At 42.1% G+C, this 288,358-nt stretch overlaps 2 protein-coding genes and 1 pseudogene across 2 annotated transcripts in view; 2 read left to right on the top strand and 1 right to left on the bottom strand.

Moving 5' to 3' along the window:
• The window catches only part of LOC149441963 (histone-arginine methyltransferase CARM1-like), a 98,952-nt pseudogene extending 8,649 nt beyond the window's left edge, over positions 1–90,303 (top strand).
• A 34,362-nt stretch (positions 90,304–124,665) lies between these two features.
• Positions 124,666–243,943, top strand: PUM3 (pumilio RNA binding family member 3). The gene is made up of 18 exons (XM_089656695.1): positions 124,666–124,816; positions 129,976–130,065; positions 132,981–133,184; positions 138,787–138,922; positions 151,756–151,831; positions 152,975–153,068; positions 156,700–156,766; positions 160,950–161,124; positions 162,849–162,952; positions 171,726–171,804; positions 172,685–172,783; positions 188,659–188,712; positions 193,558–193,638; positions 213,169–213,311; positions 221,448–221,670; positions 231,794–231,881; positions 234,574–234,664; positions 243,685–243,943. Exons 2-18 carry the CDS (start codon positions 129,981–129,983, stop codon positions 243,815–243,817), a joined length of 1,932 nt encoding a protein of 643 aa, XP_089512821.1. The 5' UTR covers positions 124,666–124,816; positions 129,976–129,980; the 3' UTR covers positions 243,818–243,943.
• Positions 243,944–288,313: 44,370 nt separating this feature from the next.
• The window catches only part of KCNV2 (potassium voltage-gated channel modifier subfamily V member 2), an 11,055-nt gene continuing 11,010 nt past the window's right edge, over positions 288,314–288,358 (bottom strand). The window contains exon 2 of the mRNA XM_089656688.1: positions 288,314–288,358. This exon is cut by the window's right edge and continues 602 nt beyond it. The gene's annotated coding sequence lies outside the window, so the exon portion shown is untranslated.

Genomic DNA, 288,358 nt, shown 5'->3' with positions numbered 1-288,358 from the left:
AATCTTCGAGCTTCATTGTGTATGTAACCTAGGACAACTTGTGAGTCTGTCCAAAAATGCTCTTCATCTATTTTCAATTCCAATTCTTCTTTCCGAAACTGACTTACTGATGCTGAAACGACTGCTGCCGTTAGTTCGAGTCTTGGTATTGTCTGAATATTGTTGGGTGCGACTCTGGCCTTTCCCATAACTAAGGCACAGTGTATCTTTTCTTCTAATATTACTCTGATGTAGGAGCACTGACCATAACCATGACTACTGGCATCTGAAAAGTGATGAAGTTCTATTTTCTTGTACTTTCCGAAATCAGGAGGTACAAAACATCTGGGTATCCGAATTTCTTTCAAATTTTGCAAGTCTCTTATCCAACTCTCCCACCTTGGCCTCAAGCCTGCAGGTATGGGTTTGTCCCATCCCAACTTCTGTCTGCATAATTCTTGCAGTATTTCTTTTGCTCTGAGGATTACTGGTGCCAAGAATCCCAACGGATCATGTATTGAGGCTACTGTGGAAAGAATGGTACGTCTAGTTGGAACTTTCTCTTCCATGGATATTTCAAAGAAAAAATTGTCGTTTTCTACATTCCATCCCAATCCGAGTACATTCTGAACTGGAAGAGGATCATAGTTAAGATTCACATTCTTCATTGTTGATGCACGTTCGGAGTCACTGATGGATTCTAGTACTTCTCTGTCGTTTGAGATGAATTTGTGAAGACGCAGGTTTCCTTTTGCGCATAACTCTTGGCTCTCTCTCACCAATTGAATTGCCGATTTTGAGGATTCTAGGCTTATAAGACCATCATCTACATAAACGTTTTTCTTCAAAAAATTTGCTGCTGATGGACAATCCTTTTCATTCTGATTGGCCAGATACTTCATACCATAATTAGCACAACCTGGGGATGATGCTGCTCCAAACAAGTGTACTTTCATCCTGTATTCTGCTGGCTCTGTATCTGTATCTCCGTCTTCCCACCATAGGAACCTCAGGAAGTCTCTATCTTCTTCCTTCACATGAAATTGGTGGAACATCTTTTCAATGTCGCACATGACTGCTATGGGATACTTTCTGAATCTACAGAGTACTCCAGGTACAGTGTTTGTAAGATCTGGTCCCTTTAGTAGATGATCGTTCAATGCAACATCATTGTACCTTGCTGAGCAATCAAAAACTACTCTGATCTTATCTGGTTTCTTTGAGTGATAGACACCTTGATGTGGGATGTACCACACTTCTCCATTTTTAGGCTGACCATCAACTTTCTCTGCGTGCCCTTCTTTGAGGATTTCTTTCATGCATTTCAAATAATCGTCTTTGAGTTTGGGATCTCTTCCTATCCTTTTCTTTAAGCTTTTCAATCTTGCCAGGGCAAGATCTCTGTTATTTGGCAGATGAGGTCGTTCTCTAAAAGGTAGGGGCATTTCAAGATGACCTTGTTGATTTTGCTGAATATTATCTTCTAGAACTTGTACAAACTTTATATCCTCTTGGGATACACTCTTTTCATTAGAACTTAAGTCTGCAAAGTCGGATTCTAGGATTTTGAGTACTTTCGCTGGACTTACAGTTGGTAACTCTTGGACAGATATTCTATGACACAATCCTGTCACCTGTCCTGAATCTGCAATCTGTCGTTTTCCTCCAACACCCCCCCATCCTAGATCAGTTTGGACTGCGTAGGGTTCACCCTTTGCTCCTGTGATTATCTTTCGTGGCACCAACGCCTCGGGACAGTCGTAGCCTATCAACAGTCCAACACCAAATTCCTTCAGCGGGGACATTTCATGAGATATGACAGATAGGTGTTCCCATTTGTTGGCTGTTTCACAGGTAGGTATGCGATCTCGATCCAGAGGTATGTCGTCTTTTGTATAAGCTGGAGGTAGATCTAATATGCAGTTTGAGTGGAGTCCTCTAACTCTCAGTCCTTTGACTCTTTGACTGTTCACCAATGTGTCTCTTCCTGTCATTGTGGTGAGTTTGAGTTTCACTGGTTCTGTGGCCACTTGTAATTTCTTGCAGATTTCTTGATCAATGAAGGTGACGTCACTCTGGGCATTCAGTAGCGCATAGGCGTATACCTTCTTGTTCTTCCTTTTAGGATTTGAAATACACACTGGTACAACCATTGACGTGCCATTGATTTCTCTTTCTCTCACTCTGCAAGAGAATACTGTCGCTTTATTTTCTTCCTCAGTGTCCTTGGGCATTAAGGATTTCTCTTTGTTTGGACGTTCTTCATGTAGTGGTGTAGGATGACGTCCTTTACAAACGCTGCAAGTGGCCTTTTTCTTGCATTCTTTAGTAATATGGCCTTTTCTTAAACATCCAAAACACAGCTGATTATCAAACACAAACTTCTTCTTTTCCTCTGGAGACCTTTCCTTCAATCGTTGGCACTTATGTATGGAGTGATTCTCTTCACAGAACATACACTTAAAAGGTAGTCTGAAGACTTGTCGGTTCTGACTCTTTACTGATCCCAGTAATGACGTTGAACTTGCTCTCATGGGCATCTGGGTGCTTAGTAGCTGTGTTGGTTGCAAAGCTAGTTGCTCTTGAGCGTCTTATCTCTCTTGTAGGCCTTTCTTCTAAGGGTTTTAAGACATAAGATGCTGTTACTGGATTACACGCTATTCGTGCTTCCTTATTGACAAATTCAGAGAACTCTTTGAAACTTGGGAAGTTTTTGCCTTGATCGAACTGTTTAGTCACATAGCGATTCCATCCAGAAGCCACTTGCTCTGGTAGCTTGGCTAGCATCCTGTGGTTTTCTAGATAGTCGTTCAATACTTCTAGTCCTTGAACATGTGGGATAGCATTGCTGCATGCTTGCAGGAAGAAGTCGCCATACTCTTGGAGCTTGAAGTGTTCTTTAGGACCTATTTTGGGCCAGTTTATCAACTTCTCTCTGAAAGCTCTTTGCACTAAGAAAGGATGACCATATCTTGCATTTAATTTTTCCCAAGCTTGCTTGTAGGCTTCTTCATCTTTCCTATAGAAGTTACCTTCAAGAACCTTTTTTGCTTCTCCGCCAGTATACCGCTGGAGGTAGAATAACTTGTCCACTGGACGGGAGCAATTATGTTCAATGATCATTTCAAAACTTGCCTTCCATTCTATAAACTTCAGTACGTCTCCGGAGAATATAGTAGGTTCCCGAACAGGAAGTCTAGTGAGAAAGCTTCTCTGAGGTTTCGCCGGGTCAGCAGTTGCAACATTCTCGTGACCACTGCCATGACATATGAGAGTTGAATCATCTGGTTCTCTTTTTCCACTTTGTTCTGAATCAGGTGAGTCTCTCTTTTCTCTCTGAGCAGGGATGGAAGGACTATGACTTATTTCTTTACTACATGCTGGAGATTTCCTTCCATTTTCCTGGGCGTAAGGAAGATCGTAGCAGTCAGCTTCTCCACTTAGTACTGATTTGGATCTATGACTACCCTGATTCGTATCCTCTTCGTGCACTCTGAGTCTGGCTTCTATAATCTTAACTTCGTTCTGCCTTTCCAGACTTTTCATTTCAGCTTCCATTTTATGGCACTGAGCCTCCATTTCGGCTTCCATTTTATGACGCTGAGCCTCCATTTCGGCTTCCATTTCATGGCGCTGAGCATCCATTTTATGGTGCTGAGCTTTCATTTCCTGGCGCTGAGCCTCAATGGCAGATTCCATCTCTACTTCTGCTCTTTTGGCAGCGAGTTGTTCAGCTAATTCCTTTCTTTTGGCTGACATACTTGAGAACTCTGTTATGTGGCTGGCACTTCTGCTAGTGATGGAAGTCACACTTGAGATTGTGGTTCCTCCTAAGGACCTAGCATAGTCTTTCATGAAGAGCTCATTCATTCCCTTTCGTGCCTTGACTTCATCATACTTTGCTGCAGATGATAGTTCTCTCATAAGCTTCACTAAATCCCTAGTGACTGCGGTACATGTATCCATGTTCCTTACAATATCCTGGGAGGGTGTCAAGGACGACCGCAAATTGACATATGCTGTCATAAGCTCTGACTCAGAATCTTCTACTGTCTCTATCATTTCACTCAAATTCTCCTTTATGCTTTCTTGTTTTAGCTTTCTGCGAATGTCTATAATGTATACTTTCCACCTCTCATACATTCGGGCGAACCTTTTTTCTTTCAGTGCTGCCTCTTGCTCCAAATTTTCTAGCACCTTTTGGGTCAGTTTTCTGTCCCGTGATGAACGTCTTTGTTCACCTGTTTCAGCTATATTTGTTTCGGGCGAGACTACCGTTACATTGCACCTTTCAGATTCAGACAGGTTCTCTTGCTCTTCACCTTCTACCATATCTATCATTGCATCTGCTAACAGTGGGGTGGCAATGCTAGGCTCAGCCATTTCTGAATGGTATAACAATTAATATGAATAATAAGGACCTGTCACTTTAAATGCAATACTACCAAATGCAAGAATAAATGACTTTCACTTCACATGTAATAGCACCAAAACATAGGCAATAAATGACTTTCACTTTAAATACATCAGAATCATATACTATAACTGTCTCTTTTTTTTTTTTTTTTAAAAGTCTGTATTCTTTTGAGCACAAAAATGTCTCTTTCAGAAACCTATGTGCATAAGTGAGTAATAAAGGAAAGCTCTGACCTTAATTGGAAAGCAGGATACCGTGATCTGAAGGTTGCAGAAACAAATGTCATTCTTAAAGGAGACTTTTCTTGATGCGGTGACTTGCGATGCTCTGCGGTGACTTGCGGTGCTCTGCGGTGACTTTGCGATGCTCTGCGGTGACTTTGCGATGCTCTGCGGTGACTATACGATGCTCTGCGGTGACTATACGATGCTCTGCGTGAACTCTCTGAATGCAACACGTGGTCTCTTGATGGATAGCGGTGCGGGCACTCTAGCTCTGGACTCTGGCCCTCCCCCCATGCATCTCTTTCTCTCTCTCTAGGGGTGCAGGAGGTTTGGCGCTCTTTCTCTGAGTGTCTTGCCTTTGCCGTTATGCCACTGTAAGAGTCGTCTGCAGTCTGACTAATGCGCACCTGCTATGGCCTGTACTGTTGTTCCGCTGAGGTGTCTCCGCGTGGCGGTATATGCTGGCGCTCTATTTCTCTAGTGTACTCTTTACTTTGCAAGTTGAGGAGTGCTGTTGCTTGACCTCTGAGGGTAATAGTTCCACTGTGGCAGGCGCAGCACCCTTTGGTGCCTAGTGCGCTGTGGCATTAGAAAAATTATGCAATTGTTGTTTCTTTGTTTGATTAGACTGACTTTACTCTGTAATTCCTCCAATGCCGCTCTATGGATGCAGTAGGTTTAAAGAGCACACCGAATACTTTAGTTAACTTCTTTAATAACTTCAATCTTCTTCATATAACTGCTTACAATTGCTTGTTTCATTTATCATACAGTAGCTTATTTCTTTCATATTACAGTGGTTTGATTTGATAGCTTATCTCGATAGGTTCAATAGATTCAATAAATTTGTTCTGTATATTTCGATAGATTGATAAATTCACTTGGATTTATAAATTCGATTATGATTACTCTACAGTGACTTGATTCGTAAGTTCGGTGGAACTACAAGTAAACACATACAACAGTTTTTTAGACACAGATCTACCTGCACTGTTAAACAATAGAGGAACACACAAGTGCATTAAATACCTATTTGGCCTTCTCTACTTCCATGGAGCTTCTCTGATTGGAACTTTGTCTGTTTCCTCCTCTGTCTGGTGAGCATGTGTCTCCAGAATATTCTAGCAGGGAGTTTTACACAGGCATAAATGTGAAACTGGCTGGGATTGGTTAAGGCTCTGTACAGTGTGAGGCTGTCTGTGATTGGCTCAGCTCTATACTAATACTAACTCTTAAAGGCATATTTTCCTTTTCTGCTTCTGCTAACACAATGAATATATAAATGTCATATAACAATCAAAGACATAAATTACAGCAATGATTCTGCTTTTGGCTTTAACATGTGCCCATATACACTGTACTGAGGTTATTGGCAGGTTTGGTATACACATATATGTGAACCATTTTAGCAACCTAGGACTGGTCTTAGCTGGCCAGCTACACCCATCCCCCCCCTCCTTCCCTGCACAAATCTCTCATTCCAGCGTAAATCTTCAAACCTTACCCAACCCCCCCCCCTCCATCCCTTTTAGAACAAAACCCCCCAGAACCTCCCTCCAACTCCTAGCACATATCCCCCATTCCTTCTTCTACCACAAATGCCCCCCCCCATCATCTCCATTAACTTTTCCCAGCACAAATAGCCCCCATCCCCCCTCCTGTACAAATCTCTCATGATGATTGTTTTCTCTAATCCCTCCATTCATTGTTGTCAGGGCAGGGCTGTGGAACGGACAGGTAGGCCTAGTGGCAGGGTAAGGCACTGGCTGACGACAACCACCACCAACAGACCGAAGTCCCTCAGGGCGCGGAGTCTAAGTCCCAGGCTGCCCTTCACCAGGGCCCCTGATGGTGAGGATGGACTTGACGCAGCCAGGAACCAGGTCGCGGCCCCCGAGACACCCCGGCTGCAGTAATGGCCGGCGCCAATGGCGTGTAGCTGGTGAGAATGACAATAGCGTAGTCAGGCAAGCCGAGTCGACAACAACAGGACAAAACAGTACAGAACAGTAGACAGAGAATCACAGGTCACGGGCCGGGTTCAGCAACGGAAGGTCAGATCGAAGGAAAACACAGAGAATGGTCTTAGTCACAAGCCGAGTCAGAATACCAGAAGAGTCACGAGCATATACACAGAGCTGTAGCAAGACAAAGACACAAGACACAAGTGCAAAGAGCATGTGCGGATCACAGGCTTATATGTACTCAGCCACACCCCATGGGGGATGGACCTCAGAGACCTGAAGGCCTAAAAGCTTCCCACCATGCTCAGCAGAAATCCAAGATGGATGCCAGCACATGGAGTAACATAACCTCTGGGAAAAGGTAGGACCTTGACAGTACCTCCTCCTCAAGGGCCCCTCCCCCTCCGCAGCTCAACAAAAGGTTTCTGAGGAAAGCGGGTATGAAAAGCGCGGAGGAGGGCAGGAGCATGGACATCCGCGGAAGGAACCCAGGAACGCTCCTCGGGACCATAACCGCGCCAATGAACCAGGAACTGTAATCGACCGCGCACCAATCGAGAGTCCAGGATCCGGCTCACCTCATACTCCTCATGACCGTCAACCCGAATAGGACGGGGCCGAGGCAGAGAGGTAGTGAAGCGATTGCAGATCAGAGGTTTCAACAGTGATACATGAAAGGTATTGGAGATCCGCATCCCAGGTGGAAGGGCAAGGGCATAGGCCATCGGATTCACCTTGCGGAGAATGCAAAAAGGACCGACAAAACGGGGAGCTAGTTTGGGTGTGGGCACCCGAAGATTGAGGTTACGAGTAGACAACCACACCCGATCGCCGACCTGGTATGAAGGAGCGGGCAACCGTCTGCGATCAGCCTGGAACTTCTGACGCTGAGCCGAGTCCCTCAAAGCCCTCTGGATCTGCCCCCATGAAGAACGCAGGGCAGCAAGATGGTTCTCCACAGCTGGAATGTCCTGTGGTGAGAACCTCTCAGGTAATACCGCGGGTTGGTACCCATAGTTGGCCATGAAGGGAGACATCCCGGAGGAGGAGTTGACCGCTGAGTTCCTGGCAAACTCTGCCCAAGGCAGGAGATCGGCCCAATCGTCCTGATGGTCCGAGACAGAACACCGAAGGAATTGTTCTAAGGCCTGATTGGAACGCTCCGCAGCCCCATTGGACTGCGGGTGGTAGGCTGAAGAAAAGGAGAGACTAATACCCAACTGGGAGCAGAAGGCGCGCCAGAATCTGGACACGAACTGACTCCCGCGGTCCGAGACAATCACCTTGGGCAACCCATGCAGGCGAAAAATCTCCCTGGAAAAGACCGTGGCCAGTTCTTGCGCTGTTGGTAATTTCCTGAGTGGAATACAATGGCACACCATGAGAATGACCGTATGACCCCGAGACACAGGGAGGTCTACAATAAAGTCCATGCCCAGGTGTGACCAAGGACGCTCCCCATTGGGAATGGGTTGCAGAAGATCCATTGGAAGATGCCGTGGAAATTTATTCTGGGCACAGATCGAACATGCCGCTACATAAGAGGCGATGTCGGCACGGAGATTTGGCCACAAGAACAACCGAGAGACGACCCAAGACAACTGGTTCCTCCCCGGATGCCCGGCAGTTTTGGAGTTATGGTAAGTACGCAGCAGACGGGTGCGCAATCCCTCGGGTACAAAACATCTACCCTCCGGTCTCTCGGGAGGAGCGTCAGTTTGAGCCGCCAAAATCTGCTCCTCAAGGGGAGAAGTCAGACTGGTGCGAATGGCAGCCAGGATCTGATCCGGAGGTATGACCGAGGTTGGTTTAGAGTCCTCCCTGGACAACTCAGAGTATTGCCGCGATAATGCATCAGCCCTGACATTCTTGGAACCAGGCAAATAGGAGACCACATAGTTGAACCGCGACAAGAACAAGGCCCATCTGGCCTGACGGGGTGTCAATCTTTTGGCCTCCGAAAGATAAGTCAGGTTCTTATGATCGGTAAGAATGAGGACCGGAACCGCGGAGCCCTCGAGCAGGTGCCTCCATTCCTTGAGAGCCAGAATGATTGCCAACAACTCCCTATCTCCAATCTGGTAGTTGCACTCTGCAGAGGAAAGCTTCCTGGAGTAGAACCCACAGGGAAGTAGGGGTCCATCGAGTGACCGACGTTGAGACAGGAGAGCGCCTACTCCTGTCTCGGATGCATCGACCTCAAGGACGAAGGGCAATCCAGGATTGGGATGAGACAGTATCGGAGCCGAAGCGAAGGCGGATTTCAGAGCCTCGAAAGCCACGATGGCCTCGGATGGCCACTCGTGAGGATTACTGCCCTTCTTGGTTAGGTCTGAGAGAGGCTTTGCCAGCGTGGAGAAGTTCCTGATGAACTTCCGATAGTAGTTGGCAAAACCCAAAAAGCGCTGAATGGGCCGAAGACCATTGGGACGAGGCCACTGCAGAACCGCCGAAACCTTCTGAGGGTCCATGGAGAATCCCTCCGCAGAAATGATGTAGCCTAAAAAGGCAACTTGGGATCGATGGAACTCGCACTTCTCGAGCTTACAAAAGAGTTTGTTCTCCCGTAATCGTTGCAGCACCCGCTTGACATCCTGGATATGGGACTCCATGGAGGTAGAGTAAACCAGGATGTCATCCAGGTAAACCACTACGCACTGCTGCAACAAGTCACGAAGGACATCATTTATGAATTCCTGAAAAACTGCGGGCGCGTTACACAACCCGAAGGGCATCACCAGGTATTCGTAGTGGCCAGTTCTGGTGTTAAACGCGGTCTTCCACTCATCCCCCTGTTTGATCCATACGAGGTTGTACGCCGCCCTAAGGTCAAGTTTGGTAAAGACTGTTGCCCCCTTAAGGCGGTCGAACAACTCAGTAATCAAGGGAATCGGGTATGCATTCTTAGTGGTGATTCGATTGAGACCCCTATAATCAATGCAAGGCCTCAATTCACCACCCTTCTTCTTTACAAAGAAAAAGCCCGCTCCTGCTGGGGAAGTAGACTTACGAATGTGCCCCCGGGAAAGCGCAATCCGAAACGTACTCCTCCATGGCCTTATTCTCCGCAACCGAGAGAGGATACACCCTGCCACGTGGAAGAGTGGCACCGGGTTGCAAGGATATGGCGCAGTCGTAAGGACGATGAGCAGGTAAGGCACCAGCGCGTACCTTATCAAACACGTCCTGGTACTCCCCATAATCAGTGGGCAACGCAGAGTCCGAGGAGGCACACAACACCTTAACCGACCCACGGATGCACCCGGCCCCACACTGTGGAGACCACGAGAGAATCTCGGCAGTTTGCCAATTGAAGGTTGGATTGTGCATCTGGAGCCAGGGATACCCCAAAACCACCGAATAGTGTGGAGAAGAAATCACCTGGAAACAGGCCAACTCCCTGTGAACAGCCCCAACAGCTACTTCAACTGGCATAGTCTCGTGGGTAACCTGTGGTGGTTGCAGGGGCCTGCCATCTATTGCCTCGAGAACCAATGGGGTAACTTGAGCCTGCAGGGGAATGGAGTGCTGGGCAGCAAACGAGCTGTCCATAAACAACCCGCCGGCCCCAGAATCTACCAACGCCTGGGCCGTCACTGAGCCCTCCGCCCAAGAGAGGACAACGGTGATCAGTGGCTTATCTCTGCGGAACACCGGGGACGAGGAGACTCCACCCAAGATCTGTCCCCGACAGGATCTCAGGTGCGAGCGTTTCCCGGACGGACCGGACAGGACTGCCGAAAGTGCCCACCAAGACCACAGTACAGGCAGCGACCCTCCCGACGCCGAGCGGCCCGCTCTCCCTCGGAAAGGCGAGCAAACCCCAGCTGCATGGGCTCACCACCAGACAATCTATCCCCAGGAGGCGTGGGAGGAGAGGGAGGAATGGGTGGGACAGAAAACGCAGGTGCCAGTCGATTGGAAGGCCTCCGCAGGCGTTCCTTGAGTGAAGGACTCTCCCTGAGCCTGGTATCAATCAGGATCAGGAAGGAAATTAGTGCTTCCAGCTCCACAGGCAATTCCTTGGCTGCGATCTCGTCCTTCAATGCATCAGAAAGACCCTGAGAAAACGCAGCCACCAGAGCCTCATTGTTCCAACCCACCTCTGCTGCCAGGGTACGAAACTCTATGGCGTACTCGGCAACGGTCCGTGAACCCTGATGCATAGACATGAGCAGCTTGGCAGCCGAGGCGGAGCGAGCCGGTACGTCGAATACCCTACGGAAGGCATCGACAAAACCGGAAAACTCGTGAATAACTGGGTCATTCCTCTCCCATAAGGGATTCGCCCAGGCCAAGGCCTTGTCTGAGAGTAGCGATATTAGGAAACCCACCTTTGACCTTTTAGTCGGAAAAGCGTGGGGTATTAATTCGAAGTAAATCCCCACCTGGTTGAGGAACCCACGACACTGACTCGGCTCACCCCCAAAGCGCTGTGGAAGAGGGGCTGAACCAGTCATACCTCTGGGCACCGCGGGTGCCGCAGCAGTCGCGGCGGTAGGCACAACAAGCGGAACAGCAGCGGGAGCGACCACCGGAGTGACAACCGGCCTAATAACCCCAGGAGTAAGGTGCGCGGTGCGTGCCAGCAGAGTTTGCAACGCCTGAGCGAACTGATCCAACAGGAGATCCTGTTGATCCAGTCTGGCGACCAACATTGGAAGCGAAGGCGTACCTGCACCGTCAGGATTCATGGCACTGGTGTAATGTCAGGGCAGGGCTGTGGAACGGACAGGTAGGCCTAGTGGCAGGGTAAGGCACTGGCTGACGACAACCACCACCAACAGACCGAACTCCCTCAGGGCGCGGAGTCTAAGTCCCAGGCTGCCCTTCACCAGGGCCCCTGATGGTGGGGATGGACTTGACGCAGCCAGGAACCAGGTCGCGGCCCCCCGAGACACCCCGGCTGCGGTAATGGCCGCCGCCAATGGCGTGTAGCTGGTGAGAATGACAATAGCGTAGTCAGGCAAGCCGAGTCGACAACAACAGGACAAAACAGTACAGAACAGTAGACAGAGAATCACAGGTCACGGGCCGGGTTCAGCAACGGAAGGTCAGATCGAAGGAAACCACAGAGAATGGTCTTAGTCACAAGCCGAGTCAGAATACCAGAAGAGTCACGAGCATATACACAGAGCTGTAGCAAGACAAAGACACAAGTGCAAAGAGCATGTGCGGATCACAGGCTTATATGTACTCAGCCACACCCCATGGGGGATGGACCTCAGAGATCTGAAGGCATAAAAGCTTCCCACCATGCTCAGCAGAAATCCAAGATGGATGCCAGCACATGGAGTAACATAACCTCTGGGAAAAGGTAGGACCTTGACAATTGTGTACAGTTCCCCTGGCTTGCAAGCTCCCCTCTCCCCTTGAATTTACATGCGGTAAACTAGATAGAGGTGTGGGTTGTGCTCTCCCTCCTGTCAGTGGAGCGATCCCCCATACAGCAGATGACACAGGATTGCTCTTGGATCGGATTGGGCTGTACACAGTTTGATTACCCTGCCCCCTATCTCCTCTGATGATTGAATGAATCAAACACTGAAATGCTGATGTAAGAGCTATCATGTGTCATCTGCTTTATGGAGGATCACTCCATTGATAGGAGAGCCCACACCTCTTGGCTCTCTCCTGTCATTTCTCCTTTGCAGGTTTCACTGCTGCAGGCTGCTCTCCCCTTTTCCCAGCCGTGAGTGCGAGGATGAGAGAAGAGCAGCCTGGGAAGGCACAACTGAAATCTGGGGGGACATAGCCCACTCCAGCAGCCCCTAGATCCGGACATGGGAGTTCTAATCCTACTCCCCTGTATCCATCCCACTGGATATCATGTAATAAGATAAATACCTCACATTTTGATGAAATACTGTATCTCATGCTATATTTTAGTAGTGATTTTTGTGAATTGCAAAAACTGTTTTGAAAAACACGATGAGCTATTTTATCTCCGATTTTAACCTCTTCCTGTCCGTCCGTAGTCTATAGATGGTGGAAGGGAAGCTTTGCCGATGTGGGCTAATGTACCTGAACATCAGCCCGCATCAGTGGCTCTGCACGGCTCACAGAGTGCACACCCAGGAGCCTGGTGATTGGTATATCACCTGGTCACAGGGGATCACATTACCGCTGTGGCTGTGCAATTACACAGTGTTTTACCATGTGATTGCTGTGTCCAAAAACTGGAAAGTGAAATTAAAAAATCGCTCCTCTCTGCTTTCAGTGTGAGAGCAGAGAGAAGAGATTCTGTAGACTGTGAGTGTACAGCAGCTTGTCAGGCTACTTGTACACGCAGACTGCTGTGCCAGCCAGCCCTAGTATCACTGATCAGTGCTCCTGTGTCCCCTATCTGCCCTAGTATATTTGTAATAAATAATGCAGCCAGCCTCTGTCACCTGTCCCAGTGCTCACAAAAACACCACCATTCACTATACCAATGTCCCGATCAACCGCCATACCAGCATCCTGATCACCACCATACCAGCGCCCTGATCACTGCCATACACCAAACCAATGCCCTGATCACTGCCATACCCCATACCAACACTCTGGTTACGCCATGTGCCATACCAGCACCCCAATCACTGCCATACACTATACCATTGCCCTGATCACTGCCATACCCCATACCAGCATCCTGATCATCACCATGCCCCATACCAGCACCCTGATCACCCCATATGCCACACCAGCGTCCTCATCACTGCCATACCCCATATCAGTGTCTTGATCACCACCATGCCTATACTAGTGTTATGATCACTGCCATACCACATACCAGCATTCTTATCACCAAAAAACCCCATACCAACGTTCTGATTACCACCATACCTCATACCAGCGTCCTGATCCCTGTCATACCCTATACCAGTGTCCTGATCACCACCATACTCCATACCAGCGTTCTGATCACCACCATGCTCCATACCAGCATTGTGATCACCACCATGCTCCATACCAGTGTTCTGATCACTGCCATAGCACATACCAGCATTCTTATCACCAAAATATCCCATACCAGCGTCCTGATCACCACCATACCCCATACCAGCGTCCTGATCACCACCATACCCCATACCAGCGTCCTGACCACCCCATATGCCATACCAGTGTCCTGATCACTGTCATACCCCATACCAGCGTTCTGATTACCACCATACCCCATATCAGTGTCCTGATCACTGTCATACCCCATACCAGCGTCCTGATCACCACTATACCCCATACCAGCGTCCTGATCACCACCATACCCCATACCAGCATCCTGATCACCCCATATGCCATACCAATGTCCTGATCACTGTCATACCCCATACCAGCATCCTGATTACCACCATACTCCATACCAGCGTTCTGATCACCACCATACTCCATACCATCATTCTGATCACCACCATACCCCATACTAGCATTTTCATCACCACCATACCCCATACAAGTATCATGATCACCGCCACACCCCTTGCAAGCATCCTGATCACCACCATAGCAGCGTCCTGATCACTGTCATACCTTGTGGTAATGTCCTGATCACTGCCATATGTCATACCAGCGTCCACCATTTTAGGGTCTCAACTGATCAATTTTCATATATATATATCCCATAGTTTGTAGACTCTATAGCTTTCACACAGACTAAATAATATACACTGTTAGACTGTTTTGGGTTATTTTTACCCCAAAAATGTAGCAGAATACATGTATGAACAAATGGCCTACATATATGAAGAAAACGTATTTATTTGCAAAGTTGTATAAGAAAAACTAAGCAGAAAATGATTTTTGTTCAACATTTTTCATTTATATAGCAAAAAATAAACAACCCAGTGGTGGTCAAATACCAACAAAAGAAAGCTTTATCTGTGTCAAAAAAATAATAAAACTTTCATATGGTTAAGTGTGATAGTGCTGAAAGCTGAAAATTGGCCTGGACTAGAAGGGGGTGAAAGTGTCTGGACTTGAAGTGGTTAAAGAGGAAAATAACTCTTCGTGAATTGAGCCCACAGACCTTATCACTTCCATATAGGGATGAGCTCAGGCATGTTCAGATCCTAGTCTGAACCCATGTGAGCTATGCTAGGTACTGTTACCTGTCCTGACCCAATCATCTGTACCCAGGGCTTTCCCCACCATGTGGCTGAATGTATACAAGAGGCATGCATTCGAGTGACTGTGGGGCAGGGCATGCCTTAGCAACACACCTGAGCTCATCTCTGCTTCCAGGTTCATGACTGCACTTGAAGGAAGGACTGTACTATTACCCCAAAAGAGGAAGTGTCAACGACATTGAGCTATGACTCAGATTTAGCATACGCTTTATTTCTGTACACCTAGTCAATCACATCACCAAGATAGTATATTTTTCAGGGGCATTTCTTTGCACTCTCAGAGATGTTTTGTGCACTATTTCCGAGGTTACAATTTAGCATAAAATTTTATGGTAGTCTTATAAGATCATAGCTGCTTAAAGCAGAACGCCACTCTCTCAATCAACATTAACTATTTTTAATCCTTATGCTGCTAGCATTAGTAAATAGATAGGAATGTATATCATATTTACTTATTTTCAACTTTTTTTACATTTCTTCAGTTACTTTATGGTTTTCATGCCTAAGCAAGTGATGTCATACATCCCAAGAGTCTTCAGGAGAGGAGGGAGGGTTCTCAGCCCTGCCTATGCTTGCGCTAAGGGCAGATGGATTCCAGGAAGTAAATGATACAGGAATCATCTGCCCTTACTAAAGATGGCCACTGCCAGAAATGCCAGGGGGTGTTTTTCCAAATGATTTCTCAGTAAAATAAAGCATGGAGACATGAATGAATTAATATGTAAAGGGTATGCTGTGCTACAAAATGATAAGATGAATGATATTGTGATTTACAGATATAGAGATCAACCAAATCCCAACAACATATAGCAGTCCTTTTATTGAGACTCATATATTCAAAAAGTCAGGAACAGCTGAACCTATAGTGATAAGTTGATAAATCATTTCTAGTTGATATAAGAGGTATGAGATACACCAGGTGACATCCGCAGCAATTGGTGCGTTCCAAATCCCGATTCGTATATTCAGAAAATCTAGTATAATTATGCGCTTACCACAGGGACATACAAACTGAGCGTTGCATGTGTAATATCAAGTAGATCATCGGTGGACATGAATGAATGGCTGAGTTTGCTTTGAATATTAAAAATGAATTGAATAGCATTTTAATTAATTAACCATTTGCCGCCCGCCCTATGGCAAATGTCATCAGCGTTCCGGGTGGACGCCATATGGCGTCCTCCCGCACATGCACAGATTGCGCTCCTGCAGAGTGGCGCAGCGGCACGATCTGTCACCGGCCGTGTACCTCGGACATGGCTGATGACAGATCTGAGTATTGGCCCCATTGCCGGTGCCATGTGACCTGCTGTGACCAATCACAGCAGGTCACATGACAGTTGTATACAATGGATGGCTTCATTCATGCCATCCATTGTATACTAGTGTCTAGCTGTGAATGGTCACAGCTAATCACATGCACATATCATGTGATTAGCTGTGGCCAAATCACAGCTAAGCACAAAAAAAAACAAAAAAAAAAACCCTGAATGAATCGATGTCATTCAGGTAAATGCTTGCTTATAGCAAAGTAATTCTTTGCTATAGGCAAATTGTGTAAAAATTGGTATGGTAACATTGTACTACTTTGGTCATAGTGAAATCTGAAAAAAAAATCTTAAAAAAAGAAAAAAAATCTAAAATATATATATATATATATATATATATATATATATATATTTTTTTTTTTTTTTTTTTTTTTTTTCATACTGTCACCAGTCAGTGTCTCTGATCACCGCCATGCCAGTTATATGATGACGCTGTACTGCACTGGTGACAATATGTAAAAAAAAAATAATGAAACTAATTTTTTTAATTTTTTCATTTTCCGAAAAATTATGACAAAAAAAATACAACTTCAAAAAACTCGCCATACCTCTTATGAAGTTTGTCGGACTGTCTACTCTGCAAGAAGGGGTCATTTGGGGGATATCTGTACTGTTCTGACATTCTTGGACCTCAAGAAATTAAATTGGCTGTAAGTACTTCAGGATTGATCAATATTCAGATCTATCCCATAGTTTGTGTACTCTATAACTTTCCTACAAACTAAAAAATACATCCTAATTTGGGTTATTTTCACCAAAGACATGTAGCAGAATACATCTCGGCCTAAATTTATGAAGAACAATTATTTATTTGCAAACTTTTATAACAGAAACAAAGAAAAACTTTTTTTTTTCAAAATTTTTGGTCTTTTTTTGTTAATTTAGCAAAAAATAAAAACCCCAGTGGTGATTAAATACCACCAAAAGAAAGCTCTAGTTGTGTGAAGAAAATTATAAAATTTTAGTTTGGGTACAATGTTGTATGACCGCGCAATTGTCATTCAAATTGTGAGAGCGCTGAAACCTGAAAAATGGCCTGGGCAGGAAGGTGTAAAATTGCCCGGTATTGAATTGGTTAATTACAAAATGGTCTGTAAAGCAAATTAATGTTTCATTGGGTGTATCCCTGAGGATGTGCATGTGCACGAAACCCGCTGGGTGAAGCCTACGTGCTGACGTCATGCCACCGTGTCTGAGTCCCAGATTGGTAGCCATCTTTGTATGTCTGGCTGCATTTGTGTGCTCTAACTTTCGACGTGGAAGATGTTTAATTGCTTCATTTTAATGTAACGAATCTTCTTTTTAGGCTCCTGGTCGCATCATCAGTAGTTTTAAAGAGAGAACGAGATGAAGCTTCCGGGTTTACTCTATTATAGATAAATTAGTGCAGCCCTAAAGTAATGATTCAGATGAAAGGGAGGTAAACACAATAAATAATAAAATTAGATGTACATAAACAATAAATATGAGCGCATTTCAAAATTCAATTGGAGACTAGTTAGCAGCTTAGCACTGAGGCAACCAGATAAAATATATATGTGCAATGCTCACAATTGATAAAAATGAATATGCGCAAAGATCATATAGATAAATAAATAAATATGACATATAGTTCGTATCAGTGACTGAAAGTATACAGTTATATGGGGCAGATAATACGTGTCAGTGACTAAATAGTGACCATATAGTCCCAAAAGCTTCAATCGGTGCTTGTGCTTGTGATAACAGAAGGAATGCGCACTCACCGGACGCACAATATTAATGCGCGTTATATATAATATCCTGGTGTCATCAAGCTAGTCATCTGGGCCAGTTTGTAGAAAAGGCTCCCTCTCAAGGTGGATGGGTCCCGGGACTTTAGATGTTGATGATCCAGGGGTGTCCAGAGTTCCCCTTAAGGGATAGGTGGGTGCAGCTCACAAGGGTTAACTGGAGACTCCCTTTCTGGAGGCAATGGAGTGGTACTGGGTGTCTAAAAGATTAATACTCCCCAAAGGGGTCAAAACGGAAGAATGCCGATAGTGTAGTAGATTTGATAAAACATTTATTGAAGGGTTAAAAAGGATGCATCTGTATATAAGTATTACAAAGTGATTTGGACTGACCATCCCCGAATAAAGATGGCCGCCGGAGCTCCAGGATGCTCCGACGGCGTGACGTCATGGTGTGAGTAGGCTCCTCCTTATGTGTTACGTGCGCACGCACATCATCAGAGGAAGATACCATATCTATATGATCTTTGCGCATATTCAATTTTCTCAATTGTGAGCATTACACATATATATTTTATCTGGTTGCCTCAGTGCTAAGCTGCTAACTAGTCTCCATTTGAATTTTGAAGTGCGCTCCTATTTATTGTTTATTTACATCTAATTTTATTATTTATTGTGTTTACCTCCCTTTCATCTGAATCATTACTTTAGCGCTGCACTAGTTTATCTATTCTACTGTAAGGTCTATGTTGGTTACCTTGAGTGTACAGCTTCTGACTGGATAGCGCTTGCTTTTTACATTTTTTATATTGTCAGGTTTACTCTATTGATATATCTCAGGCTCCTGGTTGTATCATCAATGGTTTCTAAGAGTGAGAGACGGAGGTTCTGGGTATATTGTATCACAGGCTGATAACCAGCAGGCTTTCTGGTGATTGCATAGTGGGGAAGGATTCTGCACAGAAGAGTAGCACTTTTTTGGATTAAGCACTAATACTCTTTTTTTGACCGTCACATGAAGGACTTTTTTTTTACTATATTATTGCAGGGACACTTTAATAAGCACTGTTTATATATATATATATAGATATATTGTATATTTATTTATGATAATTTTACATATTTATTTATTTGTGTAGTCATATATATATAGGGCTGTACCATTTTGATTTAAATTAATGTTTCTACTCTTGATAACAGTACAGAGCACATCTACAACCTTATTCAGTTAGAATCTTATAAGAGATGTGTCAGGAATTAAGTGTGTGTTCCACTTTTAACCCTTTCATCTGTTCCAATTTTGTCTCTACCTACACTTCAGGCTCTGTTACTGCATTTTAGCCTAAGCCACTGTGTCTTGTATATCCAATTGTTACCTATGTTGTGTATTCCATAGTGCATAAATGCATAAAAAATGTATTATAATCCTAAAGCATGTAAGATTTCTAAAAATACACGTGTTTATGTATCCACAAGCCATATTTAATAATTTAGCTATCTGTTATCCTAACCAGCATCATTTTCTAATAAGTTATCCCTTAATAATCCAGTAGATGTCACTAGATCTCTGTGTTAACTTTTAGTGGCTCTGTATTACAACTGCAATGGCACTTATATATAGTATTATTGTTGCATAATAGTCGAAGAAAACTTAGAGAAAATAAAAAATTCTTCTGAAGATTTACTGTAGGACCAGGGGGTGTCTCCTAAACAAAATGGATTATTCTTATTTCCAAAGTGCAGGATTAGAAACTTTCCATTTCTGTGAAGTTGTTTTGACTGGTTTTTGTACAGATTTCAGAAAGAGTAAGTGGTAGTGGTAGTTTTTGTCATCTTTTCATTTTTTTTTTAATTTTATTATGGATCTTCTGGCTTCTTTATTACCCCATCATCTCCAGCGGAGTGTCAAACTGCTTTTTAAGTGAGAAAAATACAAACAAACAGGGATCTGAAAGTAGGATATTGCAGCTGTCTGATGTCATCCCAAGGATTCTACGGCTGAATTTTCACCAGGGGAAGCAGATTTGGCACTAACCGATGGTATAGAATCCTGTTTGTGCTTTTCCACAAGACTGCTTAAACACTGTACATGCTAATAGGAGACTAATATGTGAATCTCTAAATACCTTTTACCTATACTTTTTGTATAACCATTCCTGAGGGTCTTTACTGTCTTACACCATGGTTATTAACCATAGATGTAGGGTGGCTTATTAGCAGTGATTCTTACCAGGGACTATATGAAAGAATGCTTTGCCATATTGATAGAGTATAAGAAATGTGGTATGCACTTACAACTATTTGGGACTTCTATCAAATTTATCTTACACATCTATCTTCAAAGGAATTTATTTTATTTATTTCAGGTACTTATATAGCACCATAATTTTACACAACACTTTTCATATATTGTACATTCACATCAGTCCCTAACCCTCAAGCAGTGTACAATCTAAGGTCCCTAACTTACATTCATACATACACATATTAGGGCCAATTTAGACAGGATCCAATTCACCTACCAACATGTCTTTGGAGCGTGAGAGAAAACAGAAGTACCCAGAAGAAACTCACATAGGCAAAGGGAGATGGTGCCAGAGTTGGGATTCAAACCAATGACCATAGTGCTGTTATGCAGAAGTGCTAACCATTTAGCCACTGTGCTGAATGTATAATAATAATTTTAGTCATTTTTAGACATACATACACTGCTCAAAAAAATTAAAGGAACACTTTTTAATCAGAGTATAGCATCAAGTCAGTTAAACTCCTGGGATATTGATCTGGTCAGTTAAGTAGCAGAGGGGTTTCTTAATCAGTTTCAGCTGCTTTGGTGTTAATGAAATTATCTACAGGTGCACTAGATGGGCAAGAATGAGATGACCCCCAAAACAAGAATGATTTTACAGGTGGAGGCCACTGACATTATTTTCCCTACTCATCTTTTCTGACTGTTTTTCACTAGTTTTGCATTTGGCTAGAGTCAGTGTCATTACTGGTAGCATGAGGCGATACCTGGACCCTACAGATGTTGCACAAGCAGTCAAACTCTCCCAGCACAGTCTCAAGAGCATGGAGGAGATTCCAGGAGACAGGCAGTTACTCTACGATGGGGCATCCTTATATTCTTAACACATTACACAGTACCAGGGGCGGACTGACAACTCATGGGGCCCCTGGACAATAGGGGATCATGGGACCCCTGTGTACTTGCCCACACTCAAAAAAGCCTATAAAAAGGGTACCTTGGGCATTTCATGGGGCCCTACTGCGACGTCAGTGCCTGAGTGCTCGAATGGTCAGTTCGCCCCTGCCCAGTACATATCAGTATAGATATCCAGCATGATATTTTCCCCATTGAGATCTGATGTGTTTTCAAAGTGTTCCTTTAATTTTTTTGAGCAGTGTCTAAAAAAATGTCATCCTGAAGAAAATGGTCTAGTCTAAACTTTTAAAACCTATATGTGTGTAGTTTTTATTCTATCTGGGCATTTGGGCAGCCATTCGCAGACTGCTTTCTGCTTCTTGTGCTGCACAATGGTTGTACATCACACTGAAAGTCTACAAGTCTCCAGTCCCCTGGGATTCCTGTACACTTTGCTGTACTCTGTCCCATGTAGCCTATGTACTGATCCACTTCTCGTCGTTCCAGTGGTTGGCACCTTGTAAGAGTCTCTCACCTTGCCATGGCTGGTAGTAACTGGGGTAGTGACCTGGGAGCAGGAAGCAGCTAACCCAACTCCATCTCTAGGAGATCTGGAGAAGACCATCTGTTCCTTAGACACTGCTCCTGGGTGAACCAAGGCTGGCTCTTTCTAGCTGTGATCAGCAGGCCTGTGACACATACACAACTGAAGAGTCAGAGGACAGACTTATACCTTGTTCCTGTCTCCTCTCTGTGTGTCATGGCTCTGTACAGACTTTCTTACACAGACAGTCCAAAAAATTAAAATGCTTCTCTGTTCTTCTTGAGAAAACTCATAATGTTCTGTGACACCAGTGTCATCGTTGTCTCCTGTAATAAATACTTTTTTTCTTTAATTAAATAATTTATATAAAAAAGTAAAAAAGTGTTATAAAACATACATTTAATGAGAAGATATGGCCAAGATATGGACATTCAAGTATCGACCAATGCACCTAGCAAGAAGTATTGGAATTTTCTGCTGACAGGGTGTGGCACTTCTGGACTTTATGTAAATTGATGGACATTAGCATAGCTTGTCTTTTTAGATTAGAGTCCCAATTAGACTGTACTGCAGAAGATAAATTGCTTGCCGAGTCTGGTCTTGTGCCTGTCAGTTTTTTAATGAAACCTGCCTGGTCAAGATGTATATATTTCTCTAAAAAGATACATACCATGAAGCTCTCATTATTTTAAGGTCACAATTAATAAGGGATATGAATCTAAAGTTAGCTATATCTGAAGTAACTTTACCCAAAGTTGGAATCGCATTAATAAAAGCCAAATGATCAGCTTTCCCCAAACAGTCAATCTTTCTAATAGCATTTGAATAGCATTTAGTGGATTCTGGGATGAAGTGCCAAAGGAAAGTCCCATAATAGGAATTAAAGAAAATTGAGGCATATGGCATGGTATGGTATACACCGCATTACAAATTATTATGCAAATTCTATTTAAGTGTCACAAAGATTAAATAATTTGTTTTTCAGTTTAACTTATGGATGGCATTGTGTGTCAGGGCTCTTTTGATCACTGAAAACAATCTCGGACACCTGTGATAATTAGAGCCCAATTTAAGGAAAAACTACTAAAGGAGGGTGTTCCACATTATTAAGCAGAGCACCATTTTCAAGCAATATGGGGAAGAAAAAGGATCCCTCTGCTGCCGAAAAGAGTGAAATAGTTCAATGCCTTGGACGAGATATGAAAACATTACATACTTCACTCTTTTCGGCAGCAGAGAGAAAATTTAAGCGTGATCTTCGCACTATTAAGAGATCTGTGGCTGATTCAGAGCACAGACGGGTTAGTGCAGAAAAAGGCACATTGAGGAAGATTTCTGCCAAATCCATGCACCGGATCAAGAGAGCAGCTGCTAAAATACCATTACGTAGCAGTAAACAGATATTTGAAGCTGCTGGTGCCTCTGGAGTCCCACGGACATCAAGGTGTATATATTATTATACATTCAGAGTCTTGCAACTGTGCATAAACCTTCTATTCGGCCACCACTAACCAATGCTCACAAGCAGAAATGGCTGCACTGGGCAGAAAAATACATGAAGACTAATTTTCAAACAGTCCTGTTCACTGATGAGTGCCGTGCAACCCTGGATGGTCCAGATGGCTAGAGTAGTGGATGGTTGGTGGACGGCCACCCTGTTCCAACAAGGCTGCTACGTCAGCAAGGAGGTGGTGGAGTCATGTTTTGGGCCGGAATCATGGGAACAGAGCTGGTCAGCCCCTTTAGGGGCCCCGAAGGTGTAAAGATGACCTCTGCAAAGTATGTGGAGTTTAGGACTGACCTCTTTCTTCCCTGGTACAGAAGGAAGAACTATGCTTTCCGTAATAAAATCATCTTCATGCATGACAATGCACCATCTCATGCTGCAAAGAATACCTCTGCATCAATGGCTGTTATGGGGATAAAAGGAGAGAAAGTCATGGTGTGGCCTCCATCCTCCCCTGACCTCAATCCTATTGAGAACCTATGGAGCATCCTCAAGCAAAAGATCTATGAGGGTGGGAGGCAGTTTACATCCAAACAGCAGCTCTGGGAGGCTATTCTGACATCTTGCAAACAAATTCAAGCAGAAACTGTCCAAAAACTCGCAAGTTCAATGGATGCAAGACTTGTGAAGCTGCTATCAAATAAGGGGTCCTATGTTGCAATGTAACGTGACCTGTTAAAATGTTTAAAAAGTTAAAATGTTGTTAAAAGTTTGATTGAAATAGCTTTTGATTTCAGTAAATATGCTGCAAACACAACAAATGACAATTTTCAGTTCTTTACAACCTATAAAGTGTTTTGAAACTTACTGTGCGTAATAATTTGGAACAGTGCATTGTAAGTTTTTTATGTTTAAAAAAAAAAATCCTGTTATCATTAGGAGGTTTGTTCAATAATATGTGAATTGTACTCTTAATAGTTGATAACATGAGAATTATGCTGACTGTTATTTACATCAATTATTTAGGTAAATGAGAAAAATATAATTTGCATAATAATTTGGAACATGGTGTAGTTCGGGGAAGACCTGCTGGGCTGCATGCTCAGATAAGGCTCTGGTATGGATTTTGGAGGGGACACCATTTTTTTATTTTTTGGTGCAGGGTCCCTCTTAAAATCTATACCAGACCTGTAGGACCTGGTATGGATTTTGGGAAGGGGGGGGGGGGCACCATGCCATTTTTAATTTTTTTTTTGCCATGATAGCCCCTGTAAAATCCATAGCAGACCCAAAGGACCTGGTATGGATGGTGAAAGGAGCCCCACGTTGTTTTTATTTGTTTGTTTGTTTTAAAGCTCAGTTTTTTACATATTGGTGTCAGCTGGAAGGATGCCAGCACGTGCCTACTCCTTAACAACCAGCTGTTCACTGACAGTTAAGGTCTCTGTGGGTTCCAGCTTCTGAACAACCAGTTATTATTTTAATACATTTCTTAAATAGCACATGACTAGACCACAACTTATTTAACAAATGTATTTGCTTCCTTTTTTTATGTGAATTGACCTTTACATCTGTTTATGCAATGTTTACTGTGTATTTGTTATTGTTGTGGTAAATGCAGCTTAACCGCTTGCCCACCATCCTATAGTAGAAGTACTGCTACAGGGCAGCAGGGCTGCACAAAATCACATATATATACGTGATTTGCATTTCATCGGGGAAAGCTGACAGGGGAGAGACCTGTGTGTAAGCAACACAGGTCTCTCTCCTGTCAGCAAGGACATGCTACTCTGTATTTCTCTGCATAGCATAGAAATATAAAGCAGCATGACTTCATAGTAAAACACACACAGCATATAATGTGAAACACACACAGCACACAGTTAACCCTTTGATCGCCCCAGATGTTAACCCCTTCCTGCCCAGTGTCATTAGTACAGTGTTAGTGCTTTTTATTAGCACTGATCACTGTATTAGTGTCACTGGGGATATCAGTGCCAGTTAGTCAGTTCCCACCTAGTGTCAGAATGCCTGCCGCAGTCTCGCTATAAGTTGCTGATCGCTGCCATTACTAGTATAAAAAAAGACATGTAGCAGAATACATTTTTGCCTAAATTTATGATAAAATTTGATTTTTTACATTTTTTATTGGATATGTTTTATAGCAAAAAGTCAAAAATATTGTTTTTTTTTTCAAAATTGTCGGTCTTTTTTTGTTAATAGTGCAAAAAAAAAAAAACGCACAGGTAATCAAATACCACCAAAAGAAAGCTCTATTTGTGGGAAAACAATTACTTAAATTTCATATATGTACAGCATTGCATGACTGCACAATTGTCAGTTAAAGTAAGGCAGTGCCGTATTGCAAAAAATGGCCTGGTCAGGAATGGGGGTACATCCTCTGGAGGGAAAGTGGTTAAACAGATAGTGAATTCACTTTTTCAATATTGCTTGTGATTTTTGGATCAAATGAGCCACGTGATCCAAATATTGCATGAAATATTGTTTAGTGAATTGAGCCCACAGTGTTCTTCATAGGATATAGTACTCAAATGAATATGTGACATAATGTTTGTCATATGATATAGTGCATAGATTGTTTTAAGTGATACAGTGTTCATCATAGAATATAGTGCTTAAATGAGTATATGTGAAACAGTGATCATTTCAATGTTCTAGCATTATGCCATATGCATATGTTCTGCTGGCTTCTGAACAAGATTGTGAAATGAATGACTGGCAGATGTAATGGGTGCATAAAGCTGGAATTCTTCTCTAAACCCCTACTGATTTAGAATCATGACAGACTGCTTTTTCTGACTGGACCATGGGAAATCTGTTTATATCACATACCAGCACTGTGAATGTATCATTTTCTGACAGCTCTGTGATCACTAAATTTGCCTTGGTTAGGAAGTAATGTAAATGTGAAAAGCCAATTACCAAGTTTAGCTCATATGCTCTTCCTTAGCAAGGTAGTTGATGACAGCTGAACAAAATCTACCTAAGAAAAAAAAGCTGCTTATGCTGCAGTAAAATGTAGATGATAACTAAATATAACCCCTTTTTTCTTGTTTTGGACAGAGTGGAGACGGATTAGAAACCCTGTCAGTTCTTATTGCTGTCTGTATCCCCTTTTAGCGGAATTCACCCTCTCTATTTGTCTTGTTTACTGGTATCACAGAGAGTGAAAGTGAAATCCCAAATTTTGGGTTGTCACCAGAACAACAACAGAGGGGAAATCTTCCAGTGGGGACACTAGTCCTGGTTACCCTGGTGACAACCAGGGATTCCCTCACTTTAGACTTTCCTGTGTTGGCTATGGGAGAAGAAGTGAAGGAAAATACAAACAGTTAAAAAAAATGCTTCTATGTTGGTAAATAAGCTTCGATGGGACATTAGTATCTAAACTATGTACGGTTTTTAATGCTGGACTCCAGGAGTGGGTGAATGTATGGAAAGAGCAGCTCAGACCAATCCTCACCCAGAGCCTTGTGGGTTCAGCCATTCCATCCATTAGAACGTCTCTACTGGCTGTGATGCCATTGTATGTCAATCTTTTAGAGTTTTCAAATGAATGATGCTGCATTTTTATTTAATGCAGATGTACCCCCTTACATATATCCAGTGAAGTGACTCAGGTGATACACATAGATGAAACAAGTCCTCCTATATTAGTTGTATCTGTTTATCTACAGCGATATCTTCTCTACTGCCGTTCAAAGTGCTGAATTTATACAGCTTGTCTGATAGATACACACTGCAGAGAGCATTGAGAACTCTGAGAGCTGATTGGAGGGAAGAGACACACCCCCTCTACTCAACTCACAGGAACAGAGATGAGGCTGTCAATCTGCTGAGGTCCCTCCCCTGTCACCACCTTTCTCTTGGCGTCAGAAAAATTTGTCAGAAGTGATTCACGCTGATAGAAGAAGAATGAAGCAGCAGACAGAAATTACACTTAGTGTTAATATTTGAGATTAGTACACACTATAGAAGGATATGCTTTATTCATATTTCATGTCTGAGGTTTACAACCATTTCCAGTTATCGTGACTCAGAAAATGAATGTCTAAAAACATTAGACCTGTACATTTTATTGCAGGTAATGGAGATTTAGTGTTTAAATGCCTAATTAACCAGGATACAGAGCATTGTCGTGTTGGAAAGCAATCAGTGTTAATTACCGTAGGCGTCATCAGTGCTCTGCTCGAGTTTATATCATGCAGTGGTAAGTGTTGCATGTGCTGTTATTTGTCTCTGTGTCATGCTGTTCTGTTGCACACTGTTCACTAATTCATTGTAGGATTCCTTTTCTGACAATACCAGGCATTTAGGTGAATGGTTTATAATAATATATAATAACTGTAATTATCCTACTGCATAATGCAATATTAACTACATATAAAAGCAGTTTATACCCGCTTTATCATGTATGAACATAAACATTCCTTCTTCCAAGTGTTAAGCTATATGTGCATCTGAAATATCAAGCATTATCACATTTGTTGTTAGAAGATGAGTAGAACTGTTCCAATGACCATTATTCAGCCTGAAGGGTGTGTGTGGGGGGAACATATATGAGCTGATGAACTTTCAGTCCACTCAACATAGCTTTGAGTTGGAGTAGCTCTCCCCTGTAATATGAGCATGGAAGAATGAGATCAAGAATATATCTGTCTCCATGCTTGTGTGACCAGGGAAATACAAGTTCTAACACACTGGACTTTGTAATAATGAAAAAATGTTTTTAACTGCTTCCCGACTGTCCTATAGCAGAACTACTGCTACAGGGCGGCAGGGCTGCGCAAAATCACGTATATATACATTTCCAGGTAGAGGGCGCATGCGCGCCGTCCTACCCGCACTGCCATTGGCGGCTACAGATGTTGATCACTGGGTCCCGGCCAGAGATTCCCCACCAGCACCCTGCTATTGCCAAGTATCACTGACAGGGAAGAGACTGTGCGTAAACAACACAGGTCTCTCTCCTGTCAGCAGTAGCATGCTGCACAGCAGAGAAATATGCAGCAGTATGTTTCCCTAGTAAAACACACACACAGTACACTTAGTAAAACAGCACACAGTTAACCCTTTGATCGCCCCATATGTTAAACCCTTCCTGCCCAGTGTCATTAGTACAGTGTCAGTGCTTTTCATTAGCACTGATCACTGTATTAGTGTCATTGGGATGTCAGTGGCAGTTAGTCATTCCCCCCAGTGTCAGAATGCCTGCTGCAGTCTCCGTGTTTCTCTTCTTGCTTTAAGTGAAAAGAATACACCTATATGAACTAAACCCTAGCCAACGGCTGCTCCAGCTGCAGCACTCCTTGCAAAGACTGTGCTTGGTGACTGTAAGGGTTGATCTCAGCCAATGTAGATGATATTGGCTGTTTTTCAACATGAAGCTATTTCTAACCATCCAAGACAATTGTTTGGCTATATTTTCAGTTACAGAAATCAAAATGAAGCCACAAAGTAGCATCAACACTCTTGTGAATGTATGCACTCTACATACCATATGTCTTAATGTTTGTCATACTATGTTTTCAGATTACAGTGCCTTCCACAATGCCCTGAAGATATATACAAATCACAGAAGTGAATGCAACACAGGCTCTCCATATGCAGAGGTGTGAAATGATATCCAAAGCGCTCAAGAGAAATATATCAGTATATTCTAATAAGGATTAATGGGCTTCTTTTATAAAAGCCAAAACGGATATTTATATCAGAGAATTGCTGAAGTAGGAACTTTCTTCTGAAGCAGACATATTTGTGTTAATTCTTTTTTCTATTTTTTACTTTTTAGGATAGTGGTAGACAGTATGTCCCTTTAAAACCGTAGTAATACTGTCATCACAACAATTACCAATTAAAACATTGTATATTTTGCCTTATACCATAGGATATCCAGCTCAGTGATGCATGAATCTCAGATCCAAAATGTATTGATGTATAATTTGCTATAATGTTTACATTTAGCTGCCTTTTTCAGTAGTTTCATTTCAGCAAAATGAGAAAAATACTTTCTGTCTAATTATGTTTTTTGCATTCTGTTAATTTCTGTTCAGGCTATGACATTTTTACTTATAAAAAATAATACTGATATTTTTTTGTTTGGTTTAATGGCAATTATATCTGACAATTTTGCGGATAACACTGTGTTGGACAGTTACTCCCATTATTTTAATTAAGGTGAAAACAACCCAGTAAAATCTATTCATAGAACTTTTCCAATTTAGACAGATGTTACTACAAAAAAAAAAGGTTTGCCTTGGGTGAGACAGTTATGTTCGTTTTCACCTTTCTCCTCCACGATCTTTCTGGGATTTTTTTCTTTTATTTGTTATTTGTTGATATGTTGTAGCAATTTTTTAGTATTTTCACTTAACTTCAACATTGCAACTTTTCATATTTTCCAAATTGGAAAAGAAATAAAAAAAAAGTACAAGGTGCAGTAAATTGAAAACTATTATTCAAAATAAATGCATTATATTACTTTTCTAATAGCCTAGACATTTTTGTTTTCATAGTACTTTTTCACCGATTGATGTTAGAGCAATGCACTATAAAAAATATTACTAACTGCATGTTTGGTGCCATTTCCAGCAAAGTGCATCTACCATAAGATAAGATCCCCTTTAGATTTCTGTGGGCCATTGTGGTGAATTAGCAACCGTGCATAATCATTGTGACTGAATTGGTAATTATTATTATTATTATACAGGATTTATACTGGTAGCCTGCCCTGTTGCCGCAACCACGATAAGGTCCTGTAAGTTGCAGGAAGACCATGTGAAGGATTTTCAAAAGGCAGATAGACAATGCACTTTGCAAGTGCAGTTGCACTCATTTTCCTTAGTGTGTTAAAGCTTCACTTTGTAAATTATTATTATTATTATTAAGGATTTATGTAGCGCCAACAGTTTGTGCAGCGCTTTACAAAATGAAGATAGACATACAGTTACAATACAATTTGGCACAAGAGGAAACAGAGGGCCCTGCTCGTTAGAGCTTACAATTTAGGAGATGCGCAACAAGGAGCCAAAAAACACACGTGACCCTTTTTAATGTAGAGTACCATATTATCATATACTAGTTTCATGGCTGCCTATCTCAACAGCAGAATGTGTTGCAGGACTATATAGGAACAAGTACATATTACAGAGCAATATTACAAAATCATTTTTGTAATATTAGCCATGAGAAGCATTGAGCTGATTTTTTTTCTTTTTCTTCTAGAATTCACGCATCATGAATTTATAATGGTTTGTGGTATCATTAGAAACTCACCCAGGTTAAAAACAATTTACTCACATATAGATAATAAAAATAGATATTTTATGGAGAATAAAAAATATGAACGTATGTTGTCTCCAATAAAAATCTGACAGATGTTGTAATCTTCTTCGTGATATGCAAAAAAAATAATAATATAATTAAAAAAGATTGTGGTTGAAGTTTGCTTTTAATACTGATCACTTACTACTTAACGTGCATATTTTTATCATATTTTGGGATAAATTCACAACAGGATATCGCATGAGATATTTGGGCCATGTGACACATGTAGCCTCCCTGGCGGTATTCCCAAGTGTAGCTTGGGGTAAAGTTTCAGTACCACAAGCGGTAACCCCGAGTTACACTCTGGTTACCATGCGGCGCTTCTCCGGGATCTGTTCTTCTCTTACGTTGTCCTGTGCTCCCGCGATGTCCCTCCTGCAGTGTTCCCTGTAATGTCCTCCGGCGGATGCCAGCATCTGTCTTCTGGGTTCTGATCCCTGCAACGTCGGGACATACAGGGACGGAACGGCGGGAAATTTGAAAATGACAAAAAGTGACATTCACTAAATGCACTAAAATCACATAGTAAAACATTACTGTATCAAACCATTTCACATACATTTTGTCCCGAGTGCTTTGTCCTGTGCCCTGCCTGCATTTTTACTGTTCTTTCTGCCTGGAAACTGGGAAACGCCCATGTCGTCCAAAAATCATCCCTTTAGGTCAAAATCAGTTTTAGACCAGCTAGAGAACAGCGATAGTAAATTAGAACTACTTGCAGAATTGAGTGATAATGATTCATGGGGAAATTCGTCATCAGACACTGAAAACGATTTTGCGACTTTGCTCAGTGATGTGCAAACTTGGCGCTCTATTTCAAATTTCAGTGTTTTTGGTTTGATTATATTATTGAATTAAATTTATTATTATATTATTTTTTATGATTATTTATTAAATTATAATTTATGATTTTGTGTTTCAAATTTTAACATACCCGGGATGTTTACTAAACTCTTGTTCGGACAGATTTCACTGAGTTATTCCTAAAAATTACAGGCCTACAATAAAAAAATACATATTTCCATGCAAAAAAAGGTACCGCTTTGAGCACTGAAATATGGACATAATCAGACCGCTAGGGAGATTAACCTACATTTCTAATGTAATATGAAAAATTATTATTATTATTATACAGGATTTATATAGCGCCAACAGTTTGCGCAGCGCTTTACAGTATAAGGGAGACAGTACAATTACAATACTTTCAGTACTGAAGGAATGTGAGGGCCCTGCTCATGGAGCTTACAATCTAAAGGAAGGGGGAGGTGATACAAAAGGTGATAGCTGCGGGGGATGATCTGGTGGAGGTGATTCAAGTACAGTTCTTAGGTGGAGGTGGGAAAGGCTTCCCTGAAGAAGTGAGTTTTCAAAGATCGCCTACAGGCAGACAGGGTGGGGACTGACCAGACATGCTGTGGTAGGGAGTTACAGAGGATGGGAGAGGCTATAGAGAAGTCCTGGAGGCGAGCGTGGGAGGAGGTGATGAGGGAGCTAGAGGGGAGGATATCATGGGAGGAGCAGAGTGGGTGATTTGGCCGATATCTGTGGATGAGGTTGGTGATGTAGCTAGGGGCAGTGTTGTGGATGGCTTTGTAAGCTGTGGTTAGTATTTTGAATGTTATTCGTTCGGTTAGTGGAAGCCATTGGAGGGATTGGCAGAGAGGGGCAGCAGTCGCTGATCAGTTGGTAAGGTGTATGAATCTAGCAGCAGCATTCATAATAGACTGAAGGGGGATAGCCTGTGTAACGGTAGACCAGTAAGGAGGGAGTTGCAGTAATCGAAGCGGGATATAACCAAGGCATGGATAAGTTGTTTTGTAGTGTCATTGGTCAGGAAGGGGCAGATTTTGGAAATGTTCCGGAGGTTGAGGCGGCAGGATTTAGCCAGTGATTGGATGTGGGGCCTGAAGGAGAGGTCAGAGTCTAGGATTACGCCTAGCACCCTGGCATGAGGGGAAGGACCAATGGTTGTGCTGTTGATATTAATGGTAAAGTCATGAGTGGGGGATCGGGGAGGAGGAAATATTACAAAAATGTCAACTCACCACAGGTTTATGCGGTATTTTCTGTAATATTAAGAAATGCTTGGTATATACCGCATAAACCTGTGGAAAAGTCAATTCCCAGAAAAGTAAACAAAAACATTTGTTAGCATAGAGATGATCCTCCTGGCTGCCTACCTACCCCAAGTGTCCTCCAAAAAAACAAAAAGTGGCCCCAGACACCTAACTATATTCCAAATAGTGACAAATGATAATGAGTAACAGGGTGCTGCGCTACTAAGTGGCTGATAAGTGGAAAAATAAATACATAAATCACATAAACAAAGTAAAAATTAATCTAATAACACTCAACCAGGTGTGAGCATGACAGAAATGTGTACTGTGGTGCAAAAAAAAAATGCCAAGTGACAGTGCCAGCCGCAGGAAATGGCAATGAAGTGCTGATGACACAGGTGAATAAAGACAATAGCTTTTAGCAAAAAGTAACTCAGTCCCAAAATGGACGACCAAATAAACTACATGATTGACAATGCCAGCCACAAGAAAAACGGCTATGAAGTGCTAGTGACACGTGAATAGATCAAATGGCTAATAATGTAAAAAAAATGATGACTCAGTCCCAAAATAATCAATAAAAAGTAATAATAATGGATGAGTGATTCAGTCCAAAGACTCAAAAAGTGACTCAGTCCCCCCCCCCCCCCAAAAAAAAGGGGTTAAAAGTGAAAAAATATATAAATATATAGAGAAAAATTACAGATCTAAACATCAGAAGAAAACTCAGTGAATCTTCAGTGCATGCCATGACAAATCCAGTGATGCAAACATATGAACAAATCCTCCACCAGCTAGCATACGCGCTCACCTTCAAAATTCGACTCACAAGGAGTCACAAAGCATAGACAGCCTCAAACGATGATTTCCACAAGAAAGATCCTCGATATAATCAGAGGGCCAAAGATCATCTCCAATGGCGCTGACAAACACTCATAGGCATGCTCCAGCAATGGCTGCAAAACTCTGTCATCCACAATGTCTCACATGGAAGATGCAAGCAAGAAGACTCCCATAGTGTAATATGTCACAAACTTTACTTAAAACATCATCTAAAATTCACTACTCACATTTAAAATAGGTCCGCAGACCAAAAAAGGCAAAATTCTGGCAATAAAAAGACTGCAGGAAAGGTGTAGGGCTTTTGAGGGTACCAAGATGGCGACTGCCATCCGTACCGAATATGACGTCACCACGCTTCCATCGTATGCATTACTTCACAGGTCACGTGAGTGATTTCAGGTGTGGACTCTGTATATATGGAGTTTGCGGGTTACCACCCTCCGAGCCCTGAGGAAGTCACATAGCATAGCTATGTACCCGTACCTCATGCTGGCAGGCAGTTACTTGAGAGCAAGAAGATCCATGGACTACACCAGTGCCTTCATTGTTCATTGAGAACTATAAACCATCAGTCACAATGGCTGGCAGTACTTGTAGGCATTCATTCACAGGAAACTGAATGAATGATGAGGCCGTGTGGTCAGAGCCGTGTCGCAAATTGTGACAACGGATGAGAGATTTTCCCAGGAGGGATGTCTAGGGCGCAAAACCAAATCCCAACAAGCCTTCACCCGCTACAAATCTGCCTTCCACACCTACACCTCCTCCCTCCACGCAGCCAAACAAGCATAACTCCCTGACCCTCATCAAGGCCCTCTCCTCCAATCCTCGCCGACTCTTCTCCACCTTCAACTCTCTACTCTCGCCACCCCCACCTCCACCCAGCACCTCACTCACTGCCCTTGAGATTGCCAATCACTTCAAAAACAAGATTGACACAATTCGCAAGGACATCACCGCAACTCACACGCCCTCTCAACCCGTCCCCTCTCACACAGCTACCCCCTCATCCCCCCTCCCCCTCGACATAACCTGCAGGGAATTCGTCACTGCTCAAACTCCCTCCAACCCCGTTCCCCCTCACTCAGCTACCCCCTCATCACCCCTCTCCCACGGCCCCACCACTGCTCTGACCTCCACTTCCACCCCACCCTACATTCCTCATACTGAAGCCCCCCCAACACTTCACACCTTTGACCTTACAACCATCGAGGAAGTCTCCAAGATCCTCTCTGATGCCCGCCTCACCACCTGCCCCCTCGACCCTATCCCCTCACAACTCCTACGACCTCCCTCCCCCTCCATCCTATGCTCCCTCACCCACATCTTCAATCTCTCCCTCTCCTCCAGCACTTTCTCCTCCCCTCTGAAACATGCACACATCACCCCCATACTTAAAAAGCCCTCCCTGGACCCCAATGACCCGAACAACCTCAGACCCATCTCCCTGCTCCCATTTACATCTAAACTCCTCGAGCGCCTAGTCTACACCCGCCTAAGCTCTCACCTCAACGACAACAACCTCCTTGATCCCCTACAGTCCGGCTCCTGTCACCTACACTCCACCGAAACTGCCTTACTCAAACTCTCCAACGACCTGCTAACCGCCAAAGCTAATGGCCACTATTCAGTGCTCCTACTCCTTGACCTCTCTGCGGCCTTCGACACAGTCGACCACCCCCTCCTCCTCAAAAAACTACACTCCTTCGGCCTCACAGATTCTGCTCTCTCCTGGCTCTCATCCTACCTGTCACAACGCTCCTTCAGCGTTACCTATAACGCTACCACCTCCCCCTCACTCCCCCTCTCTGTTGGGGTCCCTCAAGGCTCCGTCCTCGGGCCCCTTCTCTTCTCCATCTACACCTCCTCCCTTTGCCAACTCATACACTCTCACGGCTTCAACTACCACCTATATACCGACGACACACGAATCTATCTCTCAACCCCCCACCTCACCCCCTCGGTCTCCGCCCGAATCACACACCTACTGAGCGACATATCAGATTGGATGTCACTCCACTTCCTTAAACTGAACCTCTCCAAAACCGAGTTTCTTGTCTTCCCCCCAGCCTGCACACCACCCCCCATCGACTTCTCCATCACATCCAACAATGCCACCATCAAACCCGCCCCGCAGGCCAGAGTACTTGGTGTCATTCTGGACTCCAACCTATCCTTCCAGCCCCAAGTCCAATCTTTAACAAACTCGTGCAGACTCCACCTCCGCAACATCGCAAAAATACGCACGTTCCTAACCCCAGAAACCACTAAACAGCTCATCCACTCCCTCATCATATCACGACTTGACTACTGCAACTCCCTCCTCACTGGCCTGCTTTGCCGCTGGCTATCCCCGCTTCAGTCGATCCTGAATACGGCTGCCAGACTCATTCACCTTTCCAACCGCTCCGTTTCCGCCACCCCCCTCTGCCAATCCCTCCACTGGCTTCCGATTGCGCAACGGATCAAATTCAAAATCCTAACACTGACGTACAAAGCTGTCCACCATACTGCCCCGAACTACATCACTGACCTAATATCCAAGTACCGCCCAGCACGCACACTCCGCTCCTCACAAGACCTCCTTCTCTCTAGTTCCCTGGTCTCCTCCTCCCATGCCCGCCTCCAGGACTTCTCCAGGGTGTCACCGATCCTCTGGAACTCCCTGCCCCAACCCATCAGATTATCACCTACTCTCCTCTAGGTGCACCCTGAAAACCCATCTCTTCAGGGAAGCCTACCCCACCCCCTGCTAACTTGCCGACCTCCTCCACTCTTCCTACCACTCCATCCCCCACAGCTATCTCCTCCTGTGCCACTATCCCCTCCCTCCTAGATTGTAAGTTTGAAAGAGCAGGGCCCTCAATCCCCTCATGTTTTGCATTGTATTGGTATTGTTCTGTCACATGTTCTGTCCCTCTTTGTAATGTACAGCGCTCAGCGAACTAGTATAATAATAATAGGGGAAAGGCTACAGATCAGATACTGGAACTTTTTTCATGTTCCACCCTTTTAATGTGCATTTTTTTTGTGAATTGCACATCCATGAGATAAATACCGCATAGGTTATTTTAAACTAAAAAAAAAAGAATGAAGTATTTAACTCTCATTAAATTGAGCCTAAATCAGCCCTAGATTTACTGTGACAGGGCAGCAGTTGCAGGTTCAACGATGTAAATAAACATGGCAAGTCTTTTTTGTGGCCTGGGGCACGCATGCATGCTCCCTCTGCTGACCTGCAATGCAGTTGGACACAGCAGGATTTTATCAGCAGGTATCAGCCAATTATATATGGCTCAGAACTGCTGATCAGCTATGTCCAGTCACAGCACAGAGCCCTTTGGTTTCAAACAAAATAGGGCTCTGTACACAGAGCAGCAATCTGACTGTTTCTCCTCCCTTGCAGGGAGAAAAAACAGTCAAATTTCTTAATAACAGCAGGGCATATTATACACATTACACTTGTAAGGCACACAGTTGACCCATTGATTGACCCTTGATATTAACTCCTTCCTATCCAGTGTCATTAGTACAGTGACAGTGTACAGTATTAGCACTGATCACTGTCACTATTGATGTCAGTGTCAGTTTTTCAGTTAGCGTACCTCCCAACCAGCATTAGCCAACACCAGATTGCCCGCCACACTATCACAGTCCCACTATAAGTCGCTGATCACTGCTATTACCAGTATAGCATCAAAGCTGCATAAATTCCAGAATATATACCATAGTTTGTAGAAAACTATAACTTTCTCACAAACCAATTAATATACACCTAATGGGATTTTTTTTTTAATCAAAGACATGTAGCAGAATACATTATGGCTTAAATTTATAAAGACATTTGATTTTTAAATTTTTTTATTGGATATGTTTCATAACAGAAAGTGGATTTTTTTTCCAAAATTTTTAGAGAAAGCTCTATTTGTGTAATAGAAATTATATAAATTTAAGCTACAGTGTTGCATGACCACACAATTGCCAGTTAAAGTAGTACAGTGTTGAATAGCAAAAAATGCCCTGGTCGTAAAAGGGGTAAAACCTTCAGGTCAAGTGGGCAAAGTAATGTTCTAAATTTTTGTTCCAGGATGTACTATATGTTAGTTTTGGAACAGGAATCCTCTCATTTTTTGCAGTGCAAGCTGGAGCAAGGAAGGTGTATGTGGTTGAATCTAGTCCTGTTGCAAAATTTACTAAGGTAAAAAGAAAGCAAATTCATGTTTATATAATAATGATGTAATCAACAAAGCAAGAGTTAGGCTCCATGTACACGAGGCTACCCTGACTGCCGGCTGTGGGAAACCGCAAATCTTGGCAAAACCGCGGCGAAACGTGACAACTGTGGTGCCGCAATGTTGGTGTGAATAGTAAAACGTGAAGTGTGCCTGTGTACAAGTTAGACATCCTATCATATGCAGAGAAAAAAACTAAGTGTCTTTTTGATTTGCTACTTAAAAAGGGTTGAATAATTGTATACAACACTTTTTTTGTTGAACTTCTGCTCTATTGTGCTTTTTTTTCTTGTTTATAAAAGAACGTTAGATGCTTTTCTTTATCAGGAATATACAGTTGTGTCCAAAATTATTCAACCCCCAATGCTGTAAAGGGGTTTAGGGACTATAGTGTACATTTGGAATTGTATTCAGAATCAAATCCTACAAGGACGTTGTAACTACCCAAATGCAACTAAAATGACATCAATTGTTTATGTAATACAGTAGTAAATGGTTCTTATGTGGTTTCTTCATTGCCACAATTATTCAACCCCTTAAAGACTACCACTCTGAAGAACAGAGGTTCATACAGGTGCTTTCCATCAGGTATTGAAAACACCTGTGGATGTCACCGAGCAGCAATCAAGCATAATAAGCACCAATTAGGCAGCTTTAAAATGACTGTGATACTCAGCTCCTTCTAGACATTTACTGGTGTGGTTACAAACATGGTGAAGGCAAGAGAATGGTCCAGGAAGACAAGAGAAGAGGTGATTTCTCTTCACAGGAAGGGCAATGGCTATAAGAAGATTGCAAAGATGTTAAACATACCAAGAGACACCTTAGGAAGCATCATTCGCAAATTCAAGGCAAAGGGCACTGTTGAAACGCTACCTGGTCGTGGCAGAAAGAAGATGCTGACTTCGACTGCTGTGCGCTACCTGAAGCGTAGAGTGGAGAGAAGTCCCCGTGTGACTGCTGAGGAACTGAGAAAAGATTTGTCAGATGTGGGTACAGAAGTTTCAGCCCAGACAATAAGACGCACACTGCGTAATGAAGGCCTCCGTGCCAGAACTCCCAGGCGTACCCCCTTGCTGTCTCCAAAGAATAAGAAGAGTCGACTGCAGTATGCCAAAAGCCATGTGGACAAACCACAAAAGTTGTGGGATAGTGTTCTGTGGACTGATGAAACAAAATTAGAACTGTTTGGGCCCATGGATCAACGCTATGTTTGGAGGAGGAAGAACAAGGCCTATGATGAAAAGAACACCTTGCCTACTGTGAAGCATGGTGGAGGGTCAATCATGCTTTGGGGCTTTTTTGCTTCTGCAGGTACAGGGAAGCTTCAGCGTGTGCAAGGTACCATGAATTCTCTTCAGTACCAGGAGATATTGGATGGAAACGTGATGCAGTCCGTCACACACCTGAGGCTTGGGAGACGTTGGACCTTTCAACAGGACAATGATCCCAAGCATACCTCCAAGTCCACTAGAGCATGGTTGCAGAGGAAAGGCTGGAACATTTTGGAGTGGCCATCGCAGTCACCAGACTTAAATCCGATTGAGAACCTCTGGTGGGACTTAAAGAAAGCAGTTGCAGTGCGCAAGCCTAAGAATGTGACTGAACTGGAGGCCTTTGCCCATGAAGAATGGGCGAAGATACCCGTAGATCGCTGCAAGACACTTGTGTCAAGCTATGCTTCACGTTTAAAAGCTGTTATAACTGTAAAAGGATGCTGTACTAAGTACTAAGATTGAATGTCACTTGGGGGTTGAATAAAACTGATAATGCTGTGAGCACAGAAAAGACATTTGTGGTTATTTCATTATAACTGTTATGTTATATTTGTCTGACCTACAAGTGCCTCTTTAATGTAAATGTAAGCAAGATGACTGAATGATCAAAAGCAATGTCAAACTGGCCAAAACACTCAATTTCAGTGGGGGTTGAATAATTTTGGACACAACTGTATGTCTGTTTGAATCTTCTCCTGTTTGCCCAGAAACCTAAAGGAGAATTACAATGTAGCAACATTATTGTTAAATTGTATTTACACTGTTTCATGCATATGCAGATTAAAAAGTGCATTATGTTAGTTTTGTTACTTTTTGTCTATGGACTGAAGGAATTTTTTTTTTAAATACAAAAGAAAGCCTTCTTTGTCCCGAAAAAAAAGATGTATTTATTGCTTTGTTATTTTAAAGGCATTTTAAACCTTCGTACCTGCACCTGTGGGTTTTCACTTGCATAAGATATCAATTGATCATGCAGTTTTATGATGTCATAGTAGAGTAAATCTTCACATTCTGGTGTCAGACGTTTCTGTTTGTGTTCAAACATGAGGCATGCGGCATAGCACTGTTCAGGTTAATGCATGACCTCGGTCTGTAATCTAAGAACTAACATTTCCTGTGCAGAAACTATACTGTATATCCCACAATCCCTGGGTCTCTCAGTCCAGTGCTCTGTTGTAGAGAGTTGAATGGAAGTTAGATCTGACACAGCCACAGTGAGGCATGCTTTGGATATTGTGTGACCTAGAACAAGGCGTTGTCGGTCCCGTTAGCAACTAGGAACAAGCTAGGTGAATGAATACATAGGGGAATCAATCAGCCATGACACTACAAATTGCAGGCACAACATGTGAGCTCATTATTACAAGGTAAAGTTGGCCATAAGTGGATCGAAATTTGCCAGGTTCAGCAAGGACTGGCCAAATTTCGATCCATGTGTGAGCTGGGAGGTTGTACAGGAAGTGATCAGTTTATTCTGATAGCAGGGAAGTCTCCCCGTCATCAGACTACAATAGCTCAGCAGGCAGGATTCGCCCATCCACGTCTAGTTTGTGGCTAGGGTAAATGGGTCTGGTTTTTTTTTCATTCAACCAGCTAATTGAATGAATAAAACTATAATCTATGGCCTCTATTAGTAAAAAGAAACCCCAGAAAACAAAAAAAACATAGGAAATATATAAATGCAGTAATACCTAGTAAAAACAACAAAAACATTTGAAAGTGAGCAATGCCTTTAGGAAATGACAAAGTTATAGCTGAAAAAACAGGCAGAATTTTAAAAATTGCTCTTGTCCATATGAGCTATATAGGTGTGAGAGCTGAAGTGGTCAAAGAAACTTGTACTGAGACAAGTATGAGCTTTCTCATTGCTAACCTACATAAAATGTTAGTGGCCTAGCTTTTATGCTAATCCTCTGACATCAATATTTCAATACAGGAGGTATCAGGGGAACATACAATTGGGCACATTTTCTTTTCCATCTGAAGGCACTTTTTAAACATTTTAAACATGAAATATAATTATTTTGTTCTCATGTATTCTTTCAGATACTGGTGAATAGTAACAAGCTTCTAGATAAAAAATTTCAGTGATATGTGGGAAAATTGAAGAAATATCTCTTCCAGAGAATGTGGATGTTATCATTTCTGAACCCATGGGATACATGCTGTTTAATGATCAAACCCTGGATAAATACCTTTACTCCAAAAAATGGCTAAAACCAAATGGTAAGAGAATACACAAATATAACATCAAATCAGTAAACCAAGTGTACTCACCCCCATAGTAAAAAAAAAAGTGTGTAATTTTAATAATACTAGGAATAAAGCATAGAGCAACCATGAAAGGCTTAGGTAGACCCACATTTTTGTGTAAAACTTTGCTCAGATTGTGGCTTAAAAACTTTGAGTAAGCCTCTTGCATATTGATATTAAGAGGCTAAAAAATAGCCAAGTGTAAAATTCCAGGAGTTTTCCTGTGTCCGGGGAGATGCAGCCATTTGCTGATGCTTCTGTGCATTGGTGTCTAACCACATTTGCGTACACAACATACTTCCACTACACGAAATGCAACATACTTGTATGCTTGGGAAATACATTGCATACGCATGCATGGGTAGATGCCAATGCACAGAAGAATCCATGTTTACAAGAGTACAGCCATGAACAGATAGCACTGGAATGGAAGATTGTATGCAGCACCTCTGGCTGGGAAGACACTCAGAATGTATTGCTTCTATTGTTACAGTCTCTGACCATTTGTGTACATGAGGCTTTACTGTGGCTTAGGGCAGATAGAAAATGTATGATATTGAACATCACTCAGAAGGGCATATGAAGGTAACACAATCATTTTACCATGCATTGTTCTTTTATTCTTTTATTTTATTCTCTTTGAAAACAAAAGTAATGGACAGCTCCAAAAAACAGGTCTCAATGTTCTTCTGTTAAGCCTAGTGCACATGATTAGAAAATTGTAGGAAAAATACCAGCTCTCATCCAAAATTATTCGAAGGGACAAGCATGAAAATTTTTCTTGTATGATTACCAGATTGTACGATTTTTGTTGATTCAATTTAGTTTTCGACCAAAAATACAAATACAATACAATACATGACATCATTTCTGAATTTTTATTCTGTCATACATGAATTTTCGTATGATTGGATAGTTTAGGTAGGTCTTCATACTACATAGTGTCTTGTAAATTTTATAGATAAGCAGCTCCTATTCTAATATTGATCAGTGGTTCCAAATTAATAATAACTATTGCAGAAGGTAACAGGCACAAAAAGATACACCATCATCTTTCCAAATAACTGTTCTGTTTGTTGCATTTTATTTTATTTTTTTATAAACATACTTACGCGGATACTACATTAATATTTTATTTCTAAGCATACATAGGCAGGCTAGTTTCCCATTAGGGTCTTTGGAATTTGAGCATGTGGCAGAAGAGTTAATATAATGCCAAGGACATTGGATGCAATGGACACAACATACAACCTGAAATACATGTATATACAGAGTTTAAAGTTTCTTTATAAATAGTTTTGGTAGATTTAAAGTTGATAGTATGGTCAGATTGTAATGCAATCATAGCAATTGTGATTAGCTCACTACACATTAACATTTGCCTTATACTATACAGTAGGTCTGATGTTTCCTTCTTTCAGTGATATCTACCTGGCACCCTTTACATATGAGCAGCTCTACATGGAACATTATTCAAGGTCTCACTTCTGGTGAGGCCTAAAAGATGTATATACCATGATATCGTAAACATTTCTTTAAGAGTTGCCATAGCAGCTTGGCTAATTATTGATGATTATAGGATTACTTTTATTAAATGTGCCATTCTGGGATAACCACTAAGATAACCACTGAGATTTTCCAACCAAGAGGGTCAATCATTGATTTATCCTTCCCTTCATAGAAAAGGGAATAGTGCTTTAAATATGCAGGGAGAAATGTCATGATAGGTCACTGTAGTCTGAATGGTCAAGGGGACTTTCACCTACTATAATGATTTGGGGGAGATAATTCCTGTTATGACTTGTTTGCTGATAGAGATCCTATTTTAAAATATATTGAATGGTATTACCATGGAAGAGCTGCTGAACAAAGCCTAATTGTATCTTCAGTGTTATCCCTAGTTCACACTGATGCCAATCTGATGCAGTTCTGATGTGTTCCAGATTGGAATATCAAGGGAGATAACATGGCTTTCTATGGAGGTCTTTCACACCTTTACATTCCAAACACGATGCAAGTCCTGTGCATGTTTGCTGCAATGTGGTGCCTTTTTTGAGTTTCATAGACTTGAATGGAAACAGCTGTGAAAACGCATATGTGTTCAAATGCAATGTGATATCAGTGCGATATACATCTATTTCTAAAGTCACAAAATTAGCCAGAACAGAAATCACAGATGTGTAAAATCACATGAGAATTGCTGCAAAATTACTGCAGAATCGCACCTCAACTGCTCCTGAAATTGCACTTGAAAATGCATAGAAATTGCACCACATCAGTGTCAACCAGGGCTTAAACAGCTAAATAAGTTCCAGGTGCATAAAAAAATGTATTCACGGTCTTACAATTGACTTTCTATAGAAAGTAGTCACAACCTGAGTGCTCACGCCTGTCATGCTGTAGAAAAAGACCCTTGTTCTCTCTATAGAAGCAGTGGTCTGTCTGCAGATGTCTGACATGCCCCCTGCCAAGTCATATCTAGAGCTCTGCAATCAGCAAAGCTCATTCTCCCTGCTAACTGCAGAGCTCTTACTCTCACTCAGCAGGGGGGTGTTGTACCTCTGTAGAGAGACTACTGTTTTCAAACACAGAACAAGGACCTATCTGCAGCTTGTTGGCAGGGGGCAGATTTTTCTACTCATGTTGTGGCTGCTTTTTAAAATGTAAAGTTTTGTTTTGATGAACCCAAAATCTGTTTAGCTGCTTGTGGTGTGTGTTATCCATGTGCACTGTTATGCTTTGTACATCGCATACTGTAGCAATGCTTGTTTTTTTCTTTTTTTAAATTTAATTATTTTGACACTCCATTTACAATGTCAGAATGTCGTGATGTGGTATAGTGTGTCCCAATGTGATTTGCTGCATAAAAATTGCAGCAGTTTTTTAGCGCACACCAATGCACCAGTGAAAGAGAAGTGAAACAATAGGAAGTAAAACCAGTTTTCTTGTCTATGCATTGGGTCTGCACTGGGAAACACTGGACTGAATACATATTACTTTTGATAACAGGTACTAGAAAGGTATGCTTTGTAATATACAGGTATCAGCAGAGCTTTTATGGCATCAACTTTACCAGTCTGTGGAGGGCAGTAACTGATAAATACTAGGCAACCAATTGTTGTGAGTGTTTTGTTTTCTATCAGCCCTGGTATAAAAATGGCAGAATTGATGTTGAAAAGACACCTCCCATTTTATGATGGCTCTCTAAAATGCAGGTTTTTATGCAGGCCATAGACGGGTCATTTATCGGCCGAATTTTCGTCTGCACGAACAATCAGTCAATAATCACGCCGTTAGTGGGGCCAGCCCGTCGGTCGTTTTTCACGGATCTCCTCATTTATTTTTATCGGTCGTGCTGGAAAATCCGCGAAAAACGGCCATTTTTCATGGACATGGGTGGCAGCATCGGCAATGGGGCCGAGTGATTTTTCATTTATCGGCCACAAATGTGGCCAATAAACGGCCTGTCTATGGCCTGCCTTGCTCCTATCTTGTTGCAAAAGACTTGGTACAAGAAAAAAAAATTATACATTTATAAAATATACATAAAAAATAGATGTTTATTTAATTCACATTGAAGAAAATAGGCAAATTGTAATCTAATTAATAATACAGTTCTTCGGATAATCAAGTGTATGTAATTATCTGTAGCCAATTAAATACAATATGCACTCTAGAGGAAGTGTTAATGTGGGTATATGGGATGTTTGTTGGACATTACCATGCACATAGCTATATTTTGTAGTATCTAATGGCTGTTGTGAAAAATGCACAATCACCTACTATTGCATATTTGAATGTTTGTCTGCCTGATAATATCTTAAAGAAAACTCATCATATATGAGCTTATGAGGAAATCTGAATTACAGTCTTTATTATAAATATCACGCACAAGCACATTGTTCATTGTTGTGGACAAACATATCTAATCTTCATGAAATGTATAATGTGCCTGTGAAGCACATGCACATGCACGCAAAGGCCCCAGGGTACGTACTGTGCATTTACTTGTGTGGTTTGTTATGGAGTATACACTTTGGTATCCAAACAATAGCCTGAGATAAAAATATGATTTTCTCTAATGTTTTACATCTATTTGACTGCTCTCTGGGATTTTACAGGAACAACTCATACAGGACAAACCATATGAAGTATGTACCGATATAATTAGGGCAACTGTAAAAATTTTTTTATAAAAGTAAACAGTGCATGCTGTGCTGGGATTATGACAACGCACATGCATAGACTTGCATGATGGGGCCATGGGAAGCACACATACATCAATTCATCCAATGCTGCCACTAAAGAGAGATACTGTAAATATCCATACAGCTCTGACCAAAGGGCATGCAGGGTTTTTAACCCACTGCTTAGTTTGGAGACCTAACCTAATTTTTTTTTTCATTTAATTCATTTTAAAAACATTTCAAATTGTGCATTCTATGTATTACCTTTTCAAAATAGAAGGCACAATAGCAGTATTATTTGGATTTTCAATATGCATGGCAAACTAGGACCGCACTCCCAGTTTTTCAGTTATATATAGGTTTGGGCATCATGTTCACTATGCATTCATACATTCGCATGCTCATACAAGCCCACAATGAAAGCAGTTTATCCCTGTTCCTGTTTATTTCATCAAATAAATCTGTCCCAATGTCTCTTTATCAAAAGTTATATAAAAAGTTTGTTATATGTATGTCTTTCTAGGGCACTTTTGATATAATAATACTTTTTTATCAGTAGCAAAGGAGACGATATACACAGGTAACGTATCCTAATAATATGCCTAGCTTGAACTGGCAATCTAAATTCCCAGGAAAGTGCTTTACTAAGAAAATGTATTGGAAAAGACCCATCACTAGAGTCTTGTATCATACTATGTTAATATTCAGACAAAAAAACTCCCTACATTGTCGGCAATGAAAAACTTTAACCTTAAAATAGAGGCTTTCATAACAAGCCTGTGACACTGACAAGTAGGGTGGTGGTGGCTAGTATGCTTTATTGAGTGGTTGAGCTTTTGCTGTCCACTGCCAGCAATTTGGAGACTGTTTTATTTCTTGTTTCTGAGGTCTTCATAAAACCACTCATGCAAGCTTCTGTACATAGACTTTTCCCTGAACTCTTATCTATTTTTCAATATGAATCTGATGGTAAGCACAATGGAAGTAATATTTACTGTTTTAAAGGACTAGAATTTTTCCAACAAATATTAAATAAGCTCAACCGAATTTTTTTTTTTTTTAGTATGCAGCAACATCTAACAGATGAACAATTATTTCAGCCAATCAAGAAAGAAACAAACAGGATATCATTGTATTCAATCAGACTAAGCTTCAGTTCACACATATACAATTTCTAATGCATTGAATCACATGACAGGTCTTATAACCTAGTTTTCTATGTTTGATGTTCACATATACAGTGAAGGAAAGAAGTATTTGATCCCCTGCTGATTTTGAATGTTTGCCCACTCACAAAGAAATGATCAGTCTAAAGATCGAATGGAAGGTGTATTGTAACACTGAGAGACAGAATAGCAACACAAAATTCAAAAGAAATGCATTTCTAACAAATTAAGCACTGATTTGCATGTTCATGAGGGAAATAAGTATTTGATCCTCTTCACAAAACATGACTTAGTACTTGGTGGCAAATCCCTTGTTGGCAAATACAGAGGTCAGACATTTCCTGTAGTTGGCCACCAGGTTTGCACACATCTCAGGAGGGATTTTGGCCCACTCCTCTTGGCAGATCCTCTTCAAGTCTTTAAGGTTTGGTAACTCGAACTTTTAGCTCCCTCCACAGATTTTCAATTGGATTAAGGTCTGGAAACTGGCTAGGCCACTCCAGGACCTTAATGTGCTTCTTCTTCAGCCACTTCTTTGTTGCCTTGGCCGTGTGTTTTGGGGCATTGTCATGCTGGAACACTCACCCATGACCCATTTTCAATGCCCTGGCTGAGGGAAGACGGTTCTCACCCAAGATTTGATGGTACACTGCATCCCTTTGATGCAGTGCAGTTGTCCTGTCCCCTTAGCAGAAAAACACCCCCACAGCAGAATGTTTCCACCACCATGTTTGACAGTTGGGATGGTGTTCTTGGTGTTCAATGGTGTTCAATGCCCTGGCTGAGGGAAGAAAGTTCTCACCCAAGATTTGACGGTAGATTGCTCTGTCCATCATCCCTTTGATGCAGTGCAGTTGTCCTGTCCCCTTAGCAGAAAAACACCCCCAAAGCAGAATGTTTCCACCACCATGTTTGACAGTTAGGATGGTGTTCTTGAGGTCATAGGCAGCATTCCTCCTCCTGCAAACACTGAGAGTTGAGTTGATGCCAAAGAGCTTGATTTTGGTCTCATCTGACCACAACACTTTCAACCAGTCCTCCTCTGCATCATTCAGATGTTCAGTGGCAAACTTCAGATGGGCCTGGACATGTGCTTTCTTGAGCAGAGGGACCTTGTGGGCACTGCAGAATTTCAATCCTTGTCGGTGTGGTGTGTTACCAATTGTTTTCTTTGTGACTGGTCCCAGCTGCCTGGAGATCATTGAACAAGATCCTCACGTGTAGTTTTAGGATGATTCCTCACTGATCTCATGATCATTGACACTCCACGAGGCAAGGTCTTGCATGGTGCACCAGACCTAGGGAGACTGACAGTTGTTTTGTGTTTCTTCCATTTGCGAATGATTGCACCAACTGTTGTCACTTTCTCACCAAGCTGCTTGGCGATAGTTTTTGGTAGCCTAGTCCAGCCTTGTATAGGTCTACAATCTTGCCCCTGACATCCTTGGACAGTTCTTTGGTCTTTGCCATGGTGGAGAGTTTGGAATCTGATTGTTTGATTGCTCCTGTGGACGGGTGTCTTTTATATAGGTAACAAAATTAGATTAGCAGCACTCCCTTTAAGAGACTGCTTCTAATCTGAGCTTGTTACCTGTATGAAAGACACCTGGTAGCCAGAAATCCTGCTGAATGATAGGGGATCAAATACTTATTTCCCTCATGAACATGCAAATCAGTGCATAATTTGTTAGACATGCATTTCTTTTGAATTTTTTGTTGCTATTCTGTCTGTTGTGGACCTTTTGAAATTATGTATCAAAAACATGACTTTATCAAGACATAACCTTACTTATGACAGCAACCCAGCCTAGCCATATGTTAAGGGTTAACTGGTCTTGGTTGAAAAGTCGAATGACCATCCAGCTAAAGAAATGTACATAATGAGTGAAGTGAGATTTTTTTCCAAGACAATAAGACTGTTTGGACTGTCAACAAATACTATTTGTATATTGGGGTCGGGGAGAATGCATATACAAAAGTTAAACAGCCAGCCAGATGAGACATTAGACTTTCAAATACTGAGTCATCACATCTAACTAATAGACAATGATGAGACGGGAAATTCACTGGTCAAAAGTTTACCCAAAATCCTGTGGAGTGTAATGAACTAACAAACCTCTCGAACCATCACAATATGCTATTATCCACTAAGGTTGAAAGTATTAATGGTTGTTTACTCTGACTCCAACACAAGAGCCAGGCAAACAGAGTCTTTTACTACCTATGGGAATGTTTGATTCTGAAACAAAAGGTTTAATTCAGGACATTTTAAGGCTAAGAATTGAATATATCTAACCACAAAGATATTACTAAAAAGCATAGTATCTATGGATGTTATAAAGAATATGTTTCACACACCACAAAATATTCAGCAGAATGGGGATTGTATATCACTAACTTGAGTATTGAGATGAGAAAAAAAGTAAGATATATTGTGAGTTAGCATCAGTTGTATGTCTTATCAGGAAACAAATGCTTTCACACAAGCTTGTATCTCAGGGAGAGGAATAACTGAATATACACATATATTCCATGGTTCTTATTTAGATTATTATAGCTATGATCAACTATATATCTGGATAAGACGTATATTTAATACCTAAAATCACCTTGAGTTCCACCCGAGGTATGAGTCATCATCAATACTCAAATTGTTCTATGGTACAAGACTGCCACCTGGCAGATAGGTGAGAAATAGCTTATGTACATACATTTCTCAACTAGCCAATCAAGAAGCCTGGTGGGAGGGTATCTTAGAACAATAGTTTAGTTGGTATAAAAGCCCATGCACCTTATTGAAAAAAAAAAACTCATCAGGAGAACCTCATTAAGAAAAACCTCATTAAGAAAAACCTCACTAGAAGAAAAACTGAAGACATCTGAAGAGACAACTCTGCTGAATAACCTCTTCCATCTTTTCAAACTTTTAAAAACTTTCTCCTAAACTTCTAAACCTCTGAATCTCTACTATACTACATATCTATCACTTGCCCCTGTGGCATCATTCTGAAGGCGTTCCATTGTCAGCTGGATCCACTGGAGAGTTTCATAGTCTGAATTCCGGGTGTGGTGAGACTGTCCATTTAATTTTGCATTGCATATTTTCTCTGTTGTGTAGAGTAATAAGAATTACCTTAGTGTATCACAACTATATTGGGTGGTTATATATATATATAGAGAGATCCTGTATTACTGCTAAAATTGTTTGGTGTCATATTACAAATTTTTCACATTTCATGAATTATTAAATATTAATAATTAGAGTATAATTTATCAGAGAATATCTTCTTCCAATCCTATGGCCACAGTTTGTGAGAATATAACCTCTGAGATACTCTAAATTATTAGTTATTAATAAATTTAATTTTTATTAATCATTATCATCTAGAAATTTGTTATATTGATTTCATTATTTAGAAACATTAATATTGTGTATGATATTGGTAGGATATATCTTTGACCGTGTGTATCAATATTCATTCATCACCAGTCTTTTGCGTTTTGTGTTAATATATATATAATTTTTGTACATAAATAAATTTTTATATTTATCTATTATAAGGCAAATTTTGTGTGTATGGTACAAAATCATACTGGCTAAAAGAATTCAAGGTATAATAATAAGTGGTGATCAAATTATCAAGGTGTCCAAATTATTGGTTTACTAAATATTTGCCGTATTTTAATGGCTGGAGGCACTGTAATATTTCATCTAAGGGAAAGGGACACCGCCCTTTATAAGTACAATAAATCCTTACATAAACCACCACAGGATAAATTTGGAGGCACTGCTGAGAGCCATAGAAATCGTACCATAATACGAAACGCACTGGTGATTGTATATTTGTACACTTGGTCAAACATATATTTTGTATCAAAATGGCATCCAGTAATCACGGATCCACCTCTTCCAAGCATAACGAGGAAAATCTGGCGGCCCAAGATATTGAGGTGGGAACTCTCAAGCCAGCCCGAAAAGCCGTCGGTACTTGGCAGAAGTATGTTGAATGTGCAGTAATAGATTATCTCCGCAAGAGATTAGGTTTGGGGGATAGCAATAATGAATTTGTGGATGAAGAGAAAAAGCAGGCTATGAGCACCTTTGAGGACCTGTTCAACCAAAAGGGCCAGGTTGTTGAGTTTTTAGTAGCATTTGCTAGAGCAGAAAGTGATAAAAGCCGTGACAGACTTCTCTTAGAAGCTTGGCCCATGTTATGGTTCATGAGTGCTGGAGCTGCCCAGCAAACCATAACTTTAAGGGAAGAGTTGTCAGAAGCCCGCCTTTTGTTGGAAAGCAGAAATCAGGACATTGAGTCTTTGAAAGGGAAGCTTGGTCATGCCGGTATTCGTTTAGACGAATCCAAGAAATATCATGATAGATTGGTCAGAGACTTTCAAAGTGCTCAGGACCTGTATGAAAGAAATTTTCAGGAATTGAAACGATTTCAAAAGAAGTATCAGGATTTAAAAGATGAAGTGGAGTACTTCAGATCTGAAAGGTTATCTCCTATTGAAATTAAAGTTCGCCCAGGGGATAAGCATGACCAGTCAGAACTTGCATTGATAAGATCTGAGCAGAAAACTCTGGAGGAGCAGATTATGAGGTTGACGGCCCAAATAAATTCTGGGGTCCAAAACCGGACCAACCCAGTCAAGCAGGAGGCTGAGGAGCGGGGATACCCGCATCACAGTGAAGTACCTGATAGTGAGGCAGAGATAGAATATAGGTCGCCTCCTAGGCTCTCAAGATACACTCCAGAGCGCTCAGAAGAAAAGTATGAGGTTTCATATAGGCAAGAAGGGAAATCCCGGGGGTCATTCAGGAGATATGACACCCCAAAGGTTATTAAGTTCCTGAAGGACACTGTTCCTATGTTTACTAAGAAAGGGTCCCTCGAGATCACTGAACATATGAAAACATACGAACAGACGTTAGAAATTCTGGGCATTAGAGATGACCACACCAAAATAGAATTGCTGCCATGGGTATTTGAAGAGAAATACCGGCAATTCTTTGATACCTTGAGGGCCTATTCCAATCAGTCCTGGAGAGAGGTTAAACATAAGTGCCACATGGAATTTGGGCCTTATAAAACTGTAACCTCTGCCAAGGCTGCGGCCTACAATTTGAAGTGTGGTCCTCACCAAAGCCCTGCAGAATTTTTGGCTGTCCTCAGAAATGCCTATTTCCTGGCTGAAAAGGATCCCAATCTTGGCCAGCCAGAATTCAAAACCTTATTTTATGAAGCGTTACCTGCTTACATAAAATTGGGACTTGCTCAGGATTACAGAAAGGGATGCTCTCTTGATTGGTTGGTGAGAGAGAGTGACTATTTGTTCTCAATCCAACAGTCCAGTGAGGGCGGGATAAAAAGAGAACCCAAGAATAGTCCCAAGATAGTAGCAGCCACTACCGTTTCCCCTCCAAATCCAAATTTGCAGGCAGAGAAGAAATCATATGCGGAAGTAGTCCGTGGGGGTAAAACCAATGGTTCCCCTAGATTTGCACCTCAAACCCAGCAAGTGAAGGAGGTCCATAACTTTACACCCCAAAACCAGTGGGTGAGGAAGGATAGACAAAAGCCAGGGAACTACGGTAGTGGAAGTGAGAAGAATAAAAAGTATGGTAAGGGCCAGTATAGTGATGAGAATCAAAGGAGTCAATGGTATCCTCGGAGGTTCTATTATCCTCGCCAAGATCAACATGGGAATTTTTATGGGAACCCCAATTTCAATAGGAACCATAATTTCAATAAGAATCCCAATTTTAATAAGAACTCTGACTTCCAAAGATTTCCTCCACGCCAAGAACACCCTCAAGCTCAAAGGGGGGATACAGTACCCCAAGCTCCCCTTAATGACAGGGAGACCCTGAAACCTCAGAGGGAAAAATGGCGTCGGGACCAGAGCAGTAGTTCTGACTCTGAATCTCATTACCAGTCCCATCCAAAATACAAGCGTAAGTATAGGAAGAGGGAGAATCAACAGAATGACTCCTCTGAGCGTATTGGGCAAATAGAGGCACAGGTCAGCAAAATGGCTGAACAAATGGACAGGCTTGTCACTAAATTTTCTTCCAATCCTTTTTTAGGAACAGCCCCTGTGACCAACCAAGGGTCACAGAATTAACAGGCAACCAAGCCTTAAACCAACAGGGGAGAACACTGAGTCAAATGACAGGAGATGTGTGTCCCGTCCCTGACACGCCTACTTATGGAGAATCTAGTTCTCGGGCAAAGGGGGACCAGTTGTTGGTTATTAACAATTCTCCTGTTTTTCAGTGTCCATCTATTGCCCCTAATACAGTCGCGGCATCGGAAGTCGTCGGGATTGACAAGCCAGACGGAGCACCAACTTCTAGTTGTGCTTCTGTCTTGAGACAGTCAGTCCAAGAATCCCACCAGGGAGGATAAGGGTGATGTGTCCACCACATGCGGTGAGATAAGAGCCAGTCATATGTTACTGAAGGGCCCACAGATCTTCAACCACGCCAATTTCATGTGTGAGCTGACTGAATCTGATGGGAGATATTATGTCACAGTGCAGGTGCAGGATGCCAGTGATCTTTCTATTGTCGGCCTAATAGACACTGGATCCCAAGCAACCATCATGTCACAGGAACATTTTGATAAAGTGGCTAATGTCATGCCCACTAAGCCAAGACTTAAAAGCTTTGACAGCTCATTGATTGGTGTAGGTGGAGACCCTTTACAAGTCATGGGTACCGCCTGGCTTAAACTGATACTGGGTAACAAGGAACTGAGACACCCCATCATCATTGCCAGCATCTCCCAGCACCACATGATCATTGGGATGGACTTTCTAAAAAGGCTGAACACAATAGTTGACTGTGTGAACCAAGTACTGTGGTCACAGGTAAATACCCCGATTAAATATGGGAAACTTAAAACTCCCCATTCCCGACAACACTGCCACCTGGTGGAAGAAAGGCCTGGATCATTAGAAATCCATTTCAGGAACAGTCAACTTCCTGATGTAACGGTTATCAAACCTGATGACCATAACCCTATCAGAAGAGATGAGGATCACATTTTTAGAATTCCCCAAGATAAAATAAAAGATATTTCCCTCCAAGATGACATCCTTACGATATCTTTTCATCAGGAGGATAAACCAAGAAAAGGGGGAGATCACACCCAATTCTTGACAGGTATTGAAAGGGTTAACAGTGACTTGTTTATCCCCATCCGGATAAATGGTCTTAATAGGTCAAAATATGCCAAACTAGATTTGAGACAGGAACACAGCTTTGTAAGCCATGGGCTGATAAAACACCTGACCGAAATGTAAATGATCCGTTTCTCCACACGTCAGCGTCATTGGATTTCAGACTCCATTGATGACTCTGATGATTACAATTCAATAGCTAGGTGTCTCTTAAACGTCACTGTAGGAAACAAAACAGCCACCCATGTGTTCCTAGTCTTGGATAATCCCCATACTAAAATTTATTTTGGCAACGATGTATTACATCGCTTTGCAATGCAAGTCGACCTAATTAATGACTGTTTATGGAGTCGACTAAAGGGGGACCCCGAGAAGTACCAGAATCTGGACTTAGCCTTAAAATCCCAGCAACAGATGCCTTATGCTGTTGAAGTCCAGGTAGCCCAGAAGATTACCATTCCTAAGGGCATAAATAATTTCATACTCCCCATCCAAGTTAAAAAGGGACATAGACTGAAGGGGTCAGATGCATTAGTATGCCTCTCCCATAAAATGCAGGGGGAAGGACTGAACATTACACACACGCCCCTAGTCAACACACATCAATCCCCGATGTACATTTACATACATAATCTGTCCAATCAGGACATCGTCTTACCCGAAGAGACCCTTATTGGTCTAGCGGTAGAGACTGAATATTACACCTTTGGGGTCACTAACCAGGTGATTGGACTCATCCCCGATGAATATTTGTCGGAGGAACAATTAATTGAACAAACATTCCATTCATTACCAGAGGGTATTTTCACCATAGAGTCCATTTATCCGTTCGATTCTAAAGATGGTACCTGTCGAATCGAAGAGACATCAATTGTCTTTGATCACCCAATCAAAGAACAAGAGTACCCCAAAGAACCTGGATGGCAGGAGAACACACACACACATCACATGCCCAATGACCTCACCACAAAACTTGAAGAGGCATATGAGATAGGTCAGCCGGAAAGCTTTCCTGGACTCAAGGAGTTAGTGGAAGAGATGGTGGCCCTCGCCGATGCGTGTTCCAGTGATCTCGACCGACAATTGCTCCGAGAGCTTCTCCTTGAATTCCAGGAGATCTTTGCCAAGGATTCTTACGATTGTGGGACTACTGACCTACACATCGCTAGGATCCAAACAGATCCAGATGCCCCACCAGTATTCGTAAGACAGTATAGGTTGCCATTAGCTTCCTATGAATCTCTAGCTGAGATTATCAGGAAGTTACATGAAAGGGGAATAATTAGGCCCATCCACAGCTCCTATAACCACCCGATCCTGGGTATTTTAAAACCCAATGGACAATGGCGTTTGTGCGCTGACCTCCCCCAGCTGAACAAACGTGTGTACATGTCAGGATGGCCTGTCCCATACATAGACCAATGTCTAGCCCAGCTCCAAGGATCCCAAGTTTTTACAGCCTTGGATTGTGCACAGGGGTATTGGACCATTAAGGTGAGTGAGGAAGACCAATACAAACTGGCTTTCAGTTTTGGGAATCGACAATATTGTTGGGTACGAATGCCTTTCGGATTCATAAATTCCGGACATGAATTTGCTGTGTTCATGCACAAGGCCATGCCAGACGCCTTCGAAAGGGGGACGTTGGCATATGTGGACGATATCCTGATCAAAAGTACTGATATGGCCAAGCACATTACAGAACTTCGGCATGTTTTGGGCCAATTGAAAGCAGCAGAAGTTAAACTGTCCTTACAAAAAGCCCAGTGGTGTCGCACGAAGGTGAACTTCCTAGGCCATGAAGTTACTGCTGAAGGTTTGAACCCACAAAAGAAGAAGGTTGAGGCGGTTCTAAACTGTAAAGTCCCTACTAACCTTAAAGAATTGAGATCATTCCTAGGTATGGTAAACTACTCGCGTAAATTTATTGATAATTACGCCGAGATAAGCAAGCCGCTGCTTCACCTACTGAAAAAGGATGTCGGATGGTCGTGGGGTAAGAAACAGGAGGACGCCATGAAGGAGTTAAAGGAACGTCTTACACAAGCGCCGTGTCTCGGATATCCCGAAGGGGGTAAGAGCTTCTATCTAGAGACAGGATTTACGCAGGTAAGTATGAGTTCCGTTCTTTACCAGAAACGTGATGATGTCAGTAAGGTGATTGCCTATGCCAGTAAAACTTTGACCCCGGTAGAGGTAAAATTCAGTGACTGTGAAAAAGCTCTATTGTCCACCGTGTGGGCATTACAGAATTTCCGCAGTTACATTCAGGGAGAGAGAATCATTGTTGAAACGGCACACCAGCCTTTACAGTATTTAAAGAGTGAACGTATCAGGGGAGGAAATGTGTCTAATAGCCGCATCACTGCTTGGACTTTGTCTTTGCAAGGGTGGCCTCTTGAAATTCGGTATAAACAGAACAAGAAAAGTCCAGTAGCCCAGGGCCTAGCCGAGCTCCATGATTGTTCCGCAACTACGCCTGCTATGGAGGCCCCGGACACTGACTTTCTGGAAGAACAACTGTTCTCTCCCTACAAGGTTTATGATGAAGAATACTGTAAACAGCTGCCGTGTGTATATGTAGATGGTTGTGCTTTTCATCACAAGGATGGGGAACAGCTCCAACTAGTGGCAGGTATTGGAATCGTTTGGACCCAAGGTGTCACCCCAATTTCTGTGGGATACAAACTTGGACCAAAAAGCAGTCAGGTTGCTGAACTTACTGCAATCCTTAGAGCAGTTGAGATGGCTATAGAGTTCAACATTAAAGAGTGTGCCATCATAACCGATTCCAATTATGTCAGGAATAGTTTTGTGGAGTATTTCCCTAGGTGGAAGCGAAACATGAACAAGAGTAATCACAAACCCGTGAAACATGGTAAGCTCTTTTGTCACATCGATGAACTGGTAAGGTCCAATGATATCACCCTGCACTTCAAGAAGACCAAAGGCCACTCCAAGGTTCTAGGTGCCGAAAAAGAAGGGAATGATCTGGCCGATTCTTTAGCCAAGGAAGGGGCAATCAACGGTGAATTGTTAGACATCGATCAATTTTTAGGTACCGTACAGGTTGAAGCTGTCACCAGGCAACAGGCCAGAACAGCTGGTGATCCAAATGCATTACAGTGGAGTCACGATTCTCCTAGTGAGGATTTAATTACTGCCCAAAAAGAAGACCCAATAATTGGCTTGTTTTATAGTCATATAGAAGATCCCAACCAAAATCCCATAAATAAGGAAGTATGTAGTGGGAAGGAGGATTTACGCATCTTAATGAAATCCAAATCCCAATTCTCTTTGTACCAGGGATTGTTGATACGAACCTCAAAGGGTGGCGTACAACAATGGGTCAACCCGCTTAAATTTAGAGGTTTGATGCTACAGCATGCCCATGATGCTCCTACTTCCGGGCATCGTGGAGAGAAAATCACGTATGAGATCCTGCGGGATTATGCCTACTGGCCTCATATGTTACGTGATGTGAAGGAATACTGCCAAGGTTGCCTAATATGTCCCCAATTTCAACCTACCAAACCAACTCACAGAGCACCTCTCCAGAAAAGGGGGATATGTATGCCTTGGTCAGACCTTCTAATGGATTTTATTGGGCCCGTAACAAAATCTTCATGAGGAAATCGGTATACAGTTGTGTCCAAAATTATTCAACCCCCACTGAAATTGAGTGTTTTGGCCAGTTTGACATTGCTTTTGATCATTCAGTCATCTTGCTTACATTTACATTAAAGAGGCACTTGTAGGTCAGACAAATATAACATAACAGTTATAATGAAATAACCACAAATGTCTTTTCTGTGCTCACAGCATTATCAGTTTTATTCAACCCCCAAGTGACATTCAATCTTAGTACTTAGTACAGCATCCTTTTACAGTTATAACAGCTTTTAAACGTGAAGCATAGCTTGACACAAGTGTCTTGCAGCGATCTACGGGTATCTTCGCCCATTCTTCATGGGCAAAGGCCTCCAGTTCAGTCACATTCTTAGGCTTGCGCACTGCAACTGCTTTCTTTAAGTCCCACCAGAGGTTCTCAATCGGATTTAAGTCTGGTGACTGCGATGGCCACTCCAAAATGTTCCAGCCTTTCCTCTGCAACCATGCTCTAGTGGACTTGGAGGTATGCTTGGGATCATTGTCCTGTTGAAAGGTCCAACGTCTCCCAAGCCTCAGGTGTGTGACGGACTGCATCACGTTTCCATCCAATATCTCCTGGTACTGAAGAGAATTCATGGTACCTTGCACACGCTGAAGCTTCCCTGTACCTGCAGAAGCAAAACAGCCCCAAAGCATGATTGACCCTCCACCATGCTTCACAGTAGGCAAGGTGTTCTTTTCATCATAGGCCTTGTTCTTCCTCCTCCAAACATAGCGTTGATCCATGGGCCCAAACAGTTCTAATTTTGTTTCATCAGTCCACAGAACACTATCCCACAACTTTTGTGGTTTGTCCACATGGCTTTTGGCATACTGCAGTCGACTCTTCTTATTCTTTGGAGACAGCAAGGGGGTACGCCTGGGAGTTCTGGCACGGAGGCCTTCATTACGCAGTGTGCGTCTTATTGTCTGGGCTGAAACTTCTGTACCCACATCTGACAAATCTTTTCTCAGTTCCTCAGCAGTCACACAGGGACTTCTCTCCACTCTACGCTTCAGGTAGCGCACAGCAGTCGAAGTCAGCATCTTCTTTCTGCCACGACCAGGTAGCGTTTCAACAGTGCCCTTTGCCTTGAATTTGCGAATGATGCTTCCTAAGGTGTCTCTTGGTATGTTTAACATCTTTGCAATCTTCTTATAGCCATTGCCCTTCCTGTGAAGAGAAATCACCTCTTCTCTTGTCTTCCTGGACCATTCTCTTGCCTTCACCATGTTTGTAACCACACCAGTAAATGTCTAGAAGGAGCTGAGTATCACAGTCATTTTAAAGCTGCCTAATTGGTGCTTATTATGCTTGATTGCTGCTCGGTGACATCCACAGGTGTTTTCAATACCTGATGGAAAGCACCTGTATGAACCTCTGTTCTTCAGAGTGGTAGTCTTTAAGGGGTTGAATAATTGTGGCAATGAAGAAACCACATAAGAACCATTTACTACTGTATTACATAAACAATTGATGTCATTTTAGTTGCATTTGGGTAGTTACAACGTCCTTGTAGGATTTGATTCTGAATACAATTCCAAATGTACACTATAGTCCCTAAACCCCTTTACAGCATTGGGGGTTGAATAATTTTGGACACAACTGTATGTTAACAGTTACATGTTTATTCACCAAGTATGTCGAGTGTATACCAGCACCAAATAATAGCTCCGAGACATGTGCTGCATTGCTAATAAATCATGTATTTTCACGTTTTGGTCTCCCACAGAGGATAGAATCTGATAGAGGATCGCACTTCACTAGCGAAGTGATGGCCAAATTGTGGAAAATTTTGGGGGTTAAAAGGAAATTGCATATCGCCTATCGGCCAGCCTCTAGTGGTGGTGTAGAATGATACAATCAGACCATCGTTAACGTCCTTAAGAAATTTGTTAAGGAAACAGGCAAAGATTGGGATGTCAAACTTCCACTGGTCCTGATGGCGTTGAGGGCTACTCCGAATACAGTTACAAAAATGTCATCTTTTGAACTGATGACAGGTAGACGGATGGTACTGCCCCAGCACTTATTGTATCGCACTACAGATCAAAATTTGATCAATGCCACCACCACACACCAATACATAGAGGATTTACGTAAACATCTGCAATATGCTTTTGCCTTTGCCCAGCGAAATTTGGAAAGAGCTGCAACTAGTGCTAAGACATACTATGATCTCAAAACCTCTAAGAAGGAATATGAGATTGGTGACAAGGTCTACCTATACAACTTTGCAAGAGACCAGATCAAGGAACGGAAATTCCTTCCATCTTGGAAAGGTCCGTTCTCTATCATTGATAAAATCTCTCCGTTCGCATATAAATTGCAGGTTCCCCGGTATGGTGAAATCAGTGATAGATGGGTGCACATCAATCAATTACGTGCTTGCCATCCGAAGTCTCAATTACAGTTGTTGGAAGACTAACCCACCAGTTCCTATCTGGAGATATTGAGATCATTATTAAATTTCCTTTGAACATTATCATTCATCTTTTGCCTTACAGGATCCAGTAATATAATTTTATATATATCCAATACTTAAACTCTTCATTTTAATAATTTAGAAATTAAGGCCCAGACCATGACCAGACCGGCGATCGGAGGTGTCAATGACCAGACCCTAGAAGGAAGCTATAATGTCCTGTGGGAAAGACCAGATGCCAGAGATCGATCCGGAGACGATAACCTGATGTCCCAGGCCACCAAGGGCCAGTCCAGAGGAAAAGACCCGCCTAGGAGACTGTCTAAGAGACCTGTCGTGCGGAGGACCCATGGACCCCAAGGTGGATGTGCCAGGCCAGGCTGGCCTCCTCACAAGACCAGGATCGTCATCAGAAGTGTCCGTCTAAGGACGCCGAGTCAAGTTGAGGACCAAACCAGCATCACCGCTGCCATTTTTTCTATAAAAATTCTTTATTTCATTCACCCTATCTGAGAAGACGAACGATCACATTAGTCAAAAGTCCCACTCATGGTTTGCGATACAGACACCCATCTATACGTGCCTGTACCCCAAAAAAGGGGGATTTGTTGTGGACCTTTTGAAATTATGTATCAAAAACATGACTTTATCAAGACATAACCTTACTTATGACAGCAACCCAGCCTAGCCGTATGTTAAAGGTTAACTTGTCTTGGTTGAAAAGTCGAATGACCATCCAGCTAAAGAAATGTACATAATGAGTGAAGTGAGATTTTTTTCCAAGACAATAAGACTGTTTGGACTGTCAACAAATACTATTTGTATATTGGGGTCGGGGAGAATGCATATACAAAAGTTAAACAGACAGCCAGATGAGACATTAGACTTTCAAATACTGAGTCATCACATCTAACTAATAGACAATGATGAGACGGGAAATTCACTGGTCAAAAGTTTACCCAAAATCCTGTGGAATGTAATGAACTAACAAACCTCTCGAACCATCACAATATGCTATTATCCACTAAGGTTGAAAGTATTAATGGTTGTTTACACTGACTCCAACACAAGAGCCAGGCAAACAGAGTCTTTTACTACCTATGGGAATGTTTGATTCTGAAACAAAGGTTAAATTCAGGACATTTTAAGGCTAAGAATTGAATATATCTAACCACAAAGATATTACTAAAAAGCATAGTATCTATGGATGTTATAAAGAATATGTTTCACACACCACAAAATATTCAGCAGAATGGGGATTGTATATCACTAACTTGAGTATTGAGATGAGAAAAAAATAAGATATATTGTGAGTTAGCATCAGTTGTATGTCTTATCAGGAAACAAATGCTTTCACACAAGCTTGTATCTCAGGGAGAGGAATAACTGAATATACACATATATTCCATGGTTCTTATTTAGAACATTATAGCTATGATCAACTATATATCTGGATAAGACGTATATTTAATACCTAAAATCACCTTGAGTTCCACCCGAGGTATGAGTCATCATCAATACTCAAATTGTTCTATGGTACAAGACTGCCACCTGGCAGATAGGTGAGAAATAGCTTATGTACATACATTTCTCAACTAGCCAATCAAGAAGCCTGGTGGAAGGGTATCTTAGAACAATAGTTTAGTTGGTATAAAAGCCCATGCACCTTATTGAAAAAAAAAAACTCATCAGGAGAACCTCATTAAGAAAAACCTCATTAGGAAAAACCTCACTAGAAGAAAATCTGAAGACATCTGAAGAGACAACTCTGCTGAATAACCTCTTCCATCTTTTCAAACTTTTAAAAACTTTCTCCTAAACTTCTAAACCTCTGAATCTCTACTATACTACATATCTATCACTTGCCCCTGTGGCATCATTCTGAAGGCGTTCCATTGCCAGCTGGATCCACTGGAGAGTTTCATAGTCTGAATTCCGGGTGTGGTGAGACTGTCCATTTAATTTTGCATTGCATATTTTCTCTGTTGTGTAGAGTAATAAGAATTACCTTAGTGTATCACAACTATATTGGGTGGTTATATATATATATAGAGAGATCCTGTATTACTGCTAAAATTGTTTGGTGTCATATTACAAATTTTTCACATTTCATGAATTATTAAATATTAATAATTAGAGTATAATTTATCAGAGAATATCTTCTTCCAATCCTATGGCCACGGTTTGTGAGAATATAACCTCTGAGATACTCTAAATTATTAGTTATTAATAAATTTAATTTTTATTAATCATTATCATCTAGAAATTTGTTATATTGATTTCATTATTTAGAAACATTAATATTGTGTATGATATTGGTAGGATATATCTTTGACCGTGTGTATCAATATTCATTCATCACCAGTCTTTTGCGTTTTGTGTTAATATATATATATAATTTTTGTACATAAATAAATTTTTATATTTATCTATTATAAGGCAAATTTTGTGTGTATGGTACGAAATCATACTGGCTAAAAGAATTCAAGGTATAATAATAAGTGGTGATCAAATTATCAAGGTGTCCAAATTATTGGTTTACTAAATATTTGCCGTATTTTAACGGCTGGAGGCACTGTAATGTTTCATCTAAGGGAAAGGGACACCGCCCTTTATAAGTAGAATAAATCCTTACATAAACCACCACATGTCTCAGTGTTACAATACACCTACCATTCCATTTTTTGACTGATTATTTCTTTGTGAGTGGGCAAACATTCAAAATCAGCAGGGGATCAAATACTTATTTCCTTCACTGTATGTGGTACAGCCGCAGTGCGATTTTGAAAAGGGACCTGTGCTCTTTTCAGTGCGGTACAGTGTGATTTCCAGCCTGATACACTTTAACAAGTCATATCAGAATTGCACCTGCACTGCTTTAACAAAATCACACCACATCCGGCCATCAAAATCGCACCGCATCCTCAAAGCATATATGTGAACCCAGGCTTAATGTACAAGGTTCTCAGATGTTACAGATTTGGGATAAAACTGATTTTTACAAAAAGGTTTCAAAGCTACTATCTAGAGATTGATAGCTTGCTATGACATGGCAGAGGGAGTAATAAAGAGCTTACAACAGTCTCTATGCACAGGTACTGTTAGGGTTTATTCACATGTGCATCAAAAACATAGCTTACAGTGTATAGTTTCATATGCATCTGTACGCAGCAGAGTAGAAGGCCATAGGGTCCATTCCCCAAGCTGCACTTGCATCCAGGGCTATGATTTTTTCCCGTATTATTTGTTGTATACGTGTAAACATTTGAGCATGCTATACAGAGTTCATGGACACTATTGGCTGCAACCAAAACACAGGTTTATTCACATGTGCATCAAAAACATAGCTTACAGTGTATAGTTTCATATGCATCTGTACGCAGCAGAGTAGAAGGCCATAGGGCCCATTCCCCAAGCTGCACTTGCATCCAGGGCTATGATTTTTTTCCGTATTTTTTGTTGTATACGTGTAAACATTTGAGCATGCTATACAGAGTTCATGGACACTATTGGCTGCAACCAAAACACAGGTTTATTCACATGTGCATCAAAAACATAGCTTACAGTGTATAGTTTCATATGCATCTGTACGCAGCAGAGTAGAAGGCCATAGGGCCCATTCCCCAAGCTGCACTTGCATCCAGGGCTATGATTTTTTTCCGTATTTTTTGTTGTATACGTGTAAACATTTGTGCATGTTATACAGAGTTCATGGACACTATTGGCTGCAAGCAACACACAGGCCCAACAAGTAATTATCATCAATGAGTACCCAACATGCAAATATCATCAATGTGTACTCAGTGGTGCCATGATTACACGCTGCTGCTGTTTACATTTCAGGCCTTGATGAGTAATTTATGCAATGTAGCGCATGTGCAGTATGACTTGGGCCTCAGTCATTCAGAATCAATTGAGGTTACTCCAATAGGGTCCATGTACACGGTACACACTGTGAGAGGTTAACTCAAATGTAGAGCTTGTGTACACAAGGAACATTGCACTCCCAACTCACCCAGAGTGTAAATGGAGATATCAGATGGCCTTAGCCATCAGTGCACCACAAACCACGCCCCCTGACATATTTTGCCCTGCCCACCAGGCCTTGGTCACAGAGGTGAAATGCATTAGAGGGTGTGGTTTGTGGAGTAGTGCTGGCTGAGGCCATTTGACATCTCCTTTTACTCTCCAGTTGGGTCAGGAGTGCAGTTTTCCTTGTCTAAACTAGACTTGCCACTGCTGGATGAGTAAGCTTAACACTGGCACCCCATTCCTGAGGACCAGGGGGATTTAACCTTCTTTCTTACTTAGAGTCGCACTCCAAGCTGTATACTGGGTCAAATGTAGAGCTTGTCATCAACTTCACACAGGTCAGGAGAGTACTTTTTTGGGCTTGTGGCCCATGTTTATTTAAAAGTAAAGTTTTAAAAAAAAAAAAAAAAAATCTCATGCAGTTACTGTTGCAGGGGTTTTCAGCATCACCACAACAGAATACAAAGTCTTCAGCCTCCTGGCTATTGCAGTTCTGCCCACCTTGGACTGCACAGGTTCCTGCCTTGTTAGACCCCATCTCTTAGTATTGCTGTAATGCCCTGGCCTGGTCAAATCCAAACACCTTTCCTTGAGGTGAGTATAGACACCCTCCCAGTGTCTCTCCACACACACTTATGCTGTTTCAGGGACAGCTTGTCCCCAGGAAACAAAGTATTGATTCAGAGACAGCCCCTTGACCTGCACCATCAGACTGCTGATCTCCAGTAAGTGGAGAAGACAGGGTTAGAGGGTTCATCCCTCCCAAGACTCTTCGAAGCCTCCAAAACCCAATCCTGAAGTTACCAATCCTGAAACAACTGCATAACCAGTTTTTCCACTCAGAATAGCCATCCTGGAGCCCTTCAGCCTGAACCACTGAGAATCTTGTGTGACATGTACATCTTTTTACACCATGACAAAATGTAGCACTGTCACAGTATAAACAAATCTTATGTGTGTACAGCATATGGACAACTTTTTATGCATGATCTTGCTAGTAGCAAGAACATACGGCCATGTAAATGAAACCTTAGATGGCATAGCAAAAGGAGTAGGATGGGTCACATCAAGTATGGAGCATAGTAGTCCACAATCGGCAATCAGGTTTCACGTTCTGAAAATTTCCAGACATCAATAAAGAAAGAAGTCTGATTTATTTATATTGGTTGCTGCATATTATGAAATAAACCTGTATATGTCCTATATTGAGAGCCCTTTCAAATATAGGCACATGTAGAAATATTTGTGTAGACTAAGGTGATTTTTTTTTCAAAATCTCTGGCTCAAATAAAAAAAAAAAAAAAAGCAGTATGTATGACAGGAGCTTGGGCAGAAAGAGGATTTATAAATCAATACAAAATATGGTCTGCAGAAGAGATTTTGGCAGTAATCCACTCGGCATAAATATTTTACTTTTCATTGCTATATTACATTGTTCTCTTATGCAAGTATATCATGTCTGTAAATGAATGTGATTTATGATTTATAGATTTAATTCATAGTTTCATTTTCAATTAGAGGACATTTATGAGAACAAATATCAGGACAAGATGGTTTTGTGCCACATCTATTCCAGCTGAATCTAGTATTTCAGTCTAAGAAATAAGCCATGAAAAAAAACTGCATGCTTGGAATATTCTTCAGTCTCACCACATACAGTGAATGAATCACACTTAAGAATACAAATGCAAGCAAAGGCCTCTCAGGAAAAATATACATATGACAAACCATACTTATATCTTACACAAACTGCCATTCCTAGGATCCTTGCAAATGCTTAATCGTCTACATTTATTATGAATATTCACAACTTCTTTCAGTTTATTATATTGCTCCCATGGTAGCATTTATACTCCTATTAAAGTGTTGTAGGTTTTCCATTTTGTCCATTCAGTATAATGGAAGACTTCCCTGGGAAGGCTGTCTGTTTTTGCTATAAGAAAACATTAACTCTTATGCATCTAATTGGACCTGAAAATTCCAATTCACAGGAGTACACAGATCCAAGGGTATTTAATTAAGCAAACAGTAAATTGCAGCAAGGGTGGCCATAAACTGTATCATCCTAATCTCTATTGTGATGAACCAATGCAACACTTGAGTATTCCATGGTGTAAAAAAAAACATCAGTAGATTGGATATGACTTGTAGCAATGAGAATCCTACCCGTTTTACATTTCCCACAATAAAAAACATTTTTTTTACAAATTACAGCCCATCAAGTGAGATCTATGGTGCTGATCATATTCTGTTAGATTGAAAAGGTCCGAGTTCTGGATCTTGCCTTTAGAAAGCCTCAGTAGTACAGCAATAGAGGGTGAGCTGTCTTTGAATATTTATTTTTGACATAAAGCTGAACTGCGGGCAAATTTCAAAGTAGCAGTTGAAATACATATATGAGGAGTGTTTTGCAAGCCAAAGGATTTGCATTTCTGTCCATCCAATCCTGAGATTACACATCCCTGCCAGATAGCATAGCCAGCCTGGAGACCTGTTAATTAAATAATTAACTGGTTGCTGACCAGCCGCAGTGTTTTTACTGCGGCAGGTGGCACCTCTGCGCACAGCGCCATCTTTTAACATCGCTCTGTAAAACAGGTAGGGGGCGTGCGTGAGGTGCGTGCCCGCCCTACCCATCCCGCCAATCGCGGCAGCGGGTGTCCATCACTGGGTCCCGGACAGTCTTAACCGCCGGGTCCCGGCGATTACCGGTAATCACTGGCAGATAGCACGGCTGCAGTGTTTACATTGCAGCTCTGCTATCTGTCAGTTCAGAGCATGCTGAACCTGAGAGAAGACTATCTCTCGGGATCAGCTTGTTCCTGTGAAGTACACCCCCCCGCCCCCTAGTAAAACACTCCCCTCACACAGTTAACCCTTTCATTACCTAAAAAAATGTTAACCCCTTCCTTCCCAGTGCCATTAGTACAGTGTCAGTGTTTTTTTTTTGCACTGATCACTATTGGTGTCACTGGGGATGTTAGTGACCCCAAGTCAGTTCCCCCCCAGTGTCAAAATGTCTGCCGCAGTCCCGCCATAAGTCGCTGATCACTGTCATAAATCGCTGATCACCGCCATAAGTCGCTGATCGCCGCCATTATTAGTATAATAAAAAAAAATCCCAGTATCTTTCCCGCCATTTGTAGACGCTATAACTTTCACGTAAAACAATTAATTTACACGTATTGGGATTTTTTTTAAGCAAAGACATGTCGCAGAATGCATTTTGGATGAAATTTGTGACTAAATTTGATTTTTACATTTTTTTAGTGGACATGTTTTATAGCAAAAAGTCCAAAATATTGTTTTTTTTCTCAAAATTGTCAGCCTTTTTTTTTTATAGCACAAAAAATAAAAACCGCACAGGCGATCAAATACCACCGAAAGAAAGCTCAATTTGTGGGGAAAAAAAAGGATGTAAATGTAATTTCGGTGCAGTGTTGCATGACCACACAATTGTCAGTTAAAATAATGCAGCGACGTAACACAAACCACTTCTGTAACCGCTTCCTGACCGCCCTATAACAGAAATACTACTACAGGGCGGCATGGGTGCGCAAAATCACATATATATATATATTTAAATATATACGTGATTCGCGCTCCCGTGGTTTTCATGCCCCTCCCAGATAGCGTCAGATTGCCCATCAGTACACCAGTCATCACATTTAACCCCTTGATTGCCAGGAGCACACTCCTGTACAGTAAACCTCCATTGCTAGTATAGTGTCTGAACGGGTCAATAGCTTTGATCAGATCAGCACTATACCAGCGTTCACATTAGTATAGCGTCCCCAAAAATGCAGCGTTAGCGGGATCAGCCCCGGCACCTGCCAGCACCTGCGTTTAGCCCCTACGCTTACCCCCCCTTCTCCCCCAGCAAGTGCAATGTCAGTAGGTCACTGTCACTTGATACATTGCACACAAAACCGCTGTGTTGGCAGAATCAGGCCTGATCTCTGTTAGCACTTGCCGGTAAATTTTGATGACTCTCATATGCAGCAGAGTGCCAGTACTAGTGCCGCTCTACCTTTTGGTGAACTGGCAAGTACCAGTGGTCTAGTACATCCTGGTCTTTCACATACCTCCTTGATTTTTGGAGCTGTTTTTCATGGAATATCTGTATGCGTTGTTTGTGGATCAAAGCAATTTATATGCACAACAATTTATCGTTGCCAACCCAAATTCAAACCTTGCCAGACCATTCACATGGAAACTCATTACGGTTTTCAAATCTACATTTTTTGGGGGCCTAACCCTCAACATGGGCATTACTAAAAGAAATGAATTGCGGTTGTATTGGTCCGCAGATCTGATTCATCATATGCCTGTGTTCTCTGCTGCCATGGCCAGGCATAGATATGAGAGTATAATGTGTTTTATGCATTTCAACGACAATACACTCTGTCATCCTCGGGGTGACCCTGAATTTGACCGGCTCCACAAAATTCAGCCCCTCGCAAATCACCTTAACCTAAAATTTGCAGATGTCTATACTCCTCAGCAAAACATCTGCGTTGATGATTCCCTCATTAATTTTTCTGGCCACCTTGCATTCAAACAATTTCTCCCCTGCAAGCGTGCCAGATATGGGGTCAAGATGTAGAAGACCTGTGAGAGGACAACAGGCTATACTTATAAGTTTTGGATTTACGAGGGAAAAGATAGTCACGTGGAGCCCCCTGGATGCCCAGACTACATGGGGAGCAGTGGCAAGATAGTCTGGGACTTGGTATCATCCTTTTTCCATATGGGGTACCACTTATACGTGGACATTTTTTTTTTTAAGCGTGACACTATTTAGACATTTATTCAATCTTGGAACTGGCGCTTGTGGCAAAGTGTGACCTAATGTGTGCCCACCATCAGAAGTGGGTGGATGCAGGGCAGTATATTCTAATGGTGGGCATACCACACACTTTTTCTGGCAGAGATTTCTTCTCATTTTTTTCCATTCAGTCCACAGGCTGCATACAAAAAAAAAAAAAAAAAAAAAAAAAAAGAACATAGTATATATACCCAACAAGGACCAGCGACGTACTGGTACTTCACTGGACTTTGAGTGGATATACCAGGATGATGCCTACAGCTGCAGGCATCATCCTGGTATCGTTTTTTTCAGCCGGCGATCGGCTTTCATGTAAAAGCAATCCTAGTGGCTAATTAGCTGCAGGATTGCTTTTACAAGCAGCGGGAGATGATGCCCCCCCCCACTGCCTTCCAGGGCAGTCTTGTGCCATCGGGGGGGGGGGACCTGAGAATGCAGCCGGTGTTTCTGCCAGCTGACCATAGAGCTGATTGGAGACCAGAGTGGTGCCAATCATCTCTATAGTCTAAGAATTCAGAAGCTACAAGCATTTCATCACTTCAGTTTTGCAGGATATAAACAACGCCATTTGTAAATTAGGAAAGCATCTGATCACACTGATTTTGGTTTGATTAGATAATGTAAGGGCAAAGGAGATATCTAGAGTCTGATAGACCCCAGATTTCTCAAAAAAGAACATATGACAATGTCCATTGAAGTTATAGGGGACATTTGCATTCCCTGTTATAGCATTAAAAGTGATCCAAAAAAAAAAATGAAAAGGTACAATGTTAAAAAAAAAACAAACAAAAAAACAAAAATCGCCCCTCCCAGGCGCACACTCCTGTGTGCACAAGCCTTGACCCTGTGACAGTTTGTAAACAGTGGTTGCACCATACATGTGAGGTATTGCCGTGAACGTCAGATCAAGGGCAGTAATTCTAACACTAGACCTCCTCTGTAAATCTAAAATGGTAGCTTTTAAAGGCTTTTAAAATGTTGCCTATGGATATTAAAAATGCTTGCAGTTTGTCGCCATTGCACGGGACATGCGCAGTTTTAAAGCATGTCATGTTTGGTATCTATTTACTCGGCATACCATTATCTTTTATATTTGGCCAATATATTGTGTTTTTGTACATTAAAAGTAAAAAAAGGTATATTTTGTTTTATAATTTGCTTTTGAAAAATCGCTGCGCGAGTACTATGTGCCATAAAAAAAATTGTAGTGCCCACCATTTTATTCACTAGGGTGTCCGCTTTAAAAAAAATATATAATGTTTGGGGGTTTAAATTAATTTCCTAGCAAAAAATACTGATTATTTTCATGTGAACAAAAAGTGTCAGAAAAGGCTTGGTCTTCAGGTGGTTAGAAGAGTGAGTGATGTGTGGCATAAACGTCTAATGCTGGGCATAGAATGTCCCCACCCCCCAAAACGACCCCTTTTTGGAAAGTAGACACCCCAAACTATTTGCTGAAAGGCATGTTGAATCAATAGAAGAATACATTTTTTTACCACAAGTTTTTGGAAAATGACAAAAAAAATATATATATTTTTTTTTTTTTCTTTACACAAAATTGTCACTTAAATGATTTACTGCTCACACATGCCATCGGTATATGTGGAATTACTCCCCAAAATACATTCTGCTACTTCTCCTGAGTATGGGGGTACCATACTGAGAGACGTTTTGTGATGTGAGAGACATTTTGGCAGTCTAGCCAAGTACAGGACCCCAAAATCCAATAAGCACCTTCAGGCTTTTGAAGGGCTTTATTTCCTCATTACACTTCCAGACTACCTATCACAGTTTCGGAGGCCCTGAAATACCAGGATAGCAACTAACCCCCCCAAATGACCCCTTTTTGGAAAGTAGACACCCCAAGCAATTTGATAAAAAGCACGGTAAGTATTTTGCAGATCTCATTTGTTGCCACAAGTTTTTGGAAAATGAAGAAAAAAAACAAACATATTTTTTCTATTCTTTTTTTAGATTTCAAAACCTTGTGAGAAAAAATGAGATCTGCAAAATACTCACCATGCCTCTTTTTAAATTCCTTGGGGTGTCTACTTTCCAGAAAGGGGTCATTTTGGGGGGGGGGTCTGCTATCCTGGCATGTCAGGGCCTTCAAAACTGTGATAGGTAGTGAGGAAGTGTAATGAGGAAGTTACGCACCTTCAGGCTTTCAAAGTGGTCATTGGATTTCAGGCTCCTGTATGTGGCAAGGCTCCCAAAAAGTCTCACACACGTGGTATCTCCATACTCAGTAGAAGTAGCAGAATGTATTTTGGGGTGTAATTCCACATATACCCATGGCTTGTGCAAGAAATAAATCATTTAAATGACAACTTTGTGTAAAAAAAAAAAAAAAAAAAAGGTTTTTGTCATTTTCCAGAAACTTGTGGAAAAAAATAAATCTTCCATGGACTCAATATGCCTCTCAGCAGATAGCCTAGGGTGTCTACTTTCCGAAAAGGGATCATTTGAGGGTGTTTGTACTATCCTGGTATTTTAGCAGCTCGAGAAGTGTGATGGGCAGTCAGAAAGTAAAAGCTGTGTAAATTCCATTATCTATACCATATTTTGTAGACGCTATAACTTTCACATAAAGCAATCAATATACACTTACTGGGATTTTTTAACCAAAAACATGTAGCAGAATACATTTTGGCCTAAATTTATGATGAAATTTTAGTTTTTTTGGATATTTTTTATGACCGAAATGAGAAAGATATTGTTTTTTTCAAAAAAAAATTTTTTTTCTTCAAAACTTTCTGGTTATAGCACCAAAAATAAAAAGTACACAGGTGATCAAATACCACCAAAAGAAAGCTCTATTTGTGTGAAAAAAAAGAATATAAATTTCATTTATGGACCGTATTGCATGACCGCACAATTGTCCGTTAAACTAGCGCAGCGCTGTATAGCAAAACAAAATGGTGTAAATTGCAGTATCTATACCATAGCTTGTAGATGCTATAACTTTCACACAAAGCAATCAATATACACTTATTTTTTTTTACCAAAAACATGTAGTAGAATACATTTTGGCCTAAATTTATAACGAACTTTGAGTTTACTATATATTTTTTATAGCTGAAAGTAAAAAAATATTGTTTTTCTTCAAAATGTTTGGTCTTTTTTTGTTTATAGCGTGAAAAATAAAAAGCGCACAGGTGATCAAATACCACTGAAAGAAAGCTCTACTTGTGTGAAAAAAAGGATGTAAATTTCGTTTGGGTGCAGCATTGCATGACCGCACAATTATCAGTTGAATTAGTGCAGCGCCGAGTAGCAAAAAGAGGCCTGGTCAGGAAGGGGGGTAAATCCTCAGGAGGGCAAGTGGTTAAAAATGTACTCCTCTGCCCAGCTGATGAAACATGTAGCACGCTGATCACTGGTGAATGCGCTACATACATCAATGAAAACATGTAGCAAATGAACGATTAATCCTGTAAGTAATAGAATTACACCTTATCATGCCCCACTGGCCTGACTGGAATGTGAAGGAGAATCAGCAGACTGACGAATACTTCTTTTTGTCCCTCTGCTCTCTTCTCTTATGAGCATGCTCCTTGTAAACACATGAGCACTACGGAACAGTTTCTTGTGCTGCTTCTCCCTCTCCCAGTTTGAACTCTGCTGAGCAGGGAATCACAAGAGGCTGATACCAAGTAATATTCAGGTACATTTATTATTTATTATAATACAGAATATATATAGCGCCAACAGTTTGTGCAGTGCTTTACAAAATTAAGGTAGACATTACAGTCATAATACAATACAATTTGGTACAAGAGGAATCAGAGGGCCCTGCTCGGTACACCGATTCCTTTAAACTCCAAAGACCACTATATTAATAATGATTGCATTCAGGTATCTGTATATGGTTAATACCTGTAATAGTAGTATTTACTTCATGACATTCTTTTTTTTTTCAATTCACATGCCTTTATTTATATTTTTCTTCCACATTTACATGCAGGCTAAGGTGTCCTGCAAAACTGAAAGTTGGAAGGTTTGGGACAAACCCTTTCATACTGACAGGCATGTTTACCATGATCAGCTATTATTGAAATGGGTTAAAGTAATTCTAAAGGCTTTTCTTTTTGATCTTTAAAAATAATAAATATCTCATACATACCTACTCTTTGTAATGGTCTTGCACAGAGCAGCCATGATCCTCCTCTTCTGGGGTCCCCTGTAGACACTTCTGGCCCCTCCCCCTTGGCGAGATCCCCCAGAGAAGGCCACTTATTCTGGGGTCACTTGTGCATGCTCGCTCCCGACCCACCTCTGTGTGTCTATGAAACACACAGAGCATGGCTCAGCCCCGCCCCCATTCCCTCTTCACTGGCTATGATAGACAGCAGTGGGAGTAAATGGCTCCCGCTTCTGTGTCTGAGCCAATTAGGAGTGAGACTCGGAAGAGCCGTAGCTGTCGTGGTCATTGCTGGTTCGAGACCGAGTTCAGGTAAGTATAAAGGCGGGCTGGGGGGAGGGGGGACTGCACACTGAAGGTTTTTTACCTACCTACATAGAATGCAAGAAGGTAAAAACCTTCAGCCTTTAGACTTTACTTTAAACCTTTTTTTCCCAAATGGAATAAAAATCTGCTGCTGTAACTGCTTAAAAAATTAGCTGTGTTGGGCTTAATACATTATGCTGTTTTCTTTCCTTCAACCACAGGTTGAAAGAAAGAATATTGCTCTATTCCCCCACCAACAGTCAGTGTTCTGCCACAGTTCCTCCCAAAGAGCTCTGCCCATAGTGTTCTGCTAGCATGGAGCACAGGGAGCCTTCCCCACTGGCAGAATATAGCGATAGTTTCTTGCGAAGAAAACCCCAACAGGCTAGTTGTACTGAAGTCAATTGATACAATCAGCCTGCCTATAATTTGTCTGGTTCCTGCCAAATGCGCTGAATTTTGATCTGTCTATGGCCAGACCAGGACTTAAGTAGAGGTGTTCACGGGGTGAAAACACTACTTTGTGATTTCACAGTTAAAGAAATAGTGCTGCTATCCTGTTAAAGGAAGTATAAAAATAACAGACCTATTGGCAGGATCAGCAGGTAATAAAATTATGTTTTCCTTGTGACAGACTGCACAGTCTGGAGTTCAGATTTAACACTTGAGTGGCTGTTCAGAGCTAGATTGTTGAAAAATCTGTATTTAGTAGGGCTGATCTTTTTCATTGGGAAAAGAATGTATTGCAGTGGGTATATGTTGCTTATACCTGTCTGTCAATTTGCCCAGAGAATTGTAAGTAAATCTACAAGAAAACTAGAGCTAACTGAAAGCAATTGGAGTGTGCTCGAAACCATTTTTTTCTAATGAAGGGATTCCACTTTTCATATTCGTACATTCCTTGTAGTGTCACAGTCTGGCTTTCCACTACACCAACAGAACCATTAACTCATTGGTACCAACTCCAATGTCTTCTTCAGACTCCACTGTTCGCTAAAGAGGGTGAAACTGTATCGGGAAAGGTGCTGTTTCAAGCCAACAAAAGGTAATGCAGAAAACAAACGTGTTTAATTTCTAAATATGCATACTGATCACATTAAATATTTTAAATTGTCCTCACTTTTTCTCACTTTATCCTGCTGCATGGCCTGATGATGTTCCCCTCTCTTTTTCTTTTTTGGAACCACGTTAGGAGGCCAAGCCTCCACTGTTTTCACCAGTATGTTGGTTACTGCCTCTTGTGCGTTTTACTTCACCTACAATCTTTTGGGAGACACATACCTTAGTTGGTGGAAAATTGGTTCTTTTGTGTCATAACTCTGTTCATTTAACTTGCTTATATTTGTTTTTGAGATAGGTTTTCAACTACACTTTTGGATACCATTTGCATCTTTGTACTTGAGAGATTTTGTTTCTACTTGAATTGTTGACTATAGAACTATTGAACATCTAAAATATTTATATAATACATATACAGTTATACTCATAAGTTTACATACCATGGCAGAATTTATGATTTCTTGGCCATTTTTCAGAGAATATGAATGATATCTGTAATGTACAGCGCTGAGCGAACTATTGGCGCTTTATAAATACTGTATAATAATAATAATAATAATAATAATAATAATAACACAACATCTTTTCTTTCACTCATGATTAGTGTTTGGTTGAAGCCATTTATTATCAATCAACTGTGTTTACTCTTTTTAAATCATAATGACAACAGAAACTACCTAAATGACCCTGATCAAAAGTTTACATACCCTGGTGATTTTGATCTGATAACATGCACCCAAGTTGACACAAATGAGTTTGAAAAGCTATTAAAAAGGTAACCATCCTCACCTCTGATCTGTTTGCTTTTAATTAGTGTGTATACAAAAAGGTCAATGAGTTTCTGGACTCCTGACAGACCCTTGCATCTTTCATCCAGTGCTGCACTGCCGTTTCTGGATTCTGAGTCATGGGGAAAGCAAAAGAATTGTCACAGGATCTGTGGAAAAAGGTAGTTGAACTGTATAGAACAGGAAAGGGATATAAAAAGATATCCAAGGAATTGAGAATGCCAATCAGCAGTGTTCAAATTTTAATTAAGAAGTGGAAAATGAGGGGTTCTGTTGAAACCAAACCACGGTCAGGTAGACCAACTAAAATTTCAGCCACAACTGCCAGGAAAATTGTTCGGGATGCAAAGAAAAACCCACAAATCACTTCAGGTGAAATACAGGACTCTCTGAAAACATGTGGTGTGGCTTTTTCAAGATCCACAATAAGGGGGCACTTGACGAAAGATGGGTTGCATGGTCGAGTCGCCAGAAGAAAGCCATTACTACGCAAATGCCACAAAGTATCCCACTTACAATACGCCAAACAGCACAGAGACAAGCCTCAAACCTTGTGGCACAAAGTCATTTGGAGTGATGAGACCAAAATTGAACTTTTTGGCCACAACCATAAACGCTACATTTGGAGAGGAGTCAACAAGGCCTATGATGAAAAGTACACCATTCCTATTGTGAAACATGGAGATGGATCGCTGATGTTTTGGGGATGTGTGAGGTACAAAGGCACAGGAAATTTGGTCAAAATTAATATGAATGCAGTATGTCATCAAAAAATATTGGAGGGAAATTTGCATTCATCAGCTCGGAAGCTGCGCATGGGACGTACTTGGACATTCCAACATGACAATGATCCAAAACACAAGGCCAAGTTGACCTATCATTGGCTACAGCAGAATAAAGTGAAGGTTCTGGAGTGGCCATCTCAGTCTCCTGACCTCAATATCATTGAGCCACTCTGGGGAGATCTCAAACGTGCAGTTCATGCAAGACAGCCCAAGAATTTACAGGAACTGGAGGCTTTTTGCCAAGAAGAATGGGCAGCTTTACCATCTGAGAAGATAAAGAGCCTCATCCACAAATACCACAAAAGACTTCAAGCTGTCATGGATGGTAAAGGGGGCAATACACAGTATTAAGAACTGGGGTATGTAAACTTTTGATCAGGGTCATTTGGGTAGTTTCTGTTGTCATTATGATTTAAAAAGAGTATACACAGTTGATTGATAATAAATGGCTTCAGCCAAACTCTAACCACAAGTGAAAGAAAAGCATGTGTTATTAATCATCTTCTCTGAAAAATGGCCAAGATATCAAATTCTGCCAGGGTATGTAAACTTGTGAGCACAACTGTACATATAATGACATCTAAAATATTTTTAATTAATTAGTACCTATTTAAAATTAATTATTTAGTAGTAATTGCAAATGTATTTTTTATCAATTAATAAGTTAAATTACAAAATAACTATGCAAAACAATAATCGAAATCTACAAAAATCAAAATGTCGATACTGCTTCATCTCTTCCATTTACCATCCTGAAGCCATACAGCTTCTTAAATGTAAATAAAAACATATATTGCTTATTATATAGGTGGCAAGGTATGGCTATTGAAGAGTGTTCTATAATGGTTTTAGAAAGAAAAAAAGCCAGAGGTTAGCATTATTTAGCAGGCCTACATTGACCTATATACATACCCTTGTTAAACAGAAACTCCAGCTTCCCTACCACTTCTCTCAGATCTCATTAAAAAAAACCCACATTTAAACCCAAATGGTTCCTGCACTCCCCACTACCACTCACATTTCCCCCTTGCTCCCACAGACTCCTTGTCACCTTAATACCTACCTCTACTCCTTTCAGGCCATAGACTTATCAAGCTCTGTTTTTCACAACAGTAACCTGGCCTGATAGTCCTTGTACTGTCTCACTCTCATAGCTTTTAACCCCTGGCATTTTTCCCTGTTCCAGTCACTTCCCTCACTCTTCCCCACATTCTGATCCTCATCCTAATGTTATCCTACCTGGTTTACGTTTACGTTCTCCCTAGTGGTCTACTACAACCCTTCATTCACCCCAACATTTACTAACCACTGTAATACTTGTAAGCCCTTGAAGCCTGTTTATGTTCCTGATGTTTACTTGAAATGTATTACTATTGTTTGTTCACTCCTTACTGTGTATATCCTTTAGTGTACATTATAATTTGGTATGTCGTTTTCAAAGTAAAAACTTAATTGAAACAGAAAAATGACAGCAGCGATTACATAATTACATGTTATTACGGCACTGTCTAGGAGTACTGTATGCTCGGGTTGTGTTATGACGCACCCCCAGGTGGTGTGTCATTGACAGCTCAAAGGAAGTGGGTTGGATGATGTTGGGCATCATTCAACTAGATAGGCTGGCAGTGGTGGACATCAGAGTGATAAGTCTGTAGGAGACAGTTCTAGGTAGGAGGCAAGTATTGAAAGCTAAAAAAACAAAAAGAACAGCGAACACTTAGAGGTGAAAGCTGCTAGCAATAAAAAGTAAATCAACCAAAATTAATAAATGCAAACAGGAAAGTGCAGCACAGAAAAACTACTGCATCCTACATAGCAATAATAATCCACCATATACAGTAATCAATGAATACATAAATAAAAACATAAAAAGTAATACACCACTATGGTGAAAGGTGCCAGAGCAAGAATATAATGTAGTTAATAAAAAGTCCAAATACAAAGGCAATAAATCAGATGTTCTTCACTATATGTTTTTCATAATTATGCACCAAAAAATCATTGTAATCTTCAGTGCAAATCTACACTATTATGCACTAACTAGAAAACAAAGAATATGCAGCTCAAGAAAAACCTCCAGCCAACCAGGACCTCCACAGATTGTTTTCACAAATGGATAGGAGAGTTAGTAATAAGACTTAGTCCTGCACCAAAAACTGCACAATCAAAATCTAAACTGCTGCTGTGCAAATTGTGAAAACACAAACCATAAACAATACAAATAAACAGCGCAAAATTAGACTTCTAAATCTACTCATAAAGAGTTATTATATAAAGTGTAAAAAATTAATAGTGCATATCCTTAATTATATTGTTATCAAACACCAAAAAGTCCATGTGTGATGAAAAAATTCCAAATAAACTTCCACCTTCCACCCGTGCAGAAACCAACATCAAATACACTCACCAGAACTTGGTGAGTGAAAAGCCTTTAAAGGACTTTTACAGGGATCCTAAACCCTCTTTTGCATTCACTCTATAGGGATCTTCAACATCCACGTAGGCTCCACCGTTTAACCAGGAGAAAAAAATCTCACATAGTGTGATATTGCCACATAATATTAAAAATTTCAAAGTATAGATTAGGGCCACTCACATATCAGCGACTTGTAAAAGGCACATTTATTTATATATAATAGGCTCCAGGTAAGACATGAACATTTCCACAGCCTTCTTATTCCAGGGATCTCACATCAGCCATAGAACAGAGCAGAGACTCCACACAGACCAAACCAGGCTCCCAAAGATGGCCGCTGAAACGCACCGCTCAGCGTGTACATACCCCGTACGCCTGACGTCACTTCCGGTGAGTGGAGCGCACGCTGAGCGGTGTGTTCCAGCGGCCATCTTTGAGAGCCTGGTTTGGTCTGTGTGGAGTCTCTGCTCTGTTGTATGGCTGATGTGCGAATTATTCAAAAATTCGGTTCGGCTGATTCGCCGAATTCGCGGAAAAAATTCGCTGCGAGCCGAATATATTCGCTGCGAATTTAACTTATAAAAAGGGTGTTTCTAGGCTTCAGAGAGCCTTTATATTAGTGCAGAACACTGTACCTTTAATTTAAATGCCCTTGGAGTCTGCTGGGGAAGAGAAATAATACTGTCAGTCAGTATGACATGCAGATGAGTGCCGTCGATCTTAGAATCACCGCACACTTCACTCATTTGGGCAGTCACGGGGCCAAAACCAGAGTGTGGAGCCACAGTGTGGCGGTGGAGGCAGCAGCAATGGGAGGCCATACAGCACCCTATGACAAAATGGAACCCACCAGCAGTGTGAGGAGACCTGAAAGTGGCACATGGCAGAGTGTGGCGATGGAGACAGCAGCAATGGGAGGCCGTACAGGGACCCATGACACACTCTGGACCTGGCAGCAGCATGAGGAGGCGGTACAGGGGCCCATGACAGATTACGGGCCTGGCAGCAGCATGAGGAGTCGGTACGGGGGCCCATAGCAGATTACGGGCCTGGCAGCAGCATGAGGAGGCGGTACAGGGGCCCATGGCAGAGTGGCGGAGCGTAAGCAGCTAAAATTGAAGGCCATACAGAGGCCTATGTTAAAAAGTCCCCCCAGCAGCAGCGTGGGGAGACGACTATCAAGAGTCCAATGGCAGAGTGGCGGAGCAGAAGCAGCTTCGATTGAAGGCCATACACAGGACTAGTTTAAAAAGCGGAAGCCGTCAGCAGCGTGAGCAGACGACAGAGGCACATGGCGCAGGGTGGCGGTGGAGGCAGCAGTATTCGGAAGCCATACACAGGCCTAGGTTAAAAAGCGGAAGCCGTCAGCAGCGTGAGCAGACGACAGAGACACATGGCGCAGGGTGGCGGTGGATGCAGCAGTATTCGGAAGCCAAACACAGGCCTCGGTTAAAAAGCGGAAGCCGTCAGCAGCGTGAGCAGACAACAGAGGCACATGGCGCAGGGTGGCGGTGGAGGCAGCAGCAATGGAAGGCCATACAGCACCCTATCACAAAATGGAACCCACCAACAGTGTAAGGAGACCTGAAAGTGGCACATGGCGCAGGGTGGCGGTGGAGGCAGCAGTATTCGGAAGCCATACACAGGCCTAGGTTAAAAAGCGGAAGCCGTCAGCAGCGTGAGCAGACGACAGAGACACATGGCGCAGGGTGGCGGTGGATGCAGCAGTATTCGGAAGCCAAACACAGGCCTCGGTTAAAAAGTGGAAGCCGTCAGCAGCGTGAGCAGACGACAGAGGCACATGCCGCAGGGTGGCGGTGGAGGAAGCAGCAATGGAAGGCCATACAGCACCCTATCACAAGATGGAACCCACCAACAGTGTAAGGAGACCTGAAAGTGGCACATGGCGCAGGGTGGCGGTGGATGCAGCAGTATTCGGAAGCCAAACACAGGCCTCGGTTAAAAAGCGGAAGCCGTCAGCAGCGTGAGCAGACGACAGAGACACATGGCGCAGGGTGGCGGTGGATGCAGCAGTATTCGGAAGCCAAACACAGGCCTCGGTTAAAAAGCGGAAGCCGTCAGCAGCGTGAGCAGACGACAGAGACACATGGCGCAGGGTGGCGGTGGATGCAGCAGTATTCGGAAGCCAAACACAGGCCTCGGTTAAAAAGCGGAAGCCGTCAGCAGCGTGAGCAGACGACAGAGACACATGGCGCAGGGTGGCGGTGGATGCAGCAGTATTCGGAAGCCAAACACAGGCCTCGGTTAAAAAGCGGAAGCCGTCAGCAGCGTGAGCAGACGACAGAGACACATGGCGCAGGGTGGCGGTGGATGCAGCAGTATTCGGAAGCCAAACACAGGCCTCGGTTAAAAAGCGGAAGCCGTCAGCAGCGTGAGCAGACGACAGAGACACATGGCGCAGGGTGGCGGTGGATGCAGCAGTATTGGGAAGCCAAACACAGGCCTCGGTTAAAAAGCGGAAGCCGTCACCAGCGTGAGCAGACGACAGAGGCACATGGCGCAGGGTGGCGGTGGAGGCAGCAGTATTTGGAAGCCATACACAGACCTAGGTTAAAAAGCGGAAGCCGTCAGCAGCGTGAGCAGACGACAGAGACACATGGCGCAGGGTGGCGGTGAATGCAGCAGTATTCGGAAGCCAAACACAGGCCTCGGTTAAAAAGCGGAAGCCGTCAGCAGCGTGAGCAGACGACAGAGGCACATGGCGCAGGGTGGCGGTGGAGGCAGCAGTATTCGGAAGCCATACACAGGCCTCGGTTAAAAAGCGGAAGCCGTCAGCAGCGTGAGCAGACGACAGAGACACATGGCGCAGGGTGGCGGTGGATGCAGCTGTATTCAGAAGCCAAACACAGGCCTCGGTTAAAAAGCGGAAGCCGTCAGCAGCGTGAGCAGACGACAGAGGCACATGGGGCAGGGTGGCGGTGGAGGCAGCAGTATCCGGAAGCCATACACAGGCCTAGGTTAAAAAGCGGAAGCCGTCAGCAGCGTGAGCAGACGACAGAGGCACATGGCGCAGGGTGGCGGTGGAGGCAGCAGTATTCGGAAGCCATACACAGGCCTAGGTTTAAAACTGGAACCCAGCAGCGTGAGCAGACGACAAAGACGCACATGGCAGAGGATGGATCTGGCAGCAGTATGAGAAGGCGGTATAGGGGCCCGTGGCACAGTGTGGTGATGGGGGCTACAGCAACTGGATGCCAGAAAGTGGCCGATAGGGCTATATACTGCATGACTACATGGGTGGTTTTTATAGTACTTTATTTTGGCCTCCCTCTCAGCAGGTGTGAAAAAGGCCACCATTTTTGAACGGTAGCGAGGGTCCAACAAGGTGGACAGCCAAAAGTCATCCCTCTGTCTGATGGTTATTATTCGGCTGTCGCTACGCAAGCAACCGAGCATGCTATGGGCCATTTGTGCCAAGGAATGCGAGGGACTCCCTGCCTCCATCTCCACAGCATACTGCCACGGTGCGTCTGGGTCCTCTGTCTCCTCCTCCTCCTCTACCAGATGCTCCTGCTCCTCCACTCCTGTCCGCTGAGTGGAAAAACCACCCATTTCACTCAATAATTCCTGAGCACCAATGTCCTCCTCTACCTCCTCCTCTTCTTCCTGTCCTGCCCCCACAGGGGTCATGTGGCGTTGAGATCTGTGCGCCACGTCTACCGCACCCTGACCAGCCATTGTTAACAGCATTTGTTCCAGGACGTGCAACAGAGGAATGACGTCGTTCATCCCATAGTCCTGCCGAATCACAAATAGCGTGGCCTCCTCAAAGGGCCTGAGCAAGCGGCAGGTGTCACGCATGAGCTGCCAATGGCTGACATCTAAGTTACACAGGGGAGTACCTTTATCCGCTTGTAACATCAGGAAATCGGTGATGGCCTTTCGCTGTTCGTAAAGGCGGTCTAACATATGTAGGGTTGAATTCCACCTTGTTGCAACGTCGCAGATCAGGCGATGCTGTGGAATTCCGTTCTGCCGCTGCAGCTCAAGGAGGGTGTGCTTTGCGGTGTAGGAATGGCTGAAATGCATGCAAAGTTTACGTGACATTTTAAGGATGTCTTGCAGTGGGATGGTGGATTTTAGGAACCACTTGACAACCAGATTGAACACGCGAGCCATGCATGGCGCATGGCACAACCTTCCTTGACGCAGAGCAGACACCATGTTCTTTCCGTTGTCGGTCAACATGGTTCCGATTTTCAGTTTGCGCGGAGACAGCCATCTGTCGATTTCTCTGTTCATTACACTCAGAAGTTCCTCCCCTGTGTGACTACATTCGCCAAGGCATACCAGGTGCAGCACAGCGTGACACCGTTGCGCCCTGCACATGTGATATGCCGGTCGGGTAATGGGACTTGGCACGGGGGTGGCAGCTGAGGACACGGCGGAAGAAGAGGTGGTAGAGGCGGACATCTTTGCTGGACCAAGGACGTGCAAACGTGGAGGCAAAAGCGGCGTGACCTGTCCAAGTTGCTGGTGCGGCTGTGCCGGCACCACGTTCACCCAGTGGGCCGTAAATGACATGTACTGTCCCTGACCGTAGTTACAGCTCCACACGTCGGCGCTGCCGTGCACTTTGGCACAGACCGACATGCTCAAAGACTGGCCCACCATCTCTTCTACATGTGAATGCAGGGCTGGCACTGCCTTTTTGGCGAAGAAATGCCGGCTTGGCACTCTCCACCGCGGCTCGGCACAAGCCATCATTTCTCGGAAAGGTGCTGAGTCCACCACTTGGAAAGGGAGGGACTGCAGCACCAGCAACTTGGACAGGAGGACGTTCAGCTTCTGCACCGTCGGGTGCGTGCTCGCAAACTGTTGTCTCTTGGAAACGGATTCCAAGAAAGACTGCTGACGGAATCCGTGAAGAGGAGTAGCAGGAGAAGGAGCAGGAGCAAGGAGTATTTTGTATACTTTTTTTTCAGCGCTGCACTTTCCTGTTTGCACATATTGAAACTGCTTTTTCAATTTCTAAAGGTGGAAGGCTTCATATTAAATTTAAAAAAAGCTATTGCAAACCATTACCAGTTCTAATATGCAGTGCCACCTACCAATTTACCTTATTTTCTGTGGAACAATGCATCTATTATAATGACAGATATTTTTACATGTAAGCATGGGTAATAAAGGCATTTTCCACATCTCAACTATTTTAAGAGCTCATTGCAAAACTTGACCATAAGCGGAAGTGCAATGCATTTATTGTTATCACTGTAAGATGATTTCCATTAATAATGAAAAGGAATGCTGGAAGGGTGTGACCATTTGCACGCTAATAACTCTTCACGGTTATTTTATTAAATATGTTTTTATACCAGTCTTTCAGTAAAAGCAATTAGCAAAATCTGGACCACATACTTCTCTATATACAGTTTTACATTCCAAATCTAAAACCTTATGTGAGATATAAGCTAAAGCCTTCACTGTGATATTTGTGTTTCTTTCTTAATAACAAGTACACGACAAAGGCATTGATATTTGTAATGTATAGGCATAATTACTCCCTTATTTAGTAAGACAAGTGAGATGTGGAAAAGGGGTAATTGTATTCCAAATAGAGAAAATAATTTTCCAAGCTGCCGCAATCTAAATTGCTGTAACATTCCAGTGAGTCCTACTATTGTAAATTATGTTGTAATTTTCATTTGAAATGGGTTGAGGAACAGTACCTGTATGCACCAAAGCACACCAATTAACCGAAAGAATGGAAATTAACAGATGGAATGTGCATCCACAAAAATGTCCTGAACAGTTTGATGGCAATCAGCACTTTATAACACAAAGTGGAAGCAGAGCATTGTGATCATAAGTGCTTGTTATTCCTAATGTTTTTAACCAGAACTGACAAGGAATTTCAGATATGGTAATTAAAATGTAATGATGCATACATTTTAATTGATCCATGTACTATGCTTTTTATTTGATCTAGACAAAGTTATGATATTCACATTGTGGCAGCAGTAGATCAGACTGGCTGTAAATCTGGCAACATTCTGGATTTAAAGAACCCTTTTTTAAGGTAAGATAATTGATAATTGGAGACAATATACAGTATTTTAAATACTGCTGACATTTCAGGAAGCATTTAATATCAGTACATGCTCTGAGGGAAGCTTATAACCTAATGGCTTTACCGTACTCATATGAGAACATTAGGCCAATTCACTCAAACAGTATGTGCCGTATGTACCTGTAGGATCCCACTGGAAGCTGGAAATAACTGTACTGAGCACCTCTACTACAGTGATCTCCACTAAGTCCTGTTCAAGGGTGGACTGACAACTCATGGGGCCCCAAGGTAATAGGAGATAATGGGGCCCCCTGTGTCCCACCCACACTTCATCCACACCCACACTCAAACTCCACCTACATATTGCAGCTCAGCTGCATAGAGGGGACCTTTAAATATCTACCGCAGCATAGCCTGTCTGGATGTTCTTGGCTTCTTTCTGTAGAATCTGCTGGGCACATCTATGTATAAATATGACCACCACTCAGTAGCCATCTTTATGAAACAACTAGGGGTGTTTAATGAAAGAAGTGGGCCTGTGTGCAAGATCATAATTTGGGCCCTAATGACAGAAAGAAATTCTGCTCGAGCAGCAAATATTGGGTGTGGTTTTTGGGGGCTGGTTACATAGATGCCTGATGATTGAGGGGTTAATTGCCTTGTGTGGCCCTTTGACTCTGGCTCAGCTTCTTCCTGTCAGTGTTGCCAACCCCCCAAATTTTTTTTTATTTTACACACTAAGGAAACATGGAATATCTACTGACAGAGCACATACTGAGAACCTGAAATATGACAAACTCCTATTAAATACTAAAAGGGGAAGAGGGGGTGGAGAAGTGGGAAGAGGGGGAGGAGAGATAGGAAAAAGGAGGGAGAGAGAGGTGGAGGAGATGGGAACGTGGAAAGAGGTGGGGGAAAGAGGGAGGTGAGAAGGAAAAGAACTGAGCTAGAGGAAGGTGTGAGAGAGGGTGAGAGGGGGGGGGTGAAAGAGAGAGAGGGAGAGGGAGGTGAGACGGGTGAGAGAGAGAGGCAGGTGAGAAGGAAGGAGTGAACTAGAGAAAGGTGAGAGAGAGAGGGTGTGAGAGAGAAGGGGGGTGTGAGAGAGAAAGGGGTGGTGAAAGAGGGGTGGTGAAAGAGAGGGGATGAGAGACAGAAGGGGGTGTGAGAGAGGGGGAGAGAGGGTAGGCATGAAAGAGAGAAGGGATGAGAGAGAGAGGGGGGGAGAGAAGGGGGTGGGAGAGAGGGTAGGGGTGAAAGAGAATGAGAGGGGATGAGAGAGAGGAGATATATAGTGCCCCTCATCCTCAAGGCACACATGGGGTCCCCATTATAAAGTGCCCCCAATCCCACTTTCCAGTTCTAATTCCCCCCCCCCCCAATTCCCCACAAATCTCCCTTGTCCCCAAAAAATCCCCCCTCCTATCACACATCCTCTTTCCTTCCAAATCCCTACTAGCACAAATCCTCTCCCCCAAATCCCCCCTCCTAGCACAAATCTTCTGCCCCAAATCCCTACTCCTAGCATAAATCCTCCCCCCAAAACTAAACTCCTATTGTAAATTCTCCCCCCAAATCCCCCCTCCAAGCATAAATCCTCTCCCCAAACCTCCACTCCTAGCACAAATCCTCTCCCCCAAATTCCCCCTCCCCCAAAACCTCACTCCTAGCACAAATCCTCTCCCCCAAATCCCCCCTCGTAGCATAAATCCTCCCTCCAAACCTAAACCCCTAGCACAAATCCTCTCCCCCAAATCCCCCCTCCTAGCACAAATCCTCTCCCCCAAATCCCCACTCCTAGCATAAATCCTCCCCTCAAACCTAAACTCCTAGTGTAAATCCTCCCCCCAAATCCCCACTCCTAGCATAAATCCTCTTCCCCAAATCCCAACTCCTAGCATAAATCATCTCCCCAATCCCCACTCCTAGCATAAATCCTCCCCCCAAATCCCTTCTAGTACAAATCTTCCCCTCCAAAATCCCCCTCTTAGCAACAATCCCTCCAAATTACCCTTCCCAGCACAAATACCCCTCCCCCCAATCCCCCCCTCTTCCACAAATCCTACCTCTTAACACAAAACCCCCCCCCATTTATTTTTCCCAGCACAAACCACCCCTCAAGCCCCCATGTAACTGAACCAACCCAGTCTGCACTTGGGTACTTCCATTATAATACTGCTTCCCCGTCCGAACACCGACCACAGCCAGCCAAACAAGACTAGACAACACCAGTCTGTGTGAACATGGAACTCTTTATTTGAAACTCGAACTTGCTTTTTATACACTCAAGGGGCAATCCCCCCTCCCTGCATAATGACACAGGGCGGGGCAATTTACACGTAGCAACAAGAGACACACAGGTATTCAAACTTCACAACAGCAGACAGTCCCATCAGGAGGAAGGGCTGCTGGAGACACCCCCCATTAAGCGAATACACATAAACACATACATCCCATAATAGTTTGCGCCTAAGCAAGACACACAATAGAACAATGGAATGCAACCACATGGCATTAAACAACAACCCCCCACCCCAATATTAGGACAGATCACCCTGTATTCCTAACATGCACAGGGTGACACATAATAGGGATATGGGGAGCTGAGACAGGGGTCTCCCCACCTCTCTAAAGTAAGCTGGGTTCCATGGGCCCCCCACCCAAAGTGACTCCTGTCACCCCCCCTCCCCTCCCTTTACGTCTTCCCTCCCTCCTACAATCTTACAGAAGGGAACTACAGGGACTAGTGAGGAGGTGCGGGCTCTCTGTGCTCCCCCCCACCCCTCCTTTCATTACAGCGATCCTTCCTATGGCAGATTACATAGGATCGCTCTGAGATCTGATGGTACACAGCTTGATTATCTGCCCCACTCACATTTCCAGGAGGTGAGCAATCCATGGAGGAGATAGGGGATGGGTAATCAAGGTGTGTACCATCCGATCTCAGAGTGATCCTGTATAATCTGCCAAAGGGAGGATCGCTGTTATGACAGGAGGGGGGGGGGGCACAGAGAGCCCGCACCACCTACTCCTCTCTGCCACTTCTCCCATCTGACCTGTAATTAGTTTACCACACTAGGTTGCCTCTTGTCCTAGCACCAATTGCAGGGATTGGGGGGGAAGCTCAGAGATCCTGGGTACAATCTCCATGGGGGATGCTGGCCTGGGGGGGGCGTAGCCCACCCCAGCACCCCCCTAGATCCGGCCATGGTTCTTATTAGTAATTCATCTCCAAAACTGAATTGAGATGTCACTAATAATCGGAGGTCTTCTACTTGGGCATAATCCTCCTGCGATATAGGGTTGTTAACAGAGTCTTCGCTGTTTTTATTGAAAATCCCAAGTATAGGATCTTCCTTTTGGCTATTAATTAGATCCTCATTTGGGCATTCCTGACTCTCTTGTGCTACATTACTTTCATGAATGAGGAAAGAACAAAGAGAGGGCGCACAGACCTAGTGCATTACCATAAAAAATGTTTAATAAGAAATAAAATAGGTGTTGTACTCACAAACGACAATAAAGTCAAGGCACATCATAAAAGAACAGCTGGATCAACACCGTGCTGAGTAACAGTCCGTAATGGGGAATGTAGACATCCAATAGGCTGACGCGTTTCGAGGACTTGCCTCTTCCTCAGAGGAAGAGGCAAGTCCTCGAAACGCGTCAGCCTATTGGATGTCTACATTCCCCATTACGGACTGTTTTTCAGCGCGGTGTTGACCCAGCTGTTCTTTTATGATGTGCCTTGACTTTATTGTCGTTTGTGAGTACAACACCTATTTTATTTCTTATTAAACATTTTTTATGGTAATGCACTAGGTCTGTGCGCCCTCTCTTTGTTCTTTCCTCATTCAGTATATTTGGATTTCCCCGGTCTGTTGAGGGCAGCAAGGTGTGCATGTTCCAGGACATTCTTAATGTGGTTGCAGCCTGCATCGAGTCCATCCCCAAGCGCAGGAGCATTTGTGTTTGCTGGTTCTACATTACTTTCAGACTGAACCCTAGCTTGGTGTCTTGAGATAGCTTCAGTATGTACCATTCCCTGTAGATTATCTATGTAAAGATTTTCTCCATCTATGGCACCCGGTTTGAAGAGTTCATCAGCTAGGTCATTACCTTCCTTGTCCAGTTTTGGGCTTTTGAAATGACCTTTGGTTTTCTTCCAATAATTGGTTAAACCATTAGTTGTTACCAACTCATCTATTGTACAAAATAATTCAGCATGTTAAACAGACTTGTCATTAGATCTTAACATGTTTCTTTTGCAAGCAGGCAGATATTCAACAAAACTGTTGTTACGTATGTAGCTGGAATCCATGACAATAACAAATTCCTTAATGTTATACTCTTTAGCAATTTGAACAGTTTTGTATACAGCTGTTCAAATTGGCACCAATACTGTATCCTTCTGATACATTTGGGAATTCACCAGTCCAGGTGATTCCAATACCTGCTGCTAGTTTTCTTTCCTTGCCTATGGTGGTGTGATAAGCACAACCATCAATATATACACATGGGAGTAATGGACAGTAATCTTCATCGTATGCTTTGTAAGGGGAAGATCATTGTTCTTCCAAGAAATCATCTGATAGCTCTTCTTTATGAGAAGGAGCAGAACAACCATGGAGTTCAACCAGACCTTGGGCAACAGGACTCTTTTTATTTTGTTTATATCAGACTTATAATGGCCATCCTTGTAAGGATAATGTTCAGGCAGCTATTCTACTGTTTGATAAAATTACTATCTCTGATTTTGTCACTTTGTAAATATTGCAAAGGATGATGTGCAGTTTCTATTATTTGCGCACTCTGAATGTACACTATATTGCCAAAAGTATTGGGACAACCCTCCAAATCATTGGATTCGGGTATTCCAATCACCTCCATGGCCACAGGTATATAAAATCAAGCACCTAAGCATGTGGACTGCTTCTACAAACATTTTTGAAAGAATGGGTCCCTCTCAGGAGCTCAGTGAGTTCAAGTGTGGTACCGTGATAGGTTGTCACCTGTTCAATAGTTCCATAGGTCCATCTGTGAAGTTTCCTTGCTACTAAATATTTCACGGTCAACTGTTAGTGGTATTATAACAAAGTGGAAGCAACTGGGAACAACAGCAACTCAGCCACCAAGTGGTAGGCCACGAAAAATGACAGAGGGGGTAAGCGCATGCTGAAGCGCACAGAAATCTCTGACTGTCTGCAGAGTCAATAGCTAAAGACCTCCAAACTGCATGTGGCCTTCAGATTAGCACAACAGTGCATAGTGAGCTTCATAGAATGGGTTTCCATGGTCGAGCAGCTGCATCCAAGCCTTCAACATCAACAAGTACAATGCAAAGCATTGGATGCAGTGGTGTAAAGCATGCCAACACTGGACTCTAGAGCAGTGGAGACGTGTTCTCTGGAGTGACAAATAAGGCTTCTCTGTCTGGCAATCTTTTGGATGTGTCTGGGTTTGGCGGTTGCCAGGAGCATGGTACTTGCCCGACTGCATTGTGCCAAGTGTAAAGTTTGGTGGAGGGGGGATTATGTTGTGGGGTTGTTTTTCAGTGGTTGGGTTTGGCCCCTTAGTTCCAGTGAAGGGACCTCTAAAAAGGTGTTAGCATACCAAGACATTTTGGACAATTTCATGCACCCAACTATGAAGGAACAGTTTGGGGATGGCCCCTTCCTACTCCAACATGACTGCGCACCAGTGCACAATGCAGGGTCCGTAAAGACATGGATGAGCAAGTTTGGGGTGGAGGAACTTGACTGGCCTGGACAGAGTCCTGACCTTAACCTGATAGAAGATCTTTGGAATGAATTAGAGCGGAGAATGCGAGCCAGGCTCTCTCGCCCAACATCAGTGGCTGATCTCACAAATGCGCTTCTGGAAGAATGGTCAAACATTCCCATAGACACACTCCTAAACCTTGTGGACAGCCTTCCCAGAAGAGTTGAAGCTGTTATAGCTGCAAAGGGTGGGCCAACTCAATATTGAACGCTATAGACTAAGACTGTGATGCCATTAAAGTTCATGTGTGTGTAAAGGCAGGCGTCCCAATACTTTTGGCAATATAGTGTATATCAGACTTCAACTATTTCCCTCCCTTGTTCATCCCAACCAGCAGCCTTTACAAACTCGATGAAGGTGCTAGAAAATGCTTGGGAAATGTTATAGGCCTTTAACAGTGTTATATTTTATATCATAATTAATACAGATAATAATTAGATTAATAATAATAGCATAACATTATCTTTTCAGTAAGTAGGAAAATAAAAGTCAGCTTCTTTCCTGTACAGAAACTTTTTTACAGATATGTGGACAGTGAATTGTGTTTGGAGATTGAGGAGAACATCATATTCAGTAGCAATTCCCGGGAATCACTAATTCACGATGGGAAAGGCCCAGTCACCAGCGGGAAGCTGCAACAATAGCCTGCATATAAACAAGGTGAATACAGCTCTTGTACACTAAATAGCAGAAATAGGACATCGGAGATATTGAAACATTTACATGTATCCAACATACAGAGGCCTGAATATTCATTTGAATTATTATCCCTGAGAACGGCACATTAATTAGCTGGGGAGATATTTCTGGTGCTGCCATCTTGTGTGTTCGGAGGCTCTGCGGGTTCAGGAGACGCGGGAGATTCTGCGTGCGGTACCTGTCTGTTAATTCACCGGATTTATTTATATATATATATTTAAATAAAACATATAAAATATATATATATATTTTATATGTTTTATTTAAATATATCATATATATATATATATATAAATAAATCCGGTGAATTAACAGACAAGTACCCTGCATGCTTTGTCCGGATTGATTCCTCTGTTGTGCGTTCTGTTGCCATCTCGCTTGTCCTCTCTTCTGGTCACAAAATATTAAATAATTATTTCAAAGGACTAACTGCATGAAAGACATAAAATCAATCAATATTCCTGCTCAGGAGAAAATGTAACAAAGTGGCAGTTCTGATCTAATTCCTAAATCTAATCCACTGCTAATAGATTCCAGACAGTGATCACTTGACTTTCTGGACAGGTACACTTTCCAAACTGGCATGTTTTAGTGCAACTAACCCAAAAATCGAAGGTGAACCAGGTGAGATTAAGGTATTTATTTTGCTAAACTTTATAACATAAAAGAACATAACACATTCTCCCAATGTATGTTGTTTGCAGATTTCCGGTGTGCAGGCACCACCTAGTGGATTTAATTATCCTAGCAGCTTAAATATTCTTGCCTCTGCTATGTTGTCATGGCTATCATAGGACTACCATACAGGGCAATCAGAGTTCTGCAATAATAATAGTATTAAAAAAATAAATAAGTAAACAAGGTGATAAGAACTGAGTGATGATTCCAAGTACAGCATAGCAGGACAGCAACATATATCCAGTAAGAGGGGATTATGGGAAAGACTGCAGAGCCAGCAGCTATCATGGTTCTGAAATTCTATCCTCAGGTGTTACATAACTGCACAAGCAGCATGTTTCCAGCAACAGGGGATTGTGGGAAGGAATACAGAGAAAGCAGCCATGATGTTTTAGTGACTTTATCGTCCTAGAGGAAGCCTGTAGTGAAATAATAATTTAAATGGGCCAGTGATCCCAACAAATCATCTACACAGGAGCTCTGTACAGTTACTGGGTATGTATGGGGTAATGGGTTATATATAAAGAGCACAGTGGTATTGGAAGATATTGTCCCTGCATTCTGTATGGACTGATAAGAGCCACCTCAGTGCCACTCATATGATACTATCCCTGCCCTCTGATTGGTATATGAGGATGCTGTCCCTGCCCTCTGTCTGGTGTTGGAAGATATTGGAATATATCGTCCCCACCCCGTCTGGTATTGGAATATATCGGAGGACAGAATGGGTAGCGGGTGTCTTGTGAATGGAGCAGATGGGCAGCATGTGTCTGTTGAATGGAGATCAGACACAATAAGGATTTTGCCTTTGCAAAAATGACAGCATGTGTCGGGTAGCAGACGGACACACCCAATGCTGTGAGACCAAATCCGGTACACAACTTTCTTCATCCTGGAATCTGCACAGATCACACACAACCATGGGTGGACTGACCATTTGGAAACTCGGGCACTGCCCGAGGTCAGTAGGGGGCCCCATGAGATGCCCCTGGTACCTTTTTCATAGGCTTTTTTGAGTTTGGGCAAGGACACAGGGGCCCCATGAGTTGTCAGTCCACCCCTGCACACAACCCATTATTGCAAACAAACAAAAACAGCAAGTGTAGGGATACACAGGGGCAGACTGACCATTTGGAAACTCGGGCACTGCCCAAGGGCCCAGGGTCAGTAGAGGGCCCCATGAGATGCCCCTGGTACCTTTTTTATAGGCTTTTTTGAGTTTGGGCAAGGACACAGGGGCCCCATGATCCCCTATTGCCTAGGGGCCCCATGAGTTGTCAGTCCGCCCCTGGAGATACATATATAACCTGAGGAAGGCTGCAAGGAATTTTGAGGGGAAAATCCAAAGGCCACCTATGCCTTATTATCCCCAAAAGGGAGAACAAGAAGGATGCAGACACCTACTATAAATAAGTCCACGCAAATTATAGAAAAAAAAAAACCTGGGATGAATTTGTGTTAAGTGCAGCAATAATGGTTTCAGTGCCTCCAGAGCAGTCTTCCTACCCAGGGAGCAGAGGGCGACTGTGTAATGCTCTATGCATGTGGTCGATCCATACCTCCATGTCTTTTACATTTCTCTGCCATACAAATTAACAGGATTCTGTGGAAGCAACTTACCCCATCACTAAGAATAAGGGCTCAGAATGTACAGCCCGTAGCTTCTCCATAGATGTTAACGTAGATATAAACCCAATCAGGAGATGATGGGATATAAGCGTATTGTGAATGTATGAGATGGGTGTCTGGTGAATGGAGAACACTAAGGAGCTGGTCAGCAGAGATGGTGGGCAATGGGTGTCTAGTGAATGTAGAATACTGAGGAGGTAAACAATGGGTGTCTGGAAAATGGAAAACATTGATGAGATGGGCAATGGGTGTCTGGGAAAGGGAAAACACAAAAGAGGAGAGCAATGGGTGTCTGGTGAATAGAAAACATTTAAGAGATGAGCAATGGATGTTTGGTGAATGGAGAACAATGATGAGGTGAGCAATGGGTGTCTGGTGAGTGGAGAAGACTAAAGAGGAGAGCAAAGGGTGTCTGGTGATGGAAGAATACTAAGAAGATGAGCAATGAGGGTGTGGCAAATGGAGAACACTGAGGAGATTAGCAATGGGTGTCTGGTGAATGGAGAAAATTGATGAGGTGAGCAATGGGTTTCTGTTTAATGAAGTACACTGAGGAGAATGGAGAACACCGATGAGAAGAGCAGTGGGAGTTTGGCAAATAGAGAACACTGAGAATATGAGCAATGGGTATCTGGTGAATGGGGAACAATGAGGACATGGGGAGTGGGTATATGGTGAAAGGAGAGCACTGAAGAAATGGGTAGTGGGTGTTTGGCGAATGGAGAACAACAAGTAGATTAGCAATGAGTGTCAGGTGTATGGAGAAAACGGAGAAGATGAGCAATGGTTGTCTGGTGAATGAAGAACACTGAGGAGATGAGCAAAGGGTGTCTGGTGAATATAGACCATTGAGAAGGTGAGCAATGGGTGTCTGGTGAAAAGAGAACCCTGAAGAGATGGGTAGTGGGTATTTGGTGAATGCTGAGAAGATGAGCAACAGGTGTCTGGTGAAGAGAGAACACGGAAGAGATGGGTAGTGGGTATTTGGTGAATGTAGAACACTGAAGATGAGCAATGGGTTTCTGTTTAACCCCTTCACACTGGAGTCTCTTGGCCCTTTAAGGGGTTTCTGACGCCAGGCAGGGTTTAGGGTCATGTGACCGCCGTGATTGAGATTGGGACCTTTCCATGGGACACCGAACACATGCTGGGAAGCACGTAGTCTCAGCACATGTTTGTTTACAAACGGTATGCAAATATGCAGCCGCTTGGCGCCAAGGCCCAGCCATCCAGAGGCCGCATATTTGTGTAGGCTCGGTGTGAAGGTGTTAATGAAGTACAATTAGGGGATTGGTAATGGGTGTCTGATGAATGGAGAACACTGAGGAGATGAGCAATGGATGTCTGGTGAATGGAGAATTACAAGGAGATGAGCAAAGAGTGTTTGATGAATGGAGAGCACCGAGGAGGTGAGCAATGAGTGTCTGGTGAATGGAGAATAAAGAGGAGATGAGCAATGGGTCTCTGGTGAATAGAGAACACCGAGAAGATGGGCGATGGGTGGCAGGTGAATGGAGGAGATGGGCAATGTGTGTCTGGTGAATAGAGAAGACTGAGGAAATTAGCAATGGGAGTCTGGTGAATGGAAAATACAAAGGGGACAAGCAATGGGTGTCTGGAAAATTGGGAACACTGAGGAGATGACCATAGGGCGTCTGGTGAATGGAGAACACTGAGGAGATGAGCAGGGGTGGACTGACAACTCATGGGGCCCCTGGGCAATAGGGGATCATGGGGCCCCTGTGTCCTTGCCCAAACTCAAAAAAGCCTATGAAAAAGGTACCAGGGGCATCTCATGGGCCCCCTACTGACCCTGGGCCCTCGGGCAGTGCCCGAGTTTCCAAATGGTTAGTCCGCCCCTGGAGGTGAGCAATAGGTTTCTCTTTGAGATAAAAATAGGAAACTTAGCGCACAGAGGAAAAAAAGCAGCCTGCATAAAAGGACAACCCTCTGTATCCTCAAAGAATATATCTGAAACTTATGATGCAGCGCTATGGAATATTAATAACAGACAAAATGCTCATGAAAGAGTGACAATAGTGAATACACAGACAAATGTGAGGTGCTGTGAAAATAGAGCCATAGTGAATCTTGGTCAATAAGTGTCACGCTGAATGACAGCGAAAAAAAGTGATTACAAAAACCACAGATAATGGTGACAGTAGTGAAAAGTCCAAACATCAGTATAAATAAAATCATTAAAACGAAATATCACAAAAAGTCCAAATTGTATCCGTGATATCAGGTGAAAAGTGACACGGTGATGTAATTGCTGCTCTTAAATGCACTCACCAGAAGTGCATATTAAATGCGCATTATGATACAACACAGCTCCTCTGCAGGTAAGGAAAAGTTACCAGATAAGTATTCAAGGTATCTAAATGAAACAGCACTGGCCTCACACTGTATTAAGGAATGACTCCAGCAAAACACATCCACCATAGGCAAAACCAGCAAAAACTCAGCCCACCTTGAAGGAAAAAGCTAGCTCAATGAGCCACAAAAGAAAGGGAGCGCTTATAGTGCAGTATGGTTATTAAATAAGTAAGTAAAAAACATCCACGTGGGAAACAAATGGCAAAAATTCACAAAGATGGTCGCCAGACCTCTGTGAGGATGCGGCGGCGTGACGTCAGTACGACAGGCTCCTCTCTGACACGTTTCATGCACGTACAATGAAGAGATTAGCAATGGGTGTCTGCTGAATGGAGAATAACAGAGATGAGCAAAGGGTGTCTGGTGAATGGAGAACATTGAGGAGATGAGCAATAGGTGTCTGATTTAAGGAGAACCCTGAGAAGATGGACAATGGGTGTCAGGTGAATGGAAGCAGATGGGCAATGGGTGTCTGAAGAATAGAGAACACAGGGTAGATTAGCAATGGGAGTATGGTGAATGGAAAATAAAAAAGGAGACGAGCAATGGGTGTCCACTGAATAGAGAACACTGAGGAGGTGAGCAATGGGTTTATTTTTTAATGAAGTACAATGAAGAGATGACCAATGGGTGTCTGGTGAATGGAGAACACTAAGGAGATGGGCAATGGATGTCTGGTCAATAGAGAATACCAAGGATATGAGCCATGGGCGTGTAGGCAGTCTCCTCACATGCAGTTACCAGTGTCAGCAATAACCTCGCTGGCTGTGGGAAGTGGGACAGTAATTGTGTCATACTCACCTTTTCATGCAGGAGTATGGTTCACTTGCATTCACATGGTTTAAAACATAACAGATTGTTTTTTTTATATGAAGCTTCTGGTCCGCAAAAACCGGCAATGATGTCAGTAGGCTCCGTTCCATGCTTTACGCCACTAACCACGTGGCTTCCCTGATGAAAGCCTTTTTTAAACCATGCGAGTGTTACTCTGGAAACCATTTTAATCTGAAATAAACGGTATTATGCTATGGGAGCTGTCCACTTTTCTTCCTACATGTGGAGTGTAAACTGAGAAGAGTTCCGTGTATTGTATCATCTGAGGGGTGCCTGTCATCAGCTCTTTGCTGCCATCCAGAGCATCTTTGATGGAATTACTTTCAATGTATGAGGTGAGCAGCCATCCATATATTTAGGTGCAGGTGCACAATGTCAAGGTGGAACACTGTTTCAACATTTTGGAGCATAGAACAAGCATTTAGAAGCACTAATTATACTTTGATTGAACTGTCACAATCATAAAAGAATTTGTTATTATATTGGGTTTTTTTGGTATTATATTTATTTATATGAGTTAGCGCAACAATAAGGATTTTACCTTTGCAGAAATGACGGGTAGCAGACAGACACACCTAATGCTGTCGAACTACTTGGGAACACAAGTTTCTTCATCCTGGATCCTGCACAGTTTTCATCTATATTCCCTTTGCACATTCCTGGAAGAACAGCTCATCAATGGTGGGTGCTGTAGTGGCTACCAGCTGGGACTAGAAACATCATAGACAAATGTACATATTCGCCAGCACACCACAGGAAGATCACATCACAAAAGATAGTGCTTGCACCTTTTGTGATGTGACCTTCTTGCAATAAAACCCTTTTTTGGACCATATTGGAGATCCATGGTGTGCTGGTGAATATGTATGTTTGAATCCTGCACAGGTCAACACTCAGAATTAGGAACATGTCTTAGTTTACAATGACTACACATGGAGCCCAATAGACATACAGTGGGGAAAATAAGTATTTGATCCCCTGCAGATTTTGTTAGTTTGACCACTTACAAAGAAATGAAGGGTCTATAATTCATATCATAGGTGGGTTTTAAATGATAGAATATTAACCAAACATCGAGAAAAAACACATCAGACAAATGTAATAAATTGACTTGCATTTCAGTAAGTAAAATAAGTATTTGATTCCCTATCAACCAACAATAATTCTGGCTCCCACAGATTGGCTCATGTGGTACACAGATTAGTCCTGTCAATTTAAGAAGGTGCTCCTAACGACAACCTGTTATGTGTATAAAAGACACCTGTCCACAGTATCTTTCTTCCATCCATCATGGGCAAGACCACAGAGCTGTCAAAGGGCATCAGGGACAGATTTTAGACCTGCACAAGACTGGAATGGGCTACAAAACCATCAGCAAGAAGCTTGGTGAGAAGGAGACAACTGTTGGAGCGATTATTCGCAAATGGAAGAAATACAAAATAACCATCAATCGCCCTCGGTCTTGAGCTTCATGCAAGATATCTCCTTATGGGGTAAGGATGATCATGAGAAAAGTGAGGGATTAGCACTACATGGGGGGAGCTTCTAAATGATCTCAAGGCAGTTGGAACCACAGTCACCAAACAAACTTTTGGGCAGCATCCGCAAGATCCCCCTTGTCAAGAAGGCACATGTACAGGCCCATCTGAAGCTTGCCAAGAAACATCTAAATGATTCAGAGAAGGACTGGGAGAAAGTGCTGTGGTCAGATGAGACGAAAATTGAGCTCTTTGGCATTAACTCAACTTGTCATGTTTGGAGAAAGAAAAATGCTGACTATAACCCTAAGAACACCATCACTACAGTCAAGCACAGAGGTGGAAACTTTATGCTTTGGGACAATTTCTTTGCTAAAAGTACAGGCCGACTTTGCCGCATTGAGTAGCCAATTGACAGGGCCATGTATTGTAAAATCTTGGATGAGAACCTTCTTAGTAATATAGTAAAATTGAGATCCACTGCAAAAATAAAATTTTAATAAATATATTGTTTTAACAGACTCACTCAAAATTAAGGGTGGTGTCCTCAGGACCAAGGCAATAATTGCAAAAAAAAGGAGCCTGTGGGTAGAGAACCCACAAGAAAAGAGGTCCATTAGAGAACAAATCTGCAGCTTCAATACAATTATGTTTATTAGCAAAAGATCTACCAAGTATCAAAAATTCAAATACCCCTCCACCCTGCACAGTAAAACAAAAATGACAATGTTGCCATATGATAAAAACACCCATCCGGGCATACAGGCAAACTCTCCACTCACGCAGGACACAAATACGAAATTGCAGATAGCAAGATTGTATACGGGCTGTGAGGCCCAATAAGCTAATAAAGTTAGATCGATTAAAAGGTAAAGACTGATTACCAAATGGAAGGAATTATGATAATATAAAGGTGATAGTCCATCAATTATGGCCAATATGGTGCCTAATGTCGACTATGAGGGCAGTTCATGTATCCTCTAAATGATGTAGTGCAATAAATGCTGACCCATATGTTCCTGAGGGGAATGGTCCCCATATGCATTTAAATGATGATGAATGTCACAGTAGTGCCATAATGGGTGGCAGACTGGTGTCACACAGTGGATCACATGGCAGTTGAATTGACCAAAAAGCGGCAGTCAGAAATTCAAGAACTGGCATGTGGGTGAGCATAGGCATTGGGCCATAGCCCTTCATTGCATACAGGCAGAACAAATAGGGACAACAGGTGAATGAAGCTCAACAGAGCAATCAAGGGAAGTTCCCGAATATAATAGTAACCTGATCCAAATGTGTACAGCTCACCCTTCCAGAGATCGTCACAAGGTTCAGTCAGTGTCCACCCACTGTGTGAAGCTGATGGCATTACATGCCCAATTGTAATCTATGAGGATATGGGTAAGAATCGTGATGGAGTGTCCGGCGTGGCGTGGCAGGATTGCAAAGCCACGAGAAGGAGCCTGGATCGCTGTGACGTCAACACGTTTCACTCACCGAGTCACGTGAGCTTCTTCGGGAACATTTGTATTTTTGATATTTGGTATATATTTTGCTAATAAACAATTGTTTTTAAGCTGCATATTTGTTCTCTAGTGGACCTCTTTTCTTGTGGGTTCTCTACCCACAGGCTCCTTTTTGCAATGAGAACCTTCTTCCCTCAGCCAGAGCACTGAAGATAGGTCTTGGATGGGTCTTCCAGCATGATAATGACCCAAAACATACCGCCAAGGCAACAAACGAGTGGCTCAAGAAGCACATTAAGGTCATGGAGTGGTCTAGCCAGTCTCCAGACCTTAATTGTGAAATGTGGTGCTGCGCTAATAAACTATATGTGAACCCCAATACGTCATATACATTGAATAGGTGAACAATATCCCCTTAAAAATCGATAATAGATAACTAAGTCAAATAAGACATAAACCCCACAACCTCTCCACCCCCTCTCCTAAGTAAGATATTCCACAAATATATACACAATCAGAACCAACTCTTGAGGGAGTCTATTCCACATTTTCACAGCTCTTACTGTGAAGAAACCTTTTCATATTTGAAGATTAAATTTCTTTTCCTCCAGATGTTAAAAGTGTCACCTTGTCCTCTGTGATGACCTCAGGGTGAATAACTCTACATCAAGTTCACTATATAAACCACTGTTGTATGTATACATGTTGATCAGATCTCCCCAATACGTCATATACATTGAATAGGTGAACAATATCCCCTTAAACATCATTAATAGATAACCAAGTCAAATAAGACATAAACTCCACAACCTCTCCACCCCCTCTCCTAAGTAAGATATTCCACAAATATTTACACAATCTTGATACTCATATTAAATGCCGTGAAACTGAGAAAACTCCTGAACGACAACACCAGTGAAAATATATAGTGACAAACGCATGTAAACTTTACATGTCCTGGATAAACTGGTGTGAAAGAAATAATAGTGATCCAACTCGGGGATAAAAAACAAAGTGAATCAGTGAAACCACTCCTTGTGGTAAACCTACGAAAAAAGAAAGAGGAATCAAATGAATAAACGCATGTATAAGCTCAAAATAACTTGTGAATGTAAACAATGCCAGTGATCCCAATATGGGATAAATAAAATGAATCTGTGAAACCACAAATGTGGTAATTGTGAAAGAAAGAAAGAATCAGGCTCAAGGCCTGGAAATCACTATCACTATATACACACACAAGAGTGACCCCCTGCTGGGGATGAGTGAACACCACAAAATAGGCTAAATGCCTATAGATAATGACATGATATGTAACCCCAAATGGGGGTTCTAAATAATTGGTCACCAGAGAGGCAACTGACATGGCGGTGGACCTGACATCTGTTGGAGGGAGTCCGGGTTCCATACCGGTGGTGTGTGATTGTTTAAAGCGTTCTGACCCTGCAGGGTCACCGCATGGAGGTGAGGGGCCATTGCACCTAGAGTGGGATTCATAGTATCCTGTTGCACATTTTGATGATTACAGGACTACAGAACACCTCCACCATTTGGATGGTTCTGGACACTTTCTATAGATTGGACTTTTTATATAGGTTTATTTTTTCATTTTTTAGGACACGATAATAATATTTTTTGGGGTTTGTTTTTTTTTTTATGTTAGTGGGTGGAGTATCCACTGTTGATATATGTTTGTGGATATACGGAAAGTGTGAAGCATTGTTTGAAGTCACTTATTTTCACGCTTATTTAGAACCCCCATTTGGGGTTACGTATCATGTCATTATCTATAGGCATTTAGCCTATTTTTGTGGTGTTCACTCATCCCCAGCAGGGGGTCACTATTGCAGGGCTTGATAAAGCCGCTCGCCCACTCTCCAAATGCGAGCAGAAATTCGTGTGTGGCGAACGGCGGCCACAGATGAAGCATGGAGCGGCTGCACCTGCGCTCCAAGCCTCATTGTGAAGCCAAGTTCCGGTTTACAAATTCCGGTTTCCGGCTTCTGCAGCACCGCCATTACACTGGCAGCGCCACTGAGGGGACAGGTGCAGGAGAGGTCCACCCTCTCCACCGCCGTGGGGGAAACGAGGCCCGCTCTACACCGCCTTGGGGAACACGAGGAGAGGCCCGCCAACGGTGTACATCACTACGCCTGCCAGCTTAAGGTAAATGACATTTTTTGTGCTGCACTCTGGGGGTAAAATGCTTTGGAAAAAAAAAAAAAAAAAAAGAGTACACAAAAAAAAAAGTAAAAAAAAAACAACCATGCCATTTTAGTGCTGCTCTCTGGGGCCTAAATATTTCAAAAAGTAAAAAAGAAAAAAAAAAAAAAAAAAAAGAAGCACAGCACACCTATGCACAATCAGCTACAAATTTAATTTAAAATAAAAATAAAATTGGTAGCTGACTACACACATCCTCATATGGTAGTGGTGAAAATTATCAGTGCCCTCTCAGTTTTGACTGTGGTATCTTATATGCACCCTATTTTCCTAGGGTCTCCATTGGTCCCTCACAGTTGTAATGCGTGGACAGACCCACCAAGCAAGCAACTGTGCTCCACCCTGCTCCTGAAAGGCAGCCCAGGCAGCAGATACACCAAGCCACCAGAAGAGCCTTCAATCAGGCCAGCCTTTAATCTGAACTGCCTGTAATCTGAAGTGGCGTTGAGCTGAACTGCTGTTTAGCTGAACTGCCGTTGAGCTGAGCAACTGCCATTGATCTGAACTGCCTTTAATGTGAACTGCAGTTAATGTGAACTGCCGTTGAGCTAACCTGCCTTGTTTAATCTGACCTGCTGTTGAGCTGACCTGCCTTGTTTAATCTGAACTGCCTTGTTTGAGCTGAACTGCCTTGTTTGAGCTGAATTGCCGTTGAGCTGAACTGCCTTGTTTAACCACTTGCCCTCCTGAGGATTTACCCCCCTTCCTGACCAGGCCTCTTTTTGCTACTCGGCGCTGCACTAATTCAACTGATAATTGCAAGGTCTTGCAATGCTGCACCCAAACGAAATTTACATCCTTTTTTTCACACAAATAGAGCTTTCTTTCAGTGGTATTTGATTACCTGTGCGCTTTTTATTTTTCACGCTATAAACAAAAAAATACCGTAAATTTTGAAGAAAAATGATATTTTTTACTTTCAGCTATAAAAAATATATAGTAAGCTCAAAGTTAGTTATAAATTTAGGCCAAAATGTATTCTGCTACATGTTTTTGGTTAAAAAAAATCCCAGTAAGTGTATATTGATTGTTTTGTGTGAAAGTTATAGCATCTACAAACTATGGTATACTGTAGATAATGGAATTTACACAGCTTTTACTTTCTGACTGCTCATCACATTTCTTGAGGTGCTAAAATACCAGGATAGTACAAACAAACACCCTCAAATGACCCCTTTTTGGAAAGTAGACACCCGAAGCTATCTGCTGAGAGGCATATTGAGTCCATGGAAGATTTATTTTTTTCCACAAGTTTCTGGCAAATGACAAAAACATTTTTTTTTTTTTTTTACACAAAGTTGTAATTTAAATGATTTATTTCTCGCACAAGCCTGGGTATATGTGGAATTACAGCCCAAAATACATTCTGCTACTTCTACCGAGTATGGGGATACCACATGTGTGAGACTTTTTGGGGAGTAATTCCACAAATACCCATGGCATGTGTGAGCATTTAAGTGACAATTTTGTTTAAAAAAAAAAAAAAAAATTTTTGTCATTTTCCAAAAACTTGTGGTAAAAAAATAAAAATGCTTCTATTGATTCAATATGCCTCTCAGCAAATAGTTTGGGGTGTCTACTTTCCAAAAAGGGGTCGTTTTGGGGGGTGGGAGCATTTTATGCCCAGCATTAGAAGTTTATGCCACACATCACTCACTCTTCTAACCACCTGAATATCAAGCTTTTTCTGACACTGTTCACATGAAAAAAAAATCTGTATTTTTGCTAGGAAATTAATTTAAACCCCCAAACATTATATATTTTTTTAAAGCAGACACCCTAATGAATAAAATGGTGGGTACCACAATTTGTTATGGCACATAGTACTCGCGCAGCGATTTTTCAAAAGTGATTTAAAAAAAAACAAAAAAAACACTTTTTTTTTACTTTTAATGCACAAAAATACAATATATTGACCAATTATTTGGAAAGATATAAAAGATGATGGTATGCCGAGTAAATAGATACCAAACATGACATGCTTTAAAACTGTGCATGCCCCGTGCAATGACGACAAACTAAATACATTTTTAATATCCATTGGCAATGCTTTAAAAGCCTTTAAAAGCTACCATTTTAGATTTACAGAGGAGGTCTATTGTTAGAATTACTACCCTTGATCTGATGTTCACGGCAATACCTCAGATGTATGGTGTAATTGCTGTTTACATACTGGCACAGGGTCAACACTTGTGCACACAGGTGTGCGTGCATGGGAGGGGCGAGTTTTTTTTTTTTTTAAGTTATTTTGATTTTTTTAATTATTTTTACATTGTACCTTTCTTTTTTTTTTATCACTTTTAATGCTATCACAAGGAATGCAAATATCCCCTATAACTTCAATGGGCATTGTCATATATTCTTTTTTGAGAAATCTGGGGTCTATCAGACTCTAGATATCTCCTCTGCCCTTACTTTATCTAATCAAACCAAGATCGGTGTGATCAGATGCTTTCCCAATTTACAAATGGCGCTGTTTATATCCTGCAAAACTGAAGTGATGAAATGCTCGTAGCTTCCGAATTCTTAGACTATAGAGATGATTGGCACCACTCTGGTCTCCAATGAGCTCTATGGTCAGCTGGCAGAAACACCGGCCGCATTCTCAGGTTTCCCCGATGGCACGGGACCGCCCGAAAAGACCGTGGAAGGCAGCGGGGGAGGGGGCATCCTATCTCGCTGCTTGTAAAAGCAATCCTGCAGCTAATTAGCCACTAGGATTGCTTTTACATGAAAACCAATCGCCGGCTGAAAAAAACAATGCCAGGATGATGCCTGCAGCTGAACTGCCTTGTTTAAGCTGAACTGCCGTTGAGCTGAACTGCCTTGTTTAATCTGAACTGCCCTTAATCTAAATTGCCGTTAATCTAAACTGCCGCTCAGATGACCTGCCGTTAATCTGCCTTCAAGCAGACCAGCCTTTTAAGCAGGCCATCAATCAGACCAGCCATCAAGCCAGCCAGCCTAACAGCGTTTAATAGGCTCAGCCAGCAGAAAGGCCTATAGGCAGCCAAGACCGGCCTTGACAGCGCAACTAGCATGATCACATCATGGAGGATCTTCCTCAGCCTGAGTCATCTGTGGCAACCTAGTCGTAATACAAAAAAGTGGTCTAATTTCCAGTATTCAACCCATATCTCATGCCTGTGAGTTTTTCCTTTTTTTTTGGTCTCCTTGTTTACACTGCAACATGAAACAGAGCAAATTAAGATTTTTTTTTACAGAAAAAGATCATCCTACTATTGTGAAGTCCCAGTCAAACCCTATAGAAAAAGAGAATGAATCAATAGCCAATTCAGTTGCTAGTTGTAGTTTGCCACAAACTTCCACTGCTGTAATAAGTAAAAAGACAAATGATGATGATGCTGGAAAGACCGTGAAAAAAACGCTGTTTTAGTACACATTGGCTGGATCAGTTTTCATGGCTTACTTACTCCAAGGAAAATGAGCCCATTCTGGAGGACAGCAGTAGTGTGGCTGATTACCCAGGGGAAGGGGATCTCTTGGACAAGGACTGACTGCTGATATCCTTAACCTCCTCGGCGGTATGATTATTTCCGATTTTTTGTGCTGAAAGCGGTACCATTTTTTTGCATGGAAATATGTAGTTTTTTATTGTATTCCTTTATTTTTAGGAATAACTCACTGAAATCTGTACGAACAAGAGTCTAGTAAACATCCCGGGTAGGATAAAATTTAAAACACGAAATCATAAATTATAATTTAATAAATAATCATAAAAAATAATAATATAATAATAATAATAAATTTAATTCAAAAATATAATCAAACCAAAAACACTGAAATTTGAAATACAGAGGCAAATTTGCACATCGCTGAGCAAACTCGCAAAATCGTTTTCAGTGTCTGATGACGAATTTCCCCACGAATTATTATCACTCAATTCTGCAAGTGGTTCTGATTTACTATTGCTGTTCTCTAGCTGGTCTAAAACCGCTTTTGACGTAAAGGGACGCTTTTTGGACGCCATGGACTTTTCTATGTTTCCAGGCAGAAAGAACAGTCAAAATGCAGGCAGGGCACAGGACAAAGCAGTAGGGACAAAATGTATGTGAAATGCATTGAAACAGGAATGTTTTACTATGTGATATTCATTTAAAAAAAAAGACATTTTTAAAAAATTTAAAATTTGCCGCCGGTTTCGGTGCCCGTACGTCCCGACGTCACAGGGACCGGAACACGGAAGCCGGAATCGGCCGGAGAAGATGGAGACACATCGTGGGAGCGAAGGACAAGGTAAGTGCTGCAGGGACTCCCTGAGCAACGTCGCATGGTAAGCCCGAGTGTAGTTTGGGGTTACCGCTCTTGTTACTCAAATTTCACCCCGAGCTACACTCGGGAATACCGCTAAGGAGGTTAAAGGGGACCTCCGGCTGACAGCTATATACACAAATGCGCACTAAGATTGCGCATCTGGTGAGTGCGTAATCTAAACATATATTCCTGGCACATCACCTGTTTGATCATTAGAAGCATACGGATCACCCACTTGAGACCCAAAATTTATTAATTTTATTATACAGTATTTATAAAGTGCCAATAGTTCGCTCAGCGCTGTACATTACAAAGGGGGACAAAACATGTGACAGAACAATACCAATACAATGCAAAACATGAGGGGATTGAGGGCCCTGCTCTTTCGAGCTTACAATCTATCAATACCTTGTGGACTTGCATAACATCTTTAGCCTGAAGCGGTGTTTTTTAGCATGAATTTGTGCTCACTATTGTCACGTTATTAGCACTTTACTGTTGATATTATTCACGCGTGATTTTGCACTATGCCACCTTATATATAGGTATACTATTTATTCAGTAACTTATGCATATGGACTTATATTTATTTATTGCATATGGTAATTTATTTTAAGCGCTGCACCTTTTTCTATCTTTGCTTTTTTCAAAGGATTGACTGCCTTTATGGATAATTTGCATCCTAATTACAGAGGCTCTTCATGGGTTGAAGGCTTGGGAACGGTTCGAGCTGCGAGCATGCTTGGCCACAAGTCAGGTTTAGCAGTCCAGATGAAAGAAGTCTGCCCACAAATGATCAGCATACAGTAATATACTAAAAGGGTGCAGCGCTGGTAAAAATCACAAATATAATGTATATATGCTAAATTCATATATAGATAATTAATCATCAATAAGGTGACATTGTGCAAATTCATATGCAACTAGAATCTGTGACTAACATTGTAAAACCAAAAAAAAATATTTTGAGCATACCAAAAGGTGACCGTGTGGTTGAAATCACAGACGGACACATAGACATCCACAAATTAATGAGCCTTGTATATAAATAGATAAGTAAGGTGACATTGTGCAAGCATATATGCTACTATAATATGTGGCTAATATCGTGAAAGATCTATAACCAAACTAAATGAGTCCAAAAAATGTGAACAAGATCGCTGATGATCTTCAGGCGTCCAATAACCAGAAACGTGAAAAAGGTGAGAAAATAAGGTAAAGACTGCGCACTCACCAGATACGCAATCTTTATGCACATTTGTATATCATAAAAACGCATCAGACGCCCTCACATAGGTCTGGTCAGATCTGGTTATGTAGCCTCCACTGCTTCATAATCCATACTCCAATAGCATATGCCCTGCAATCATGATGAGCTCCCACAGGGGCTCAAAAAACAGAGGAAGCCAATAGTGTAGTATGTCAAGGATATTTATTCCATGGATTGTATGGGTTGTATTTAAGGAATGGCCAGACTCACAGTCAGGGCCTTGGCGTGTGTTTTTCCATGGGCCCCTGTATCTTGTAACCTGCATTCCTGTTCCTGTTTCTGCCTGACTTGTTGCCGACCCCAACTGATCCTGACCTCTGCTGACTTCTCCTGTTTGATCCCTGGCTTGTGACCCTGACCATTCTCTCCGCCTGCTCCTCCTGTACCTACCTGCCCGATAGTTATCGACCCGGCCTGCCTGCTTACGTTGTGCTCTATATGTGTATGTACCTGTGTATCTTTATCAGTTTAGGTTTGGGTTTGTTTCACCTTGTTGTATGTATTTGTGTTAGCTTGGGGTTTGGTGCACTGTGTTTATATTTGTATTGTTAGTCTCAATAAATTATATTATTTACTATATCTGAAGCCTACGTTTCCCTGTGTCAGTCCACACACTTCTGGTCACACCCGCATCCCTGACAGCTCCATAATGCAATTTACGAATTCCTGCCTCTAAAAGAGTGTTACTGTGTGTGTTTAACCCTCTGTATAACCTGTCTGCAGTGACAGTGCTATACAAACGATTATCTCAACCATCATAGTGTTATTGCTGATATTGTCGAGTTTCCTCTTTCTCTGTACAAAAAGAAGGTGGTGGCAGTGTGAAGGGTTAATTGTGCAATTAACCTGACCCAGTAACAATTGCACTTAGGCTGCTGGTACATTGATTTGTGGTCCATTAGCTGGAAAATCATTGTGCAGGGTGCAGCTGGGTGTGGCATTGTTACGCACGTGACATCGTGGTTTTAGATTGGCTAGTCCTTCGGTCACAAGTTTGGTGAGAAGGTCAGGGGTCTGACGCCACGATCGTCACAGTCTCGGCTCCACTTTTCAAGTGGCCACAGCCCACAAACCGGGAGGAAGACTGGGCGAAGATGGAAGCCTCTGCAGCAGTGATAGCGTGCCGCTGGAGGGTTTCGTTTGAGGTATTTCATAATGTGCTTGTATGTGGTGTCTTAATTTGCTGGGAGTTTTTTTTAATGTGCCTGAGTTTACTACCACTTAAATATACAATGGAGCTTAACTTTAACTTATATTAAAATATTTGTTGCCCAGCGGGTGTTATTTATTAAATACAGGTACTTATATGGCGCTGTCAATTTACACAGTGATTTCCATATACCGTATTTTTCGCTCCATAAGACGCACCTGACCATAAGACGCGCTTAAGTTTTAGAGGAGAAAAACAAGAAAAAAAATATTCTGAACCAATGGACTGCAGACACAGTACAGGAGAAGGACCAGAGACTGCGGACACAGTACAGGAGAAGGACCAGAGACTGCGGACACAGTACAGGAGAAGGACCAGAGACTGCGGACACAGTACAGGAGATGGACCAGAGACTGCGGACACAGTACAGGAGATGACCAGAGACTGCGGACACAGTACAGGAGATGACCAGAGACTGCAGACAGTATAGGGGATGACCAGAGACTGCGGACAGTACAGGGGATGACCAGAGACTGCGGACAGTATAGGGGATGACCAGAGACTGCGGACAGTATAGGGGATGACCAGAGACTGCGGACAGTATAGGGGATGACCAGAGACTGCGGACAGTATAGGGGATGATCAGAGACTGCGGACAGTATAGTGGATGACCAGAGACTGCGGACAGTATAGGGGATGACCAGAGACTGCGGACAGTATAGGGGATGACCAGAGACTGCGGGCAGTATAGGGGATGACCAGAGACTGCGGACAGTATAGGGGATGAGCAGAGACTGCGGACAGTATAGGGGATGACCAGAGACTGCGGACAGTACAGATGACCAGAGACTGCAGACAGCACAGGGCATGACCAGACACTGCTGTCCTTTAGGGAGGGAGGGGGAGCGCGTATCTGAATTTGACAGGTACCCGCTCCCACTTCCGCGGAGTTCTCCTTCCTATACTGTGGGCACCCGACTTTGACAGCCGGGTGCCCACTGCGCAAGCGCGAGAAGCGCTGCGCTTCGTGAATGGCCCGGCGTCTTTTGGGACCTGTTATGTGCTTCTTGCGCATGCGCAGTGGGCACCCGGCTGTCACAGATGCCGGGGCGGGAAGAAGCTGGCGCGGGAAGACTACAGTGCTAGACCGAGGAACAGGTGAGTTCCTGCCGCAGAGAACAGCTGAGCGGCCGGCCCAGTATTCTGACATGGTGGCGGTGGAAATACCGGACCGGACACTTTATACTCGCTCCATAAGATGCACTGACATTTTCCCCCCTTTTTTGGGGGGAAAAAAGTGCGTCTTATGGAGCGAAAAATATGGTATATTGTACATCACATCAATCTAAGGTCCCTAATTCACATTCATACATACTAAGGCAAATTTTTAGACAGGTGCCAATTAACTGACCAGCATGTCTTGGAGTGTGGAAGGAAACTGGAGTACCTAGTGGAAACCCACAAATGCACAGGAAGAACATGCAAACTCCACATGGGTGGGATATGAACCAACGACCCTATTGCTGCTGCTAGATGGAAGTGCTAACCATTAAGCCACTATGCTACCCCAGGGTGTTAAAGTTAAAAATTAAGCCTTTGCTGCAATATTTACCTGCTGTTGTCTGCAGACTTCCCCTTTCTTGGTCAAGCGCCATTCAATCCCCTTCCAGGCCATCATGGATGCACCTCCTGGGGGGGGTGTCATCAGACTGGCGTGGGCTTCCAGTAGCACTGCACAGAATGGTGCTCCCACAACACTACACGAGCATTATTCTGTGCAGTACTAAGGACAACCCACCTTTGATGCCAGCTAAGAAGAGGAAGGACCTCTGATGCCACATGACCGGCTGAATGAAAATTTAATTCAAGGTAGAACTAAAGGCAAAACTTTGTTTTTAGTTTTCAATGAGCGGAGAGGGATGAGACCCAGTCTCGTTTTTATTGTTGTCTGTCTCCATCGGGAAGAGTCACCCTCTCTCTCTTTATCCTGTTTACCATTATTACCGAAAGTGAAAGAAAATTAAAAATTTTGGGTTGTCACCAGAACAGGAATAGATGGAAAATCTTACAATGGGAACATTAGCTCTGGTAATACCCAGGAATTCTCTCACTTTGGAAGGATTTCCTCTCACTTGTAGTTATGGGTCAGGAAGAGAAACTGACAGAGGCTATAACCCCCCCCCCACCCCACTCTATCCAAAATGAAAAAAAAAAAAAAGTTTCACCTTTGGTTACACTTTAAAGTATGCATACAATTTATTTTGTAATTAATAGGAAAGGAGGAGCTTTGGGGGGATTGTGGGGGCAAAATTTGGAGTTCTCCTTTTAATTCTCTTTGGGTGTGGTAGCGCAGTAGAACCTTCCTACATATGGTATTGGCATATATCACACATCCAATATCAAGGGTTTTATTAAATGATTCCATTGTGTAGGAATATACAGTACAATGTGTGTATCATAGATATAACTAATAATATATATATATATATATATATATATATATATGAGTAAATGTACTGTATATTCATGTATGTGAAGTTGGCATTCATAGTGGGCCAGACTAACTGCATATTTTACACACCAAAAGGATAGCCAAGGATGTTGGGTTATCCTGTTTTTGGGTAAATATTAGAGATGAGCGAAGTATTCAAAAATTCGATTCGGCTGATTCGGCGAATTCGCGGAATAAATTTGATTCGAGTCGAATATATTCGCTGCAAATTTAACTTATAAAAAGGGTGTTTCTAGGCTTCAGAGAGCCTTTATATTAGTGCAGAACACTGTACCTTTAATTTAAATGCCCTTGGAGTCTGCTGGGGAAGAGAAATAATACGGTCAGTCAGTATGACATGCAGATGAGTGCCGTCGATCTTAGAATCACTGCACACTTCACTCATTTGGGCAGTCACGGGGCCAAAACCAGAGTGTGGAGCCACAGTGTGGCGGTGGAGGCAGCAGCAATGGGAGGCCATACAGCACCCTATGACAAAATGGAACCCACCAGCAGTGTGAGGAGACCTGAAAGTGGCACATGGCAGAGTGTGGCGATGGAGACAGCAGCAATGGGAGGCCGTACAGGGACCCATGAGACACTCTGGACCTGGCAGCAGCATGAGGAGGTGGTACAGGGGCCCATTACAGATTACGGGCCTGACAGCAGCAAGAGGAGGCGGTACAGGGGCCCATGGCAGAGTGGCGAAGCGTAAGCAGCTTAAATTGAAGGCCATACAGAGGCCTATGTTAAAAATAACAACATGTTTGGGGCATGATTCATGGCGGATTTAGTCAGTTGTGTCAGGAACTGGTGGTTTGAAATCCAGACTAATCCACGCCTGATTCATTTTCACAAACGTGAGTCTCTCCACACTTTGGGTGGACAGTCGTGTCCTCCGCGGAGTTACAATACCTCCTGCCGCACTAAACACGCGCTCCGATGCCACGCTACTGGCCGGGCATGACAGCCTTTCAAGGGCAAATTCAGCTAGTTGGGGCCAAAGGTCAAGTTTCGTTGCCCAGTAGTCAAGGGGATTGTCTACCTCGGTTGGCAGGGTGCTGTCCCAGTAGGCCCAAGCCTGTTGTTTGAGGTCCTGCTCCAGGTCCACCTGATGCTGCTGCTGCTGCGGCTGGTTAGTAGTTTCCTCACTGCGCTGGTGAAGAAAGCTACTCATCATCGACTGCAGACTGAGGCAGCCGCTGCTGGTGGAGCTGCCACTGCTCCTACCACCCCACCCCTCCCCTGCTGCCATGGCAGCGGAACGCGAGCGCACAGGGCCCACAGTGTCTGAGGATGGACGTTGGCGCAGAAAGGCAGAGACCAACTGACTACATAGGTGGTTTTTATAGTACTTTATTTTGGCCTCCCTCTCAGCAGGTGTGAAAAAGGCCACCATTTTTGAACGGTAGCGAGGGTCCAACAAGGTGGACAGCCAAAAGTCATCCCTCTGTCTGATGGTTATTATTTGGCTGTCGCTACACAAGCAACCGAGCATGCTATGGGCCATTTGTGCCAAGGAATGCGAGGGACTCCCTGACTCCATCTCCACAGCATACTGCCACGGTGCGTCTGGGTCCTCTGTCTCCTCCTCCTCTACCAGATGCTCCTGCTCCTCCACTCCTGTCCGCTGAGTGGAAAAACCACCCATTTCACTCAATAATTCCTGAGCACCAATGTCCTCCTCTACCTCCTCCTCTTCTTCCTGTCCTGCCCCGACTCTGGACTCTGGACCTGGCAGCAGCATGAGGAGGCGGTACAGGGGCCCATGGCAGATTACGGGCCTGGCAGCAGCAATGGGAGGCCCGTAATCTGCCAGCACCCTATGACAAAATGGAACCCACCAGCAGTGTGAGGAGACCTGAAAGTGGCACATGGCAGAGTGTGGCGATGGAGACAGCAGCAATGGGAGGCCGTACAGGGACCCATGACAGATTACGGGCCTGGCAGCAGCATGAGGAGGCGGTACAGGGGCCCATGACAGATTACGGGCCTGGCAGCAGCAATGGGAGGCCCGTAATCTGCCAGCACCCTATGACAAAATGGAACCCACCATCAGTGTGAGGAGACCTGAAAGTGGCACATGGCAGAGTGTGGCGATGGAGACAGCAGCAATGGGAGGCCGTACAGGGACCCATGACAGATTACGGGCCTGGCAGCAGCATGAGGAGGCGGTACGGGGGCCCATGGCAGATTACGGGCCTGGCAGCAGCAATGAGAGGCCCGTAATCTGCCAGCACCCTATGACAAAATGGAACCCACCAGCAGTGTGAGGAGACCTGAAAGTGGCACATGGCAGAGTGTGGCGATGGAGACAGCAGCAATGGGAGGCCGTACAGGGACCCATGACAGATTACGGGCCTGGCAGCAGCATGAGGAGGCGGTACAGGGGCCCATGACAGATTACGGGCCTGGCAGCAGCAATGGGAGGCCCGTAATCTGCCAGCACCCTATGACAAAATGGAACCCACCAGCAGTGTGAGGAGACCTGAAAGTGGCACATGGCAGAGTGTGGCGATGGAGACAGCAGCAATCGGAGGCCGTACAGGGACCCATGACAGATTACGGGCCTGGCAGCAGCATGAGGGGGCGGTACAGGGACCCATGACAGATTACGGGCCTGGCAGCAGCAATGGGAGGCCCGTAATCTGCCAGCACCCTATGACAAAATGGAACCCACCATCAGTGTGAGGAGACCTGAAAGTGGCACATGGCAGAGTGTGGCAATGGAGACAGCAGCAATGGGAGGCCGTACAGGGACCCATGACAGATTACGGGCCTGGCAGCAGCATGAGGAGGCGGTACGGGGGCCCATGGCAGATTACGGGCCTGGCAGCAGCAATGGGAGGCCCGTAATATGCCAGCACCCTATGACAAAATGGAACCCACCAGCAGTGTGAGGAGACCTGAAAGTGGCACATGGCAGAGTGTGGCGATGGAGACAGCAGCAATGGGAGGCCGTACAGGGACCCATGACAGATTACGGGCCTGGCAGCAGCATGAGGAGGCGGTACAGGGGCCCATGACAGATTACGGGCCTGGCAGCAGCAATGGGAGGCCCGTAATCTGCCAGCACCCTATGACAAAATGGAACCCACCAGCAGTGTGAGGAGACCTGAAAGTGGCACATGGCAGAGTGTGGCGATTGAGACATGGGCCCCCTGGCCACGCTTGACTTTCTGGCCACATAGTCGACATACGGCTACGTTTACTTCCTTGGGCGGCTTGACGAAAAATTGCCACACCGCCGAGTAGGAAACTTTGCCCCCGCTACTCCTCACTGGCTGACTGCTACTTCCTCCGTGCACACCGGCACCACTACTGGCCGTGGTGGTAGGCTGCAGTGGAGCTGGTGCTCTACTCCGTGGCCGTTTGCCTCCACTGACACTGCTGCGACCCTGCTGCCTCCTGGGCAACCCACCGACTGTTTTGCTCGCTGCCAAGCTGGCACCCTCTTCTCCTGATGATGCGGAAGCAATAGCCTGATGACGACGAGACTGCCAAGTGCGATCAGCCTCATCATCATCAATTAGGGTCTCCGCCTCACTACTAGCCCCCTCGGCTGCGTGTGGGTCAGGAGACAGACCTGTCTCTAGACCGGCTACCGAGCCACTCTCCTCGCCAGTACTTCTTCGCCTGGCTGCTGAAGAGGCGGATGTCTCCCCCCATTCCTGACCGCCCTCTGTTAGCTCTTCCTCACTGTACAGTGGGGCTGAGCCCACAGCATGCGATACTTCGCTTGGTGAGGGAACACCAAAGGACAGGGGCAGGTAGAGGACACGTGATTTCAGTGGGCTTGCTCCCGGGCCATGCCAACTAATGATTGTGTCTGACGTACCCACCAACCGTTGGCTGTAGGTGTCAGAGGTGACCTGGGAAGAGGAAGACGACCGAGCCAACCAATCGATGACGGCAGGGTTGTCAGTGGAGACACGACCGCTGGATGACATCGGGAGCACTGGCCTCTGGCTGCGACTAGTGCTGCCTCGACCCCTTCCTCTGCTGCCACGTCTGCTCGCTCCTGAAACATTGCCTCCTCTGCCACTCCTCTGCGTGTTGTCTGACATACTCTTTAATTCAACGATTCTGTGTCCCCGAGTAACGATTCTGTGTCCCCGAGTAACGATTCTGTGTCCCCGAGTAACGATTCTGTGTGTGTCCCTCAGTAACAATTCTGTGTGTGTCCCTCAGTAACAATTCTGTGTGTGTCCCTCAGTAACAATTCTGTGTCCGTCCCTCAGTAACAATTCTGTGTGTGTCCCTCAGTAACAATTCTGTGTCCGTCCCTCAGTAACAATTCTGTGTCCGTCCCTCAGTAACAATTCTGTGTCCGTCCCTCAGTAACAATTCTGTGTCTGTCCCTGAGTCTGTCCCTCAGTAACAATTCTGTGTCCCTCAGTAACAATTCTGTGTCCCTCAGTAACAATTCTGTGTCCCTCAGTAACAATTCTGTGTCCCTCAGTAACAATTCTGTGTCTGTCCCTCAGTAACAATTCTGTGTCCCTGAGTAACAATTCTGTGTCCCTCAGTAACAATTCTGTGTCCCTCAGTAACAATTCTGTGTCCCTCAGTAACAGTTCTGTGTCCCTCAGTAACAGTTCTGTGTCCGTCCCTCAGTAACAATTCTGTGTCCGTCCCTCAGTAACAATTCTGTGTCCGTCCCTCAGTAACAATTCTGTGTCCGTCCCTCAGTAACAATTCTGTGTCCGTCCCTCAGTAACAATTCTGTGTACGTCCCTCAGTAACAATTCTGTGTCCGTCCCTCAGTAACAATTCTGTGTCCGTCCCTGAGTAACAATTCTGTGTCCCTCAGTAACAATTCTGTGTCTGTCTTTCAGTAACAATTCTGTGTCTGTCTTTCAGTAACAATTCTGTGTCTGTCTTTCAGTAACAATTCTGTGTCTGTCCCTGAGTAACAATTCTGTGTCCCTCAGTAACAATTCTGTGTCTGTCCCTGAGTAACAATTCTGTGTCCCTCAGTAACAATTCTGTGTCTGTCCCTCAGTAACAATTCTGTGTCTGTCCCTCAGTAACAATTCTGTGTCCCTCAGTAACAATTCTGTGTCCCTCAGTAACAATTCTGTGTCCCTCAGTAACAATTCTGTGTCTGTCCCTGAGTAACAATTCTGTGTCCCTGAGTAACAATTCTGTGTCCCTGAGTAACAATTCTGTGTCCCTCAGTAACAATTCTGTGTCCCTCAGTAACAATTCTGTGTCCGTCCCTCAGTAACAATTCTGTGTCTGTCCCTCAGTAACAATTCTGTGTCTGTCCCTCAGTAACAATTCTGTATCTGTCCCTGAGTAACAATTGTGTGTCCCTCAGTAACAATTCTGTTTCTGTCTTTCAGTAACAATTCTGTGTCTGTCCCTGAGTAAAAATTCTGTGTCTGTCCCTGAGTAACAATTCTGTGTCCCTCAGTAACAATTCTGTGTCCCTCAGTAACAATTCTGTGTCTGTCCCTGAGTAACAATTCTGTGTCCCTCAGTAACAATTCTGTGTCCCTCAGTAACAATTCTGTGTCTGTCCCTGAGTAACGATTCTGTGTCTGTCCCTGAGTAACGATTCTGTGTCTGTCCCTGAGTAACGATTCTGTGTCCCTGAGTAACAATTCTGTGTCCCTCAGTAACAATTCTGTGTCCCTCAGTAACAATTCTGTGTCTGTCCCTCAGTAACAATTCTGTGTCCCTGAGTAACAATTCTGTGTCCCTGAGTAACAATTCTGTGTCCCTGAGTAACAATTCTGTGTCCCTGAGTAACAGTTCTGTGTCCCTGAGTAACAATTCTGTGTCCCTCAGTAACAATTCTGTGTCCCTCAGTAACAATTCTGTGTCCCTCAGTAACAATTCTGTGTCCCTCAGTAACAATTCTGTGTCTGTCCCTGAGTAACAATTCTGTGGCCCTGAGTAACAATTCTGTGGCCCTAAAGTCTCTTTGGCCCTAACTCTGTCCCTAATACAGCCAGGTCTGTCTCTCTTGAATGACCGGAGGCTAATGGAGAATTCTAGGATGGCCGCAATTTATAGCTCGACCATTACACAGTGCTGGCTGGCTGCTGATTGGCTAATGCAATCACATGTCATGAATGAATGCATTATGGGTCAGCGCGCCTTGTCTGCGCGCCTTCCCAGAGATCCCCGCTCCGTCGCCACACATGTCGCCGCCATTTTTGGAAAATTTCGATTCGCGCATCCGAAGTCTGCTAATTTTCGGATTCGGCGCGAACCGAATTTTTCCTAATCTTCGAAACGAATTCCACTTCGCCAAGTTCGATTCGCTCATCTCTAGTAAATATGTGGAGAGTCAGGGGAAGTTTCAGAGCAGGTTATTTGCAAACAGATTGGTAAAGGTCTTACATATTCATGGTGTGTTTGTTTATGGTGAAGAGAGCAGATTTGCCATAAACAAGACAAGGAGTATCTAGTTAACGTTTTAATTGAGGTGATTGTAGCCCTATTAGTGCATTTGAGGCAGAAACAATTGCGTACTGTCCGTGATACTTTTTTTATTTGCACTAACAATTTTGAGGACAAGCTTTTGGGGAGTGTCCCCTTCTTCAGGTCAAAGCAGTACTGAACTTTGACCTGAAGAAGGGGACACTCCCCGAAAGCTTGTCCTCAAAATTGTTTGTTAGTGCAAATAAAAAAAAAAAAAAGTATCAGGGACAGTATTCAATTGTTTCTTTTTATTAAAATCTATGCATACAGCTGTTCTAGGTCTAGACACATAAGATCAAAAGGGGCTTCTAAAAGTGGCCAATCAGAGTGCTTGCCATTGTAATGAATGGGAAAAATGTGTATATATTAAGGAAGCTTATTTTTGGTTAAATGTCACAGGAGAAAGGGGTTCTCTGAAGGTTTCTAATGATTGCATAAATATTCTAAGTATCCTGTCATCTGCCTTGTCTGTACCTCTGTTTTATGAACTATCGCTGAACTGATTAAATGTATCTCTCTGGAAAAGAGCTGTTAATTGCTGCAGGAAAAGTACAATTTATAAATATACACTCTTCATTCATCCTCTATATTAATAGAAGACAACAGATAATATCTTTATCCGATCTAAACCCATCTCTGTCAAAGAATTGTTGTTTAATTATTATAAGACAACACATTGGATTATTTTAGGATAGTGGGCAGGGCCCTTGGGATTACTATGTCTGGGCATAGAGATATTTATAGTCTCCCTCTGCCCCTAAGCCCCCTAGTGAACTGTTGAGGACTGAGGCCCCATACAGGAGGGCTGGCTCTACCTCCCTATCTGTGGCCCTGACGCCCAACACCAGAAAAGACAGAGTTCAGGGTGTTGTAGCACCCCGCACTCACATTGTATTCATGCGTTGATGTCATCACGTCAGTGCAGCCTTCTGCATTATCTAGGACCACCCACTTCAAGGAAAGGACTTAGCGCATCATGTGACCAGGCAGACGACACCAGAGAAAAGTAAAAACCAAAATGTACTGCTGGCAGGTGGTCTCAAGGGTTAAAGGGGGTCATCTGGGGAGGCCTCAAGGGTAAAAGGGAATACAGTGCCTTGAAAAAGTATTCATACCCCTTAAAATTTTCCACATTTTGTCATGTTACAACCAAAAACATAAATATATTTTATTGGGATTTTATGTGATAGACCAACACAAAGTGGCACATAAACTTTGAAGTGGAAGGAAAATGATAAATGGTTTTCAAAATTTTTTACAAAGAAATATCTGAAAAGTGTGGCATGCATTTGTATTCAGCCCTCTTTACTCTGATACCCCTAAGGGTCCTTTCACACGGAGTGAACCCGTTTATCGGATCCGCTTGCTCAGCTGGGGATCTCTCCACTGATCCCTGCTGAGCAAGCAGATGACAGAGCGGACACAGAGCTGCTTGCTCTCCTCAATGGGTGGTCGGATGAAAATGGACCACCTGTCCGTTTTCATCTGACCCGATCCGATGGACAGAAGGGGAATTGGATCCACATCCGTCCCTTTTTTATCGGTTGTCGGCGGGTGTAAGAGGACACATGTCCACTTACACCCGCCGCTCCATAGAGGAGAATGGAGGATCCGAGCGGGTCTGCCTGAAAAACGGGCAGCTGGACCCGATCGGAATGTCCGTGTGAAAGAGCCATAATTAAAATCTAGTGCCTTCAGAAGAAACCTAATTAGTAAATAGAGTCCACCTGTGTGTAATTTAATAGCAGTATAAATGCAGCTGTTCTGTGAAGCCCTCAGAGGTTTGTTAGAGAACATTAGTGAACAAACAGCATCATGAAGGCCAAGGAACACACCAGACGGTCAGGAATACAGTTGTGGAGAGGTTTAAAGCAAGGTTAGGTTATAAAAAAAAATATCCCAAGCTTTGTTCATCTTATGGAGAGGTTTTCAATCCACCATCCAAAATTGGAGTATAGCACAACTGCAAACCTACGAAGACATGGCTGTCCACCTAAACGGACAGGCCGGGCAAGGAGAGCATTAATCAGAGAAGCAGCCAAGAGACCCATGGTAACTCTGGAGCAGCTGCAGAGATCCACAGCTCAGGTGGGAGTATCTGTCCACAGGACAACTATTAGTCATTCACTCCACAAATCTGGCCTTTATGGAAGTATCATGTACCTGGTGTTAGAGGCCAATGGAGAGAGGGATTCCCTTGCAGCTAAGTTCCAGACTCCCCTAAGAGAGGGACAGCAGGAGTAAGGCCCAAAGTGGCACAGGTCGCCTGTAGGAGTGCTCTTTGGTAGTCCACCCAGGAGCACAGCTGATGCACTGAGATGGGATCTACAGATAGGTGGTGCCTGTGCGAGGTATGCAAGCCTTCCGGGAAACAGAGGATCCCAGGATAGAAAGTTCAAAGCCGAGGTCAGGTACCAGGTGGGAATTAGAGCAGACGAGGTCATACACAGAGGAGCAAAGAGGGAATATCCGTTAGCCAAGCCGAGGTCAGATCAGGTGTTAAGCAGAGAAGACAGGTCCAAGAGCAAGCCGAGTTAGTATCAGGAAATCACAGATCACAATAGCACAGGAAACAGGAACAAGGTACTGGGAAGCCAGAGATCAATCAGCACATGAGAGTAGGACAGGGCTTCCTTATAATGGCTGTTTGGAGCCAAATTTGAGCCGATGTGAACTTCTGCGGCCATGCAAGGTACTGGCAGGGATGCCAGGTCTCCTAACAACTCTGCCGAGGACAGAGCCCTGACAGTGCCCCCCCCCTAAAGGGCAGCCTTTGGATGCCTACTTGGTCCATCTTGTATGGATATTTGGAGTAAAATTCTTGGAGAAGTCTGGGGGCATGTACGTTGTCCTTTGGTTCCCAGGAGCTTTCTTCAGGAGGATACCCCTTCCATTTGATCAAGAATTGGATTTTCCTTCCCCGTTTCCTGCAGTCCAGGATTGATTCAACCTCGTATTCTGCCTCCTCCCCAACTGTTATTGGCGGCGGAGGTGGTTCCACTCTTCCTGGAAACGGGTCATGAACCGCTGGCTTGAGCAGAGAGACATGGAAGACTGTATGAATCCTATATGATTCAGGAAGAGATAGCTCATATGCTACTGGATTTATTTCTCATTTGAGCTGAAAGGGGCCAATGTATCTTGGTCCCAGCTTCCATGATGGGCAAGGAAGTTTCAGGTTGGCTTTAGACAACTTCGACCTTCAGAGAAGAATTTCCCCTCCGTTTCCTGTCATAGTATTTTTTATAGTCTGTTTGTGATCTTTGTGTTGACTCTTAGAGAGATCGATAGTTGTCCTGTATCCTGCTAACTCTGTCCTGTTCTGCGGGTACCGAGGTTTCGAGTATAGTATCCGGCAGGCAGGAAGGGTGGAATCCGTAATTAGCCCAAAATGGTGACTAATTCGTAGCTGAATGGACAGAATTGCTGTAAGAAAATTCTGCTAATGGGAGTAGGGATGTCCAGTCATCCTGGGAAAAGGCAGAGAAACATTGTAGATATTGCTCTAACGTTTGGTTCATTCGTTCAGTTTGGCCATTACTTTGAGGGTGGTAAGCAGATGATAGGCAGAGTTCCACTTTCAGGGTTTTGCATAGGGCTCTCCAAAACCTGGAGGTAAATTGCACCCCTCGATCTGAAACAATATTGCTGGGCAGTCCGTGTAGCCTTGATAATGCACAGACGGAGTACCTATCATTGGCAAAAAGTGGGCCATTTTGGATAGCCGATCTATTACCACTAGGATGGTAGTAAACCCTTCAGAGGGTGGCAAGTCCACAATAAAGTCCATTGCAATCATTTTCTAGGGGCGATTAGGAATGGACAGGGGCCTCAGCAACCCCCATGCCTTGGTTTTGTCTCCCTTGCTCCGTAAACACATTGTGCAGGATTTTACGTAGGCTCTGCAGTCTTGACTTAAGTTGGGCCACCAAAAAGATCGCTGGATCAGTTCCATTGTTTTTCGGGCTCCGAAATGACCAGCAAGTTGATGGTCGTGGAATGTCTTGAAAACGTGGGATCTTACCTCCTGGGGTACAAAGATCTTATCCTGATGCCAAAGAAAGCCATCCTGCCTCCTTAACAAGTCCTGTTCGGTTTTGACACACCGTGCAAAGGCTTGTTCAATCGAAAACTTCAGACTGGGCTGGATTAACAAAACATTTTGGGCAGACAGGATGGTATCGGGGGGCGAAGGGTCAACTGAATCCGGGAACATACGGGATAGAGCATCTGCCTTCCCATTTTTGGATCCTGGGCGGTAGGTGATATGAAAGATGAACCTGGAGAAATATAAGGCCCATCTAGCTTGCCGCGGTCTTAGGCGCTTGGCGGATCTTAAATATTCCAGATTCTTATGATCTGTGAAGATCATAATCGGTGACTAGCTCCTTCCAAAAGGTACCTCCATTCTTCTAAAGCCGTTTTGATCGCCAGAAGTTCCCTGTCGCCTATGTCAGAGTGCCTTTCAGCATGGCTTTGTTTCCTGGAGCAAAAAGGCTACCAGATGGAGCAGAGCTTTTGGGCCTTGGCGTTGCGAGAGCACAGCTCCTGTGGCCACCTCCGATTTGTCCACCTCCAGGATGAAGGGAAGTATTGGTTCTGGGTGTTGTAATACAGGGGCAGATGTAAATTGCTTTTTTAATTGCTCAAAGGCTATTTGTGCTTCCTGGCCCCAGAGAAAACGTGTATGCTGGCGAGTGAGTTGGGTAATAGAAGCAATAATGGTTGAAAAGCCCTTGATAAACTTCCGATAGAAGTAGGCAAAGCCCACAAATCTTTGGACCCCTTTCTTGTCAGTAGGTGCAGGCCAATCCAAGATGGCGGAGATTTTCTGAGGATCCATGGTGATTCCTTCAGTAGAGTTTATGAGCCCAAGAAACTGGATGGACTGCTTCTCGAACTTGCACTTTTCTGCCTTAGTGTGCAGGCCATGCGTCCTCAGAGTAGTCAGTACCCTTTTAACATGGTCTCAGTGGAGTTCCAATGAGTTGGAGAAAATCAAGATGTCGTCCAGGTAGACGATCAAAAAGAGATAGAGATGAACCTGAAGATGTCATTCACGAAGTGTTGAAATTCCACAGGGGCATTGCATAATCTAAATGGCATCACTAGGTACTCAAAGTGCCCGAAGCGCATTCTAAAAGCGGTCTTCCACTCATTGCCTCCCTAATGCGAAATAAATTGTAGGCCCCTCTAGTTTCGTGAACACTCGGGCTGTCCAAAACCTCTGAAATAACTCGGGAACGAGAGGGAGTGGGTACTGATTTTTAATGGTGATCTTGTTGAGCTCCCTATAGTCAATGCAGGGACGGAGAGACTGATCTTTTTTCTGAACAAAGAAAATAGTGAGGAAGAGGGACGGACGAACCCCTTGGCGAGGTTCTCATCGATATATTGCCGGAGGGCTTCCAGTTCTAGTTCGGACAATGGGAAGATTCATCCAAACGGTATTTCTGCCCCTGGAAGCAGCTTAATAGAGCAGTCATATGATCGATAAGCTGGTAAAGTATTGGCCTTCTTCTTATCGTATACTTCAAGGAAATGGTGGTAGGCAGGGGGAACAGATTGACTGGCATCTGAAGTAGGCTGAACTGAGAAGCACACAGGAAAATTGGTGAGTGTGGAGGTGCTGCAGTGCTGAAGGCAGTAATTTGATGGGAAGGCAACTTCTTTCGTGAGCCAGTTGATTTGTGGGTTGTGGGCTTGCAACCAAGGTATTTCTAGGATAGCTGGAAACATAGGGGATCTAAGGACATCAAAGCGGATTAATTCCTGATGGCCGGAGTCAGTTGTTGCTAGAATGGGAATGGTTTCTTGGGTAACGGGTCCTGAGCTAGGAGTGGTGCCATCTGCTAGTAGTACATCGAACCATTGTGTTTTAGGAAGAAGAAGAATACCTAAGTTCTTGGCAAGGTTGATGTCCAAGAAACAACTACAGGATCCCGAATCAACGATTGCCAACAACTTGACTTCCTTTCCAGCCACCTGTAATGACATGGGTAGAATGACATGGGTGGTTTGGGTTCTGGATAACTGGAGATACGAAGGATGAGGCTGGCTGGACTTACTTGGTCACACTGGGCAGTTGCACAAGAAATGTCCCATGGCCCCGCAGTAAAGGCATAGGTTGCCTTGTCGTCTGGGTAATCTTTCCTCTGGAGTTAAAGCAGGTCGGAGAAGGCCAATTTGTTGGGTTCTACTTCTAGAAGTGCAGATGGGTGGAGGAATAGGGGCAGAAGCCACTGGTCTTGGAACCCTCAGCAGAACCCACGTGGGGCGAAAGGTCTGGGTACATTCAGAACGTCTCTCCTGTAGCCGTCGATCCAATTGGATAGTGAGCTGAATTAGGTTCTCCAAGGAGGAAGGAGCTTCCACCCTAGCTAATTCATCCTTAAGGGACTCGGACAGGCCTAGACGGAACTAGTATTTTAGGGCTGCATCCTTCCACCCGGTATCAGCTGACCATTTGCAGAATTCCACAATGTAGTCCTCCACAGACCGTTGGCCTTGTTTTAGAGCATGAAGGGTGGATTCAGCAGTGGAGGTCTTCTGGGGGTCATCATAGAGAGCTTCAAAAAATGTGATCACGGAGTTGAGTGCTGGGTTTTTTTGTTCTAGTAGGCTATGTGCCCCTGATTGAGGTTCGTCAGATAGAAGGGAAATGATGAACTCCACTTTAACTGCCTCAAGTGAGAAGTTCTTTGGTTGCAGTGCGAAATACAGCTCACAGGCATTCTTGAAGGCTCAGAAATTACGTTGGTCCCCTAGGAAGCGTTCAGGAGTGGGGACCCTGGAGGCGGTAGCACCACAATGGGTGAAGCAGTGGAAGGCGAACTGGCTGGTGCAACTGTAGGGATAGGACTAGCCAACGGATTCTGGTCTGCAGAAGTCGCAGCGGTAGTGAGCGAGTGAAGACATCCTTCCAGCTGAAAATAACCTTCCTGCAGATCCTTAACAGCGCCTCTAATGCGGAAGCACCTCTCTCAGCCTCAGACATAATGGCTGGTTGATACTATCACGTACCTGGTGTTAGAGGCCAATGGAGAGAGGGATTCCATTGCGGCTATATATACGTATATATATACGTGATTTTGAATTTAAGAGTAGGGGCGTGTGTGCGCTCTACCCGTGCTGCTATTCGCGGCCTCGGCTGTAAATCACCGGGTCCCAGCCGATGATTTAGATGGCACCTGGTGATCGCCAAGTATTACCGAAAACAATACAGTTCTCTCCTGTCAGCTCCTGCACACGGCTTTGTATGGCTCTGCTTTAGCGAAGACGTGTGGCAAAATACATTTTGGCCTAAATTTATGACGAAATTTGAGTTTTTTAAATTTTTTTACTTGGCATGTTTAATTGCAAAAAGTCAAAAATATCTATATATTTCTAGATTTTTTTTTTTGCTCAAAATTGTCTTTTTTTTATATCACAAAAAAAAAACAAAACAAAAAAAAAAACAAAAAAACACAGGCGAGCTCATACCACCGAAAGAAAGCTCTATTCGTGGGAAAAATGGATATAAAATACATTTGGGTGCAGCGTTGCATGACTGCGCAATTGTCAAAGTAACGCAGCGCCGTAATGCAAAAAATGGCCTTGTCAGTAAGGGGGGGTAAATCCTCTGGAGGACAAGTGGTTAATGTATTTTATATAAATGTATTTTTGACACCTTCAACTTAATTGATTTCACAAAAACACAGATTGTGACCCCAGAGACTGAGAGGGGTCTAGCTGCAGACTGGAGCTCCACTTTCGTCAAAGAACATGTGACCTCCACTTCACCTTTTTTTTTTATAAAATTAACTTTAATGTAACAAAAATAAACTAAAAACACAACTTGAGGAAGTGGAGGTCACATGTTTCCTGTCGAGTGGCGCTCCAGTCTGCAGCTCATAGTTGTTCGTTGCATTAAAGTTCATTTAAAAAAAAATGGTGGAGTGGAGATCACATGTTTCCTGTCAAAAAGTGGAGCTCCGGTCTGCTTCACCGGACCCCCTTGGACAGCTTGCTGAAAGTTTACGTTAGCGTAAGGTGAGAGGGTTTGGCGCATGCGTAGTGAGACTAGTACGACACGTGTGTGGATGGTGGATGTTCTGGAATTGTGGGAGACGATAAAAGGAGTGAACGAAGAAAACAAGGACATCAGTAATACGGTGAGCCGCAGTATTACCTTGGTTGTCATGTGTGCATTCGTGTATAGAGACTCGGAGTACACGGGCCCATAGGCTCCCCAACGTGTGGAGTATTGATGGAACGAGCTTCCTATCCTATAAGGAGATTATTATATTTTTATTGTATCACTGGTCTTACATTTAGACCTGCCGTGTATGTGAAAAGTCATCTGCGCTCAGAGGCATAATTGCAGCACATTCTTCACTTGAATGCAACAGAAGCAGTATTTACCTGCAATGCATTGTGTGAGGCAACGACATGTAAACATTCTTGCATGCTGCTTTTGCAGCTAAAAATGCTACTTAACTACGTATTTGTATTTCACCCCCCCCCCCCACCTCAAGTCCAGATGTTCCTGTAAATTCATTATCGTGTAGTTATGTTTTCTCTTTTTAATCATTTGAGCAGCACAGTGGCTGACTGGTTAGCACTTCCTCCTGGCAGTACTAGCGTCGTTGGTTCAAATCCCAACCATGGCACCACCTGCCTGGAGTTTGCATGTTCTCCCTGTGCCTGCATGGTTTTCCTCCGGTACTCCAGTTTCATACCACACTCCAAAGACATGTTGGTAGGTTAATTGGCTTCTGTCTAAATTGTCTCTAGTATGTTTGAATGTAAGTTATGGACCTTAGATTGTATGCCCCTTGAGGGTTAGGGACTGATGTGAATGTACAATATATATGTAAAGCGCTGCGTAAATTGACGGCGCTATACAAGTACCTGTAATAAATACCCTGCACACAGGGTGTTGGCTAACCTCTCCTGAACGCCTTTTCGCTTCTCAGCTGCGTTTTTGCAAAAAAAAAAAAAAAAAAAGGCTTGACATGTTTAAAGTGGAGTTCCACCCGTTTTTCATACTTTACCTGATTATGTTGTCCCTGTGAAATAAAGAACAAGTTGGATATATTTTTTTATTTAATATACATACTTTTAAATCTACTGCAAACCTGCAGTTCTGGTCCCGGCCGCCTAAGCGATGACGTCGTAAGGCGATTTGCAAGGTCTACTGGGATGTTGTTTCCTGTATCCCAGGAGTCCTTTGGTTTCTTGTACTCGCAGGACTTGGAAACGACGCAAATGGGAGGAGTTACGTGCCATTTTACTGGAGTCCAGATTATGGGAAGACGTGGATGCTGTATCCTACACTGTGCTGTATGCTGGAATTGCTGAGTGTGTACATCGCGCTGAGCAGTGAGAACAAGTGGTGTATGCTGGGATAGCCAGCAGCACCGATTCCCAGAAATAAATACCTGCCGGCTTCAGATGCCCACAGCCATCATGGCGCCTGCCTGCTTCCAAGATCATAGTAAATACAATGCTTTTACTATTGAATTATCCCAATTGTTAATGCTATTTGAAAGATCATCGTGGATCTGAATTTACCAAACATTTATTAGGGGGACTGGAGCTCCGCTTTAAGCACTTGGTTGTTCATTTAATTGGCCAGAATTTTGCCCCTTGAAATAGATTAATGTTTAAATGCTTGACACTCCTAGCATTAGTGCGTGTTTATACTCATTTGCATGCATCAAGCCTTTTTTCTGCCAAAACTCAGTTGCTCTTGGATGTACTGGCAGTGAGGTTTTTGTCTGCCTCTAAACCTCAATGTATGCATGGACACACAGGATAACACGGAGGAGCATTTAAAGGCAGAAAAAAAACCTGACAGACACCCCTTAAAGCAGCATTAAAAAGTCCAGTGTACCTGAAAAAAATTTGTGCATAAAATATAGAAGACAGCGCTAACCTACTTCCAGCACAATCAATGCTGTGAAACACAAAAATGCACACCATAGTGCAGTCATACAATAATTGACTACTCAAACTATATAACTTAAACCCCTCTTATACCACTATTGCAATATTCAGCAAATGAAAATATATAAAGTGTACAAAATGTTAAAAAAGTGCTGCTGTGCAATAAATAATCAAATCATACAATTTATATAACCACTCGTACAAAGAAGTGTGAAAAATATTCAACAATCAAGTGTGTAAAATATTAACAAAGTGCTACAGTGCAATAAATATTCCAATCATACAGTTCATATCACAAATTATAATAAAATCCACTGTGATAAGTGTATTGCATGAGCCAGCATATATATATAAAAGAATGTCCACCATAAATTGCACAATTCATGTATCTTCTCATGCACCACCAAAAAAAAAAAAAAGATTGTGTGTTTTTCCACCACCGGATAAATTAGATAAGATAAAAAAGTGCAGCGCTAAAATCAGTAAATTAACATAATAGTAATATAGTAAAAGTAATAAAACACCATGATGTAAAGATACCTCTATCAGTACGTAAATAGCAGGTGACAGCTTAGTGAAAAGTGATCATTCTTGGGATAACTATAATAAAGGATATAACCGTCCAGATAAAGTGCAAAAAATGTTCAAATAAGGAGCCAAAGTGGTTATGTAACCCAAATGGGAAATCATGTATCAGGTGATAGTTCCAAATGGATATAATCAGATGAAAGACCTCAATCTCCCAGTGTGAACCAGTAGTACTCCGTTGATATGCGATAAATAGTAAGATTGCACACTCACCGGAAGCGCAATCTTGATGCGCATTTATCATGTAACTCTGCCAGCGGTCTCCTCTTAGGTACAGTCTGGTGTGGGATCACCTCCACTGTGGATCTGGGTGTTAAGGCGACAGTCAGAGGACCCCTTTTAAAGGGTTAGCTGCAATAGGGTCTGGTCATAAGATTCCCTCCTCTGGTCCGGAAAGAGCACCTGGGGTGGGTTTAATTGTGGAACTAGTCTGTTGTTTGTGGCATCCACATCCAGCACAGGTGAGCTTATTATTTGTATGAGCTCACCTGTGCTGGATGTGCACAGGTGAGTGCAATCTTACTATTTATCGCATATCACCGGAGTACTACTGGTTCACACTGGGAGATTGAAGTCTAAAAAAAAACCTGGCTCCTAGATTCTGTCCTGTGCTTGCCTCACAATATTTTAGTTCTTGTGTTCCAGTCCCTGAACACACAGGACCCTAAACTTGATTACCACCCTGTATAGCATTCAGCTTGTCCAGCCGCAGCATATTTCAGCCTGCAATAGACTTTGACAGGCTGCAGACAGCAGGGCTTGACACTGGACCTGTGCCTCCACGGCACACTAAAATGCTGGGAGGGACACACTGCAGCTAGACACCACCATGTGCAAGAGTCCTTAGACTAAAGGCCCCTTTCACATGGGGAGGACTCTGTTTGGTTCAGCAGCGGATATATTTCCTGAGCAGAGCAGGTGGATGACAGGTCCATATCCGCTCAGTTTATGCAAAGCAGACACGGACACAGTCTTCTCTCCTCTATGTGCAGCCAGGAGTAAACAGACTCCGCTATCCATTTACACCTGACTGCCCTCTGATCCTATCTGTCTAGATGGAGGACAGACCCCCTTCCGTATTTTTTAGCAGACCAGAGCAGAGGTAGGTGGATGTAAACAGACATGAGTCTTTTTACACGTGCTGGTCCATAGGGGGTGAATGGACCATCTGATCAGGTCCGCCTGAAAAACTGACCTGACCTGAATGGCTATGTGAAAGGGGCGTTTGGTCTTGTTCACACAGAGCGTTTTAATCCATGACCCTTGCAGGGCTGTGTTTACCAGCACAGGAATGCACAAGCATTGTGTGCCTCGCCAATGCCAGCATTCCCTTAGCTGTCATTTGAGACACAACAGCTGCATAGACTGTCTCTGCTCCCACTGTGATATCCATGCGTGTGCATGGCTCTGAACGCAGGCCTTAAGGGGTAATTTCACCTTTTTATGAAAAACAAAAAGGTGAACTGACTGCAAATTTCCTGGTCACCTCTCTGGACCCCTCTGCAAATTGCAAATGGTAGCCAGGATGACCCGTGTTGCCAGTGTAGCAGCCTGTACACTGCAATGTACAGCGCCAGGATGAGTATCCATTATAGTGCTCACAATGGCAAGCACATAGTTAGTCTGGCTGAAAAAAGAAAAAAGTCCATCCAGTTCAACCATAGAAGAAAAAAAAAAGTTAGAATCCTATACCCACAGCTGATCCAGAGGAAGGCAAAAAAACCCAGCAAAGCATGATCCAATTTGCTCCTGCTGGGAAAAACATTCTTCCTGATCCCCCGAGAGACAATCGGATATTCCCTGGATCAACTTTTTGAAACCATCCACTGAGCTGGCAAGAACCAACTTTTGAGGGAGTCTATTCCACATTTTCACAGCTCTCTCTGTGAAGAAACCTTTCCGTGTTTGAAGATTACATTTCTTTTCCTCCAGACGTAAAGAGCGCCCCCTTGTCCTCTGTGATGACCTCAGGGTGAATAGCTCTACACCGAGTTCACTATATGAACCACTGATGTATTTATACATATTGATCATATCCCCCCTTAATATCCTCTTCTCAAGAGAGAATAAATTCAGTTCCTCTAATCTCTCCTCATAGCTGAGCTCCTCCATGCCTCTTATCAGTTTAGTTGCCCTTCTCTGTACTTTCTCCAGTTCCCCAATGTTCTTTTTGTGAATTGGTGCCCAAAACTGAACAGCATATTCCAGATGAGGTGTTTCTAAGGATTTGTACAGGGGTAATATGATATCTCTCTCTCTCTGGAGTCTATAGCTCTTTTAATACAAGAGAGGATTTTGCTCTCTTTAGAAACTGCAGCTTGGCATTGCATGCCATTATTAAGCTTGTGATCTACCAGAACCCCCAGTGCTGGCCAGTCAGAAGCATTATAATTGGTATTCACGCTGTCGCTGTGTATTCCGGTGTTTGGACTACAACGTTGGGCATCACGGGCACTATGTGCAGCAAGTCCCAAAGAGGTGGCCAGGATATCTGGAGTTAATTCACCTTTTCATTTACAGTGAAAAGGTGAGGTAAAGCTGCCTATAGATAGATGGAAATTCCACCAGTTCAGCAAGGACTGGCCAAATTTCAATCCATTCACCTTTTTTCATCAGCTTGGTGGCTAATCTACAAAAAAAGATCTTTGGTCAGCCTTACCCTTCAAGTGTAATCTGTTTTATTCCCAATTAGCAACGTATTCCTCATTAAATATTTATTTTTGAAATTCAATTTGTCTGTTTGTTGACAGTAAAAATAGCTTCATTCTCCTTTTGCTTGTTTTTTTTTCTACAGCCATTATGGAAGCAAGAAGTAAAAAGCAGTTTAAATCCAAAAGGACACCTCAGAATACATCTCCCAAGGGTACCACTTTTAGGAAAAAAGGTAACTCGCTTTATTGAACTTATAGTAGAATCTGACATTTTTATATCGGATTAACAGTAATTTGTGATTTCTGGTGGTAAGTCATTGTAAAGAGATCCTGTTGTGACATGTTCCTCCTTGGTCGCTTCATCGCCTGAGTGTCCCTGTAGCTCTACAGAGACACACTAGTGCAGGGATGTTGAATTCCTATCGCCTGACGCCCGGGATATGCAGTTGCGGCACCGGGCAAGAAGTTTTTTTTTTTTATACATTTTGCCCTACTGCAAGCAAGCAGCAGAGTTTAGAGCTAACGGTCTAAAGGCGGAGGCACGCTCCGGTGCAGTCCAGTATGGAGAACACCTGGCTCTGACTAGCGACGCTCTGCGCCAATGGGCAGCGGGGTTTTTTTTTTTTTTTAATAAATATATTTGTATTTTATATTTTTATTTATTGTAGTAGTCTTTTATTTATATATATATATATATATATATATAGTATTTTAATTTTTTTTTATTGATCTTGCTTATTATTGTTAACTGCATATTATTTTATTAATACATTTTTATTGATATTTATTTTTATAAAATTATCTATTTTTATTTATTTTGATATTTTTATTTTCTATTTATTTTTGTTTTTGTAATCTGAGTATTGTTTTTATTTTACTTAAAAATTTTTATATATACTTATTTTTGTTGGTAATATTATCTGAATATTATGTGCAGATTATTTTATATTTTTTATTTTATTTAAAAAAAAACTTTTAATTTACATTTTTAATTTTTGTTGTTAGAGTTCAGTTATTGTTATCTGCAGCCTTGTACTGTCTGAGTTCCATCCACTGGGAGGGGAGACAGAGGCTGTCCAATCCGTGACACCCAAACAACCAGGCAGTGCTTCTGCTGGCTGATCATAGAGGTGGACAAAGACCAGCACCACTCTGTCCTCTCTATTATATAGGAAACAGGAAACAATGAGTATACATCACTTTCCCGAATGGAAACGGCGCCATTTTAAAAATGGAAAGCATTTGATCACACCGATCTTGGTGTGATCAAATGCTTTTCAGGGCAGAGGAGGGATATGGGGTCTTATTGACCCCAGATCTCTCCATAGAGTACCTATCCCTGCCTCTTGCTGTCACAGGAGATGTTCACATTCCTCATGACAGCAATAAAAGCAATTAAAAAAAATTAAAGTGACAGTGCCAAAATCAATAAATTATAATTTAAATAATGAAAAAAAAAATGTTAAAGCACCCCTCTCCCCCCGTGGTCGTGCGCAAAAAAGAATGCATGCGTCGGTCCTGCATGCATGCAAACAGCAATTGTCACACACACGTGAGGTATAAAAAAAAAAATGTTTGGAAGTTCTATGAAATTTTCTAGCAAAAAATAAAAAATATTAAAAGTTTGTCGCCATGCATCCCCTCTCATTTTTAAAAACCCTAGACATTCCTAAAAGCACCCGTCTAAAAAAAGAAAGAAAAAAAAAATCAACCCTTTGTATTTTCCATTTTGGGAATTTTTTTTTTTTTTTATCAAGACAAGTAGATTGTATTGAGGGACAAGTAGATTGGGATTTCGAATAGGTCCCTTGGACAAGTAGTTTTTTTTTTTTTTTTTAATTTCCTTACCCCTGTAGTGACATGGCAGCCTGGGATAGGACTACAGTGCATAGCAGAGGAACTCTGGTATCAGGCACCTGGGAAGTATCGGAAGGTAAAGATTCTACCAGCATCTGCAAAAGAACAAAGATCAGGTGTGAGAGAGGCAGTACTAGTGAGTTTTATAAATGTACTTTACTGTGCAGTGTTTTTGGTACTTTTTTAAGTTGTGACAGGGCTTCTTTAAAGGCTAATCAAAGATTAGTACTGTTTTATGCTACAAAAGCACGCAAGTGTGAATGGGGCCTCAAGATTTATAAATGGTCATAAAAAAGTCTCTCTATCCTTTTTATACAGGGCTTGGCAAATTTGCTTTGAATCTAGGAGCCAGTTTTTTAAATCAGCTGCCCGGAACTGTGTGTCAGAAAGAAAATAAAGTATGTGGGCAGACAGGCCAGGATGACACAGTGAAAGTGTAAGTTTACCGTTACAGAAAATCTGTAAAGTGCCCTTACACTGGACCCCTTCTCAATCTCCCCCTGTTCTGTCACTGACAGGATAGGCTGGATGGATTCTGATTGTTAAGTGCCTCCTGTCTGTACACTGAGAGGAACAGATAGGAGATTAAGCCGCGGGGATTTCAAATCCCTGGATCCGTGAAGCGCTGTCCTGGTGCTTGACAGCAGACGGCTGACAAAAGCCCAGGTGCCAAGACACTGTTTCCTGTCACCATGGTGACTGGCGTCTGGGATTTGCAGAGCCCTGCTTTTATATGTCTTGCACTAACAAGAGCTGATAAAATCAAATCAGTTGTTTTCTAGTTGTGTTTGGCTGTATATTTGTTGGTTCTGAAAACACAGCCTGTATACAAGGATATAAGTGAATTATTTGAATCCCTCTGCCATCTTCCTCAACGTACTGTACATTTCTCTTTCGGACTGTGAAGATATGTTTATACTTTGTGAAATTAATTGCAGTTGTTACTTTACTTGCCGTCGAGGGCTTTTTGTTTTTCATCCACCCACATTGGTGCAAATTGCCATGACTCCCCTGCACCCTGTCGCAAATACCCAGAACGTCAGGGTATGGAGGAGCATGTGGTCTCCTAGCAGGATGCAGTCCTTGGGTCTAGTGTTGCCTGATAAGGACAAAGTCCTCAATGGAGTTTTTACAGATGCTTTCTTCTGGAATTGCAGGGAAGGACTAGTAAAGGATTCCATCACTTTGCTCAGAATAGGTAAAGTGTCAGATTATTTATTGATCGTTCTTTAAAGATCATACTGTATTATATTTTATGTAGATAAAAATATTTCCTTTTGTCATCCTTTAGCATTTGGCTCCCCAAAAAATCATGGCAAAGATACTGCACGGAGTCCAAAGGGAAATACTAAAGTAAATAAATTTGAAAAGGGCAAGAAAATGGCTACCCAAAAGGGAGGCAAAGCTGGTGTGAAACAATTTGCATCCAAGAAGGCAAAACAGGGAGATGGCTTTACAAAGAAAAGGAAACGTTCAGCAGAGGACCAAGAAGGCAGTAAGTTTGGACTACATGTGTTCTACTGGCTAGGACTTTGGTGATCAAATTATTTCAGATTCAGCTATCTTTGCAACTCTGAAATCTGCTGTCATTGTATATCATGTATTAATTGTGAAAATTGTGGACATTAGTTTAAATACATACGTATCACTTCGTTTGGTAAAACTTAATGTAAAGCTAAAGGCAAAACTTTTTCGTTTGGATACAGCAAGTCGAGTTATAATACCTGTCAGGTGTCTGTGTGTTTTTTTGTTTTGTTTTTTTTGTGTTTTTTTGTTTTTTTTAATTATTGTTTCCCTTTACTTCCTACCAAAACAAGAAATCTCTCCAAGGTGAGTAATTTCCAGTTGCACCATGCTCTCCGGAACTAGTGTCCCTTATTTATAAATTGGAACTCCAGTCAAAACTTTGTTTTTATTTAGTTTTCGTTTAAGAAGGGATGGAACCTCCTGTGAAAACATTTTTTCTGTCTGTATTGCCATTAATGTGATTTGTGTCCAAACTGGAGCAGACAGGAAATGCTTGGAATGGTTTTGTCATCTTTAGGAAAATTGCCTTTCACTAACTGTTGGATTGAACTGAAAGAGAATCTAAACCTTGCTGATTATTGCGCAAACTTGGAAAAAAAAAAAGTAGGTTGGAAGGGCATGCACATATTAACATATTCTAATCTGTAAAACTGAAGTTATTCTTTAAGACACTGCTTTGTGACACGTAGGAAGCTGGTAAAGGCAGCAACAGCAAGACAGCCAAGCAGCTAGCATTTTAATACATATTGAGATTTATTTCTCCAAGGATGTGTTCATAAAAGGGATGGTCAAAATATGTATTGTAAAATAACTACTAAGCATCACTGTAGCCTGAAGCAAATCTAAACCCAGTAACAGAAAATTATTATATATTGCACCTTACCAGTCTTAAAATATGGTGGCTGCAACAGTTTTTTTACTTTTCAGAACATTTTCATATAGACTCAAATCTACAAGAAAGTGTTAAAAAAGATTAACATAAGGCTATGTATGGTATAAAAAATGACAGAACTTTATAGGAAATAAAAAGGTATGTATCCCTATGGGTCATGTCAGATCTGTCCCTTTGTAAAGTCTGTGTAAAAAAGTTTTGGGTGCATTTTTTAGAATTTTGGTGCAAAAAGTACTACATCAAATACATTTCGGGAGCATTTGAGAGACATTAATAAATGCACCACATGGTTGCACACTGCAAGTGTGCATGGGTGCTATTATTAATGAAACCCTCACCCATCTAGAAAATGTGTATGCGTTTGTTGCCACCACACGAAAACGGTGGGTTAGCTGCGCTTTGCCCAAAGAGCATTCCTCTGGAATGAATGCTGAATATAAAGGCTTAGTTCACCTTTTGGGCTAGACAGCTACAGTGTATTTATACAGCTTTACAGCTATATTTACAGTATGTTGTAACATGAAACATGGTCACAATCCTCAACCTGTTTATCCAGCCCTGTAATTGTATTAATGTGAGTGCATTTATTATACTTTTACAAAAAGTGGATTATGTATTTAATTTACAAGTTCCTGTAGGTCCTTTGGCACAATGTCTACCTTATTTTCCATTGATATTCGATGTATTGGGAATGAAATGGGTATTATTTAAGGAGTGATCTATTAAGAATAAAAATGTATGGTGTAAGGCCTGGTTCACGCCTATGCAGTTTGCTTTTGATCTGTTTCTGCAGTGCTTTTTGAGGTGCATTTTGCATATGTGGTTTTTTTATGCTTTTTACATTTTTTTAAAAAACGCACTGCATGCTTTTCTGCAGTGGTTCAGTTGAAGTCTATTGAACCAAAAACACACTGTTTTAATAAAAAAAAAAAGTCCCTGAACCTTTCCAACAATGCAGAAGCTGAAAAAAAGCATAGATGTGAACGTGTCCCAAAGGAAACCATGTTAAATGGACTGTAGTGCGTTCCTGCAAAAAACACCAAAAAACACATAGGTGTGAACCAGGCCTTATAATTACTATTGTCTCAAGTTACAAAAATGATGTGCTGTTCAAAGAAATGTAAAAACAAGTTGAACTTTTCAACACTTAAAAATGGAGTGAACAAGGGGTTAATTTCCAGTGGACAGAGTGTCATATTTAACCATTTGCTGGCTCGCTCACAGTAAATGTACTGCAAGCTGGCAGCTTCAGATACCGCAATGTACTGACAGGCCTTCTTAGGCACACAGCAGCGCAGATCGGTGACTGCTGTGCCTAGTGGATTGGTCATAGCGATCACATGATTAGAATGTCAACAAAACAGTAATGAATTGCTTCAATTCATGACTATTTTGCTTAGTATTGTCATGCTTTGATTGGTTCACAGCTATCACATGGTACCTGGGCTAATCACAGCACCCTGCACCATGTGATTAGCTGTAGTCAGTCACAGATCACAATAGTAGTCAAGCTGTCATAATTGAACGCCATTCTTGACCACTAAAAGTATTGCTTATAACAGTGATCATCACTGTTATAAGTAATAGTGTAAAAAAAAAAAAATTCCTGATCACCCCAGCCCGTAGAATAGTACACCGTTACTGGTGTCAAGGGTGACACTGAACTACTTTGAGGACAGGATGGAAAAGAAAGCTTATAAAAAGAAAAAAGGTTTAAGAAATTGATAAATATTTATATACAATATCTATTTGTATGAAATAAATTATTAAAATTTACGTACAGTGCTGCGTGACCGCACAATTGCCTGTTAAATTAGTGCAGTGCTGTATAGAAAAAATAAATGGTCATGAAGGGAGTAAAACCTTTTTTTTTTTTTTTTTTACAATGAATTTTATTGCAGAATAGAGAACAAAGAAACAGTCAGAAACAGATGCACTGAACAACAGAAATAAAACATACAAGTTTTCTGATAAATAATACAGGGAATGTACTGATGGATAGACAAGGAAACAAACTTAGTACACAAGCGCAATATATAAAGAGGGAAAATAAAACAATAAGTTGCAAAAATGGTAGACATTTAGATTTTTTTTTTACAATTCTATTATATTATAGCAAACCGTCTTAATTTAACCTTCTTTTTTACCACCTTTTTGTGGATTTGAATCTATATAATTGTGATCAGTTACAGTCTTACATCCTATATTGTGCATGAGACGGTGAAAAGGTGTTTTTTCTTTTATTGTTTAAGTTAAGAGCATTTTATAGCAGGTACAGAAATTATTTCAAGAAAGTATAAGCGAGCGCATACACATAGGATATTTATATAATACTGATTATACCAGATAGCCGCTAGCACTGAAAGGGTATGGGTAACAATCCTTGGTAACGTAGTCACAAAACTGAAGAGTGCAGCCCTTTCACAAATTATGTAATCCTCTATATATGTATATAGAAAGTGCACAGTAAGTATAAAGTGCTATACGTGCAAAACTGTGCAATGTGCAATCAATGAATATCTATAATCTCCGTCTAATATCAATATATGATAATTCAAAATAGAATAATTATTATTGCATACACAATTTAATATTAAAGTGCTATTGTGCAGTCTGTGCAATAAGTGGAGATAAAAAGTCCATAATCATCATATGTATTCAAAAGGGTATAAATAAACGAGAATTTCAACAGGAATAGTCCATTCAAACGGTAAATCCTGTGCCATGGTGCATGTGTCTTTAAAAAATTATCCACCACTTCTTATGGGTGCGCACTCACCAGAACCCTGATGTATACAGGCATTGGTTACAATTCTGTCACATCTGGGTGCAGCGGTGGTAGGACAGCTTAAGGGTTAATCCAGCATCCTCTCAGTACCAGTGGTGCGTGCCTCTTTTAGATCTAGGGAAGATTTGCTCAACCACAGGAGCCAAAGGGATTTCTCATATAGTTTAGTTTTTATTAGTATTCCAAGGTAAGTATACATCAGCATTCCACAAGGAGAAATAAAACAAGTACCGAAAATGGCTGCCGCTGCTTGCCTAGGAGTCAACTGCGTGACGTCAGCAATGTGGCTCCATCTAACGCGTTTCGTGCGATAGCACATCCTCAGGGGTACGCCCAAGGTACAGAAATTAGGTTGATCTTGCAAGCACTGCAATACCCTTATCACGTCTGTGAATTAAAAAGGCAGCAAACAGTCTTATCTTGTATAAACTACTCATCCCATCAAATCATCATGTAATGAAGATGAGCAAAGGCAGACATGTTTGAAATTGAGCGTGGGTGACAACCATGGTGCCTCCCATAGACACAATGGAGAAACGAGTGTAGACATGAAGGGACAGAAAGTGTAAAGCCTAGTACACACAATCAGAAACTCGTACAAAAAAAATACCGCTTTCGAAGCAATCGTGTGATAATCTGATTGTTCGTACACACTTTCATCCAAAATTATTTGAAGGCACAAGCATGAAAATGTTTCTTGTACGATATGAGATCATATGATTTTCGTTTAATCAGTACAGTTTGCTTCTGAAAATACAATACAAATACATTATTTCACTTCCGAGTTTTCTTTCTGTTGTACAAGAATTTTCGTAACTTTAATAACCTCTTCACTTTTTGATATGAGACTAGCAAATAAAAAAAAAAACAGATGATCATTCGCCTAATATTCTCATCGTGTGTATGGTGCTTTTTTTTATAGGATTACCCGGTGAATATCATCAGAGCTCCAATATATAAATGTTTTAGGTGTAGATATTCTTTAATGCTTTACTGTAAAATATTAGCTATTTTTTTTCTCCCATAAAGAGTTATCTTATAGGGCCACGGTAGCCAAGCAACTAAATACATCATTGATACACACATTTTTAAAACAGATTTTTACTGAACACCGGCTCTCAAATCAGTCACATTAATTGTTACATTCTTATGCAATGGTGGCTTTACCCAGTGATAGCACTGGCATTACGGTGCCTGCCTCTTCACCAGCAATAGCTACATCAGCATGTTGGGGAAACCCAATGCCCAATGCTCCCCGTGCCCAGTGCTAAAAGTCTGTTCAAAATGACCAGAACAGATGTTTTCCTTTTAGCTACCTACATAGTCATATGTTGGTTGGTTAGTGCTGGATCCAATTGTAAAGCTGGATCCTAGTTCTGGGTGAGTTCCGGCCTGCCTTAAACAGTGATCACTATCATTGGAAGCCTAAATTTAGCTTGCAGTTGGCATGTGGCAACTCAATATAAGGACACATTTCATGCAGTTACTTGAATAAAAAAAAATTCAGGGAAGTTGAAGAATACACAAGTGGATAAAGGATTATTTTATAGATTGGTTTATACAACACTTAAAGCCCAACTGTAAGTCTTTAATCCCTGTGAATGGTGTTCTCTGCTGCATTCTCTTGTGAGCCCAGACTGCATGATGACACACCTGCAGGGAGTGGGTTCAATAACACTGGCATCATAAAACCCACAAGAGGAACAGTACTGCAGGATGGAGGTGATGGTCCTTAAAACATATTGGACAGAATTTGAGTATTGCAGCAAAAGTTACCTTTTTATTATAACAGCTGATATTGAAACAACATTTTTATTTATTTTTTTTTTTTACCAGGAGTTGGATCTAAAGTTTCATTTGACCTTTATTAAAGCACTGTGTTTCTTTTAGATACTGAAGCCAAGAAGCCAAAATGGGAAGACTTCAAAAAAAAGAAGAAGGAATTAAAACAAACCAGGCAACTCAATGACAAGAGTAACTATGACGTCATGACAAAGTCCAAGCAGATTTGGGAATCAATTAGGAGGTACAGAAATTTTTTTTCTTATGAAGGACACATTGGCACAGATGAATGAATCTATACACCCATGCAGTAGTTTGTGTTTATTCACCTAGGAGGTATAGATGTTTACTGCGGGGCCGATGCACAGATGCAGACATATTGCATTCATAGTTGTCAGTTGCTCCTATATTTATGTACACACAGGGATGGGCATGAAGATCAAGGAAGAGCCTTGCAGCCGTTCGCCTGTCATCTATTCTAATAGGCTGGCTGCAGATGGCTGCGTGTAACATCTGGGCCCTAAAAAAAAAAAAAAACTGAATTAAAGAACTACTAAAGAAGTCTATTTTCAAATGTGATTGTATGAGGCGTCTAAAGTGGAACTTTAGATTACAAATTAAAAAGGATGAACAGGCAGGAATTTTAATGCAGAGACATGCTTTTTCTCATCTGTTAAAGTTTCCTACATGCCTGTCCACCTGTGTACAGTGAGCCACACATGCTCAACTCACTGTACAAATTCAGCAATGCCGAATGAAAGTGGCCCACAATCGAGACCTGGGATCTCCGGGATGCCGCATGGTGGGTCCAAGGTGAGTATAATTCCACTTTAGGAGCAGCTCTAAGCACATGTTAAAATCTTCATTTTATCCAGTAAAAGCACCTGAAATGCCCCACCTTTTTCTTTTTGCTCTTTCCTGACCTGTATCTGCTTTGTGATTTGAAGTGTACAGTAGGGCAATTGTGACAATATTTCATAATGTATCAGTTGTAAAGCTGTTAAATGTGTAACAAACATCACTTAAGATACAGAATGATAACTATTATTTTCATCTATGCTTATTCATCTAATGCAAGCAACATTTCTTTGTTTCCTTTTGACAAAATAGTAATATTGTTGTACTTGAAGATCAGCACTGTTAGTTTTGGTACAGAGAAGTTAAAGATATAAGCACAGCCCAAATACACTTAAATAGAATAGTATAAACACAGAAAAAAATGTGCACTTAATGCAAAAAGAGGTAATGCAGCAACAAATATTCCAGACACAAAGGAATTACAAAAATAATGAATCTAAAAAGTGTGCAAAACCAGTATCTGTGTAGTGATCAATACAAAAATCTGTGTGTGAAAAAATTAACTCATATTAAACCTTAATAAATTGTGCAGCAAATGAATGGTGAAAATAATAGTCCATAGCATATAATGTACTTATGCATAACAAAGAAGTAAACTTCAAAGAGAGATTCAAAATTCCAAATGTGAAATCTTGAAAATGATGAAAGTCCATGTGTAAGAATCTCAAACCACCTCAAAGAAATGTGTGCCAGTTCCCTTAGTGGTGGTCCACCAGTTGGAGATTTCTGTGCTGTTGACCTCTTATCATTTGGAGATCATTATTGTTTGGTAAGAGAACTGGCACATTTGTCTGTGAGGTGGTTTGGGATTCTTGCACCTTGACTTTCATCATTTACAAGATTTCACGTTTGAATTTTAATACATTTCTCTTTGAAGTTTACTTCTTTGTTATGCATATGTTATGGCACTGTTATTTCACCATTATTTTGATGCACATTGTTTATTATGGTTTTATATGAGTTACTTTAATTTTTCTTCACATACTTTTGTATTGATCACTACAGAGATATTGGTTTTGCTTTTAGATTAATCAGATAGGATGCAAAGATTCTGCATTTAGGTAGTGTACCATGCAAGTGAATAGATAAATAAAACACATGCAAAATGCACTGTATGTGCACTTTACATGTACTGTAAAAGTAAAATATGTTTGTCAACTAAAAAAAAGAAAATTATTTTTTTGAAAAACACACACGATTTTTGGCTCTATGCACCACCACAATGGATTTGAAACGAACAAGATGTGCTTTAACTGCAGACTGTCAGCTTTAATTTGAGGGTATTTACATCCAAATCAGGTGAACGGTGTAGGAATTACAACAGTTTGCATATGTACCTTCCACTTGTTAAGGGACCAAAAGTAATGGGACAAAATAATAATCAAATCACACTTTCACTTTTTAATACTTGGTTGCAAATCCTTTGCAGTCAATTACAGCCTGAAGAATGGAACGCATAGACATCATCAGACGCTGGGTTTCATCCCTGGTGATGCTCTGCCAGGCCTCTACTGCAACTGTCTTCAATTCCTCCTTGTTCTTGGGGCATTTTCCCTTCAGTTTTGTCTTCAGCAAGTGAAATGCATGCTCAATCGGATTCAGGTCAGGTGATTGACTTGGCCATTGCATAACATTCCACTTCTTTCCCTTAAACTCTTTGGTTGCTTTTGCAGTCTGCTTTGGGTCATTGTCCATCTGCACTGTGAAGCGGCGTCCAATGAGTTCTGAAGCATTTGGCTGAATATGAGTAGATAATATTGCCAGCAGTCACAGCATCAATAAATACAAGAGAACCAGTTCCATTGGCAGCCATACATGCCCACGCCATGACACTACCACCACCATGCTTCACTGATGAGGTGGTATGCTTAGGATCATGAGCAGTTCCTTTCCTTCTCCATACTCTTCTCTTCCCATCACTCTGGTACAAGTTGATCTCGGTCTCATCTGTCCATAGGCTGTTGTTCCTGAACTGTGAAGGCTTTTTTAGATGTCGTTTGGCAAACTCTAATCTGGCCTTCCTGTTTTTGAGGCTCTCTTGATTGTTGACTTTGACACACATACACCTACCTCCTGGAGAGTGTTCTTTATCTGGCCAACTGTTGTGAAGGGTGTTTTCTTCACCAGGGAAAGAATTCTTTGGTCATCCACCACAGTTGTTTTCTGTGGTCTTCCGGGTCTTTTGGTGTTGCTGAGCTCACCGGTGCGTTCCTTCTTTTTAAGAATGTTCCAAACAGTTGTTTTGGCCACGCCTAGTTTTTTTGCTATCTCTCTGATGGGTTTGTTTTGTTTTTTCAGCCTAATGATGGCTTGCTTCACTGATAGTGACAGCTCTTTGGATCTCATCTTGAGAGTTGACAGCAACAGATTCCAAATGCAAATAGCACACTTGAAATGAGCTCTGGACCTTTTATCTGCTCATTGTAATTGGGATAATGAGGGAATAACACACACCTGGCCATGGAACAGCTGAGAAGCCAATTGTCCCATTACTTTTGGTCCCTTAACAAGTGGGAGGCACATATGCAAACTGTTGTAATTCCTACACTGTTCACCTGATTTGGATGTAAATACCCTCAAATTAAAGCTGACAGCCTGCAGTTAAAGCACATCTTGTTCGTTTCATTTCAAATCCATTGTATTGGTGTATAGAGCCAAACATGTTAGAATTGTGTCGATGTCCCAATATTTATGGACTTGACTATGTATGTATGTGTATGTGTGTGTATATATGTGTGTGTGTGTATATATATATATATATATATATATATATATATATATATACACATACACACACGTTATAACCATTACTAAATCACAATAAATGTAAAGAGCTTGCTGCTACATGCAAATGCATATAAAAGAAAATCAGAATGACAACGCAATAAAAAGACTAAGATTCACCCTTAATTGTATCTCAGTGAGATTTTTGCAAGCTCTGAAATACTACTGAGCTGAAACACTTTCAATAAAAAAAGCACACCCCTACCTTCCCTATCCCTACTGAACTGATCTTTAATAGAAACTTCATAACTGAGGTGGTTTCTTACCTCTGAAATACAGCTGTGTCCTGCTCAGAGACAAAGCTTTGTTGTCGTCCCCTGGGCCAAAATCCTCTTCAGCACTAACCCTGACTGAAGATGCTCAGAAGATGGCCCTTTGCAAGTCCTGGACTGAAGACCCAGTTGAAGAGCGGAAGATTCTCGCCCAGAGGATGCTGAAGACATTAAAACTAAACTCCAAACAGATGTATAAACAAGACCAGTTGCTCCAGTTGTGTCATTAAAAATCACTAAATGTACCTTTAAATGCAACTGGTGCAAGTGCCTCAATTTGACTTGGTAGCAGCCTCTTGTAGTTTCCTTCACTCTAGAGCTTACACTGGAAGAATGAGCAGTACCTGAAGCCAATCAGGCATGCTCCATACAAATATGCTGACAAGGAGCATGCTGCTGCCAATTCACTGTCTTATTCACAGCCTGGGACAGGGAAGTAACAAGCCCTGTGCTGTTTGGCAGGGTTGTGTAAATTCCATGCATGGATGGACAGAAATAGAAAACTTATATATACTTTAAGCTAAACTCCAGGTATTCAGCAACTTTGTGTGAAGGCATAAGGTGAGTTAAGCTCAACAAGGTGCATGCCACCTATTGGACTTTACTCAATTATTTACATATGACAGGTTTATTGTGCTCCAAAAAGATAGCTCCTATGCTTGATGCTGTGATCTCAACTCCAGGTGTAGAGCCGTGCAGTTGATATACCCTTCCCTCCCCCTGTCCAATTACAGAAGTATTTGTGTTACATGAACTCATTCACAAAATACAAAGGCTTCTGTAAATGGGCAGCATGGAGGGCATAGCTGCTGTGTGTGCTTCTGCACGTGCCTCCAGTGTCTCCTTCGGGAGCACAATAAACCTGTTAGATGTAAATAGAGATAAGTTCAGGAGATGACATACACCTTGATGGACTCATAGTATGCCTGCACTTTTTACAAGGTTGCTGAATTCGTTAGGCATTTAGCCTTGCGGTTCCAGGCCTGTACATCGTAGGGACCTGACAGTAGGGAGTCTTCACCCAATCTGGTAGCTGCAGCCAGGGATTGTGCATAAAACTGACAAGCAGCGCTGCCGCCCAATTGCTGCTACACAGCCCCGGTAACTGTGACCCCCACACCATGTATTTTGTGCTCCGCTTGCCCATCTACGAGCTCAGGTCCGATATGGCGAGTGCCGGAGGGTGGAGGGGGAGGGAGGAGAGCAGACACATCTGCTCGCCTCCCCTTCTTGCTGTGACTCAAAAAGCAACGTTTATAACGTCACTTCGAGGTCACCCTGTCACTGCGATCTGCATTGCAATGCATTCAGTGGAGCCCAGAGGAGGCATGCTGGGTATTTTAGACCCTGCATGTCTCATTAAAGAGAGGCTGTCACTAAAAATCATCACATAGGGTATTTTGTGTCCCCTTTGTGATGGGGAAAAAAAAAAGGTTGAGGGAGAAGAAATTTTTTTTATTTTTAATTGCAAAAAAAATAAAGTTACTCCCAAGCACATAACACCTGCCCCTGAGGCCCCACATATACGAACGTATGAAGGTAAAAACACATGTCGGGGCACCTATGCATGAAAACGTCAATTGCGATACATGTTGCATATCGCTGTGCACTCCAGAGCGAGGGCGATAATTGTAGCACAAGACCTCATCCATAACATTAAACTGATGACTTGTAGGGGCTTTTGAAGTGTCGTCTATAGAAAATATAGGCTTCTGAAGTTGGTCGCCATTGCCCGGGCGCACACAAATTTAAGGTTTGACATGTTGGGTATTTATTTACTTGGTGCAACCTTGTCTTTTATATTTTACCAAAAATTTGGCAGATGTTATTGCATTTGTTTGCCCTAAAATTCACTTGACAGTCGGGAAAATAATTATTTGATCCCCTGCAGATTTTGTAAGTTTGCCCACTTACAAAGAAATGAAGGGCCTAGAATTATTATTATACAGGATTTATATAGCGCCAACAGTTTGCACAGCGCTTTACAAAATGAAGGTAGACATAACAGTTACAATACAATTTGGTACAAGAGGAAACCGGGCCCTGTTCATTAGAGCTTACAATCTAGGAGGAAGGTAATAGCTGTGGGGGATGAGCTGATGGAGGAAATAAAAGGCAAATTACTGGTTGGAAGCAGGATAGGCTTCTTTAAAGAGAACTGTTTTTAGGGATCGTCTAAAGGTGGATAGATTAGGAGATAGTCGGACAGATTGGAGTAGGGAGTTCCATAGGATGGGAGAGGCTCGGGAGAAGTCCTGGAGGCGAGCATGGGAGGAGGTGAAACTGGAAGTAGAGAGCAGAAGGTCTTGGGAGGATTAAAGAGAGCGGTTTGGCAGATATTTTGAGACCAGGTTAGTGATGTAGCTGGGGGCAGAGTTGTGGATAACTTTGTAAGTTGTTGGTAGTATTTTGAATTTTATTCGTTGGGCGAGTGAAAGCCAGTGGAAGGATTGGCAGAGAGGGGTAGCAGACATTGAACAGTTTGTAAGATGGATGAGCCTGGCAGCAGCATTCATGATGGACTGGAGGGGGGATATCCTATGTAAAGGTAAGCCAATGAGGAGGGAGTTGCAGTAGTCAAGGAGAGAGATAACCAGGGAGTGAAATAGGAGCTTTGTGGTATCATTGGTTAAAAAGTGGCATATTCTGGAGCTGTTATGGAGGTTGAGGCGGCATGATTTGGACAGGGATTGGATGTGGGCCTGAAAGGATAGTTCAGAATCCAGGGTTACCCCTAGCACTCTGGCATGCGGGGTTGGGTTGATAGTGGTGCTATTGATCCTGACTGAGAAATCGGGATGATGCACGTGGGGGAGGAAATATTATGAGCTCAGTTTTGGATAGATTGAGTTTTAGGAAGTGGTGTGACATCCAGGCTGATATGTCTGTTAGTAAATCGGTGATACGCAAGGAAACTGGGGTGAATTGAGAAATAGATTTGTGTGTCATCAGCATAGAAATGGTGTTGGAAACCATGGGAAGCTATTAGCTGACCCAAGGAAGAGGTGTAGATCAAGAATAGGAGAGGTCCAAGGACAGAACCTTGGGGAACCTCGACAGTAAGAGGTGGAGGTAGAGTTGTAAGTGACACTGAAGGTGCGGTGAGATTCAAATCAACAGAGAGTACAGTCATGGAGACCAAGTAAATAGAGTTTTTTGAGGAGGAGGGGGTGGTTAACTGTGTCAAAGGGAGCGAAGAGATCCAAGAGTAAGAGTACGGAATAGTGACCATTAGTTTAAGCGGTTAGCAAGTCGTTTGTGAGTTTTAGGAGAGCAGTTTCTGTGGAGTGCTGTGGGCGAAATCCAGACTGAAGGGGATCAAGAAGGTTATTCTCAATAAGGTGGCAGCTCAGCCGGTTGTAAACTAGACGTTCAAGGAGTTTGGAGGCAAAAGGGAATAAGGAGATGGCTCTTAGGTTGCTAAGATTGGTGGGGTCCAGTGAGACCTTTTTAAGTATGGGGGTGATTAGTGCATGTTTTAGAGAGTTGGGGAAGATGCCAGTAGAAAGGGAGAGATTGGAGATATGAGTTAAAGAATAAAGGAGAGAGCCAGAGGGTGACCGTAGTATTTGTGAGGGAACAGGGTCCAGGGGCAGGTGGTTAGGTGGGCTTTAGAAAACAGTTTAACAACCTCCTCTATAGTAGCTGGGTTAAAAAAGGGAGGTATAGATTGTGCAGGTGGACAAGGAGTGTAGGGTGAAGGAGATATCTGTACAGTGGAGATCTCTTCACGAATTGTATCACTTATTTTTGAAGTGATAAGTGATCTCCTGGGCAGTGAGTGAATTAGTGGGTGGAGGTAAAGAAGGACACGAAGTAGAGAGTTAAAGGTAGAAAAGAGTTGACGGGGATTGCGTGAGAGGGTGTTGAGAGTGATAAAATAGGTCTGTTTGGCAGTGTGGAGACAGGAGTTGTATTTTTAAAGGGCAGATTTATATTGGTGAAAGTCTTGCTGGGTCTTAGTCTTACACCATAAACGCTCCAGAGCACAGCAACGTTTTTTGAGACATCTGGTATTGTCTGTTTGCCAGGGCTGTAGCGTTTGGGGCACTAATTCTGTGTGTAGTGAGGGGGCCAATGTGTCCACAGTGGATGACTGAACTGTTGTAGATTGAAGTGGCCAAGTTGGTTCAGGACAGGGCTGAGATTTTGTCATAGAGACAATCTGTTGCCGAAAAAAAGAAGAGAGGGGTTAAGATCGCGAAGGTTTCTACGGGTAACTGTTTGGCTGTTGGAGGACAAGGAGGAGGAAGCGAAGGAGAGAGTGAAGCTAATAAGGGAGTGATCAGAGAGAGGAAAAGGAAAGTTGGTGAGGTTGCAAGGAGTGCATAGGTAGGAGAATACAAAGTCAAGGCAGTTACCATTGGAGTGAGTAGAAGCATGTGTCCATTGTTTTAGGTTAAAATAAGTGGTTAGGCTTAGGAGTTTAGAAGTAGCAGGAGTGTTGAGATTAACAGGGATGTTGAAGTCACCAAGACTGATTGAGGGAATTTCAGAAGAGAGAAAGTAAGACAGCCAGGCAGAGAAGTGAGAGGGACAGAGAGGGAGGTGAATGAAGGACCTGAAAAGTACTTTGTGGGGATAGGAGGATTCCAACTCCATCTCTTTTCCGTCCACTAGTCCTGGGAGAGTGAGTCCAGAGGAGACCACCACGGGAGAGAGGAGCAGGAGAGGGAAAGTCAGATACATGAAGCCAGGTTTCCATATTTGCAAGCAGGTTAAAGAAATTTGTGATAAAAAGGTCATGGACAGAGCTGAGTTTGTTACAGACAGAGCGGGCATTCCAAAGAGCACAGGAAAAGGGGAGGCTGGTTCTATGAAGAAGAGGAATAGCAACCAGATTGTGTGGATTGCGACCGATGTTAGAGGATAGGGTGTGCCAAGTATATTGGTCAAAGGAAAAAGATGGTGGTCCAGGATTTGGGGAAATGTCTCCAGATATTAGGAGAAGCAGAAGGGTGAGAGAGGTAATATGGGAGTATGAGTATGACTTATATGGAGGGACAGGTCCCAGTGTCCTGGAGGTTTTATTAGTATGTGGGCTCAAAATTAGCAGGAGTTGATGAGTATAGTATATATATCACCCTCACTCCTGTCTTCACCTTATTAAGCTGTGGGGTGGAGAATAGGGGTGAAGGAGAGAGAGTTTGAAGAGAGAGGGTACAACTGTGAGAAGGAGGAGTAGGGAGTGCATGTTACAGATTAGTGAGATGAAGAAGCAGACTGGCTAAGAGGTGAAAGAGCTGGATGGGGGAAACAGGTCACCTGTAGTCTGATTAGTATTTGAAGTTGTCTGCTGTGGTTTCTCGCTTTGTGCATTCGCTGAAGTGCAGAGCCGAAGTGCATTGCTCAGTACGTAAGCCATGATCAATACTTTAGCCAAGATGATAGTTGTCAATGCTGCCCCTGGCTGTGCGTCAACTAAGGAAGGCCTAAATTTATACTGAGTTGGGTGGGGGTATTGCCAATTAATCAATTAGGAATGCATAGCAGAGACACATGGATAGCAGGGCAAACTTCTCACACCAAAGGAGGACTACAAAAGACAACGAGAGCAGGAGGGCAGAGTTGTAAAGATTAGGATCAGCTCATAAATTTGGGTTAGACAATAAGATTAAAATAAACACCACAGTAATATGCACAGAGTTAGAGATTTTACCAATAAGAACACTAATAGTTATGAATCAGCTTCAGTTAGAGGTCGATTTTAAAAGCAGTATCAATTACCATATAGCAGTGCAGGGTGAATTAGCATTTGTACATGGCATGGATGATAGTACAGATGGATTTTGCTTGCAAATAATTACCATATAGCAGTGCAGGGTGAATTAGCATTCGTACATGGCATGGATGATAGTACAGATGGATTTTGCTTGCAAATAATTACCATATAGCAGTGCAGGGTGAATTCGAAATTCATACAAGGCATGGATGATAGTACAGATGGATATTGCTCGCAGACATTTTACCATATAGCAGGTGTATTTTAAATAAAGATAGCATATCAACCACAAATCCATAAAAAAACTCATGATACAAATGTTATAAATTTAGTTTCAGCTCAGTGAGTAAAATAAGTATTTGATCCCCTACCAAGCAACAATATTTCTGGCTTCCACAGACTGGCTATGTGCTCATGTGGTACAGATTAGTCCTGTAAATTTAAGAAGGCGTGCCTAATGACAACTCGTTATATGCATAAAAGACACCTATCCACAGAATCTTTCTACTATTCAATCCTCACCACCATGAGCAAATTACCATTCAAACCTCACCACCATGGGCAAATGGCCAAAGAGCTGTTAAAGGATATTAGGGACAGGACCTGCACAAGGCTGGAAGACCTTCAGCAAGAAGCTTGGTGAGAAGGAGACAACTGCTGGTGCTATTATTTGCAAATGGAAGAAATAAAAAATAACCATCAATTGCCCTTGGTCTGGAGCCCAGTGCAAGGTTTCGCATCATGGGGTAAGAATGATCATTAGAAAAGTGAGGGATCAGCCCAGAACTCCATGGGAAGAGCTTTTGAATGATCTCACGGCAGTTGGGACCACAGTCGCTAAACAAACCATTGGTAACACAATACGCCGCCATGGATTGAAATATGTTTTGGGGTTTCGCATAATGTTCAGGCCTTTATCATTTTTCAAATGTGTGCAAAAGCTTCTCTGTCAGCGAAAGGATTAAAGTGTATCTAAAAACAAAAATGTAAAGTGTATCCATGGTCTAAATTTAACAATACAATATGGAAATAAAATCATATTTCCACATTGTGTTTCAATGATTTCTAGCCTACTCCTGTTAAACTGAGTTTAAATTCTGTAAACTTTGTGAGGATCCCCACAAATTTACTTCCTTGAACTCTGTGACACACATTCACTCTGCCCTGTTGATAGGCACTGCTTTGTCACACATTTCACGGAGCCTGCCTTCTTAACTAGAGGTGTTGAGAGGAGGAGTTTCAGGAGGCAGAGTGAGTACAGAAATCACAGCTTGCAGGCAGCAAGGTACCATGGGATCTGTAGTCCTTAGAAATTGAAAGTAAACATAGTTGAAGCTGTGAAGCATGCAGGGAATCCAGAAAGTTGTTGGATGAGATGGCCAGCAGAAAGGCAGCGCTCACAACATTTTTTTAAGTAATGTATGTATAGTATTGGATCAAAAAAAACTATTTGTATTTGTTATCACAATACTGATGTTAGAAAATTAAATTAAATGCTGTGAGCATAGATCTCCTTTAGGGTGCACACACACTGGGCATAAAAAATGCTGCTTATCCACTTCTGCTCCAGTGATGTACCTGTGCATAGCTGGAGTTTGAGTAGTTATACCAAAATGATGTCTGCAGCTGCAGGCATCATCCCAGTACTGTTTTTAGAGCCAATGATTGTCTCTCTTGTAAAAACAATCTGAGCAGCTAATTAGCCACTGGATTGCTGTTGCAGGCAGCTTGAGGGGAGACCCCCGTCCCACCACCATCCGCTGCTTTACTGGGATCTCCCGTCCCATCCGGAGCCCTGCTCGACCTCATAGAGTGAACAAAGACCAGATTGGCTTTGTTCAGCTCTATGATATTGTAATCCTGATGCGATAACCTTACATCACTCCGATTTACACGGATTTAAACGGTGCCATTTTTGAAAATGAAAAGCATTTGATCACGCCGATCTTGGTGTGATCAAATGCTTTTAAGGGCAGAGGGGGCATGTGGGGGTCTTACTGACCCCAGACCTCTCTGTAAGGAGTACCTGTCATATGTCTGATATTGACAGTTACCACCTCTCACTTCCGCTCCGACTCCCTAGGCAATCATGTTGGAAGTTCCCCACCATTCCCCACAGCTTCTTGGGACACATCAGAGGCCCCAGGAGACTGCAGGACCATTCATGGCGTGACTTGTGCATGTACAGTGGGCAGCCAGTTGTGAAGCCACAAGGAGTCAGTCGGCTACCCACAGTTAATATGCCAGTGCCTGGACCCAAAAGAGCCAGGTTCGGTGAGGACATCGCTAGGTTATGAGACAGGTAAGTGTTTGCTTTTTTTATAAGTCAGCAGCTACAGTATTTGTAGCTGCTGACGTATTAATGTGTCTTTACAGGGGTGAAAATCCTCTGCAAGAATAATGGCACCCAAATGCACATTTTGCTGATACTCCAAATCACCTGTGAATGTGGCCTGAGACAGGTCCAGGTAGTAGGGGGTAGTGTTAAAGATGAACCGTTAGGCCCTAAAAAGACTGTTTATCACGGATACGAGATGTGAGGTCTTCCATTAAACATGTGTGGTTAACCCAGTGAAGCCAGTATTAATTAGCTTGGGTGTTGGCTTGATGCCAGTGAACTAAGAATAAAGCCTTAGCTGCATTGAGTAAATGGGGCATAAATAACTGTTTAGGATAGGGTCACATTAGTGCGGGCTGTGCGTGTAGCCCTGTCATTTTAAAATGCATCCTCAGGGAAACCGCATGGTCTTTTTGATCATGCGGTCTCCCTGTGGTTCCTGTGATTGCGCTGCAAGCTGAGTTGCGTGGGGGTACCATTCAGAATGGATGGCAGCCCCGTGCATCTCTCCAGAGCAGCACGATTCGGCTGCGAGTGATTGTGGGTTTTAGAACAGGTGCAATTCCTACACTCGCAACCAGCTTGCAACCTACGGGCTAGTGTGAACTAGGGCTCATATTGGACTATTGGTTCATCTGTACAATGAAACAAGACATATAATGGATTTCAGGGGGCTTCAGTATGTTGAATCTTTTCAGTAAAATAAAATATCTTACCCTAGTAAGCTTTGATGAGTGGGAAATACCACAAAATGTGGGCATGAGTGGAAAATTCATCACATCCTCTCCAAAACATTGTAGAAAACTCAGGAAACGTGATTTGTCTTGGCTGTTATGCCAGCGAGAGAGAAGCTTATAAATGACTTCTGTTTTATTCTAATGTAACCTGTAGTTTGGAATGAAAGGCATATTTCCGGTGAACAATTCTAGTCAAGACTACAGTACAACTTGATAATACTTTTTGAAATTCAGAAGGGAGAGACCACCATGTACCTTAGGCCTAAGTGTTGTTTTATATGTCTTTATTATGTTATGATATCTGCACCTTTCATTAAAAATTGGAAAAAAGAAAACTCTCTAAATATCTTGTATGTTTATTTCTAGAAAAGACTGTGATGCCAAAAAAAGAGTCAAGTTAATGGACGAGCTTGAGAAGCTGCTTCAAGGGAATGTGAAAAGTGTGAGTGGATATGATTGAATGAACCTGCGGCCAAAGTTAGACCACATAATATGAGTCTTCCGCTCTACATGTTTGAGCTTTAATTGCTTTCATTAAGCAGCTAATCAATGTGAGCTGCTCTGGTCTTGAGACACATAAGTCAGTTTAATTAGATTGCATAATGGGTCAATATGTATTACATTTAAATATGCTTTTGGCATCCCCTGAGACGCAACTGTTGCAGTATATCTGAAAGCAATTAAGAAATGTGGTGCATACATGTTCTCAAATGTTCTATTAAATTGTATTCATAGATTTTAAAATCTATTGCCTGCTTGTCTTTTATTATTCCTTAAGTAATGTTATGTCAACTGTTAAATTTAAATTTCAGGTTTTGTTTTTTTTTCCTTCTTGTGTTGAAGTATATTGTACCCTTTAGCATACCCATAATTTTTGTTGTGTTTCTATAGTCTTTATCCTTCAGGGAAACCTTGTTTCTCTGTCCTATACTTGCAAGAGGCAAAGAGGAGTACAACACTTTGCATAGACGCATTGTAGCTGTTCAAGAGAAATATTATTTCTTAAATCTTCGGGGTGGAGTCAATGTGATCACTAAGTTCCAAAATAACCTTGGTCATCTATCGTGTATATCAAGTCAAAAATTTAATTTTACTAGGTTTATTAGAAAGGTTTGCAACTTAAGTTGTTTTTTTTTTTTAATGTTAACCAATATTTGCCCCCTCTGGCTGTTCCTCTGGCAAGTTTCAACACACAGGAAGTGAAGAAAAGAAATACAAATCGTTTCGAGCCTACTCTCCAAAGAAAAGCATTTTTATTTCTTCCTGTGCTGCTTTTGGAGAGTTACCCTCACTTCCTGTCTGTTTAAAATATTCTCAGCAGAACAATATCAGAAGGGATTTGTAAAAAAAAAGGGGGGTGGGGTTTTTTGATCTTTTGGAGCTATTGTGTGGCCTATAACCATCATAGTAGGACTGGTAACATAGCTTTATGTAACATTTGATTTTAGTCAAGGTTTAACACATACTATTAGTTGTTTGTAAGTAAGAACCAATTGAATCTGTTAAAGAGCAATCTATTGGAACCTATTACATTTTACAGTACTCATCCCAGGTTGATCTGTTTTTCATGTCTTGTCTCTTACAGATTGCATTTGCTCATGATACAACCAGGGTCATCCAGTGTTACATAAAACACGCCAATGAAAAAAGAAGGCAAGATGTTTTTGATGAACTTAAAGGTATTCTGCTCCCAATGTATTTATATTTGTTATGCAGCAGATACCTTTAGGCTACGTTCACACTAGCGCTGTGTGCAGGCGGCAGAGAGGCGTTTGGGAAGCGTTTTTACCGCTTCCCAAACGCCTCTGCCAATTCTGCACATTACAGCACATGGTGCTGTTCTAACGGGAGCGTTTGCGGTGCGTCGCGGCAAAACGGACGCCTCTGGACGAGTCAGGAGGCGTTGAAGCCTCCTATTCTCGTCTATGGTGCCGCTCCGCTCCGCTTCTGTTGCAACGCGGTTGCGGGGTGTTTGCGGAGTGGTAACACCACTCAAACTGCATTATAGGCGTTTGTGGGGCGTTATTAACGCTCGGCAAACGCCTAGCAACCGCCGCTAAACCGCGCATGCGGCGTTTGCCGAGCGTTAAAAAACGCTCCGCAAACGCCAGACCAGTGTTTGGCAAGCGTTGGCAAAACAGCCAAGTGTGAACGAGCCCTTAGAAGGCTCCGTGCATGCTGGCTTAAAAGAAACCACTGCTCCTGGAGGAGTTTAGCGTTTTGCGTGTAGAAGCAACTAATGTTATTCTATGTGTACATGCACAGAAGGTAGTTTGGAGGTGTTTTTTAAGCTCCACGGTTAGAGGCAGTAAAAAAACCCTTTTGTTTTGAATATTTTTTAAGAGTGTTTTCCTGGCAGAATAAAATGCTAAATGGCTCATAATGGCTCTTAAATGCTAGTACTAAAAAAAATGCTCAAAATTGGCTTTTTTTTTTCTCCTGCCAAGAGCACTGGCTTTTTTATGTTCAGTCTGCATGGAGCAATAAAGTGTATATACAGGCATTGGCTAAATTTGCCCTAAAACCCTTCTCCTGCCTGTAGGACATGTCTGAGCAAGCTTTATTTTATTTATTTTTTCATTTTAACTTGTTTCTGTAGCAAGAAACAGCTTTTATTATTTCCTGTGACAGTACTATGGGGCAGCTGTTCAGTTCCTATTGATTCCCCCCAAGGCTACCTCTTCCAAGAGCCCTTTCCCTACACACACTGTTTAACCGTTTCAATACCGTGCAATTTTACACCTTCCTGCCAAGGCCAGTTTTCAGGTTTCAGCGCTCTCACACTTTGAATGACAATTGCGCGGTCATACAACATTGTACCCAAACTAAAATTTGATCATTTTCTTCACACAACTAGAGCTTTTTTTTGGTGGTATTTAATCACCGCTGGGGTTTTTATTTTTTGCTAAATTAACAAAAAAAGACCAAAAATTTTGAAAAAAAAACCACTTTTTTCTTTGTTTCTGTTATAAAAGTTTACAAATAAATAATTGTTCTTCATAAATTTAGGCCGAGATGTATTCTGCTACATGTCTTTGGTGAAAATAACCCAAATTAGGATGTATTTTTTAGTTTGTAGGAAAGTTATAGAGTTCACAAACTATGGTATAGATCTGAATATTGATCAATCCTGAAGTACTGACAGCCAATCTAATATCTTGAGGTCCAAGAATATCAGAACAGTACAGATATCCCCCAAATGACCCCTTTTTGCAGAGTAGACAGTCCGACGTACTTCATAAGAGGCATGGCGAGTTTTTTGAAGTTGTATTTTTTTGTCATAATTTTTCGGAAAATGAAAAAATTAAAAAAATTATTTTCACTATTTTTTTTTTTTACATACTGTCACCAGTGCAGTACAGCGTCATCCTATAACTGGCATGGCGGTGAACAGCGACACTGACTGGTGACAGTATGAAAAAAAATATATATATTTTTTTTTTTAATTTTTTTTTTTTATTATTATATTTAATTTTTTATTACATTTTTTTTATTTTTTTTAAGATTTTTTTTCATATTTTACTATGACCAAAATAGTACAATGTTACCATAGTAACACTGTACTACTTTGGGGAAGTGATCAGTATTTTTTTTTTTTTTTTTTTTTACACAATTTGCTTATAGCAAAGAATTACTTTGCTATAAGCAAGCATTTACCTGAATGAAATCGATTCATTCAGCTTTTTTTTTTTTTTTTTGTGCTTAGCTGTGATTTGGTCACAGCTAATCACATGACATGTGCATGTGATTAGCTGTGACCATTCACAGCTAGGCACTAGTATACAATGGATGGCATCATGAATGAAGCCATCCATTGTATACAACTGTCATGTGACCTGCTGTGATTGGTCACAGCAGGTCACATGGTACCGGCAACGGGAGCCGGTACTCGGATCTGTCATCGGCCGTGTCCGAGGTGCACGGGCGGTGACAGATCGCACTGCTGCGTCGCTCTGCAACCGCGCAAACCGCGCATGTGCGGGAGCACGCCAAATGGCCTGCACCCGGAAAGCTGCAGCGCTTTTCAAGCCGCCAAACGGCCATTGGCCGGGCGGCTAATGGTTAAGTAGAGTGTTAGGAGTTAGGCAACATTGCTTTGCAAGGGAATAACTGAATGCACAGAGATCTGACAACGCTGGTTGCGATTTCAGTGCAGTGAAGCCATGAAGTTAGGAGCACATTGGATTTCTGGAAAATCAATAGATAGTATTCTGTATTTCCAGCAATTTAAATGGGAAAAACAAGGGAAAATATGCATCTATTGTAAATATCTACTGAATAGTGTTTTGTTTTTTGTTTTTTAATATTGTGTCCTTGCATACGCATTAATCAGGTAAATGCTGTGTGAAAAGGTTAATTAATTCATCTTTGTATCTATTATTGAAGGCAATCAGCTGTCCTTCATGAGTGGCCTTAAATCAGTGTTTTTCAAGTCCAGTCCTCATGGACCCCCAACAGGTCATGTTTTCAGGATTTCCATTATTTTGCACAGGTGATTTGATCAGTTTCACTGCCTTAGTAATTACCACAGCTGTTTCATCTGAGGGAAATCCTGAAAACATGACCTGTTGGGGGTCCATGAGGACTGGAGTTGAGAAACACTGCCTTAAATTAAGCTACATTTATAGGCCATGGAGGCTTCAGTGGTTAAACTGATGTTAAATGTGTGCTTTTTTGTTTTGTTAATTAAAAAGAGGTTGTACATACCTGCTCTGTGCAACAATATTGCACAGAATGGTCCTTACCTCCTTTTTGGCAGTCTCCCGCCAGTGCTGTCTGCTACTTCTTCCTCGAGGTGCCTCCTTAGCAGGCCAAGTGCTATAGGGGCACACAGCGCTGGAGAGCCACAACCCTCTGCACCCTCCTCACAAGAGTTTGATAGCAGCAGGAGCCATAGGCTCCTTCTGCTCTCAGTGTCTCCTGTGAGACTAGGAAGAGAGGAGAGTGGTGCTGCAGCCAGGACAGCACTGGAGCAGTAAGAGGAGTCAAGTAAGGTTTTAAGGAAGAAGGTGGGTAGGAAAGATGGTAGGGATTTTTTTTTTTACCCCATTGCAGAGAATGCTTTAAGGTAAAAAAAATAAACTTTAGAACCATTTGAATTTTTTAAAATTCATAGTTATAGTATGTGTTACATAGCACTTTACAGAATGTGTACATAGAACCATTTACTTCAGCCTTTGCTCCTAAGGTAAATTGCACTCTAACTCTGCACTGAATTCTAGAAGTTTTGTAGAATTTTGTCAATGGTTACTGTATTTGATTCTTTTAATATAATGAATATGTGCTAATAATCTCTAATCTATCTCACAGAACACATAGTGGACTTGAGCAAGTCAAAGTATGCCAGAAATATTGTGAGAAAATTTCTAATGTATGGGTATGTTTTCCAGATTTTCTTTGTACTGCATGTGCTTTTGTAAATGTGAAAATACAATTTCTTTCATGGAACTGGGAAAAAAAATGAAAAAATATTTACTGGCTATGAAAAATTACATTGGGACGCAAAATGTGTAAAGGAATATGTTGGTAAACGACAGCTATGAATATTTGCAGAATATTTGTACTCTTTATGCATTTGGATTTCTTGATTTAAAGTACATGCTTACCTAAAAAAAAAAAAAAAAGAAACCACAGCTTCCCTCCTGTGATGTCTGCAAACCAGTCTAGTTTTGGGCTGTTCACCCTTGTGTACTAAGGTAACATAGACTTGATTTGGATACACCTGTATACCAGGAGTTCGTGCTTCGGCAGCCCGGCACTAGGAAGTAGGGTGAAAGCGAACATGTAGTTTTAAATCAGTTCACTGTATGAGTTGCCATCTGGTATTGTCTGTCCTTTGGTTAGTGGACAGATGTATGTATGATAGCTACTTTTTGTAACTATATAATCTTTAGCTTTAAGTTTTTTACAATTAAAATGCCATTGTCTACAAATTACAGCATGCAAAGTGTTATACCTAGGGTATCATAGTAATATTGTATATTGAAAGTGCTTGTGACTGACATGTCAATCATTACACAGGATAATGAATGTTCTTCTCTTTTATTTTATGTCAAAACACTTTGTGGGCTGCACCTGGGTTGTTAACGATTAAAAAAATGTGCACTATATTGAACTGCATATACACCTATTCATTGCAGCAAATTTCTTCGCTGTTTGTTTCATTATTTAAAGCCTAATTCATTATTTAACAAAAGGTTAATTTTTCAGTGAGCTGCGTTACCCAACTCCTTCTGCGATGCTGTCAGCTTTAAACCAGAATGCCTTGTTTTCTTAATATTGCTGGATGTCAGGACTAATTTCCCAATGTATTTTTGTGGGGTTTTTTTTTTTTTTTTTTTATGCATTTGAAACTTTTTGTATTCACATTAGACCATTTTAGCTATTGCCTTGGCTGTCCAGCTTTGAAACATGCCCTAATGTAACAAGTAATTAAGTGGTCTGACAGCCATAATAATGGGTAAAATCGATCACCAGGTTACTATCTGCCAAATCTTTAATGCATGGTGAGTAAAATCTGCATTAAAAACAGAATGCAATGATTTGCAAATCCTATAAACCCATATCTGATTCACAATAGAAAATAGCAAACATGTCAAATGTTTAAACTGAGAAAATGTACCATTTTATAAAAGAAATAAGGTAATTTTGAAATTGATGGCAGCAGCATGTCTAAAAAAAAAAGTTGAGACAGGGCAGCAAGAAGCTGACTAAGTGCTAGTAACAATGAAGAGGTGGAAGAACATTTTGCCACTAATAAGGTTGATTGGCAACAAGTCAGTAACACAATTGGGTATAAAAAGGGCATCTTAGAGAGAGTGTCTCAGAAGTAAAGATGGGCAGAGGTGTAACCATCTGTGAAAAGCTAAATCTTAAAATTGTCATACAATTTCAAAATAATGTTCCTCAACGTACAATTGCAAAGACTTACAGTACTGTACATAATATCAAAAGATTCAGAGAATCTGGAGAAATCTCTGTGAAAGAGACAAGGCCGACACTCTTTATTGGATGCTTGCGATTTCAGGCCCTCAGACATCACTGCATTAAAAACTGGCTCAGGAAAACTTCCAAAAATCGGTGTCTATCAACACATTCAAAATGTCTATCGTGCCATTCAAAAATGCAAGGGAGTGGTCTATCATGCAAAGAAGAAGCCATATCTGAACATGATCCAGAAACGCTGCCATGTTTCCAGGGCTAAAATGGTTTGTTGCAAAGTGGAAAACTATTCTTTAGTCAGATGAATCAAAATTTACATGCTTTTTGGCAACCATGGGAGCTGCGATCTCTGGACTAAAGAGGAGAGGGACCTTCAGGCTTGTTCAGCACTCAATTCAAACACCTGCATTTTCAATGGTATGGGGACGCATTTAGTGTTTATGTGATGGGCAGCTTGCACATTTGGAAAGGCACCATCAATGCTGAAAGATATATCCAGGTTTTAGAGCAATCAATGCTCAGGCAAGAATGGGACAACATTCCTCTCCCAAAACTCCAGCAACTGGTTTCCTCAGTTCCCAGACATTTAAGAAGAGGGGATGCTACACCACGGTTAACATGGCCCTGTCCTATCTATTTTGGAATTGGGGTTGTACTTTACCAGCTTCTTCTTACCCTATCCCAACTTTTTTTGTTGCTGCCATCATCTTTAAATTTACCTTTTTTTTCTTAAAATGGTACATTTTTTCAGTTTAAGCATTTAATGTGTTGTGAATAAAAGATTGGTTTATGGGATTTGCAAATTTTTTAACCCTTTGGCTGCCAGGTCCGCAGTGGGGGGTGGTTTATACACAATCTGGTGGCTGTAGCCACTGGGATTCTGTTTAAAACTGACAGGCAGACTCCTGCCTGTCAGGTGGAAGCAGTCGGGCGGCTTCGCTGCTGCCTGATCGTCGCTTTCACAGCCCCCTATGTGTCCACTATGTGATGGGGAAAAAAAAAGTTAAGTAAAATAAAGTTGTTTTTTTTTTAATTGCAAAAAAATAAAGTTAAACCCAAGCAGTACACATGTTACAATAGCCACGCACGCCGGAGTGAGAGCAACTATTGTAGCACAGGACTTCTTCCATAAAGCTAAACTGATGACCTATAGTGGCTTTTGAAGCTATAGACAATATAAGGTACTGAAATTTGTCGCCATTTCATAGGCGCACACAAATGTAAGATTTGGTATGTTGCATATCTATTTACTCAATGCAGCCTCATCTTTTATATTTTACCAAAACTTTGGGTAGTTTATTGCGTTTGTTTGCCATAAAATTCATTTTGGTGTCTTTTTACTGAAATTTTGCTAGGGTGGCTGCTTTCAGAAAATATATAATGCTTTGGGGGTTTTGCATAATCTTAAGGCCTAAAATGATTTTTTTAAACGTGTGTAAAAAAGGCAAAAATCGCTTTGGTTGCGAAAGGGTTAATTTTTGTTTTTATGTAGATTTTACACAGGGACTAAACTTTTTTGGGTTTGGGGTTATAAAACACTGCAAATGCACCAGGTGATTATTAATAATGAAAAAGTCACTCCTGTTCAGATTCACTCTGCTCATAACAGCTTTTTCTTCAGAGCAGAAACAGGTACTGTCAGAATCTGCAACAATGTCATTAAAATCCTTGCCATATACATTGATCACCGAGGTTGGGTGTTTTTTTCCTCAACAAAAGTGCAGTTACTCTGTAAACGTGAAGGCTTCTTTAGTTCTCTTTTTTAAGTATTTTCCCTCTGTTTTCATCTGGTGATCCAGACCGTAACACACTTCCTGTCTTAGGTGTCTGTATTCTGGATGAAGTAGTAAAGCAGACACTGTTGGACAGCAGTATTATCTTTCTTGGGGAGAGTAGTGTTATAGTAGAAGATATAGAGGGACTTGGCTAACAAATTGAAAGTGAAGTCCAGATCACACTTTATAAACCGTTACAGACACAGTTTTTTGTTCCCCCCCCCCCCCCCTTTTGGGATAAAGGTTTTACATAAACGAATAAAAGCTGACCATTGTGAGCCCCCATGTCAGTATTAAATGTTTTGTCTCAACAGCTACTTTGTCTGGACACATTGTTTTGTTGAAAAATAACCTACCAGTAGGATAACTAGTTGGAAAATAAAGGAAAAAAGCCTAAAAAAGAAAACTAATGCAGCCACCACATCTAAAAACTAGCCAGCTGCAATTTGATACATTTTTTATTTTGGGCTTAATGCTGCTTTAAATTGGTGGTTTTGAATCTACTTTAAATAAATGGTTTAGTGCCGCTACAGTCAGCTAAATTTGTTAAACACCTAATTAAGTAATTTTTTCTAACATTCTAATATAACGGAACCTGTATTAATTTGTTGATATTAGCAGGAAATCACCTACCCTGTGTAGCTAATAGTTTATTTTTACCATGTTTGTGAACCTTTAAATTCTCAACATAGGGCAGAGTCCTAGTCACTATGCCATCAAGTCTTCTGCCTGGGGATTGTACAATAATGTATAGCGACATTGCAACACTCAGAAAACAATATCCTCTAGCAGAATATCTTGTACTTTTGTTTGACATATACTCTTTTTTTCATATTTTTTTAGGTCGAAATCCCAAGTGGCTGAAATAATTAAAAGCTTTAAAGGACAGGTGAAGAAATTGTTGAGGCATTCAGAGGCTTCATACATTGTCGAATATGCATATAATCACAAAGCCATTTTAGAGCAGAGGAACATGCTATGTGAAGAACTTTATGGAAATACATTCCGTTTCTACAAGGTAATTAACAGATTAGGCTGGAATATAGTGATCAATTGACAGTGTTTAACAAGTGTTAATTGTTTGAGCAAGACGGATGAAAGATTGTCTGTTTCCTTAAATTGACGCCTTTGCAATGTAACATATTTGAACAAAAGTCATCCTTTAAAATAGGAAGCTAATAACTTTCCTCCAGTTGGTGAATCAAATCTTCACTTTCTTAAAGAGCTCTGGGCATGGCTGCTGACATCTGTGTGTTAGAGAATGTGCTCCCTTGTTGGGTTCTGTGCTCTTCCTGCCGGTTGGTTCATCACTACTTTGTCTTCTGGTGATGTGGCCAGCATGAGGAACCACAGGGTATCACGGAATGACTTTAAATAAATAAAGCGGCGCTCCACCCAAAAGGGTAAGTAAGACTTGGAACCTTTGGGGGGGGGATCTGGGAACCTGATTTTGGCAGGTACCCGCTCCCACTTCCCGCTCTGACCACCTAGATACCTTTTCTCATCAGCAGTATATAGCAGTCTTGTGACTTCTATATATATATATATAGCCGAGCACTGGTTAAAGCTTGTAGGAGGAGTTTTCATTCTCCTCTGGCTGTTCTGTGGAGCTGCATGACCCTTGGTCCTCTGTCTGGACAGTGCTGATTGTTCCCCTGTGCTGATCACATGCACCCTCCCAAAAAAATAAAAAAACTCTCTTGTAATACACAGCAAACAGAGCAAGTGCAGAGTGTCTCCTAGGGCTCTAGGATAGATTGGGGACTGTAAAAGAAGGCAAGTATCATAAAAGACAGGATCAAACTGTTTTTTTTTTTTTACATAATGCGGAGGTTTAACCCCTTAGGTTGCACGCACAGTGAGTTATAACAAGCATGCTTTCCAGCATATACAGACTGATTTTACTGTTGTGGGTTTAGTAACTTTAATTTGTTAGAAAGTATAAGCAGAGGCATGGCTTTCTTGCTGCTGTGTGTCTTTAAATACGCACACTGCCAGCCTAAGGCATGCACGCCTCTGTTTAGTAGCTGTTTAGCTAAGGAGACACTCGCAAACAGATGGGGGGGACCATTAGCTTGGGGACCGGTTAAAAGAGAGAAAAGTGATCATTCCAAAGAAAAATAATCATCATCTAATGCAAGTGTGCACCTCTTCCCCTGATTAAAAGTAAGGATTTAATATAACATTAAGTATAAACTGCTTTGGGCTTGTATAAATTCCCATACTACTCTTTTAGATTTTGATTTATATTGATTTATTAAATCATTTATCATGGTTTATTAAACCCTGACTGGATTCTAGAGTAGGATATAGACCAGGGGTAGGTGGCAACCCTTGCACTCCAGCCATGGTGAAATTACAAATTGCATCATGCCTCTGTCTCTGAGAGTCATGCCATTGGCTGTGGCTGTCATTCTTGCAGTATCTCATCGGATTTGTAGTTTCATCAGGTCTGGCAACTAACATTCTTATGGTACAGGCGCTTAAAATGCTTGCCTCTACTGTGGTGATGCTGGCTATCATGAACGAGGAAAAATGTTCCATCCTCTCTTATAGTTTTGTCCCCAAAAACAGTTGTTTGGGCCTATTATAGGCTGTCACATAAATGATCTCTAGATTGGGAGACTTTCATCTGTTATGTGCATAGCATGTAGACTCTTGTGGCAAATCCTAGTTTATGTAGACAGGTTTTTTTTCCATAATGCTGACGTCCTTATGTGGCTTATTTTTGTTTTTTTGCAGTCTACAGTTCATCCTTCTTTAGATAAAGTATTAGAGGCTCAACCTCAGAAGCAAGAATCTATCCTGGAGGAAATGAAACAGATCCTTGTACCGCTTGCACAAAAGTAAGTTGTCATTTTGAGGGCGAGAGATTAAATACATTTTTTACACAACAGGTTTTTCCATGTATTTATTTACTTTGTAACTTCAGATTTATTGAATTGAAACTGAATCAAGAATTCTTAATACTACAAATATTAAGGGCCTTATTAGTGACTTGTACCTGTGTTAGGAGCCCAAGATGACAAGGGTGCCCTATTTTGCATTTCCAGTCCAAGCACCCCTGGAAGTTCAGTCAAGGGGATGGAAGAGCACAAGTGCCTGGATGTCAAAACTGGTGATTGGAACTCAGAAGCACTGTTATCCAATGTGTAGGTGTACAGGTATTAATACACCAAGGAAAAACCAAGTTCCGGTACAAGCTGGGGTCAGTAGCAGGTGAACAGTGAAGCACCAAATCATACTCGGAATCCAAGTTAGGACAAGTAGAGTGAAGTCCTAAGTCCATTAGCAAAATTTCAGTGAAGTAGTACCAAGTCGAATCTTGACCAGATGCCTAGATCCCAAGGTCAGTAACAGAAGTGTCATAGGCAGATGGGAAATCCAAAATTGGTTCAGGAGGAAGTTGGATCAGTAATAAGTCAGGCATAAGTTTAGAATAGCTACAAAGGAGATTGAGGCCGTTTTTATAGTAGCTGGTATCACTAGACATGTTTAATCTGCCCAGTAACCAAAATGAGACAGCAAAAAGTGGTTACATTATGGACAGAAAGCGATACCCAGAAAGTCATCAAAAATAATGCTTTATTGCAAAAATTTCTGTGCTGTTTATTCAAAAAGACCTAGTGTTGTTGTCTTTACAGCATAACCACATACATGGCCGGTCATGACGTCCTTCTATTATTATTTTTTGTTTTAGGTGGGTTCTTTTTGTATTGTCCCATTTTGTGGTGATGGCTAACTGTGGTCTTTACCTAACTGTCTAAGAATGTGCAATTTTTGCAATAAAGCATAATTTTTATGACTTTCTGAGTATCGCTTTCTGTCCGTAATGTAACCGCTTTCTCCTTGTGAATTCTTTTTCACTGTTTTTTTGCAGGCATAAGTTTAGAACCTGGGAATACAACACTGAGTGCATGCTGTGCATGTCCACTCAGTGGCAATGTCTGTGGTGAAAGAGCATGCACATGTCACACACTCTGTGATATACTTTTGACACGTATATATTCATGCAGATGTCTATGCTAGCACAATGTTCCTTGCAGTTAATGACCGTGGCAGTTTGCATGGTTTGTGTGGTGTAACTAACTTCCCTCCGTTTGCCATATAAAGTATGTGTCTTGAGTTTCTACCTCATTTATGACCATTTGAATTTAGTTTCAAACTGCCAGTGCTGTATTGTGTAAATGAGTAGAATGGAATACGTTTTTGTACCTTGTACACTTACCTAATGTAGTTTTTTACATGGTACATAAATCTACACCCTGTTCCAAATTATTATGCAAATTCTATTTAAGTGTCACAAAGATTAAATATTTTGTTTTTCAGTTTGGCATTGCATTGGATGACATTGTGTCTCAGGGCTCTTTTGATCACTGAAAACAATCTCGGACACCTGTGATAATTAGATTGGCCGGTGTGCCCAAATTAAGTAAAAACTGCTAAAGGAGGGTGTTCCACATTATTAAGCAGAGCACCATTTTCAAGCAATATGGGGAAGAAAAAGGATCTCTCTTCTGCCAAAAAGAGTGAAATAGTTCAATGCCTTGGACGAGGTATGAAAACATTAGATATTTCATGAAAACTTAATCGTGATCATCGCACTATTAAAAGATTTGTGGCTGATTCGGAGCACAGACGGTTTGTGCAGATAAAGGCACATTGAGGAAGATTTCTGCCAGATCCATGCATTGGATCAAGAGAGCAGCTGCTAAAATACCATTACATAGCATCAAACCGATATTTGAAACTGCTGGTGCCTCTGGAGTCCCACGGACATCAAGGTGTAGAGTCCTCCAGAGTCTTGAAACTGTGCATAAACCTTCTATTCGGCCACCATTAACCAATGCTCACAAGCAGAAATGGCTGGACAGAAAAATACATAAAGACTAATTTTCAAACCGTCCTGTTCACTGATGAGTGCCGTGCAACCCTGGATGGTCCAGATGGCTGGAGTAGTGGATGGTTGGTGGATGGCCATCCTGTTCCAACAAGGCTGCGACGTCGGCAAGGCGGTGGTGGAGTCATGTTTAGGGCCGGAATCATGGGAACAGAGCTGGTTGGCCCCTTTAGGGTCCCCGAAGGTGTAAAGATGACCTCTGCAAAGTATGTGGAGTTTATGACTGGCCACTTTCTTCCCTGGTACAGAAGGAAGAACTATGCTTTCTGTAATAAAATCATCTTCATGCATGACAATGCACCATCTCATGCTGCAAAGAATACCTCTGCATCAATGGCTGCTATGGGGATAAAAGGAGAGAAAGTCATGGTGTGGCCTCCATCCTCCCCTGACCTCAATCCTATTGAGAACCTTTGGAGCATCCTCAAGCAAAAGATCTATGAGGGTGGGAGGCAGTTTACATCCAAACAGCAGCTCTGGGAAGGCTATTCGGACACCTTGCACACAAATTCAAGCAGAAACTGTCCAAAAACTCACAAGTTCAATGGATGCAAGACTTGTGAAGCTGCTATCAAATAAGGGGTCCTATGTTAAAATGTAACGTGACCTGTTAAAATGTTTAAAAAGTTAAAATGTTGTTAACAGTTTGATTGAAATAGCTTTTGATTTCAGTAAATATGCTGCAAACACAACAAATGACAATTTTCAGTTCTTTACAACCTGTAAAGTGTTTTGAAACTTACTGTGCGTAATAATTTGGAACAGTGCATTGTAAGTTTTTTATGTTTAACAAAAATCCTGTTATCATTAGGAGGTTTGTTCAATAAAATTTGAATTGTACTCTTAATAGTTGATAACATGAGAATTATGCTGACTGTTATTTACATCATATATTTAGGTAAATGAGAAAAATATAATTTGCATACTAATTTGGAACACGGTGTATATGTTCTCCAGAATGGTACATAAATATAAAATGTCCTTTAAACTGGCATCTTGACATTGTACAGTTTTGTCCTTCGTGTTCTTACTCATGTTATGCATTGTGTAGACTCTAGGGAAAGTATGTCTGTGAATGATGCTCTCTAGTTTGTTACATACTCAGAGTAAACCTGTCATTAGACACAATGCTATGCTTGTCAGCCTTTTGATGGATTTCTCAGTTGTACAGCATTTTGTACAAACTTTCTACTGTTAAAGTCCTATTTTTGCAAAGTACAGGAGACCATGTCATATTGCCACATAATGCTGAAATGATGCTACAGGTTGCAGCTAATGCGAATGTGCATTGTGTGCTATTAAATACAATTGGCTAAATATCTTAGCAGAAAACAGACAAACATGAATGTTTATCGAAGATGATGTTAGTCTATTGTGGTTGTGAGAATCACTTTTTTGTCCAAAGAAGAATAGCCTCAAAATAGCATGTTATTTCTATTTGTAGACTTATACTGGCTAGAATTAAAATTAAAACAGGCTGGCCATACATTATACCATTTTCTTGTGAATTTTTCAAATCAATCAAATAGGCCCTTGCACTACATAGTTGAAGGTAAATCTAAAATAAATTGAATCAGAAAATTGTATAGTGTATGGCTAGCCCAATAGTATAGCTGTTGTAGATATCAGTAATGTCTGCTGTTAGATTTGTACCTGATTGCATTAGTAATGTACTGTGTGTACATATATTCCAGATGTCGCTCTCTGCCACAATAATAGCATTATTTCATCATCCTCCTCCAGTTAGATTTTTTTATTGCAAATAACACATGAAGTTTGTACTTTCCTTCTTTGAAAAGCTTTTAAATAGTATTTTTGATAAATATTAATATTTAGCTGTCTTTTTGTATTAAGACTGTTGTTCCCCCTATGTCATTATGCCATTTGCCTCAAGAGATTGACCTCTTTTTTATTAATCTCTTCTAAACTGATTAGCTAAGTGTCATATCTGAAGGAGATTTCCGTTGCAGTAAGAACCAGCTACATTAACGCCTGTGCACAATATCTAGTTTTCAGATTGCAGGTCGAAAGTCCAAGGGACCTGTGACACAGGGTTTAGAGATATATTTCCAGGTTACGGAACGTGTCACCTATTTTCTGTGTATATCCATTGTAATGCTTTAACCTAAATTAGACTTGATTCACATCTGTGCGGGTGGTGCTGCTGCAGGACCCACACAAATACCTGCAGACAGACCACCCACACAGAGGAATGCTGACCCGCAGGGGGTTGCAATTAATTCTAATGGCACACCGCACGCACTGGAAATCGCAACTGTACTGGGAACCTCGGTTCTCGTGTGGGCTGCTATTTCCCAAGTAGTGCTGGGACTTCTTCCCTCTGTGTCCCAGGGCACGGGAGTCCATTCAGATGAATGGGCTTCCGTGCCTGTGCAAATCACGGCCGCACATATGTGAACCTGGCCTTAAGGATCATATCCTTCACACACCAGGACCAGATGATTGCACACATTTTAGAATGTCTGTTTCAGTTCAAAATTAATTTAAAGTATTTTTCTATTTAAAGATAACTATTTGGTTACATTTCCCTGACAGCGATGCACACAACAGAGCTAGTTGTCACAGTAGCATAAATGTATAGATTAATGTATTAACAACTGGTATCACTAAAACATACAGCACAAAAAGAACAACAAAAAAGCAACAGACAGTGAAAATTAGACAAAACTGTCTCTAGCACCTTATATTGTTTATAATTTGTGTTGTGGTGGGTAGAAATCCTTGAGGGATATGAATCAGAAGAAACCCACATGTTTCGATTTAGTAACAAAGAAAAAGTATTGGGCTCTACAATTACAACTCCTATCCTTAGAAGAGTCTTTGCCTAATAGAGAACATGCATGGGCATTAACTATGTAGTTATAATTGTACTTGGAGTATTAGAAAAATAGAAAAGGTTTGTATCAAGCATTTGCATGAAATGCAAAATTGTCAGTCAACTCAGTCTACATTTCATTTACTATTAGGTTGTCCTTTCTATGTACAGTAGGTGATTCAGGATCACACCAGGAGCTGATAGAGCAGGACGTTCAGCCATGTTGACCAGATTTTATCAAACTTTTGTGGGCACCCCCTCTTGTCAGTGTGAGCTATTCTTTTTCCAAAAGTGAGTTAATTGAGGTTTTTTTTGTTTTGAAACATAGGTGGTACGTGGGACAGCCATTATTGGGAAATTTGTTTCCAGGCAATAAATGGTATTTTAGTTAGTATGGCTGAATATGTTCTGGAATGTTTTCAGGTAATATGATCAAGATGCCTATCTTGGGAATGTAGAGTATTTTTAAAAAATTGTTTCCCTTTGGAATGGGAAAAGACAGCAAACAACATGGCAAAGGATCTAACCCTTTCTCGTCCTCCTAGAACAATAAATAGACAATTAAGCTTTTTATTGCTGTGTCCCTATCAAAGAGATTTATTTCCTGTTCAATGACTGTTGAAGAGAAGTTGGTAAAAGGAAGTGTGATGAAATTGCCACAGCCAGACAGTTCCTCCCCCAAGTCACTGCCCGCTTCCCAGTCCGGGTACCATACTCCCTCATTCCACTGCCAGGAAATTCCTCAATCCACTGTTGGCCACCCATGGCAGATCCTCGTGCAGAAACGCATATCTTATTAGCACTGTACAGATTACAAGAGTTGAATTTAGGCCATGGGTTATACAGTATGCTACCTTCAGATGATTGGTCACTGGTGAAAGTTTTTGCTGGGAACTGCCCCCCAGTGTATCCATATAACCTCACCCACTTCATGAGGCTCCAGACTTTAAGCAAACTGTTAAGTCAAACACTGGTTGACTCCTTTCGCCAACCTAGTACTGGAAAAAGACATTGCTGTCTTTAGCACCCTATTCCCCCTGACATGTGGTCTGTAGGTACCTCATAGTTACATAGTTAGTCTGGCTGAAAAAAGACAAAAGTCCATCCAGTTCAACCATTAAAAAAAAAAAAAAAAAGAAATATCCTTTACCCACAGTTGATCCAGAGGAAAGCAAATAACCCAGCAAAAAAATTCCTTCCTGATCCCCCTAAAGGCAATCGGATATTCCCTGGATCAACTTTACCTATAAATGTTAGTGTCCAGTTATATTCTGTGTATCTAAGAAAGAATCCAGGCCTTTTTTTTTAAAGCAATCCACTGAGCTAGCCAGAACCAACTCTTGAGGGAGTCTATTCCACATTTTCACAGCTCTTACTGTGAAGAAACCTTTCTGTGTTTGGAGATTAAATTTCTTTTCCTCCAGACAAAAAGAGTGCCCCTTGTCCTCTGTGATGACCTCAGGGTGAATAGCTCAACACTGAGTTCACAATATGAACCACTGATGTATTTATACATGTTGATCATATCCCCCCTTAATCTCCTCTTCTCAAGAGAGAATAAATTCAGTTCCTCTAATCTTTCCTCATAGCTGATCTCCTCTATGTCTCTTATCTGTTTGGCTGCCCTTTTCTGTACTTTCTCCAGTTCCCCAATGTTCTTTTTGTGAATTGGTGCCCAAAACTGAACTGCAGATGAGGTATTACTAATGATTTGTACAGGGGTAATATGATATCTCTCTCTCTGGAGTCCTTACCTCTTTTAATACAAGAGAGGATTTTGCTTGCTTTAGAAACCGCAGCTTGGCATTTCATGCCATTACATTGCATGCCACTGTGCTTGCTCACTCATCTCACCAAACCTCTTCAATTATGTGATTGCTCTACAGACTCTTTCCCAGAGATCTCTTGGCTTCTCTAATTCCCTGCTATTAACCATATAGGCACATTGCAACCTCTAGGTAGGGTGCTCCCCTTTCTCAGGGCATGCTCCCGTACACTCTGTATCATGTGAGGACGTTCTCACCTAGTGTGATGATAGGGAACCCCATCCTAAAATTTGTTCCCATTTTCCATTCTGCATCTTCTTCTGTTGTGGAATCACAAAGCCCCTAGCTCTTGGCACCCGGCAGGTCTTGGTTAAGTCTTGATTATTCTCTTGCTAACATCTTGTTCACACTCCTTGTGCAGTCCCCTTTGCAAGAAGGTGCTTTTCTTCATCACTGTTGCGATTTTCTGTGCCCTTCCTCAGGTAGTGTTTCCCATGCAGAGCCCTGCCTTTGTGCTTAAAGGGTTTATTCCCTTATAAAGGCCTCTGTATGAACATAACCTTCTCTGTGTTAACCCTAACAGCAGTAGTTCTGCTTTGAAACCCCCCCCCCCCCCCCCCCGCGTTGGTGTTTCTGAGGGCCCCCTCCTTTGGTTGTTTCTCAGGCTAGCTGGTAAGTGTTGCTGAGAAATCCTTTTGTTTGTTTGCAAAGTACCTATTGCACCCTTTCCTTCTTTTCTACCTGGCTGGGTAGTTGTTTTCCTCCAGGTTGGTGGCTTTAATCCCTGGGCAACAAATTGGTGAGCCAGAGCACATCATGTGGATGTTAATGTCTAGGGTTTTCCTGGGAAAAGTTTTGCCCTTCCCTATTCCGACTACAAAAAAAACCAAAACGCTTTATTAACAAATGTAAGTACATGTGGTGTGGCTCTCATGTGTTGGCCTCATGCTGCTGTTATTTTTAGCCGCAGACATACTTGTTGAACTGTATCCATCATAGTCCTCGCATTTATGTAAGCAAAGTGAATATACATCTAAGATGGCATTAATTTTGGCAGTGCCTTAGTTAATAGTTTAAAAAAAAAAAAATCTTAATTTGTTTTGCAACATCCACTTCATTAATTGCGGTAATAAAAGATTGAATATATTGTTGGCTACTCTAAAAGTTGCTTGGAACAGACTCTTATCTAGAGCTGCAGCTATAACATATTATCCACTGTCCTTTTTTGTCAGCAGTATGAGACTGCCGAATATGCAGTTTGGGGTCTGTCTGCATTGAACCTTAGTTGATTGTATTTAAACTTGAATGACCAAATGAGAAACCGCACTAAAAGCATACCTTTACCCATGTACCAAAGTGGTTGTAAAGGCACACCTTTTGTGTGCAGTAACCCCCCCCAGCCCACCTAATACTCGCCTAAGCCCCCTCTCGTTCCAGCGATGCATCAGAGTCTTGGCTATCCTGGGACTACCTCTTATCATTGGCTGAGACAGCAGCAGGAGCTATTGGCTCCCGCTGCTGTCAATCACAGCAAGTGAGCTAATTAGAAGAGAGTGAGGACAGGGTCGAGCCGCGGCTCCGTGTGTGGATGGACACACAGCGCAGCGAGTGCCCCCATAGCAAGCTGCTTGCTGTGGGGACACCCGACAGGAAGGAGGAGCCAGGAGAGCCTGTGGAGGACCCAAGAAGAGGAGGTTCCGGGCTGCTCTGTGCAAAACCACTGCACACCGCAGGTCAGCAAATACCTGTGTTTTTTTTTTGTTTTGTTTTTAAATATGCCTTTTGGATTACTTTCAGATATCGTAGCATATTTTCACAGTGTGCGTAGGTATGTTCCCATGTTTGTGTTTTTCTAGGAGAAACTTTCCCTTTGGAACACCAGCTGTAAAAAGCTCATGTTCTGTACTCATGCCTTGCATGTGTTTTTCTTGTTGAATTCACTGGGTAACTCCGGTGTAGCTCTTGGCCATTCCCATGAGGTTCAGAAAGTGACTTTGTAATTTTCATTGACTTCTAATTGTGCTTATGTTCTATTGTGCATTGTTTACTTTCTGAGAAATGGTTTGTAGTAGCTTTGTATTTATGTTAGTAATAATAAATTGTATTTCTGTCCCCAGGGAGGCTGTAATCAAACATTCTTTGGTGCATAAAGTTTTCCTGGACTTTTTTTGCCATTCATCCCCAAAAATAAAATCGGTACGTAAATGCTGATGACATTTTACTAGTTTGATTTATTTTGTTTTATGCTTGCCATCTAGATGTCTTAAAATGAATGGTTTTATAACTGTTTATATAATATAATTTTACCTGTGTTTCGGGAGGAAAAATTTTGGCTAAATATGAATGAAATTTCAGTTACAGGCATGAGCCATTGATGCATAATATTCTAAAAGGTTTCATGAAATGGAGTATTAAAATTTTGTGTTTTAAAGAAAACCTATAGGTATAGTAAGAGTATAAAAAAAGCACCGACAGTGTAGTGTACCTGGCAGGAGCCCTGTGGTGTGTTTGTGCATGTGTGAATATGGCACGGGCTCTGCCAGTTAACCTGATGGCATTTCTGTGCATGTGTGAGATACTTCCAAACTAGCTCTTGAGATGTGTGACGTAATGTAGGAGGCAGTTTGCAGGATCTCGTGCATGCATAGAAATGCAGCAGGGAAGTGACCCTTTGCACACCTGGATATGTAATCCTTGTCTAGATGAAGATTGAGGATGCGTACATCTTTAAAAAAGAGGTGTTTGTATATTGTAAGTTAAATGTAATGTACAGCGCTGAGCAAATCGTTGGCGCTATATAAATACTGTATAATAATAATAGAATGTTGTCTCATCAAGCCAGTTAGTGCATCTTTTTACATGTTTTTTGATATTTTTACCATGTGTTGAAAAAAATATTTGCTGAAATCAGTAGCTCAAGGAAAAATTAACACACAGAACTGAAAGGTTTGTAGCAGTGTTTCACATAATTTTTTACATGCTTCATATCTTTATATGATATTTCAGTGAGAGAGATTCTGCCTGAAGGGATTAGTGCTGTCTCTTTATATGATTTTGTAATGTTGTATAATCTTAGGAAATGATTGAAGCTATCAGAGAAGCTGTGATGTACATCATCCATACACATGATGGTGCCAGAGTGGGAATGCACTGCATATGGCATGGGACACCTAAGGTATGGCTTAGGAAATTGTTATATTCTTAATATTTTACACAAAATGTATTTTTGGGGGGATATCCCTAAATAAGACCTACCTAGCTTCTCAGTCAGGAATTCAGTCAGAATGACTTTAACAGCCATTCAGGAAGTATAATGATAATGTTACTTAAAGCGGTATTAAACCCTAAACCAAAAATGTAATATATTGCAGCTTACCAGTCCTTAGATGTGGTGGCTGCGTTAGTTTTTTTTTTTTTTCTTTTTTCAGGCTTTATTCTGCTTTCACCTGGTGATCTTGCCAGTAACACACCAGCTGTATTAGAATTCCTTCACTCTGGATGAAGAAGCACAAGGTCACCTTTGGACAGCAGCATTGTCAGTCTAGAGGGAAGGGGACTGTTAGATGTGCTTGCAGTTTTAGATACAGTAACAAATTGAGGCCAGACTCCAGCCAACACTGCAGCTACACTAGCAGAAACAGTAAAAATAGTTTTTTTTTTTTCTTTTGAGATAAAGGTTCTGCATAAATATGTCAACACCCCTCTCTGTTAATTGGTTTGTCCCAACACTAAACTGCTATATAAAGGAAAGACTAAAAATGAATTGGTGTTTAAATTGGAATTGTGTTTAAATGCCCTTTGTGGAAAGAACGCTAATGAACTTGGCAGCAGAGAACAAGGAATTGATAAATGTGTGTGTGTACTTAGTTCTAAGACCTATTCTGACCCTGTTAAACTTGGTCTGGGCATCTAATCTTCAAAAGAGAGAGGATAATGTAAAGGCCTTATACATAAAGCCATTGTTATCACTAAATTGTATTGGTTTTCTGTCATTGTGTTAGGTAAACTAAGTAAATTTAAGTGACAAGATATATACATTGCATTGTTTAGGATAGAGTTAGACTCTATCATCAAGGCAGTTGAAGAAGAACTCTGCTTAAGGCTTCATGCACGCAGCCATATAGGGGCCTTACAGAGTGGGGAGCCTGTGTAATTACTATCCCGGAACCCGCAGCTGCTGCATACAGCTACACATATAAATGATAAATTGCTGTACGTAGTTGTACACCAGGGGTTGCGTAAAGCAATATCTGTGTTCGGAGCATATGTTGTGTGAATTCTTTACACAATCCCCTACACACAGTTGTGTCTTCTAATTCACTCAATGGGCAGCTGTGATGGTCCCTGAGGAGTAATTGTGCAGGCTCTGCCCTAATAGAGAGGATAGTTAAAAAAATTTTTATTGGGTATGTGATGGACTCCTGACACCCCTACTGGGTATCTCTGCCAAGAAGCTGATACCCAAGCTCTAGAACACGAGGCAAGTGACCATAGCTGTAGCTATATTAGCATTGACAATACCCACCCCAAACAGTCCGGAGCCCACATAGGAATGCATTATACATAGGATGTCATATATTACAATCATAGTTCTTTCTGGATAACTTGAAAACACAATAAAAAACATAGTTCTCCAGGCAATGGTTTTCCTGCAGCCCCAAGTCCATGACAGGGTAGATGTGAAATGTTCCTAATATAGCCAACAAGAGAAATACAAAAAAAATTGAATGTAATAAGATCACATAAAAATGTAAATGAAAAAAAAACCATGTACTTCTGTAACCCCCGCATTCTGCATTCCGTTCCACCGGATGCCAGTACCTCACCCAAATAAAAGAATGCCTCATTATAGTATAGTAAGTCAGTAAAAAAACAGTATTTATTAAAGTCACACTTACATTATATATTAAAATGTTAAGCACTTTACAACAACCATGGATCCTCTCACTTCTGCAAACTGTCTCCACTCACGCCTACATCACCGTCACGTGACTTCATCAGGGATCCTCATTCTTTTATTTGGGTGAGGTACTTGCATCCGGAGGAACAGAGGATTTTCATTATTACCTATTATTATCTATTATATGGGAGGAGAAGTGGATAGCCCTCTAGTGGCTAAGTAAGATATTGCGAGGTCTGGATTTATGGAGATGTCTTATTAAATACATGCAAGTGTTGCATACGTTGGAGCCGACTGGTATCCGCTGAGACGGAGGATTTATAATACCATCCATCTTAAAAGTATCCATTATATGGGAGGAGGAACGGATAAAGGAGATATCGCGAGGTATGTGATGGCATATCTTATATTCAATAAATTATTTGAACAAGAAAGCAGAATTGCACTTTGCACATTACATATGTCTGAACATGTTAGACATATGGATGTATTTTAAGGATTACATTTTTGTATTGGACTAATTAAATAAAAAAAGATGAAGTTTTTAGTGCTTATCTGCAGTTTTGCAAGTTGATTGTCTACAGTTTTGTATGACTTGGCTTTTCACCATTTGTAAATCTACTCATATTGGCAATATATAAGCTTAAAATTGTATCTTTATTGAGCTTAGCTTTAGTTTATTAGCTTTGTGCTAATCGTTTTAGTGTATTTCTATATATAATATAGTTTTAAAAAGCATTTTCACCACTAACATAGGAAGTACAACATCAATACCATATTGTAATTCTATGGGTTCTGCACGTATATATCTTGGAGATCTTTAGTGAATGTCCAGGTCTGTATGTACATGGAAATCAGAGAAACATTGATTCAGCCATCTAAGTTGCAAAATGAGAAGCAGAACCTGGCATTGAAAGGATAAAGGATTGCTATATCAACCGCCTTTTGCGTGCCATATAAGGTAATGATGGGCGCAAGGGGGTTCTCTCATTCTGGGAGGACGTCATATGACGTCCTCCCATTCTAACCACGCATGCTCTGCTCCTCGGACACAGCGGATCACCGATCAACGGAAAGAGCCGAAGATGTCAGCTCGGTCATGTGATCAGCTGTGTCAAATCACAACTGATCACATGTAAATAAGGAAATGCCGGTTATCGGCATTTCTCTCTTCACGAGCTGTCACGCTGACAGCTCGAGAGGAGGTAATTGGCATTCCTCAGAGGGGACATGTACACTGATCATCAGGGCACTGATTATCAGTGTGCCCTGATGATCAGTGTAGCCCCAGCAGTGCCACCTGTCAGTGTCCATCAATGCCAGCTGCCAGTGCTCATCAATGCCACCTGCCAGTACCCATCAATGCCACATATCAGTTCCTACCAGTGCACATCAATGCCACATATCAGTGCCCATCTGAGCTACCTTTCAGTGCCGCCTATCAGTGTGCATCAGTGCCACCTATCAGTGCCATATATGAGTGCTGCCTTTCATTACCCATCAGTGCATCCTCATTAGCGCACATCAGTGAAGGAGAAAAATCACTTATTTACAAACTTTTATAACAAAAACTAAGAAAAAACATTTTTTTTCAACATTTTCAGTTTTTGGTTTGTTTAGCAAAGAATAATAAAACCCAGAGGTAATTAAATACCACCAAAAGAAAGTTCTATCTGTCTCAAAAAATGATAAACATTTCATATGAGTACAGTGTTGCATGACCGCGCAATTGTCATTCAAAGTGTGACAGCACTGAAAGCTGGAAATTGGCCTGGGCAGGAAGGATGTATAAGTGTCCTGTAGGCAAGTGGTTAAAGTAGACCTACAGTTGTGTCCAAAATTATTCAACCCCCAATGCTGTAAAGGGGTTTAGGGACTATAGTGTACATTTGGAATTGTATTCAGAATCAAATCCTACAAGGACGTTGTAACTACCCAAATGCAACTAAAATGACATCAATTGTTTATGTAATACAGTAGTAAATGGTTCTTATGTGGTTTCTTCATTGCCACAATTATTCAACCCCTTAAAGACTACCACTCTGAAGAACAGAGGTTCATACAGGTGCTTTCCATCAGGTATTGAAAACACCTGTGGATGTCACCGAGCAGCAATCAAGCATAATAAGCACCAATTAGGCAGCTTTAAAATGACTGTGATACTCAGCTCCTTCTAGACATTTACTGGTGTGGTTACAAACATGGTGAAGGCAAGAGAATGGTCCAGGAAGACAAGAGAAGAGGTGATTTCTCTTCACAGGAAGGGCAATGGCTATAAGAAGATTGCAAAGATGTTAAACATACCAAGAGACACCTTAGGAAGCATCATTCGCAAATTCAAGGCAAAGGGCACTGTTGAAACGCTACCTGGTCGTGGCAGAAAGAAGATGCTGACTTCGACTGCTGTGCGCTACCTGAAGCGTAGAGTGGAGAGAAGTCCCCGTGTGACTGCTGAGGAACTGAGAAAAGATTTGTCAGATGTGGGTACAGAAGTTTCAGCCCAGACAATAAGACGCACACTGCGTAATGAAGGCCTCCGTGCCAGAACTCCCAGGCGTACCCCCTTGCTGTCTCCAAAGAATAAGAAGAGTCGACTGCAGTATGCCAAAAGCCATGTGGACAAACCACAAAAGTTGTGGGATAGTGTTCTGTGGACTGATGAAACAAAATTAGAACTGTTTGGGCCCATGGATCAACGCTATGTTTGGAGGAGGAAGAACAAGGCCTATGATGAAAAGAACACCTTGCCTACTGTGAAGCATGGTGGAGGGTCAATCATGCTTTGGGGCTGTTTTGCTTCTGCAGGTACAGGGAAGCTTCAGCGTGTGCAAGGTACCATGAATTCTCTTCAGTACCAGGAGATATTGGATGGAAACGTGATGCAGTCCGTCACACACCTGAGGCTTGGGAGACGTTGGACCTTTCAACAGGACAATGATCCCAAGCATACCTCCAAGTCCACTAGAGCATGGTTGCAGAGGAAAGGCTGGAACATTTTGGAGTGGCCATCGCAGTCACCAGACTTAAATCCGATTGAGAACCTCTGGTGGGACTTAAAGAAAGCAGTTGCAGTGCGCAAGCCTAAGAATGTGACTGAACTGGAGGCCTTTGCCCATGAAGAATGGGCGAAGATACCCGTAGATCGCTGCAAGACACTTGTGTCAAGCTATGCTTCACGTTTAAAAGCTGTTATAACTGTAAAAGGATGCTGTACTAAGTACTAAGATTGAATGTCACTTGGGGGTTGAATAAAACTGATAATGCTGTGAGCACAGAAAAGACATTTGTGGTTATTTCATTATAACTGTTATGTTATATTTGTCTGACCTACAAGTGCCTCTTTAATGTAAATGTAAGCAAGATGACTGAATGATCAAAAGCAATGTCAAACTGGCCAAAACACTCAATTTCAGTGGGGGTTGAATAATTTTGGACACAACTGTATGAGAAAGCCATAGGAGGAATATAGGGGCTGTCATATTAATCCCACTTCTGAAAATGCTAATTTCCTGGCTGTCATACTGTTCCTTAATGGACTGGTAATTTTCTGATTCACTGACAAGGAACATTTCTACAGTGCAGGAAAGTCCAAGAAATGTCAGAAGTCCTTACACATTGATTTGTCTCAAAAAAGAAAGTTTTGCGACTGTCTAGTCTTACTTGCAGAGGGAGTAAGATAAGAACTCTTGATTCCATCTGTTAAAACCCAGTTCCCGGGAAAACAGATTTTTATTTCACCCTTTGTGTGTCAGCTGTGTTTTATTCCCTGCCTTCCCTCTTATTATCCAGAACTGTAGCTGCATGGACTCAGCTTTTTAGCTAGATTGGTTTCTTTTTGGCCTGTGTACATGTATTGCTCGATGAATCCACCAGAGGGCACATTATACAGCATTTCTCCCTAGAAAAATAAAGATCTCAATCATTCAGCTCTTGCATTGATTTAATTTGTGTCATGCCTCCATAGGCTGTGAAACCCAGAATGTATGCATTCTGAAAAATGTGGGGATATCAAACCTTTCCTGCCTGTCTAATCATCCTTTCCCTTCTGTGTTGTGAAAGTATCTCTCCTAGATTGTAAGCTCCAAGGAGCAGGGCCCTCCTATCCCTCTTGTATTGAACTATATTGTTGCTGTATTGTCTCCCGTTATAGTGTAAAGTGCTGAGCAAACTGTTGGCGCTATGTAAATCCTGTATAATAGTAATAATAATAACCATGTCCAAGTCCTGAACTGTTTAGTTGTTATACAGATTGAGGCACACTGTTGTTATATTGGACAATTCCTTGACGTCATTTCTTTTAATACGTTAAATTGAACATTTTTACGAGCACAGCGTGTGCTTTCAATGTAGTCTACTTTTTTTTTTTTCTTTTTTTTTTATATGTCACCCTGTAGTCAGTGGGTGATGCCCCATGCAGGTGTGAAGGCACACTTTAAGGTTACCTGTTTTGTATAGAAACTCTGCTTATCCTGCTTTCTTTCCTCTTCCTCTTTGAAATGCATACATTTGAGCACCAAGTGAATTCTAACTTTAAAGAGTATCTTCAGCCAGGGAAATTGGGCTGTGTATGTCTAACCACAGGTAGTTCAGTAACTGCTTATCTGTATTTAACAGACACAGAACTTTCCATATTGCAGAGAATTGAAGAAAACCGTTATGAGTGGGTTTATGCAGCAAAATAAATATGCCATCTTAAATTTTATTTGTGCAGGCTTATTCGAGAAAGATTTGTATTTGTTCTGATTAAGCATTACCTAATTAATTTGTCTGGGAGGCACTCTTGTAGCTGAGAGGCCCTCTCTGTTCTGACAATTGCTGCCTTGTGAAAATGGGAATTGTTAGAGTAACTCATTCAGCATTCACCCACCGAATTATGAAAGAAAAAAAAATATATATATATTGACTGGTGGAAATGAACAACTGTAAATGTGTTCATTTTCTCCTGTCTTAGAGCTGAAGTTTCTTTATTTTTATTTTTTTGGTAATGCAGCACCAGAAACCTTACTTGCCACTAGTGAAGGTCATCAAATGTGAGTTTAAGCATTGGTGCCTGATCCTGTCATTCAACTGCCAGTCCTCCATTTCCAGTGCACTTTGCATCCTAGGAAAGAATAATAGGTGTTTTGTGAATGTGTGGAAGATTGTAGGGTGGCGCCAGTGTTTCAGCACTGGAATATGACCCAGAGTCACTGCAGGGAAGATTTCTACACTAAAGCCTGGTACACATGATGAGAACAAATGATTGTCCATTTTTTTTATTTTTGCATGTTAGTCTCCATATCGAAAATGAGGAAAAGCCTTGTATGACAGAATACAACTTCAGAAGTGATGTAATGTGTTGTATGGTAATGTATTCTTTTGTTTCTGATCATGCATTGTCTTGCTCTTCCGATTTTTTTGGGGGACAAATACTGTACTGGTTAACTATAAAACATTTTAATTATAATCATATAGCTGCTCCATAACACTATTCTGGGGAGCCTGGCACCTATCTTATTTTACCTTTGTATCTGTAAATGTATTAATGCCATTCCTTGCAGGGAGATCTTCTTTTTACCTTTTTTAAATAGCTACAGTCACTTTAAGAGTAGTGGCCAGAACAATGCTAACTTTTTTTTTATGTCTCAGTGGCAAAGTGTACATCCAGATCTGCCAGTTTATACAACAGTTACTGGCTAAAATATAGAGCACTTTATTCCAACTTGCATAGAGTGTTTTGAGGCTTCCTGACTTTGTCAGTGCTGCATATATAAATACTATTTGTTTAAAGAAAACCGCGCTGAAAACAGCATCAAAGGCAGTCTTGTAACTTTACCAACGTAGACTTGCTTCAGTTATCCAGCTTGTGAACTCAGTGTCAATGAAGCCTACTTTGTATCTTCTACATTAGTTTTTACTTAATGTATTAAGCAGGGCACAGTAGGATTGAATCTATTATACCTGCCCAGGAGTTTAACTCCTGAATGGTAAAGCACCATTTCCAATTGGTAACACTCCCTTTTAATGAAACCATTTCCGATTAAGAGAAAAAAAAATAGTGTGCAGTCAGCCAAGTGTTTAATTTGCTCGTTTGCCGCTGGGATGCCCTTGGGATTCTGTAGGCAGTTTATGTGATTTATTTCTAATCTTGCTGTGAAAGATTCAGTTGCTTGCAGGAGATAGATTGTAACCAGCCTTTCTGTTCTGGTTTGATGCATCTCCCCATTCCAGGTCACGTATTCCTGAAACATTGCTTGAGGAAATCCCACATAACTCACATCCTGTGATCTTATTAGGCAATGCTGCTGATTCTCAGTGTACAGTTTGAAATAATAATAGTGGCAGCTATGTTTCTATCTACAAGGTTTCCCAGCTGACATAACTGCCCTCTTGCTGGAACGTTTATGGTTTTTGTTTTGAAGATCCAGTAAAATGTTTACTCCTCCTGAGTTTCTGCTTTTTAGAAGCACATTGTTGCAGCACTTGTAATCTCATTAACCACTTGCCTACCAAGCACTTATACCCCCTTCCTGCCCAGGCCAATTTTCAGCTTTCAGCGCTGTCGCACTTTGAATGACAATTGCGCGGTCATGCAACATTGTACCCATATGAAATTTGTATCTTTTTTTCACACAAATAGAACTTTCTTTTGGTTGGTATGTACTCGCCATTGGGTGTTGTATTTTTTGCGCTATAAACAAGTGCAAAACATTTGAAAAAAAAGGTTTTCTTTGTATCATAAAATTCTGCAAACAGGTAATTTTTCTCCTTCACTGATGTGCGTTGATGAGACTGCACTGATAGGCAGTACTGATGGGCATCACTGATGGGCATGGATAGGCAGCCCGGATGGGCACTGATAGGAGGCACTGATGGGCATCACTGATAGGCACAGGTGGGTGGCACTGCAGGGTACAGGTGGGTGGCACTGATGGGTACAGGTGGGTGGCACTGATGGGTGCAGGTGGGCGGCACTGCTGAGCACAGCTGGATGGCAATGCTGGGGACTGATCATCAGGTCACTGACCATCAGTGCCGATCCCTTTGCTGACAATTGCCGTTTCTTGGCAGTACTTTCCTCACGCTGTGACAGCATGAGGAAAGTGCAGCCGATAACCGGCAACTGTATTTACCCGGTGATCGCTATGTCATTGGACACAGCTGATCACGTGATAAAAGGCTGCCGTGATTGGAAGCTCTCAGGGGTAAAAAGTACTCTTTTTAACCCTTTTAAGAGAAGGTCCAAACGCCGACTTTTTAAGTGGTTAGGCACTTCGGTGATTGGTGATTCTTCTGTCAGGCAATCATTTCGCCATACACAGGGCTCTGTGTCTAGGGGAAAATTTCAGGGACAGAGGAAGCCTTGGGTGCAGAAATCTGCCAAGTCAGAGTCTAAGTTCACTTCCTCTTGAAGGGGACCCCCATTTTTGCGGTGGGGGGGAGAAGACTTTTGAGTTGTTCAGAGGTCTGGAAGGAGCTGACCCAGGACAAGTGGGTCACTTCTACAGTTGCTCAGGGGTACATACTGGAGTTTTGGGGAATTCCACCTCCCCGTTTCTTAAAGTCCACTGTATCCACAAATCCATTGTAAAGGAAAAATTTATTTCAGACAGTCAACCAGCTGATGTTCCAAGGCGTGATTGTGGAGATTCCAGTGGACTAAAGATTCCAGGGATTTTATTCAAACCCGTTTACCGTTCCAAAACTGAATGGGGCTTATTCTAGACCTGAAGGGGCTGAAGCAGTTTCTAAAGATTTGTTCATTTCGAATGGAGTCAGCCTGGCCAGTAGTAGCATTGTTGCAAGGAGATTTTATAGCGTCCATAGGCATCAAGGTCACATACCTGCATGTGCCGATATTTCTCACTCATCAAAAGTTTCTGCGGTTTGCGATTGAAACTCTGCATTTTCAGTTCATGGCACTACCTTTTGGGTTAGCCACGGCCCCTCAAGTGTTTACAAAGATTCTGGCTCCAGTTCTGGGGCTGCTAAGAACTTGGGGAGTATTAGTCTAGGGCTATCTGGACGATCTACTTCTCAAGGGTCACTGGTCCAAGCCTGAGAAAAAAAAATGTGGCTTTTGCGGTTCATACCCTGAATCACCTGGGCTGGATGCTCAATTTCAAGAAGTTGGCCCTGGAGCCAGTACAAAGTCTGGAGTATTTGGGGTTTGTGACGCAACGCGGTGCCCGAACCCTGCCCTTCTCACCTACTCGTGACAAAGGACCAGCCAATATCGCTCCGCACTCACTTGTGTAACAATGCTACTCTCAGCTGCACCCTGCGCAAAGATTTTCCAGCTCACGGGACAACAATCTATGTGCCAGCAGCCTGAGAGCGATAGTTACTAGTTTAGGTTAATTACGCAATTAACCCTTCCCACTGCCACCACCGCCTTTTTATAGAGGAGGAAACTTGCAAATCCTAGCAATAACACTATGATTTTAGCATAAGCGTCTGCAACACACACTGTCACCACAGACAGGTATATTCAGAGAATTATATACAGTAGCACTCTTCATGAGACAGGGATTCTTTAGTTTGCATTAAAAGCTTTAGAGACAGTTTCAACACTTTTCAAAATGGGGTTTATTACTAAAAAGGTCAAAATGGTGCAATTAAAATATTTGCAGAAAAAGATGTTACAGAGACATAAAGAGAACAATAAAGTAACAGAGAAATAAAAGAAATAAGTTAAGCAGGCAGAATACTTGCAAAGTCCTGGTTTAGCAGAGTCCCAACTATCCGACCAAAAATGTTCCCTTGACTCTCAAGTCCGTTAAGATATTTCTTGATATATGTTAAACGAGAGCTCCCTTCACCAGGCCTGTCAGTCCTTTTCTATAATATTAAAGGGGTGTCGCCTGAGAACAGCTGACCGATCATTCGGTTTAGGGGATGGGTGCTAGGAGGTCTCCAAGTTTATGACCAAGTCCCAACTACAATTTCATACTAATATTAATAACCTCCAATATGTGCAGGTGGTATTCTAGCAACTGGCAGACTAATATTCAGAATTATATTTCAAACCCAGGGATACCAAACACAACGTACCTTTGTCACCCAGGAGGGAAGAGACTGCTTTCTCCCCTTTTGTATGTGCTAACATAGTCATGTATGACCTGGGTTTTTTCGGCATGAATATATACCTAATATTAATGTGCCCAGTTCCTGTCGAATTCTATGAATTGTATGCGGAATTGTTACATGTGGAATCGTCGTTTTATGGCTTGCTCTGTATTCCTAGAGCTTTAATGGCCCAACAGGTCATGTGTGATGGCTGGACTGAGTTATTGTTTTACGATAGGGCAGAGGAAAGTGTCTTTGCAAAATAGACATCCTGCCAAGACTAATTAGCAGTGTATAGCACTGGAGCTGGCCTCTCTTTGTGTCTTATTTAAGAGGCACTTTTGAAGTTCGTTACAACTTACAGCTACAAATTCCATTTTCAAGAGGAGGGAGGAGGGGAGAAAGATGATCATAAAAACAAAATGGCTGAGACCTTAACAAGATGGCTGTCGTGTACAGCTTCCATGTCTCTATTGTGCATAATCATTACAGGGTTTGTCCTAGACACAGTTCAGGCAAAGGTGTTTCTTCCTCCAGGAAAGTGCCATGCCCTGAAAGATCAGGTTCGGTGTTTGAGAAGCAGGAAGTATCCTTCCATACATCTTTGTATGAGGTTAATGAGGAAGATGATATCTTCCTTCGAGGCAGTGCCCTATGTGCAATTCCACTCAAGACCTATACAGAGGAATATTCTGTCCGTGTGGAACAAAAAATTTCTAGCGCTGGATTGCTGCATGTCTCTGTTCTCCTGGGTGCTGTGAGGCTTTAATTGGTGGTTGGAAGCTCGGAATTTGGAAAGAGGAAGATCTTTCCCACCAGTGGTTTTGAAGATGGTAACAACCAATGCCAGCCTCACGGGTCGGGGGCTGTTCTAGAGGGAATCACAGTCCCAGGGACATGGTCACCACAGGAAAAGATCTTTCCCATCAATATCCTGGAGCTTTGGGCGGTGTGGCTTGTTGGCCAGTCGGGGTTAAGTCCGACAATGCCACAGCAGTGGCGTACATGAACCACCAAGGCGGTACCAAGAGCCAAAGGGCTCAGGAAGAGGTAAATCACATTCTGACTTGGGCCGAAGAGCATGATCCAGTTCTGTCAGCAGTATTCATTCCAGGAATAGAGAATTGGCAGGTGTACCGCCTCAGTCATCAGCAGTTGTTTCCGGGAGAATGGGCCCTGCATCCTGAGTTGTTTTCGTCTATCTGCCAGCTTTAGGGGGTGCACGGTCGTAGGTCTATTGGCGTCCAGGTTCAACAGCAAGTTGGACAGGTTTGTGTCCAGGATGTGGGACCCTCTTGCGATAGGGGTGGATGCCTTGGTAATACCATGGGACCAGTTTTCCCTAATCTATGCCTTTCCACTAATTCAGCTACTACTGTAGCTCTTATGCAGGATTCGAGAAGAGGTGATTCCGGTGATATTAGTGGCAGCAGCCTTGCCCAGGAGGTCATGGTACACAGACATTGTGCCGCTAGCAATGGACGATCCATGACCTCTGCCAGAGGGGCCAGACCTGCTGTCTCAGAGACGTATATTGCACCCAGCTTTACTGTCTCTGAATTTGACGGCATGGCTATTGAGACCCAAATCTTGAAAGATAGAGTGTCAGGCTTGGTTATCCACACAATGTTAAACACTAAGAAGCTGGTTTCTAGGGACATTTATTATAGAACTTGGAAGGCATATATTTCCTGCTGGTCGATGGTTGCATCTGTGGAAATATTTTATTGGGAGAATTTTGTCTTTTCTCCAGTCAGGAGTATAGAAGAGGTTGGCTGTTGGTACTATTAAAGGTCAGGTTCCAGCTTTGGCTGTTTTTTTTCCAAAGACCCATTGCTTCTCACTCTTTGGTTCATACTTTTTTTACAGGTAGTAATGTGTACTGCTTCTGCTGTCAAACAGCCTCTGTGTCCTTAGGACTTGGTCTTGCCAGTTTTACAGAAGCCACCATTGGAGCCTATCAGGGAAATTCCATTAGTTCTGCTAACTCGGAAGGTTCTGTTTTTGGTGGCAATCACCTCTGCTAGAGGGGCTTCGGAGTTGGCAGTTCTTTCTTGCAGAGTACCATTTTTGGTTTTGCAACAGGATAAGGTGGTGTTGCGGCCTCATGCGTCCTTTTTGCCAAAGGTGGTTTCTAGTTCCATTTGAATCAGGACATTGTACTTCCCTCCTTTTTTTTTCCTGCGCCTCAGGCGGCAAGAGAGAGAGAGATCTTTTATATGCCCTGGATGTAGTTAGGGTAATAAGGGTCTTTTTGAGAATGACTGCACAGATTAGAAATGCTGATTCCTTGTTTATTTTGCCAGAAGGATCCAGGAGAGGGCAGGCGGCATCCAAATGAACTATTTCTAGGTGGATTTGCCAGTTAATCATTCAAGCCTATGGTTTGAAGAGCAAGGTTCCACCCTTTCGGGTGAAAGCACACTCTACCAGGCATGTGGGGGCATCTTGGGCTACACACCACCAGGCGTCAGTTGCTCAGGTTTGCAAAGCTGCTACATGGTCTTCAGTTCATACATTCACAAGGTTTTACCAGGTGAATGTCAGAGCCACGGAGGATTCTGCCTTTGACCGCAGTGTATTGCAAACAGCTGATTAGCTCAATTTGGAATTGATGGCGGTGGTTATTGTGATGTCACCCACCTCTCAAGGTTTAATTGCTTTGGGGACGTGGAATCACCACCCTTGGAAAATGTTCATTCAATTGTTTAATCGTGTAGAAAAAAAATAATCACAGACATGCCTCAAAACTATTTAATTTTATATTCCAACCTTCTGGCTTAAAAAAAATAAAAAAGAAAGAAAACTGTAGCTGATTGCAACTGTTTTTGCAGATCAAGCAGAGAGAAAAAAATATGAAATCACTCAATTCAGAGGAAAATATTACGGAATCACCATGTACTTTGCAGTTCTAAAACAAACATCTGCTTCAGATTACATCCGCTAATTAATCTGCAGTTAAAAAGAGTGCTTGCACACTTTGGTGAGCTGTTGAACCAAGCTGATTGACATGAATCATGGCTCCAACTCGAGAGATGTCCGTTTTAACAAAGGAGAGGATTATAAAACTTTTTCAAGAAGGTAAATCACCACAGAAAGTTGCAAAAGATGTTGGTTGTTCCCAGTCAGCTGTGTCTAAAATCTGGACCAAGTACAAATCAAATGGAAAGGTTGTAAAAGGGAAGTGTACTGGTAGACCAAGAAAGACATCAAAGTGTCAAGATAGAAAACTTAAAGCAATATGCCTTGAAAACAGAAATTGCACAACAAAACAAATGGGCAGAAACTGGAGTCGATGTCTGTGACCCAATGGTAAGACATTGCCTTAAATGGGATTTACATACAAAAAAGCCAAACAAAAACAATCATTAACAGCTAAACAGAAAAAAAACAAGGTTATAGTGGGCTAAAGACGCAATCATGGACTGTGGATGAAAGTGATATTCAGTGATGAATTATGAATCTGCATTGGGCAGGGTGATGATGCTGGAACTTTTGTTTGGTGCCGTTCCAATGAAATGTATAAAGACAACTGCCTGAAGAAAACATGCAGATTTCCACAGTCATTGATGATAAGGGCTTGCATGTCAGGTAAAGGTACGGGGGAGATGACAGTCATTAAATCTTCAATAAACGCACACGTTTATATTGAGATTTTGGACACTTTTCTTATTCCATCAATTGAAAGAATGTTTGATGATGATGACATTTTTCAGGGTGATAATGCACTTGTCATAGGGTGAAAGCTGTGAAAACTTAGCTTCAAGAAAGATATATAGGGGTTTATTTACTAAAGCTGGAGAGTCCAAAATCAGACTCCCTTCTGCATAGAAACCAATCAGCTTCCAGGTTTCATTGCCAAAGCTTCATTGAACAAGCTGAGGTTAGAAGCTGATTGGTTTCTATGCAGAAGGGAGTCTGATTTTGGACTCTCCAGCTTTAGTAAATAAACCCCATAATGTCAAAGGCACGGTCTGTAAAATGTCCGGACCTCAATCCAATTGAAAATCTATGGTGAAATTTAAAGAAAATGGTCCAGGGCAAGGCTCCAACCTGCAAAGCTGATCTGGCAACTGCAATAAGAGAGAGTTGGAGCAGGATTGATGAAAAAATACTGTTTGTCGATTGTTAAATCCATGCCTCAGAGAATTCAAGCTGTTATAAAAGCTAGAGGTGGTGCAACAAAGTAGTAGTGGTGTACAGTAGTGTTTTGTTTTTTTTTTTCTTTTTTCATGATTCCATAATATTTTCCTCAGAAATGAGTGATTCCATACTTTTTTTTTTTTTCCTCTGCTTGATCTGCAGAAACAGTTGCAACTGTTTTTTTTCACATGTCTGTGATTAGTTTTTTTTCTAGACAACTACACAATTAAATGAAAATTTAAGTGGTGATTCTATACTTTTTGCCAAGGGTTGTCATTGTTATAGCCTGCTCTGTGTCCCATGATGTACCTTAAAGGAAATTGGATTTTTTTCTACATACTTACCTGTAAAATCCATTTGTTGGAGTACATCACGGGACACAGAAGTCCCTGCCCTCTTTCTGGATTTTCATTGCTTGCTACAAAAATAAGTACTTCCTGTATAGGAGGGGTTATATGGGGGAGGACTTCCTGCTTGATTTTGTCGGCCACTGTCCATTCACACATAGGTAGCATATAACACACACAGTCATTCTTATAGCCAGCTATATGTCGCATGATGTACTCCAAAGAAATGGGTTTTACAGCAAAGTATGTAGAAAAAAATAAAAAATTGACAGCTTCTTCCTAAAGGAAGTTGAAAAATAACACTTACTGGCTGGATCATCAGGTGAAAAATAAAAGAAAAAAAGTCTTAAACAAAAACGAGTGCAACCACCTCATCTAAGAATTGGTGGGCTGCAATGTAATACATTTTTGTCTTTGGGTTTAATACCATTTTAGTACCTTGGTTGGAGGTAAAGTCACAACAGATAAATCTTTCATTTTCCCTGTGAGCAACTGGCATATTGTAACTAATTAGTGTTTACCTAGCTTTTAATACTAGAGACTGTAATTGTGTGCTTTTCTTTTTTTCACTTAGATTTTTCCAGTAATTGATGTGTTTTTTTTAATCTGCAGGACAGAAAAATTTTTACAAAAACCATGAAGACATTTGTTGAAAAAGTGGCCACAGTAAGTTGTTCAAGAATTGTTTTTAAGTGATATACAAGCTTCAAGTAATTGACTAGTTTGCTGGCTTTTCCAAAACTGCAGTTCTCTACCCCTTCTTGTGCTAAAAATGGTTACCTCTTCCGCTATGGTTAATTACAGGTTTATGATTCTGGACTGGTAGTGATACAACTTTCTCAAGCTGATTGCATTTTGGCAAAATGTATTTACACTTATAAATGCAATGGTGTGTTTATGGTATATTACAGAAGACATCTAGTCCACAGAGCTGATGTCAGTTGTGTATAAGAAGGATCCGAGTTTTCCCTGAGAATCAGTTGTCTGAATGTTCTCACCTCTTCAACTCCTGCAGCAACTGCTGCTTAGCTTATGAATCTATACATTTCCTAGAAATCGTTTGACTCAATAGCCCAGGTATAGGCTGCTGCAGGATCTGAATACTGTTTAGCATGTGTAGAATTTTTTAAACGCTTTTCTAATGACTGAAATGGAAGAATGCTACAACAATGCACTTACATATATTATGTGAGACTTTTTTCCCAAAGCCACTCCAAATGAATATTAGTCCTGTCTAAGAGCAGACACCACAAGATACCTTGTATTACTTACAGTATATCGGCTGGAAAATTCTCTTCTGCATGGCCCTCTTAAACTAGTTTACATGACTTTCCTGACTGTGGAACAAAGCACCTCTCATGCCCCTGTCTCAGAGTGCATCAGTGTCCTATGAGGGAATGGTAATTGGGCAGGGTTGAGATGGGTAGACAGGGTCTGCTGTAAAGTTAGTCCTTCGTAGCAACCAAAATCATTCATCCTATAATGTCTGTCCTTTGACAGAGATTTTTGTTTGAAAAATTGCTGATATGTTTGCTTTTAGGTCAAGTGCCCTTTTCCTGTCTAATAATACTTGCATATACAACAAAATACTTTACCTTAGCTAATCTATATTCTTTCTGCTTGATCTTCCTCAGATCCTACTGACCTCTCTCTCTGATAAAGACAGAATGTCTTTCTCGCTCTTCTTAGCTTGAGTCATTTCTGTGGGATGGCCATCACTATAGCTAGGACATTGAAAGTGCCTTTCATCATAAGCTATACACTGGGCAGACTGGCTAGTGACAACCAGTGTTGTACTAGCATATCTGGCTCTACTAGATGACACTGTTCTATTACATATGCTTCTCTACACAGCCTGCAAAAATAAGAACACAAGAATAATAACTTCCACAAGAAACTTCACCACATGCTGATCCATGCACGCACTAACACTGTTGTCATCTTCATTACCAATCTCTGAATTTACACGCAACGTGCACCACCTATCAGTAATAGGACACACTTGCATGTAGTACCGCCACGCTAACATCCCGTTACCTGTAAAATTAAAAGTCCCGGTTTGACTTGAATGTCCCTCATAGATTTCTGAAATCTTTGCATCCTTCCTGTTCTGGGAAATACAGCAAAAGTTAAGAATATGCATATGGCATGAATTAGGCTAGTCTGAAGTGCATAGCTTGCCCTTCTTATTAAATTTTGCTCAGGATCACACCTGGATGTACTGCTGTGCTAGCAATGTGATGACAACAAACACTATTCTCAAAGGAAACCTATTATGTTTGGAGAATCATGCAGACTGTCTTTGCAGAGCTGTCTCTGACTTCCGTTTATTGCAGTCAGTGCCTTGGAAAAGCCTATGAAGCAAGAGAAGTCGCAACTCCTGGTCTGCTTACGTTTTTCAGTTCATTGACTCAGAAAGCAATAAAGCCATTGGATCAGCAAAAGAAACAATTTTTTCACAAAGAAATCTGGAATGTTTGCCAATGCATTTCTCTCATAACAATATGCAGTGATGTATATATGCTGGAAGTCTCACAATATTTTAGAGAGGAATCAGACTTTGAGTATTCTGGAGTAACTAAGATTTGGCAACACCAGTTAATGCTACTATACAGGATAATGCTAGGAGTATCTAGACCAGGGTAGCAGTTCAATCCTTTTATATGTTTATAGTTTTAATTTTGTGCATGTACTGTATATTTATGTGGTCCGTGCAAAGTCTACTTTAAACATTTTATAAAAGCCCAAACACAGTTAGGCACACAATTTCTACTTCACTTTCAAGAAAAGCATCTGTCGAAGTGATGGCCATCTGGCTAGTTTTTGAGCACATACAGCACTTCACATCAAAAAAAGTGTCTACAGCTGTGATGGTCATCAGATTAAGTTTGGGGGGTTTTGCACATGTTCTTTCAGGCTGCATATCAGTTTTAATATTACTTAGGAGAAAAGGTTTAAAGTGATTCTAAAGGTAGTTTTCAAAAAATAAAATAAGCATGTTGTACTTACCTGCTCTGTGCAATGGTTTTACTCAGAGCAGCCTCTTACCTCCTCTTTGGGGTTCCTCCACTGGTGCTCCTTGCTCCTCCCCGTTTCCAAGCTGGGTTCTCTGTCGTTTGGTACACAGTGTGGCTCGTCCTCTCACCCTGCTCCCTCATAACAGGATTTAATTGACAACAGCAGGAGTGAATGGCTCCCTCTGCTGCCTCCATGTCTAGTGAGGCAAGAGAGACACTGTTTAAAGTTGTATGGAGGTAGTGAAGTGTTTAATGTAATTGACATACCTGTAGGCCAGTTGTGGCAACCCCAAAGCTTGGCAGGAATACTCCCATATTGTTAGCATTATCCCACTCTGGCTAGTTGTTAGGACACAGCAGACTCTTAAGTGCTCATCGACAGCATCATAAGAGCTAGCTCTTCCTCATTTAAAAGCCATGCATGCTCTGTGTTCTCCCTATGTTGCAAGAACACTAAGCTCTGCTGTCTTTCGGCACCTTATAGTAGGGCTTTAAACTATCTTGGAATATAGCTTGTTCCTCTTTGTCCATTGGGCAGCAACTGATGATGTAACTTCTGCACTGAAAAGTTACATTATCCCAGCACCCAACTTCTTTCTCAATATTTAACCGCCTCCCGTCTGGCTAATGTACATAAACTGCCAGAAAGGAGCTTTGCCGATTGTAGGTGGATGTACTCGTACCTCCTCTGCATTCAGGGGGTCATGTGTGACTTCTAAAGCACACACCTGTGAGCCTGGTGATGTAAGGGACACATCTGATCAATTAAATTGGCCCTGTACCATGTGATCACTGTGTCCAATCACAGCTATCACTTATGTAAACAAAGACAGTGAAAGTAAACATTGGTTCTCTTTTTTTCCACAGAGATTGTCAAAGGATTAGGGCCCATACTAGTATTCCAAAGGCTTTTTCAAATCCTTACTGGCTACCTTCTAATTCAGCACCACCTATTATCCCCCCATTTACAACCCAACCAGACATTCAGGCAGAAAGTGAGAATTTTTCAGTTTTTGTATTTGTTTTTCACAAAATATTTATTAAATTCAAATGTGGACCATTGTAATTTGTATGTCCAGCAGTATATCACCAAAAATCCCAATTCTGTTTATGCCTGTGCATTTGAGTGGGTGCCCATTACATCTGAAGAATTTAAAATCTTTCTTGGTCTAACTCTAAATATGGGCCGCACAAAATGCTGTACAGCATATTGACCATGCCGGGTGCCTGAACTTACCTTGGCCTGGTAATTGACCAAGTTTCTGCCTCCTGTCTGAACTGATCCTTTTACCTGCATAATGACAACATCTTTATCTTCCGCCAGTACTGACCCTGCCCTGTTTCTCAATCATGTTTCTGCCTGCTGCCTGGACCAGTCATTTGCCTGTTTGCTGACCACATCTCTGGCTGCTGCTAGTACTGGCTCATCTGCTTGTCCCACTGACTACATTCCTGTGAGACATGAGTCCCACCCATCCTCTGCAGACAGCTACACAAATTGAACCACAGGATCTCTGTTGTTAAGCCTTTGTTCAGCCTCCAGTGCTCCAGTGGGGCAGCCACGTACCAATAGGTTGGGCCTGCTTGACCTTTTGGAGCAAGGACTGCTGTAGGTGAAGCTACACTAAGCTATATTCACTGACTGCTAAACATTGAAAAGGTCTTGCACATGTTGTATCCCCATGTGCAGAAGTTTGGAGCAGTAGCAGAATGTGTTTTGATGTGTAATTCTAAGTATGCCTATGCTGTGTGTTAGAAATATCCTTCAATTGATTTTTCCAGAAAAATCTGGCAAAACATTACATTTTAAAAAGACTCACAATGCCTCTTACGAAATACCGTGGGGTACTTTCTTTAGAAAATGTGGTCATTTTGTTGGTGTTTCCACTATTCTGGTGCTCCAGAGCCTCCAAAAATTTAATTGGTAGTCAAGAAATTAGATCTGTAATTTTTGCCTCTAGAAAGCCTTAAGGTACTCTTTGGATATTGGGCCTTTCTTTATGGCTAGACTGTGAAAAGGTCTCACGCATGTGGAATCCTCATACTCTGGAGGAGTAGCAGAATGTGTTTTGGGTGTAATGCTTTTTCTCAACAAAAGTGAAATTACTCTTTAAGCTTGATTTCTATGCAGAGCTGCTCCAAGTTTTGCACTCTCCAGGTTTAGTAAATCAAACCCCTAGTCTCTCTGTGCAGGGGGCAGGACTGGAATGAGCAAGCTTTGATGCTGCGAAGGGAGGAGTGTCCAAAGCTTTTCCTGTCAGGATGGTATTTGGCCATATCCTCAGGTTTAAGCAGTTGTAGGTGCTTCTATATAGTAGAAATGTAATAATTACAGATTGTATTGCTAGTTGGCAGTTAGGAAATTTTTATAAATTGCTAGAATAGCAGAGATCCATCATTACACAAGCATATATTATTAGGTAGATCAATATTGTAAGCAATATACAGTATATGTGTGCATTCTATAATGTTTCTGTCTTGTTTTGTTTTCCAGGGAGAATTTTCTCATCTGGTCTTGCTGGCAATGTTTGACTGTATTGATGATACCAAGCTTGTGAAGCAGTTAATCATTTCTGTGAGTATTTCCGTCACTTATAAGCGTGTTGGAAGTTGTCATCTAGTGCATATGTGTTTTTGGCAGTTATGGATTAAGTTCCTGAATCATAGATTCTCGGCACCTAATAGTTTTTGCCTTCCGTTTTGTACCGTTATAAACATGGCTATGCCATTTGCAGTATTAGCTCATACAAAAGTGAGTAAAAAAAAATCTTGAAAAATGTTTAGGATATATGCGTTTTTCATACCAGATTTATGTAACCTCTTCCCGACCGCCCTATAGCACGGATGCGAAAAATCACGTGTATATATACATGATTTCGCATTTCCGGGTAGGGGGTATGCACCCTACCCGTACCGTCATTCGCAGCTGCGGCTGTCAATCACCGGGTCCCGACCGGTGTTTATGTGCTGGCGCCCGGTGATTCACGAGCATCTCTGATGGGGAGAACTGTATGTAAACAATCTTCCCTGTCAGCTCATGCACACTGCTTTGGATGACTGTGCACAGCAAAGCCTTCAAAAGCAGTGTGCTTACAGTGAAGCATACAGACACAGCACTCAGCACACAGTTAACCCATTGATCACCCCGCATGTTAATCCCTTCCTGCCCAGTGCCATGAGTACAGTGTCAGTTTTTTTTTTTTTTTTTTTTTTTTTAGCACTGATCATTGTATTGGTGTTACTGGGGATGTCAGTGACACCAAGTCAGTTTGCCCCAGTGTCAGAATGCCCACCGCTTTCCCGCTACAATTCAATGATTGCTGCCATTACTAGAAAGAAAAAAAAATCCCAGTATATATACTGCCATTTGTAAACACTATAACTTTCACATAAACCAATTATTTACATGTATTTGGATTTTTTTTAGCGAAGACATGTAGAATACAGAGTGGCCTAAATTTATGCCGAAATTTAATTTTTTTTTAAAATTTACTGGACATGTTGAATAGCAAAAAGTCAAAAATAAATATATTTTTTTTTTCTCAAATTTGTTGGTCTTATTTTTTTCTTTATAACACAAAAAATAAAAAATGCACAGGCAATCAAATACCACTGAAAAAAAGCTCAATTTGTGGGAAAAAAGGCCGTAAATTTTATTTGGGTGCAGCGTTGCATGACCGCGCAATTGTCATTAAAATTAACGCTGCGCTGTAACTCAAAAAATGGCCTGGTCAGGAAGGGGGAGAAATCCTCAGAAGGGCTGGTCAGGAGGGGGGAGAAATCCCCAGAAGGGCAAGTGCTTAAAACTGAACTCCAGGATATTCAATTGAGTGTTTAAATACAAGAGGCATGCGTTTTTTTTACTTGAATCTTGGTGTACTTTGTGTATTTCTTCCAGATCTATGTACCGTGTTTCCTCGAAAATAAGACACTGTCTTATATTTTTTTTTTTTGGCTCTTATTTTGAGGGTTACTATAGAGAGGGCCAACTGATGACAATTGTGAGCTGCAGTCAGGTGTTGCAGAGGTGAATTGAGAAGTGAGTTTCAGACAGGGTGGAGAGATGAACCACAGACAGGGTGCAGGTGTGAGTTGCGGACTGGGGGTGCAGAGGCAAGCTGTGGCCAGGGGGTGCAGAGCTGAGCTATGGCCGGGGGGGGTGCAGAGGTGGGTTGCAACTCAGCTCACCGCTGCACCCCCGCAGCCGCAGCTCACCTTTGCACCCTGTCAGTTTACCTCTGTAACACCTGACTGCAGCTTACCTTTGCACTTCCCCCCTCCACTGCCCTCATATGGTTAGCTAGCTTGGCAAAGCACAGCTGTCAGCAGCCGGCCCCTCTTTATATTAATTCTCGCTTTGGGTCCTGCCTTCCCACAAAGCGCACTCACCGCTCCGCTTCTTCCCCACTGGCCGGCGATCATCCCTGGGGCATCGGCTTCCATGCATTAGGCTGCAGGACGAGATGCCCTGCCCCACCCCGCTACACACTGCACACTGTGCCCACAGATATCTGTTCCTTCCCTGTTCCACAGTGAGTACAGAGGCAGGAAGGTTCTGTGGGAGCGGATGGTGCTGTCACTTTCAAACACAAAAGCTGTGCTTCTGTGTTTACAAGAGACAGTAGATATTGGTGTGCACAAGGCCAGTTCCAGCTTAAAAAAAAAAAAAAGCCCTGATCACAACTAGGTCTTATTTTCGGGGTAGGGCTTTATACTTTAGCAATTCCCAAAAATAGTACTAGGTCTTATTTTAGGGGTAGGTCTTATTTCTAGGGAAACCGTAGTAATCCAGTATGAAACTTTGGCTGTTTGAAAGGAGCGTCCAATAAAATAAGCCTGATCCCTGCTGCTCTCTCTCCTTGTGCCAGGGTGACTGGTTTAGTCTGCGTCCGTCCCTATAGTTTTCTGCATGCAGCCTGTAGTAGGTGGGAGTCTGCTGGGCCCCTCCCACACCCCTGATCTCTGTACAGGCCATGTACAGTTCAGTGATGATGTCACTGCTCCTTTTGCAAGGTAATATGTATGTGTTTGCAAAAACATTTGGCACATATGATGAGAATTTATATATTTTGTTGCTATCAAGGAATATATTTAAATATTTGTGCCTGAAGTTCAGCTTTAATTATTATTATTATTATTATTATACAGGATTTATATAGCACCAACAGTTTGCTCAGTGCTTTACAATATAACAGGATACAATACAGCAACAATACAGTTCAACACAAGAGGGATAGGAGGGCCCTGCTCCTCAGAGCTTACAATCTAGGAGGGAGGGGCTAGTGGTACAAAAGGTAGTAACTGTGGGGGATGGACTGGTTGCAAGAGTAGAATATATCATTATTAGCTGAGGGCAGCATAGGCTTACCTGAAGAGAGAGGTTTTCTGAGATCGCTTAAAAGTGAGAAGAGTAGGTGATAGTCTGATAAATTGGGATAGAGAGTTCCAGAGGATGGGAGAAGCTCTGGAGAAGTCCTGGAAATGAGCATGGGAGGAGGAGATAAGGGAGCTAGAGAGCAGGAGGCCATGGGAGGAGTGGAGAGGACAATTTGGGTGATATTTGGAGACAAAATTGGTGATATAACTTGGGGCAGAGTTATAAATGGCTTTATACGTTATTGTTAATGTTTTGAATTGTATCCGTTGGGCAACAGGAAGCCAGTGGAGGGATTGGCAGATACAGAACGGTTAGTAAGGTGGATGAGTCTGGCAGCAGCATTCATGATAGACTGAAGAAGGGATAGCCTGTGATGAGGTAGGCCAATGAGGAGGGAGTTGCAATAGTCAAGGCGAGATATAACAAGGGAGTGAAAAAGTTGCTTAGTGGTTTCCAAGGTTAGGAACGGGCGTATCTTGGAGATGTTGCGGAGGTGAGGTCTACAAGATTTGGACAGCCATTGGATTTGGGACTGAAAGGACAGATGGGAGTCTAGGATTATACCTAGTACCCTGGCATGAGGGGAGGGACTGATGATTGTGTTATTGATCTTGATGGAAAAGTCAGGGGAGGGGGCACAGGCTGGGGAGAATAGTAAGAGCTCAGTTTTGGAAAGATTGAGTTTGAGGAAGTGGAGTGACATCCATGCCGATCTGTCACTTAGTAGGTTAGTAATGTGAGAGGAGACTGAAGGGGTGAGGTGAGGGGTAGAGAGATAGATTTGTTTGTCATCAGCATAGAGATGGTACTTAACCACTTGCCCTCCTGAGGATTTACCCCCCTTAATGACCAGGCCTCTTTTTGCTACTCGGCACTGCACTAATTCAACTGATAATTGCGCGGTCATGCAATGCTGCACCCAAACGAAATTTATGTCCTTTTTTTTCACACAAATAGAGCTTTCTTTCGGTGGTATTTGATCACCTGTGCACTTTTTATTTTTCACGCTATAAACAAAAAAAGGCCAAAAAGTTTGAAGAAAAACTATATTTTTTACTTTCAGCTATAAAAAATATATAGTAAACTCAAAGTTAGTTATAAATTTAGGCCAAAATGTATTCTGCTCCATGTTTTTGGTAAAAAAAAATCCCAATAAGTGTATATTGATTGCTTTGTGTGAAAGCTATAACGTCTACAAACTATGGTATAGATACTGCAATTTACGCCATTTTTTTGCTATACAGCGCTGCGCTAGTTTAACGGACAATTGTGCGGTCATGCAATACGGTACATAAATGAAATTGACATCCTTTTTTTCCCTATAAATTGAGCTTTCTTTTGGTGGTATTTGATCGCCTGTGCGTTCTTTATTTTTTACGCTATAAAAAAGAAAGTCTGACAATTTTGAGGAAAAAAAAACAATATTTTGGACTTTTTGCTATAAAACATGTCCAGTTAAAAAAAATTTAAAAATCAAATTTAGTCATAAATTTCTGCCAAAATGTATTCTGCGACATGTCTTTGCTAAAAAAAAAAAACCCAATACGTGTAAATTAATTGGTTTACGTGAAAGTTATAGCGTTTACAAATGGCGGGAAAGATACTGGGATTTTTAATTTTTTTCATACTAATAATGGCGGCGATCAGCGACTTATGGCGGCGATCAGTGACTTATGGCGGCGATCAGCGACTTATGGCAGGACTGCGGCGGACATTCTGACACTGGGGGGAACTGACTTGGGGTCACTGACATCCCCAATACAGTGATCAGTGCAAAAAAAAAAAACACTGACACTGTACTAATGGCACTGGGGAGGAAGGGGTTAACTTTATTATTCAGTGAAAGGGTTAACTGTGTGAGGGGAGTGTTTTACTAGGGGGCGGGGGTGTGTACTGCAAGGGGGACAAGCTGATCGGGAGAGATAAACTCTTCTGTCCCGATCAGCCTGTCAGGAGCTGTCAGGGAACTGACAGAGAGCAGAGCTACTGCAGCCCTGCTCTCTGTCAGTGATTACGGCTTAAACGCTCGGACACAGCCGGTAACGATCGGCTGTGACCCGGCAACTGACATCCGCGGCCGTGATCGGCAGGACAGGTAGGGCGGTGGCGCGCCCCCTACCTGTTTTGAAAACACACGTTTTAAAACGTGGTTTTGCCCAGCCGTGTCGCCCTGCCGCCGTATTTGTACAGTGGCTGGGCGGCATGTGGTTAAAGCCATGGGAGTTTATCAAGTGACCAAGGGAGGAGGTGTAGATGGAGAAGAGAAGGGATCCAAGGACAGAACCTTAAAGATCGGTCAACTAAAAACGCAACTTGGCTCACACATATTAGACACAGACTATTGCACATTTTACCGTATTTCTTGTCTGGTAAAACTGCTGTCACCAAAACAGAAAGTGAGGTTAGCTGTCTAACAGAGCCCTGGATAGTTGTAAAAACCTGATAGAGAATTTATCTCTTAACTGCTCTATCAGGAAAAAAATATTTTAGTTGGACATGCACTTCAACTGAACTTTTAAAACAGCTTTTTTTTTTCATTTTAAGTAATGAAGGTTTATGGTTACAAAGGAGCAGCATTTCTGTCTGTAACACAATTAGTATAACTATGCTATGTAAGTGCTTTGTAAGATATCCTTTCTTCACTAATTTTGCACAGTCAACAATCTGTTCACTCTGCCAACAGCTAACTTGCACTCAGCAATCATTAAAAGGCAGGTAAAGGAAAAAAATATTATTATTATTATACAGGATTTATATAGCGCCAACAGTTTGCGCAGCGCTTTAAAAAAATGAAGGCAGACATTACAGTTTCAATACAATTTGGTACAAGAGGAAACAGAGGGCCCTGCTTGTTAGAGTTTACAATCTAGAAGATACAGATATGATGCAGTCTGTCAATAATCCTAACACATCAGTCCTCCCTGTAACATTGTTTTATTCCATGTTGATTCTGTCAGTAGAGCTGTCATTTTTATACTTCCTGTAACAGGATGACAATGTTGTTGATTCTTCAGTGAGATTGTCAGCCTTTGGAAAAGGGTAATTTTAGATAGACATGTAGTTTTATATGGATTTAAAACATAAGTAAAGCCAAAACGTTTTTTTTTTTTCTTCAAACTAGAATGTCCTGAACACCAATGTCATTGGGAATGAAAGTGTGGGTAAATCCAAAATTTGTAATTGCCACATAGAGGTATAAGTGGGAAAACTTCCAATGGAAACACTTGTTTCTGTGACAACTAAAAGGGGATATTCCTCACATTGTAAAGATAACTTCTCACTTACTGTTGAGTATACAGGTCCGGAAGTGAAGGAAATTCTCCACAATAAGGCACAGGTGGTAAAAAGCCTGACAGCATTTTTAGCCTTTCCTCACTAAATCCATTATACAAAAAATAGTTTTGACTTTAGATATACTCAAAAGTAAGCAACAAACAAATACAACCAAATTTCAGCTAACACAACTTAAGCAATACAGCAACAGTTTTTTTCCTTCGAAAAAATAAAGTTCAAATCATAAAAATAAAAGCTGGTAAAAGCAGAAGAGGATAATATAAATAAAGGCACGTAAAACATAGAAAAGAATTCAAATATTGAATATTCTCATTAAAAATAAGACCCACATACAGTTGCTAGAATACAATATTGTTTACTATAGTGGTTCTTTGAGATGACTACAGAGATGTGTGCAGACTAGTGTGCATTTGTTTGTTTATTGTTTGTTTCACTACAGTGCAGGTTGGCTAATCGCAGTGCTCTTATTGAGCTGTTTGTTTTTTTTTTATTTATAATGCTATGATTGGCTGACTGTTTTGTACCAGTAATATGTTAAGTAATTGGTATTGGGTGCTCTTGTTGCATTTGTTTCATAGTGGAAGTGCCTAACTATAAATTATTTGAATGTGTACTTCATGCATTGCATGCGCTTTGTCACGTCGATGGCATCTGCCTATGTGACAGCTGAATTTCTACAAAAGCACCCATCCTGTGAGATTCTTTGGCTCATTGTGGTGAATAAACCCCTTGTTCTGCTTCTTTTATGGAACAAATCCTGGCAGTTTAGTGGGCTACTAATCCAGCCCATTGCATCTCAATTGCTCAAGAGTCTGCTGCACCAGATAAATCTATAAGGCCTTTGGTTTTGGATTTATACCCTGGAACAATACACTATGCCAAAAAGAAATTTGTGGGCCTTTTGTGTCTAGAATGTGTCCTTGTTTTCAGACGTCTTTTTGTTTTTATTTTAATTTCTTTTTTTTTGGGGGGGGGGGGGATTCATCCATTGAAAAATCACATTAAAATGAATGGCTGTTTTAATCAGCTTTTCTAAATGGTAATTTTCATAGAACTGAGGGTATAAAAATGAATGGGAGGTCTCAGTTCTCCTGTTATCTCTAATATGAATCTTATATGAATGGTGCCCTTTTATAACAAACTCCTATACCCAACACAGAGCTGAAATTTGAACATAATTTCACAGACATCAGTGTTTGATAAATTCCATTTATGTAGTTTTTTTCCAAACCCTTACAGTGTTACTAAACCCACAACAGTAAAATCAGCCTATATATGCAGTAAAGCATGCTTGTTATACTCACTGTGGAACCTAAGGGGTTAATCCTCTGCATTGTGTAAAAAGGCCATTTGATCCTTTCTTCTCTGTTCCTCCCCTTTTTCAAGCGACCACTCTTATCTCCTGATAAGACTGACTGAACCGTAGGCATTTGCACATGCTCAGTTTGGTGTGTATTGCTAGAGAGGTTTTTTTATTTTTTTGGGAGAGTGCATGTGATCAGCACAGGGCCTGTCAGCACTGTCCAGACGAGGGTCAGGAGTTTTGCATCCTCCTAGAGCAGAAGCAAAACTCCTACAAGCTTTAGCTACTACTGGGCTGGACACTGATGAGAAAAGGTATTTAGGAGTTTAAAGTAATTGCATTTCCGTGTACTGTGGGAGATCAGATATAGTGGATGTAGGATCCTGGGTTTCGTAACACTTTAAAGGAAAAGTTTTTGCAGGTAAAAGAAAAAATGTGCATTTTATTAATTTTGTCCAAAAGAGCCTGGAAAGCATTGCACCAGCGATCAGTAGATCGGTGATGCCATGCAGGTCTCCCACAGACCTGTCAGAATGGCCCTGCACAGCCACACTGGTTTCAAATCTGACAGATGGTATGGGGAGGCTGCAGCTATGGGGACATATTACATATTCCACCCTAAAAAGGGGTGAAACATGTAACCATGCGAGCCTTTCAACGTCCTGGGAGCGGACAGTCTCTGGAGGTTTCTGCGGGGTTGTAGCGGCTACTGTGACAAGAGAGGCGCCGAGATTTACCGGAGACACCCGGACCCGACACCGGCGACACCCTGACCATACATTGGAGACAGATTCCTGGACACTGGCTCGCCGTTCCTGCCAGGACAGAGGCAATTCTTGTTTGGTGGCTTATTTTGAGCCATTCAAGGTGGATACTTACCGTTTCTGGCATATCGGATACTTGGTGTAAGTGAAGCAAGGGAGCAGTCCCTGTATGCTATGAGGGTCCAAGCTGAGAGGTCTGGAGTTCTTTTCCTGTGTGCGTGGTGTACCAGTGGAGCCCCTTATCCCAGTCAGTTCCTTGATGACCACCAGTGCCTTTCCGGGTAATACATTACATGCGCATTAATATTGTGCTTCTGGTGAGTGCAAGCATACCTCATTTTCATTACCACGGAAGTCATGAGCACCTTATTTCCATGCATTACTTATGAGGACGACCCATATCCAAAGACACTGGATTATTGTTACGCTATTTGTTATTTGCTTTAGCACAATTGTTCATTGGACATCTATCACATTTGTTATACGTTTATGTTACTTTATTTGTCATATCTTTGACGGCATACCATTGTCTCTTTATAGCGCTCTATTTGACGCCTGATCTTATCACTGATCACTTTTATTTATGATTGTATATTATTTTAGCGCTGCATTTTATATGATTGCTGTAAAATACCTAGTGATCCTGTCCTGCCAGTTCCTTTCAGAGATATCCCCTTCCTGTTTTATTCTTACCCCCACTAAGAAACAGCTCTATCCTAGCATGGTCCGGATACAGAATGTTGTGCTGACGCACAGAGTGCCTATTTTCCTGCAGCCATATTCATGCTAATGTCTCTAACCTCTCACATCCTGCACACTGCTGTAGATATAGATACTCTAGGGGATACCAGGCTTCGGGCACTGCTTGTGGTGCTTTTCAGAGCTTTGTGTACTGTGTGTGTGTTAGCCGCAGAGCACTTTGTAGGTCCAGAGCCATGGGGCACAGCCTCTGGTGTGTCTTGGTCTTTGAAGACTCACTTATGAGTATGCAGTGTTGTTCTAGATGGAAGAGCCACTACATTTATTGGTACCGTTGAATACCATTATTACCACCATTTTTGTTTTGTTTCCACAAAAAGCGTTAACACACTGAGGAATTTTGTGCTTTGTCCCACATACACTCCATGCTCTGTTCCCATGGGGGCACTTGAGCAAACTCACTCCCAAACCTCGTTCCTGTGTATGGACATTGTCCATTCACACACATAGCATGGCTTGGCCCCACCCTTCGTTTTCTCCTCGTTAGCTTACTGGCTGTGATTTACAGCAGCAGGAGCCAATGGCTCCTGCTGCCTGTGTGAGCCAATGAGAAGACAGCCGTGGCTGTCATGCACATCGCTGGATTAAGATGGGGCTCAGGTGATTATGAGGGGGGGCTGCACTCAGAAGGTTTTTTACCTGAATGCATAGAATGAATTAAGGTGAAAAAAAAATTCTTATGCCTTTAGAACCACTTTAAATCAAAGCAAATATGCATTCTGTCCGATGTGTCTCAATCTTTCGCCACAGTCAGTATACTGCTGGCTTTCATATACATCCCAAATGCACACCGTGTGATTCCTCAACAAATATCGTGTTCATAAGTACTATATTATTCTCCTCCTCTTCCAGTGATTTCCATATATTGCCCTTCCTTCAGGATGTGGACCTAATACAATAATAGGTCTAACAGCGCGTTTCCTCTTTAAGGGTTTCTGGCTCCACTCCTCCTCTCCTGCTGTTTGCTCCGTAAGGACAATATGTTGGATGACTCAACAAAAAAAAATGACTTCATTCACATAAACACCACTCTCAGCAGTGACATACAAGGCATCCAGGACACTTCCTGGGCTGATGTCACCCGGCCCCGCCCAAAATGTGTTTTCGCAGTATGTGTCTTCTTCAGGAATCTGTTATTTATGAGGAGACCAAGCCCTTTACTGTAGTGCACCAGAATAGTGCACATATGCATGTGAGTTGTTCACCTTACTTTAATAAAGAGATTCAATTTTTGTATGCACGATGAAGGCATGTCTTTGTTTTTGAGCCATTCGGCATATTGTCCCCATGGATGAGTGGAGCCAGAAACCCTTAAAGGGGACACGTGCTGTTAGACCTAATTATTTTGTTAGGTCCACATCCTGAGGTGAGGGCAATATATGAATAGTGGTGAAAATCACTGGAAGAGGTGGAGAAAGTATAATATGGAGCACAATATTTGTTGAATTACACAGTGTGTACTTGGGGATGTATATGAAAGCCTGCAGTATATTGAATGTGGCAAAAGATTGAGATATATCAGACACAGTGCATATTTGGATTTTGGTTTAATTTCTGTGTTACACAACATATTTATTTGATATATAACGTACTGTATGTGTTCATCAGTCAATAACTACTGTAATATGCCTTAAGCCTTCCCTGTTAAAGCAATGTCAAATGTCGGTTCCCAAGTGCAAGGGGAGCAGTCAAGCTGTATCAGACCTTTCCAGTTCACTGTCTGCTGACACCAGCAGCCTGAATTGCTGCCCCCGATAATGTCTATACACTCCTTGGAGTCTCCCTTAGCTCTGCCAGATATGGCTACTTTCTCTGCCTTCTCCAGGAAGGAGCTCTTTGTGGCTATGCTGGATTTTATTGGCCAAAGTGCAAATACTGCTGGCTCGGAACGCAGAGGCTATAAACATACATCCATGATTTCCTCTCCAGAGTCCCACAAATCGTTGATGGTTAACTTCATTCCTGAGGAGCAGCAGGTGCCATCAGTACAGCCTCTCAGTGCAGCATCATCAGTGCCGCCTATCAGTGCTGCCTCATCAACGCACATCAATGAAGGAGAAAAACTACCTGTTTACAAAATTTTATAATAGAAACAAAGAAAAACTTTTTTTTTTTTTTAATTTTTTGCTCTTTATTTGTTTATAGCGCAAAAAATAAAACACCCAGCGGCGATTAAATATCACCAAAAGAAAGCTCTATTTGTGTGAAATAAAATAACAATTTCATATGAGTACAATGTTGTATGACCACGCAATTGTCATTCAAAGTGCGACAATACTGAAAGCCGAAAATCGGCCTGGGCAGGAAGGGGGTAGAAGTGCCCAGTAGGCAAGTGGTTAAATGTTGTTTGAATCCAAATCTTTTTGTTATAGGGTCTACAAAGTTTGCCATTTCCTCTTTAGACATACATACATGAATGCATACATGCATGTCCCCCTTTTTCCAGCACCTCACTGTTACCTAGGTTTTGCTGTGGGTACTCAGAATTAGCAATTTGCTGTCCTGCAATTTTGATCTGGCTTTCACAGAGTATTCACCAAGGTATTGGCACCTGTTTTAGCCTTACTATACTCCCATTGTTGGATATCCCGACAGTCTTCTATTTAGGGAACAGTTGGCATGAATTCCCACCGACAATGTGATGTGGGCAGTTAGAATTCAAAAAAACTTAATTTGGATCCAGAAAGCGACACATTATTTGGAGTATTTGGGTTTTATCTTAGAGACAGTTTAAGACAGAAACACTTTTGACACTCCACTCCCAGACTTGTACTTTACAGTCAAGGAGCCATCCAACTCAGCAAATCTGCATGAGAGTTCTGGGATTGATGGTTGTCTCCTTCAAAGCAGTTCTAATTGCTCACTTCCACTCCAGACATCTAAAGCATAGCTTTTAGTCATCATGGGATATATTTTTTTTTCTCTAGACAAACTGACTTGCCTGCCAGTAAAAATGAGGTTATCTTTGGCCTGGTGGCTCAGGAATCCAACATTGCAGTTGGGGAAATCTTTCTCCCTGTCTTGGAAGATGCTCACGACAGATGCCAACCTAAAGGGTTGGAAAGGAGCTCTAGACATCTGCAGGGGCCATGCTGCCCGAGTGATCTTACATCCAGATCAATATTCTGGTGCTTCATTTGATTTGGTTATCCATGCAATGCTGGACACCCTGGCTGGAGGATCACCAGATCAGGATCCAGTTGCAGAATGCACAGCAGTGGCATAATAAACAATCAGAGAGGAACTAAAAGTCTTGCTACAACAAGGGATTTATAAAGGATTGTAGCCTGGATAGATTTCCAGGCTTGTCCATTGTTCCCATACCAGTTGTGGATAGTTGGCAAGCAAACTAATCTAGATGAGTGTCTGGACTTGGGGGAGAATGGTCCCTTTACTCGGAAGTACTTCAGGACCTGTGTCACAAGTGGGGGACACCAAATGTGAACCTCCTGGCCTTCAGATTTGTTTCCAGATGCAGAGATCCTCTGGTGGAAGCATTGATATTCTTGTGGTTCAGTGGGATTAGTACAAACTGATCTATGCCTTTTATTTTTCCTTTGAAGGATTGTGATGGAGAGCATTCCAGTGATCCTCATAACTCTGAACTGGCCCAGGCAGAAGTGGCACTGTGGCCTGGTAAATCTTGTGTCAGACACCCGATAGATAATCCAGTAGGCTCTTCCAGATCAACCAGATCTTCTATCCCAAAGTCTAGTTTACCTCTCATGGTCACTGGCTTTAATGGCATTGGTAATGAAGTCTAAATCTTGAGACATGGGCCTCTCTGAATTGGTAATTATCATGCTATTAAAAGCTATAATGTCTACCTACTGCAGGGTTTACCATCGCACATGGAAGGAATACTTCTTATGGAAAGAATCCTGACCTTACTGCAATCAGGCCTGGATTAACATTTGGCCCTGAGTACCATCAAGGGGCGAATCTCAGCCATTGCAATCTAATTTGAAAGATGGCTAGTCTGCCATTCATTGGGGAAGGCTAGCAGTGAAGGCTTGAACATGGCATCTCATTTAGCTCCTTCTGAGCAGTCCTTAAGACTGGGTGTGGTTTGAGTCCAGTTCTTACAGCACTTCAAAGGTCATCTCTTGAATGAAAAGGGGATGTAACCTTTCCATCATTACACATAAGGTTGTGTTCCTTGTTGCCAGGGTTCTTTACATGATATCTCTAATTGAATAAAACTCCACGCAATCAAAATTATTTATACCTGTGAACGCATATGGCTACATGAAATTACCTAATAGCATACAAATGTGAGTAATCCAAAAAAATCAATGTACATCCAAAATTAAAATAAAAATGTGTATATATTGTGTACATATAGTGAATCAACAAAATTAATATACGACAACACCTGTAAAATAAGTAAAGAGTCCACCATAAATCTTCCACCTCTGTGAAAGTCTGTTTATATATTAAATCCACCAGTGTTGAAATCAGTCACCACCACAAATAGTGCTTCCACCACCTTCCGATGATGCCGCTTACCTCAGATATTTGACCTGTATACTAGGACAATATGTGCCTTGCCCTTTAAGAGATCCACTCAAGACAGCTATGCCGATATCATAGTCTCACAAGACTTACCATTTCTTCAAATAGATGCTCATAAGAACAAAAAGAACCTAATTGCGCAACATGTAAAAACTCCTGTATACCATTTAATTAAGAATAAAATAATGCACAAAATAAGTGCACTATGTCCAGTACACATAGAATAGATCTCCTCTTTAAATTAGTTTCTTCCTTAAGGCTGGATATTGGCATCAGATATCTCACCAAGATGGCATACTTCTGGTTTCTGCACGCGATGACGTCATCCTGCTACGTCCTTTGGAAGGCTGTCACCTTGCCTTCTGTTCACACGTTCTCCAAGTTCTACCAGGGTGATGTTCAGGGATCTGGCATAAGATCCTTCAGGCAGCAAACTGAGCCGCAGGGTCCCAAATTTTTGGTTTTGTTATGTGAGCCTGTTAGTGTTTTTGTTATTGATACCCACCCCTCGGTTGGAGAGTTTTTAGACATCTGAATGATTGCTGTGAATAGTCCTTCGACCTTTTTCATCTGGTAATTTTAGCTCCATTAATTATTAGTTTTGTGAATGGGAATCCAAATGCATTTTTATAGTTCTCAAGTAATAAGTGGAATTATGGCTGTCAGATGGGGACTTTTTAGGTTTAATTAAGGTAATTTGTCTTTCCAGTGTTCTAGTTATCACTGTAAATTTATGTTTTTATTTTGATATGTTGCCATATAGAGCTTATTTATTGTGTATCCCTATATCCACCTTATAGAAATAACTGATTTTGGACAAATTATAACAGTTTAAAGCTAACCAGATCAAATATCCAGGTGTGTAATGTTAGTCATGTAGCTTTCAAGAACTAGCAATGAATTTCAGTATTTACATTTACCTGGGCAGCTTTGTAGTTAAGTGATTCTCCAACATGAATCATCTGTATTGCTGCATGGATTGTTTTAAATATTGCTTTGTTTAAGAATACTGCTTTGGAGAGCAGAAGAGAAAATATTAGAATGTTTGAAACTGGTCTGCCTAATGCTAATAAGGCTTGAGGACAGGGCAAGGCGCTCTTTGTGTGTCTATGGACACTGGCAGTGCAGCTCGGGATCAAGTCTGCAGGTGTGCGCCACGATAAGAAGCGGCTTCCTATGGTGGCACACTGAGAAGAGGAGTAGCCAGGAGCACTGGTGGGGGACCCCAGAAAAGGTTAGTCGCCACTCTGTGCAATTCCATTACATTGCACAGAGCAGCTTATTTTAAAAAATGCATTTTTAATCACTTTAAACCCACCTCCCCTCAACCGCAAGTGTAAACATAGCCAAACTCTGCTATATTGCTGTAGCCACGGCATGTGGTCGGGTTGGTAAAACCATGGTTAAACTGCCTATTTTACCACCCCCTGGCTGTTCATGTGAAAGAGCCCCAAGACTTGTTGAAAAATTCTTCAAAAGACTTCCATATTCAGTTGGATCTAATAGTTGTTTTATGTGCAGTTTTCACTAAAGGTAGACTATGCTTATGAATTTTTCATCATATTTTCAGCCTAATTTGCCCAGGTTTGTGACAAGTTTGCTTTTTAAATTCAACAAGTCATAGAAATCGCACATGGAAGGCTCAGTCTCCAAATAGCTTTTCACTCTTATTTGATTTACCTTCCAGTCCTGCTATGCTTTGTATTCACTCGATCATTTCACCAAATATTAGTAGGTGATGATTTCTGGAATGGAAGCCTGGGATTAGGTAGCAATTAGCTTCAGACCGGAATATTTATTTGAATTTCCAACAAGATAAAAGGATATGAAATATGCTAAGCTCTAAACAAGCAATGTTTTATGAAAATGTGTTTATTTTGGCACAGGAAGGTCTGGCATAATTATAACTTGCCAGATGGTACAACAAACAACTGATTGCCCATAATAAATCCTTAACTATCTTAATTTGTAAGATTAGTACCAGAGTTACAATACACTTTAGTTACATCTCAGAGTATTATGTTACATTTACTGACAGTACCTTATTTATTTCTGTGGAGTTATATAAAATGTGTGGTCACATTATGACAGCATGCAAGACTTCTCAACCTTTCTTTTTTTTCAGGCCATATTTACATCCAGGGCTCATTTACATCTTTGCAGTGCATCAACATGCATTGCATTAAGGCAGTACATTCAAAATGAATGAGGTGCCAATGTGCTTAAAATTGTTAAACTTTATTTGCATTACCTCTTTTTCATCTTTCTTGTCAATAACTTACATAAAGAAACCTTAAGCCCATTATACGAGGGACGTTCAAGTCAAATGGGGACTTTTAGGTTTATATAATAAAATATAAAAAAAAATTTCAAGGAGTGGAAACTGCATTTATTTTTCAACATTCACCTCTGCTACATTTATACACTAATCCCAGTGTTTAACCAATGCCTGGATAGCTTCAGCATAGAAAGATTTGTCAGTACGCCTGAACCATCCTAGGACAGCCAGCTTCTCTTCGTCATGATTGTGTTCACCATTCCCACAGAAAGATTTGTCTCTTGTGCAAATTCATGATAGGTTATGCGTCGATTATCCAGGATCAGGAGTTCCACACGCAGAACGTTCACAGGAATGACTGCTGTGGGCTGGGAACCACCATGCACGCACTGTTGTCTGCCATCTTAATTAACGGTCTCTGGACTGGCCTGACATGTGTGCCGCTTATCAGTAATAGGACACACTTGCCACCTACTACTACTTGTAGTACCACCACGCTAGCATCCCTTTTTATACCTGTGAATTTAAAAGTCCCGGTTTGACTTGAATGCCTTTCGTAGTAACCCTGTCAGGGGATTTTAACGATTACATTTGTAGTACCCTGTGACGAACACGGCTACATACTTACCTACCTGGCAGCCTCTTTTTTTTAAACTTTACTCTCTTGCAGAGATCCCAGTACTGTTCCTATTTGACCCCTCTGATGTTTCGATTAGTGTGTACTCCTGCTTGCTGCTGTGGTTCCCCCTGCTGAATACTAGTCACAGCAGGACACAGGGTCCTGCATAAGGGTTCACATAATGGTCATTGGGAGTCACCATTGCAGTCAATGGGGAACACACTCTTTCACACACCCAAAAGTGTGGGGTAAGATCAGCTCTGGGGGCTCTGCTACAGAGCAAACCTACCACGAAAAAGGCAAGTATATAGGCCTGTATTGACCTCAGTGTGACAGTAGTTTGAGAGGTTTCTGAGATCAATCAGAGTTTGACAGATGCATTTAACCCAATTTAACCACTTGAGTGCCAGACTGTAGTTCCCCTTCATTACCAGGTCGTTTTTTAGTTTTCTCATTTTATGAGATAAATGGAGCCTTCTTTTGTCTGTGTTTAGGTTTATTTTTTATTACAGTAGGCCAGAGCAGTATGAAGACCCCAAATGGCCCCTTTATGTAAAGCAGGCACTCCAAGGTGATCTTAGTTTTTTTTCCCATTATTTCATTTTGGAAATGAAGAAACATGCTGGTGTTGAGGGGTTAAGCACGTAGCTTGAGAATGGTGCACTAGATACATTAAATGTACAGGTCATACACAGGCCCCACACAAAGGAAATGTCTGTCATACACAGATGAAAGAAGTGAAGGGGTTAATGTACTGGTCACATACAGTGACAAGATGAAGATCAAAGGGTTAAGATGTGCAGGATAAGGGAGGTGAGGGATTAATATCCAGGTCACTAAAGACGTTCTGGGATAATGTGTAAGAGACGAAGGAGCATTACAGATTTTAAAAAATCCTTTTATTACTTTTTGTTCTGTTTCTGTTTTTTATTTTTCCTTGACTTTATGGTAAATGATGTTTTTCTGTATCTGAAAATGGAAAACTTCTCAATAAAAAAACTGCCTGATTAAAAAAAAACAAAATACCTGTGTCAATTAAATAGAATAAAGAAATCTGTTGATCTTTCATTTTCACAGTGTACGGTAATGGCATAGTTTTAAACACCTAACAGGGTCTCTTTAACCAGTTCCCGATTGTCCTCAGTACATTTACTGTGAAATGGGCATGCTGGATCACATACATGTACATCATCCAGCCTTTTCTTGGTTAGGGGCGTGCATGCGTGCACCAGCTAGCTCTGCACTTTCACTGCCTACAGTGGGATTTTGTCAGCAGGTCCTAGCCAGTGTTTTTTGGCTGAGGCCTGCTGCTCGGATGTAACCAATCACAGCACAAATACACAGGGCTTGTACACAGATCAGCAATCTGGCTGTTTGTTCTCTCTGCAAAGCAGGGAGAAAAAACAGCCAGATCTGTAAGTAAAAGCAGCACATATTACTCTTGTTAGGCACACAATTAACCCTTTGATTGCCTCTTGATGTTAAAGTGATATTAAAGGCAAGATAAACATGTCATATTTACCTGTTCTGTGCAATGGTTTTGTACAGAGCAGCCCCGAATCCTCCTCTTCTCAGGTCCCCCGCAGGCACTCCTGGCCCCTCCCTCTTGCCAAGTGCCCCCAAAGCAAGCAGCTTACTCTGGAGGAACCCAAGCAGGCTCACTGCTCAGCCACTGCTTTGCATGTCCATTCACACACAGAGCCATGGCTCAGCCCCTCTCTGTCCTTATTGGCTCACTGACTGTGATTGACAACAGTGTACCTGGCTGTGATAGTCAGTTGGTGTACCTCCCAGCAAGGGTTTGTTAGAGCCAGATTGCCAGCCACACTATCATAGTCCCAGTTTATGTCGCCGTTCACTGCAATTACCAGTGTAACATTGAAGTTGCATAAATTCCAGTATATAAATAACATTTGTTTGTAGATGCTACAGATTTCACACAAACCAACTGATATATACTTATTGAGTTTTTGCTTTTTATCAAAGACCTGTAGCTTTACCTGTGCTTCATGACACAGACCTTTTGTATTGAAAATCAAATCACCTGTAATGGTAATATACAATTCTTGATACCAATCCTTTACCCTACTGTCAGTCCAGCTGGAAGGGGAGGACTGGACTGGGAGGTAGGGGCCATGTTGGGCTGGTGGCCTAAAGTGGAGATACTTCATTCAGACATCGAGCAGTGGGGACCTGCCAACTGTGACACATGCTGAGCATTATACAGCTAGCTGCTCCCTGTTTAGGCCTCATGGAAATGTTTTTGCAGCCACTTTTAGGAGCATCACGTGTTTTTTTTTGTTTGTTTTTTTTTTATGGCTTTCAAATGGCCCTCTATGTTCTCCTATGTGTCTATGCACACATAGACTTTTAGAAGCTTTTAGTAGAAGTTACCAGCAGGAGAAACAAACTCAGGGCCAGTGCGTCCAGGAGAAGCAGCGTTTTGGCCGAAAAAACGCTTGACACGCCTAAATGCGTCTAAACTCTAGGTGCGTTTAGCGCTTCAGCATTAATTAATTTCAATGGCCAGAATAAATTATCATTATGGCCAATTAAATGAATTTATAGTCAAGCGCTTGACATTTGTAAACATGCCTAAACGCTTGTAAAAATGTTAGATACTTTTACAAGCGTCAGGTGTTTTTTCTGCAAAAACGCTGCTGCCAGAAAGACAGCTTCTAGAAGAGTTCTTTTAACGTCCTGTGTGCATTCAGTTCCTAAACTATATAGGTTTGTTTATGGACTTGAGTCATGTTAAATTACCAAAAAAAAAAGTTTTAATATTAACAGAGCAAGGTATAAGAAATAAGTTAGAAAAACAAATCACAGGTAAGTCAGGTGTATTATCTCGAGCCTTTGAATAATAACTCCAGAATAAATTGTTACTTTTCCCAGTGTGCTGTTTATTTTTTTAATTTTTGCTGCTTTGTAAAGCATCTGTTAGTTTGTTCACAGGCAAGGCACTGATTGAGAAAAATTCAGGAGCACCTTACCAGATTCATATTTAATTATAGCATTGGAGAAATACATTGAGATAATTTGCTTTGCCAGCAGCAGCTAAACAGACCACATTTTTGTGTAGAAAAGCTATAGAATCTTGGATATTAATGTTGTTTGGTATACATAGAGCATAGAAAGTGTCAAGGAATTACATTGTGAATGTAGTATTTACTGAAAATGTATTGTAATTACACAGGAACTGGTCAGTGCTTTGCCCAATATAATCAATGACAAGTATGGAAGAAAAGTGCTGCTCTATTTGCTATGCAGACGAAGTACTTCACATTTTCTACCAGAGATAATTGAAGTGCTCAAACAAGGAGATTGTAACGCACACAGGTAAGGTTGACATCGTTTTAAGAATTTGTATAATAAATATTATTAGGTCCTACACTTATATTTGGGATTCTTTTTTTTCTTTTTTTTTTTTCTTTCAATGCATAGCATATGCCTAGTGCAACATCTAAACACTTGTACCTCTATAATCAAAGACCAACACAATTGAAGGGCCATGCCCTGTTCCCTAACACCTGTGCACATGCCTTTTTATTGTGTTAACCCATTCATTTCCTATAGGCCCTGGAGGTTATGAATAAGCGCTAACTCACCAAACACATCAACCTTGCTCATATTTCCCCCACTGTATGTTGTCCTGCCTTTTGGATTTTTTCATATTTTAATAAAGAGGATCAAGTTGGAGTGTTGCTGTCTGAGATTTCTTTTTTACTCAGGTGTATTGTTCACTTCATTAACTTGTTTGAAACCTATTGAAAGTAAATGGGTTGCCTCTCAAAACTCATGTGCAAACCATATTGCTAACACATATTAACACACTTTTACCACACATTAAAAGGCTCACCGTCCCAAAAGGTGAACTTTGAAGAAAAAACTAATGTTGTTAGTATGGTTCAACCACTCATTTTAATGAAATAAAAACAACTTTCAAATGACCCTTCAGTGTTTGCCGTGTCACAGGATCAGTAGTAGGTATTTTCAGAGTACCAGACTGTGAACAAACAGAATACTTTACACAGTGGAATATGGCCACCATGATAAGAATCATAAGGTCTGAGCAAGTCGCCAATCCTATAATTTTTTTTATTTTTTTTTTAATTCTGAATTCTTTAGTTTGATTGACATTTACCTTTTTAGTTTGATCTTGTGCTGCTTTCAAATTGCAAATATGTTTTTTCTCTTTTGATAACTGTTAGAAGCTTATATTGTTTGCTTTTTAGACCTTTGATATTTTAGTAAAATGTTTTGACATATAATTCACAAGACAGAATTTGATGTCACTGTATCATGGTGGCCAGCCTGTGTCACTGACACAACTGTCCCAGTTGATTAATTTTATGTGAACTTGTGCCATTCTGCAGATTTCAGAGATTTTAGCTATATGAGTGGTGACTTACCAGCACAGAAAAAGACAATTCTCTGTTCCTCATGCTGATTCTTTACAGCGCATAGTTCTCAGTGGAAAGCATATACAAGTGATGCATCATTTGAGCACAAGCACATGCTGCTCCACCGCCCCCCCCCCCCCCCCCCCACGCTGGCCTGCTTAATGTCACACTATTTTATTTTTTAATTGAAAATTAATATTTAATTTGTATGTACTTGTACTTATTGTATTCAGCATTATGACTAATGCTTTGACTTATTGAGACTGAGATTCCTCAGCCTTATCTTACATGTGTTCTGAAAGTAGTTTCTAATTGTGTTGTAGTAGTTAATTTTTAGATTATCCATCCATTTTATGCTCTTAATTCTCTTTTCAAGGCTGCAGTATAACCCTTTAAAAAAATAGGTTGCGCTTAAATACATACAAAAGTGTAACAAGAAAATAAATAACAAAACAATAAGAAACAATATTTTAAATCAAAATAAAATCCAGCAAAAACGAAAGTCCAAAAGTTCAAATAATCAATAATGTCCAAAATAATTCATCACCAAATAAATCCACCACCAAAAATGGTTAAATAGAACTCACCAGAGTAATATGCTGATTGTTGAAAAACAAGCATATAGTACTTGTTATTCTGGGAGAAATGAATAATATGGTGAAAACAAAACTGAAGAAATGAGGGATGAACTCCAACAGATGATGTGCTGCAAAGTTGAAAATCCACTCCAAAGGTGATTTAGTATCCAAACTGAGAGATGATCAGACCTTCACTCAAAAGAAAAAAGCGAACAATCATGGTGCAGTATGTTTTAAAAAGCATCAAACTTTAATGAAGAAATGCACTTACAAGCAAGGTGTCCAGACTGACACCAGTATAAACAGCATGTGTAATGAATACAGGCGACTCAGACCCAGCCAAATATGCACATGCTACCTGCAGACAAACCAGGAGTATTCTGAACCTCACATCCAAAGGCACCGCCCTAAGCTTTTCGTCATCGACGTCCTCACGGAGCATGTGCATGTTTCTCCCTCATTTCTTCAGTGTTGTTGTCACCATATTATTCATTTCTCCCAGAATTAGTACTATATGCTGGTTTTTCAACAATCAGCATATTACTCTGGTGAGTTCTATTTAACCATTTTTGGTGGTGGATTTACTTGGTGATGAATTATTTTGGACATTATTGATTATTTGAACTTTTGGACTTTTTTGTTTTTGCTGGATTTTATTTTGATTTAAAATATTGTTTCTTGTTTTGTTTATTTTCTTGTTACACTTTTGTATGTATTTAAGCACAACTTATTTTTTTGAAGTTTTGTATATCCTATAAGTTTATAGGCTAGGTTTTGCAGCTTACTGTTTTATATAATTTCTGTGGCGCTGGTTCTTTATTTATATAAGTATAACCCTTTACTAGTCACCTGGGAGACAAAAGAGCAGGACAGGTCCCACCACAAAACTTTTACAAGTGGAAAGGCTCTAAGTTCGATTTAATAAAAGTTTCATGCATTGAAAAAAAATGTATTCCTATCAGTACACTGCTCAGCCAAAGGTTACAGCAGCTGATCAAATGCTGTTTTTCCAGCAGGACTGTTCAACAGAAGCCAGTATAATGACAGGCTTCTGTTGAACAAAGAGGGCTACACATGGATTGAAATTTCACTGGTTTCTGCTGAAACGGTTGAATTTCTATCTGTGTGTACTGACCAAATCACCAGGTGAAAATAAAAAAAAAAATTAAAAAAAAACCTGTAATATATACATTTTTTGTTTTTACTGCCACTTTTATGCTGTGTTTAATTTATATATTATTATTTATTATTAACCTCCCTGGCGGTATGATTATGTCAGGAATTTTGTACCAAAAGCGGTACCATTTTTTTGCATGGAAATATGTAGTTTTTTATTGTAGGCTGTAATTTTTAGGAATAACTCACTGAAATCTATCCGAAAAAGAGTCTATTAAACATTCCGGATATGATAAAACTTGAAACACGAAATCATAAATTATAATTTAATAAATAATCATAAAAAATAATAATATAATAATAATAAATTTAATTCAATAATATAATCAAACCAAAAACACTGAAATTTTAAATACAGAGGCAAATTCGCACATCGCTGAGCAAAGCCGCAAAATCGTTTTCAGTGTCTGATGACGAATTTCCCCACAAATCATCACTCAATTCTGCAAGTGGTTCTGATTTACTATCGCTGTTCTAAAACCGCTTTTGACGTAAAGGGATGCTTTTTGGCCGCCATGGACTTTTCTAAGTTTCCAGGCAGAAAGAACAGTCAAAATGCAGGCAGGGCACAGGACAAAGCAGTGGGGACAAAATGTATGTGAAATGCAGTGAAAAAGCAATGACAGCAAAAATGTAATTTTTAAAAAATTTCAAATTTCCCGCCGGTTCCGCCGCCCGAACGTTCCGACGTCACAGGGACCGGAACACGGAAGCAAGATACCGGCATCCGCCGGAGGAGATGGACGGGGACGCTGCAGGGGACCCATCGTGGGAGCGAAGGACAAGGTAAGTGCTGCAGGGACCCCCAGAGAACGCTGCATGGTAAGCCCGAGTGTAGCTCGGGGTTACCGTTCTTGGTATAGAAATTCGGGAATACCGCCAAGGAGGTTAAACAGGATTTATATAGCACCAACAGTTTGCTCAGTAATTTACAATATTAAGGAGACAATACAGCAAAAATACAGTTTAATACAGGAGGATTAGGAGGGCCCTTCTCCTTGGAGCTTACAATCTAAGAGGGAGGGGCTGGTGGTACAAAAGTTAATAACTGTGGGGGATGAACTGATAGGAGAAATAGAAGATTCGGTTATTAGCTGAAGGCAGAATATGCTTCCCTGAAGACAGGTTTTCAGAGCTCTCCGAAAAGTGGGCAGAGTAGGCGATAGTCGGATAAATTGGGTTAGAGAGTTCCAGAGGATGGGGGAGGCTTTGGAGAAGTCCTGGAGACTAGCATGGGAGGAGGAGACAAGGGAGCTAGAGAGCAGGAGGTCATGGGAGGAGTGGAGAGGAAGATTTGGGTGATATTTGGAGACAAAATTGGTGATATAACTTGGGACAGAGTTATAAATGGCTTTCTATGTTTAGAATTTTATTTGTTGGGCAATGGAAAGCCAGTGGAGGGATTGGCAGAGAGGGATGGCAGATATGGAATGGTTGGTAAGGTGGATGAGTCTGGCAGTAGCATTCATGATAGACTGAAGAGGGGATAGCCTGCAATTAGGTAGGCCAATGAGGAGGGAGTTAAAATAGTCAAGGTGAGTGATAACAAGGGAGTGAATACATTGCTTAGTGGTTTCGGTGGTTAAAACTGGACGTATCTTGGAGATGTTGCAGAGGTGAAGTCTACAGGATTTAGACAGTGATTGGATTTGGGGCTGAAAGTACAGATGGGAGTCCAGGATTCCACCTAGTACCCTAGCATGAGGGGAGGGACTGATGTTTGTATTATTGATATTGATGGAGAAGTCAGGGGAGGGGGCACGGGCTGGAGGGAATAGTATGAGCTCCATTTTAGAAAGATTTAGTTTGAGGAAGTGGAGTGAGATCCATGCTGATATGTCACTTAGGTTAGTAATGCGAGAGGAGACTGAAGGCATGAGGTGAGGAGTAGAAAGATAGATGTGTGCGTCGTCAGCATAGAGATGGTACTTAAAGCCATGGAAGTTTATCAAGTGACCAAGGGAGGAGCCGTAGATGGAAAAGAGAAGGCGTACAAGGACAGAACCTTGAGGGACCCCTACAGAAAGAGGAAGTGGAGAGGAGTAGACAGAGTTGTAGGTAACACTGAAGGAGCGCTGCAATAAGTAGGAGGAGAACCAGGAGAGAGCAGAGGCTCAGAGGCCAAGAGAGTGGAGTTTTTTGAGGAGGAGGGGATGGTCAACAGTATCAAAAGCCACAGAGAGGTCAAGTAGTAAGAGTATGGAGTAGTGGCCATTGATTTTAGCAGTTAGTAAATCATTAGTGAGTTTTAGCAGGGCAGTTTGTGTAGTGAGTGAAAGCCAGACTGTAAAGTGTCAAGAAGGTTGTTGTCCGTGAGGTAGGAGCTCAGGTGATTGTAGACTAAGTGTTCTAAGAGTGTAGAGGTAAACGGGAGCAGGGAGGATGGGTCTTAAGTTCAGATTAGTTGGGTCCAGTGAGGACTTTTCAAGAATGGGAGTGATCTGTGCATGCTTTAGAGGGGAAAGGAAGGTGCCAGTAGAGAGGGAGAGATTGAAGATGTGAGTGAGGCAGCAAAGGTTTGAAGAAGAGGGTGACCATAGTAGTTGTGAGGGAACAGGATCCATGGAGCAGGTGGTGAGATGAGCTTCTCAGAAAACTTTAGTGACCTCTTCAGTAGTAGCAAGGTCAAAAGAGAAAAGTGTTGAGGGAGGTTTAGTATAAGGTATGCTAAGTGGGATAGATGTCTGTGTAGTGGAGATGCCTCTATGAATTGCATCAATCTTGTTTTTGAAATGATTGCCAATCTCATAAGCAATGAGTGAGTTACTGGGTGGAGGTGGAGAAAGTAGAGAGTTGAAAGTAGAGAAGAGACGACGATGAAAAGGTATTAACCTCCCTGGCGGTATTCCCAAGTGTAGCTCGGGGTAAAGTTTTAGAACCAAAAGCGGTAATCCCAATCTACACTCGGAAATACCATGCAGCGTTGCTCAGGGATTCCCTGCAGCACTTACCTTGCCCTGCGCTCCCGCGATGTCTCCTTTGCAGCATCTCCAGCCGTCTCCTCCGGCCGATTCCGGGTTCCGGTCCATTCCGGGTTCCGGTCCCTGCGAGCGTCGGGACGTACGGGGGCCGGAACCGGTGGGAGATTTGAAAATTTTAAAAACTAACATTCACAAAATACACAAAAATAACATAGTAAAACATTACTGTTTCAAAGCATTTCACATACATTTTGTCCCTAGTGCTTTGTCCTGTGCCCTGCCTGCATTTTTACAGTTCTTTCTGCCTGGAAACTGAGAAATGTCCATGGCGTCCAAAAAGCGTCCCTTTTAGGTCAAAAGCGGTTTTAGACGAGCTAGAATACAGCGATAGTAAATCAGAACCACTTGCAGAATTGAGTGATAATGACTTGTGGGGAAATTTGTCATCAGACACTGAAAACGATTCTGCGACTGAGCTCAGCGATGTGCGAACTTGGTGCTATATTTCAAATTTTCAGTGTTTTTGGTTTGATTATATTATTGAATTTTATTATTATTATGTTATCATTATTTATGATTATTATATTTATAATTTATGATTTCGTGTTTCAAGTTTTATTATACACGGGATGTTTACAGATTTCAGTGAGTTATTCCTAAAAATTACAGGCCTACAATAAAAAAACAACATATTTCCATGCAAAATAAATTACCGCTTTCAGCACAGAAATATGGACATAATCATACCGCTAGGGAGGTTAAATAAAAGTGACAAAGTAGGCTTGTTTGGCAGCATGGATGGAGGAATTGTATTTTAAGAAAGCAGATTTGTATAGGGTGAATGCTTGGTGGGATTTGGGTTTATGCCACAACTGCTCCATTGCACAGCTGTGTCTCTTAAGATTTCTGGTGTCCTTAGTCTGCCAAGGTTGTAATGGTCGGGGCCTGATACTTTATGTAGTTAGAGGAGCAAGTGAGTATAGTGTGGATGAGAGTAAACTGTTGTAGACAGAAGTGGTCAGGTCAGGGCAGGACAAGAGAGAGAATCTGGCATAGAGGTGGTCAGTTGCAGAGTAGAAAAGAGAATGGTTAAAGTTGTGAAGGTTTCTACGGGTAATTGTTTTCTGCTTGGAGGGAAAGGTGTTTGAAGATGAGGATTTTGTGAAGATGATGAGATTGTGATCAGAGAGAGGAAAGGGGGTGTTTGTGAGGTTGTAGAGAGTGCAGAGATGGGAGAAAACCAGGTCTAATGTATTCCCATCAGAGTGAGTGGAGGACTGTATCCCTTGTGTTAAGGCAAAAGATGAGGTTGGGTTGAAGAGTTGGGATGTAGCCGGGTTGTTCACATTGATGGGGATGTTAAAATCTCCAAGAATGATAGTGGGTATTTCAGAGGAGAGAAAGTAGGGGTAGCCTGGCAGAGAAGTCATCAAGAAAGCGAGACACCTGTCCAGGAGGACGATAGATCACTGCAATCCTCAGAGAAATAGGAGAAAACAGCCAAATGCAGTGAGTCTCAAAAGAAGAGAAAGATAGAGAGGGAGGGTTAGGGAGGACTTGAAAGGTGCTCAGTGGGGATAGAAGCAAGCCAACTCCACCTCCTTTCTGAGGGTGGTTTTTAAGAGCATGGGGATTGAGATTAAACGGAGTGGATTGTGGCTATTCCTGGAGGAAGGTGGGTGCCTGGTGTGGGGGTGAGATACTGGAGGACCAGGGTTCGGGGAGATATCCCCAGAGGTTAGGAGAAAAAGGAGGGTGAGGAAAGTAAGATGGGAGCGGGATGTGTAAGAGTGCACATGCCTTCCAGTCCTGGTGTTTGGGTCAGCAGGTGAGTTAAGTATCAGCAGGAGGTGATGAGAGCAGTAGTAGGGAGATGGTAGAAGTGAGGGTGACATGTATAAGCTTTGGGGTGGAGCAGAGGGGTAAAGAAATGAGATTTTGAGAACAGAGGATAGTAATATGAAAAGGAGTAGTGGGGGGATGCATATTAAAGGTAGATAAAGTGGGAATCAGACTTGTAGGCGATGTTTCCCAAGATGTTTTACCTGCAGTCCATCCAGAGTGCAGTAGTGTTCTTTGTTGTATCTTCTTGCTGCTTTAGTTAAACTGCTGTGTTCAACTGCTGTTTCGCACTCCAGCAGAAAATGCACTCACGCAGCACAATGCCCCATCTGTGACTGTGCCCCCCATCTATATAGAAAATGGGAATAAGAAAATTGTTATAATGGTGAACAATTAGGTACCAGGTAGCACATTCAGTGCACAGTTGAAAATAAAGTATGTCACTAGTTGCTTTGGGCTGGACTCTCATTTACCAGTTCTAATAACTGATCTTGTGGTCCTCTATATTTTATTAAACAGTCAGGTTACACTATTGATGTCCCTTTCTCTTTACAGCAAAAAGGATCCCGACATGAGGCATAGAGAACTACTAGACGCTATATCAGGACCCTTGCTAAAATATCTTGGGGAGAACATAAAAGACTTGGTTTTACAGAATACTATGTGCACCATGATTACAAATATTTTACTGTATGCACTGGGGGACCCACAGCCTGTCATGTCTGCCATTGCCACTATAGCAGCAGAAGATTTTGTGCCAGGTGGCACAGATGGAGAGGTATGGGTTTATATTTTTGTTTCAGTTCTGTTTTATTACATTTGCAAATGAGTGCCCATAGCCACTGTTGACATTTTATCTGATCAGCAACATAAGGATTTTTTATTCAGGTTTCTTTGCTCTGTAACCTTAAGATTTGTGTCAGTTGTATCAGTTTGACATCTGCTTGAGACATTTCTGAGATCATTCAGAATTCATTGGCAGGTGCATTTCACCTGCAGATTAGCACCTTCTGACCTTCATTTCACCTGCTTCAAGCAGGTTTTGCATTCCCATAGACCTGTGTGGAAACGAAAACCCATTTGATGTGAACAAAAGCCAGTCTACACAGGCCATTAAGTGTGTGCCCACTCAGTGACCGTTAGGAGATGTGAACCGTGTTATACATACTGTACCTCAGCAGCAATTTATACAACATTATTAAATGCAAATTTGTTATTTAGATTAAAGCAGTATTAAACTTAAAAGCAAACATTTATTACCCATTCTTAGATGGGATGGCTGTATTAGTTTCCTTTTTTTAAGCTTGCTTTATTCTATTTTCATCTGTGATCTGGCCAGTAAGTTTGTTGGTTCTCAACAGAAAATCTCTCTTGCAGTTGCAGGGATGAGACAGACCATTTATCACTGGCAGGGGTGCTTAAAATGATCAGCTTTTATTTATGTAAAACCTTTATCCATAAAAGGGTTTCCTGTAACTGATTATAAAGTGTTAGCTGGAGTTCATCTTCAATTTGTTACTATATTTAAATCTGCTAGTACATCCAACACTGCCACCCCCCTAGACTAACAATGCTGTTGTCCAAATTGTCACGCCTACCTCTGGCATTGGTGGTCAGGCATTATAGCTGGCTTCTGTGTTCTTCACCTAAAGCAGCCCCCTTTCTCATAAGGCAAGCAGGCCTACCAGTACTCAGTTGCCCCAAGGTCTTAAAGAAAATGCTATAGTGCCTGGCTACCATGCCGGAGCAGGTGCAAATTGAGCACAGCAAACAGCTACTTGCGGTTGGCAGACATACAGAATGGTCAGTGTCAGTCTGGGTTCAGGGCTGGCAGCATTGAACTAAGTTCAGAGCATAGTTAAAGTCCAATCCAAGGTCAATAACAAGGTAATTCAAATGAGTTAGCAGGGCTCGGGCGAAGATGAAGGACAAGGCAGGGAAACAGGGAGTTTGAAGCACGTCCTGTAAACACTATCACAACTGAGGACTTGGCAGACTTAAAACAGGTTTTAACACCATCCAGAGTCTGTGTCTAGCAATCGCTCTGCATGCGTACAGTTGGACAGGAAAAGTGCAGCTTAGCCAAAACCAGGATGCCGGAATGAGACCAGCAGCTACCATGGGTTAGGAGCGTTACATGCTCCTGACATTTGTCAGATCATCAGGGCAAAACAGGGGGAAAGCCTAAAAAAAAGGAAAACTAATACAGCCCCCATACCTAATGATTGGTAAGCTGCAATGTATTACGTTTTTGGTTTTGGGTTTAATACTGCTTTAAAACAAGAACTTTAGTAACCAATGGAAAAACAAAATATTTGTGATCATTGTAGAGATGTCAGGTCTTTAACCGCCTTCCGCCCGCCATATAAGGAAATGACGGGCGCAAGGCGGTTCTCTTGTTCTGGGAGGACGTCTTTCCACTCTAACCGCGCGTGAGCAGCTCCAGGGGTGTGCAGTGTGGCGATCAGTGGTGCACTGTGTCCCTCGGACACAGCAGATCAATGGAAAGAGCCGAAGACGTCAGCTCTTATTATGTGATCAGCTGTGTCCAATCACAGCTGATCGCATGTAAATAAGGAAATGCTGGTTATCTGCATTTCTCCTCACGAGCTGTCACACTGACAGCTCGAGAGGAGAGCTGGTAATCGGCATTCCTCAGAGAGGACATGTACACTGGTCATCAGGACAATGATGATCAGTGTGCCCTGATGATCAGTGTAGCCCCATCAGTGCCACATATGAGTGCCTACCAGTGCACATCAATGCCACATATCAGTGCCCATCTGAGCTGCCTTTCAGTGCCTCCTAGCAGTGCCAGTCAGTGCCACCTATCAATTCAAATCAGTGCTGCCAGTCAGTGCCACCTAATCGTGCCAGTCAGTGCCGTCTATCAGTGCTGCCTTTCAGTGCCCATCGGCGATGCCTGTCCATGCTCATCAGTGCCACCTACCAGTGCCTCCTCATCAGTGCTGCCTGTCAGTGCCCATCATTGCAGCCTATCAGTGCCCATCATTGCAGCCTATCAGTGCCCATCACTGCAGCCTCATTCGCACACATCAGTGAAGGAGAAAAATCACGTATTTACAAAACGTTATAGCAGAAACTAAAAAAAAAGTTTTGTTTTCAAAGTTTTCAGTTTTTCTTTATTTGTTTAGCAAAAAATAAAAACTCAGTTGAGATTAAATACCACCAAAAGAAAGCTCGATCTGTTTCAAAAAAATTATAAAAATTTCATACGGGTACAGTGTTGCATGACCGCTCAATTGTCATTCAAAGTGTGACAGCGCTGAAAGCTGAAAAATGGCCTGGGCAGGAAGGGGGTATAAGTGCCCAGTAGGCAGGTGGTTAAACAAATTCTACATGCATCTCTTTAAAGGTCAGAAGAAAGAATGAACCACTAGAGAGGGGGTTACTACTTTTATTGTAGAGTCATAGGGGCAGAGTTGAGTTTATTTCCTGGTTCAACCTGTTATGCCATAGTGAGTATGTGTGGCAGAATACAGATCATAATTTTTATTTATCCATTGATGGACACAAAGATGTAGTAAATCATATACATGTGGGTTATGCGCAGCTACCTTCAGAAGGTGGATGCTGGCAGAACAGAAATTGGTTAACGGCCCTACCACTATAACACCAACCCGAACTGTTATGCCTCAGTTTTTTACTGGTTTCCTAGGAGGGCAGATGCTTTCTCCTTAGCTACTTAGGTTGAAAAATGACACAAGTCCATCTAGCTCAACTTATAGAACAAATAGAAAATCTTCTTTTACACAATCATATACCCAAAGTTGATTCATAGGAAGTAAAAAAAAAAAAAAAAAAGTAACAAAGCATGATCCATATTGCTCTGATGGGGGTAAAATCTGATCCCCCACTAGGGAGTCATATAATCTCTGGATCAACTACCCCTGGTGTTATCTATAAATGTCTGTCAACGTTCAGTTTTTTGCATTTAGGAACACATTCAGCTCATTCTTAACCCCTTAATGACAGAGGATAAAACAAATCCCAATGGCTGAACTCAATTTGCAACTTTGACATGTGTTAGCAAAACTGTACATTTCATTGCAACTACTTTGTGCATCCAGGTGAATTATATTTTCTTTTCAGGACAAATTGTCTTTCATTTGGTGGTGAGTGGTAATGGATATCTCCTATTTTTTTTTTTCTTTTGTCAAAAGAAAACTGGTCCAAAATAGTTTTAAAAAATATATATTTTTTTTATTTAGTTGTATTTTTCTTGCCACTATCATAACCTATCATCAAAGAACAAACCAAAATAAATTCTTCTGCTCCCGACTATCACAGGGATACCACATATGTGTATGTTATTTGTTGTTTGTACAGTAATAAGGCCCAGAAACAATAGTGCACATTTTGTTTTTTTAATTCTACCGTAGACACACTGTCACTAACTGACCTTGATACTAATTTTAAAAAATGCTAATTTTTTGTTTAACTTGTTGCCGACCGCAGATAGCCGAATGACGGCTGCACTACGGCCGGCCAGTTCTGAGTGGACGTCATATGACGTCCCCCCAGAACGCGCTCTCCTGGGGCGCGCACCCGGCGATCTCCGTGATCTCTGTGTCCTACGGACACAGCTGATCACATGATGTGGTAAAAGGCCAATCACAGCGGCCTTTTACCACCTGATCAGCGGTGTCCAATGACACGCTGATCAGAGGGAAATGCAAGTGCCGGTTCTCGGCTGCACTTTCCTCACGCTGTCAGATCGTGAGGAAAGTACTGCCGAGAACCGGCAGTTGTCAGAGCGGGGATCGGCACCGATCATCAGGGCACTGATGATCAGTGCCCTGATGATCGGTGCCCAGCAGTGCCACCCGCATGTTCCGCCCACCTGTGCCCTGCAGTGCGCCCACTAGCTCCGCCCACCTGTGCCCAGCAGTGCACCCACCTGTGCCCAGCAGTGCACCCACCTGTGCCACTCTGCAATTTCACACACCTGTGCCCAGAAGTGCCACCTACCTGTGCCCAGCAGTGCCACCCACCTGTGCCTGCCCACCAGTGCCACCCACCTGTGCCCACCCACCAGTTCTGCCCACCAGTGCCACCCACCAGTGCAGCCCAGCAGTGCTGCCAGTCAGTGCCACCAGTCAGTGCCCAGCGGTTGTGCCAGTCAGTGCCGCCAGTCAGTGCCCAGCAGTGATGTCAGTCAGTGCCGTCTATCAGTACCCATCATTAGTGTCACCTATCAGTGCCGCCTATCAGTGCTGCATATTAGTGCCGCCTATCCGTGACACCTCATTAGTGCTGTCTATCAGTGCCGGCTATCCGTGCCACCTCATTAGTACTGCCTATCAGTGCCCTTTAGTGCTGCCTATCAGTGGCCATCAGTGCTGCCTCATCAACGCACATCAGTGAAGGAGAAAAATTACCTGTTTGAAAAATTTTATAATAGAAACAAAGAAACTTTTTTTTTTTTTCAAATTTTTGGCAATTTTTTATTTATAGCGCAAAAAGTAAAGCGCCCAGTGGCGATTAAATACCACCAAAAGAAAGCTCTATTTGTGAGAAAAAAATGATCAAAAGTTCATATGGGTACAATGTTGCATGACCGCGCAATTGTCAATCAAAGTGCGGCAGCGCTGAAAGCTGAAAATTGGCCTGGTAAATAAGGGGGTATAAGTGCCTGGTAGGCAAGTGGTTAACTACTACCTAAAATATACTGACCTTGTCACGAACACTGACCTAGATTAATCCCCGAATAGACTGCTGAGGAAAACTTTATCTATATTTTTACTATTTTTTTCTCTTCTATAAACATTCTCAGTACATTTCTTTTGCATTAACAGTTTTATTAGGTTGCTGGAACTGGTTTATTCACAGCAGCTGTCTAGGTCTGCTAATTCTTGGTGTGTTTTTGGTGGCCGTACCTGGACACAACTGGACTGAAGATTGCGGGGCTTGCTGTTTTACAGCACCAGAGCTGTGTTACCGTGTCTGACGTAAACCAGTGTCTGTAGACTGTAATTAAAGGATAAGTTCACCTTTTGCACAAAAATTATAAATGCACATTTTTATGCAGGTAAAAAAAAGTGCATTTATTATTTTTGTCTGCAGGAGCCTGTAAAGCATTGCATCAGCAATCCATAGATTGCTGGTGCCATGCAGGTCTCCTGCAGATCTGTCAGTATACAGTATATCTGCTTGCCGTACCAGATGTACGAGCAAGCAGATATACTGACAGGAAGATTCAGTGAACTACCATGGCGCTCCACAGCACCGTGATAGTTCATTGAAAACTACAAGCTAAGGCTGTCAGGACTTGCCGTTCATTAATTAACGGAACTCTTGTGAATGAATGATGCAGCTGTGTGGGCAGGGCCCCGCAAGGCCGTGCTGTTTTCTAATTTGACAGATAATACAGGGGAACGTCTCCCTGTACTTCTGACACAATGGGTGGGGGAGAGGGCAGCAGGCGGCGGCTACAGCATTGGGAACATGTTACATGTTCCATCCTAAAAACAGGTGGAACATGTAACATATTCCCAAAGGCGAACTTTATCCTTCAAAGCAGAGTTCCAGTCACATTGTAAAAAAATAAGTCAACAACTACAAAAATTGTAGCTCCTGACTTTTAAAAAAACAGCCACTCACCTGTCTCTCAATTTCGCAGTGTCCTCCCCGCAGACTGTTTAACCAGGCGTCCGGTGTTCCTGCACAGTAGAGAAATACAAAGCAGCATGTTTTCCCTAGTAAAACACACACAGCACACATTGTTAACCATCACACAGTTAATCCTTTGATCGCACCAGATGTTAACCCCTTCCTGCCCAGTGTCATTAGTACAGTGTCAGTGCTTTTTATTAGCACTGATCACTGTATTAGTGTCATTGGGATGTCAGTGGCAGTTATTCAGTTCCCCTCCAGTGTCAGAATGCCCACCACAGTCCCGCTAGAAGTCGCTGATCGTCGCAATTACTAGTGTAATAAAAATAAAAATTCCAGTATATATATCACAATTTGTAGACGCTATAACTTTCACGCAAACCAATTCATTTACATGCATAGGGATTTTTTTTTTTGCAAAGACATTTTGGCCTAAATTTATGAAGAAATTTTTTGATTTTTTTAATTTTTTTTACTGCATATGTTTTATAGCAAAAAGTCAAAAATATTGTTTTTTTTTTTTCAAAATTGTTGGTCTTTTTTCGTTTATAGCGCAAAAAAATAAAAAACCGTAGAGGTTATCAAATACCACTGAAAGAAAGCTCAAATTGTGCGGGAAAAAAAGGACATAAATTTCATTTATGTACAGCGTTGTTTGACCACGCATTTGTCAGTTCAAGTAACGCAGCGCTGTAACGCAAAAAAATGGCCTGGTCAGGAGGGGGTAAATCCTCTGGAGGGCAAGTGGTTAAAGGCAAATTTTAAATAAAGGTAATATCTGATCTGTGCATTAATAGTGAAAAGAAAGATCACTTTCTTCCTCTTCTCGCTGTCCCTTGCTAGGTTGTAGGCTTCTCCTCCTCCTTTGGGTGCCTTATGTAACAAGCCAGGTGCTAAGGGAGGCATCCATGGGCCTCAAGCTAGGATGTGCACATCCATAGACACACAGCATGGCTAAACCATGTCTGTGTCTCCTCACAGGAGTTTGACAGTAGCAGGAGCCTATAGCTCCACTGTCCTCTGCTTCTCCCGTGAAACCAGGAAGTGAGGGGAGTGATGGTGGAGCCAGAAACACCGCTGCAGAGGTGACACGGAGCCAGGTAAATGTTTAGAGATGCGGGGCAGGATAGGTAGTGTGGCATTTTTTATCTTAATGCAGAGAATGCATTAAAGTAGAAAAACATTTAGAATTTAATACTACTTTTAACTTGCTTCGTACTATCCTCCGGTACTTGCTCCTTATCCCTGAGTTTGCAGACTCTGGATTTTGGACTATGCTGGTTTATGGATAGGAAGAGAATTCTCCCCTCTCCTTTTACTTCATGTTAAAACTATTTCTATCTGGATGTATGAGTCAGTCTTTACATTAAAGTGGTTGTAAACATATAACATATAACCAGTGAAGTGACTAGCCTCAGATGATACACAGAGATAAAACAAATCTTCCTACATAAGTTGTACCTGTTTATCTTTAGTCTTCATCTCTCTACAGCTGTTCAGAGTGCAGAATTTATATAGCTTGTTTGAGCTTTCAGAAAGTGGGGAGTGGAAATTACACTCCACAGAGCTGAGAGCTGACTGGAGGAAAGGGACACACCCCCTTCACACAGCTTACAGGAACAGAGCTGAGTCTGTCAAGCACAGGCTGTGTGCTGGAGATTCCTCCCCTGTCACCTTTTTACTTCTTGGTGTCAGGAAAACTTGTCAAATGGCTCCTGCAGATAGCAGAGGAACAAGGCAACAGACAAAAAATGACACTTAGTGCTGTATATTGAGACAAGTACTGTACACATTATAGAGAGATATGCTTTGTTTATATTTCATGTCTGAGGTTTACAACCAGTTTATCTCTCCTTGTACTTTATTTGCATATGCACAACCGTTCTTTTAAGAAGCATCTTAATATTCAGGTTTCCCATCTGTTTCCTTACACCAGATGGCATTAGTGATTTTGTAGTATGTACACTATGCTGTGCAGGACTTTTGTCTCCGGGTCCCTGCACCAGAACTTCCCTCCTTATACTGAGAGGGTTTTGTTCTCTACTGCAACTATTTTATTCCTTTCAGGGAAATATCCATTTTGTTCTGTACTTCCCTGGAAGATCAACAGACACAGCCCTATCTTACTGAAATAGAGTTCCCCTAGCTGGTAACCTGCTTATCTAGAGGTTCTATTTCATTATGAACTGTTGTGACTTGTCATACCTCGGTGCCTGCTATTCTCCACCCCTTCCTTTAAAGGTGACTTTGTACTTCACCCCTCTTTGGGGAGAAGCATGTCTCCCTCCCTCTCTCCCTTTATATTCCTCTTGAGAGGGTTATTTCGTTTTGAATTGCCATTTCCCTGCATTCAGGGGTTAAGAGCACGCAACACTTAGCTGTTTGCTGGTTGATCCTTGTTTAAAACATATTTGTTTGTCCAACCCTGAAGGTCAGTGATTTCACCTCCTAGGCTTTGGCCTTTATCTTACAAACATTCTTGTTTTTTTTGTTGACTACTTTTTGTTCTTGGTCTAAGTTTTCTCTCATCTGTTGTCTCCTTATGATGATTGCTGGGTTCTCCTACACTTTTTGTTGATGCCCATTGTCCTTTCAATTAAGTCTCTCCCTAGTGCTGCTACATAAACTTTTTGGAACACCAGATTAATTTTTGATGCCTTTCCTTATAGTAGCACTTTCCATATTGATTCTCCATGTTTTCACTGGCCCATCAGCCGATCATTCCTTCTGATACTCCTCTAGTAAGATTTTATTATCCATTGGATTTCTCAGTGGCCCACTCCTTGGTTGCTTTGTTTTTGCACTTGCCACATGTGTATAATTTACTATATTCCTGTTCTCCCCAACACTCCCCCCCCAGTGGACGATAAAGAATATATGATTTTTGTACTTCATGTCAAAATGTTTTTTGGAGTCCTTTGATGGACACAGGTCCCATGCCTATGTGTCTGGTTCTCTGACCTGCTTGCTCACAAAACTAAGGCTTGACTGTTAGAGCCAGGTTTATGGTGAACGAGCCTTAAACAGTTTCTTTTGTTTGCCTCTGTACTCCTTCTAAAGGCAGTTGCATATAGCCCACATGTCTATGATTTACTATATCCCTGTGTCTCTGGATGGCCTCCATTATGGTAAGTGCAAAAATTGTACTTCGTTTTTAATATTGTGGTTTGTGTACCTGGCTCTTTGAGGCATAAATGGTTAGGAGTATCAGCATTAGTTTATTTCCCACAGCCACAAACCAGAGGTAAACCTGCCCTGAAAGCTTCAGTCTTATTGGCAGCTGTGGATACTGTCTTTAATGCTTATTATTGACACTTTAAGGCAGCATGCCTTTTTTTTCCCTTCTTAAGAAGTTTTTTGTCATTTCTTTATTCTCTTTTTGCGGCTATGTCATGTTGCCAGTTTAGGCCCTTTTCAGACGGGTTTGATCTGTCAGTGTGATCCTCCTGCTCAGCGGGGGATCTCTCTGCTGATACCTGCTCAGCAGGCAGATGACGGTGTTCTGTACACTCTGCTGCTGCAGAACGGACACAGACACTCCCTGCTGATTTCAATGGGATATTCGGATGGAAACAGACCGCCTGTCCGTTTACACCTGATTGTCATTTGATCCGCTGGATGGATGAGGAACGGATCCCCATCCGTCTATTTTTGGTGTACAGGATCGGGTACCGGTGGTTGTCAGCTGACTACTGGCACCCGCCAGTCCATAAACGTCTATGGATGAACTGACCAGACGGGGACCCCATCGGTCCGCTTGTGTGAAAGGGGCCTTATACAGATAATGGTTAGTGGAGTTCTTGTTTTGAATGTTACTGCATTCACCATGTTAGTGTGTCAACTGCTTTGCCATGCTAGTATGTCAAATACAAACATGTCATAACTTAAAATGATGTACCTTTTTTAGAAGTGCTGGTTAGAGCATTCTGTTTAAAGAAAATACAGGTTGCATGGCCTGCAGATTTCACTATGGTAGCATCATGCATCACATCTAATTAGAATGCTTTTCAGGTTTTATCTCAGTTGGCTTCTTTTCTCTCATTTCGTTCCTATTCTGATCATCCCCCATTGCTGTGGTAGTGAGATTTTCTTTTACACATATAGTTTTCACTATGAGTACTTTTACTGTCTTGTATGAGTATTTTACTATAGACCCATAATATAAGGCTATTTATTCCAAACTATAAATTGGTAGCAGTGTTTGATGTACACTGGGTATTCCACTTGGGATTGAGTTTGATCTTTCTCATTGTGTTTCTTTAAAGCTTCACATTGCAGAACACGCTGCAGGTCACCTAGTGCTGAAATGGTTGTTAAAGCAAGACAAAGACTTAAAAGAACGTGGTAAAGAAGGTAAGATGACGCAGAACGTTTCCGTGTGTTATATTGAATATATAAAGAGAGCAAAAGAAGTGAATTACACCTATAGCCCTTACAGTTGAAGCACACTGTCTATTTTCCAATCTATTTTAGTTTTTAATGGGTAATTTATAATGGAGAATTGTAATAGGATTTGGTCAATTTTATTTGCCATGTTCTAAATGTTTTCATTTGTATATCTGCTTTTATTACATTGTTTAACAAATAGACATTTTATACAGATTTCTTCCATGGTATAGTATTTGTAGCGCATACTGGGTCTTCTAGGTAGAAAGCTGAACGATTTTGGCTCCTTTCCTGTCTTAACCTGATTGAAACTTTATAGTAAACCCCAACTGCACAGAAAGAGACAGGGGCTCATTCTGTTGTGTATTCTTAAGAGCAGATCAAATTACAGCCCTAGTTTCATCCTAAAGGTAAAATGCATTAGCAAGGGTGGTAAATTGATTCCTTCTGGCTGCAGTGATAGCCCTTTCTTTCTCTCTCTCTCCCCCCCCCCGCCCCGCCCTGCCCTTACCTTACCCCGCCTTCCCCCCCCTCGCCCTTTCCCCCCCGCTCGCGTTTCCCCCCCCTCGCCCTTTCCCCCCCCCCCTCGCTCTTTCCCCTTCCTCCTCGCCCTTTCCCCCTCCTCCTCGCCCTTTCCTCCTCGCCCTTCCCCCCCTCGCCCTTCCCCCCCTCGCCCTTCCCCCCCTCGCCCTTCCCCCCCCTCGCCCTTTCCCCCCCCCCCTCGCCCTTCCCTCCCCTCGCCCTTCCCCCCCCCCCTCGCCCTTCCCTCCCCCTCGCCCTTCCCCCCCCTCGCCCTTCCCCCCCCCCTCGCCCTCCCCCCCCTCGCCCCCCCCCCCTCGCCCTCCCCCCCCTCGCCCTTCCCCCCCCCCCTCGCCCTTCCCCCCCCCCTCGCCCTTTCTTCCCCCCTCGCCCTTTCCCCCCCCCTCGCTCTTTCCCCCACCTCCCTCTCTCTTTCCCCCTCCTCCCTCTCTCTCCCCCACCTCCCTCTCTCTCTCTTGCCCTTTCCCCCCCTCACTCTTTTTTTTCTTTCTCTCTCTCAATATCTGCCCTCCCCCTCTCTCTCTCTACACCCCTCCCTCTTCCCCCCACCTCCTTCCTCTCTCTCCCCCACCTCCTTCCTCTCTCTCCCCCACCTCCTCCCTCTCTACACCCCTCCCTCCTCCCTCTCTCTCCCCCACCTCCTCCCTCTCTACACCCCTCCCTCCTCCCTCTCTCTCCCCCACCTCCTCCCTCTCTACACCCCTCCCTCCTCCCTCTCTACACCCCTCCCTCCCTCTCTCTCCCCTCCTCCCTCTCTACACCCCTCCCTCCCTCTCTCTCCCCTCCTCCCTCTCTACACCCCTCCCTCCTCTCTCTCCCCTCCTCCCTCTCTACACCTCTCCCCTCCTCCCTCTCTCCCCCCCTCCCTCCTCCCCCCTCCCTCCTCCCCCCCTCCCTCCTCCCCCCCTCCCTCCTCCCCCCTCCCTCCTTTCCTCCCCCTCCCCCCTCCCTCCTTTCCCCCCTCCCTCCTCCCCCCTCCCTCCTCCCCCCTCCCTCCTCCCTATCACCTCTCTCCCCCCTCCCTCTCTCCCCCTCCTCCCTCTCTCTCCCCCTCCTCTCTCTCTCTCCCCCTCCCCCCTCCTCCCTCTCTCTCCCCCTCCTCCCTCTCTCTCCCCCTCCTCCCTCTCTCTCCCCCTCCTCCCTCTCCCCCCCTCCCTCCCTCTCTCCCCCTCCTCCCTCTCTCTCCCCCTCCTCCCTCTCTCTCCCCCTCCTCCCTCTCTCTCCCCCTCCTCCCTCTCTCTCCCCCTCCCTCCCTCTCCCCCCCTCCCTCCCTCTCTCTCCCCCCTCCTCCCTCTCTCTCCCCCCTCCCTCCCTCTCTCTCCCCCTCCTCCCTCTCTCTCCCCCTCCTCCCTCTCTCTCCCCCTCCTCCCTCTCTCTCCCCCTCCTCCCTCTCTCTCCCCCTCTCTCCCCTCCTCCCTCTCTCCCCCCTCCTTTTCCCTAGGAGGCTAGAGGAAAGGTGGAGTTGAATTAGTTATCACTTAATCCACATAAAGAAAGGATAGAAAGCAAGATTTGTGTAAGAATATTTCTATGTTTGCTTTACTTTTAATGGTTAACACCTAACTTTGCAATTCTTTCAAAGTCAGATTTGCAATGATAGTGCATGTCGTAACTATAATATCAATGCATTTATCTGCTACTAGAAACACACACTGAACAGGTTGCAAATATGGAAGGGTCACTACTTGTTTTTTATGTATAACTGCTTGTTTGGACAGAAAAGTCTTGTTATACCATAAGGGAAAGGAACCAGTAAGTCCAGTTTAATTTCCCACTGGCACTTTTAAGGAGACAGGGTTTTTTTAAAAAATATGCTAAAAGTAACTATTGTGTGCGTTTCTTTTTTCTTTCTTCTTTCATCTGGTTAAGCTTTTTAGTGTATGCTATAATGTTGTTTTGCCTCAGCCTGCCCACTGTAGTCCTCGTGTGTTATTCACACCCCAATATTGTGCTGGAGATTTAGTATTTATATATTTATTTTGGCCTTAACAAGATTGGTTGCTTGTTCTGCAGACAGTAACTAATATTATATTTGAACCCTTCTATTTTATGTTTTATATCAGAGGATCTGTAAGTGAAGAAATATACAAGTACTGATCTGATTTTCCCTCCTCCACAGGTTGCTTTGCTAGAACATTAGTAGATTGTGTGGGCCTCAAGAAACTGAGTAGTTGGGCACAAGTAAATAGAGGGGCCATAGTACTTTGCTGGTAAGAAAAACAATTGTTTACAAAATCTTATACATTTTTATACTTTTTTTATTCTTACATCTGAGGATATGCATAAACTGGCTATACGCTATACATTAGGGTTGTGCTGTCCCCTTTAGATTTACCAAAACCACAAACTATAGAGCCTACCTTAACAGTCCATATACACCTGGACCACTACAGTGCATTAAACCCATTTGTGGTCTGCCCAGCACACCACAATGAACCAAAAATTAATCAGGCTTCATTTTCTGCAGCACCTGTCAGTGCATTTCCACTCATTGGGTGCCGATGATGTGGTGTGAAAATACCCTAACAGTCCATGGAATTTCTATCTATTAGGGTAGGTCCTTGTACTTAGATGGTTGTTGGTAGATACAAAAGAAACTGTAACCTGTTTGGCCAGATTTAGAAACCATATTGACTATTAGAAAAAAGGTGTGCGTCTCTATGGCAAAATATATACAGGAATAAAATCATAGACAAAGACTGCATATTATTAATCTGAGTGAAAGTTAGCAGATCATTTTTTAATAATGTGGTTATCACTGTGTGTAAAGACATTATCATACCTAAATATGCTTATGCACCTGTACGTTTGGTTATTGCATCACTTCCCTAGTATTAAAGGAACACCCCTGAGAAAAAGTTCTGGGACTTTTTAGGTGCTACAACTGATATGACACATACTGCATTGTATTATAAAACAAATTTTTTACTGTTACAAAAAGTTTGGTTCATATCTCTAATTTCTGCAAAATAACAGTTAATTGTCCACAGTAGCAATTTTCATGTACAATACTCCACCAATCAGAAGTTTCCACGTATATTAGTGTGTGTGTGTGTACATATATATACATTTTATTTATTTTTTCAGACACATACACGCAGCAAACAAACACAAATACACAAACATTTTTTTTAATTTTACATGGCTTTATACTGCTGCAATTAAAGAGGGAAATTTAAGAGACCAGTTCCCAGAGTACTTGAATGCTATCAAAGCCCACAAATGGAATGTTTACGTGGATGTAGGTGATATAATAACATGTCTTATGTGTTTTTGGGGTATTCTACAAGTAAAAATTCACAAGCAGAAAACCTCCAATAGGGACTGACAGCGTTGCTAAACATGGTATATAGTTTATAAGTATATAAATCTTATCTCCATTAAAGTGTACCAGCCGTAACATTAACAAAGACAAGCTTTCCATATGTACACTACTGTGCAAACTTTTTAGACAGGTGTGGAAAAAATGCTGTAAATTAAGGATGCTTTCAGAAATAGAAGAGTTAATCGTTTATTTTTGCCAAATAACAAAATGGAAAGTAAATGAACAAAGGATAAAGTCAAATCAATATTTGGTATGACCGCCCTTTGCCTTCAAAACAGTATACATTTTTCTAGGTACACTTACACACAGTTTTTGAAGGAACTCAGCAGGTAGGTTGTTCCAAACATCTTGTAGAACTAACCACAGATCTTCTGTGGATGTAGGCTGCCTCAAATCCTTCTGTCTCTTCATGTAATCTGAGACAAACTCCATGTTGAGATCAGGGCTCTGAAGGGGGCCAGACCATCACTTCCAGGACTCCTTGTTATTCTTTACGCTGAAGATAGTTCTTAATGACATTGGATGTATTTTTGGGGGGGTTGTCCTGCTGCAGAATAAATGTGGGACCGATCACATACTTCCCTGATGTTATGGCATGACGGATAATTATCTGCCCGTATTTGTCAGCATTGAGGACACCATTGATCCTGCCCAAAGCTCCATTTGCAGAAATGTAGCCCCAAAAACGCAAGGAATCAGATTTTGACTCATCAGTCTAGAGCACCTGCTGCTATTTTTCTGCACCCCAGTTCCTATGACTTAGCCTTGTTGTCGGAGGTATGGCTTTTTTGGACAAAATTCTTTCATGCAGACCACTTCTGGCCAGACTTCTCCAGACAGTAGGTGAGTGTACCTGGGTCCTACGGGTTTCTGCCAATTCTGTGCTGATGGCACTGCTGGTCATCTGGTGTTGAAGAGAAGTAAGGATGATGGGTATTTCACCTGCTGCTTTAATTTTCCTTGTCTGACCACAGCATTTGTGGTCCTCAATGTTGCCCATTTCTTTGTGCTTCTTCAAAAGAGCTTGAAACCTGATTTTGCTTTGAAATCTTTGCCTTGGAGAAACCTTGCTGATGCAGTATAACTATCTTCTGATGCAATATAACTATCTTCTGATGCAATATAACTATCTTCTGTCTTGTTGCTGTGTTCAGCCTTGCCATAGTGTATAACCAGTGACATGAAACTGTCCTCCACAACCTCACCTTGGTAGCGGAGTTTGGCTGTTCCTCTCCCAGTTTTAACCATCCTACATAGCTGTTCTGTTTCAGTTAATGACTGTGTTTCAACCTACATATGAAATTGATGATCATTAGCACCTGCTTGGTATAATTGGTTATTCATAACCCTGATTCTAATCTTCCAAAATGTTTTACTTTATGCAAGTAGTCACACAAAAAACTGATTTGATTTCGATTTTTCTTCTGTTCACTCACTTCGCATTTTTGTAAATTGACGATTAAAATACATTTCTTGAAACCGATACGGGTGCCAAAAAAAACCCGCCCCTTCGCCACTGCTGCCACCGGCCGCCGCTCAGTAGTTCTCAGCCTTACCTGAGAAACCATCAATTGATCTCGGCCCTGGGCATATAGATTAGTGAAGGAAAGATGGCCTCCACTCATTTCTATGCTCTTGGAGGACCAGAGTGGTGTCACTTCCTGTTTCAGCCCTTTTTTTTTTTTTTTAAACCACCATATTAATGCTTTTTTTTATCTAGTGCTTTACATTGTAGAGGAGAGATGTGGAGTCTTATTGACCCCATATTGCTCCATAAAGAGGACCTGTCACTAATTATTTCTATCACAAGAGATGCATGCATTCCTTGTGATAGGAATAAAAGTGATTAAAATGTTTTTTAGAGGAGCAGTGAAAAAAGAAAAAAAAAAAAAGAAATTTTTTTTAAAAAGTTTAAAGTGCCCCTGTCCCCCCGTGCTTTCACGTAGTGGTGACCGCATACATAGGCCATGCCCACATATGTAAACGGTGTGTAAATACCACAAACATGAGGTATCGCCACTAACATCAGAGCAAGAGCAATAATTCTCGCACTAGACCTCCTCTATAACGTTACACTGCTAACCTGTAGAGATTTTTAAAGCATCACCCACAGAGATTTTTAGCAGTTTGACGCCATTCCACGAGTGTGCGCAATTTTAAAGCGTGACATGTTGGGTCTATTTCTATCCATCCTCTTTCATATTTAAAAAAAAAATTGGGGGATATAATGTGTTTTTTTTTGTTTTTTTTCAAAAAGTGTATTTTTTTCCAAAAAATATATATTCATTTTTAAAAACTGCGCATTTCGGTTTTCAGCCAAGTGCATTTGGAAGTTTCTGTTTCGGCACCAGAATTTTCATTTCGGTGCACCACTACTGTACAGCATTTCTTCACACCTGCCAAAACCTTTTGTACTGTGTGTGTATATAATATATATATATATATGCACATACATTATAGGTTATTACATTTTCCAACTTGACATCTGTGTGCTGTTATTCCACCTGTACATCAGCTGTTATCATGTGTCATGAACAAGGGCACAAGCCTTGTTAATTCCCTCTTCTTTAGATTGTACTCTTCACCTTTTTCTAATCCTCATTAAGAATGGCTGGCTGGCTGGCTTTTTACAAGGCGATTGACTCCTAAGAGAAACCTTTGCAGCTCTGATACTACTGTTAATAAGACCAGTAGCTTGACTTGTAATGAAGCACATCCTGGTAGGAGAGTAATGGTCGTTATTCAGTGATTCAGTCAATGTACTCACCTACTGCTCTTTTTACAGTGTATATGGTTTAGTAATAGGTCATTAGCTTTGCCTCTATTGGCTTTAGTTCTTTGTTTCCTGATTATCACAAATCGATAAACCTGTACACAGTCACTGTCTTTTCTGTTGTTTGGTTTGATCAGAAATTAAAATTTAGTTGTTTTTGACCTTTGCTGAATAGAAGTCCCTTCTTTTTCTGTTCTTCAGACTTTCATCTTTATTTAAAGGTGAATTTTAATATTTTTTTAAACAATACAGTAAACAAAAGCAGTATGTGACCACTCAGTAAATGATAGGAAATTGGACTGTGCATCATAAGCACATCATGCAGTAGTCTGTACAAGCGTTGAATTTACAAATACTCTATCCACTTTGGTGGATAAAATATAGTACACTTTTTAGCCAGAGCAATCACATTAATTGACATGTAATCCACATATGAGACAACAAAGCTATATATTAAACCTAAAACAGTATCTTAATTGTTTAGATTTCTGCTTGCATGCATACAAACATAATCTTTACAGACTGAGCAATGTTGAATTAAGAAGTATTTTTTTCCAGAGGTACAGTATTTTGTGTGTCCAGCCAGGGGAAACAGAGTTTCATAAATGTGGGTAGCCACATGCCTCATTTGTTTGTAAAGTGGGAGTACTTGGTTGACTGGCCTTATACAATAATTGAGGGTAAGATGATTTCCAAGTAATAACTTTTCTTTGCTTAAGAAAGGTGAAGAATGATTTTAGCGCCGTTAGGCATGTCATATGAAAGTCGTATGAAAATATTTTCCTGCAGGCATTTAGGAAAAGTAAATTTTTTTAATAATTTTTAGGGTATATAATATTTACAGTGCAAATATTTTAATTCACTTTATCTTTAAAGAATAGAACAGAAGTGATCTTTGTTCCCAGTATATTTTGTAAGGCATCCTCGAACAGATCTGCTAGATCCCCTTGCCAATGTGCTTTTTGTTATAGCATGTATGTTCATTTTAGAATGCAACAAAACTGAGTAATATGTTGACATCCGCTTTTGGTGCCCTGGCTGGAGAAGTAATTTCTCCAATTTAGAAGTGCTAACATTAACTCCAGCAGTGGCATGTCTAATTTGTAAGTCACAAAATTATGCAGGGTTGGGTATCGCGTAATCTCTTTGAAAGTATAAGAAGAATTGAAAGGTTACTGCAGAATGCTAATGACATGAATAATTGTGAACTTACTGTATGTAAAGTGTAGTTTCCCTATGAAAAACAATAAGGGATAAAATGTTTATTTCCACTGATACTAATGTATTTAACCAGTTGTGGACATTAGGTGCACTACATACACCCCTAAGCATGCCCTGTCGGTCACCCCTTGCTTGTGATCATTCCACAGTTTTTACCTATAATTGCCAGCTGTCAAAATTACAGCTGGGACTTACTGTGTAACACTGTGAGAACTTTTTAGAAGTGTGACTCAGAGATACAAAGCAACTTTAAATAAAGTTTAAAAAATTGAATAAAATGTATTCATATTTAACGCTTAACAGCTAGTTCTCTCCAATCAACCCTAATTAATTCCTTCCCTCGCTAACTTTCCTTAGCCTTTTTTTCTTTTATTTTCTAAAACATTAATATTTTGCTTTTTTACTTATTTGCTTTAATAATTTTTAGTGTTGAATTTAAAAGATATGCAAAAGCTGAGTGTGCTTATGAGCCAGGTGGCTTTGCATTTTCCAGATGATGGATTTCTGTGGAAGTTAGAGAAGTTCCCCTGTGTGGGAAATCATTTGTTTGTGAACTTTTGCTTTCTTTTAAATAAAAGTGGTCTACCAAGCGCTTAAAAATAGGAAGGCTTTCCACAAGATTTAGGAGTGTGTCTATGGGAATGTTTGACCATTCTTCCAGAAGCACATTTGTGAGTTTAGGCACTGATGTCAGTCAAGAAGGCCTGGCTTGCAGTCTCCACTGTAATTCTTCCCAAAGGTGTTCTATCGGATTGAGGTCAGGACTCTGTCCAGGCCAGTCAAGTTCCTCCACCCCAAACTCGCTCATGCAAGTCTTTATGGACCTTCCTTTGTGCACTGGTGCACAGTCATGTTGGAACAGGAAGAGTCCATCCCCAAACTGTTTCCACAAAGTTGGGATGCAGCTGCTTGGCCATGGAAACCCATTCCATGAGGCTCTCTACGCACTGTTGTGTTAATCTGAAGGACACATGAAGATTGGAGGTCTTTTAGCTATTGACTCTGCACACAGTTGGTGACTTCTGTGCGCTTCAGCATGCGCTGGCCCCGTTACGTGGCCTACCACTTCGTGGCTGAGTTGCTGCTGTTCCCAGTTGCTTCCACTTTGTTATAACACCACTAACAGCTGACCATGGAATATTTAGTAGCAAGGAAATTTCACGGATTGACTTATTGCACAGGTGGCAACCTATCACGGTACCACGCTTGAATTCACTGAGCTCCTGAGAGCGACCCATTCTCTCACAAATGTTTGTAGAAGCAGCCTGCATGCCTAGGTGCTTGATTTTTTACACCTGTGGCCATGGAGGTGATTGGAACATGGGAATCCAATGATTTGGAGAGGTGTTTCAATACTTTTTGCAATATAATGTGTGTGTGTGTGTGTGTGTGTGTGTGTGTGTGTGTGTGTCTGTGTCTGTGTGTGTGTGTCCGTACTTTTAAATAATTTCATTGTGTTTTAGTGCACAGTCCCTTTGGAAGTCAGAAATCCAGCCTTCTTTGTTCTGTGAGGAGCCCTCTATTCCCCTCATATCCTGTTCATAAGACCAGTGGCCTCTGTGCCCTCTATCCCCTTGCCACCGGTCTTGTACATTCCCCCCTGTAGTAAAGTGAGTGGTGAGGTGATCACCATTTCCTGCAGAGGGTGGACACAAGGGTTTCAAACTCCTGGTCTGATCCACCTACTGTGCAGCATAGGCCAGGAGTTTGATTTATTCCATACACATATTCATCCCATGCACACCCACAGTCCCACCCATTCAGACTGTGGGTAGATTGGACCAGACGTCTGAGACTATCTAGTCCACCCACTTCATCAAGAGCTGTGTATGGGATGAATCAGACTCTTGGCTTGTCCATCTATCTATGCTGTACAGTGGGTGGATCAAACCAGGATTCTTAGACTCTCTGGTCCGCCCACTGTACAGCATAGGTAGATGGACAAGCCAGGAGTCTAATCCCATACACACCCACAAATCTGCCCACATTGCCACCTCTAAATCCCAGGGCATGATGGTATTTGTAGTCTTAGTATGTGGTGAAAAACAGTAATAGGAAGTGATGTTGCCACTTTAGAGATCCCTCTTTCTCGAAGCCAGGGATAGAGAAAATTGTGTAAAGAGATGATGTCACTGATTTTTTAAAACTGAGTTTTGTATAGGAGTATAATATGTAGAGCCTGCAACTCGTTCTCCAGATAAAAGTACTTTATTCATAAATGGTACAGTGTGCAAGTTACAAGTGGCTTATGAATTTGGTCTTTTTACCTAAACGCGTAAGCTGCTGTAACTTGTACACTGTTCCATTTATGAATAAAGTATTTTTATCGGGAGAACGAGTTGACAGCTTTTCATCTTATACTGCTATGCTGTTCAAAGTGCCAGGAAGACACTGTGAGCTTTGGAGCACCGTTGGTCTACCTCCAGGGGAATTCTACCTAGGCGTATATTTTTGTTTGTGAGTTTTGTATTCAGCTTGCAATTTTATTCCAACTCACATTCGCAGTTTTGCTTAACTAACTACACAGGGCTAATGTACAAATTGTAACACTATCCCAGAGTTGTTCGTTAACCACTTGCCTACCGGGAACTTTTTCCCCCTCCTTGCCCATGCCAATTTTCAGCTTTCAGCGCTGTTGCACTTTGAATGACAATTGCGCGGTCATACAACACTGTACCCATAGGACATTTTTATATTTTTTTCCACACAAATAGAGCTTTCTTTTGGGAGTATTTAATCACCACTGGGTTTTTTATTTTTTGCACTATAAACAAAAAGAATAGCAAAACTTTTTAAGAAAAAAAATGTTTTTCTTTGTTAGTATTATAACATTTTGCAAACAGGTACATTTTCTCTTTCACTGATGTACGTTGATGAGGCTGCACTGATAGGCAGTACTGATGGGCACTGATAGGCTGCACTGATGAGGCAGCAGTGGTGGGAATTGATGAGGAGGCACTGATGATGCTGCACTGATGGGCGCTGACTGGCGGCACTGATGGGTGGCACTGCTGGGCACTTTTGGAGCAGCACTGATAATCAGGGCACTTATAATTAGTATCCTTATTATAAGTGCAGATGTCCTTTGTCACACTTGCTGGTTATCGGCAGTACTTTTCTCACGATGTGACAGCGTGAGGAAAGTGCTGCCAATAACCAGCAACTGTATTTACTTTGTGATCAGCTGTGTCATTGGACACAGCTGATCACGTGGCTAAAGGCTGCTGTAATTGGCCTTTTACCTTGTCATGTTATCAGCTGTGTCCGTAGGCTGGGGGGGCGTTCTAGGAAGCCATATGACGCCCTCCCAGAACTGGACAACTGCGCTATAGCCGTCTTTCAGCTATAGCGCAGTTGTAAAGTGGTTAAGTAATGAAAACATTATCACTGGAAAAAAACAGGCCCATAGCTGAAATATTAAAATTTCTCTGCATCATAAGGAGTATAAAGGTTTGAGAGCTGAAGTGGTTAAATAGACACTCATAAATTTGGCAAGGCTTTTCACTGACATAAAAATGCATGAATTTGTTTCTGAGCTTAAATTGGGAAGCTGAACAATTTTTAAATTGTATATATTTTACATAATTTATTCCATCAAGTCTTCAAAAAGACAGCATAGGGATACAAAAGCAGTATGTTGACGCATTTCACATGAAATTGTGCTTTATCATAATGATATATACAGTATATGGATAATGGATGTAATTACATATTACAACAATACGATTGGTCAGTGGTAAAATACGGATTAACAATACCATTACAGTGTTCCTGTATAACAAATGTAACAAAAAATTTAAAGTTTGCTGTTCATTATTTCCATAAGTGTGAGTCATGTATGGTTCATTTGATCTATGTATTATGATGTATATTTTTAAGTCTATATATTGTCTTATTTTCTCTTGTTTTAGCCTTCTTCAGAGTTCAGATGAGGACGTTGCCACTGAAGTGAAAAACGGACTCAAAGGCCTTGTGGATAAAGCAGAAGACTCTAAAAACTCAAAGGCAATCAAGACCCTGATAGAAAGCTTAAATTCTCCCTAGATTTGGTGCTTCTTTCTGCTGTTTAGCTGAATAGTTGCCGGTGTAAAAGCTGTACACATGATGCTAATGACTGAAGAGAACTGCCAAAAAGTTTTATATTTATAAATAAAGCCTCCTTTATCTTTATGGTTTGGTGTTTCTTACCTTCTTAAAGCAGCTATACACAGCAGCTACATCCAGGGCTACACATCAGCAGGATTCCACCACATGAAATGTAACCCAGTTTATTTGTGATAGGGAGTTGCACAATGGGGCTGATATAGGCATATGTTGCCTGCTAAGAATCAAATGGCTTCGCCTGGTGGAAGTCCAAAGTAAACAGTGTCAGCCCCAGCTTGGGTTTCTGCTATAGCAGGCAATTTAGCCGAAGGTGGATTTCTGCTCAAGTCGATCACTTTCACTATCACCCATCAAGTTTATTTGGAAATTATATATTGGACTTTACACACAGGAGTCTATTGTGGACTTTTACACCTTTTTTCACATTTATTTATGACGTGTTCGTTTTTTGCGCTTATGCTTCACTTATTCATTTATATTCCTTTTTGACATTTGTTTCACTGATGCTTATTTTTGCACTGGTATATCACATTTTTTTTTTAATTGATCAATATTATACCGGTTCATCCCTTGATTCCATATTTGTTCACATTATTTTTTCCCTTACCATATGCACGGTTCACTTGTATCACTTTGGCACATGTCTTGAGTTTAGGATGTGTTTTCCATTCATGTTTCACTTATGATCGTGCACTTGTGCTATTTGCGGTTCACATGTGTCACGTTTTTGTGGGTTATTTAATTTTTTCCCACCTTTCATAGTTTATTTAGATTTATTTGTCTCAGCACAGTACCATCCCCTTTCATTGCATCCTCACTATCTGGTTTTATAAACCATAGGATTAATATTAGAGTGGCATCGTGGAAGGTTTTTCTTTATCTTACATTTTGTTCATTTGCAGTTTCTTTCCTCTGGTAGCTCAGGCTGAGTGTCAGTTGACAGCCAATAAGCTTGGCCATATAGGCAGTTCAGCCTTAATGGTGGCTTTACAGTTAGAAGCTGGGCTAACAATCAGAGAATACAATTAAATAACAATTGCCAGTTTGCCATTGGAAAATGTTTATAGTCTTTTTTTTTTTTTTTCGCTCGCAGGGACCGTTTTATTTCCCAGAAGGGGATGCTTTCAAAAACTATGAGAAATGCCAGTCTTGATATTTCTATTCTCTCTTCCAGTGGTCTCTTGAGAAAAAGCACACCTGATGCCACATTTGGTGTAGTAACATGAAATATCACTGAATGTACTGCTTAGCACATTTCCTTTTAGCTCATATTAGGCTTTGTGCACATTGGCAGCTCCTAAAGTTAGGAACTTTTGGTGTTTTTTTTTTTTCTTTTTGCAAAAGCTCCTAAATTCAACTAAAAGCCTTATGTGTCCATGTACACATAGGCTTTTAGCAGAGTTTAGGAGCTGCCGTGTTTAGGTTAGGTTAAACCTCCCACACCTGAATGCGGAAGTAATGCATTCAAGATAGGTTTTGACCACCGACAGCATCAAAATGTGGCAAAAAACTACCGCTTTCATGCTGCATATTGCTGCGGCCACAGTCAGGGTAGGCTAGTGTACAGTGGGTATAAAAAAAAGAATCACCCCCTTTTAAAATAATCACATTTTGTTGCTTTTCAGCCTGAAATGAAGACACACCGGTTTTGTTTTTATCCAGCTGTATTTACTCAGTGCAACTTATAACATCCCAAGTGAAACATATAACACCAACGTGTCAGAAAAAGTTTTAATATTCAACAACAGAATTACTGAGTTGGAAAAAGGATCACCCCCTTGTATCAGTATTTTGTTAAACAACCTTTTGCTTTAATTACAGCCTTTTGTCTGTTAGGATGCATCTCTAATAACTTTGCACATCTAGGCTTTGCAATATTTGCCCACTCTTCTTTGCAGAACTTCTCAAGTTCACTTGAATTTGATTGTGATCATTTGTGGTCTTCAAGTCATTGCACAGATTTTCAATGGAGTTTAAGTCTGGGCTCCGACTAGGCCATGCAAGGACATTCACCTTTTTCTCCTCCAAGCACTGTGTGGTTGTTTTTGCTGTGTGCGTTTGGTCATTGTCATGTTGGAAGGTAAACCTTCTTCCCATTGACAACTTTCTGGTAGAGTGCAGCAGATTTTCCTCAAGAATTTGATGGTATTTTGCCCATCCATTTTTCCTTCTATACTAAAAAGTGCTCCAGTTCCTGCTGCAGAGAAACCCCCGTAACAGGATATTACTCCCTGCATGCTTTACTGTAGGAATGGTATTATTTGCATGGTGAGCTGTATTAGATTTCTGCCAGACATATCGTTTATTGTTGAGACCAAATAATTCAATTTTAGTCCCATCTGACTATAATACCTTTTTCCATGTGGCCTCAGAATCTTCATGGTGCATTTTGGCAAAGCTCAATTGTAGCTGCATGTGGCCTTTCTTGAGGAGTGACTTTTTTTTTTTTTTTTTTTGCAACCTTCCCATACAAGCCACATCTGTCTCTTGGTAGCCTCTCTGACCGGTTTCCTCCTGGCTCTTTCATCCAGTTTGGAGAGATCACTTGATCCAGGGAGGGTCTGTATTATACCAAATACCTTCCACTTCTTGATAATAGACTTCCCTGTGCATCTAGGCATTAATAAAGCCTTTGAAATTTTTTTGTATCCATCTCCTGACTTGTGCCTGCACACAACTCTATTCTGGAGATCTTTTGACAGTGCCTTGCCATCCATAGTTGATTGTTTGCTTCAGCTGAACTATCCGGGACTGAAATGCTCCAGGAAATCTTTTTTCTTGCTGAGCTAATCATAATTACCACAGCTGATGATAGTTGAAAGACAAATGACTTGTTGTGCCATTGAGAAGATGATTAGCTACGTGTGATTGAGTTTACAAGTCATTTTTTTTTGGGGGGGGGGGGGTTCCAACCCAGCAATTCTGTGTTTGATTTTTTTTTTCTCTGACATGTTGGTGTTATCTTTTTTCGCTTGGATGTTATAAGTTGCATGAATAAATACAGCTAGTTAAAATAAAAGCTGTCTGTCCTCATTGCAGGCTGCAAAGCAACAAAATGTGGTTATTTTAAGCCCTTCACGCCAGCGCCTCCCAGCCCTTTAAGGGTTTCAGAAGTGGGGGGGTGGGGTTTAGAGTCATGTGACGCGACGTCACGGTGGTCACATGATCGGGAAAGGTCCTGATCAAAAGAGATCGGGACCTTTCCGTGAGTACTGGGCATGTGCGCTGGGAGTGCGCAGGGCGCGTGCTCTCAGCACATATGTCCTTTTGTAATAGAACGCAAATGTGCGACCGCTCGGCGTCTAGGCCCAGATGCCGGGAGGCCACACATTTGTGTTCGGCCGGCATGAAGAGGTTAAAGAGGGGTTATTATTTTCTATACTTACCGTACATGTAGCCTACTGTTCTTTCAAGCCAGTTATGGCATGATAAACACATTGTGCACACACTGTCTGCTTTTGGAAATACCATATGTCTTCTATGCTTCTAATGTTGCTTTTCGTTATATTGCATTGTAAAGTACATAATACTGTAATAAAGAAAGACGCTATCTAAAGCGTGACAGCTCAGTATACAGATTTAAAACCTCTGTTTAGCCACAATTTATTGGTGCAGCAGATAAGCAATCATAGAAAACCATCAGCACTGCTGAAATGGACACGTCACACGCAGTGCATTAAATAATCAATCATTTAAACTCTGGGATGTAATTGAGACATCAGCTGCATTGAAATTTGGTGAACTAGATGTCTGCATTTGCATAAATACTACCACTTATATGCAATGTATATATTTAAAGCAGATGTTGCATAATTGTTTTTCTTTATTCTTTGAGAGTTAAACTGTAGAACTGCATACATATATTTCTGGTAACAAGAAAGATTTACTATATGGCTATGTTCATACAGGCGTACTTAAGCCTACATCTGTGCAAGGGCCTTGTTTGCCCATATGGGATGCACAGGTGCTTTGTGCATCTGCATGCAGTTCCCATTCATGTATATTGGGATGCTGCACAGACACAGCCACTGCTCCTACTTTGACCTTCGTGTTGGTGTGGATGCATGTCCCCAGACATTGACAATGTGAGTTCAGTGATACACACCCACACAGATGTCAGATTGGAAGCAGCAGCTGCACAGACACAGCCACTGCTTCCAATCTGACATCTGTGTGGGTGCGAATCCCTGAACTCATAGGGGTTTATTTACTAAAGCTGGAGAGTCCAAAATCAGACTCCCTGCTGCATAGAAACCAATCAGCTTCTAACCTCAGCTTGTTCAATGAAGCTTTGGCAATGAAACCTGGAAGCCGATTGGTTTCTATGCAGAAGGGAGTCTGATTTTGGACTCTCCAGCTTTAGTAAATAGACCCCATACTGTCTACGTTTTGAGGACATGCATCTGCACCAACACGGAGGTCAAATGATGGGCATAAATGGGACTGCCTGCACACAAATGTATGGAAACACCTGTGCATCCCATGCTGGAAAACATGGCCCTTCACTTGAATGTGTGTACAAGGCCCTACTGATAATTACCATAACAGACCGGCGCTGCTGCAAGCCTACAATATCAATCTCCCAGGTTTAAAATCTGTATTCAGAGGCAGAGACATGTCGCTCCAAGAGATAATATAGCATATGGGCCCTATTGGTCACACAACCATTAAACATGGCTTGTATAGCACCCCTCGCAGTTATCAGTCATTTTAGCTACATGTCAAAAGAAGAGGACTTGCTCATTTTCTGACTGATCAGGGTAAGAAACAGATATTTTATACATAGCAGAATGGGGAATGTCACTGATTGGAGAAGATGAACTGCCTCCCTTTCTGTTGAATATCAAAATTGAAGAAAGAAACAGCTAAGAATAATTTAAAAAAACACTACCCTCAGTGGCCACTTTATTAGGCTCTCTCCTTCCATCCTAACTTTTTATTAACATGCAGTTCCTTTAGATTCATGTAGCTTCTAATAACTGCTATTCTTACATTACTCTTCTGAGGACTTGCTGGAAAGGAATGTGTATCTAAGCACCTGCAGTGCCATTGTTTCTCTTCTCTGCTTCATTCTTTCTATAGGTCTGTGCATCCTGCACCTCTCAAGGGATAGCACTGACATGAAGAAGCAATGGTCTACCTTTACCTCGATGGCTACTATGTCCTCAATACTTATTACGGAGAATAATTAAGAATTTGTACTTGATCCCTTATTGGTTATGCTTATCTTCCATATCTTCCTCCATATGTAGATTGTAAGCTCGAAAGAGCAGGGCCCTCAATCCCCTCATGTTTTGCATTGTATTGGTATTGTTCTGTCACATGTTCTGTCCCCCTTTGTAATGTACAGCGCTGAGCGAACTATTGGTGCTTTATAAATACTGTATAATAATAATATGCAGGAAGGAGTCTTGTGCTTTTTTTTTGTCTTTTATTCTTTTTTTGCTCTATCTGGCAAAAGACATTAAAGGAAAAGGTTGATTGCGATTGAAGAAACAAAAACAAGTCAGCCTCTGCTGGAGACACGTGCTTCGTGAACAGCAAAAACAATTTAGTGTGTTCCCAGACAGCAGCTCTTTTTGACAATGATAGAGTTCTTGGCCTTGTGTCCTCCCTGTAACACAGCATTTTAGTGCAACACAATTCCTCTTTCAATGCGTGTTAGGATGTTGTCATTGCATACTTCAGTCTTCTAAGCTTGATTTTAATTGTAGCATTTTTTTTTTCCTTCTTTACATGAAGACTAACAAGCAGGTGAACATTTACTTTGTCACATGAACTAATCTGCATATATACAGAAAGAACAGGACTGCTTCATCTCCTGTTTACATACATCTATTCTTTAAGACAGATATGGTTCTCTGCTGGCAATATTGTCTTCCAATATTTTTTTTGTGTGTATTCTAAAGACAATAATATACATTTAAAAAACATTTTTTACTTTGCTATTGTTCGTTTCCAATTTGTTATCTATTGTTACTGCAGATAAAAATGGTAGATTGTTATCCTGAGATTCTGCTCATTTGCAGTGACAATAGCTGATTCACATGGGCTCTCAGCTAATCTTTGGACGCTAGGCTGGACCTGCAGGGCTAACCTGGAAAGTGACCTATGGACACTTGGCTCTGCATTGTGACATTCCAAATTTGAGTGTACTAAGTTAGCCATCGATCGCTTTCCAGGTCCATAGCCGTGACATAGTATTGTCTCTGAAAGCTTACTTTGTGAATAATGCCGTTCAGGTTTAAGAGGAGCTACCTCACTTTTTACACTACTGGGTGACTTTAACAATTCCCGCCACCACAGTAGGGGTTAAGGCTGAGGAGTTAAGCACCAATGTCATCTGCTGGATGAAGAAACGCATACATGTTCTTTTGCACCATTTAGCTTAAAGGAGGCACATCCCATTGCTGCTCCTACTTGTGAAGTATCACATGGATCTTCGATGTCTGGACAGTGACCTGGTCACCTCTGACTGCCAAAAATCCTCATCAACAGACTTGGTTTGTGGGTACCTGAGGCCTTGGCTCATGTTTTAAAGCCAAAAACCAAAATTGTAATATATTGCGGCTTACCGATTGTTACATGCATCAGTCTTGTTTTTTGGGGCTTTTTCCCTGCTCTGTATTCACCTGGTGATCTGACCAGTAACACACCTACTGTATTAGAGCACCTCCATTCTGGATGAAGGAGCACAGGGGCACCTTTGGGCAGCAGTATTGTCAGTCTGGGGGGAGGGGAGTGTTAGAGGTATTAGCATATTTTAAATTCACAAACAAATTGAAGCCAAACTTGAGCTCACACTTATAAGCAGTTGCAGCAAATAGTTGTTTTTTTTTCCCTTTTGGAATAAAAGTTTTACATGAATAAATAAAAACTGATTATTGCAATCACCCCTGCTAGTGTTAAATGGTTTGCCTCATCTCTTTAACTGATACATTCTGCTGGAGAGCTTATTCTTTTGAAAAACAGACTTACTTGCTGGATTACAAGGAGAAAATATAAGAAAGAAGGCATAAAACAGACAATGAATGCAGCCATCATGTCTACGAAATGGTTAGCTACTTGTTTTTGGGTGTAATACTGGTTTAAGCTAGTTGCGTTACCACTGCATGGATGCAACATGTCTTTACTTAGGACACAGAGTGGATATTCCTGCTGTTATGGGTGCCCCCAGCTCATACTCTGCGGTTGGTCCTGGGAGAGTTTACCCAGTATCCTTGGACAGAACAAGCACCTGAAATCTTGAACCTGGGACCCTTTTTAATTTAGGGTGAACTTCATCAGGTGAAGCTGAGTGCTTTTCTATGGTTGGGATGTGCTTTCATTATGGGATTCCACTGACAGGCAGATAGAGTCCTTCCTTAAATTCCAGTTTGGATCGAGTCATTTTTTCACTCCATCCTGTGTTGGCGGTAACATTATTCTATCATATTGTATTGCAATGGGCTTACTTCTTCATTAGAGATCTATCCACCGCACGAGTAGGCACTGCATTTCAGGGAGCAGATGGAGCAAATGTCTGGAATTTTGTTCTCTAGTAATAATGACTTGTTATAAGCTTCTAAACCTTTGTGTCATGATAATGCCCATACAGATGTGTAGAGCACTCTGGCTGTGCCGTTGGTATGCTGATGCTGCAGCCAAGGAGTATTTGACTAGATTAACCTTTAGAGACGTTGCCTCTTTAGACCACTTCTTGACAGTGTGCGTAGCAACATATAAGCAGCCATTGTGTGTTTTTCCCCAAGGCAGGAAGTCTGCGGAGGAGTGGATCTCTTCAGTAGTAGCCATAGGCTTTCAGAGCCTGACTTCTTTTCAGCCTGGAGTGCTCAAAGCTAGGGGTCAACTAACCCCTCTGAGTAGCCTTCTGCATGAATGTGTGCCCCCACTTCTACAAGTGGAGGACTGATTGTGTATTGAGAAGAGATGGGTACCTGGGTAGTTTGCCTCTTCATCATATGGTTGTAGAGGGTGATGTTAGTTCACAGGCTAACCACTTGTCTCTCAATGGCCAAAACATTAAAATACCATAAAATCTATTCCTTGAAGTCCATTGAGGGATACAGGGCCCACCCCTATGTGTTTTTGTCTGACAGTTTTGTGAAAAAGCAGTACTATGTCCACACCTCCTCAAAACCTTATTTCTCTTAGGTTCATTGATGGACACAGTTTCTTCTTCATGACTATAGGGTTATATCGCCACCTACAGGAGTAGGACACTAGGCAGAAAAAAAGAAGAGCACCACCTATGGGCTGTCCTAGCTGGCATAAACCCCCCTCTCTCTGCTATAGGCAATCCATTTTTTTCTGCCTAGTGTAGGAGTAGGAACTAGCTTCCTGCTGGGACCCATGTTCCATAGCTATTTCTACTTTTTTTCTTTTTCCTGGATGTTTTCCTGCGGAGATCTTCAATCAACAGCCAGGCTGGATAATATAGATCCTTGTAGTCACCCCAATCTGGCCAACGAGCGTGTGCAAACCGCTAGCTCAGCGCTCAGGCGGCCACGACACAGCCCCATCCTGGAATGGGGTGGTCAGCAAGTTAAACGTCTGGAGGGGACACATACAGTATGACCGAGCGCCTATAGTCTGTGTCACAGTGTTACGCCTGGCTGACAGCTGCCCACTTTAGTGGAGAGGAGGATCTGTTTTGGGAGTCTTACCTGCACATTCTGTGGATTGGTAGGTAGATGCTCCACTCCCAGCTCCCCTGGTACAGTGCGGGTACTCCCTGGGGTGGTGGGCCCCACAGGGTCTCCTCCTCCCTCAAGGTCATGGCTCTTCATGTCCCAACCCTAGTTTCCCACCTGCTCTCCTCTCTTCCTCTGTGGGTTGGGTGGACCTGGGGTTCCCGGGGTGCCCCCTTTGGGTAGTTGTGGGTCTATTAATCACAAGTTCATGGTATCTTACCACACTGGTCCCCATATTTGAATGTGTTCACACTGAAAAAGAGTTTATTTTCTAGTTTCAAGATAGTGAATCTCCTCTACAAACCTTGTTTGTAGTCTTATCTCTGTAGGTTGGGCTGGTAAAGGGTCAGCTTTAAAAGCAGCTATCAGCCCTCTAATGTATGCTAATAGTACTTCGGTAAGGAAGTTATATAAATCCTCTTAAAGTTCAGTCAAGTTTTAAACCTGCTCCCACCCCTATTCTGAGCACTATACTAATTACCCTGTAGAGGAAAGATGTGTATACTTTCCTATTCCCTAAGTGCTACGGTCTAGTCACGTGATCTCCCCAGTGGCCATCTTCAGTGAAGAAAAGAGATTGCCGACAAAGGCTGCAAATTCTGAACGGTGATGTCAACCATAGGCTTACTATGGGTTATCCGTTGTTCCCTGTCCCTCCTCTACTTTGAAGCTGGTGCTTGAAGCCAATCATGGGACTGGACCGGAGTGCTCAAGGAATAGGTAAGTATAAGCATCTTTCCTCTACAGGGTAGTTAGTATAGGGCTTAGAATGGCGGTGGGAGCAGGTTTAAGTTTAGGATATGACTGGACTTCTACTTTAAAGGAGTTAGTAAAGGTGGATAGTTTAGCTCGAGTATGAGTTTTAAATGTCTCCTGGACTGTTAGAATGTCAGAAGTATTTAAATTATCTTGAAAGAAAATTATTCATTCCTGTGGGAGAGCTGATTTGTTAGTATACATAGGCAAAATGGTTAAAGTATCCATACTGAAGACAGGGGAGTGGTCACAGGAGGGAGTTCACAAACACTAAACTCAGAGCTACTGCGCCAAGGGAGAGAAAGCACACATGGGGGGTTTAAGTCCGAGAGAGAGCATGGGGGGTTTAAGTCAGAGAGAGAGCTTATTCCTGTGATTGTTGAGGTAACTGTAAAAGCTAGGTCCTCTTAAAAACAGCAGGCAGCCCCACAAACCTGAGATTGCTCCAGCGCATTCTTTTCTCCAGTTTGTGCTGTTGCAGTGCTTGGAGCTGAGGGACTTGATGTTCTGCAGGGTGCTGCATCGGAGTGATCTGGTCCTCTATTGGACCGCTGCGGCATTCCACTTCAGTCACCCTGTCATTGTGCTTCTGGAAGTTTTGACATAATAACCAAATGTTGACTTTGACTTCCCCAATTTTGGATGGTAATGCACACCAATATAGCCTCCAGCACCTTTGCTGTCCCGGTTTTGAGTTTAGCCTGGAGACCCAAAGCTATTAATCTCTTGCATTCTAATTGTTCAACGGCAAGAAGAAAACAGGCCATCCCTGCAGTGAAGATTTCTACAGGATCCAGCTGCCTGCACAACATGGGGTATACTTCATTATAGGTAATTTAGGTCACTAAAGCTGTTGGTCTAAAATAAATTTGGAGCAAACCTTCCATTTTATGCAATTTCTGTACAGGAGAGGAACCTGTACCAATGTGCAAGGATGCAGCTAATGCTGGAATATGGCTTTAAGTACTCCTTTTGAGAGCAAAATTCAGGGACTGCCATTGCTGACCACCTTTTGAAAATTATATTTGTGTTATTTGTCCTGCTGACACTTGGAGTTGAATACGTTCAGTCATTCACTCTGGACAATATGCAATACAGGAAAGTGAGCGAAAAGTCTGCGATCTCTTAACAAAGCAAAGTATTAACCATTTCTCTGCCAATGACATGTACCACACAGAATGTCAATTAAAGGATTAAATTAAGCTCATAGCTGTATTTGCAGCAATGAGCTTTTTTATAGAGGAAATCAGGAAGTTCCTCACTGTTAGTTAAATTGGAGCAGATATATCCTAGCTTGCTAAAGGATATGCTAAATATTCAGTCCTTTCAGTGGACATTCGCAAATTCCTTCACATCAAATAAGGAAGCTGTTGCTATTTAAAAGATGAGTTCACCTTTTGGACAAAAATAATAAATGCACATTTTTTTTGCAGGTAAAAAAATGTGCATTTATTATTTTCGTTCAAAGGAGCTTGGAAAGCATTGCATCAGTGGTCAGTAGATCACTGATACCATGCAGGTCTCCTGCAGACCTTTCAGAATATCTGCTTGCCATACAGCGATGTACAGCCAAGCAGATTTTCTGACAGGAAGCTTCATTGAAAACTACAAGCCCGCAGCTGCTAAGGCTGTCAGGACTTGCAGTTCATTCATTCATAGAAGTCCATGAATGAATGACACAGCTATGTGGGCGGAGCCCTGCACGGCCACTCTGTTTTCAAATCTGACAGATAGTACAGGGAGGGAGGAGGGGACGGTGGGCACGGCTGCAGCTATGGGAACATGTTACATGTTTCACCCTAAAAACATGTTCCCAAAGGTGAACTTATCCTTTAAAATGCACCTGTATCCAGACTATGGACATTAAAGTTTTTAAAAGTTGTGGAAGGTTTTAAAACAAGCCATCACTGTTGTAGTTGCATTAACTGGGAAGTAATTAAAGTGTAACTAAAAGGCCAAATGTTTTTTTACCAAACTAAATAGATGAACACTAGCGCTCTTCTAGGTGTAAATGACCTCCCTAAATAGACCCAGCATCTGCTAATATGTGTAATCCCTATAATACAGAAAAAGTTTATATAGACGTACAAGATGTCAGGCTTGTAAAACAGTATTTAACAAGGAAATAACTGAATTTAGCTCAAAATCTATCCTACGGATATATAATAGTGATATATTTTTATCATGCAATACCACATATATTACCCATGTGCTGGAATGCCCTTGCAGGTAGGCAGAACCACGGGAAAATTGTGAAAATTATTGAACACATAAATAATATAAAAAATGCTTTAAAAAGCATAGTGTGTGTCCAACCACTTTAGATTAGCTCATAAGAGAGAACCAAGAGGTCTTAGGTCTGAGATTTTATGTGATAGATAGGATTATCAATCATTGCAGAGGATCAGATTTCAAAAAGGAGATATCCCAAAATGAAACCCAGTGGATCTATGAGCTAAATACTTTGAGTTCATTGGGTTTAAATTATGCTCCTGCCCTGCTTCACAGGCTGACCTCTCTCAGGGGACCATTAAGGCTGAGAGATCTTCTTCTCCAGCTCCTGCCTGCAGGTAGGCCATATTTAAGGGCTGTCCTGGCCCCATGCCAAGCCTCCTGCTTGGGGTTGGCCTAGATCCCTTAACTACGCAGATCGTCCCCTAATCATCCCCACCCACTACCATCTAGAAACTTCTCAAACTTCTAGAGCAGGGGAAAGTATCAGGGAACTGACATGCAGAGCCCTCAGCCCTCACCTCTAGTAACCTGTTTGACCCATACCCTGGTTGACACATCCCAGGCTGCCATTCAGCCTCTGCCTAGAAAAAAACTATCCAGGTCCCCCTAGCTAACTAGAGGGGTGCTACACAACTCAAATTAAATATATACAATATTGTGGACTTCCTAAAGAAGTAGAACGTAATTACTTTGCAAGGGGATTTTCACTAATCTTAGCGAATATGGTGAAAAGTCATAGTATACCCAATCACGGGAAAGGAATATATTTAAAAAGCAAGATTTTTTTTTCTTCCATATAACTGGATAATAGAAGGCAGCACTGCATCAAGGATAAGTTCAGCTTTAGAACACAATGCTTTGCTGACTTCTGTAGGAAACAATAATAAATGCATATTTGTTTTTTTGCAAAAATATGTGCAGTTAACATTTCTTTAAAAGGCGATCGTCCCCATATTTACAAAGTAAAGTAAACATTTACTTAGAAGGGAAGTGAGTTGTAGTTAACAGTGATAGTATTAAGCAATTCAACTGATAAAAGTTCAGCATAGGCAGAGAGCACAGGACGTCAACTCAATAGATTTCTGATGAAAACTACAGGTATTTTTTGGACTTAATCAATGGCTATAACAAAACACTTTCAGCCCATAAGGAAGGAAATAAGAGGGTTTCGTTGTTAGGGTTTATGCTTTAATTTTCAATGCTTTATTCAGTTCCATTTAGAAGCCATCAAATCTATAGTATAAAATATGGGGCCCATGCCATCTACTACTGATGCACTGGACTTTTTACTTACTGTATACAGACTGGCAGGACTATTAAGAGTTTGGATAGTGTTACTGTTTCCGTTATCTATGGCAATGAGGGTGTTTTTAATGAATGTCCCCACCAGCAATATCTTTTATTTTGATGGTGAGTGGTACCATTAGGTGTATTGTATGGCCATGGTTACTTATATGGCACCCACATGCCTACCTCCTACTTGATGGTGTGAGCCAGGCACCTTTATCTACCCTTTTTCACTAATCCTTGCACTTTTCTTTCCTTTAAAGAATAATTCCAAGCATGGCTATATAACACATAGTTACATTGGTTCAGCTTAGACCAATATAACTACAGTATGTATATACCATTCCTGGCCAATGTCCCTGGAAGTTGGAAATCATTGAAATAGACACTGCAGCTTCGATGATCTCCACTTGTTTCTGGATCCCATGCTAAGTGGTTGCACTTCTGCTTAGGAGGTCAGCCGCTTGGCACAGGCGCCATTCAGAGAATGCTTTGCATTCTGTTTGGACAAGGTGGAAAGGCAAAACAGTGATGTCACAATCTCCAGCTAGTCCAATCAGAAAATGCTTTTTATTCAGAAAATGCAAAGCATTCTCTGAATGGAGCCCATCCTGAGTGGATTACCTATTCACAATGCATCAGGCTAGCCACTCAGCACAGGACCCAGAAGCAAGGGAAGTAGTAGTGTCTACTTAAGTGGTTTCCAGCTTCCAGGGGCATTGGTCAGGTATGGAATATAATAATAATGTGTTCTATAATACATAGTCAAGTGGACAAAACCCAAGACTGTATAACAAATATGTTACAATTTGAAAACTTTAGAAAGGCGAATGTGGTTTAAAGCAAATTAATGGGCTAAACGTATATGCAAATGAGTTCATTGCATTTGATAACAGGAACCTCTGGTGCCTGCAGAGCACCCTGAAGCCTCTAATACTGGAATGCGGGGGTCAGCAACCAGTAGACCACTGGTAGATCTTGGCCAAGTGGCTGGTAGATCGTGGTCTGGGCTTGTGACCTGCCATCCCAAAGCATCAGAGTGCAATGCAGAGGGAGTAAGAGCTGCAGAAGCTGATGCCTTCTCTGTAGTGCTGGCTCCTGTCCCATGCAGAGTGATACCAACAGCACGCCATTCCCGCTAGCGATCTCCAGAGTGGTGCCAGCAACAGGAAACAAGAGATGTCCAAGTCAGTGTGAAACAATACACTGGGCATAATAGTGTAGCGCTCACCCCAGAAGGAGCCGCTGGAATTAATGGGCGCTTCTGTCCTTACTTCAGTGATGAACCATATATACAGTATATTGGATCCACAGCACACCAGTACACCTTGTGGGAAGTTTTATAAGAGGTATAATAAAACAGGTAAAACTCTGCAAATAGACTGCAAATTAACTTAGAAAATAGCAGTTAAATGCACTGAATACACAAACCTTCTAGAATTAGCACAATCACATCAATAAGCACAATATTCATGTATATACGTATATACCGGTATAGCTATAGATCAGAATTAACCCCCTGCAACTACAGCAGCAATATGTCCCCAGCTAACCTGACGTCTCTTTAGGCTCAGTCCCAAATTCAATTTGTATACTGTAGGATTGTAACACTGTGTGAGTCTATGTGTTGCACAGGCCTGTGTTAGTGAATCGGTGGAGCACTCTTAAGGACTGACATGTCACTGGTTAGCAGTTGTTCACCACATCCAAGGAGAACAGTCTCCAGGGGTTAACTCCTTGAAGGGATGAAGAATGGGTCTCTCTCTCTCTGACTAGTGTTTCCTGTTGTCAGGTGCCTCACCTGGGATGGTCACATTCCTCCTCTTCGATTCCCAACACTATGACCCCTCTCTGCGGTGGGAGATGTCGTTGCTGTCGGTAACTGACTAGTACCAATGATCACAGTTGCTGCTGACTTCAGCTGCTGTAGATAACCGTTGTCCTTAGCAACCACTGCTGATCTGGAAACAGTGTCAGTGTGCTTCAACAGTAGGGGCTGCAGACTAGCTCTCACATGTCCTCTGCAAAGGCACACGTGGCTCCCTCCTGCAAAGCATCCTGGTCCTGTAGTCCTGTGCAGCATAAAGTTACATTGTCTGCCTCTGTGGTGAAACTGCAACTCCAGCACTGCCAAGAGCTGAGCCAATCAAGCCCTTTCTGACAGCATGCAATCTTAAAAGGGAAACAGTTCTATAAAAGGGAAACAGCAATGGCCCGCTACAATAGTATGGGGCTGCTTTCACACTGATGTGCTGCGGTTTACGCACACTGCAGGTGCAGTGCAATGTACCTGCAACTTTCCTGTGGGTTTTCTGTGCTTAGCCATAGATTTCTATTATATCCCTTGGGTTTGGCGCACTTTCTAAAAGCTCATTTCAGAAAATGCAGCACGCTTCTAGGATATAATAGAAGTCTATGACAAAGCGCAGATAACCCAGGAAAGTCGATGATGCACTGCGCTGCACCCTCAGTGCAGGTAAACCGCAGCACATCAGTGTGAAAGCAGCCTTATAGGGAGATCAGAAAAGTAAGGGTTCATTTACATTTGCAGTTTAGGGTGGTAAAACCCCATAGTTAAGACATGTTTTTACCACCCCAACTGCACCCCCTTTAGCTGCACTGGCCAAGGGTGTTCACGTCGCAGCCACAGCAGGAGTTATACACCTTGTCATAGGTGGTGTTTGTAGCACCTGCCAAGCATGCCCGAAATTGTGGCTCATGTGAAAGACATCATAAAGCACGGAATACAGAAACCTGAAAGAAAACACAAAGATTAAAAGAAACGAGAACATAACGACAAAATACACAGTTGTTGATCGTTTATTTTTTCTTTATTATGCAAATTGTATATGTTGCCTTTTGTTGTCTGTAATTTTTATTTTTATGGAAAACTTTATTTTGTGTTGATGTGCTGTAAAATGATGTACTTGATTTCTGTTGAGTTACAAATATTGTAAAAAGTTGTATTTACATATAGTATTTTTCTAATAAAAGAATTAAAAAAAAAAAAAAACCTGCCAAGCATGCCCCATTCAAGTGAATGAGGCTGCTCTGCAAGTGCTCTGCAACCTTGTGCAGTATAGCAAACAAGGGGTTAAAGCAGGCAGTGTTGTGTTGCTTTCTCACCACCTGCTTTAACCCCTTGGACCCTGCAGAAGCATAGCTTGCAGATTGGCCCCATTTCCTTGAATGGGTTGTGAATGGCAGAAGGTAGCACCCACCAAAAGCAACAGGGGGTTTAATTCCTGCTGTGACATGTGTACACCTTTAGCTGCTGCCTCAGCAGCAAAAAGGGGATAGAGATTAGGGGCGGTAAAACTGGCACTCAACAGCAGGTTTTACCATCCCCCAACTTTAGATGTTAACGAGCCCTAAGGGTGCCGCTACCAAATGCAATTAAGGCCTCATTCACAAGTGCAGCAGGCACTGCTGCTCCTCTGAAAAGCGATCTGAGTGTGAGGAGGTGATATGTTGCCTCTTCAACTGATTTAAACTCATGTTGGCTGTGCATTGCATGCTGTTGTGACACAGTAGTATGACAATTAAAGATTTAACCATTTGCCCGCCGCCCTATAATAGAACTACTGCTACAGGGCAGCAGGGCTGCGCAAAATCACGTATATATATACATGATTTGCATTTCCTGGTAGGGCGCCCTACCTGCATCGACATTGACGGCTACGGATGTCAATCACCGGCACCCGGCAATCGCTGTGTAAAGCTGACAGGGGAGAGACCTCTGTGTAAACAATACAGGTCTCTCTCCTGCCAGCAAGGACATGCTGCTTTGGATTTCCCTGCACAGCTAGTGAAACAACACACAGTTAACCCTTTGATCGGCCAAAAGTTAACCCCTTCCTGCCCAGTGTAATTAGTACAGTGTCAGTGCTTTTTATTAGCACTGATCACTGTATTAGTGTCACTGGGGATGTCAGTGGCAGTTAGTTCCCACCCAGTGTCAGAATGCCTGCTGACTGCTGCCATTAATAGTATAACAAACTAAAAATATAAATTCCAGTATCTATACTGCCATTTGTAGATGCTATAACTTTTATGAAAACCAAATAATTTACACGTATATGGATTTGTTTTAGCAAAGACATGTAGCAGAATACATTTTGGTCTAAATTTATGACGAAATTTGATTTCTAACATTTTTTTATTGGATATGTTTTATAGCAAAAAGTCAAAAATACTGTTTGGTTTTTTTTTTTCAAAATTGTCGGCCTTTTTTTGTTTATAGCACAAAAAATAAAAAACACAGAAGTGATCAAATACCACCAAAAGTGGGGAAGAAAAGACATCATTTTCATTTATGTACAGCATTGCATGACTGCGCAATTGTCAGTTAAAATAATGCAGCGCCGTATCGCAAAAAATTACCTGGTCGGAAGGAGGATAAATCCTCTGAAGGGCAAGTGGTTAAATCAGGTGTGAGGAGACGACACTGTGCCCAGAGATCTTTGACTTCTCCCATGTTGTTCAGGTACATCTCCACCTCTTTAGGCTTGCCTACCCCTGCTGGAATGTAACGATGTTTCCCTATTGCTAGCTCTGGCCTATTCTTTCTTCACTTCATTACCTCATTATTAGTTAGTAATGAACCCTTTAGAAAGAGGTACCAGTAGTGAGGAAATGGAAATGGCATGTAATGAAGTAGAGGCCTTGGAGGTGGTCGCTTTTTGCAGATTAGATCATTCTAGATGAGATCTGACAGGGTATACATGAATCTGGAGTAAGTAGGTGGCCATCATAAATCTGCTTTGTTTGCACCAAATGCCTTTGCAAACCCACATATTATCTTGTAAAAGTAGTGGTGACATAATTCTGTACATAGCCTGTGTAGAGGGTAAAGCTGAGGGACGTACCCAGCAGACCCGCACAGGCTGCCTGCAGAATGGACACAAGACGAGTCGCTCAGCACAAAGCAATGATAATTTCAGTAACTCATAAAGAAGAATACCAGTGCCTCTTGTATTTGTAACAATATTTTCTTATCCCAAAATTCAGCTTTAAGCTTTTCCTTTGTGCTAAGTGCAGTATGGGAAAACGCTGCAGGGAACCGGTTAGGTGTTTCCTTACAATGACAAAGAAGACAACTGATGTAAAGAGGATTGGTGTAAACGTACATATACTCGTTGCCAATAGCAAGTAGAATGATAATGCAACACACGACCCTAAACCGTTTCCTGTGATTGTAACTCACACTTTATTCCCGACACATGTTTCCATTAAGAATCCTTTTCTGTAAAAATACATTTATTTATCAGGAAACCATTGTCTGTTGTCTCACAAAAAATAGGAAGCACCTGAGTTTACCTAACATCTATTTTTAGGATGTTTGCAGGTTTTAACTGAGACTTGCTTGGCTAAAATGCACAAAGCTGACTTGAGGATGAAGACTGTTGATAAAATTGTATAATATTAGACAATCAGCACTGGGTAAACTACTAGGCTCACAGGGGTCAAAGGTTATTGAATGCAATAACATAGTGACACGTGACTCATTTGCATAAATTATCACATGCAGTAAAAAAATGTCCAATCCCCCCCCCCCCCACAAAAAATGATTCTGAGATATTTAAGGCAAAGTAAAAAATGTGTCAATAAATACCACAAAAAAAACGTGGTAAGCTGTTAAAGTGTTACTAAACCCACAACAGTAAAATCAGCCTGTATATGCAGTAAAGCATGATTGTTATACTCACTGTGGTACCTAAGGGGTTAATCCTCTGCATTGTGTAAAAAGGCCATTTGATCCTTTCTTCTCTGTTCCTCCCCTTTTTCAAGCAGCCATCTCTTATCTCCTGATAAGACAGACTGAACCATAGGCATTTTAGTGTGTATTGCTAGAGAGGGGTTTTTTTTTCTTTGGAGAGTGATCAGCACACGACCAATCAGCACTGGTCAGGGGTTCTGCATCCTCCTAGAGCAGAAAGAAAACTCCTCCTTCAAGCTTTAGCTAGTGCTGGGCTGAACACTGATAGAAGTCACAAGACTTCTCTAACTGCTGATGAGAAAAGGTATTTAGCAGTTTATATTTACTAAAATAATTGCATTTCCATGTTCTGTGTACTGTGGGAGACCAGATATAGTGAATGCAGGGTCCTGGGTTTAGTAACACTTTAAGTCCAATTTACAAACAGAACAGAAAGTAAAAAAAGATGCAATATTTATCACAAGGGTTTTGCTGGCGGTATCACATGTGGTATTTTTTCAGATGCAGTATGGGGGTCCTCCCCAAATCCTTATCAGGCCCTAGTGATCTGGTATGGATTTTAAGGGGAACATCACTGCAAAATGTTTTTAAAAAATGGTGTGGGATCCCCCCCAAATCCATCCAGACCTAAAATCTCTTAGGATTTTGAGGGGACCCCCACGCCGTTTTTTAATTTTAATTTTGAAAGACTCCACTAGGTACATTAGATGGAATAAGCATTAGATAATGTATTATCAAGAAAAGCATATATAGGGATGTTTGCTGAGAAAATGTCTATCACTTTTGTGGTCCAGAAGCATTCCCTTTCTTATTAGTTTTTGATATATATCTCTTGGTAGTGTATATAAAGAGAAATATCTTCACTCTTCAATGGACATTCCAGCTGAAATAACAAATATAACAAAAGCATTCTTTGCAGGAAAGTGATGAGAAATATGACAGTAATGAAATGGAAAAGAAGGCATTCTCTGAATGCGAATTTGGAACAGGTACACACAATTAACCCCAGTATGGGGGCAGTCTTACTATACACCACTTTTCTTCATCATAACCTTCCAACAAAGAGAAAGAAGTTGCTCTTCATCATACAAGCATGATATGAAAGTTTTGGTATTAACCAGTGCAGAGGTTGTTTCACCTGCTCCTCTGCCCTCTAAAGCTCTTTCAAAAGCTTAAATGTGAAGACTCTACAATGAAGACTCTACAATGAAGCTCTTGACAGAGTGAAACACGTTAGCAGGAGATCAGGGGGAACAGCTACTGCACCCGATGATACCAATACAATTTCATATCAGGCTTTATGATGGAGGGAAGCTTCTTTTTTCTTTATTGGAAGGATATGACTGTGGAGTGGGTAGCCAACACTTGAAGCCAGCACCTATCAACTGATCGAGCAACAGCTTAACTGCCTTGAGCAGAGCAATATTTCTCCCCTTTTCTTAGCTTGAATATTTGAATCTGTCACAGCAATACTGACAGATAATAAAATTGTCGCTATTTTAGCTGCTTCGGGGTGGCACGGGTGGGCAAAATCACGTATATATATGTAATTCGTGCTCCCGCAGTTCTCGTGGGCTGGGGGGGCGCACACGTGCCCCCGCCAACCTGCCGTGATTTGATCCCCAAGGGATCAGTCATCTGATTTAGGCCAGTGATGGTTGGCCTAAATTGTATAATCGATCCCTGTCCTATCAGGGATCTTCCTGTACCTGTATTTACACTTACACAGGTACATGAAGTGATAAAATATTCTCTCTCTGTGCTCATTCTGTCCCAGAGAGAGAAGAAAGAAGACACAGTGAGTAAAAGCAGCGCACTTTCACAGAACGCTTTTAGGACACATGTAAACCCTTGATTGTCCCCTCCCAGTTAACCCCTTCACTGCCCTGTCACCAGTGTCATTAGTACAGTGTACAGATTTTTTGCTGATCACTGTATTAGTGTCGCCAGCAACTTCAGGTAGTGTTAGCGTCCTTCCCAGATTGGTCAGATTACCTGTCAGTACACCAGTAATCACATTTAACCCCTTGATTTCCAGGAACACGATCACATACACAATAAACCTCCATTGCTAGTATAGTGTCTGAATGGATTAATATCTTTGAGCAGATCAGCACTATACCAGCGTTCACATTAGTATAGTGTCCCCAAAAACGCAGCGTTAACGAGATCAGCCCTGGAACCTGCCAACACCTGCGTTTAGGCCTTACGCCCCCCCCCCCTTCCCTCCCTCTCCCCCACCAAGTGCAGTGTCAGTAGATCACTGTCACTTGATACATTACACACAAAACTGCAGTGTTTGCAGAATCAGGCCTGATCTCTGCTAGCACTTGCAAATCTTTTTGTAGCAGTTCAAGCAGTCCCTGACAGCCAGGTGCTCTTTTTCCCATGAGCCGCACTAGGTACCTATAAATTTAGTGGCCAAAATGTCAATGGAAAGGTACTCTAGTGAAGAGGCCTACAGGATTCTGAGCATGTCAGATGAGAGCGAAGGGGAAGACTCAGTTACACAATCAGCCTCAGAATACGAACCTGTAGACAGCAGCGGCACCCTGACAAATAGCTCAGACAATGGAGAAGAGGTCCCTGCTAAAATCAGGCATACCCGACCCCGTTCCCAAGTTGCTGAGATATTACAATTGCATGACTCTCATATGCAGCAGAGTGCCAGTACTAGTGCTGCTCTACATTTTGGTGATCTGGCGAGCACCAGTGGCCTAGTACATCCTGGTCTTTCACATACCAGCACTGCAGTATCACTTGGTGATGTAGTGAGTCCACAAAAGTGCAGTACAACCTGGTGCGGTGGCAAACACAAGTAGTGTCCCGCAACCACCAAGAATTCGCACACAGGCCCATAGAGCCCCTAGTATCCTTCCGTATGTGCATGCAAATTCTGATTGGCAGCCCACAAATTCTGCAGAACCTGTGCTTCCCCCATTCACTGCCCAACCCGGAATTCAGGTGGAAACAGCAAATTTAAATACTCCCCTTGATTTTTTTGGAGCTTTTTTTCATGGAACATCTGTATGCATTGATTGTGGATCAAAGCAACTTATATGCACAACAATTTATCACCACCAACCCAATTGCAAACTTGCCAGACCATTCGCATGGAAACCCATTACAGTTTCCGAATTTAAAGTTTTTTTGGGCCTGTCACGGAGTGCCCGTGCCTTCCCCACCCCCCTTTGCCTGCTGTCCCTCTGCCGTATCCCTCCACCCCTCCCTCCCCCCTTGCAGATTCCTCCTGTCCTGCCAGCCTACATCAAAGGGTTGTGCAGGAAGGGAGGAAATGCCCCCTGTGGTGTGGTTAGCACCTCTCCTCAGGCAAAGCCATGGAAGAGTCTGACATCCCGCTGGGTCTGCACATGGATTCTTCATGTGCAGGCCACCGGGGTGTCTCTGTGAGCCCCCCTCCTTGTCCCAGTGGGGGCAGCGTGGCCCTGAGGCTTCCCGCGCTCGGCACCCCATCGGAGACAAAGGCCGCGCTCCCTGCGCGTGGCCGGAGTGGGGGGGGCGTGCCTAGTTGCCCTGGCAACGCGGTGCTGGGCCGGCTGTTGCCAGGGCAACCCGGAAGCATCCCGCGTGGCTTTTAAAAGGCTGGCGCGAGACTAGGCTCGCTCTCTCTCTCTCCCTCCTGTGTTGTCCACCGCAGCTGTTCCGTTGGGAGGTCCGGGTGGGGACCGGGCCTCTGCAGCCATCCCCGCTGAGTACTCTGCATGAGACTCCCCCAGGGGTCAGAGCTATTGTCTGCTGCCACTCTGCAATACTCCGGGCTGGGAGTGTCCCTGGAGACTGCCCTTGTGTGTGTGCTCGTTCCTGCTCAGGGCGGGGTGCTGTGCAGGGTCTGCGCTGAGGCCAGGCCACACAGCCAAGACCCTGCCGAGCCCCTGCAAGCCTGATGTGTCCCTACCTGCTGAAGCCCGTTGTTCCCCTATCGGCTGATCGCTGAGCCCCTGGGAAGCCGCCCTGTCTGCTGATTGTTGGGCCCCTGGGAAGCCATCCTGTCTGCTGATTACTGGGCCCCTGGGAAGCCGTCCTGTCTGCCGATCGCTGGGGCCCTGGGAAGCTGTCCTGTCTGCTGATCGCTGGGGCCCTGGGAAGCCGTCCTGTCTGCTGATCGCCGGGGCCCTGGGAAGCCGCCCTGTCTGCTGATTGCTGGAGCCCTGGGAAGCCGCCCTGTCTGCTGACCGCTTTGTCCCTGGAAGCTGCCTGCTGCTGAGCGCCCACAAGTCACCTACTGTCAGGAATGGATTCAGCACTGGTGGTGGGACTCTCCTGCCGTGTGGGCTGCAGTACCAGAGCTGACCAGCGGGTGCTCTCAGCACTGGTGGTGGGACTCTCCTGCCGTGTGGGCTGCAGTACCAGAGCTGACCAGCGGGTGCTCTCAGCACTGGTGGTGGGACTCTCCTGCCGTGTGGGCTGCAGTACCAGAGCTGACCAGCGGGTGCTCTTAGCAGCCAGAAGCTCACAATCAGCCAAACCTGGGGCTGATTACAGAAAGGTGTATATAAGGCATGACCAGGCCTGTGCTCTGTGCCTTGGTGTATGTCTTCCCATGAGCCCCTGTATCCTGTTCCTAGTTCCTGTGAGAAGATACCTTGTTGCCGGCCCTGCCTGATTCTGATTCCTGTTGACCGTCTCCTGTTCTGACTACTGGCTCATCCCTGACCATCCTTCTGCCTGATCCTCTGTACTGCGCTGTCCGTGAGTTACTGAACCCGGCTTGTGACCTTGACCATTCTCTGCCTGCTCCTTTGATACCTTGCTGCCCGCACGTTGCTGACTTGGCCCGTCTGACCACGCTCACTACTCTGCCATCCATCCATCCTGCACGGATCCAGCCGTACCTGCACATACCTCTGGCGGATCCCTCTATCACTAGCAGGTGTACTCAGGGGCCGCGACCTGGTTCCTGTCTGCTCCAAGTCCATCCCCACCATCAGGGGCCCTGGTGAATAGCAGACTGGGACTTAGACTCCGCGCCCTGGGGAATCCTGCCCTGAGGACCGCTACAGGTACCACCAGGCAGTCATTACAGAACCCTACGGCCGGCCTGACCATTCCACCTCTCCAGCCCTGACTACGCCTGTGTTCCTGCACCTCTAAAGATTAGTGGAAGGTTGGTTTGCTCACTGTGCGTTTATATTTACAGTCATGGCCGAAATTGTTGGCACCCTTGATATTTCTCCAGGAAATCATGTATTTCTCACGAAACGTATTGCATTAACACATGTTTTGCTATACACATGTTTATTCCCTTTGTGTGTATTGGGACAAAACAAAAAAAGGGAGGAAAGAAAGCAAATTCGACATAATGTCACACAAACCTCCAAAAATGGGCTGGACAAAAGTATTGGCACCCTTTCACAACTGCGGATAAATAAGAATGTTACAAGCATGTGATGCTCCTGTAAACTCACCTGGGGCAAGTAACAGGTGTGGGCAATATAGAAATCACACCTGAAAGCAGATAAAAAGGAGAGACGTTCACTTAACCTTTGCATTGTGTGTCTGTCTGTGCCACACTAAGCATGGACAACAGAAAGAGGAGACGAGAACTGTCTGAGGACCTGAGAACCAAAATTGTGGCAAAATATCAACAATCTCAAGGTTACAAGTCCATCTCCAGAGAACTAGATTTGCCTTTGTCCACAGTGCGCAACATTATCAAGAAGTTTGCAACCCATGGCACTGTAGCTAATCTCCCTGGTCGTGGACGGATGAGGAAAATTGATGAAAGATTGCAACGCAGAATAGTCCGGATGGTGGATAAGCAGCCCCAAACATGTTCCAAAGACATTCAAGCTGTCCTGCAGGCTCAGGGAGCATCAGTGTCAGCGCGAACTATCCGTCGACATTTAAATGAAATGAAACGCTATGGCAGGAGACCCAGGAGGACCCCACTGCTGACACAGAGACATAAAAAAGCAAGACTACAGTTTGCCAAAATGTACTTGAGTAAGCCAAAAGCCTTCTGGGAAAACGTCTTGTGGACAGATGAGACCAAGATAGAGCTTTTCGGTAAAGCACATCATTCTACTGTTTACCGAAAACGGAATGAGGCCTACAAAGAACAAAACACAGTACCTACGGTAAAATATGGTGGAGGTTCAATGATGTTTTGGGGTTGTTTTGCTGCCTCTGGCACTGGGTGCCTTGACTGTGTGCAAGGCATCATGAAATCTGAGGATTACCAAAGGATTTTGGGTCGCACTGTAGGGCCCAGTGTCAGAAAGCTGGGTTTGCGTCCAAGATCCTGGGTCTTCCAGCAGGACAATGACCCCAAACATACGTCAAAAAGCACTCAGAAATGGATGGCAAAGAAGCGCTGGAGAGTTCTGAAGTGGCCAGCAATGAGCCCAGATCTAAATCCCATTGAACACCTGTGGAGAGATCTTAAAATTGCTGTTGGGAAAAGGTGTCCTTCCAATAAGAGAGACCTGGAGCTGTTTGCAAAGGAAGAGTGGTCCAAAATTCCGGGTGAGAGGTGTCAGAAGCTTATTGATGGTTATAGGAAGCGACTGATTTCAGTTATGTTTTCCAAAGGGTGTGCAACCAAATATTAAGTTAAGGGTGCCAATACTTTTGTCCAGCCCATTTTTGGGGTTTTGTGTGACATTATGTCATATTTGCTTTTCTGCCTCTGTTTTATATTTGTTCCAATACATACAAAGGGAATAAACATGTGTATAGCAAAACATGTGTTAATGCAATACCTTTTTTGTGTGAAATACTTGATTTTCAGGAAAAATATCAAGGGTGCCAACAATTTCGGCCATGACTGTATATATATCTGGGTGGCTAATAATAACCTGTATTATACTATACCTGAAACCTGTGTTTCCCTGTGTCAGTCCACACCTTTCTGGTCATTCCTTGATTCCTGACATCACACCAAGGCCTTTCCTGACCAGAAGTGGCTGCACAGGGAAGCCATCTTGACTTGTCGTGAAGGATGCATCCTGATGAGGTTGTATATTTGTCTATGCTAGTCTTTGATGACAGGGAATATGCCTATAAGACTCTGCGGGAGTATACCCGGGATCAGCTGCTAGAGTGCATACGGGTCACTCATTCCCTAGTAGGTCAGGACCTAGAGCTCTCTGAGGTGCAGCCATTGATTCAGGCTTGTATTGAGTTGGCTTCATCTAGTACCCCTGAAAGCAGGGATGAATTTCTTCCTCCATTCAGGGCGAGTCAAATAATATCACTGGTATGGTTGTTGGAGGATGATCCGGATTGCTTCTTGGAGCGTTATTCAGCATATTCACCACAGGTGCTAAAGAAGTGTATAAACGCAGTGCAAACTTTGATCAGACAGGCCTTGTGTAAGCTGAGCGTTGTCCAACCCTTACTGCAGACATGGTCAGACTTGTTACACCCAGCCTCAGTCAGCTTGCAACGAACCAGTCCTGTTTCTCATCATTCCTCTGCTCAAAGCTCTTTTCCTGCATTCCCGACAGCACCCCCAGTGACAGCCCCCCCAGTGACAGCCCAGTATACCCAGCAATCTGCCACATGTCGGTACCCTGCTCCCACTCACTGTACCATCCTGCCAGTTGACTCTGTGCCAGTTGACTCGGTGCCCGCTGTCGTACCAGTTGACTTGGTGCCCGCTGTCGAGCCAGATGACTTGATGCCTGATGATTCGGTGCCAGTTGACTTGGTGCCCGCTGTCGTACCAGTTGACTCGGTGCCAGTTGACTCAGTGCCCGCTGTTGAGCCAGATGACTTGATGCCTGATGACTCGGTGCCCGTTGTCGTACCAGTTGACTTGGTGCCAGTTGACTCGGTACCCGCTGTCGAGCCAGATGACTTGGTGCCTGATGATTCGGTGCCAGTTGACTTGGTGCCTGCTGTCGTACAGGTTGACTTGGTGCCAGTTGACTCAGTGCCCGCTGTTGAGCTGGATGACTTGATGCCGGTTGACTCGGTGCCTGCTGTCGTGCCAGTTGACTCGGTGCCAGTTGACTCGGTGCCCGCTGTCGTACCAGTTGACTCTGTGCCCGCTGTCGAGCCAGATGACTTGATGCCTGATGATTCGGTGCCAGTTGACTTGGTGCCCGCTGTCGTACCAGTTGACTCGGTGCCAGTTGACTCAGTGCCCGCTGTTGAGCCGGATGACTTGATGCTTGATGACTCAGTGCCCGCTGTTGAGCCGGATGACTTGATGCTTGATGACTCGGTGCCCGCTGTCATACCAGTTGACTCGGTGCCCGCTGTCATACCAGTTGACTCGGTGCCAGTTGACTCGGTGCCCGCTGTCGTGCCAATTGACTCAATGCCCGCTGTCGTACCAGTTGACTCGGTGCCAGTTGACTCGGTGCCCGCTGTCGAGCCAGATGACTTGATGCCTGATGATTCGGTGCCAGTTGACTTGATGCCCGCTGTCGTACCAGTTGACTCGGTGCCAGTTGACGCAGTGCCCGCTGTTGAGCCGGATGACTTGATGCTTGATGACTCGGTGCCCGCTGTCGAGCCAGATGACTCGATGCCAGTTGACTCAGTGCCCGCTGTCGTGCCAGTTAATTTGGTGCCTGCTGTCGAGCTTGGTGACCCGGTACCCGCGGTTCTGCTAGAAGGCTTGGTGCCCGCTGACGTGCCCGGTGACTCTGTGCCCGCTGTCGTGCCAGATGACTCGGTGCCCGCTGACGTGCCTCTGCCCGCTACACAGCCCGACATGCCAGCCCCTGACGTCCAGTTAAACTGGCCGATAACTGATACCCAGCCTGCTCCTGGAAATCCTGTGCCCAGTGATCTGCCTTCCTTGATTCTCCTACACAAAGAGAAGTCTACCAGCAGGAAACCAAGCCAGCCGGTTTACTCCGGCAGTAGGATATTCAGCCAGTTACCGGACCCGGGCGGTGGAACATTTCGCCCACTAAGGACTGTTTGGAGCGTCCTGAGGCCGCTCCTTGAGGGGGGGGTTCTGTCAGGAATGGATTCAGCACTGGTGGTGGGACTCTCCTGCCGTGTGGGCTGCAGTACCAGAGCTGACCAGCGGGTGCTCTCAGCACTGGTGGTGGGACTCTCCTGCCGTGTGGGCTGCAGTACCAGAGCTGACCAGCGGGTGCTCTCAGCACTGGTGGTGGGACTCTCCTGCCGTGTGGGCTGCAGTACCAGAGCTGACCAGCGGGTGCTCTTAGCAGCCAGAAGCTCACAATCAGCCAAACCTGGGGCTGATTACAGAAAGGTGTATATAAGGCATGACCAGGCCTGTGCTCTGTGCCTTGGTGTATGTCTTCCCATGAGCCCCTGTATCCTGTTCCTAGTTCCTGTGAGAAGATACCTTGTTGCCGACCCTGCCTGATTCTGATTCCTGTTGACCGTCTCCTGTTCTGACTACTGGCTCATCCCTGACCATCCTTCTGCCTGATCCTCTGTACTGCGCTGTCCGTGAGTTACTGAACCCGGCTTGTGACCTTGACCATTCTCTGCCTGCTCCTTTGATACCTTGCTGCCCGCACGTTGCTGACTTGGCCCGTCTGACCACGCTCACTACTCTGCCATCCATCCATCCTGCACGGATCCAGCCGTACCTGCACATACCTCTGGCGGATCCCTCTATCACTAGCAGGTGTACTCAGGGGCCGCGACCTGGTTCCTGTCTGCTCCAAGTCCATCCCCACCATCAGGGGCCCTGGTGAATAGCAGACTGGGACTTAGACTCCGCGCCCTGGGGAATCCTGCCCTGAGGACCGCTACAGGTACCACCAGGCAGTCATTACAGAACCCTACGGCCGGCCTGACCATTCCACCTCTCCAGCCCTGACTACGCCTGTGTTCCTGCACCTCTAAAGATTAGTGGAAGGTTGGTTTGCTCACTGTGCGTTTATATTTATATATATCTGGGTGGCTAATAATAACCTGTATTATACTATACCTGAAACCTGTGTTTCCCTGTGTCAGTCCACACCTTTCTGGTCATTCCTTGATTCCTGACACCTACCTTCCTGGAAGCCGCCTACTGCTGAGCGTCCGCAAGTCGCCTACCCCCCCCCCCCCTGGAAGCTGCCTGCTGCTGAGCATCTGCAAGATGCCTATCGTAAGTGTCCCTAGAAGCCATAAACTGCCCCTATTGTGTGCCCAGACCACCCTTGTCATGAACTGTCCCTATTGTGCGCACAGACCACCCGTGTCATAAACTGCCCCTATGGTGCGCACAGACCACCCGTGTCATGAACTGTCCCTATTGTGTGCTCAGACCACCCGTGTCATGAACTGTCCCTATTGTGTGCTCAGACCACCCGTGTCATGAACTGTCCCTAGTGTGTGCTCAGACCACCCTTGTCATGAGCTGCCCCTATTGCACGCCCAGACTACCCTTACTTGAACCGCCCCATGGTGTGTCCGGAGTATAGCTACCTGGGATGCCCCTGAGTGCTTGAGCCATCACTACCTGCTGAGTCCCCGTGAGCCCGATGTCCCTAGTACGCTGTGTGGGAGCTGTGTTGAGACCAGACTCCACAGCCAAAGTCCCGTTGAGTCCCCGTGAGCCCGCTTACCGTGGGTGTCCCTACAAGCCGCATGTCGCGGAGTGCCATGAACTGTCCTGATTGAGTGTCTTTCATAGTTCAATAAAGCTTTGTGTGTTCCCCATCTTCTTTGTGTGTTCTGTCCTACCTATGCTTCCGTCACAGGGCCTAACCCACAACATGGGCATTACTAAAACAAATTAGTTGTGGTTGTATTGGTCCACAGACTTGATTCATTATATGCCCATGTTCTCTGCTGCCATATCCAGGCACAGATATAAGAGTATAATGCAATTTTAAGCATTTCAATGACAACACACTCTGTCATTGTCGGGCTGACCCTGAATTTGACCAGTTCCACAAAATGTGGCCCCTTGTAAATCACCTTAACCAAAAATTTGCAGATGTTTGTACTCCCCAGCAAAACATCTGTGTTGATGAGACCCTCATTAATTTTTCTGGCCGCCTTGCATTCAAACAATTTCTCCCCAGCAAGCGTGCCAGATATGGGGTCAAGATGTAGAAGACCTGTGAGAGGGCAACAGGCTATACATATAAGTTTTGGATTCACAAGGGAAAGATAGTCCTGTGGAGCCCCTCGGATGCTACATGGGGAACAGTGGCAAGATAGTTTGGGACTTGGTGTCATCCTTTTTCCACATGGGGTACCACTTATACATGGACAATTTTTATTCAAGCGTGCCACTATTTAGACATTTGTATAATCTTGGAATTGGCGCATGTGACACCATGCAACCTAATTGCCAGGGCTTCCCCTAAAGGGTTGTAAATACCCATCTTAGAAAGGGGGGAAAATCCTGCTTGAGAAATGAGGAATTGCTCACAGTGAAGTGGAAGGACAAATGGGATGTTTACGTCCTGTCTTCCATTCATGCAGACACGACCATCCAATTGCCACGACAGCTGGTGTTGTGGTGAAGCCCTTCTGTGTCCTTGACTATAACCTTTGCATGGGAGGGGTGGACTTCAACAACCAGATGATGAAGCCCTACTTATTTTCCCGAAAAGCTAGACGCTGGTATGAAAAAGTGTCTGTTTATTTATTTCAATTGGCTTTATATAATGCTTTTGTGCTTTACAAAGCAACTGGGCGAAGTGGATCCTTCCTAAAATTTCAGAAAGAGATCATCAAGGCCCTTTTGTGTCAATAAGATGCTGTGGCCCAAACCCCCAACACAGATGCAGTTAGCTGGCTGCATGAGAGGCATTTTCCCGATGCCATTCCTGGTACCCCAACTCAAAGGACACCCCAAAAAAGATGTTGTGTCTGTAACAGACATGGAATTAGGCGTGACACCCGCTTTTTTTGTCCCTCCTGTCATGGCCAACCTAGTCTCTGCCTCAAGGACTGCTTCCGTCACTACCATACACTAGTGGAGTATTAGTATAGGGTACAGCACATCACAATTCAGGGCACATATTTACAAAGGGTCTCGAAAGATGTTAGGTAGTCAGGAAACTGGCTATCACATTTTGAGAGACCCTACCATCTTTTTTAAAAAGTTGAAGTTTAAAAAAAAAAAGTAGAAAAACATAAAAAATAAAAAATACAAGTCCAAAAAAAATTAAAAAGTTTAAAAACCAAAAATAGTTTTTTGTTGTTGTTGTTGTTCTACTGTTACGATTTTAGTTTTATTGCTACTGTTTTATTGTTAGCCATTGCCGTTTTCTTTGCAGGAATGCCATTCAGCTGCAGCTGTTTATTCTGACAGCAACAGGAACTTGCTCTCAGAATATACATCAGTCAGTGTGCGCAGCATTGTTGGCTGAGATTTTTCATGCATTGTTAAAAAAGAGCAAATATGCCGAAGCATGGGGGCCTGGGGTGGCCAGTGGATGGATGGCCCCTATGCTTCAGCATATATATTTTATAATATTTTTTGGCACATTTCATGTGTGCCCACCACTAGAAGTGGGTGGATGCAGGGCGGTATATTCTAATGGTGGGCATACCACACACTTTATATGGCAGAGATTTCTTATCTTTTTTTCATTCAGCCACAGGCTGCATAAAAAAAAGAACATAGCATATGGCCCCTATGTTTTGGCATATATACTTTATAATATATTTTGGAACATATTTCAATAAAAAAGTTGTTTTATTGAGTTACTGTTTTATTGTTAACCATTGCTGTTTTCTTTGCAGATATGTCATTCAGCTGCAACACCGACTTGTTTATTCTGACAGCAACAGGGTCTTGCTCTCAGAATATACATAAGTAGGTGTGTGCAGTACTGTTGGATGAGATTTTTCATCTGCAGTTAAAAAAAGAGCCTATATGCCGAAGCATGGGGGCCTGGGGTGGCCAGTCGGTAGATGACCCCTATGCACATTTGGCACATTTCATGTGTGCCCACCGTTAGAAGTGGGTGGATGCAGGGCGGTATATTCTAATGGTGGGCATACCACACACTTTTTCTGGCAGAGATTTCTTCTCTTTTTTTTCATTCAGCCCACAGACTGCATAAAAAAAGAACATAACATATACACTTCAAGGACCAGCGACGTACTGGTACATCACTGGACTTTGAGGGGTTATACCAGGATGATGCCTGCAGCTGAAGGCATCATCCTGGTATTGTTTTTTTAAGCCAGCGATCGGCTTTCATGTAAAAGCAATCGTAGTGGCTAATTAGCTGCAGGATTGCTTTTACAAGCAGCGGGAAAAGATGCCCCCCCTCCCCGGCCGCCTTTCACGGCCCTCTCGGGCAGTCCCCGTGCTATTGAGGGAACCTGAGAATGCAGCCGGTGTTTCTTCCAGCTGACCATAGAGCAGATTGGAGACCGGAATGGTGCCAATTATCTCTATAGTCTAAGAATTCGGAAGCTACGAGCATTTTATCACTTCAGTTTCGCAGGATATAAACAGCGCCATTTGTCAATTTGGAAAGCATCTTATCACACCGATCATGGTGAGATTAGATAATGTAAGGGTAGAGGAGATGTCTAGAGTCTGATAGACCCAAGATTTCTCAAAAAAGAATATATGGTAATGCCCATTGAAGTTATAGGGGATATTTGCATTCCCTGTGATGACATTAAAAGTGATAAAAAAAAAATGAAAGGGACAGTGTGAAAATAATAAAAAATCTAAATAACTTTAAAAAAAAAGTACCCTCGCGCACGCGCACCTGCGACACCGTGCCACTATGTAAACAGCGGTTGCAGCATGTATGTGAGGTATCGCAAGGAACGTCAGATCAAGGGCAGTAATTTTAGCACTAGACCTCCTCTGTAAATCTTAAATGGTAGCTTGCAAAGGCTTTTAAAGTGTTGCCCATGGATGTTAAAACTGTATGCAGTTTGTTGCCATTGCACGGGGCATGGGCCGTTTTAAAACATGTCATGTTTGGTATCTATTTACTTGGCATACCATCATTTTTTATATGGTACCAAATAATTGGCCAATATATTGTGTTTTTGTACATTAAAAGTAAAAAAAGTGTATTGTTTTCAAAAAATTTGAGTTTGAAAAATTGCTGCGTGAGTACTATAAGACATAAAATATTGCAGTACCAACCATTTTATTCACTAGGGTGTCTGCTTTAAAAAATATATAATTTTTGGGGGTTCAAAGTAATTTCCTAGCACAAAATACTGATTTTTTTTTTTCATGTGAACAAAAAGTGTCAGAAAAGGCTTGGTCTTCAGGTGGTTAGAAGACTGAGTGATGTGTGGCATAAACTTCTAATGCTGGGCATAAAATGCCCCCACCCCCCAAAATGACCCCTTTTTGGAAAGTAGACACCCCATACCATTTGCTGAGAGGCATGTGAAGTCAATAGAAGAATTTATTTTTTTACCACAAGTTTTTGGAAAATGACGGAAAAAAAATATTTTTTTTACAAAAAATTGCTAAATGATTTATTTCTCACACAAGCCATGGCTATATGTAGAATTACTCCCCAAAATACATTCTGCTACTTCTCCCGAGTATGGGGATACCACATGTGAGAGACTTTTTGGCAGTCTAGCCAAGTACAGGACCTCAAAATCCAATAAGCACCCATTATACTTCCTGACTACCTATCACAGTTTCGGTGGCCCTGAAATGCCAGGATAGCACCAAACCCCCCAAATGACCCCTTTTTGGAAAGTAGACACCCCAAGGAATTTGATAAGAAGCATGGTGAGTATTTTTCAGATCTCGTTTGTTGCCACACATTTTTGGAAAATGAATAAAGAAAACAAATCATTTTGTTTTCTTTTTTTATATTTCAAAAACTCAGGACTCCCCTGAGAGTGGGACAGCATGAGTCAGGCCCAAAGTTGCACAGGTCGCCTGTAGGAGTGTTGGTTGGTGATACTCAGAAGCACAGCTGGTGCACGGAGATAGGTCTGCCGACAGGAGGCGCCTGTGCGTGGTATGCAAGCCTTCCGGGATTTGGATGTTTACTGGGTAGTCGGTTCAAGCCAAGGTCAGTTACCAGGAGGGAATCAGAGCGGACATAGTCAGATGGGATAGCCGAGGTCATTCATAGAGGAGCGAGAGAGAGAGTTTCCGTAAGTCAAACCGAGGTCAGATCAGGGGTAAAACAGAGTAGACAGGTCCAGGAGCAAGCCAAGTTGGTAACAGGAAATCACAAGTCAGAATCACAGGAAACAGTAACCAGGAACAGGGTACGGGGAGCTAGAGATCATCCAGCAACTAGAGGAAGTGAGGAGCCTCTTTGTAAAGGCCGTCTGGCACCAGACTGAGGCTGATGTGTACTTCTGCGGCCATGTAGAGTACTGGCAGAAACGCAAGATCTTCCAGAACATCTGCCGTGGGCAGGACCCTGACAGTGATTTTATTTGGGAGGAGGAAGAGCACTTGTTTTTCATCACTCTATACAGCACGGCCACAGATTATGAACACAGAGCACCTTTTATGGACATTTGTTACTTATTAAGTTATGTTTACTTTAATATTTTGCACAATATTCTGTATAGTATTTTGCACTTTACTCATACGTAATGCTTATATTCATTTAATGTATAGTTTGTTGAATTTGGGGTTTGTTATGTATTGTTTGGTACATAGTTTATGTAGGCGTAGTTTATTTGATCTATTTTTGCACAATTTGCAAGCTCATTATTGCATAATTTGGGGATGGTTATATATTGTTTGATATATAGTTTATGTGGGCGTGGGCCATTTTGCACATATATAGTTTTGCACGATTTGAATATTTTTCACTTTGTTTTGGGTGGAAAAAGACACTTTAGTAATATGTAATGATCACATTTATTTATTTATCACATTATTATTGGAATTTGGGGATTGTTATACTGTATATATTTTGACACATAGGTTATGTAGGAGTAGGTCATTTACATTTTTTACAAGAGTGTGAGCCAAAGCAATGTCCTTACACTGTAAAACACACTGCACACAGTAAAACAGCAAACAGTTAACCCTTTGATTGACCCAGATGTTAACCCCTTCCTACCCAGTGTCATTAGTACAGTGTCAGTGATTTTTATTAGCACTGATCACTGTATTGGTGTCACTGGGGATGTCCGTGACACCAAGTCAGTTCCCCCCAGTGTCAGAATGCCTGCCGCAGTCCCGGTATAAGTCGCTGATTGCCGTCAGTACTATTATAAAAAATAAATTAAAAATTCCAGTATATATACTGCCATTTGTAAATGCTATAACTTTCACGTAAACCAGTTAATTTACATTTAATTTTACATTTTTTACTGAACATGTTTAATAGCAAAAGGTCAAAACTATTGTTTTTTTTCTCAAAATTGTGTTTTTTTTTTTTTTTTGTTTATAGCAAAAAAATACAGTATGCACCGGTGATCAAATACCACCGAGAGAAAGCTCTGTTTGTGGATAAAAAAAGGTCGTAAATTTAATTTGGGTGCATGACCACACAATTGTCAGTTAAAATAATACAGCATTGTATCTCAAAAAATGGCCTGGTCAGGATGGGGAGGAAATCCTCAGGAGGGCAAGTGGCTAAGGCCTCCTGCACGCAGGATGTCTGTAAAAGCCCCTCTGAACACCAGAAATCCTGGCAGGAATATGCTGCTTGAAAAACATGCTAAAAGCCACATATTGCACACAGATTCAGGTATGTATAGCATTTGAGCATAAATGCATTTTAATGCCCAGTATACTAATTTATTCTGGACACTGGAATACATTAACGGGCTTACGTATTAGCGTTTAGACACATTTTGGCATGTTCTGCAGTTTTGTTTGCTCTTTATCTCCTCCCTACAATGTGCTTTTGGTAGATTGTTTTTCTGTCTGTAAACACTTCTCTTTTAATATACCTGTAAATGCCTACTTGTGCATGAACACATACAGGTGAAAAATTAGAATATCGTGCAAAAGTTCATTTATTTCAGTAATGCAACTTAAAAGGTGAAACTAATATGAGATAGACTCATTACATGCAAAGCAAGATAGTTCAAGACGTGATTTGTCATAATGGTGATGATTATGGCTTACAGCTCACGAAAACCCCAAATCCACAATCTCAGAAAATTAGAATATTACATGCAATCAATGAAACAAGGATTGTACATAGAACAATATCAGACCTCTGAAAAGTATAAGCATGCATATGTACTCAGTACTTGGTTTGGGCCCCTTTTGCAGCAATTACTGCCTCAGTGCAGCGTGGCATGGAAGCTATCAGCCTGTAGCACTGCTGAGGTGTTATGGAAGACCAGGATGCTTCAATAGTGGCTTTCATCTCTTCTGCGTTGTTTGGTCTCATGTCTCTCATCTTTCTCTTGGCAATGCCCCAGAGATTCTCTATGGGGTTCAGGTCAGGCGGGTTTGCTGGCCAATCAAGTACAGTAATCCCACGGTCATTGATCTGGGTTTTGGTGCTTTTGGCAGTGTGGGCAGTGCTGGAAAATGAAGTCAGCATCCCCATAAAGCTCGTCTGCGGAAGGAAGCATAAAGTGCTCCAAAATCTCCTGGTAGATGGCTGCGTTGACCCTGGACTTAATGAAGCACAGTGGACCAACACCAGCAGATGACATGGCTCTCCAAATCAACACAGACTGTGGAAACTTCACACTGGACTTCAAGCATCTTGCAGTGTGTGCCTCTCCATTCTTCCTCCATACTCTGGGTCCTTGATTTTCAAATGAGATGCAAAAGTTGCTCTCATCAGAAAAGAGGACTTTGGACCACTGAACAACAGACCAGGTCTGTTTTTCTTTAGCCCAGGTAAGACGCTTCTGACGTTGTTTGTTGTTCAGGAGCGGCTTGACAAGAGGAAAATGACATTTGAAGCCCATGTCCAGGATCCGTCTGTGTGGTGGCTCTTGATGCACTGACTCCAGCCGCAGTCCACTCCTTGTGAAACTAGAAATTCTGAAGAACCCAGTGTGCAGAGGGTCCTTCAGAATTTCTAGTGTTAATATGTGGTTAAACCCCTTTAGCACCTGATGGATAAATGCATGCACTAGCTGTTGGGATTTGAGCACAGGTATCTCTTGTTTGTTCACTCCTTGTGAAAGTCCCCAACACTTTTGAATGCCCTTTTCCTGAGAATCCTTTCCAGGCTGCAGTCAACCCTGCTGCTTGTGCACCTTTTTCTTCCACACTCTTCCCTTCCACATAACTTTCTCTTAATGTGCTTTGATAGAGCACTTTGGGAACATCCAACTTCTTTTGCAATTACCTTTTGAGGCTTTCCCTCCTTATCGAGGGTGTCAATGATGGTTTTCTGCACAACTGTCAGGTCAGCAGTCTTTCCCATGATTGTGATTCCAACTGAACCAGACTGAGACCATTTAAAGGCTCAGGAACCCTTTGCAGGTGTTATGGCTTAATTAGCTGATTAGAGTGGGACACTTTGAGCCTAGAATATTGCACCTTTTCACAATATTCTAATTTTCTGAGATTGTGGATTTGGGGTTTTCATGAGCTGTAAGCCATAATCATCACAATTATGACAAATCACGGCTTGAACTATCTTGCTTTGCATGTAATGAGTCTATCTCATATATTAGTTTCACCTTTTAAGTTGCATTACTGAAATAAATGAACTTTTGCACGATATTCTAATTTTTCGAGTTTCACCTGTAGTCTTACATAGAGGTGCTTTTACAAGCTGATGAGAAAAAAACAAATCAACGCTTGTATAAGTGTAATTTTTGAAACTGTGTGCATGAGGCCTAAATCCATCTGTATATCAAAATAACTAACTAAGTAACAAAATTGTCATATGTGTCCAGAATATAAGACACCAATGTGCAATAAATGTCCAGTTTGCTCATAATATTATGTGAACACGCCTTGCTGTAGTCTCTCATGCAAGCTTTATTCTGAAAATGCTTTCATGTATCCTTTCATATTTCCTAAGGAAATTGAGCCTTGTCATTGTATATCAATCAGCACAAAGACCAAGAGCTTGGAGTATGTTTGGTGACACTGGAACCCCAATCCAATGATTAGACAGAAGATATCATTATTATTATTACCTTCTCTGGATTTTCCACAGGTCATAAGTTTTGATGCCATGCTGCTAGTCAGTTAATTATCTGTGGCTTTTGTACATGTATCCTGGCGGTGTGTATTCCATCACATATCAACACTTGTGTGGAAAACCTCCAGCAATATTAACATGCAAAATCATGGAGTCATATCCTGCCACTTGGAGACACAAATGTTTGGCCAGTAACAAAATCTTTTTCACAAGGAGGCATACCACTGTGGTTACATACAGTATAAGCACAGATTTTCTTCAGTGGGAACACAGGGGAACGTAGTTCTAGTACCTCCAGCTTTGAATGTATTTATTGGCAAGGGGTGCTGAGTTGAGCTGGAAGGTCTATTGATGCTGGCTGCTGGGGAATCTATTGTCACTGGAGAGAATCCATTTTTGCACAGTAATCTATTGTTGGTAGGGGGTCTATTGTTGCTGGTGGGGTATCTATAGTTGCTGGGGAGTCAGATGTTGTTGGAAAGATCTACTTCTGAGGGAGGGGTCTATTGTTGCTGGTCGCAGGAAAGTATGTTGATGCTGGCTTCTGGGAGATCTGTTGTTGTTCTGACTCAACTACAGGATGATAAACTTTATCTCCAGCAATGTATACAGCTATACAGACGTGGTGTTGAATCTATCTCTTGTATTGGGTCAGACAGTTTAACTTAATGAATAAACTAACATGTTGAGGAAGTCAGATGAGGAAACCCATTCGAATGTTCTGTTTAATGGAGAATAATCATAAGTAGAAACACGTTAATGTTGTAAGCCTCATGGAAAAATTCATTCAGGTAGACAGGATACAGTGGAATGATTACAGAGAGAAGCAGGGGGGAGGGATATACACAAGTATGTTTAGAGAAAGAGCTCAGCTTAGACAGAAGGAGACAGCTTAAAGACACAGAGCAATAATAAACGGAGAAATAGTAATAAATCAAATAGTGCAACACAACAGTTGTTGCTGATGGGGGTTGTTGCTATTGTTGCTGGGGTAGTATTTTGTTGCCGTGGTCCATTGTTGCTGGGAAACTTTATTGTTGCGGGGGGGGAGCTATTGCTGCTGGCTGTGTGGGGATCTACTTTACTGCTTATCTTGTTATCATTAACAAAGTCAATACAGATTACATATACGTAGCACCACAAAATGATACTGGCCTTTATATTCTCTAAAACCAGCAGTACTGGGAGGTGGGAAGGGGGTAGAACCAAGAGACAGTGCTTCGGACAAGAAGTGACATAGAGGTCGGAGTTCCTGTACCTATTCTCTGAGGAAAAAAGTAAGCACCTACACATATTCAGCAGACTCTAATAGAACCTTAATGCATCCATATTATATGTTTATTACTTGGCTGGGATGCAGTTCTCTTTATCTTTGCAAATTGTATTTCATACTTTACACTGAAAGCTCTGGCATTTGACAGTTTAATGACATAGACAAAGCCTACTCTAAGCTTGAAATGAAGTTGAGGTCTCATGTTCAGCATGGGCATAAAATCCACAATTAATTTGAAGTCTAAAATAGTGTGAATATATTTATGATGCTCCTGACTGCTCCAAATATCTGTCCTTTCAGATGCATCTAATGCCTGCTTCCCCCACTGCAAACTATAGTTCCTCCTGCCAACTTATATGTCCTCTAGTGTTGTAGTGTAGCACTTTTGTACACAAGTGACCCAGTGCTAGCATGGAAACTGTAAGTGCAGTGGTTACCTTAGCTACTTTTGGGCCAGACAATGTTCATTTTAATGGGATTAACCACTTGCTTCCCAAGCCTATTCTGACACTTCTTACATACATTGAAAAATTCAGCTTTTTTTGCTAGAAAATTACTTAGATTTCCCAAAAATATATGGTTTTTTAAATCAGAGGCCCTAGAGAATAAAAGAGTGGGTGTTGCTATTTTTTTATGTCAAGATATTTCTTCTGCCCTTAAAAGCATCTGATCAAACCAAGATCAGTTTGATTGGATGCTTTCACAGGCTGGTAATGGAATGTTTACATTAGACTAAAACCAGAAGTGACAAAATACTCATATTGCACTTTATATATTGCACACAGTGCGCATGTAGCACATTTGTATAAGAAATACTACAGTATATTAGCTTTTTTCTTTTGGAGATTTGGATCAGCACACTGGAAGATCACATGAGGGAGAGAGATTCTATGGTACACAACACATTCTGGCTAAAGAGATGAGAAGACAGGAAGATTGGAGTAAAAAGTAGTGCACTGTTGCTGCCATATAAACCTGTATAATAATAATATAAAGACTTTTTACCCAGGGGGGTACTGGACTGATAGCTACACTTTTGTTTATGTTGTTTTGTGGCGCTTTACATAATTTTAAATATTTTTTAAATACTCATCGCTTCCAGTTTCTTAGACCATAGAGATGATCATAGAGGGACATTCCAGTCCTCAGTCATCTCTATGGCAAGCCAGCGGAACAGCCGGATTCAATCCTGGGCTCTCCTGTCTCACTGGGAAGGTGACAGAAGAGACTCTTTTCTACAGCATATAAAAGCAATCCGGCGGCTATTTAGCCGCTAATATTTCTTTAACATGAAAGTGGATCTCCAGCAGAAAAAAAAAGATACCAGGGTCATGACTGCATGAAACTCAAGAACTTACGGGTACATCCATTTGAGGGAAGTAGTTAATGCATTTTTATTTTTTTATTATTAATATATTACTATATTAATAAATATTACCTAGTCCTTACCCCTGTATTTGAAAGGGAGAGTGAGAATTGTAGTGGGAGTGGCAGCTACATGGATATGGCTGCTGCTGGCGATTTGTCATAAGTGGCAGAATCACCTGTGTGTTATCAGCCTATAGATGACAACTGTATTGATTTTTTTTAAACTATTTCTTTCCTTTTCCAAACACATAAAATGGGATTTGCAATGCTGTGTTTGCATTTTCTCCAACAAGGGATTAGCAGACTGCTAACCCCAGTTAGCGCCTTGAAAGCATGGATTGAATCAATTGAAAGTTGACCTTGTCTTGGCTGTATGATAGTTGAGTAGTTTTGTTTCCTAGAAGTTGGGAGAAGGTTTTTCAGTTATAGCTGCTATTCTGTGATTATTGGTTTTACACTAAAAAGTGTTTGGAGAACAACTTTTCCTATATGAGAACACCAAGCAAATTGACATTGATGGGTTGTAAACTACTACTACTACTCCCCTACCTACTATCTCAGTCTTTCATAAGGATTAAAAGGGTTTATTTCACTTTCCATGTGCCCCCAGTAGCCAACCTCTCAGCAACACTACTTCAGATGAAGATTGGTATTTAAAATCTGAACAGTTTTTTGTAATATTCGTTACACAAGCAACAATAAAAACCTGTTATGGTTTCTTACCTGTTGGAAATCTTTTCAAAACCTCAATGCAGGTGCTGAGAAAAGGCCCTTAATAAATCAGCCCTAATGTGTCTGCGACTGGCCAAACTTTGAAAGACAAGCTACATGATATATACAAGATACTCACTTATACAAAATAATGACAATATACATAATAGTAAGATACATATTTGATCATTTTAGTTTCTTATCCATATATAAAAGATATAACATTTACCCAGGTGCATCAATATAGTTGCTCACAGCTTAACCAATAATACATGTAAACGTGAATATATGAGAAGAATAATCAGTAGTCAACATTTCAGCTGCTGAAAAGATAGTCCTCAGTAGATATCTACCTTATGAATTTATTGTGCCTATAGACTCCAATGCAAATGTTTACACTGAAGATGTAAATTGTAGATTTAGATCCACTTTATATCACCGGCAATGGCTCACCTTATGCTTCTTCAGCAGAAACTATTTTTTTCCTGTGATATACATAAGGAGAGTATTGATTTGGAGTATTACCATCTATCAGCTGCGTAAGTGTAGGGAACACATTAACAATAAGACTATAGTGTTGAATATCTGAATTAATATTTTTGATGATGTGTATAAGTATAATCATCAATGTTGCATTCCCAATAAATACATACAGTATGTAAAGGAAATTTGGAAATTCTGTATAAAACTGCATTTTATGTTGTATGCTTTGCCTATGTATTGCACACGGCACTAATCATATTTTCATTATGTTTGCATTCTTTTGAATCCTGATTAGAAATTAGCCTGCCTATGTACCACCCCTTGTTACCATAAAAGTACAATTGTAATATTAATGTGATACCTACGTAATCATCTATATATAAAAACTTCAAATGCACCAAATAAACAGAACAGAGATTAGGAAAGATGCTGAGTGTATCTTTTTGTCTGTTCCCTACTGCAGTAATTATTCATTTGGAACCACTAATAAATATAAAATCTCAGTACTAATGTCCAGAACAAGTATATCCCTCCCTTAAATGTGATAGGTAAAACCAATTTCTAATTAGACCTTAAAGTGCTTTTAAACCTCTGAAATGAAAAATGGATAAAGCATAACCTATATTGGGTATCTGCTTCAGTCCATAGCACTTAGTATGGATCATGTCTGCTCTCTCATTCCTCTGCTATCTGCACGAGTCACTTCTGAAAGTTTTTCCAGACTCTAGAAAAGGCCTGGAGACAGTCCTGTCCCACACTAGGACACAGCATGTGACTGACAGCTTCAAATGTGCATGTTTTCCTGTGAGGCTGTTTAGAGTGGGGTGTGTCCTTTCCCTCCACTCAGGTCTCAGATTACACTCTGTGATGTGCAGTGTGACATCATATCTCTGCACGTTGACTCCTAGAAGCTGAGAAATGCTATCTAAACTGTGTACTTTAGAAAGCTGTAGAGGAGAGAGGGTGCAGATGAACAGGTATAGCTTATGTATGTGAAGTTATTCTTCACTGTGTATCACCTAGAGCTAGTCACTTCATTGGGCTTAGGTAAGGATTTATTATCTCTTTAAAGGTCTGATATACAGTATCTCACAGAAGTGAGTACACCCCTAACATTTTTGTAAATATTTTATTTTATCTTTCCATGTAACAACACTTAAGAAATGACACTGTGCTTATTATAGCTTCTTATAGCCTAGGCCATCTTTATGTAGACAATCAAAAAAAACCTGTAGACAATCAAAAAAAACCTCTGTGAGCACAGGCAAACACACGTGAAAGGGATCAGGAACAGTACTGCTGCAAGGAGCTCTGGTGAAAACCAGCCAGATCTACAGAGCAGCCGCATCTATCCGAGTGCCAGGCAGCAAAAGCCATGTGACCAGATCTGACCAGACCAATCTGATGACACCAGAGGTCCAGTGATTTTATATACAAATGCGCATAAAGATTGCGTATCTGGTGAGTGTGCAATCCTTACATTACTTATCACCTGGCTGTTCCAATCATTGGACGTCTGAGGATCATCTTGGATCTTAAGAGCACCCCTTCATTGGATTCTTTTATTTATTTATCTTGCACTTCTTTCACTTTATAGCCACCATCCAGTGGCTTTATTTTATTAGCACACAGTCACTATCTATTATATGAATTTGACTTTTAATTTCATTATTGTCTGTTATTTTGTATAGCGCTGCACCTCCCCCTCTTTTGAATATTTACATCTTTATGTAGAGCAACAATTCTTTTTTCAGATCCTCAGAGAGTTCTTTGCCATGAGGTGCCATGTTGAACTTCCAATGACCAGTATGAGAAAGTGAGAGCGATAACACCAAATTTAACACACCTGCTCCCCATTCACACCTGAGACCTTGTAACACTGACGAGTCACATGACACCGGTGAGGAAAAATGGTCCAGTTTGGACATTTTCACTTAGGGGTGTACTCACTTTTGTTGCCAGCGGTTTAGACATTAATGGCTGTGTGTTGAGTTATTTTGAGGGGACAGCAAATTTACACTGTTATACAAGCTGTACACTCACTACTTTACATTGTAGCAAAGTATAATTTCTTCAGTGTTGTCACATAAAAAGATAGAATCAAATATTTACAAACATGTGAGGGGTGTACTCACTTCTGTGAGATACTGTATATATATTTTTTAAGTTTTATGTTTGACCTTCAACTGACCTCCTTTTGAGCTGCAGTTAACCTCCTGCTAAGCTGTATTAACTTGCTTCAAGCTGCTGTTGCATTCCTGCTGACTTGTATGGATGAAAAAGCAATTCTGACACAAAAAAAAAGCTTGTCAACACAGGCCCTAAGTCAGGTTTAAAGTCTGAATTGTAAGTGAATGTGAAACCTTACTACACATAGTGCAACAGTAGCCAACTTATCATGAGAGGTCATGTATGTTGCATTGTATATTATACTGCATATAATTATGTTTTTGTTAGTAAGGGATAAATCAAACGCTGTCAAGTAGAATGTTATTCAGAAACTTAGGTCCTTACAGGTCACTTCATGTTGGGCCCCTTTGCAGGTGTAGCTATATAAAACAATAAAAATTAGTGCCTTTGCTGTTTAAATTCCAGCAATGCACAGACTCACCGTGCTTTGCACATACTCAGTTGCACCCTATTCTCAGCACTGCCTAAAACCAGAGCCACTAGAGGCTTATCAGCTGACAGCTTTAAGATTTACTGTTGCTAAAGGTGGTAAGAAAGCAACAGGAATGACATAGACTGTGTGGAAGGAACACAGATTTGGGAGGGAGAAAAGAAAGCAGGAGAGGTGACAGGACAAACTCTGCTGACACAGAGATACAAAAGAGTTAAACTTACAGAGATGGTGTCTTATCTTATCTCTCTGATATTCTCTCTTCTCCACCTTGGCAGCAGCAGTGAGCACTGTAAAGCTTCTATAAACTGTCCTCTCTAACTGAGTCAAAACATACAATCAAGCCTGGGGATGTACATATTTTAATTGCACAAAGTGACATATAGTTT

Source organism: Staurois parvus, unplaced genomic scaffold (assembly GCF_062004578.1).
Source record: "Staurois parvus isolate SC_StPar_1 unplaced genomic scaffold, SC_StPar_1.0 ptg000929l, whole genome shotgun sequence".
Lineage (NCBI taxonomy): Eukaryota > Metazoa > Chordata > Amphibia > Anura > Ranidae > Staurois > Staurois parvus.
Note: the sequence above shows the minus strand (reverse complement) of the source record. Positions and strands in the feature narration are given on the sequence as shown.

Bases quoted from the DNA above. Each gene is read 5' to 3' on its own strand.
- PUM3 (XM_089656695.1), top strand. From the start codon at position 129,981: ATGGAAGCAAGAAGTAAAAAGCAGTTTAAATCCAAAAGGACACCTCAG. The intron at 171,805-172,684 runs GTACGTAAATGC...GTATAATCTTAG, and splicing joins CATCCCCAAAAATAAAATCG to GAAATGATTGAAGCTATCAG. The intron at 188,713-193,557 runs GTAAGTTGTTCA...TTTGTTTTCCAG, and splicing joins TTGTTGAAAAAGTGGCCACA to GGAGAATTTTCTCATCTGGT.